The sequence below is a fragment of the Xyrauchen texanus genome, chromosome 1 (genome assembly GCF_025860055.1).
Source record: "Xyrauchen texanus isolate HMW12.3.18 chromosome 1, RBS_HiC_50CHRs, whole genome shotgun sequence".
Taxonomy (NCBI): Eukaryota; Metazoa; Chordata; class Actinopteri; order Cypriniformes; family Catostomidae; genus Xyrauchen; species Xyrauchen texanus.
This window is the reverse complement of record NC_068276.1, coordinates 26546592-26834949: the sequence shown is the minus strand read 5'-3', so window position 1 is coordinate 26834949 and position 288358 is coordinate 26546592. Positions and strand designations below refer to the sequence as shown.

The window sequence follows — 288358 nt, the reverse complement described above, 5'->3', positions numbered from 1 at the left end:
TTTAATTTCTTAATACTTAAGTACAGTTTAATATGAATATTTTTTTACTTTCACACTTGCTTTTCATGTTTTTGGCTAAATACTTGGACTTTTAATTAAGTAAACTTTTTTCCCTCAGTATCCATACATTTCTTAAGTATAAGAGTCCTTTTTACACTAATGCAGAATCTCTTACATACTGTACACCTAGTAACCCAGCACTTCAGAACACTGACTCATTGATCTAGTACTCTGTTTTATTTCCCTGGGTTTTGTTATTGGTGAAGTTTATCACAGGGCTTTTTACGAGAGCCCCTCTCCTATGTTTGATGTTAAGGGCAACTTTGGTCAATGTAGGCTCCTGGAATGTGTTGGGTGCAGGCTTGAGACAGGATAAATGTTTGGCAGGGAACATGTTCGGCCTCTTTCTTCTCTCTCAGGATGACATAAACAGTCTTGGCACAAGAAAGCAACGCTGACCCCAAGGCCAGCCTCTGACACAACCCATTCATTCAGTGCCTGACCGTGTATTTGTGTGTGCGTGCGTGTGTGCGTGTGTGCGTGCGTGTGTGTGTGTGTGTGCATACAGTATGTGTGTAATATCAAGGGACCATAGGAGGAAGATGCTATTCCATGTGCTCTGTAGTAAGGTACACACTATAGGTTTTTAGCTTGGCCTTAAATACAACCCCAAGGACAGGTACCACAAAATCTTTCATGTAAATGCTGCTTTTAATTAGTACAGAACTTTTCTAATGGCAGACTCTGCTGTTATCCATTTTTCCCTAAAGGTAATCTTTACATTTGAATAAGTTGTTATCTATAGGATAAAAGTAAATTTACATACCCTAGGGGGGACATATTACTTTGTACATCATGAGTGTTCGTTTTTAATATTCTGCAAAGACATACATTTCCTGATTTTAATGCTGGATTTGTGATTTATTCTGCCACAGAGTATCCTTTCAGAGCACTTTGGTGCTTAGCAGAATCATTGATTTCTTTCCAAAGAATTTTCTGAATTTTCACAGTCAAGAGTTTTATCAGATTATTAAAATGATTCATCCAAAGACACAGCTCTTTTAACACTGTAAGAAATGGTAGCTTGAAATTGTTACCTTAAGGAGCTATTTCTACTTGATCTAACCCCAAAACTTGGGTTTTTGTAACCTACTGTATTAAGGTTGATTCAGTGTAATTAAATAATTCTTCTGACTTGAATCAAACCAGTTAATTTAGATGTTACCACTTGAAGCACATAAGTACATCAGCACAGTCACTCAGACTACACCCAATGTGCTGGCAGACAACTATATAATAATATGTTGCAGTTCATTATGACGATGTAAAAATTATGTCTTTGAGGGAGTTTTACCCATGATGAAATGATAAAACATGAGTTATGGGTCTGTTTATCCCACTCTTAAGGCCCTGAGTGCATTATCAAACATAGAATGCATTACGGTCGAAATTGTTAAAAGTGTTTTTAAGATCTAATAAATCCTGCTTATTTATGGAGCCACGGTCGCACCACTTCACCCCCATCCTCTCCTTTAAAGTGCCCTGAGCTTTACACCCAAAGACAATGAAATCCCAGTAATATTGCAGCAACTGTGTGTGGTGACTGTCAGATCTGATCTGTCCACATATACAAGAAAATTCAAATTTTGGTGACTTACAGTAGAAGCTATTTCTGTATCTTGGACTAAGTAAAGGCATTATATTATACTTCATAGCCTCTTCATAGAATTGTAGATGTCTCTGTTTTCTTTGGATACCAGATGTTTGTATTTCTTTAAGGCTGAATGAGTCTGGTTGTAGAATGAATACTGAAGCCATCATGAACTCTGTTTTATAGTCTGTTATTGTAGAGTGGGTGGCTTTGACCTCCCTCCAAGCTGTTAATGGAATTGTGTGTGTGTGTGTGTGTGTGTGTGTGTGTGTGTGTGTGTGTGTGTGTGTGTGTGTGTGTGTGTGTGTGTGTGTGTGTGTGTGTGTGTGTGTGTGTGTGTGTCCGTGCATACCCATGTTGGCATGTTTGCAATGTCCTTTTTCCTGTGTTTATTCTCTTAATGGGAATTCATGATTTTTTAGTAGGCTTATGTCTTCAAATGGGCAGGGTTGTTTGATTTATATAGCTCTATTGGAAGAAATATTTAAAAATGTTGCTGTAAGGTCTGTGTGAACGTTAATACACACATACAGTGTTTTTTAAAAATTGCTTTGAACTTTTTCAATGTGTAAACTGTACAATCTGAATCTGACGGTAAAAGCAACACTGCTAGGATGTGTAAAAGTCTCTTCTTGAGTATTTGCACCATTATTACAGTAAGTCACATCTTTATGTGAATCATTCCTTTTTATCGTCCCATCATTGTCTTACTTCCTTTCTGTCTCTAGCTCACTGATTAGCACACTTTAAAAATGTTGCCATCGATTGGACTTTGTGTGAGCAAACGATGCTTGTTGAGGTCAATAAGCAAGGATCAGATTGTACAAAAGCACAAAGTAGCATCTAAAATAAAAAAATAAAAAAAACCTGCCTGTTGTCTGGATTACGTATCCATATTCACCAAAGCATTTATGCCATTAACTGTGTCACCTACTTGTGTCACCTACGTGGATCTATTTGACAACTGAGAGCTTAATTGCGAAGTAATTCTCATTATTTAGGAAAGGTCTCGTTGACTTTGACACATGCTAATATATTTCGAAACTTAGCCCCCGAAAAATGTTAGCATTAAGTTTGTGAGCTTGCACAATTACTAAACAAATATTCAAACAAATACAATGCCATCAGCTGTTTTAGACGAAGGGAACTGCGTGTTTTATTAAATTCACCTTTTATTTGTATTATGAAAAATCACGTTTTCTCTGTAAAATAAAAAAGAATTGTCAGTCGACCCGGTGCATAAATAGTTAAGACACATGCCTTTAGCGTTTTGTGTGTGTGTGTGTGTGTGTGTGTGTGTGTGTGTGTGTGTGTGTGTGTGTGTGTGTGTGTGTGTGTGTGTGTGTGTGTGTGTGTGTGTGTGTTTTTGGTGAATCTAGGCTATATGACTCCCATCCTTCAAATCACACTCGATTTACCGTTTATTGGTGTGATGACACAAGCAAATAAAAGCTCAACGGATCCCTGCTTTTTGTGTACACGTGATAATGTTGATTAATCTTTTAAATATCTGAACAATACTTTGCCATATAACGCTGAGAAAAAGGCTACATCCGATAGGGTTTTAATTCAATACAGTCATTAGGCTAACTGGTGTAGAAATCCCGATTCACCTTGTTGAAAGTTTTGCGACTTCAAAAAGTGTCCTATCTTGTCAGATTAGATAGACTACTATATGTATCATTGTGCTTGATTTAAACGAAGCAACACCTACGATTTATTTATTTTTCCTGTTTAAATAAATGTAGATTAAAAGTAACTTTACGACGTAAAGAAATTTGTCACAATAGAAAAAGTTATTATATTGTTATAATAATGATAATAATAATATTCGTAGTCTGTTATAAAACCCAGTATTATTAAGTTTGTAATTTAACTTAATTCTCCACCTCTCAGTTGTGCAAATGTAAATATTTGATTAGTGTAAACATTGACTCATTTGAAATAATCGCACATGTAAATAAAATAATTGTCTGTGCTGATTTATTTATTTTTTTTTTTGCGAATTGATGTGACAATAAATAACAATAATTTAATTGTTTTAAGTTGCAGAGACTCAAATGGTCATCCGTTACATTTCATAACGGGGAAAAAAATCCCATCTTCTGAAATCGAGTCTTTTGAAAAGATATATCCCCAAAAAATATCCAAAATATCCATGCCACATACACAACGATCATAACGAATAAGAATATCCATTTCGAGTGAACAATGTCCCTTATTTAAGGTACATTTACATTGCAAATTACTAGTTTGCATCATTTTACTTCCAGACCCATCGTGGATTTGGTGTCGTATTTCGGGAAAAAAATGTTTCTCAGTGCAGTTTGTTGAAACACGTCTGATGGAGCTGTCTGGTGATGGTAATAAAATGTCCCACGCCAGTGATGAGCTGATCTCATGATGGGTTCGGAGAGCATGATTGGCCATCAGACGAGCAGTCGTTCTCACGTCTCCACCGGGCTCGGTATCATACTGTTCGGTGTGTCTGGTAACTGTGATGAAAGAGACGTCACGTCGCTGCCCGATGAGTTTCCTAAAGAACCGGATTCCGAGAAAGAGACCTGAAAGTAAGAGGCAAAGTTCACTCTAAATAAATAAATAAATACAATACTGAATTATTATTATTAGGCTATTGTTATTATTGTTGTCGTTAATAATAATAATAACAATAATTATAATAATGCAATATCATTAAAGGCAATATTATTATGATAATAATTATAATAATGCAATATCATTATAATAATAAGGCAATAGTATTATGATAATAATAATAATAATAATGCAATTGCATAATAATAATAATAATGCAATTGCATAATAATAATAATAATATTAATATTAATAATAATAATAATAATAATAATAATAATGCAATAGCATTATGATAATAATAATAATAATAATAATAAAATTACAGTTGGCCTACAGAACCGTTTACCACTGGTGAGATTATAATTGTGTGCAGACATAAAAAATAAATAACATTTTGTGCGTTATAGCCTAATTCTTCACTCACCAGCTGTTGAAAGGCAGGTTGATCTAAGTCACTCTGGAGTGCAAATTCGCTGAGCGCTTTCCAGTGTGGTTGATAAGTCTGCACTTCCACCGGGTGTCCTGGCACTGAATGATTATGTCTTATTGGACTCCCTGCAACCAGCGCAGTGCCCGTCATACCCTGCAGGTTCTGAACCAAAATAATTGCAATGAAGACATTACAACAGACCAGTTATGGGCAGTTATATTAAACAGAAACAATGCATCGCCAACCATTGAGATTGCATCAAGCAATTCTCAAAAATAAATACATAAATAAACATTTCGTTTAAACCCCAAATTAGAAACAGAAGGAGGAGTCTCTGATTTACCCCAGTCCTCACAGCAATCGAATTACAGACGCAATCAAAATAATCTCAGATCCTATCCAGGATCACTCAAAGGAGCACTGCTCAGTCTTTTTCACACATTGTATTGAACAATCGAGAATCCGTTAGAAAGACACTTACAGTCTTATCGCCATGTTGTTGTTGTAACTGTTTCAGGAAGATAGATCTCTTCTTGTCCTTGCAGCGCTTGTTTTGGAACCACACTCGTATGACTCGCGGGCTCAAGCCTGTCATCTCCACCAGCTGCTCTTTCATGAGCGCATCTGGACGCGGGTTTGCGTTGTAGCACGTCCGTAAAGTGTGCAGCTGCTTTTCGTTCAACACTGTCCTCACCCGAGTGGTCTTCTCTGATTGCTTGTGCATGTGGTTCCTACGTGGGGTTTGTCGGACCGACACCGGGTCAGCTGAAATATATATATATATATATATATTTTAAAAAAAGTTTGGATAATGCAGTGCTAATGAGAATAAGGTTGTTATTAGCCCAGTATAATTAGCCTATTTTATAATTTATAGCATATGTTATAATTGTGCTCTAAAATGTATTTACAAATCACCCGTGGGGGAAAAACTTTAGTGATTGTGATTATTAGAGAAGAACAATTCAGACAACTGGATCTGGAAATGTATTTAACTCTGATAGATAGATAGATAGATAGATAGATAGATAGATAGATAGATAGATAGATAGATAGATAGATAGATAGATAGACGGACGGACGGACGGACGGACGGACGGACGGACGGACGGACGGACGGACGGACGGACGGACGGACGGACTGGTATTCTTTGGTGCAGCGATCAGGCCCTACCGCACAAGCTTATCAGTCGTCGACTAAACAAAGTTATCGAGCGGATCAACTTGTAATTAGCTATTACGTAACAACATTACACGTTGCCTCCCAAAGTTATTACTGCCTCCCACAGTAATTACATCAGTTTTAATCCATGTTTTGCTGATGGCCAACTCCAAAATAACAATTTTAAATAGGTGTCAAACAATATTTCTTAGCTATTCTTATCGTATAACGTTATTTTAAATGTACGAATTGGTTTATTATATGCATATTGTTTTACTCACCTGCCATGTGTAAAGCTCTGCTGTGGATGTTTCCCGGGCTAAGTGGGCTTCCATTTGATCCGCGCCCCAGAGACAGACCTTGATCTGCTCGACACAGCAGTTCCTCGTCCCGCACAGAGAACTCATCCCCGGGCAAAAGCTGCCGGCCACACACCGAGCAGTGAAAACATTCAATGTGATAAACACTGTCCCGAGCTCTCATGACCAAATCACTGCTGCTAAATCCCAAACTGCATTTTGCGCATTTTATACCGAACAATCTGTAGGGTGTAAAGAAGTTTAATTTATATTATGCAATGGTAAAACTATAGATAAAAATCCAATTTTAGCCTACAATTAAGGCATTATAAATCGCCATTTTAATTCCACTCAAATAAAAAAGTAATACAATAGTAATATTGACTTCAACCCGAAAATAATTTTGAGTATTTGGAAGACTGCTTATAAAAATGCATGCTTTGCCATTAATGTCTGCTACGTGATGCATATGATGCATGCTAATTCAGAAACAAAACAAGCAAACAAAATAAACTTACCTTACATAATCTCTCTTACAGTATGTTTTTCCGTCTCGTACAAAGCAAGTGCATGTCTCATCCAGGTATTGATTGCACTCCACACATTTCAAACAGGCTGCGTGCCACTCCAGGTCGGGGGAGACCCGCAGGATGTACTGGTCATGGATCTGACTGCCACAGCCGACACACATCGCTAGTCCGGATTTCTCTGTGCATTAAAACAAAGGATTGATTTGCGATGTTATGCAGAAATTAATGAAGGGTCGATAGCAACTTCAAATGTTTTCTCATTCAAGAACAATCTTGAAAAATATAATTTTGCCATATTTTAGGATTTTTAAACATTTACACTGTGCTAGTGCACAGAATTAGAAAGTATTCTTGAGAGAGCAGATACCAACAGAAGCCTCGAGGAAACCCGGTAGATAAAGTCGTTCCTATCATTTTCCTCCTACTTTTAGTGGGGAAAGTATCATGTGCCTAGATTTTATTAGGAAATACTTACTTTTGGAATGATCACCCATATCATCCAAAAAAGAAGAGTTGAATATTATATCCACCATACAGGTTGGCTAAGGAGAAGACTCTGTGTCGAAATGAAAAGAGAGAAAATGCACTGCCCGCTCCCGGCTGCCCCGCAACTTCAGTCCGGAGTGAGGAGAGATGGAGAGGGGGGTGAACGCAGGAAGAGGGTCTGAGAGCGCGGTCTGCCACACGAGACGTGACGTCAGGCGTAAATCCGAATTTAGATGCGTCAGTAGGGGGCAACACGTCACAATGCACCCTATTGATTCAGATCACTAGATATGATTAAATAAATATGTTATTAAAAAAATCATAATTTGTAGCTCAACGCTGTAATTGGCTGTGTGGGAGGCACAAATACGCTTTAATGTGTGAAAATGCAACACCTTTTTAATCTGGGATGTGTCAGAAATTTAGATATTTTACAGATTCCCGGATTCACACTTTAGATACATTTAGGTACTCCAAAGGCGTAGCAGCCACATGGGTCGTGAGGGACACCTCCCCCGTACTCTTTAAAAATGTGATTTTGTTCCCTGCATATATAAACCCATACCGAGTCCAAATGGTGGATTTGTATACAGTATTCTTTTTAGGCTAATTGAGCAACCATCTAGCCAATCACAGGTGAGTTACATGAGCCGAAACAACCCATAATAGGCAGTCAGTCAGACAGTCTAATCAATGTGGCTCCATTCATTTCTGCAAAGTTGCTTTCAACAATGCTCATTTATCTTTGTTTTATCAGCATTGATGTTTACTTAAATTAATAATCTAAAGATTAGGAACACACAAACAAAAGTTATTTATCAACATATCGTTGTTTATGGGCTGGAAATGCACTGCAGAAAAAACAATGAAGTAGGCCTAATGAAACCAAGGACAATCCTTCTTTTAAGCACACATTGTAAGGGGAGTTTAAGTTATTGCATTACATTATGTCTGTGAGGTAATAGTTTGATCAGTTCTTTTTGCCAATGTAATCAGATTATTAGATCTTTAAATATGTGAAGCAATTTTTTATATCAGCTGCTGTGTTTTACCTCTATGTTGGTGTGCAGACTACAAACTGTAGGATAAAAGATAGATCTGCTGTGTTCTTAGAACACTTTTTACTGAAGTCAGTAGATTTGTAGAAACTTTTTATACATGAAAACCTATGGACGTTATTGTTGTCTTTTGATAAAGCTCATGCTCAGCAGCTCACAAACTGTAGGGAAATGATAGATTTGTTTTGTTCTAATAATGCTTAAATCCTTTACTAAAGCCTCTTTGTAGGTCTGCAGACAAACACATTTTAGTGGATTAAAATTGTATTTTGATCATTGATTCAGTGACTAACTAATTTCACATAAGACGCTAATTTGTCACCAACTTCTTATATCACCAGAAATGGTCACTGAATCATTAAGTGGATCTGAACGGATTTTGGTGAACATAGTCAAAACAGTCGAGCCACTTAGATACATTTAAATCCTACAATGCACAAGCACAGAGAACAACATAAAATTGTGCACATGCACAATTGTCATTATTGTAATTGATTAAATAATTTATTCAGGACCAGCTTGTGCTCAGTCTTTTATTGTCATGTGTGAAACAGAAGCAAGTGCTCCACAAGATTATTTTTGCAGCTAATTTAACAAAATTTTGCAATTAATTTGCAATACTTACATTTTTAACATACAATAAATACAAGTATATAATATTTATATTCTAATAAAATACTAATATCATACTTCTATATGAATTCATACTGTAATATATTAATACTGCACTGTAAATGTTGGGTCTGTGCGAGTCACCTACAGCTGTCTCCCCAAATTGCATGGTATTGCAAAATGAGGAGGGAAAATTGACGTGAAGAGTAAAGAGATAGTTTGTTATTGATATTAGCCGAATGGTATTGTGTGTTATTTGTATTGGTAAGATAGCCTATAATGAATTAATTCATGAGAGAGGTGATGAGATATTTACTTGTGTTTAGTCCATGCTGAGCACATAGAAGCTAAAGTGCATTGAGAAATTGTGTTTGGCTGTTGAATTGCCGATTGTGTCTGCTCACTGTTTATTATAATAGAATAATGCATAGACAGCAATTTCTCTAAGATATAGCTTTCATTATTAGCTTATGGAGAAACAATTTGTTACCATAAAAAAAGGTTTTTAATAATAGCGTACTATAGAATATGTTCCGATATTAGTGCTTCGTCCGGTCTTGTCATCAAGAAGTAGCCAAATCAAATGACGCTTTCATGCGCTTAGGCTATAGTTATAACTATATGTTCCTTAGAAAAAAAAGTTTTTAAAATACATTTTATTTTCAACAATAATATTAAAAACAATCAACATGATTGCAATTTCAACATTAGAGCACCGTTGATATTTCAAAGTGTCGTTCAACATTAAATTGCCATATTTAAAAAAATAAAGGTGAAATTTTTTATCTATTTATTTATTTGTAATTTTATCTTATCTCTGCCCAATAATGAAAAACTGGTTCTCATCACCCTTAATTCCACAACTGCTGGCAGCTTAAAGTTATTTAATTTACGCCCAATTTATTAAATGGTGCAACGTCTGTTTCCCAAACCATCACATCACCCGTAATAATGTGGCTGTCAGGTCCAAAGATGCAGAAATTAGGACAAACGTTTGCAAATATCTCAATGAATTTGTCCAATAAGAAAACATAAAAAACATGAAAATGTCATTTTAGTATCTTGCCGAGATAGGCCTATATATTATTACTCAATATTGTAAGAAGGGTTGTTATAGGTTTTTTGTTTGTTTGTTTCAGAAATGTTAATGCTCGTCTTATACTTGTCAAGATTCTTGTATGTTAATGTGTAAACACATGATGCAGAGCATTATAAAGTGTTTTGAAATCATCAAGTGTTGTGTTTGGCTGGGTTTCCCGAAGCAATTAGGGGTCTATAATAGCTAATATAATATATAATACGAAATAAACCAAATATAATAAAATATAATTTGATAATTTCAACTGAGAGACGATGTTCTTCATTTTTATTCCTGTTCTGTGTGCATCAAAGTTTTCAACAACAAAAAAGCCTGTAGGCCTATAGCCTAATGATCAAAATCAAATGAAACGCACTTTAATTAATCTCTTTGAATAAGAATATTAATATTTCCGAACCCTGTCTTTCCCAAAGCCATTCTTTAATAATTACATTTAAATAGCATACATTCAATAAATCAGTAACTCAGACAAAAGTGACGTGCAGTTTCCATGTTTGGTAGTACTTTTTTCGTGTTGAGGAGACAAACTCCTATACGTTCAGCACCTTTGGACAAGACAGCTCCGGTAGGCCTATAGGGGTTCTGCTTTTAAAGTACTACTGAAAACGATAAACTACTTTTGTAATGTTCACTCATTTTAATGATGAATGTGTTTCCCCCCTTTAAATAGTTTCCTTTATTCCACAATATTGCGATTTTTTTTTTTTATAGGGGGTGGGGGGATTGTTTCATTTTGAACAAATCATTATTTTTGGGTGACCATGTAAGGAAACTTTGCTTGTTGTATTTATTGATTTGTCTTCTTAAGTAACATATTTTGGGACATTTTATACTATATCACTGAGAAAATCAGGCAAACACGCAAGGTCAGCGGGTGGGGTGGCATGTACAATTGAAGTCAGAAGTTTACTTACACTTAGGTTGAAGTCATTAAAACACATTTTTTAACCACTACACAGATTTCATATTAGCAAACAATAGTTTTGTCAAATCGTTTAGAACATCTACTTGAGGAATAATTTCTCCAACAATTATTTACAGACAGATTGTATTACAATTCCAGTGGGTCAGAAGTTTACATACACTAAGGAAAATTCCAAGAAATGTATGTAAAGCCTTTAGTCAAGTAGCCAATTAGCTTTTGATATGCTAATTGGCTAATTGGAATCAATTAGAGGTGTACTTGTGGATGTATTTTAAGGCCTACCTTCAAACTCATTGCCTCTTTGCTTGACTCATGCAGGGAAAATCAAAAGAAATCAGCCAAGAAATTGTGGACTTTCACAAGTCTGGTTCATCCCCCACACCTGAAGGCACCACATTCATCTGTACAAACAATAGTACAAACAATTGTACTCAAGAATAAACACCATGGGACCACATAGCCATTATAACACTCAGGAAGGAGATGCATTCTGTCTCCTAGAGATGAACGTAGTTTGGTGCAAAAAGTGCAAATCAATCCTAGAACAACAGCAAAAGACCTTGTGAAGATGCTGGAGGAAACATGTAGACAAGTATCTATATCCACAGTAAAATGAGTCCTATATCAACATAACCTGAAAGGCTGTTCAGCAAGGAAGAAGCCACTGCTCCAAAACCACCATAAAAAGCCAACTACAGTTTGCAAGTGCACATGGGGACAAAGATCTTACAATTTGGAGAAATGTCCTCTGGTCTGATGAAACAAAAATGGAACTGTTTGGCCACAATGACCATCGTCCATGTTTGGAGAAAAAAGGGTGAGGCTTGCAAGCTGAAGAACACCATCGCATTCATGAAGCATGGGGGTGGCAGCATTATGTTGTGGGGGTGCTTTGCTGCAGGAGGGACAGGGGCACTTCACAAAATAGATGGCATCATGAGGAAGTAAAATTATGTGGCTATATTTAAGCAACATCTCAAGACATCAGGCATGAAGTTAAAGCTCAGTCGTAAATGTGTCTTCCAAAGGGACAATGACCCCAAGCAGACCTCCAAAGTTGTTGCAAAATGGCTTAAGGACAACAAAGTCAAGGTATTGGAGTGAACATCACAAAGCCCTGACCTCAATCCGATTTGTGGGCAGAACTGAAAGTGTTTGCGAGCAAGGAGGCCTTCAAGCCAGACTCAGTTACATCAGTTCTGTCTGGAGGAATGGGCCAAAATTCCAGCAACTTATTTTGAGAAGCTTGTGGAAGGCTTCCCAAAATGGTTGACCCAAGTTAAACAATTTAAAGGCAATGATACCAAATACTAATTAAATGTATGTAAACTTCTGACCCACTGGGAACATGAATCTGAAATAAATAATTCTCTCTGACATTTCACATTCTTAAAATAAAGTAATGATCCTAACTGACCTAAGACAGGGAATGTATTTTATGATTAAATGTCAGGATTTGTGAAAAACTAGTTTAAATTTATTTAGCTAAGATGTATGTAAACTTCTGATTTCAACTATAACACTGTAGGCTACTCGCTGAACAAGAAATATGGAAGCAAATGCTCCTTCACGAGTAGGCTATTGTTGACTTTTATATTGTCAACAAGCTTATATATGTGTGTGTGTGTGTGTGTGTTTGTGTATTTATCCCTTTGTGGGGACCAAATGTCCCCATAAGGTTAGTAAAACATTTTTGACATTGTGGGGACAATTTGTCGGTCCCCATGAGGAAAACAGCTTATAAATCATACTAAATTATGTTTTTTGAAAATGTAAAAATGCAGAAAGTTTTCTGTGAGGGTTAGGTTTAGGGGTTGGGTTAGGTTTAGGGGATAGAATATAAAGTTTGTACAGTATAAAAACCATTATGTCTATGGAAAGTCCCCATAAAACATGGAAACCCAACGTGTGTGTGTGTGTGTGTGTGTGTGTGTGTGTGTGTGTGTGTGTGTGTGTGTGTGTGTGTGTGTGTGTGCGTGTTAATCTGAAAAAGCTCTAACTATTGATGTGGTATGTGGTTACAGGGGAGACTGGGGCTGGTTGTCACACTTTTGAGAAACATTTCTCAGGATGGTGTTATTCAACATTCTAAATATCAAACAATTTTGACAACCTGAAATGTAATTAATGAATTGTAAAAATTACAATATATCAACACGTGACAATTTGCCCCAACCTGCAATTTCTGAAAAATGACCTCTTAAGAATACAGTTCTCCTATCTTAATAATAGCTGAACTTGACACTAATGTACTGTATGCCAGTGTGCGTTCCCTTTTTTACCCAGCTATTACCACAACACAAAATTTTCCAAAATGTTTAGACACTTTTTGTTTTGAACTAGGTATTTTAAACCATCATAGTTCACTCTTGCTAGATATATGCAATTGGACGTATTGCTCAAAAATGTGTAGCTTCTGAAATATAATCCTTGTGACTTTGTAACCATTTACCCATGTGACAACCCTGATCCTTCATTTGAAGATATAGGACTGAATAGAGCAGAATCTGGCAAAGAGTGACCATTCAGAACTGATCATAAGAGAGTCCATTGTCCACTCTACTTATTGTTCTAATCATCTTTGTCAGAGAGAGAGAACAGTTGGAACATTCTGTGGGGTGCTACTGTTATTTTTATATTTCACTATGGCTGAGAGACTTCTCTATATATTTCGAATGCAGTGGAAGCTTCCAGGGCTGCATATTGATTCTGGTTTTGCTCCCAGTGGCATGCAGGTCAGTCAAAATGATGAGCCTGTAGTTGAAATGTTTTCTTGCACCCTTATTCGTCTTTCTTTTTGCTGTTTGCCAGTACACAGAGTTGGACATACTTATTTTTCTAAGACATATTTGTACAAAATCTATTTGAATTATCCAGTTCCTCTCTCCTTAATTCTTAATCTGCATTGAACATGCTGGTGTGCGTTTATTTGTGCATGTGTCTATGTAAACATTTTGAGCTTTTAAAGTCTTAACCCATGTAACCTCCTGTGGGAATGGGAATATAGCATAACAAACAAACATGCAGATACAAACACAAAACATGCCTGTTCACAGATTTTGTGCTACACCATGGTCCACTCCAAATGGTGCTTTCATTATTTAATTATTTTGGAACCGTTTGATCCATGGTCTTATCCAGTGGGGATAGGCCAGCTGTCAGAGGTCTGCATTAGCAGAGTTTAAGTGTAGCTAATGGCAGCTTTAAGGCCTAAATTATTTACCACTCTCATTAGAAATGAGACTTAAAGTGCTGTGTGTCCAGCCGGCCTCAGAACAGCTACATTTGCCAAAACCACAATCAGGATTCAGCTAATACATTTTCAAATGGAAATAAATAAATAAATCACGCTGTGAACGTAAATAGCGATTATGCTTTTTAAAGATCCCTCATCCCTGTTCATTTTTTCATTTTATTATCAAACTGAGAAAAAATTAAATTTTGTTGGTGGGGAAAGAGACCTACAGTGCTCTTGGAAGATTTTGACAGCAACTCAGGATAACAAGGGAGGAAAAAATCAGGTCCTCATGCACGCTTCTCTAAAAGTAGAATCATGTTGCTTATATATAATTCAACATACGTCTGATTTAATGTAGCATTCACATAATAATTACTATTAATTTTTGATTGCTGCCTCAGGGCACTTCTGCAATGTTGGTGGAGAAAAAGAATGCCATTATTATCATAACAGTGTTGCTGTCAGTATGGCCTTTTATTTTACAAATGCTGCGCTTGTATCTCTGTCCCTGCCAACGCAGAGCAGCTCTTGCACGTTCATTAGGAGCCGTTACAAATATGTCTGTCACTTTAATGAAAGTAATAGCTCCTCTGTGAACCACCATGAGACAATGTGCTTTCATTCCTGCCCAGAGCTTCCTTTGAATTTGTCCAGTTCTTTTCAGCACTTCATCCAGGGCATTTCCCAAGCTCTTTAAAGATGTAAGTATTGAATCTGTAGAATGACCAAAATTGTTTTATAATTAACAGTTTACTCTTTTTGACTTATTTGAATACTTTGGCATTTTATTCAATTAAGTTATATAGGCTATACGATGATTTTTGTTTTCTAGTCTTCCAGACATCTAACTGCACTCTGTGTCACTAAAGCCATTTACCTCCATCAAAATTCCCAAAACTATTAATTACAGTTGTATATATTCGCCCCAAAGCAAACTCTAAATTTGCTGCTGATATGGTCAGCAAAGTCATTAATAATTTGCAGTCATTCTCCCCAGACGCTCTGAATTTTATTATCTGAGACTTCAACAATGTAATTTGTTGTTAAAAAAAAAAAAAGTAACTTGAGTTATGAAATGTTTTGAAAAGTTAGTCAAAAGAGAGATCCTTCAGCAGACTGGGAACAGTCTTGGTCCTCTGCAGTTTACCTTCAGAGCTGGTAGAGATGTTGAGAATGGAACTTGGAAAATCTTTTGCTTAAACATCTTGAGAACCCTAAGGCTCATGTTACACTTTTAATTATAGATTTTTTTTTATCTGCTTTTAATACCATCCAGCTCAGTGGCTTAACTTCAATTTTGTGGACCCCAGTGCAAAGAAACTGTCAGGCCCCCTCCTTGTTTTTCCATCACCCCTTGGGTCCGCAGTCATTTTTATGGTTTCTTTTGGTCAACTGTTGTGGGTCCCTTTGTCACCCCGGGCCCTAGGGCAGCTGCCCTCCCTCTAGTTATTCAGCCACATCTGCTAGTAGACAAATTCATCTCTCATTTTAATGTTTATTTGAATATTATAGGCTGGATTTGGGATTTTTTAATACAGTGATCACAGTGTGCAAGGGTCAGTGGGGTGTCTTCCAAATAGTTATATTCTTCCACCGGTTCTCCTCAGGGCTGTTGTTTATCTCCTCTTTTGTACATAATGTAAATTAATGATTGTAATAGCTTCTTTGAGACCAGACATATTATCAATTGTGCAGATGACTCTGTAATAGTGAGTCTTTTTCAGGGGCAAGAACAGGAGCATGGACCCGTGGTTGATGACTTTGTGTCATGGTGATGTCAATCTTACTTTCACTTAAAGGGATAGTTCACCCAAAAATTTTAATTCTCTCATTATTTACTCACCCTTATGATATCCCAGGTGTGTATGACTTTCTTTCTTCAGCAGAACACATTTGAAGAGAAACTGAAATATAATATATATATATATATATATATATATATATATATATATATATATATATATATATATATATATATCAGCTCAGTAGGCCCTTAAAATGCAAGTGGATGGAGATTAGATATTTGAAGCTCCAAAAACCACAGACAGGCAGCATAAACATCATCCATATGACTCAAGCGGTTGAATTAATGTCGTCTTAAGTAATACAGTCACTTTTGGCACAAAGAAATATCAATATTTAAGTACTTTTAACTACAATCCATCACTTCTGGGTAGCTTCACAAGAGGGTGGTGTTCATGTGGTCTCTCGTGAGATGTATTCACGTTGCCATGTTATGGACATAATCTCATGTTCTCCTATCGGTTGAGACATCCAGGATAAGCACACAAACGCACCATTGCGAGAAAACAAGCAGATACAAATGCAGACCTAAACCAAAATCAACAAAGCATCTGTACAGCATTCCTCCTTCTCACTTGTAAACAACGCTGCTCTTCCATGTGTTTCGCATGTCCATCAGTTCTCACATGTCTCACTTGCCAACGCGATTATGTGACACATACATAACGCTGCTGACCGGAAGGATAATGTGGAGTTAAAAAAAAGTATTTAAATGCTGATCTTTTCAAACCAAAAGTGATCGTATCGCTTAAGAAGACATTAAATTAACTGCTGGACTTGGTGACGTTTATGCTGACTATCTGTTCTTTTTTGGAGCTACATAGCTGAGGTATTTTTCTATTTTCCTTCAAATGTGTTCTGCTGAAGAAAGAAAGTCATACCAAAGTCTTTCTAGCAAGTCAGTCCACTGTTGGCAATTTTGGAATGCTCTCGGGAGACTATTTCCAGTCATGGCAGTGCAGCTCCTATCTACTTGAATGGAGAAAGACTGAAATCTCAAAAACAGTTGGTCAGGATTACGATCCAAGAACATATTTCAAATCAACAATAAAATTTGACAATACTGGAATCATAAATTGTGCTTTTTAACCTCATATTACGCAAAAAAAAACGGAATTTTCCCAGCTTGTATAATGTTTATGCACGTTCTAGTGTTGATTGACAGGTGATGTCAGTATCTTAAAAGATGTTTGGCTCTTTTAACTGTAGGGCAAGACTTCCTTTCTACATCCATTGATAGTTGGGCACTCAGAGCTCCATGGCTGAGCATTCCAATTTCTCCATGCTGGTTTTTCCAGCTTAAGCTGGTAGCTGTGTTTTAAAACATGGTTGATGGTCCAAGCTGGTCCTTAGCTGGTCCAAGCTGGTCCTTAGCTGGTCATGAGCTGGTCCAAGCTGGTCCTTAGCTGGTTTAAAAGCTACCATCTACAGTGGTGGGCAAAAACATTGGCACCCTTGGTAAATATGAGCAAAGAAGTCTGCATTGTTTATCCTATTGATCTTTCATTCAAACAATTCACAAAAATCTATTCTTCAATTGAAAACAATTGAAACAGGGGACATATCTCATAATTAAATAAATATTTTTCTCCAAAACACATTGGCCCCAATTATAAGAAATAAATAATTCTTATAAATCTTAGACTAGACTAGTTGACAGTTTTACATATTTAGGAAAGGTGATTGACAACAAACTGTGTTTTAAATCAAATATCGATGATGCTGTTAGTAAAAAGTTTCAACAACAACTGTTTTTCTTGAGGAAATTGAAATCTTTTAGTGTGTGTTCAACCATGATGACTATCTTTTAAGAGTTTTATTGAATCTGTTTTATCTTTTTGTATTGTTGCCTGGTATGGAACCCTCACTTTGTCAAACAAAAATAGACTGAATAGCCTTGTAAACGTGCCATGCAAACTCACCGGGGGAATCAAGCCCAACTCACAGAAATCCTGACCATCTTTTTCAAACTGAGTTTGAATTATTGCCATCAAGATGTCTTTTTAGAGTGCCGGTATGCAGGACCAATAGATTTAATGCCTCTTGCGTGCCAGAGCACATAGGGCTGTTGAACTCTAGTTGATTAAAGCTACACTGTGTAACCTCTAGTGGCTGAAGCATAGAACTACAAGTTACTTGTGGAGGAACACTGTTTTGGTCATTATACCAATCGGGCTTTGGCTCTGCTCTTCTGCATGAATGAATCTGATGGTTTGATGAGTACCGGTGTAACCATGGTCACAGGCGATCAATTTATCAGAGCAAAAGTCACTAACGTCAACAAAACTCGCCCCCTCCTCTCAAAAAATTGTATAAATAAATAACGAAATGAAGAAAAAGACTGATATCCAAAAGCATGTCTTATGAGCAGGAATGTAGTGGATATTTCACTGTTGTTTTGACTAATTGAAAACAATTTTTTCTAAATAAATAACGTTACAAAAGTTAGGCTAATTGACTAATGACTAATTTCCCCTTGAGGGACAATAAAGTTGAATATAAAATAATAATACAGTTCCATTTGTTAACATTAGTTAACAATATTATTTAACACGAACAAACAACGAACAATACTTTTACAGCATTATTACGCTTTTATTAGACCAGCTGAACAGCTTGACGATCAAAAGGACACTTCCAGAAAATGACATCACAGAGTTTAGCTGCATTTTGGTGCTGATGTGTGAATAAAATAAAAAACTCTGTCACATATGTGAATAGCATATGTGGTACATTTACCAGAATAGACAATCTGGCATTTTGATTGCAATTTTACAGGTGTCACATGTGAAAGTATCTATAGTGTGACATCATTATTGTTATTATGAAAATGTATGGATCGCTTTATACCATAACATTTGCCTATTGTTATTACAGTATGCATTTGAGTAGTTTCAAATCTGAAGATTGATTTTAACCTCAGGAAATGTAGACCTATCTTTCTGAATACGCTGCACAGCTCCTGGTCCAAGCAATTGTCATATCAAGACTGGACTACTCCAATGCTCTGTTGGTTGGCCTACCAGCTGGCATGATTAAACTTCTGTAGAAATTCTGGAATGCAGCAGCGTGTCCAGTCTTCAATCAACCAAAAGGGCTCTTGTCACACCTTTCTTGGTCTCACTCCACTAACAACCTGTAGCTGCCCACATCAACAGAGGACAACATTAAATATAAATGATAAATGTGTACTAAATACTGTATTAAGAAATAAAACTGGAACAGTGATAAACAGCAGCATGTAACTAAATAGTTTGCTTCAAATAAGATGACGGAGACTTCTGGCAAAATCCATTTATGGCACATTGGCTCAGTTGAAGTAGTGGGTCAGTGTGCTGCAAATTAATCCCAATCTTGTATTCAATGCATTGATAATTGTAGTGTGTTTATAGCTATGGTTAGGAATTAATTAAGCTTAGTTAGGATTCCAGCTGTTTAATGAGGTGATGTGTGTAGCAAGTGTGCAGTGCAGAGTGCTCATGTTTTCACACCTGGGTGAGTGGTGTGCGTACATCTCTTTGTGGCCATTTCTGGTTCAGGTACCCATGGGACTAGTGAGCAGACAGGCGGTGTGTGAGCATGGCTATTTTATCCTCGCTTGCTCTGTTTTTGCAGAATTATGGGGCCAGAAGATGAACAGATGATCACTGCCCTCTTCACTGCCTTACAGCCATTAGACTGCACAGCAAGCAACAAGATCTCTAGGAAAACTGACCAACCAGGAGCACACTGCCAGGCCACTTGTCCTCCTCCTCACTCAGATATACATATATTTTTAAACCAGGGTGGGGGAAGTCAGCAGAGTTTATGCAGGAGAAAGTTGCCAAAGCTGTTTGCCTGTAGCTGGGGACTATAGGCCTGGTGGGAAGAAGAACAGCTCTCACTCTGGATTATACATCCTGGCTTTTAACGGCATGTTCATGAATTGATGCCGTGCTCCTAAGGGGCTTCAGCAGGAGCATTAAATGGCACTGAAATATTCATATGTAAGTGCATTTAGCTGAGAGCAGCTGATGGGCACCTCCCAGGAGAGGGCACAGGGAAGTGCTGCTGGGCTCTGATCCATGCTGATCCACCCACAGACCCTTGTGCCCCGTGAATGGGTGAGGGGTGTGTCTGCAACAATAGAAATGGCTGGGTTGGAGCTCTCTAAGAATCCACGATCATCAAGAAGGCATGATCATTCAAGGTCACTCTTTTTTTTAAATTATTTGCATTATAATTGTGACACAGTTATCTTCAGAGGGTTTATTGTGGGTGTCAAACAAATGATCTACTGATCAACTGACCTACTCTACCCTACTTAAAATGGAACACTGCATAAAAAAAATATTCATACATGAATACTTTTATACATAACATTTAGCTGCTTAAAGAAGTGGTATTTTTCCACTTTAATGTAACTGGCATATAGAAGCCATGCAGAATTTGGCTTGTGTGAAAGATAGTGAGTTTAAACAAATGACAATGTTTTTTTTTGTTTGTTTGTTTTATAATCCCCTTTTCTCCCAATTTGGAATGCCCAATTCCCACCACTTAGTAGGTCCTCGTGGTGACACAGTTACACACCTCAATCCAGGTGGCGAAAGACAAGTCTCAGTTGCCTCCGCTTCTGAGACCGCCAATCAGCGCATTTATCACGTGGTTGATCAAGGATGACAACGCGGAGACGCCGCATATGGAGGCTCATGCTAATCTCTTCGACCACACACACAAATTACCATGTACCCCATTGAGAGCGAGAACAACTAATTGTATCCACGATGAGGTTACCCCATGTGACTCTACCCTCCATAGCAACAGGGCTAATTTGGTTGCTTAGGATACCTGGCTGGAGTCACTCAGCATGCCCTGGATTTGAACGCGTGACTCCCGGGGTGGTAGTCAGGGTCAATACTCGCTGAGCTACCCAGGACTCAACAAATGCCAATGTTAACAAAATTCAAATTATAAGATATAATAGATTTAGCATCAGAATGTATCACTTCATATTGAAATTAATAATTAGCAAAGACAAATTTATATATAGGGGAGACTCAGGCTAGTCACCAGTGAATATTTCTCTGTAGGTTCATTTTTGAAAGTATGTTTCTGTTCATTCATGTGCATTTCTTTATCACATACCTTGGCTACAAAAAATATATGAAAATGTCCACCATTAATGCCCAGGAGAACAGGTAAAGTTAATTGAAAACAAGAGTGGCATGCTGTTCAACTTTTTTTTTTTTTTTGGGGGGTAGTTAACACAATGGATTTGCCATTAAAGCCTATTATTGGCTTTTCAGTAACAGTAAATCAAATATAAAACATCATAACATTTATAGGAAAGGAGGCCTTCAATATATATATATAAATCAACTGTATACATTTCAAATGTGACAGCTTACACCAACCTCACATTTCTGAAAAGTGTCCTTGCCCTGAGAACACTGTTTAGTTAAAAACCTACCTTATATAGTAGTCCCTTGCCAGAATGTCCACTAGTGTTTTATTGTGGTTACTTGTAGCAGAAATATGATACTGAAATTCTAGTTTGGTGCACAGAATTCACAAAATTATGTAAAATTATATAATTTATGACTATTTTAACTAGGTGTTTCATTGTTAGAGACCACAAAACCTTAAGAGATAAAGCCCTTGTTAAAACTAGCTCCACCTGATACAAACAAGAAAGAGTAGCAGTGTAGCCAATTTTTACAATTATGTTTCCGAAAAGACTATTAGTTAAAAGTTACAAGTCCCAATTAGTATATAAAATTGTGGACAGAATTTAGATTCCTAAAGATGCTATTCAACTTCACAGTAATGTGATCAAACATAAAACAGTCTAGTAATCCCCCAGTGTCCTACACTGTCTCTATTCAGCTGGTTTCATAGTCCAGTGTGGCTGAATCCAGCTTTGCTAGTCTCCCAGTTCTGCTTTATTTGACTGACCCACTTCTTGAACAGAAAGTAGAGGATAAAATCCTGCTGCACCCAGCGGAAAACTTTTATGTAAATGTGAAATGTAAAAACTCCTCTGTAGCCATGGTAACAGTCTCTGGAGTAGATGTCTTTAATCAAGCAATTTCACTTCGCTGGGATACAATGCACTTAAGAAGAATGTTTTAAAAAGAAACCTGAGAAGCTTTTTAAAATATGATGTATAATTTATTTGCATTTTTCTTCTAGCTCAGATCTCTTTGAGAGACTGTTTGGGATTTGATTGGATGTGTTGGCCATTTGACGATACTCAGTGCTGTGCTACAATAAACAATACAACAACATTCTTGTCTGGGTAACATTGATTTAGCTATAAATTGACTTTCAATTCTATAGAGAATTCAGCAAATTGATCGACTACTAAGTTGTAATTCAAAATTGCTTTGTAAACGCTTTCTTATTATTTATCTCTTCAAACACCATATCGTATTTTTGGTTTTCATTTGGGGAATTTCAAGTGTGTCTTTATAGTATATCTGTTAACACAGTCATTATCTTATCCTATTGTCTGGAAACACTGCTGATAAGAACACTTATAATGACAATTAAATATCACAAAGAGATCTAGATGACAGCAGATCATTTTAAGGTGTGGTTTATTAAACTTTATTTTAAAATACGTAATGTAAATTACTTTTGAAAGTGATCATGCAAGGTTAATGTGATTACTATCACAGTTCAAGTGTGCTGGATTAAAAGTCTAAATTATTGAGCTCTGTGCCTAATGGTGAGAGCAGGAGCACTCAACTGCTTCTGGTTGTAATGTCAAATATTCACCTTCAATCCTTTCATTGTTACCCCAAATTGTGTCTTCCTCCATCAGTGTCAGTTTTAGGGCCAGTTTTCACTTAAGCACTCCATCAAAGAAGAGACCTGATATCATATGAAAATATATGAAGTGTTACTTTAATACAATTACATTAGACATTTATTTTAAACCAATTCACCTGAAATCACATTTTAGGGTTACAATCCTGAGAAGTTTTCATATATTGTAGTTAAAAGTTGTATTTACCTACTTGCCTTCTTTTCAATTGTAATCCAATTTTAAAGTAATCAACAGTTAAGCAGTAAAACAAGCACTGACAGAGATATTGGCATGGTTGCTCCTACTGAAATCAAGTCTCCTTCACTGCTTAAAAAGGCACTCAGATTCAGACAGATAGAAATGACAAATACAATGCAGATAACGGAGTTCATAATTGTACAGTGTTTATAGTTCCATATGGCTACTATATAACTTTCCCTTCTCAAGAGAAACTTGAAACATGAGTTGTGAGCTTAAATGCCTGTGGTTTTATTAAAGCTTTGTTTGCAGTGTTCATACTGGTGTGGTTCTACAGTAGATGTGGTTTATTTACACTTTGCGAGGTCCAAAAGCACTGGGCCTGCTATGAAAAGTTTGGCCAGGAACCACAAGCATGTGAATGACCCAGGGACAGAGTTAGTCAGACAAAACATGTAGACTCCCTCCCTTGTGAATTCTCAACTGTCCATTATTCCACCCAGTGGTAATGTAGCTCTGTTGAATTATTGAGGCCTCGGATTCATCGGTTTGAAGAATTGAATTCCGTGTGCTTAAGTGTGTGGGTTTCCTTGCATATAGGTTTGATGGCTATTTTTCAACTAATCTAATATTCAAATCGGCAGTGTCACTACTTAACACAGTGGGTTTTTTTTGTTGTTTTTATTATTATTTATTGAGGTTGTATCAAAAAAATGTTCCTCATCATCGCATTCCTAATCGCATTTGTATACAAGTGCCATTTTAACTGTTTTTCTTTGATAGACATAGTCAGAGATAGGGAGACAGAAATTCAAGGGGTGAGAGAGAGGGAACAGAGATGACCCAGGATGGATTCAAACTCAAAATATGTTGGAGCACTCGCACACCAATCCAACTTCTTTAGTTTAGCCTTAATGAGAACACAGTCACACAGTTATATTATTATGTGTACAATGTCATCATTAATAATTACAACTGACTTTTCTAAACAGGCATTTGGTTTGTCTTGGGAGCAAATATAGTATCCGTTCTAATTTACCGGCTCTTTGCACAATTAGCAACAGTGTGTCAAATTAGTACGGCTGACTTGCTTTAAATTAACAACCTTGTTTTAATATTTGAATACATTTAATTCACAACAAAATTGCTTTGAATCAGTAATAGCTAATTAGCGTGATGCTCATTAAAGAACATTCAGAGCAAGTGGAGTGTTATGCTTACAGTATGTTGTGACAGTTCCTTGTGTGATAATAGAGCAGATTTTTTTACCATTAAAGTGGATGTGCTACCACATATCAAAATGTACAAAATATCCCAAAATGTATATCAAACACCAATGGCATCATTAAAAGCACAATTTTATTAAGAACTGTTATGTAATCTAATATGTAAAAAAACCTTATATATATATATATATATATTTTATTTCAATTTTCTATCTAGCACAATTTTCATAATCACATTTTACAACACTTTAAATAGAGTGGGATAAAACCTGTATATTTTACTTTCTATTTCTACTTACATTTGTTTATAATGCTTTTTTTTTGTTGTTGTTGTTGGTTTATTATTGTGGCACAGATATGGAGTATTATGTATACTTTCCTTTTCTTGGACAAGGACAAAAAAGCTCTAACTGATCAATTTTAAAGACATGTTAAGAAACACTGAGTTTTTATCCTCATTAATTGCATTAAAGGAAAGTTCACCCAAAAATGAAAATTCTCATGTTTTACTCACCCACCTGGCATCTTAGATATGTATGACTTTCTGTCCTCTGCAGAACAAAAGTTATGATTTTTAGAAGAATAGTTCTGTGGGTCCTCACAATGCAAATGAATGGGTGCCAAAAATGTTAAGCTCCAAAATCCACAAAAAGGCAGCATAAAAGTAATCAATATAACTCCAGTGGTTAAATCCATGTGTTTGAATATGATATGATAGGTGTGGGTGACAAACAGATTCATAATGAAGTCATTTTTTATCATAAATTCTCCTCACTGCCCAGTAGGGGGCAATATGCACAAAGAATGTGAATCACCAAAAACAGAACAAGGAGAAAGTGAAAGTAAAGTGGAGATTGACTGAGCAGGGAGAATTTATTGTAAAATGTATATTGATCTGTTTCTCACACTATCAAATCGCTTCAGGAGGACATGGATTTAACTACTAGAGTATCCTGGAGTACTGCCAATCCCCTATTGTGGATTTTGGACCTTCAAACATTTGGCACCCATTCACTTGCATTGTATGGACCTACAGAGCTGAAATATTCTTCTAAAAATCTTCATTTGTGTTCTGCAGAAGAAAGAAAGTCATAAACATCTGGGATGGCATGAGGGTGAGAAAATTATGAGAGAATTTTCATTTTTGGGTGAACTGTTCCTCTAATATTGTTTTAACAATACAACCCCCCCCCCCCCAAATGAATTAAGGTTCTTGTAAAATACTATGTAATATTTATACATACATAGCACTTTTTAAGGAAATGAAATTATACAAATTATACATACTTATATATAGTGTATTTAAGTAATTATGGCTCACCATTTGTACCTTTAAGAAATGTTCCTCAAAATTCATGTTTTTTTCCTCTCTATATACACCTGACTAAATGCACACTTCAAATGTCTAACTCTGAGTAAAGCGGCCCACCCACTGTGTGTGACCTACAAAACATTGCGCTTTATGACAATGGTCCCAAAGCTCAGGTCTGTCTGTCTTGTTTCTGAGCCTGCTCTCAACAGGGAAAGAGCCTTAAAGTGAGGCTGAATGTCTTTACTCGAAGAGCCCCGAGGTGACAATGTACAGCTTTAAAAACACCTGCACCCTAACAGATCCACGCTCTCAAGTGCAGATCGAAATGCCATGTACCTCCAAAATGCCACATTTGTTCCTGACAACCAGATTTATCACAATCCCATAGGGGCCTTGTTGTGTGGCAAAGTGTGTGGCCTGTGACCAGAAAAATGGTTATGGGATAAACAGATGTTTTTACTCTTTTTGTGGTAAAGGGACTTAAAAACAACCCTCTCTTTACCTATAAAAGGCTTTCACCTGCTGGGGCAGTGTAGTCAAAGGACTGGTGTGGAACCAGGGGATAAGTGCAACACTAAAGGACTTCTGTTGTGCATTAGTCCTGGGGCAATCTACTATCTGACCACTGCCGTGATTTGGACCTGCTCCAGGCTACCAAGCCACAGGAACAGCCTGTGTCTTTTGTAATGTCTTCCAAGTGTCATGTAATGTTACAATCTTCCACCCCAAATACAAACAGAAAATAGATAAAGTTGGAGCCCAGTGACAACTGTGAATATTCAACAGATCACTAGTTTGAAAAAAGTAATTGATCCATACATCAAGTCTGAAGGATTCATGGAGAAATAATTTTAACAGGGATTGCGGAATAAACCATCAACATTGACTGCAAAAGAAAAATGGTTGATGCACAAGAGGGCCATCTACTGGACAAACAAGGCAGAATGTGTAAAACTTATTGCCACACTAATTGACAGATGTTGTCATTGATTTTATTATGGACATGTGCTTTGCTCAGATCACATACATGAAAATGTACACATCATTGGCCGACAACTGTATGACTAATTTGAGCATCACATGTAGATTGAGAACTTTTTTTTAATAGAGAAGGAAAACCAACAATCTGCCATAAAACACATGACAAATAAAACCAACTCTCCATTTGACTCACAGATATGGCAGGAGAAAACAAGCTGACTATCAGTAGGCCATACAATACAACAGCACATTGAATAGAACAAAGGTTGACAAAAATAAGAGATTTGACAAATACACTGCACTTTGTAAACCAATGTTTACAACGTTCAAACCAATACTTCACAAAGGAGCCAGTAGACACTATGAGATTTCATTAATCTCTGTGAAATATAGCAAGCGCAGAGAAGCTGAATAATTTAATGAAATTGTCAACTAGCAACATAAGTTCATGAACCAGAATGAAGGCATATCCTGTTGGAATTAAAGGAGCAGAACAAATAAACCGTTTTGGTTTTAGTCATCAATAGAAACATCCATTTAAGAATGGTCTTGATGTATTTAGCATAGTTAGGGCAAATATTTTCTCACTTCTGTCCTTTATTACACTCACCTGGTTATTTACAACAGGTTATAATATCCATTACTGCATATATAGTTATGCGCTGATATGGATAAGGGTTCCTTACTCTACTACTGAAACCTTTTCAGGGCCAACTCACCTTCCATTCTTGCAATTTCCTTCAGTGGTTAATAGCACTTGTTATTGAATACAAGCAGTGGGTATGCAATCAGTCTGGAGTACATTTAAAAAAAAAAAAAACAGAAATGATGGTACTGGAATTCCACTAGTACCAAGGTTGATGAATGGATGATTCAATTGCCATCCATCATAGTTAGCTTTAAAACAAATTATTCCAAAACTGATATTCAACACTTCCCGTGTTCATGACAGGTGCTACTCAATGGCAGTCTTGTGAATTTGGTGTCGAAAAACTGCAAAGTGTCCCTCTGACATCCTGAATTAAGAATATTCAGGGCAAAGAACCTTGGAGAATTAGATCGGTTGACAAACAGACCTGATCGGGGATGCAGCAAAAGTTTGACCTGAAACACCAAGTTAACTAGGATTGATTGGTCCCTTGCCATGCTTCAATGCATGTGCATGTTTGAGTGCAATTTAGCCAAAATGCACCAGACTCATGACTGTAGTAAAAGAGTGTTGTAGTCCATCAGTATCAGTCTCACTAAGTGTGTAGTTCTCTTTGACTATGCGGTCACAGCCTATCTCTCCATTTCCAAAGAATCCTAAAAGTGGAACGTTGGAGAAGATCTTCCGAAAGGCGTCAGCCTCCACGTTATGCTGGTTATTATAGCTGTTGTGGCCACGCCCCACACAGGCAAACATGAAGCCAATGGTGTTTCTCTCAGGGATATTGGCAGCCTTCAGCCGCTGGATAGTGGCCTCTGCTGCTTTGGGGCTACTTACATCCTGCTCCACCAATACTGAGGCACCCTGGATCCTGGAGCCATTAAAGGTCAGTCCCACTGCCCCAAAAGAGCCTGAAGAACAGCTGCAAACAACATGCAGAGAGAACACAGATCAACTTCACTGATGGTGATTATATTTGCTGTAATGTCAGAAACAATAATAGATACTGTGAGGAAATGAGAGGATATTAAATAAAATAAACTTTAATGTGCGACACAGACAATGTTCAAATTGCAAACTAAGCAAATAGTGTAAATGCAAAACTGATAGAAGAGGAAAATGTCTTCAAAGACTGCATATGCACATTTGTCCATCAAATGTTGTTTTTCCAATAGTTTTTGCCATGAAAGCATGCACTAGAGATTGATGGACATTTTTGAGCATATGGACCAGAATATGATGTCACACGGAGAGCTTCTGGTTTTAGTAAATAACACTTCAAAAATAACAAAAAATATTCTGTTAATTTTAAAATTTACAGTTTAGTTTACTCACTTTCCAGAAACAATAAAAACACAAAGCTTTGAAGTATGCATCCTTTGAATTGAGTCAAGAGGTCAGTGTGTAACATTTCGATTTTCTATTGGTCACGAGTCCTCTCATCATGTAGATTCGCAGTTCAGAGTTAACCAAACTTGAACTTTGGTACGCAGTGTCCTACAATTGTTTTTTTTTGTTGCATGAGCTTGTGTTTCAGCTCTCAGGAACATATAGATGCGTTTGAATGAGAGTGAATAGAGCACCCCTTCATGCAGCAGCTGCATTTTTTTAGATGCTGTGTCAAGTTACAAACTTCAGCTTTTAAAAACATGTCTCAAAATACACGCATTCTGTTCCATGCGCTGCATCTATCTTGTTTGAATGCAAGAACATGTTTCGTCTGAATGGCCACTAAATCGTGTTAACAGGACAAGCAGATGCAACACAATAGCCACATTTACATGCAACAAAATAATCAGTTTATAAAATGCATTATTACGGGTATATATTACGGGTATATTAAGGGTATGTGGGCTCACGCTGAATATTCTGCAGCACACATTTGTTCTTTAATGGCTTTAATTAAGGATGCACTGCTCTGATACTGACATTTTTAAACAGATTGGGTATCGGCAGACAAGCCCTATCCAAATATGATACTGTGTGTTAGTCATGTTCGTTACTGTCAAGCACAAAAAATGACATAAAAGAACCAGTAAAACACAATTAAAGTAGTTCATATAACTTGTGCATTTTATTCAAAGCCACTTGAAGATGTGCGATAGCTCTATGAATCACAAAAGGCTCTGCTTTATAATGTATAAAATTCACATGCAGCTCCAGCGCATTATTGAATGGTGCTGCTTTTTAGCCTTCATAGCTCAACAATTTAGCGCTACTCACGAACAACATCTCAGATGTAGATAATCAATAGTTTGGTTCACTTGTATGCATTTAGAATGGCACCGGAGGTGCATTTTTACCAGAATTTAAATAAGCAAATTAAACTACTGTGAACTTGGCTACAAACAGGTAGATACAGGACTTCCTGGAGAGTTCAGAATGTCAGAATAAAAGCGTGAGGGTTAAAATTTAAGGTGTCACAGAGAGACTAACAGACATATGAGCTCAGGGTTTATAGAACAGATGATTGAAAAATTGTGAGTAAATCCAGTTGAGCAGAGTGGCAAACAGCAGGTGAGTAATATCCAGACAGGGTATAGACACGATGAACAGATAACTCACAACAGTCTAATGATACATGCAGGCAATAATGAAGACACAGGTATGTTTGGCATAGTAGAAAGGTCTGGAGTCTCAGAGATGCTATCGATGAGAACAGACAAAGAGTGAATGCAGGTGCGTGTAATCAGAACTCAGGGGAGAGAGAGCGCTGTGATGGCAGTGAGAGAGAGAGAGAGAGAGAGAGAAAGTTTAGGGTAGATTCAGATTTAATTTATTCAGACTGACATAAATTAGTGCAAGTAAACATAGCTAATGAGACAAGAATAGAGGGAAAGGGAAGTAGTATGACTCTACCATCATAAACACTCCTAGAAACAAACTCATTTCCAATCTAAAATCTAATTTACCATGAATTTGCTTCACTTACCAGATAAAGTCATAGGAAAAGACCCTTTCCACTTGTCCTCCAACAATAAGTACATTACTTTGGGAAAGGGGTTCCAGTAGCTTGTTAAGAAAGCGTCCACCTCCAGGATTATAGGTCTCATAGTTGAACAACATCACCACCTTTAAATCTGGGTTGTTAATCAACCCTGAGAATCAAATACAGAGTATATTGAAATGACTTGCCATAAAATTACTCTAACTGCAGTGAAAAGAATGCCCCACTGATAAAAGAGTATAACTGTTTAAACATAGCAACATACAAAAGTTGACACATTTCCCCCTTTTCTATTTTTTACTTTAATCATGTTCTCTCTGACTTGTATGAGTAATACATCCAAACAGCTCACCTGCTTCCTCCATTGCAGTTTCACTGAGGCTCTTTTTGCAGAAGTGGAAAGGCCGGATGCTGACCCCATCCATTGCAGGGAAAAGCAGGCTGAAGCCAGCTTCCCCCTGCTCATACTCCTGTGGGGGGTTGCTAGGCAAACCACTGGGGGTCACTACAGTAAGCAGTATAAACAAGAATCGTTTATGCATACAGTCAGCATTTAATTTAATGTCATAGACTGAATCATAACTCACACCGCACTGACATTAGCATTAAACAAAGCAGTGGTAGAACACAATTCTACTCTAGGAAATGAGTGCGAATGAGTCTTACCCACAATTCCTGGTGCGACAACGGCTACTATGTCACAGCTGCTAGGCAGTAAGCATCTCAGCTTCTCGACAGGGTTTAACTCCACCTCACACTTCCTGGCTGCAGCAAGGGATGATAGAAGACAACAGGTCAATCTCCTAAACCTGATCAGCTGGTTTTGTTACAAGTACCAAACTGCAAGTACTTTACCCTTTTTGTGTCTGTAACTAAAAGGCCCATTGAAGTTTTCCCCATCTATCATTAAGAGAGCTGTCTGGGGTAGCAGGTAGATATTCTGCAGGTGCATGTTCAGACACAAGACAAACATTCAAACAAGTTGAATAATGGAAACAGATGATGAAGAGAAGACAAAATATATTATGCTTGCTAATTCCACAGTTTATTTACAGTCTGATTTAACTAAATAAAAGCCACATGTGGACCAATATGTGTGTATTACAGTACAATCCATGCTGGTATCCATAAATATGTTTGACAGCCTGAACCTCAAATGATTTAAGCTTTTTGAACTTTTCTTTAATATGAAAAAGAAGCAAAGGTCAAGTCATCAGACCTCCAAGTCTTCTGCCATAGTCCTGAGCAGAACATGCTCCTGATATATAGATGAGCCAGTGGCTGAGAGCCAGGTCAGTCTCTGCTGGGTCCTCAGGACTCGGCGTGCACAGTTCCTCCATAGCCTGCAAACACTAAGAAACAAACACTGATATTGAGGTACTCATTAATGAACCACGGCAGCAGTGCAGCAAATGTTTTGTTCATAAAAAGGATATAAAGCATTTAGACGGTGTGGCTTTTCATAGACAAAATGTTTGCTTGTCAGCTATAAAATAACACTAAACTAGAATTGATCAGGTGAGAGAAACCCCAAAAGGATCCACCGACTTATAAAACTACAGTTTAATCAGCCACTATGATTGATGATATGATTGAGTGAAGATTGCCATTCAACGTCATGACAACAGTAACTGATAATTACCTGATTAACATCATTAACAATCGTTATTAATGAAACCAAAGACTTTGATAGAAGTTTGAGCGTCTTTGCACTCCTTATTACTTCACTATATTAAATTATCCATCTAACAGCAATAATTTTACATCCAAATATCCAATTATTTTGACAGGTGAACAGAGAAAGTGTCTCCTAGTTAATATAGTTTGGGACAGCAAACCAAAGCCAATCAATATTAAAACACAATTAAACGAAACTAATCACTCAATAATATAAACCTACGTAGCCACAAGTCTAAAGGATTATATAACTGAATTTATATAATACGATTAACCTGTAATGAACTGAATGGTTTTCAGATTAGCTCAAAGCTAACAGATCCATCATCAATACCTTGCTATCCGAAAGAGAGTTTTAGTCGGCACAAATGTCAAAATCCTCTCTACGACTTCGGCAACATTACTCAGGATATATCCTGCTTTACTTGCAGCCCAGGAGTTTGGAGAAGCCGCGTCTCCTTCCATTTTCACATGGGTTTCTGTTCACATCTGACCCTGCACACGAAGGCGGAACCGGAAGTTCATTAAAGTCTGAAGGCGAATACTAGCCTAAAAGAAACAGCTGACTACATACATCAACTTTATTACTGTGTTTTCATAGTTAATGTCAATTTCATAGAAAAAATAAATAAATATGCAATTTTTAATTCGAAAACAAATTATTCAATATAATATTTTATATTGACCCTCACTTTGGTCAATAAAACAGCCATTTTCGTGCAAGTGAAAAAGATAACATTAGGCATTTTGAGATTAAATAATTTATTATTATTATTATTCAGGTGTATAAATAATTTGGCTGGTGTGGCCAGCTGAATTTTCTTTTTACATTTATATTTGTATACCTAAGTGCTGTGCATTACACTTGTGCATTTTACAAATTGCACATTTAAACGTGTTAAATGAGGATTTCCATATTTACAGGTGTTTTGAGTTGAGTCCAGAAATATTTACTGAATTCTAGAGGGACTGCTTTGACATAGCTGAATGTACTCCTTGCACACAGCACATCTCTATGGTATAACATATAATTTAAAGATTTGGGGGTAATCCTGTATTATGCCACTTACACCTTTGTACTGTATGTGAACTTTTCCTTGTATTTACAACACTTAGAAAGGCAGAGACCATTTACCATAAAAAAAACTGCACCACAAACAATACACGGAATGTAGAATTGAACATAATCCTAGTTTTCTCTTACAGTATTCTCCAGCCAGGTTAGGATTCATTGAATGCTAAACAGAGTTTATGTGAAACAACATTTTTCTGGAGTTGTTGATAGAGGTGGTCAGGCCAGTTGGTGAGCAGAAGAAGAAGAGAAATAATGTGGAAATTAAAGAGATGTTTGTACAGAGAGCAACTACCTAAAATAGTTTATTAAAGTTTATACTGAGATTATTCATTATTATTCTATGACAAAGTAATTCAAGTGTTCTCTTTCTCTGAACTTAAAACTTAGAATGCCATAGACCAGTATTTCCCAACCTTTTTTGGCTTATACTACCTCTACTGCCCCATCGATAAGGCTAGTACCCCATATCACCAGAGAACCTGTGTGTGTGTGTGTGTGTGTGTGTGTGTGTGTGTGTGTGTGTGTGTGTGTGTGTGTGTGTGTGTGTTCATTCCACTTTTATTGAAGTGTTTTACAAAATTACAAAAATATTTTACAATTAATTGTGTTTATTATTTAAACCACTTTACAGCCCTAATATTTTGTAGCATGTAAGAATTTATATTTTTATTTAAGTATCTGTTTTATAGGTTTAACAAAGCAAATGCAAAATCGTGTCTCCCTTTACCACCTGAAATCTGCCGATTATGAAGTACCACCTGGGGCATGCATACCCCTGGTTGGGAATTACTGCCACCGAATCTTAGTGTTTCAAACTGTAGATATTTGTTTTAAAAAACAACTTTGACTGAAAATCATGATCAAGTGTACATATAAAAGGAGAGAAGCAACGTGAGGTGATGAGTGGAGCTTTTTTAGATTTTATTCAAGCTTCTCGACAATAAATTAAGGACATATGAAATCAAAAGAGTTAAGACATACTAAAGAGAGAACGGAGTGGGGAGATTACAGGGATGGGAGGAGGTTTTATTTTACAGAAAGCAACACATTTCTGTACAAGTGACGGGACCGTAGAGCTGAGTGCTCCATCCCCACTGAGAACGGTGATGGAGAAAAGCAGCAACAGTGAGAGAAATAGAAACACAGTGGACCAGAAGGAGATGCCGCTCAGATGTGCCCAGATCCAGAGACGAGATGTAAACATTTTAACTGTGCAGGGGGAAAAAGGAAAAAATTTGTTGAAAAAAAGTGACAGATGGTGATGGAAAACAACAAAAGACTTGCAACAGAAAAAAAAAAAGGCATACAACAGCTTAAAAATAATCATGATAGACAGCGTGGTTTTGTATGATTATGTGTGATCTGATCAGGCTCTAAAATATGTCAAAAATCCTTAATCTTAAGTAAATTGCAACAAACCTGGAAATTAGATTACGTATATTAGCAGACAATGAAACTAGAAATGCTATAGAACGAGTTTGTGTTCGAATCAAAAGCATGTGTGCGCACACTCTCACACACAAACACAAGCAACAGGTGGTGATAGTTACATGGAGGTCATGTCGTTGAGAGCATGGTCCAGCTCCTCGCTGATGGCTTTGTACTTGAGTTTCTGGGCATACAACTCATCTACAGTAGCCAATTAATAGCCAGAACAGTGCAGGGACGATATGGGGGAGGAGTGTTGTGGTGGGGAAAAATGGAAAATAAAGGAAAAAAGTAAGGAAATATGGGAGAGAAAGCAATGCAAATGAGGATTAGAGAGAGAGAGAGAGAGAGAGAGAGAGAGAGAGAGAGAGAGAGAGAGAGAGAGAAAAGAATAACAAAACTAAAAAAACTAAACAAATGAAATGAAGTGACATTAACCAGTGTCTAATACCAGCATGAAATACAGTGAGGTACAAATTGACATACCCTCCAGATCATCAATGGTCTTCTCAAGCTTGGCGACTGATCTCTCAGCAAACTCAGCACGAGTCTCAGCCTGGAACATAGGGACATGTCAATCCCTCTCACATCTATGCACACACACAGAAAATACACACAAACGGCAACTGCGTGAACTCACCTCTTTCAGTTTGTCAGTCAGGACCTTGATCTCCTCTTCATACTTGTCCTCCTTCTGGGAGTACTGTTTATGGGAAAGATAAGAGAGAGGATTAAAGGACTGTCTATTTACAGCAGACAAGATTATGAATATAACATACACACACTCTTTTTAACAATATAACTTTCAGCCACTCACACACAACATTAGCTTACCTTCTCAGCCTGGGCCTCCAGAGACTTCATGTTGTTGGTCACAGTTTTCAACTCCTCTTCCAGCTCAGAGCACTTACTGAAGTGGGAGAGAGTGACAGAGAAATTGAAACACTGACAAGACAGATGATAAAAGGCTGTCAGGATCCAAGTGTTTAAATAAAATAACAGTAACAGTAAAGGCAAAAACAAACTTCACATTTGTAAGCAGTAAATAGCCTAAACATTTATACACAGCCAAGTGTGATCAACATCAGTACATATGTATTGTTTGTGCACTGGAAGCCAAAGACAAATTCCTTATATGTGTAAGCATACTTGGCAATAAAGCTCATTCTGATTCTGATATATTTATAAATGTAATAGCACACAAAGAAATGACATGGATTTGATGATTCTTACCCCTCATTCAGCTCAGCACGCTCCTCTGTACGCTCCAGCTCAGCCTCAACAATCACCAGCTTACGGGCCACCTGTGTACCATCACGGGAAGGTAAATGGTTAGTGTGTGGTTGTCTGTGTGTGTGTGTGTGTGTGTGTGTGTGTGTGTGTGTGTGTGTGTGTGTGTGTGTGTGTGTGTGCAAGCCTGATAGCAGAAGACATTACGAATAAAAGAGAGAGAGAGAGAGAGAGAGAGAGAGAGAAACTGACCTCCTCATACTTGCGGTCAGCCTCCTCAGCAATATGCTTGGCTTCTTTCAACTGGATCTCCTGCAGCTCCATCTTCTCCTCATCCTTCAGTGCCCTGTTCTCAATGACCTTCATGCCTCTGAGAAGGGGAGGTAGAGAGAAAGTGTTTTAAAGTGTGTTTTAGTTTTCAGCACTCTACATTATTGACCTGTGTTAGTAAGTGGAACCAATGGTTAGACCATACAGTGAGTTTTCCATTCCCACCTCTCGCTTTCATCAGCAGCCTTCTCAGCCTCCTCCAGCTTCTGCAGAGCAGTGGCCAGACGCTCCTGAGCACGATCCAACTCCTCCTCAACCAGCTGGATACGTCTGTTCAGGGAAGCCACCTCACCCTCAGCCTGTGCACAGAGAACCAGCAGTGAGCTCACAAAACAGTCATCAACACTCAGACATATTCCCTGATAGCACAGGTGTACCACCCAGATGTCTATTTGATTTGTGTGTTTACATCTGGAAGACGTCTATGAGGCATTTAGTCTCGGATGTCAATAAGACATTCAGCAGATGTCTTTGAGACATTTATGATTTAGAATGATGTTAACTGGATTGTGATGCTTTCCAGATAAAACGCTCTAGAGCAGAATTTTCGTGTGCTTTCTGGGTTGGGTCAATTTTTGCCAAATAAATGGCGAAAGGTTGGCCCATTGACCTGGATTCGCCATACATTAAGGTCAGCATAGTACCTCGTTCTGCTATATTCTGTTACACTCTGTATTTTTTATTTTTTTATTTTTTTATTTTTGTTTTTTTGTTTTTTTGGCATGGACTACTTTTAGTTGATGTTGAACTTTCTCGCGCCACTAAAACCACTGAAAACCTTATTTACACACTTTTTTTCTCGATTTCTTCACCTATTCCTCCTCTTGATACGTTATCCTGCTAATGCTTTAATATATATATATATATATATATATATATATATATATATATATATATATATATATATATATATATATATATATACATTCTCCTAAATTCACAGATGGTCTGGCCGCGCGCTCAGTCTCCAGTTCCTCACGCAGTCTCAATATTCTGCTCTCATCATCTTCTGCTTGCTTTTGCAGTGATTTTATTTTCTTTCTCACGGCCTCAAGATACGCATTACCAGCCATCTCGAATATACTGTCCGTTTGGATGGGTATTTTCACCCGACAACGGGGTGTAACGGCGCCCCGTTGAGGCAAAGCGTTAACCGATTCCAGCCTGTGACTGCTGGTAATGCTTTACCAAACACCGAAAGTCAATCGCTTATATGCACGGTATTATTATTATTACTTATCGGTATTATTATTATTACTTATCGGTATTATTATTATCTCGAAAACGACCTCATAAATTGCATGAGAAATCGCCGTTTCCAATGTCATCCCTAGAATTAATACTGCCAAAATTCGTATTTCAAATAATCATCATCTCAAATCTTAACTTTTGGTGGCAATTAATTGGCTTTGCAAAACGGCAATGCTTTTCGATTGATATTTCAGAATTTGCTGATCTTATTCGTTTGACTTTTGAGCCCTTGCACTTTTGTGCAGTCATTTGCACCGTTAAAGATGCAACCTTTTTATTCTGTGGGACTGTGTGAGTTTGATTGTCTAGTGGTCCATCTAGTGGTGTATGACAGCAGTACTGGTGGATTCAGGGAGGTCAAACCTCTGGGATCCTCTTCTAAACCAGTGTTATTGTGTAGCAGTTTCAGACTTGATAAGCTTTTTTTATATTATTATTATTATTATTATTATTATTATTATTATTATTATTTAGGAGATACCTTATTTTTATAAAATGGGCATGAAATGTATTTAAAAAAATATCCCGTAGCTTATATGATACCAGTTAAGCTCATTTGACAGCATTTGTGGCATGATGTTGATTACTACAAAACAATTATTTCGATTTGTCCCCCTTTTTCTTTAAAAAAAATACAATAAAAAAGATTAAGCAAAAATTTGGACTGCAATGAGGCACTTACAATGGAAGTGGATGGGGTCAATCCGTAAAAGCTAAAATACTAATTTTTTTCAAGAATATAGCCACAAGACGCAAACAATATGCATTTTAACATGATTTGAATGTGATAAAATCGCTAACTAATTTTTTCTATGTAAAGATAATTAAAATTTTAGAACTTTGTTGCCATGATGACATTAGGCTACACTGTAAACCCTCAAATGACCGTAAATAATATGATATAAACAACTTTACAGCTCAAATGATACACAGGTTTTAACAGAAGAATTATTCTTGTGCTTTTATAAAATTACAAGCTTCACATTTCTGCCTTTGAAACCTTAAAAAAGGCCCCATTCACTTCCATTGTAAGTGTCTCACTGTAACATCTAATTTGGTCTTTTTTTTTTTTTTTTTTTTTTTTAAGAAAACGGTGGACGAATTGAATTATTATTATTTATTTTTTTATTTTTTTTTTGGTAATCAATATTATTCCACAAATGCTGGCGATTGAGATGAACTTGTATTCAACCTGGAATATCCCTTTAATTTATATTATAAGAATGGGCCTTTATTAATTTACAATTTTAGAGCAATTCACAAATATGGCTTGTAAATTATCTGTAACATGTATCGGTTTCGTTTGGAGGATGACTGCTTAAGAAGTCCTGGTGGTCTTAAATATCCAGCAAGTTTGAGGTGAAATTCTACACGGACCCCTTTTGAGACACTTGTAGTTGGGAACAGACGAACCCCTAGACGCAACCCTTCCCTTATAAAGCGCAATGCTAAATTTAACCCACCCTTAAACTCCTCTACTATAGCCTACTGTACATATGGCAGGCTGTTTTTCCAACTGTGTCTTGGTATTCGTTCACCATGTGGTGTTACTACAAACAATAACTGTATTTTTATCATTCCAGTAGGGTTCTCTGTGGTTTCTGATAAAATGTAAGGTTTCAATAACAATTTTTACTGAGTTTAGGTTGTAAAGACTTTTGTAAATAAGGAATCTGCTTGTAAAAATGAAATTTGCGGGTAGCCTGTACAATAAGGCAGGGGTGGGCACGCGCTTCGTCACATCGATATGGGGGCCCTAATGCGAATTGCATGTGCTTACATCGGTAGCTTTCTTCTCAGCCAGCTCAAGTTTTTCCTGAGCATCCTTCAGGGCCTCGGAGTATTTGTCCAACTCATCCTCAGTTGCCTTCAGCTTCTTCTGCAAGGCGACCAGGTCATCCTCGAGCTGCAGGAGGAGCACGTGCGTCAATAAATGAACAGCTGTCAAAATGAGCTCACATGCGTCTATGTTATCTGAATAAATTGCATTACACATAGCAAAATATATAGTCCATAGGCTATAATAACAGATACATGTCATCTGAATAAGTTCTCCACAGGAACTGGCCGCACTCAATATAATAATAATAAGATTTGCGCAATTCAATCTCATAAAAACAAATCCAGAAAATTTGAATGAGTAGGCCTAAACTTTAACCAAATAAAAACATTTAGCCTAATATATTAATTTAATTTGTAAAAAAAAAAAAAAAAAAAACACTATTTTCATGGTATATGGTTCCAGAAATGATATGCGGAAAACTTTACAATTGGAAAAATTATTTTATATATATATATATATATATATATATATATATATATATATATATATATATATCCATCCATCGTCAACCGCTTATCCTGTGTACAGGGTCGCGGGGGCTGGAGCCTATCCCAGCTATATATATATATATATATATATATATATATATATATATATATATATATATATATATATAAATAATAATATAAAAAATTACTGCATAAAGCAGCTTAGTCAAAAACCAACACGGTGTTAGAGGCACACCTAGGTGCCCCATCCCCCTATCCCAGAGTGCCCGTGTCATGTCCGACCTGTTTGCTTCTGTCCTCTGCTCCCTTCTTATCGGCCTCAGCCTGCTCTGCTCTGTCCAAGGCATTCTCCTTGTCGAGCTTGAGCATCTGCATCTTCTTCTTAATGGCATCCATGACTGCGTTAGTGTACGGGTGGTCGCACCAAACACTGGACTGAGAGAGGCGAAGAGCGTCTGTGCCGAACCGAACGCTGAGCTGGAGTGCGAGCTCGTCTCGCTGTAGCCTGTCAAATATGTGCTTCACAGGAGTCTGACAAGTTCCGCAAGACACCCAATACTTTTTTGGGAGCGGCCCCTAGAAGTTCCCCCCGCCTCGCATCTTTTTTTAAGGATCTAGAAGACGATTCGCTGCCCTTAGACATTTGACAGTCGATATGGCTATATACGGGATCTGAGGGCCAAGACGTCTGGCAGCATGTTCCTATTTCTAACTCCCTGAACCTGAGGATAAAACGAGGGAAGAGGAGCAAAAGTGTTCAGAAAGCATTTGCCCCATTGTCCAGTTCTAAAAGCAGTACACAGGAGAGATAATTGCAGACTTAATCTTTAAATATGTGAACTAAAATGTAAACATGGAGGTGTTTTTATAAAGCGACCAAAGAACCGTATGTCATAGCAGGGCTGAAGCTAATGAGTTGAAAGTTGGTAACAATTCTAGGGGCCCACAGGTCAAAGGGGCGTCCACAACAACTCTTGTGAAAGTGATTATCTTCAGGAAAGGTGTTATTATCCCTTGGTCAGCAATTAAGTGGTCCTGTAACAGAGAGAGGGCATGTCAACGAGTCCCTCCGGCACTGTTCATAATCTGAAGAGCTTTAGATATGGTGGCTGTTGAACAGTCATCCCTCAGCACGCTCGCTGAGTTTGTGCAGGGCGTCCATTCATTGCCAAGCACTGCGTTGTCTCTAATCAGCCGTATGACCCACAAATCTCTTGGAATCACAATGATGCAGCTGTCAGCCATGCCGCTAAGCTAGAGATAAGACCTAGAGCAGCTCCATGTAATGCCACTGTCCTGGCTTTTCTATGCCATAAATGTTCACATATACAACAGACATGTAGTATTGCTTACATTGCCTATGGTTATTTATAGTTCCTAACCTCTTGCAAAGAGAGCTCATGAAGTTTTATATATTTTACAAGCTGGCTATTCCGTATGATTTCGTATGATTTTGTTTGTATGCATTCGTACGATTTCATCACGTGCAAATGCCCGGATGTGTAATGTGGAAGCAATTGTGAGTTCCACGCGAGGTATCAAGGACATGCTTATTAATATTATGCCCCTTATCTAAACCTAACTGATCAGTAGAGAGTGTAAGCTGTTGTGTCTGACAGAAGCAAGCAATTGTCACGTATTATATGAAAAAGATGTCCAGCGACGTCATTGGCTGGTGTACGATGTCATATTAATTAGCCAAATTTAGAAAAGTCATACCAATCCTTGTGATTTCGCTGTGAGAGTGCGTTGGCTGAAGTGTCACCAGGTGTCATGGACTCTGCCCAGTGGCTGAACAGATTTAGATGTTTTCAATAAGCACATCATAAGTTAAAGACTCATTACAGAATTGAGGTGTTGAGGCCCTCACCATTTTCCTTATACTCTCACATTCCCACTGCCTCCATGAACATTCTCAAGGAGGTTATTTTTACCCTTGCCTTCCTGAAGGAAGCACCTGCCACAGTCTCTTCTTAGCTGTTGCAAAATTTACTTTACAACACACATGACTGATCTTCAGCTCTGGGATAGTCTTGGTTAATTTTGTTCACCATTCGGTACCTTTTAACATTCAGATGCAATCCAGACAAGAGGTCATCGGTTCTTAGAGCTGAAGGTTTTTAGGATCTAGGATTTTAACAAAACTGGTCACACTTTACATTACAGCGTTCATGTCTCTGTGTGTTTATATAAGTACTGAAAAATCCTACATAAACAAATTTTGTATGGAGCATGCTTGTAAGTGCACATATGTATATTATTAGAGTAATTTATCACACTGTAATGTAAAGTGTTACAAAATGACTTTTCTTTGCTTACATGTCCTTACATTTTTCCATGTTTGTAGATTTGCTGAAAGAATGCCATGTACTTTTTATTAAATCAGTTTAGATTTACAGTGACATTGCACATCAATAAACATTACTGTACATGCGCCAGTTTAGCTATTACAGCTCATTTTCAACTGTAGTCCCTGGGAATGAATTCAACACAGATTGAATTTCTTTCTATTAGAATTTCTATTTGATCCTTACGTAGAGGATGAATTACTCAGGGCCACTCACTTTCAATCTGAAAGATCAGACTTACAAGTTAGAGCCAGAGACTTACAAGCATACACACAAAGCTTCCTCTAGGTGAAAACCTTTCAACAATGCACTTTCACCTGGCACCTCACCCTGTTAAATGCCTTTGCTTAACCCTCAAATCCTCTGGATGCTACAGAGATTTAACTTGAAATATTTGAACATCTCAGTATTGTGCTGACTATCTTGTCGGCAATCAAGGACCCTCATACAAAATATTGGCAAAGGGAGGGTGAATGTAGTTGTCATGTGGTAGACATGAGGGATAGCCTATTGATTTAGCTCATGAATAGGTTAATTGGTATAATTTAATATGAATTGAAGTCATATAATCTGAAATATTATAAAGAGTTGGACTTAATTAACTGATGGTTTCTAGATAAAATCAGTACTGATGAAATCGTCATTCAAATATAGGTAGTTACTGAATTTGTGCATGTTTTGATGGTTGTCATCAATCAAATTTATAGTTCACAATTCAGCTGTAAACATAAGTAGATATTCTGTTTACACAACATTTGACTATAAACAATGGGTTCACTTACACATTCAGAGAGAGAGAGAGAGAGAATCAGAATGAGCTTTATTGCCAAGTATACTTACACATACAAGGAATCTGTCTCTGTGACAGGAGCTTCCAGAGCACAGACAATACAGCAACAAGACAGAGATGATGAAAATAATAATAATAATAATAAATAGAATACAAATAAATGTGAATAGAAAATAAAGTGTATATGGAAATACACAGTAGGACTATATATATGTAGAAATACAAATCTGTTATATACAGAAGCAAGGGAATGTAATGGCAGAAGAGGTGTGGGATGTTGGATAAATATAAATAAAATAAGCTGTGTATTACACATAATTTAAAAAACACACACAAAAGAGAGACTGAGAACAAATGCGAACATAAATCAATTTACAAATTCTGTTAACCTCAACTTCATGTGTATACTGTATATACCAAAAAATATTTGAAAAAGTACCGATGTAGAGTTTTTTGTTAATTTCTTTTTAGCATTTTGTTCCTTAAAGAGACGGCCTAAATCCTATTCAAAATTTTACACCCCACCCTGTTCACAGGTCTGCTTTACTTGCTTTCCATAGTCTTCCATTCTCTCCCATTCTCAGCAATTGAACTCACTCTCTCAGTGTCTAAACCTTCTGCCTTTTTTAAATATCTACATTATCTCATACTTGCCAAAGCAATTGTATCAACCGTAAATCTTCAAACATGAGCTACTATGACCACCCCCCCTCAGGGGACTAAAATTAGCACCCTCTGTGCTCCCTCCCAATATAGCCCCACAGCTTCATGCTGACCAAGACATACCACGTCAGAACTACCCCTACCTTCCAGGGACCATGGCTTAAAGGGGCAGTCAGCCTGAACTTAGAGCAGGACTGTGTTATTTCAGTTGATCTACAACAGGCTTACACCACCTCTATTTAGAATCTTAGAGAAAGTCCAACTCCAGTCTCAACAGCTGAGGGAGTTGTGGGACATATGAGAATATAATTTTAAAAAGTGTGTCACTTTAACAAATACTGAGAAGCAAAGCAAGTGCCTTACTGAAATGTATCTAAATCCTATAATGTCTTACTAAATGGGAGAGAGGGGAGACAGACATGATACATTGGAGGTAGGCCTAAATTTGCCTATTTTACGAATTTTCCAAGAGTTTTTTTTTTTTTTAAGTAACAAAGTTTCCAATTGTACTGTTCAAAAGTGTACTGTTGAATTGAGAATGTGCAACAAACATGCATCATTGATTATTAATTAAACAGCAATTTAACAGAATAGAAGCATTATGCTTTGATATTAGGCAAATATGCTAAATATAGTTGTGTCTCTAAAGAGAAAAGATGCACATCTAAAGGTTCATATCGGAATTTAATAGGTTGAAATACTGTGACTTTTATTTTATCATAATACCAGTATGTCCCCCTACTGTCTATCTACAATAAAATATTTTATTTAAAATTGTATGAATCATTGAACAAATACACTTTCAAAATGATTAAGTTGAAAAAGGGTTGTTACAGGCACCTGATGCGCATGCGTTTTTATAATGTAATTAAACTTGAATGAATCAAAGACAGATCAAATAAAAGGTTAACATGAGTGTTCATCACTCTCCGATATGTTATAGGAGGAAGCCTCAAAACATAAAATGGATAAAATTGTAAAACAATTGTGACTGTGCAGCATCAGAAATTCATTATATACCATACAGTTTCATTCATTGCCGATTCACATTCATGCAAGGTACAAGAAGAAGCATTTCATCATATGAAGTGAACATACTTAGAAACCCTTTATTTAAAATGTTCCTATAGGGCAGATGCTTAACATACATCACTTCAGTTCTATCGCAATGCTCATACAGGCAATTCTTCAATGTTAAAATTCAAGACAAACCCACAAACAAGTCAATTATTTTTCATTTCCAGTGAAGAGTTCCAAAATGGTAGAATCAGTGACATACTTCTTTGGTGCAGGAGGACATGGCGGACCAGACTTTGCTCATTCTGCATCTTCGCCATCAGAACTTCAGACTGATGTCATGGAGCATGCATAAGAAATGCAGCACAAAAATGAGCTGTCTTAACATAATCACTTTTTCCACATTTTGTTGTTACAGCCTTATTCCAAAATTCATTAAATTCATTATTTTCCTAAAAATTCAACAAACAATACCCCATAATGACAACGAGAAAGAAGTTTGTTTGAAATCTTTGCAAAGTTATAAAAAAAAACTCACATGTACTTAAGTATTCAGAGCCTTTACCATGACACTCAAAATTGAGCTCAGGTGCATCCTGTTTCCACTGATCATCCTTGAGATGTTTCTACAACTTGATTGGAGTCCACCTGTGGTAAATTCAGTTGATTGAACATGATTTGGAAAGGCACACGCCTGTCTATATAAGGTCCCACAGTTAACAGTGCATGTCAGAGCATAAACCAAACCAAGGAATTGACTGAAGACCTCCGAGACAGGATTGTATCGAGGCACAGATCTGGGGAAGCATACAGAATAATTTCTGCAGCATTTAAGGTCCCAATGAGCACAGTGGCCTCCATCATCCGTAAATGGAAGAAGTTTGGAACCACAAGGACTCTTCCTAGAGCTGGCCGCCCGGCCAAACTGAGAGATTGGGGAGAAGGGCCTTAGGGAGGTGACCAAGAACCCGATGGTCACTCTGACAGAGCTCCAGCGTTTCTCTGTGGAAAGAGGAGAACCTTCCAGAAGAACAACCATCTCTGCAGCACTCCATTAATCAGGCCTGTATGGTAGAGTGGCCAGACGGAAGAAAATGGCACATGACAGCCCACCTGGAGTTTGCCAAAAGGTACCTGAAGGACTCTCAGACCATGAGAAACAAAATTCTCTGGTCTGATGAAACAAATATTGAACTCTTTGGTCTGAATGGCAAGCATCATGTCTGGAGGAACCAGGCACCGCTCATCACCTGGCCAATACCGTCCCTACAGTGAAGCATGGTGGTGGCAGCATCATGCTGTGGGGACTAGTCAGGATTGAGGGAAAGATAAATGCAGCAATGTACAGAGACATCCTTGATGAAAACCTGCTCCAGAGTGCTCTGGACCTCAAACTGGGGCGAAGGTTCATCTTCCAACAGGACAACGACCCTAAGCACACAGCCAATATAACAGTGGCTATGGGAAAACTCTATGAACGTTCTTGAGTGGCCCAGCCAGAGCCCAGACTTGAACCCGATTGAACATCTCTGGAGAGATCTGAAAATGGCTGTGCACCGACGCTCCTCATCCAACCTGATGGAGCTTGAGAGGTCCTGCAAAGAAGAATGGGAGAAACTGCCCAAACATAGGTGTGGCAAACTTGTTGCATCATACACAAAAAGACTTGAGGCTGTAATTGGTGCCAAAGGTGCTTCAACAAAGTATTGAGCAAAGGCTGTGAATACTTATGTTCATGTGATTTAAAATAATAATTTTTTAAAATATATGTATACATTTGCAAAGATTTCAAACAAACTTCTTTCTCATTGTCATTATGAGGTATTGTTTGTAGAATTTTGAGGAAAATAATAAATGTAATACATTTTGGAATAAGGCTGTAAAATAAAAAAATGTGGAAAAAGTGAAGCGCTGTGAATACTTTCCGGATGCACTGTATATACTATAGTCATATATTTTGTAAATAAGCCAAGTTCATTTACAGCAACATTTATAGCTAAAGGGGGCACTGCTGAATGTAAAAGACAAATTTAAGTTTCGTAGGCCACAATGAAGTGAGAATGCTACAAGTTAACACCTAAATTTCGGAGTAATTAAAACCCAGCTACCATTTGAGCTTTTAACATCACAGAGTAAAAAAGGTAGCCAGCTTCCATGCGACATAATGGGAATGCATGTGCAAGCTAGAATATAAACATCTGCTCCTGTCTCCTACAGGAAGAGAATTGAAACGTTCCTTTGGCAGTGTTGAACTAAGGCACAGAAAGGTTAATAACAGCATGGCTGTTTTGTCAAGGCAACACATTGCTGAGTTGCCTTGAGAGTAAGGGGTCGTTCAGACAGAAAACATTCTACCACCAAAAAAATAAATAAACTAGATGCAGTGCAATGAACGGGAAGAGCACAGGTGACAACATGTTTTTAAAACGGCATCTTAAAAACGTTGAGCTCCTGTGAGAGGCGTTTAGAAAACAGCAAGACATGGTGCAATGACCAAAGAATTTTGTCTACAAAGAAAATAATTAAGGTACAAATAGAAAAACAACGCAAGTGGACATAAAAACACATTCGATGCCCTTAGAGTTCTATGGCTACCATAACATTAAATCTTAAAGAGAAAAGTGAAATCATTATTTACTGTAGGATACTAAAGAATAAGGCTAAAAAGCAGTTACAGTCATACAAGCATCAAATCATCAATAAATGCACTGATTGGAAAAAGTAATCTCTTAATGGGGTGGGAGAGAGAGAGCGAGAGAGAGCGAGAGAGAGAGAGAGAGAGAGAACATTCCAAACAGATATAAACAGTACTACTCTAATAACATGTAATGGCTCATTGTCATAGTATATAGTATGATAGGAGAAGATACTCAAAAAAAAGTTTAAATTAAAGTTACACTATGTCTGGCTTTAAAGGAATAATCCGGGTTCAATACAAGTTAAGCTAAATTGGCAGCATTTGTGGCAATTACCACAAAAAATAACTTCAACTCGTCCCTCCTTTTCTTAAAGAGTTAGTTCACCAAAAATGGCAATTATCTCCTAATTTACTCACCCTCATGCCATCCCACATATATATATATATGACTTTCATCTGCTGAACACAAACAAAGATTTTTAACAGAATATCTCAGCTCTGTAGGTCCATACAATACAAGTGAATGTTGAGCAGAACTTTGTAGCTCCAAAAATCAAATAAAATACTCCAGACAACTCTGGTGGTTAAAACATACATTCTGAAGTGATGTGACAGGTGTGGGTGAGAAACAGATCAATATTTAAGTCCTTTTTTTCTTCAATTTCTCCTTCTGTTTTTGGTAAATCACATACTTTGTGCATATTGCCCGCTAGTGGGCAGGGAGGAAAATTTATGGCCAAACATTACTTACATATTGATCTGTTTCTAACCCAAACCTATCATATCATTTCTGAACACATGGATTTAACCACTGGAGTCATATGGATTACTTTATGCTGACTTTGTGGATTTTGGAGCTTTAACAGTTTGTGCACCCATTCACTTGCATTGTATGGACCTACAGAGCTATTCTTCTAAAAAAAAATGTTTTGCTACAAAAACGTCAATAAAGTGAAGTGCAACAACCTTGTACATCTTCATGTCCTCAAAACAACAAACACAATAATTTTATTTTATTTAAAAGCATACATTCAGTATTTGGGATTCTCTCCAATAGAAAGGTTTTGCTAGTGGTATAAGGACATCATTTTAAAAGGGTAAGAGAGGAGTCCTTCTTAGGTTGGGATTGTCTATTATCACATTAATTACTGAATCCACTCATTACTAGCAATTAAATCTCAAAAGCCTATGGGAGCAAGTAGGTGGTGAAGATGCAATTTACACTCTTTGTGAGTGGTTTTGAATTACATTGCACATGTATGCACATTTTGTTGTATGTCTACATAAATATTCCTTTTATTTTTATTCCTTGTGAACTTCAGAACAATAAAAGTGAAGCATAAAATTGTCTCTCACCCTCACAAATGTACAAATGTCAAACATTCAAATGGAGAAATTTAAAAGGCTGTCTCTTCTCGATTTACATGAGTACCCTAAAACATTGAAGTCTACAGCTTGTTTGAAACCTTAATAAATGTCAGAGCTTTACTTCAATGAGAACCAGGAACAAAAGGCCCATCTCATCTTCATTTAGTCTGCTCAGCATCCCAATCCAATGAGGACAATCCCTAATGTGGTGCAAGCGCAATAATGTGCTTCCAAAGTTTGAATTTCCAAAATCTTCATGCAACAATTCACAAGTTCAGAATCATGCCAGAAATTCAAAGCTTCCTTATGGAAGTTTGGTGGGCACAGGGGCAGAACACATTCATGGTAAATAAGATGAGACGATCATTGTTTCAAACAGCATGTTTTTCAAGAGTTGAATTATTTCAAAATACAACCGAGACATCTCTATCCCACATAGAGAACTGTTGCTGTGTTACACTCTTCACTGGTATAGCAGGTGTCACACAGACCGCACTGAAGACTGAAGAGACCTTTAGTTGTTCAAAGGTGGAAATTCAATGGTGGGCAACTGGCTCTCATAAATAGCAGGATGGCAAGATTTATAATGTTTAGTCCTTATCCTCTCTAAGTTCACTTGGCAGGAACTTGTACTGCTGTTGTCTGATCTGTGCCAGCTTCTTACGGGCCTCCTCCAGCTCCCTTTCCTTCCTCAACATCTCCTCCTGAGCAGCAATAATCTGAGACCGAGAAAGAGGCAAACAAATTTCAACCACTGAATCAAGCCAATGTAGGATAAAAAGAGTAAAATGTCAAGTCTGTTAATCTTACCTGAGCAATCCCCCCCACAAATCTAGTCTTGACCACCACATTGTCATCATCAGCCTTGTTAAAAGCAGCTTTCTGGGCTGCTCTAACCAGACTGTCAGAAGCACGTTTCACAGCATTACCTGCAGCCTTGATTTAGCAGGGAGAGAGAACATATTATGAGAAGTTTCAGAAATATGCATGTGAAATGCACATGATGACAGCAATGTCATATTTAGGTTTATATGTCAAAACTGACAGTGCAGGTCTCAAGAGGATTTTGGTCAAGAATATGCAAGAATTCATTTTGTCTTGTTTTTTATGTAATTGTGCATGTACCTGTAGCCTCCTCATGGCCTCTGAATCCTGGTCAGCTTTAACCTTGCATGCCACCAGCAGCTGTGCAGTGGAAGCAGCCACCTGTTTTGCAGAAGAAATGAGCTTTTCTTCACTGGCATGGCCTTGGACCGATGCATTCGCTGCCTCACAGAGGTTACTGGTGGCTCCAGCAACCATGCGTGCCTGAAACAGAAGCAAGTTACTTACTTTAACAATGAGCAAACAGAGCAGTAATACAAGGCACATGGTGAAATTTCCATGTCATTGATATTTAATTAAGGTTCATGAACTTACGGCTGATATCAGTCCTTGGGACCACTGTCCATCATCCACAGCATTGGCAGGAATAGTGCCCACCTTTGCACAGGTTGAAACGGAGTATTAACAAATATGTAAAGATTATGGTTGTTGATAACGCCCTCCTTGACCGATCACATGTATTGTGTTTTGAAGATATGTCTCATGTTATCTTTGCAAGGGATTTCTTACCTTGCCCTGTGCAACCAGTTCTCTTTGAGCTGCCGAGGCTGATTTTACCAGGGCGCTGGTCGCTGCAGCAATCGATTTGGCTGCCTCAAGAATCTGCTCTTCAAAGTTCAAACTCTCATCAGCTTGCTTGAGAGGAGAAAACATGGAAAGTCACTCCAGGTCCTTATACTTTTCAAGCTTACTCTGTTTTACGCCATCTTCTGGCTGCTAGTTTAAAATGTAGGAACTCTGAACGGAGTTTTTCCTACCGCGCAATTCTAACAATTGTTGACATGCACAGCAATATGCGCACTACCAAAATTCAGCTTATATAATAAAAATCAGATTTTTCTCTCCTTTTGATGTCAAAGTGTAAACATGCGCACAACATGTGCACATTGAATAAGCCTGGAATGTTGGCAAAGGTGTTTACAAGCAGAGTAAAAAAGGGATAATGGGCAAATTTAGGTGAGTCAATAAACTGGCTTATAAACCTAATTAAAACAAACACGCTTGATGAATAGTAGATAGGGTGCAATACTGTAGTAATGTTTGATACATAATTGAATCGTAAAAAAAATATATATATTAAAAGATATCAGGGACTAAAAATGGCACAAGGAATGAAAACCAATAACGAACAAACCATTTTTGCATAGCGAAAATGGGAATGAAATTCCTTTCAATTGTTCCAGAGTAAAAAGATTATTTTGAAATGCTCGTAACCGGTTAATAACAGTTTTACTTAATGAAACTAAAGAACAAAGGGTTTATAACAGTACATTTTTGAAATTACACCGCTTCCTGTTGCCTGAAAAAATGAGTCTTCTCTCTTTTTAGTAGAACATAAGCATTTGCTTTTATTCTGAAGGACACCGCTAGTTTAAAAAACAATGTTAAAACAATTAAAATCATTCCACTCATGAAAGGTGACGTTGTCCAAACACGCCCACACAGTGTGTGCATGCAGGCAGGAGAGATAAGCTTTTAATTGATTTTAGGTGGCTACAAAAAATGTTTTGTGCATATGTTTAATATTAAGAATACATTTGTATAATAGTTATGAAGAATTGCTTATTTTGGGTGAGTAAAGTCCCTTCTATGAGCTTGTTTTTTTTTTTTTTACAAAACAGTTGCCATGTTTCTCTTGTGAGATCTGGAAACACTGCAACCGTTATATCACCCACCCTTCTCTCAGAGTGCAGAGTATTGTCATAAAATTTTGTTCAAACCGGTTACCATTTGGAAAGGAGGCTGTGGAACGCCAGAAGCAGAACAAAATAAATAATGTTTCTGCTCAGAACAAACATTTGTGTCTGTGTTACCTTCGGTTTGGCTCTTGGTTTGAGCTGCTCAAGTTTTTTGGCTGCTGCTTCGATTGAGGCTGCAGCCCCCAGTAACTCTGTTTCTGCGATCACTGTAGGATCTTCAGGGTCGACCCACTCAGTACCTACAAACACAAGACACCCTGAAGTGCTGTCTGGAAAGGCCTGGAATCAATACATGGGTGGCATGCTACATTAATCGAATACATGTCAGCATTTCAGCAACCATGCAAGTCATGAATGATGTGACAGAATGTATGGGAAACATACAAGATCTTTCAAAGCAAATTTAGCCAGACAACCATTGTGTGCTGCCGAATTGGACACATGAAATATCGCAACAAGCAAGGAAACAAGCAAGTCACATATGTGGTAAACTAAAAAAATGTGCTAAATGAAGACTGAAAAAATAATGAAATTACACAGATGAGTGGGAAAATTTTTAATGAAGTGTTACGTTACTTACACACATCTTGAGCAAAACAGGAAAGATAGGAAACTTTACTCAGCACAATAATTCTCCATACTAAAAGGAGTGTTTATAAAGGTGTGTATCAGTAAGGGCATGTGTGTTGTGAAAGGTCCCGTACCTTTCATGGCCTCAGCTGTTTGAATCAGTTCAGTGACCGCTGCAGCAACCTTTTTAGAAAACATTGCCAATTTCTGTTTCTGATCACCTGTTGGCTTTTGTAAGACCTGAAATAAATATATGATCAACAATGAATTTGCTTTAGATCCTGCAGTGATGGGAACTATAGATTACATTCTGAAAGAAAGACCCTGCAAAGTACTGTGCATACGTATTAACTGTGTGTGTGATTGTGTGTTTGTACCTGCAGAACAAGTTCTAGTAGTTCTATATATCCATTAGTACATTCGGTGCCATACAACAGAGCTCTATTCCTGACCTCCTCACTGACTTCCTGATGATATGCTGCTTGCTGGGGGAACCATAAACAGAGTTGTTACATATACTCCAAGACCAAAAACCTCCTTAACTTCCCTCACTAAATCCACATGCAAAATGATATGGACAGAAGCAGAAATCAAACATCCCACCACGTATACACACCTTGCATGTGGTCAGCATATCTGCAATGACCTTGCGGCTGAGGTTAGCGGTGGAAATTACATCCTCCTGTCTGGCAGAGTTTCCAGCTGCAACAGCTTTGGCGGTCGCCGTGGTGATGCCTTTTGTCATTCGTATGAACTCTTCAGGAGTGGTTGATTTTTTAGGTGCTACTTTAGACTGGAACAACTAAGAACAAGGACAGCACAATTGTTAAAGGGATAGTTCACCCCAGAATGAAAATTCTCTCATCATTTACTCACCGTCACGCCATCCCAGATGTCAATGTTTTTTTCAGCAGAACACAAAGATTTTTGGAAAAATATCTCACAATGCAAGTGAATGGTGAGCAGGTGTTTGTAGCTCCAAAAATCACAAAGGAAACAAAGTAATCCATATGACTCCAGTTCAGTGTGATATACAACCCAAGTTGGGACAGTATGAAAATTGTTAATAAAAACAAATATGAGTGATTTGTAAATTATATTCCCCCTAATATATATATTGAAAGTACTACAACTAAACATTATTAACGTTGTATAAACTTTTTCAGAATTGAGGTTGTAATAGGTGGGGGTGAGAAACAGAACAAAAAATAAGTCCTTTTTTACTCTAAATCTCCACTTTAACTTTCACTTTCAGATGTCAAAGTGAAACTAAACTGGCACCACATGTGACTTTCAGATGTAAAATTGAAAAAGTGGAGATTTAAAAGCTATTTAAATGTTGATCTGTTTCTCACTGACACCTATCATATCTCTTCTGAAGATATAGATTTAACCACTGGAGTCATATGGATTAATTATATGTTTTCTTTGTTTTATTTTTGGATCTAAAAAAGGTCTGATCACCATTCACTTGCATTATAAGGACCTACTGAGCTGAGACATGTGTTCTGCAGAAGAAAGTCATACACATCTGGGATGGTATGGGGGTGAGAAAATGATGAGAGAATCTTCATTTTTGGGTGAACTAGCCCTTTAATTAAAAATATTTTACATTAAGACTTGCAACCATATTTGTCAGTGTTTGAGTGAGATTTGTAAGGAGGACAACTTAAAAGAATGGATGAAATGGACATTACAATAAAAAGTGATGGGCTGGTATTAACAAAAAGAAAGGAACAGTAGGAACATAGGCAAGATAAAGTAAAGAGAGAAATTTGTATCTTAGGTTTTTGTGTGTGTGTGTGTTCTTACTGTTAGTTCCTGTTTTATACACTCGATAGTGGCCTCCAGAGCTCTGGTTCCTCTTGAGGCCTCATCCTCCACAGCCTTCACTGTTTTCAGTAATGACGTTACATTAGTCACCATAACCTGAAACACAGACAGACAAGTCACTTGAATTTTAGTCCTCTAAGAACGATGCACTTATGACGTTTCTCTGGAATACTTGATTTTGATTGGCCAATCACGATATTCAGCAGTCAAATATTTCAGAATAATGACTACTCATTTGGACATTGAACTGTATAACTGACCGCTCATCATCATTGCTGGTGTTTAGTCTCTATAAAGTCAGCTCAACTCAAAATCAATATTTCCATTGTGTAATATACAGGCTAATTTACAGACAGATGGTTATTATGGCAAAATAAACCACTTCAGGTTGATCAGGACGAGAGGAGGCAGGAGGAGGTTGAGTTCAATGTTCCTGAACATACTGTGCTTTCTCTCTTCTCGCATAATAAAATCATATAAACTCTAATATTAAATAACAAAATATTCATGTCAATGTACAAACATTTGGCAATACAAAATGATATAGGACCCCTGTTCTTGTTGATGACCTGTAGGGGTTTATTTAGCTATAGGGACCGGTTGACTGTACATTGCTAAATTATCTGTCTTTGGAAAATAGCTATTGTCACACTATTACATAAAATTTTAATTACAACGAAAGTAGCTATTAAAATCATATCACTTGATATACTCACGTTATTTTATTTAAAAAGACTATGGTTAATGATGAAACTAGGGAAAACTAGCATTTTCTTTCAAAACTGAACATTAATGACTATAACTCATGCAGAACTATGCCATTAACAGAGCATGTAGTTTATTTTGCAGCATAATAGTTGGGAGTAAGTGTGCAATGGAAAGTAGCTGATGGAGAAGAACACTGAATAATTTCCTCATTAATTATTTATGTGATTAATGGCACACACACTGGAATCAGCTTCTCACCAAAACATTCTGACTTATATCAGAATTAGGATACAATTCCACCCCTGCCGCCAGCTTTCTGGGGTACAACAGGGAGATTGCTATTAAAGTATAACGAGGAATAATAATATTAATGCTTTATGCAGAGAAGAGGCAGGTTCTTGTAGCTCCACTGGTAGACTATGGCACTATGTAACATCAAGGCTATTGGTTTGAGTCTCAAGGAATACATACTGATAAAATGTCTTAAAGGCGCTGTAAGTCGCTTTGGATAAACGTGTCTGTCAAATGGTAAATGCAAATGTGAGACATCGATGTCATACCTTGGCCGCACTCTTGAGCTGGAACATAGAGGGATCATCTGCTGCTTTTCCTGCTGCACACTTGGTGGCACTAATGAGCTCAGCTAAAGCTTTAGCAACGTCCTTCACAGCATTGATCAGCACAACCTAAAAGGAGATGAATCATAACACACGCACATTCCAGAATGATGACTTTAGACTGGCTGCTGGTAAATCCCTTTGACTCACTTCTCATCTGTCCTCATCACTCTTTTCATGTCTCTCACCTGTGTTTCTGGATCATCAGCGCCTATGCTTGCCGCTCCCAGTTTCACAACATCTGTGAGTTGTGTGATGGTCTTGGCAGAGGACTGGGCTGCCTGGGCCAGTCTCTCTTGACTTGATGCTGCACCTGAGACAAGGTTCTTGGTGTCCTCCACCAGAGCTTTGGCTGTCTTCAGAATATTTTCCCTGAAAAGTAAGAAAGAGAGAGAGTGTGATAGAATTAAAGACAAAAGCTGATTATTACGATTATGCACATTTGTGTCATTGGATATTCTTATTACTGATTATGCATGTGTGAGAGGAAAAGTATTCTCTGGATTATAACATTGTATTATTCCATAGCAAAGCATTGTGCATGTGAAATACATTTTAAGGATGTTTTTTCTGTGAAACAGCAGAAGTTAAATACTTTATAAATATCATTTTCTCATTTATTTTTCTTAACGCTTCTTTTTAATCTGTAGTTTTAAAATATCATGAAAAGTTTTCTTTGATGATTTTTTGTAAAGGTTTATTTGTTTAGCCACCTGCGTGTCTAATTTGAGGGTGATTGTAGGCTTTGCTCATGCCAAGAGAGCAGGATAGTGAACATTGCTCATTTGGTTTTGCTTCCAGAGAGAATGTTTTAGTATTTTCCATTTATTATTGTCTCCTTTAACATTCTTAAGATTTTATTATTCATATATACACATTTAATCATATATCCTATCCATATACACACACACACACACACACACACACACACACACACACACACACACACACACACACACACACACACACACACATCTATGCAATCTAATCTAGTCATATTTATATATTCTTATTTCCTATTCTTTACATTTGTTTTTATTTCATAATGATTTTTTTCTCACTTAATACTTTAATGTAGTTGGGATAAGCACTTGTGGTGCAAGTGAAAGTATGTAAAGTTTCATTAATGTCTTCTGGTACCAGGGAGTTTTCTCTCTGCTAGAGCATGTGTATTTATCTTCAAGGGGATGCTTCTTTGTACAGTGTGGATTTTTTGTTTCAAGAGAGCAATAAAGAGGGTGTTTTGAGAAACTTTGGAACATCTCTTCACTGAGCTCTCATAAGAGAAACTTTGCATAATTACACTGTTTGTAAATTGTACTTAAAATGAAGAGAAATAGAAGTTACTAGAGATTGACCAATAATGTTGGTGGAAAAGGCTGATAACTGATTAATCGGCCGACAGTTTTAAAATCGATTTATAGAATAAGTATTTTCTCTTAGTATTTCCTTACTATGATGGGCACATATATAAAGGCTATGAGAGTCCAAAATGAATAAAATTCCACATGCAGTTTTTTGCTCAACCAAAATTATAATATTCAGAACAAAAAAAAAATATTTGGTGAATGACTTTTAACTATAATGTCCAAAACAGACAAGAGACTCTAATTTTGAAATGACGGAGACTTGGCTCTGTTACAAAGCTAGCTTTTTAAAGCCTATATATTCACCAGAAGATATATATATATACACCCACCTAAAGGATTATTAGGAACACCTGTTCAATTTCTCATTAATGCAATTATCTAATCAACCAATCACATGGCAGTTGCTTCAATGCATTTAGGGGTGTGGTCCTGGTCAAGACAATCTCCTGAACTCCAAACTGAATGTCAGAATGGGAACGAAAGGTGATTTAAGCAATTTTGAGCATGGCATGGTTGTTGGTGCCAGACGGGCCGGTCGGAGTATTTCACAATCTGCTCAGTTACTGGGATTTTCACGCACAAACATTTCTAGGGTTTACAAAAAATGGTGTGAAAAGCGAAAAACATCCAGTATGCGGCAGTCCTGTGGGCGAAAATGCCTTGTTGATGCTAGAGGTCAGAGGAGAATGGGCCGACTGATTCAAGCTGATAGAAGAGCAACTTTGCCTGAAATAGCCACTCGTTACAACCGAGGTATGCAGCAAAGCATTTGTGAAGCCACAACACGCATAACCTTGAGGCGGATGGGCTACAACAGCAGAAGACCCCACCGGGTACCACTCATCTCCACTACAAATAGGAAAAAGAGGCTACAATTTGCAAGAGCTCACCAAAATTGGACAGTTGAAAACTGGAAAAATGTTGCCTGGTCTGATGAGTCTCGATTTCTGTTGAGACATTCAGATGGTAGAGTCAGAATTTGGTGTAAACAGAATGAGAACATGGATCCATCATGCCTTGTTACCACTGTGCAGGCTGGTGGTGGTGGTGTAATGGTGTGGGGGATGTTTTCTTGGCACACTTTAGGCCCCTTAGTGCCAATTGGGCATCGTTTAAATGCCACGGCCTACCTGAGCATTGTTTCTGACCATGTCCATCCCTTTATGGCCACCATGTACCCATCCTCTGATGGCTACTTCCAGCAGGATAATGCACCATGTCACAAAGCTTGAATCATTTCAAATTGGTTTCTTGAACATGACAATGAGTTCACTGTACTAAAATGGCCCCCACAGTCACCAGATCTCAACCCAACAGAGCATCTTTGGGATGTGGTGGAACGGGAGCTTCGTGCCCTGGATATGGATCCCACAAATCTCCATCAACTGCAAGATGCTATCCTATCAATATGGGCCAACATTTCTAAAGAATGCTTTCAGCACCTTGTTGAATCAATGCCACGTAGAATTAAGGCAGTTCTGAAGGCGAAAGGGGGTCAAACACAGTATTAGTATGGTGTTCCTAATAATCCTTTAGGTGAGTATATATATATATATATATATATAAAATGTGTTTTTTATTATTCAAAAGATATGAAGTTGGAGACACGATGTACCGGTAAGAGCTGCTAAAACACATTTCCAAAGCACACTAGTGTGTTTAGTCCCATTTTTTTTGCATGCCCTCACTTCAATTAAGAAAAAATTCGCAAAAACAAACTATACATTAGAGTGAGAATAAAAATATGGATGAATGCTGTTAACGATGAAAGATTTATATACAGCAAGTCTATTTCACTTCTGCCACTGATATAAGAACTGTAGAATCCTCCAGCGCTGGTCACAGAGTAACAAGGAGGAATAAAATAATAATAATAAAAAACTATCAGCATAGATTTTTAGCCTATAACCTTTTCAAAAACCAACTATCTGTACTGATTAATCGGTAAAACCGATATATCCATCTCCCTCTAAAACTTGACAATGTTTGTATGATACCTGTGATCAGCGAAGGAGTCTGAATCATTCTCTGCATTGAGTGTGCCAGCTGAAGCAAACATGATTGTGGTGTCCAGGTCAGCGATGATGCCTGATACAGCACTGGCTGCGGTGATACAGGCTTGAGTGCCCTTATTACCTGATTGCAATGCTGACAGCACCATTGACACCTAAAACAAACAAACATAAAGCAGCGTGACAGATCAGATTATCATAGTTTTAAAACAACCCATAAAAATCAAATCAGTTATACAATCTGGACATCATCTGAACAGAGAATGCCATAAACTCAGGCTTGATCTTTGATGGCAAGCAATCTTTGACTGTTTTGCGGATGTTCCAGTACCTTCTCAGTGACAGCTCGAGCGCACTCAGTGAGTTCTCTCTTTGTGAATGAGTCAGATGGACTGATCTGCAGAGCTCCAGCCTTCTGAACCAGCACAATGCAGCCATGGCCCAACTCCTGCACACGCGTCTTTATCTGGAACCCGATCTACAACCACCAACACACCAGTGAGTGTGCAGTTGAGTAAAAGACATAAGCTCTGTTCCAAAACCAGATCATTGGTATACTGCAAATGATGCTGCATCAATCCCCGATTTATTTTTTAAGACTTTTATCTAAGATGGTGGACAAAGTTGAAAGAAATGTTGAATAAAATATATTTCATTCAACAGTGACAAGATTGTTCCGTCCTAATCTCCTGCGTTACACATGTTGTGTGGTGCTGCCCATGTAGTGTGTTTAAATCAGTCACTTATGATATTCCATTTCAGCTTGGATTCTGCCTTGGATGGTAGCTGCCTATGTAGGCAGTAGACACAGCGGCTGCTGACAGAAAGAGCTACAGAGTGTCTATACATGCATGTGGGTGTGTGTTATTGACCTCCTCTGGTTCAGCAGTAGCAGCAGCAAGACGTCCCTGCACTGCAAGCTGACTGTAGTCTGCAGTGACATGAGACGCCAAACTACCCAGCTCCTCTGGAGCACTCACTGATTTAGTGATCTGATAGAGAGAATGAAAACAGATTAAGAGAACACAGAAGGACATGAATACATCTTTATGATACACAAAACAATAATTTAGACTGTATAAAGAAGGGAGTGATGGCTCACCATCTCCTGTGCACTGACAGCAATAGCTTTGGAATATTTCACCATGGTGGTCTGATATTCCACAAATGAGCCTTCTAGTTCTGGTGGGGTACCTTCACCTAACTACAGGACAACAAGACCATATTACACTTTTAATCATACACAAACTTAGAAGAAATTATATGATTTATCCCCATTTATAATGCCAAGATATATATGCTACTGTCTGTGCTCATCATCAATATTTTGACAAATGTACCTTGCCCATGGCATCAGCAATCGTATCCACCATGCCACTGACCATGCCAACCTCACTGGCAGCTTCATTCAGGGTCACCATGAGGTCATCAACAGCTTCCCTCATTAGCAGGGCAGCTTCTGCAATGGCATCATGGGTATGAGCCGCCTGCAAACAGATATCAAATATGCATCAAACGATAGAAACTTCATATAGAGAAAACACAAATTATGGAGAAATGTTTATGTTGGTGGTTGCCCAACAACAGTGACATTACCTGGCTCTCTCTTTTAAGTGAACATTAGCCAACCATTTAGATTTGTAAGCATTGAATGTTTGAATGAGACATACTTTTGGGTTTCCTCCACCTTCCTTGGCAGCATACAGCATCTGTAGAGCAGACTCAGCAAGAGTCTTGGTCTGATCCAGAATGTTCATCTGCTGCTGGTGATCTAAGGTTTTGGAGGCCATGCCCACAGACGCTGACACTAGAGGTGTAAAATAACTGACCAACTGAGATACCTGAGGGACAGAAGCAGGTTCTGAATGAATACTTATGGCATGGATTAGAATAAAAATATGAAGATTATATATATAAGACTATGAAGGCATAGAGTTCATAATCTGTTCTGGTGAAGGAAAACAGACAGCAGTCACCTTATGTCCCAGCTGTGCTGCTTCTCCTTTTGCTGCAGAAGAGATTGGCTCAATCAGGTGACCAACCTCCTGAACTGATGATGTCAATTGCTCCTGCAAAGCCTGATGCAGTACAACAATGGATAAAAGACACCCACTTATTTAATTGTATGATTAAAAACTATATTGTAGCACGAACATTTGACCTGAAACAACAAACTTATACATCTAAAATTGTAAAAGATATACATTCCCTCTAATAACATGACACGGTTGTGTGTGTATATATATATATATATATATATATATATATATATATAGAGCAGCTACTCTTGAAACAGACATTTACCTCAGATGAAATTTCATCTCTACGTGGAAGATTTTGGGTAACAGCTGCAAGTGAGGCTTGCTCAATATCTCTAATGCATTTATTGATATTATCAATGGCTGAGTCACATTCCTTCTGGCCAGGAGCTTTATCCCTGTGGGAAAAAATTAAAAATTATGAAAACCATAAAATATTCGCTAATTTTTATTAAGAATATCTTGTAAAAACTATTACATTTTTAGCATATGTGTCACCTGATAGCAGTGATGAGGCTCTTGATGGAGTCCGACACGGTGCGTGAATGGCTCGCCAGTAATGACCACATTGGTGGATCTTTAGGGTTCATAACTAATGATCGTGCAGTCTTTAAAAGATGGGTGGAGCTGTCAAGCATGGAGCGTGCTGATTGGATGATTGGCTCCAATGCAGCAGAACCCTAAATTGAAAGTATAAAATCATTAACAACAAGGGAATGACACAATGGAGAATAACACGGTTCAATATATTTATTTATTTGTATTTGTTTATTTGACAGGGACAATACAGAATAAAATTGCTACGTAAGTTTAAGCACCAGACGCTCTGAGTGGATTCTAGCTAATAGCTTATTTGGAACACCTGTCCCTGGTTAGGCTTTAAGTTCAAAACAAAACAAAACAAAACAAAAAAACAAGCAAGAAGCAACAAAAAGAAAACCTTTTATGGAGAACGATGACTGTCCAAATGTTGTTTTACGAATTGCTACTCTACAATTGTGACTTGTATCATCTTGTTTTGTTATTAGTTTACAAATGATTTCTGGAGAAAAATTATTTATACATTTAAAAATCTTTATTTATTTCATAAATAAAACTGTATTTCATATATAACTGTAAGACTGTGCCTTTTTTTTATTTCTCCCTTTTTCTCCCCAATTTGGAATGTCCTTGTGGTGGCGTAGTGATTCACCTCAATCTGGGTGGTGGAGGACGAATCTCAGTTGCCTCCGTGTCTGAGACGTCAATCCATGCATTTTATCATGTGGCTTGTTGAGCACATTACCGCGGAGACCTAGCACATGTGGAGGCTTCACGCTATTCTCCACTGCATCCACGCACAACTCACCACATGCCCCACCAAGAGCAAGAATCACATTATAGCGACCACAAGGAGGTTACCCCATGTGACTCACCTCCCTAGCAACCGGGCCAATTTGATTGCTTAGAAGACCTGGCTGGAGTCACTCGGCACACACTGGATTCAAATTCGTGACTCTAGGTGTGGTAGACAACGTCTTTATTTGCTGAGATACCCAGGCCCCCTAAGACTGTGCCTTTTTATAATTTTACAATGATGCCATTTAATTGACTTCTGATCCATTATTTTCAACACTTATTTATATAAAGACAAAATGGTTTTGATAACTAATTGAGAAGCCTGACTCCACACAGTTACACAGAAGGAAAAATGTGATAAAATCATGCATTTATAACTTTGCTGCTTTAATACGTATCGAATGACTAATAATGTGGACCTTATATACCTATTGAGAATGAAGAATATCAAACCCCCACAAACACATACTTCTCTACTTATCTGTGCAGGCACTCCAGCAAACTCTGGATTTGAGGCAAATGTGGTCAGATTGTCAACGGCTTCAATGAGCGGTGCCGTCGCCACACAACATTTCTCACGATTCTCCTCTGAGAAATCTCCGTCCAAAGCCTGTGGTGGGAGAGAGGAGAAATAATGTTCAAAAGCAATCATTTCATGTAGTAGTAGTAGTGTTTTATAGTCTAATGCCACAAGCAGCAAAGGCTGCATACAAGGTGAAATAAATTAAGCAAAATATAGATGAAATAAATAAAACTAAACAAACAAATACCTTTCTTACAAAACATTAAAACCTTTATAAAAGGTTCTTCAAATGTATTTGCGAGAAAAAAAAACAACTCTAAAAGAATTAGATTTTTTTTTATTGGTTACATTTTGGGTGATTTGTAAAAGCAGTGGTTGCAACCTTGATGGTTTTGACCAGGTTGGCTGTGCTGTTGGCCACTTCTTTAGCTGACTGCACAAAATGGCGTTTTGCTACAGGGTTAGCAGTCTTAGATGAGGCCAGTCGGCAGGAATTACACAATGCTGAGGTGTGCTTAGCAACAATTGTGGCAGCAGAGAGTACCTGCAACACACAAAGACAAAAAACATTTAACGAGTTTTGCCTTGAACACAAGCAGCGCAAATTACAATTGTTTTTAAGTCTCTGCTCTAGATGCCAGAGCTCACCTGTGAAGGACTGCTACCTGGGTCAACAAGATTTTGGCAAGCCATCTGGATTGCCTGATTAGCTCGAGCAAACTGGATGGGATCCACTAAGCCTGGGTGTCCAGCTTGACTGTTGGGGTCAGACACACCCACAAGGTAAGAGGCCTGGGGACACACCAAAAAACATTTAGAGCATTGAGGGTAAAACTGGTAAAACATTAATAATGGTTTAGACTGAAATATGATTGCATGTTCAATGGGAGTTTCTCACCTGTCCAGCAGCTTCAGTCAACCCACACAGAGCTTTGGAGGCTCCACTCACACAGTCTCCAAACGCAGGAACATCTCCTGTCTTACATTTATGAGAGATGCCAGCCATAGACTCACCAAGGGCCTATACAACAGACACAGGAGGATTACAATCTAGTTCAATAAAGTTCAATACATAAATAGGCTTAACAAATATTCACAATCAAAATATGCAAAAAGGTTCAAGCAAAACCTCCAATATTACAGTTTATAATCATGTTGCTGTAACCTTAGAGTTCTCCATAACACTTTCAATGCAGTCAAAGTAGGAGAGATCATTGACGGGTTCGTTCGGGTTATCCAGCAATCCACTAACAGCCTGCAACCCATACAAAATTACACAACATCCAAAAATGGTTTTAAACTGTTAGAAAAATGAATTTACATGTGCATTGTGTGCAGGTTATTTAGGATACCTCCAGCTCTCTTAAAGCATTGTCACATTCCCTCTGTCCAGGGGCATTCTGAGTACACAAGGTAATCAACTGGTTGATGCTGTCGGTCACCATCCTGAATAACACATAGTGGAGCCAAGTTGAAAATACAGAAACATGAGCATGTATAACACATTCATCACATTCACAGTTTAAAGTACCTGGCAGCAGCAGCGAGCAGATTCTTCGCATTGGCTGCTGCAGGATCCACAGATAAAGACTTTGCTGCCAATAGCAGCTTACTGGAGGCCATTGAGATGCTTTTCAAATTCCCAATCACCTGCATCTGATCATCCTTACTCTAAAACAACAAATGATTAATTAAAGGAAAAATGAAGTTAAAAGGGTGGGTTCGTTTTGGTCTTCAACTTTTTCAGACCAAGGACCCCATGCTGGACAGAAAGACGGAGCAGGCGCCCTGTTACATATTGTGTAAAATTGAGTGTTGCATTTTAAGCCTGGCTTATAAAATGGTGTATAATGCAATAATGATGCATTTACATACTATATAATGCTTATATAGCACAGCTATAAAAAAAAAATAAGCATTATTGATGTAAAGAGTCATATTTTTTATGTAAAGTGCATTTTAATGTGGAACAGACAATGGATCATTTAGCTAAACCTTTGCTTTTTTAGCTTTGGTTATAGTATAAGTTATAATATTTTTAACACACCTTTACATCTTTCACAAAAATTTGTTTGAGATAAAACAATAATTTGTGAACCTCTGCAGTACAGCCCTTTTAAAGACCCCTGTTCACACTCTCACATTCTGTCCTGCTTTAAACATTTTACCGGAGTGTGACCAGCCATCTCAATGCCAGCATCCAGAAACTCATCAAAGTCCTCACTGAACTTTCCAGAAGCATCTGCAAGCTTGCTGGTGGTTCCTCTAGAGGCATGGACCACATCACCTGCAGACTGGTTCAGATCAGCTGCAGTCTGGTTCAGGTCACTCTGAGCATCCTGAAAGCTTTTACTGCAGGGAGGGAGCTGGAATAAAAGACAAAAAGTACTCGGAGACCACAAACATACTGTTAAATTTAAACACCATGCACTGCATGAATTGCACAGGTTATTGCACACAAATCATTGATTCAAAAATGATTCAAAATGCAAGAAGCTTAGGGGGCTTTCACACTAGCACTTTTGGTGCGCACCCGGGTTCGAATGACATCAGAGTTCGGTTCGTTTGGATGATGTGAACGCTGTCTTCCGAACTCGGGTGCGCACCCACGAACCATACTCGGGTCCGCTTAAAAAGGTGGTCTGGGGTACGGTTCATGTGAACTCCAGTACGGTTCGCTGCTGATATGAACGCAATCGAACCAAACCGCGGAAGTGAACCGCTATTGATGACGTATAATGTGGTCGTCAGTCTCACACGCGTCACTTTCAAAATGAGCGGAAAGGGTTTACTTTGGTCTTCCGATGAAATTGAAACCTTGTTAGCTAGTGAAAACTAAACACAAGTAAACATCAAAACAGTTCCTAAAAAAGTTCCTATCCTAACACTTAACTCTACAAAATATTTGATAAATGTTAGCTCTTTCGTGCGTGTGTGTGTGTGTGTGTATACACTTACCTTGACGAAAAGCGGGATTGACGCACACGCACACGCACTGCAAGCAGAGAGATGATTTCTGCTTGCCTTCGCAAAAATTGTCTTCGGCGGACAGCCCGCTGTCTTTTGAACGATTTCAGTATTTTTGCGGCAGACAGACGCAAGTGTGTTTCTGTATCTTGATGTTGAAAACTAAACCAAATGTTAAAAAAAAGAAGAACAAATGTGAACCGAGCAAGTCTATTCATTTTGACCCCTTTTCATTTCGCGGTTATCAAGCAACACGATTACGCACCAGCTGCAGCTTGATGACGCAAGCGTACCGCGGTTCGGATACAAATATATAATGTGAACACAGTCCATCGGGGGCAGGGGGGAGGGGGGAGCAATCGAACTCGGGTTCGGAACAGGCAATCGAACCAAGTGTGAAAGCCCCCTTAATCATTACTGCAAAACATATAACCTGCTTTGTCTCCAATTGTCGAAATGGTAATTTGGAGATGGACACACTGAATTAAGGAAAATTGTTCCCAACTAGAAAGCTCAGGGTATTCACATAAACGTTTGTCAATTTCGTTGATAGGATTCATTTGCATCCTAAAAAGTATGCATTCTGCACTTTGCCTTTTCGTAAATGGATAGTTCACCAAAAAATTAAACTCTCTCATTCTTTACTCACCCTCATGCCATCCCAGATGTGTATAAATGTCTTTCTTCTGCAGGACACAAGCGAAGATTTTTTAGAAGAATTTCTACGCTCTTTAGGTCCATACAATGCAAGTGAATGGTGATTAGAACTCAGACGGTCCAAAAATGACATAAAGGAGGCATGCAAGTAATCCATAAGACTAGTGGTTTAATCAATATCTTCTGAAGCAATGTGATTAAGAAACGGCTCAGTATTTAAGTACTTACATTTTTTATCAATCTCCACCTTTGACCAGTCCAAATCAGACAAAAGTGTAGTTTTACAGTTAAAAAAAGGACCCAGAAGACATGGATTAAACCACTTAAGATTTATGGATTACATGTATACTGCCTTCAAAGTTCTGGTAACCATTCACTTGCATTGTGAGAACCAACAGAGCTGAAATATTATTAAAAAAATCTTAATTTGTGTAGAAAGTACTACACATCTGGGATGACATAAGGGTAAATAAATGATACGAGAAAATTGTGTGTGTGTGTGTGTGGGGGGATGAACTAACCATTTAAAATTTCAAGCAAATAAAATGTATAACATAGAATAGTAATATGCACTAATTTAAAGGCTGTGAGAGTACTATGTCAGAGAACACTCTTTAAACTACAATCATTTAGATGTTTTTCCCCACTCACCGTCTCTACCAGCAGTTTTTTACTGGCCTCTCCAATGCTTTTCAGAGCCATATCAACATCCTTTTGACCAGGTAGACAGTTCACACATGCATTCAATGAGTGGGACACAGCCTTCGCTACCTAAAAAACAACATTGACATATATGACAATATGATACAAGTTAGAAAAACCTTATTTATACAAGTTTGGTTTTTTTAATGTGAGGGATACAGATATCTAGGACTCACCTGTGCTAGCCTCTGTTGTATCTCTGCATCACCAGGGGCAACCAGCGCCTCCTTGGCTTCAGAAATCAATTTGGCTGATCCTTCCATAACCTCACGTGCAGAGTCCAGCATGGCTGAAGCACCAGCAGGGGCTGATGTGGTAGCAGCAACTCCCCTCGCAGCCTGTGCTAAAGTCTTCAGAGTCTGCGCTGTTTCACTAGCAGCAACACCTGTAAACAAACAGGTGTTTGTGTGTGGTCAGATTTTGCCAATATTGTAGGGTCCGAATATCCCAACAAAAACAGTAAAACGGCTCAGTGAACATAGTAAATCAAGTCTTAATGACAATTTTAATATTTTAGTTAGCTTCAGGGGTAGGGATGAGAAAACATTATCATTAGAGGAGTATGAACACAATAGAAATAAATGTGTAGTGGGTTTGTGTGTGAACCAGTGGTGAATTCTCAGGGCCAGCAAAGCATTCTCTGCTGGCCTAGCATGCCTAATAAATACATATTTTTTCATCATTTCATTATCATTTACTTTTTTGCCAATTTATTTTCAATCACTTTCCACTCCTAATTCATCTACAATTGAATAGCAAAAAAAACAACTTCCTCCAATCAGATTTTTTTTCCTTGATGCTTACAGGCAAAGTGTGATGGCTGTTTCACATCGCATGCCCGAAGCCGAGCTTGTCAGGGAAGCAGTGTGCATGTCTGAGCTCCACCTCGTTAGGCCTTCAGAATTTCTAAAGAATACCTCAACAGTGCAAGTGAATAGGCATCTAAAGTCAGATTGTCAGATTCATCAGCCAATCAGGTTGATTTATTTGATTTTAGTGATGTACGCAATTTGAAAATGAAGAGCACAAGATACTAACGAGATTCTTATGGATTTGAAAGCCTGAGATGTAAACAGGAAAGGAGGACTGATTTTCACTTCAAGCAAGTTAATAAGTGCCTTTTGCATCGTTATAGCAACATCAGGAGTTTTCTTTTTAGGCTGGCTGGAGCGTCAGTTAAGTGTCGGTTCAAGTTTTTAAAGGTTAACCTGTACCCTTACGAAACAAAATGTATTTGGGAATCAAGTGACGCCATGTGAGGTTCGGACGTGTGAACGGCGAGCTCTGTGCACTTTGCTAGTTTTATGCTAGCACTATTAATGTCATAAACGGGTGAGATTAGGTTGTTGCTGACTTGGAGGATCTTGCTGTAATATGTCGATCAATCACTGCCATTGAGATGAAATGGTTACAAGAGTGGGAGGTGGTTACAAGAGTGGGAGATGTCGAGAAATGGATTGACTATCTGGAGTTATCGGAGAGGGAATTATTTGCTAATCCGCTAGTGGTTGATTTGGAGCATGTCTGGGAGAAGTCAGAGGACTTGGAGAACCATAGCCAGTGGAATAACGTCCGTATTGTTGGAATTCCTGAGGCCGAAGGTGGTCAAGGTATGGTGAAATTCCTGGACGGGCTCTTTTCGAGTCTGCATACATAACAGGCCATGAGCTGGAAATCGAGCGAGCTCACAGGGTTCCGGCTCAGAGATCCACGGAGGGTGACAGGCCCCAATAAGTTCTGGCAAAATTTCTGAGGTCATCCGATAAAGATCTCGTGTTGTGCAAGGCGAGGAATAAAGGAAGGCTTTCTTGGAAGAACCACAGCATTTTCTTGTTCCCAGACTTTGCGAATTCGAAAAGAGAGAAACATGATAGATTTACATCAACGGAAGGTCGCTTTTGCACTGATGTTCCTGGCCAAATTGAGAATAGATCCTAAGGATGGCCGTAAAACATTCACATGTCCCCAGCAAATGATGTCCTTCATAAAGTCAATGGAGTGAGTAAGTTATTTGGTGGTACTCATGTTGGAGCCGAGTGGACTGACCCAATGAACATTCAATAGACTGTCCCAGGAAACCGAGCACCTGTTTTGTTTCTTTTTTGCTGGTTCTGCCTAGTGGTTGGCGTTTGTTTTGGGAAGTAACACACTTTCAGGACAGTGTTGTGGATGATTCTGCACATTCTTTGTGCTTATGCCTCTTATTGGCTGAAGTTTTTGTGGAGTATTTCATGCAATTCATTGAATGATTGGGTAATTTGTTGCACTCATGTAGCAGCCAAATGAGCAGGCTCACTGAACACTCGTTTGACTGTCCGAGGAAACAAAATCTATTGCAAGCAACATTTTAATAGCAAATATTATTAAATAGCATTTTCCTGGTATTAGACCTCCTTGGTTTTGCGTGGTGCATGGACGTGTTTTTATATCAATTGGTATTATTAATTGGTAGCAACATAATGTAAGATGTCCATAGGCATAGGGTCTTATTAATCATGAAAATGTGTTTTCTTAATGGCATGAATCAAACTGAAGGCCTAGACTTTAAATGCACGGGCCACCACTGGTGTGCACATATGCGAGAGGGCATGTTACCTGTGTAATGCTCATTCCCCTGTGCAGCACATGTGAGCAGCTGGGCCATGGAGGAACCAACAGCCTTAGATGTACCTCCCAGGTCCTGAGTGCACTTTTCCAACTACAACATCAACAATCAAGTCACAAAATGGATGCATCTATACAATCTTAAAGAGGTCTGTAATACTGAGAACTCACAAATCATCAATTACTGCTTATTTGCATAGCTAGAATATGATTACTGAATGTGGGTCTACTCACTGATTCTCCTGGTAGGGGTTTTAGCTGTCCCTCACTAGCAGCCATTTTTGAATCCTGAAGTTCATTCTTAAGTGTCTGTACTGCTATGAGGGCCGAGTCTATCTCCATGGGGCCGCACGCTTCATGAGCCTAGATATTACATAACAAATGGATTTGAAAAGTTATCTTGGTTTCGTACACCAAATCAGCCACAACATTAAAACCATCTGCCTAATATTGTGTATGTCCCCCTCGTACCCCAAAACAGCGCCAACCCGCATCTCAGAATAGCATACTGAGATTATATTCTTCTCACCACAGTTGTAGAGTGGTTATCGGAGTTAATGTAGACTTTGTCAGTTTGAACCAGTCTTTTTGTTTTTGTCACCATTTGGAGTCAATTCTAGAGACTGTTCTGCGTGAAAATCCCAGGAGATCATCAGTTACAGAAATACTCAAACCAGCCCATCTGACACCAACAATCATCCATGCGATTATCTAATCAGCCAATCGTGTAGCAACAGTGCAGTGCATAAAATCATGCAGATATGGGTCAGGAGCTTCAGTTAATGTTCACAACAACCATTAGAATGGGGAAAAATGGGATTTCAGTGATTTTGATCATGGCATGATTGTTGGTGCCAGATGGGCTGGTTTCAGTATTTCTGTAACTGCTGATATCCTGGGATTTTCACACAAACAACAGTCTCTAAAATGTATCATAATGGTGCCAAAACCAAAAAACATCCAGTGAGCAGCAGTTCTGTGGATGGAAACACTTTGTTGATGTGAGAGGTCAGAGAATGGCCAGACTGTTTTGAACTGACAAAGTCTACGGTAACTCGGATAACCTCTCTGTACAATTGTGGTGAGAAGAATAGCATCTCAGAATAGCTGGTTGGTGCTGTTTTGGCAGCATGAGTGGGACCTACAAAATATTAGGCATGTGGTATTAATGTTGTGGCTAATCGGTGTATGTGGATCTTGTGGTCGCTGCAAATGTGTGGAGAAGATCTAGTACCTTCTCTGCAGCAGTGCGGAGCTCGGCCAGGCTGGTAGCCAGGTTCTTAGCACACTGTCCCAGCTGCATGGCTGCCGCCTGGTCTGTCACTGTGGGCATAGAGGACTTTGCTGATGCCACCATCTTACTACCGGGCTAAAAAAACATAATATGAATGAGATAATGGTCACTAGGACATTTTACTACTAAAATAGTTCCTTTAAAGCAGGGGTTCCCAAAAAACTTTTTTATTAGCTGAACCACTATTATCTTAATTATGTGGCGGCTGTGGCTCAGGTGGTAGAGCAGGTTGTACACTAATCACAGGGTTGGTGGTTCAATTCCTGGCCCACATGACTCCACATGCTGAAGTGTCCTTGGGCAAAACACTGAACCCCAAGTTGCTCCCAATGGCAGGATAGCGCCTTGCATGGCAGCTTAGGGTGAATGAGTCACAGTGTAAAGCATTTTGAATACCGTTAAGGTTAAAAAGGCGCTATATAAGTGCAGACTATTTTACCATTTTACCATTTACCAAACAATTATTCACTGATAATTAAAACTAACCTATGAACAAATATAATTCGTTCATAAATACAGACAATTTAAATGAATTTAACATCTTCACATCTACAATAAATTAATCATTTTGATAAGATTATGCAAGTGTTATTTTTTCATTAATTAATTTATATATTTTGTTATTAAAGGGATACTTCTCCCAAAAATTAAAATTCTCTCATTGTTTATTCACCCTCATGCCATCCCAGATGTGTATGAATTTCTTTCTTCTACAGAACACAAATTAAGATTTCTAGAAAAATATCTCAGCTCTGTTGGTCCTCACAAGGCAAGTGAATGGTGGCAAGAACTTTGAAGATCAAAAAAGGGCATAATAGTGGTTAAATAACAAATATATAAAAATATATTAAATAACAGTGGTTAAATCCATGATATGATATAGGTGTGGGTGAGTAACAGATCAATATTTATGGACCTTTTTACTATGATTTCTCTTCTCTGCCCTGTAGATGGATGTGAAGAAACAAGAGAAGAAAAACATGAAAGTGAAAGTGGAGATTTATAGTAAAAAAAGGACTTGCATATTGATCTGTTTCTCACCCACATTCATCATATTGCATTTGATGACATGGATTTAACCACTGGAGACTTATGGATTACTTTAATGCTGCCTTTTTGGAACTTCAAAGTTCTGGCCACCATTCACTTGCTTTGAAAGCTCTAAAAATCTTCATTTGTGTTCTGCAGAAGAAAGAAAGTCAAATTTTTTTGTGAACTTTCCCCTTAATAAAAAAGTGTTTATTTTAAATAGAAATTAATTACTTTGTATGAATTGATGTATAAGATTTTCTATTATTTAATTTGGCATTTCCATAATAATTTCACTACTGCAGTTCTATCACAAACCTCAAGGGATTCCCAGGAGAGTCCCAGGAGAGTGACGTTATCTGATGAGATTGATAGCAGATAACTGGGTAACTAGTATCAGTGACAGGAAAGATTCAATACCACTGTGTTACCTGAAGGAAGTGCTCACTGGCAATGATGAGTGCAAGCTGGGCACTACAATCTTCCGGCTGCCCTTGACTTCCCCTCACTCCCTGCACCAGCTGAGGTATATGGTCAGCGACGGCCTAACATACACACACACACACACACACGCACGAACACACAGTATATTATTGCAAACAAATTCCACACAAATGCAAAATCTAATGAACATACTCCTATAAACAGACCTTGCAGCTCTGAACAAGTTGTTGGTGAGCAGCAGTGTTCTTGTTCGAGGGTGCTGCATTCTGGGATGCTGCAATAGTTTGAGTGGCAGCAGCAGCAGCTTGTTTAGCAGCATTCTGAAGAGATGAACATCAGATGACCAAATGTTCAAATCTATCACAGCTTCATTCAAGAAGCTGACAAGTGTAAGCTCTTAAACAATTTACAGTGACTTCAAATAATCAGTCATGAGCCAGTCATTGACCTCCAGCTTCGTGATGAGTTTTTTCTTGATGGCGTTCTGAGCAGCTGCATTGGTGGCTACACGCAGTCCCTCTGCAGCCTCTCGCAGCTTCTGCTGCTGGTCCTCATTCTCAGGGTATGCTGCAGCTCCCTGCATAAACACAAACACATGTTAAAAACACTAGAGTCAGCTCCACTCGTTTCTTGCTCCAATAACTCACTTAGAAGGTAGTTTCTTTGTGTGTGACTGTGACTCATTTACTTTAATCTGCCTAAATGGAAATGAGTATTGCATGTCTATTAGGTCACAGATTTACTAACATGACAACTAATCAATGAACACATAGATGTGACTTAGACAGACAAAAAATATCTATCATCTAGATACTACATTAGCACAAAGAATATGCCTGAGATCGATACTACATTTTCAAACACTTCTGAGATTGGTATTGATTGCTAGGATCAATATTCTAGGATGAATAATTCTCCTTAATGTGACATAAGAGCTTAGAAAAATGTATGTAATATCTGTGAATGTTTAGTTATTGAATTATTATGCTCATAAATCCATATGATTAAAAGGTTTGCAAACACATGCTTTTTGTATCCAGATAATTTCTGGATATTCTTTAGCTAGATTACATTTACACCTTGTATTCTATGTGTCTCTAGAGTGATCTATAGATCTGATTGCACTTTCACATGCAAAGTACAAAAATCCACTTATACATTACATTCCAGGTCATAATAAATGAAAATTATTCATAATTTACTGAATTTTTACCACAATGTCAGATAAATGCTTTACGTCTTTTTGACAGATAGACTATATGGTATCTGGCCCATTACATGTCTCTAGAAAGATTCACAAGGATGCTAATAGGGAGTAAAAGGGAAACGTTGTAAAGCACCATTGGATATAAATGAGATTCCAAGTGTGGTCCAGTGGAATAATAATTGTTTATTAAATCGGGTGACAGGACCAGCTGTGTTGGTTGCCTTTTTCATATTGCAAAAGCAGATTAAAAACAAAATACAGAGAACCTGCTTTAATCGGATTGTGATGCAACTTCAGGTTCTCACCAAAAACTGATTGGATTGCTTCAGAAGAAGATTGCTTAAGATTTTAACCACTGGAGTTTGATTTATTCATTTGGCAGACGCTTTTATCCAAAGCGACTTACAAAAGAGGAAAACATAAGAGAATCATCTTAAGGAGACAGTGGTATGAAAAGTGCCATACTACAAAGTTTCACTATCATCAGAATAGTATACAAAACAGATTTAAGTGCAACAAGAATTGTAAATAATTATTTTTATTTATTTTTTTTTTAGTGACCGGTTAAGTGCTTTTGGAAAAGATGTGCTTTTAGATGTTTTTTGAAGATAGAGAGTGAGTCAGCTTCACGGATTGAGTTGGGATGGTCATTCCACCAACGTGGTATGATGAAACTGAAAGTCCGGGAAAGTGTTTTGGTGCCTCTTTGTTTTGGTACGACAAGACTACTTCCTTAGCCGACCGCAGGCTTCTGGTGGGAGCGTAGCTCTGCATAAATGTTTTTAGGTATGCTGGAACAGACCCAGTGACTGTTTTGTATGCCAGCATCAGGGCCTTGAATTTAGTATGTGCATGACCCGGCAGCCAGTGGAGAGAGACAAAGAGTGGTGTAACATGTGCTCTCTTAGGTTCATTAAAGACCAGACATGCTGTATTCTGGATCATTTGGAGAGGTCTAATAGCACATGCAGGATGGCCTGCAATGTTTATGCTGACTTGATCTGCCTTTTGGAGCTTCAAAGTTCTGGCCACCATTCACTTGCATTGTAAAGACCTACAAAGCTGATATATTCTTCTAAAAAATCGTAATTTGTGTTCTGCAGAAGAAAGACGTACACATCTGGGATGGCATGAGGGTGAGTAAATGAAGGGAGAATTTACATAGTTGGGTGAACTAACCCTTTAATATTTATGTAGCTGTATGCGGATAATGAAAAGTGTATTTACACCATTCACATTTGCAAAAATCTGTCCCGGACAAACTCAAAGTGGTTTCAGTGATCTGATCACAATGCATCTTGGGTTCATATACACCTGGCATTTAACGTGGTCAAGTGCCGTCTATCTAAATGTGCTCCGATTACTGAAAATGCATGTTAATGTGCGCGCGCGCACACACACACAAAAACAACCTTAAAAAAACCACTAACACAACACAAAATAAAAACACATACACACAAAATAATAAAAAACATGGGGAACTCCCACACACCTTTGCAGCCTCTACCATTCGAGCAGTGGCATCTGCAAGCAGTTTGGCAGCAGCAAGAAGCTTTTTTGAATTATTGACATCCACCTCCACCTCAGCATCTATTCTCATTGCATTGACCAGGTCAGAGGTCGCCTGGGCAAGAACACGAGCCTGTCGGACCATCTCACCTAGAGAACATCAAGTAAAAGTTTTATGTGCATCACAAAAATGCCACCAATGCACAGCTCACAGCTCACATGAGTATATAGCTCTTAATATAGGAAAATATGCATTCATCTGACCAGCATCAGCCATGGAGCTGAAAATACTCTCTGTAACCATCATAATGGTGTCAGTAGCCTGGTCGTAGCGTCCAATAGGCTCCCCGCGTGTGGCGTAGTTCCTCACGTGTGTGAGGAGGTCACTGAGAGCCTGTGTGACGATACCAGCCGCTGCGCTGACTGCCTTGAGCAGTTCTCCATCAGTGGTGGCTGACAGGCAAGCATTAACACAAACCTCCACTGAACGATCAACCAGCTTCCCTGCCTCAATCAGCTGATCCTGACACACAGGGGAACTGATGGTAGGGCTCACAACCTGAACAAAATTCACAAGCAAAAGAAGGACTATGTTAACACATCAAAACAGTCCTTTTTAGGGGAAAACTGAAAATGTTTAGGAATTTAAATAAAGCCACACAGTAATCACAAAATCTTGCAGTGGTTCCAATAAATTTAGGAATTTATTTAAACATTTCCAGGTGAGGATTTTATGTTTTTTAAATAATTCCTTACATTTATATAGTGTTTTTTCTGGAATCTTTGACTTAAAGCACTTTACATATACAGTTTATGGGGACTTTCATCCACCACCAGTGTGCCGCATCTACCTGGATAATGTGACAGAGCACTAGAATGCCCACAAACACACACACAATTGGTGGAGAGAAGAGTCAACTGATGTGGCCAACTCATTCATATATAGGAGATAATTGATGTCTAGAGGCCAATGGCCAAATTTGACCAGGGTTATACCAAGTCTCTGTTCGAGGTTCAAGCTCTGGAAAATGTAATGACTCCAGAGATTCCACGGTTTAACATCTCATCCAAAAGGCAGTGCCTTTTTTACAGTATTGGCCCTGTCACTACACTGGGGCACTAGGACCAAAAAAGGCCACATGGTGAGCACCCTCCGTTGGCCTGATTACACCTCTTTCAGCAGGAGGCCTCTCATCCAGGTGCTGTCCTGGCTCAACCCTCCTTCGCTTCATTGGCTAATCATGCAAGAGCTGCAGGGTGATAGGCTTCTGGGATTTAAAATCAAATTGGATAAGAAGCATGCGTGTGTGTGAGTGTGGGTGGGTTGCACTCTACCTTGGCACAGGCCACTAGTTGTGATGTGGAAAGGGCACACTGGGTTGCAGCAGCAATAACACTGTTCTGCAGGACAGCATCTTCAGACACCTGTGCTACATTCTTAGCCTTCAGAACCATCATGGCTGCTGCATTAGCCACAGCTTTTGCCAGATTCATCAGCACATCCTGAAATACAAACACACACAATCTCAGAGTGATACAAATTATAATACACAAATAAACACCATGTAGAGTTGAAGTCAGAAGTTTAGAAGCCAAATACATTTAAACTCAGTTTTTCACAAGTCCTGACATTTAATCGTAGAAAGCAATCCCTGTCTTAGGTCAGTTAGGATCACAACTTTATATTAAGAATGTAAATTTCAGAATAATAGTTTATATTATAAATAGATTTATTTCAGCTTTTATTTCTTTCATCACATTTCCAGTGGGTCAGAAATGTATATACACTTTGTTAGTATGTGGTATCATTGCCTTTAATTTGCTTAACTTGGGTCAAATATTTTGGTTAGCCTTCTACAAGCTTCTCACAATAAGTTGCTGGAATTTTTACCCATTCCTCCAGACAGTCAGGTTTGTAGGCCTCCTTGCTCGCACAAGCATTTTCAGATCTGCCCACAAAAATGCTATCGGATTGAGGTCTGGGCTTTGTGATGGCCACTCCAATACCTTGACTTTGTTGTTCTTAAGCCATTTTGCCACAACTTTGGAGGTACACTTGGGGTCATTGGACCGAGCTTTAACTTCATGGCTGATGTCTTGAGATGTTGCTTCAATATAGCCACATAATTTTCCTTCCTCATGATGCCATCTATTTTGTGAAGTGCACCTGTCCCTCCTGCAGCAAAGCACCCCCACAACATGATGCTGCCACCCCCATGCTTCATGAATGCGATGGTGTTCTTCGACTTGCAATCCTCACCCTTTTTCCTCCAAACATAACGATGGTCATTATGGCCAAAAAGTAAGATTTTTGTTTCATCAGACCAGAGGACATTTCTCAAAAAGTAAAATCTTTGTCCCCATGTGCACTTGCAAACTGTCTTGCTTTTTTATGGTGGTTTTGGAGCAGTCTTCTTCCTTGCTGAGCAGCCTTTCAGATTATGTCGATATAGGACTCATTTTACATTTATTGATTTGGCAGACGCTTTTATCCAAAGCGTCTTACAAAAGAGGAAAACACAAGCAAATCATCTTAAGGAGACAGTGGAACAAAAGTGCCATATTACAAAGTTTCACTAGCATCAGAATAGTATTCAAAACTTATACAAGTGCATTTATTTTTATTTTTTTGTTAGTGACTAGTTAAGTGCTCTTAGAAAAGATGAGTTTTAAGTAGTTTTTTGAAGATAGAGAGTGTGTCAGCTTCACGGATGGAGTTGGGAAGGTCATTCCACCAACGTGGTATGATGAAGCTGAAAGTCCGAGAAAGTGTTTTGGTGCCTCTTTGTGTTGTTAAAACAAGACGATGTTCCTTAGCCGACCGCAGGCTTCTGGTGGGAGTGTAGCTTTGCAGAAATAATTTTAGGTATGTTGAAGCAGACCCAGTGAATGTTCTGTATGCCAGCATCCGAGCCTTGAATTTGATATGTGGATCAACCGGCAGCCAGTGGAGAGAGGAGTGGTGTAACCTGTGCTCTCTTTGGTTCATTAAAGACCAGACGTGCTGCTGCATTCTGGATCATTTGCAGAGGTCTAATGGCACATGCAGGGAGGCTTGCAATGAGAGCGTTACTGTAGTCCAGTCTAGTTATGACAAGTGACTGAACAAGCAGTGGTGTGTCATGTTCAGATTGGAAGGTCTTATCTTCCTGATATTGTAGAGTGTATTCTACATGATCTTGCGGTCTTTGAGATGCGGTCCATGAAATTTAGTTTGTTATCAATGGTTACACCTAGTTTTCTGACTGTTTTAGAAGGCGTAACTGTAGTCAAATCCAGCTACACGGTGAAGTTGTGTTCAACAGCAGGGTTGGCTGGAAAGACCAGGAGTTCGATTTTGGCTGGATTGAGTTGCAGGTGGTGTTCCTTCATCAAGGCCGAGATGTCTGCCAGGCAGGCAGAGATTCGAGCAGTCACGGTGGTGTCGTTGGGCTGGAAAGACAAGTAGAGTTGTGTGTCATCGGTGTAGCAATGGTATGAGAAACCATGTGCTTGAATGATGGGTCCAAGTGATGTTGTGTAATCCTCTTTTACTGTGGATATAGGTACTTGTCTACATGTTTCCTCCAGCATCTTCACAAGGTCCTTTGCTGTTGTTCTGGGATTGATTTGCACTTTTAGCACCAAACTACGTTCATCTCTAGCAGACAGATTGCGTTTTTCCCATGATGTCAAACAAAGAGGCACTGAGTTTTGAAGGTAGGCTTTAAAATACATCAACAGGTATGCCTCCTATCAGAAGCTATTGGGCTAACTGTCTAAAGGCTTGACATAATTTTCTGGAATTTTCCAAGCTGCTTAAAGACACAGTTAACTTAGTGTGGTCTTTATGATTTGACGTAGCTGGCTGAAAAGCAGTGCATGTTTTTGTTTCTTTGGACTCTGCTAAAAGTGCTAATAAATGTCTATGTGTTTGTCAAGCTGGTTCCCACCTCCTCCTTTCCATTTTAATCTCCCCTGTTACACTTAGTGTATATAAAGTTCTGACCCACTGGAATAGTGATATAGTCAATTAAAAGTTAAACAATCTGTCTGTAAACAACTGTTGGAACAATTACTTGTGTCATACACAAAGTAGATGTCCTAAACGACTTGCCAAAACTATAGTTTGCTAATATGAAATATGTGTAGTGGTTAAAAAAATAGTTTAATGACTTCAACCTAAGTGTATGTAAACTGCTGACTTCAACTGCAACACAAGAGACAACAATGTACCTGGAAGCGCTCATCGGTTTCATTCTCTCCAATCTGTCGGAGCAGATCTCCACTGGCTTGACCGATACTTCCAGCTGCAGTCAAAACTGTCTGTCGTGGCTGCATGAGAACACATACACACCATTAAACACAGCACTGTTAAAATTATTAAGCATCACATGAGTTGAGCCACAAAGATATTAGAAAAAAAATATTCAAAGTAGAAATTTGCACACTCCCTTACCTCTCCTGATGTAGGCTCTACAGCCTTGAGCAGGTCAGACACAGTTCCAGTGAGAGTTCTGGCAGCCCTCATGAGGTCCTGTCCACTGCCTACTTCATCCTCCATCAAAGCAGCCAACATTTTCACACCCTTTGACATCTCCGTCAGATTAGAGGAGATTGTGGTGATGGCACACCCAACTGCAGTGTAATCAGTGTCTGTTGGATCACCTGAGAAATGGAACAGGAGACTCAATCATTACATTGCGGATAACATCCAAAATGCCAAGACAGCCCAACTGAAATTCAAACCAGTTTAAGATGGTTTGCTGGTTTAAGGTGGTCTAAGATCAGTACACTGTCGTTGACTGGGTTTAAGCTGTTTTTCTTTTTACTTATCAGAGTGTTACATTCTGATGATCATGAAATTGTTGTGCAAGACCTCAATAATCCACCTAATATTCATATTTTGGTCTGTTCTCAGCAAAAATAGATTAGATAGCTTAAGACATGATTAAACCACAGGAGTCATAAGGTTTACTTTTATGCTGCCTTTATATTCTTTTTGGAGTTTCAAAGTTTTGGTCACCATTCACTTGCCTTGTATGGACCTAAAGAGCTTAAATATTCTTCTAAAAATCTTAATTTGTGTTCTGCAGAAGAAAGAAAGTCATACATATTTGGGTTGGCATTAGAGCAAGTACATGAGAATTTAAATTTCTGGGTGAACTATTCATTTTATTCAGTAGGTTACATATTCTACTTTAGGTCAAGGCCTTACCAGCAGTAAGATTAACCACAGAGGCAGTTCCAGCTGTAATGGCGTCTACCTGAGAGTGAATATCATGCTTGGACTCATCCATCTTATTTTGAATCCACACTTTAGAAGACTGAAGAAAAAAATAAAAGAATGCAAAGAATGTTCAGGTAAGAATCACAGGAGTATAAGAAGGTAAATGCGAAGGGTCAAGACTACACAAGCACATTTACATTTGTACATGTATTCTCTCACCATATCATCTCCAAGTGGTGGCAGCTCTTCCACCTCCTCCAGGTTTGACTGAGCCTGCTGCACTGCTTGCATACTGCTGTTAATTGTGCCCACTAGAGCTTGTTGGGCTGCACTCTTTTCAAACAATTAGGGGTGGCAAAAATTACACAATTCACAGTTTGATCTATAGATGTAAACAATGACAGCTGTAAACTAATGAATGACCAATATGGGTTACACAATGTCTGATGCCGATTTCTAGACAGCAAGGTGGTCCTATGGCCAATTCAGTATACTGTAAAATACTGGACAATTAATTTGTTTGGCCGATAAATTGGTCTATGAATAAGAGAAATTGTTTGTGTTTATCCTCACCAGTGGTGGCATATGTCCAAGATGCATTTGTCCAGTGGTGATTTGTTGCTGTGGAGACGGCATGGTACCTCTGTTTAGTGTTTCTGGGCCAACAGACCCTGACCTCAAGATCCCAGGCAGTGCCACCGAGCCATGCTCTACCCGTCCAGTATGATTAAACTGCTGCTGCAATATAGTGGATCTGTGCAAGGAATGAGAGCGCAAGGACATACAGCCATATTGGTTCAGCTACAGCATTCGTGGTTTATTCAACAACCACAGACATCTCGTCATTTAAAAACAGGTTGAGAGTACAGAAATGTGTGTGGAATAGGTAAACTCAGCTCCATCTAGATAACTCAAGATAACTAGAGACTGAGATAAGGTTGTTGTTTTAACACTGTGAAAAAACGATTCCACATTATTTTCCTCCTCTTGATCTGGTCTGATTACAGAAGTATTTCCAAAGAGAACGGTCAGGAAATTACAAAGCAATAAAAGGAGATTTGGTTCTTATCATTGCTGCCTCAAAAGGGCTGCCTTTGAGAGCTTTGTGTAATATACAGTATGTCTTACTTTTTTGGAGAAACTGATTCCTCTAACATGGTAGCCTCTTCATCTCCCTCCAAGCCAAAATGATCCTTGCTTTGTTTCTGTGGGGTTAAACAGTCACGAAGAAACATTTTACATACATATACACAGACAAGACTCTGGTTACACTCTGCATACTGATAATCTGTATACCATTAGTCAGTGATACGAAAACCCTTCATAATCCAGGAAAGTGCATAATCTCTTTCCGGGAAAGCACATGAAACAAACTGAATGCATCACAAGTCATGTGAGAAAAGCCATGAAAAGGGATTAATACTGGCCTTCTTAAGGATGATGTCGATGTAACCAGCTATAAGCTGAGATATCTGTTCTCCCTCTGTGGTCTGTACTGAATAGTAGCTCTCCTGATACTCCCCAAAATCCTGCACATGAACGCAAGCACAGTTCAATGAAAACTAAAAAGCTTGAGAACATCAGGGAGGGAAAATAAGAAAAAAAAACTATGATATCTTTAGTGCTTTCCTGAAGCTTTGAGCCATTTGGATGTATGTTATGTAAGTACCAGTGTAAAGCTTTTAGGTGAGGCAGCCCATCTCTTCACTGTAGTAAGCGGCCACTCCTGAACCACGTCTTTGGTTTTCTCATCCACTCGCATCACTGATTCTTTGGTTATACCAAGCAGCCTTGGGACAAGCTTATTCTTGCTTTTCATTTTCTCCTAAGAAAAAAAAAAAAAAAAACAACACGAAAATGTTAATTCACTATTTTGAATCAGTAAGTACTACAGACAAACATCTTTTTATGTGTGTGTTAAATGGAGGAAAGAATGTAATATGGGTTTAAAACAATATGAGGGTTAGTAAGACCCTGTTTCCACCTGGCATTAAGATGCGTCTCGGGTGATATGATCATATGCGGTCAGGTGAGACACATCACTGTTTACACCTGGTCATTTAAATATGTCTCCTGTGACCATTTGTGATTGCATTTGGAGGGGAGAGACTGTTTCATTATGACATCACTATGTCAGTGTGTTACTGCATGATAATAAACCAGAATTCAGTAAATTCAGAAATTTAATAAATAAAATTCAGAAAAGACTGGTTTGTGTATATATATGCTTTTTACATTTTTCGATTGCTCATAACTCGTTTTAGCGCAGCAGTTGATTGACAGGTGAGGTGTGGCACTTCACTGTTGCTGGGACACATACAGAACCGTTTTTTATACCTCAAATGTGAAGCGTTCAGATGCGTTTTTGCCCACATACATATGTGGTTTTTGTGATCTGATCACCCCGTGATTAGTGTTTAGACCCCATTTAGACCTGTATTTAGCGCTGACTACATGTGATCGATCACCAAAAACGCATCTTAATATCAGGTGGAAAAGGGGTCCAAGTGATTGCAGAATTTATCCTAAACTGTTTAAATCTTTAAACAGTTCTGCTGGTTTCAAACAAAACTTCAAAAGAAAACTTAATTAAATAAAATAATATAATAGAATTATAAAGTAGTTCTATGCACAAATGCGTTTTTATGACTATACTCAGTTTTTACTCATTTTTTAAAATGTACTTGTTCATTGAATTATTGTATTTAAGCAATATCACACGAACAAGAGTATGATATGGCCCTAAATTGTTTGTGCACTGGAAGCTTCTGTCACCAAGACAAATTCCCTGTATTTGTAAGCATACTTATAAAGCTCACTATCTGATTTAAAAATTCTGTATTCACTCAGGAACAACTGAAAGGGGTTTTGTTCCAGTTTCTGGTTACATTCAGCCAAAAAAACTTTGTTTATTTTTGGTTTTCATTATTGTTCCTTGAACCGTTTTTAGTCTAACCTTTACATAATGTATTTTAAAACATTTTAGCACACCGTTTTAGTACACCATACATTATGTAGGCATCCTATAGTTTGAAGGAATCAGTAAAAATAAGTAATATGCGATCTCGCAAGTATTTTGGGAACTTGACACATCTGCTCCCTCTTAACTTTAAAACTCAAGCAGAGCCAAATTACAATCACTCGGAGTCATGCAGACCACCACTGGCAAGGAAAAGATAAGGGGGTAGATGGAAGAGATGGAGAATCTCTGGATGTGAAATTCCTCTCGGATGATGAAAGCTCACAGAACAATGATTAGCAACGCTTATACAAAGGAAAATTCTGGAATGGAGGGAAGAAATCTATCCTTGATATTTTACTGATTTTTGCAACTCAAGTCAGCTGATCTCAAAAACAACTGTACATTATCATGACCTGATTTAGAAAATAATTTTTTCAAATGTGATTTTAAGGTAAGAACACAATGCCTGAATTATGTACACCCAAACACATACACACTTTACCTTCACTAAGAAGAAAGACACTCCATATGTTCTGAGGGATCTCGCAAGCTTTACGTACTTCACTTTGGCTTCGATCTCTGTCATTTCGCCACAAGCCTTATGCTCCTGTCAGAATCATATGTGCAAGGTACATGTTAAACAGGCTGTGTAAAACGATAATATTTGTTTATATCCAGAGAGCAGAATAAATGGTATTTACCTGAAAGACTTTCTTCTCTGCACTTCTCTGTTTGATGTACTCTTTCGGCAAAAATTCCTTCAAACTGAACAAAATGCAGTTATACAATCTGTTTAAATGTTTTTTGCATATCTAAGCACTTAATAAAATGTTCGTTTGGATTTGTTAAGCTCATATTAACTAAACAGATCATATAGCGATTACAACATCACATTTTTACACATAATTTGTGTGCGATCATTGATTTGGTAGTGGCTTTTTAATAATGCAGCACTAAAGACTAAGCACATCATGCACTATAATCAAGAAAGTACTAAGGTGGCATCTTACTCCAGAAATCCAGACTTGTGTTTATGTTCTATATGAGGCCCAAACTGGATCTGCGCTTGAATGCCACCAAATTCACAGGCCTTGTCAAACGACACCGGATGAGAACCATTCAAGATATCGTCACGTGCCTGGGGAAAACACACATTTTTTTTTAGACATCTCACAGCAAAAATTATCCAGATAAGCAGTCAAGCCCCTGACAGAAGAAGAGCTTATAGAAAGGTAATTCGGGTTGCACTACTTTACGGATCAATATGTTGCATGTAAGTAGCATGTAGTGAAGGACTCACAGTGGCTTATAACAGATTTACAGCACTTCAATGCATATACATTAGGTTACAGTATATTGAACAAGCATGTAGAGAACTGCAGAATCACACACACACCATCTAGGCCACTACAGTAGCGAGTACAGTGGAATCAAGCCCAAGGCTGTTAGGTGCTGATTGTGGCTTTTACCTCACCATCATTACAAAATAAGACTGACAGGATTCTGACCTGCACGTAGAGCAGATTGAGCTGCACGGGATCTCGTGAGTCCACGTTTTGATCGGAGTAGAAGAACTTTCGTCTCAACAGCAGAGTTTCGCTCTCCTCAACTCCCTGTTCTCTGAACGTACACCCATGATCCAACCAATTCACTATGAAAGAGTGATCAAATCCAGAGAATAATAGGAAACAAAGATCAACCGTGATCGAAAACAATTGTAAACATGAATGTCAGAATTTTATTTTTGACTTATGTTGGTCTCTTTAGCACTATGGAGAACGCGCAGACACAAACAAATGTGGCTTTTACAGGAGTCTGTCGTAGGAGTCTACTATTCACTTTTTTTTGCATCTTATTTCCATACAATGACAGTGAATGCTTACTGGAGGCTAACATTCTAACATCTCCTTTTGTGTTCCATAGAAGAAAGAAATTTAGATTTGGAACAACACGGGGGGTGTAAAGATGACAGAACTCTCCTTCTAGGGTGAACCATCCATTTAATGCCTATTAAAGTCTTTTATTCTAGTCTATTTTCATGTATTTTACTTTATTTATAGTGTATATTCTTATTATTTGTAACCGCTGGATTCATAGTTTTTGTTTTTCAAATTGTGTGTATTGTAATTGTAAATATTGTATACAAAACAATCACACTTAAAACTGACACAGCACAGTTCAGCATGTCTATCTACATATGTTTCTGATTTGTTCCCTACAGTCATCATCTGTGTGTAGTTTTGCTTTGAGCTTCTCCATCTTCCTCTCTTCTCTCAACAGAGTTCTGTCTTTCTTTAGTGTGCCTGTCCCTTCATCCTTCTTCTCCTCCACCACCTCCTGAATGAGGGAGTACTCTTCATAGTTTGTGATTCCTGGAAGGGGAAATGAGGGGACACAGTTATGGGCTTGTTATTGGCCTGTGATTGTGTGTACAGTGTGTGTATACAAGAGTGTCACTGACCTATTCTACTGCAGATGGTGACAAGCAGTTCTCCCACAGTTTTGGAATCATCCACCATGATAGTCTTCACTGCTCCATCCAGCATTTTTATCTTCTGAGGCCTCTGTTTTCTCTTATACTCCAGTATGTCCTATGAGAGAGAGAGAAACTTTAGGTTATGCATGTAACCCCGGTTCTCTGATAACAAGAGTGAAGCATCTCACTACAGGAAAAATCAAATGAAATCAATCAAATCATTTTATTGTCACACTACCGTGTACACAAGTGCAACAGTAGGTGAAATTCTTGTGTGCAGTTCCGAGCAACATAGCAGTCATGACAGTGACGAGACATATACCAATTACAGTAAACAACATACTTACAATACAATAATTATATACAATGTACAGTAGACAATACACACAATATAGAATACACAATATACAATAAGTAAGAGTATATGAAATATATATATATATGTAGTTGTATTGAGGAGAATATGTTGACAGTCCAGTGTGAGATTATAGATGAATAAAGTGCAGTGCTAAATATTGATCCTGATAGATCAAGTGTTCAAAAGTCTGATTGCTTGGGGGAAGAAGCTACCATGTAGTCGGCTGGTGCGGGTCCTGATGCTGCGATACCGCCTGCCTGATGGTAGCAGTGAGAACAGACCATGACTGTGATGGCTGGAGTCTCTGATGATCCTCAGAGCTTTTTTCACACACTGCCTTGTATATATGTCCTGGAGGGAGGGAAGCTCACCTCCGATGATGTTTCTGGCAGTTCGCACCACCCTTTGCAGGGCTTTGCAGTTGTGGGCGGTGCTATTGCCGTACCAGGCAGTGATGCAGCCAGTCAGGATGCTCTCTACAGTGCTGGTGTAGAACCGTGTGAGGATGTGTTGGTTCATTCCAAACTTCCTCAGCCGTCTCAGGAAGAAGAGGCGCTGGTGAGCCTTCTTCACCATGGCCTCAGTGTGGACAGACCATGTGAGTTCCTCAGTAATGTGGACAACGATGAACTTGAAACTGCTGACTCGCTCTACCGGTGCTCCATTAATGTGATGGGGCTGTGTTCTCCGTCTTTCTTCCTGAAGTCCACTACAAGCTCCTTGGTTATACTGACGTTGAAGGAGAGGTCGTGCTCCTGACACCAGCGTGTCAGAGTGTGCACCTCCTCTCTGTAGGCTCTTTCATCATTGTCAGTGATCAGACCTACCACCGTCGTATCATCAGCAAACTTAATGATGGTATTGGAGCTATGTGTTACCACACAGTCATGTGTGTATAGGAAATACAGGAGTGGGCTGAGAACACAGCCCTTCGGGGCTCCAGTGTTGAGGGTCAGTGATGAGGAGATGTTGCTGCCCATTCTAACCACCTGACGGCTGCCTGACAGGAAATCCAGGATCCAGCTGCACAGTGAGCTGTTTAAGCCCAGAGCCCAGAGTTTCTCATCAAGCTTGGAGGGCACTATGGTGTTGAATGCTGAGCTGTAGTCTACAAACAGCATTCTCACATATGTGTTCCTTTTTTCCAGATGGGAGAGAGCAGTGTGTATTGTAGATGCAATGGCATCATCAGTGGAGCGGTTGTTGCGGTATGCAAACTGCAATGGGTCCAGAGAGGTGGGCAGAACAGAGCAGATGTAATCTCTGATTAACCTCTCGAAGCATTTGCTGATGATGGGGGTCAGAGCAACAGGACGCCAGTCATTTAAGCAAGTGATTATAGCTTGCTTCGGTACAGGCACAATGGTTGATGTTTTGAAGCATGTGGGGACTACAGACAGACAGATTGAAAATGTCCGTAAAAACACCAGCCAGTTGATTTGCGCACGCTCTGATGAAGCGGCCCAGAATGCCGTCTGGACCCGCGGCTTTACGCGGGTCCATATCACATATTCTATTATTGTTAAACTGCCTTAGCATATCCGATTCTGGAAGCACTAAATGACACCACGGCTATCAGTTGACAGACCAATCACAGCAGTGATCAGGTAGTCCTACCTCCATCATATAGGACATCGTCTCTGTCCATCGGATGAGATGTTAATCAGAGGTCCTGACTCTCTAAGGTCATTAAAAATCCCAGGACACTTCTCGAAAAGAGTAGGGGTGTAACCTCTATGTCCTGGCCAAATTCCTTATCATTTATCAGTCATGGACTTCTAACAATCCCCATCCATTAATTGGATTTATAACTCTACTCTCTCCTCTCCGCCAATAGGTGGTGTGTGGTGAGCATGTTGGCGCACTATGGCTGCCGTAGCATCGTCCAGGTGGATGCTGCACACTGGTGGTGGTTGAGGAGAGTCCCTATGTTCACTATGTAAAGCGCTTTGAGTGTAGTGTCAGAAAAGCACTATAAATGTAATGTTCATTCATTCATTCGCTGCCAAAGATCCCTTCTTCATTCTCTGCAAATCTCTTCTCCATGCAACTGCAAGGAGTCAAGATGTGGTACCAGATCCAATCCTGCCTCGGAGGTCTTCAGAGAATTCCTTGGACTTCATGGCTTGGTTTATGCTCTGACATGCACTGTTAACTGTGGGACCTTCTATAGACAGGCGTGTGCCTTTCCAAATCATGTCCAAATCAACTGAATTTACCACAGGTGGACTCCAATCAAGTTGTAGATACATCTCAAGGATGATCAGTGGAAACAGGATGCACCTGAGCTCAATTTTGAGTGTCATGGCAAAGGCTGTGAATACTTATGTACATGTGATTTTTTTTGTTTTTTTATATTTAATAAATTAGCAATTTGAGGAAAATTATGAATTTAATCCATTTTGAAATAAGGCTGTACCATAACAAAATGTGGAAAAATTGAAACGCTGTGAATACTTATTTTTTTACCACTTCATTATTATGATTGCCTTTTCATTTAGTTTGAAGTGCAAACTGAATTTAGAAATGTCTTGTTTAAGTTTTAATTTTTTTATATAATGAATTTAATTTTCAATGCAAAATCACTAAAGCAATAATATTCCCCGATCCCTCAGCTGGGGGGTTGATTATTTAATTGTAAATTGTGATTTTTTTTTTTTTTTAAATATCATGAACATATTATTTGCATATTGCCCAGCCCTAGGAGGGAACAAAACTAATTTATTCACACATTCTAAGTCATTACTCTTCCGAAGCAGCTAAACTGCATGCTGGGATGAAAGGTAATAAAACACCAACATTAAACCCGCAACAACCCACAATAAATGATGTATTTGCCTGGACAACAAAATACATGACCGGTAGCCCATGATGGAGAGAATACACAGATGAAGTTAGTTTGTTGCCAAAGAGATGTTGCCCTTCACAACTGTTGAGAAGCCATCTTTCAAAAAAGTTACCAACACACTATTTTAATTGCACTCTCAGTTTTTTTCATTTCATTTGAAATTTTTGTTACAATAAATATAAAATAAAGTAAAAACAATTGAAATCAAGCTGCCTTGCATTATTGTGTAGGCTATTGCTTAATGAAAATGTCCCCATTGTACCACCTAGTGTCCAACCAGCTGTAATACCGATGTTAGTCGGTTCGAACATGAACACTGCACCAGTGTGAAAATTATGATACTGTGGCAAGTCTATCAGCCACTGAACATAAAAATGGCACAATGTATCTGTGTGCACACCATTGGTCAAACACCCATTTTTGATTGTATGCTGAACGTGTTGAGGCAGCCCTCACGCTCTGAATCGTCTCAATCACCACCTGGGGTAAACCCATGACACTTAAATTTAGCCTCTCACGGACCAGGCCCAGAGAGCTACTCAGTCCGGGGTGAAATATTTTACCACGTGCTTGTTACATCAAGACCCTGAGTAGCAGGAGGGACCAGGGCTGGCGGCAGAGTAGTTGTATAATCTCCACGAGCCACAGTTTCACCAGCAAGTTTGGGGCAATCAGTATGACTGAGTGACCATATTTTCATATCCTTCTTAGAGATGGAATGTTTAGACTCAGTGGGGGAAATGCTTAAAAGATTTCGCCAGAGCATCCACAGCCGTCTCACCAAAGAGAAAAGAGGGCAATAAGCATTTTCGTGAGATGTGAAAAGATCTATGGCAGCTCGCCCAGATCCAACTCTCCCTGGACAGGAGAAGGGGACTCATCCAATGCGCAGTCTGGTCAGGAAGGAGGATAAACAGGGAAACTGGCATCCTCCTCCCATTAGTTCTCCAAAAGTCGATTATCAAAATCCTCCTTTTCCTCCTCTTTTGCCCCTGCCAAAGTGGCTGATTCAAAGAAGGAAGGTCAGGAGAGACTTCATCCATTTGATCCCCCCTAGCTACGCTGTTCCCAAAGCTTGGGAGGGGGTTCTTTCACTGTGGATGTTGGAGAGATCCTGGATCCCACACCCTCCCCTCCAAAACGTGCAACATGCAGTGCGGGCAACAAGTGAGATTAGCAAGTGAGGCTTGTGCATGTCTGACCCCAGGTGATACATAGCCTGTGGGAATCCTTCTGAGAAATCATCGATCCACATGTGGTGTGAAGTGAAAGTTTGGAATATTTTTGGGTAGATATTTAATTGTGTGAAAACATTTAAAAGTCAATACTTTATATAGGCTATTGTTTATATGCTTGTTATGATTTCAAGCCTGAAAATGCTCCCCACATGGTAAACATTTTTATTGCTTATTTTGGCAGAGGCAAGTCCCTAATTTTAAGCTTGTTTTTACACAACAGGTGCCTCGTTTCTCTTGAGAGATATGGCCATTTCGTCTTTATCGGGCAATATATGGCAACTGGTATATCACCCACTCAGTACATTTTAAATCTTTTAATTTTATATTACTTATGCAGTTTACAAAAAGCAAATGTAGATAGAATACTTCAGGCTGAAATTATCTACTAAATGCAAACGTTTAAATGGAGTCTAAAATGGACTGCAGAAGTTTAATAGAAAGGGTTAGAGAGCTGGAAAAATCCCTGACCAGAATGTTTGAGGAATATCAATAAAGCGATGCCTTGCAAGCACCAAAATGAACGTGAGTGTGTTTGAGTGAGACAGAAGAATGCAACAGAGGAAAGGGTAGAGAGAATTGTTCTTTGCATGCAAAATACAAAACTAGACAACCAAGACAAGGTTGTGAGAGCTGAGCATCAGAATGTATGAAAGAGAAGAAAAATACTTGATTACAAAAAATGAATCACTATTGATGAAAGCTTCATTTAACACTATACAATTTACACCACTCACCCAAACACATATTTATTTCTGGGAACAAGCATTTATCTATACACAACACTCCTTCGCAAAAGGAAAACGGTGCAGTGACAAATGCATGTTGTCAATCACATCACTGTATTTCCTCTCAGTAAAGATTGTAAGGACACAGAACATTTGACAAGAGCTTGTAAAATCAGCTGGAGTGTAGACAAAGAAGGTCAAAGACTTTACCCCATTTCTCAGCATGTAATAATCCAGTGTCCGGCCCCCTTCCAGCCAGATCCCTTTCCTGGGGTCCTCGTCAGACAGAAACAGCCCATACTCTGAAGCTGAGAAACAACACACACAGTTTAAGAGCTTGTAATTGGCACAACATAATATCAAACTAGATTTGCACATCTTGAAAGAAATACCAGTGCTAGCATTGTAGGGAAAAAATTTAGGAAAGCTTAAGTTTTATGCACAAATTAAATGTAATATCAGCTCTAGAGGTAGAAGATACATCATTTCATTGATTATTCAGTAGAAAAGTTGCTTTTTGCAGCCGTCAGTTTTAGGCAATACTTTATTTTTATATTCCTCCATACTCCTCTGTGGCTGCGCTGAAGAACTCCACAGTTAGAACGGGGTGGTTTCTAGAGTATAACAGCCTCAAAAGTGAAATATAAACAATTACTGAGACCACGTGGGGTCTGTATCAAAATCTTTTATCATTGACAATATTCATCTATATTATTTTCCTCCCTTAAATGCAACTTGTTATCTTGATTAGATAATCAAGTGTTCGATATTGAAGCAAGGGCATGCAAAGAAATGTGTGACTATATGGAAATGTGCCTCATCAATATTTAGGCTATAAAAAGCTTAATTTGGTTAATATATGATATAAAGCATTGTAAGAGGGCCACATCTCCATCACTTCAAATTTCCCCTTGTGTGTTTATGGCTTGTTTATGGTAAAAAGTCCTATGTTATGCACCATATCTTAATTTTTTCTGGACATTATTGGCATTTTGGTTGAACAATAAACTGCATCAGGGATTTTCAACTTTTTAGACTATGTAGCCTCTGTGCCTGTGCCCGTCATAGTAAAAAAAAGTATACATTCTTCATTTTAGTATACATTTTAACGTTCTATAAATCGATTTTAAAATCTATAAGCTGAATAATCACCTTAATCCAACTTAGTTATCAGTAACAGCAAAATCCATAATCAGTCGACCTCTTATCAGAGCTGCTTTGATTCTTAGCGTACACATTGTTTTCTGTTGGCTGTGTATGATAATTAACAAATAACGTGACACCGTTTTGCAGTGTAAACATCGGAATCCCATATACTATATGGGTGTTACACATCAAAAAGAAGCTGAGAACTGTTTCTGAATTACTTAATTGCTATTTTTAACATAAATAAATTAGGACTGTGCCTATATGGTGGTAATTGTAATATAAATTGTTTATTGAAATAAATTGTGCAGCTCTAAATTAAAATGTGAAATTCTAATACTTGTTGAATGTAAGCAAAAAAACACATTCGAATGCATTCGAATTTTGGATGTGTGTCGAGCACCGAAGAGACCGATCACATTCTTGTACTAAAAAAGACAAGATGTATCGCAACAAATACAGGTTGAAGAAGTTCTTTTAGACACGACATCTAAAAATACAGCAGACCTGAACAAGATGCAAACAATCATAGACGTTCATCTTGCGCATGTTTACATAGAAAAATAAAATGGTAAACTGGTTGTTTGTAAAAGCGTTCAGTGTAATCCCTGTTTGCACCACAAATTACAAACCTATTTAAATTGTCAAACTAGCCACAAACATACCACAAATTTTCAGCAAATCTGACACTCATTATTTTCACATTCACCGGTAGTGGTGAACTTGTAGCTACCTTTGGTAATGATGGACAATTTGCCACAAGTTTGCAACAGAGCTCATTTGCATGTGAAAACCAACAGTGGCGAATATGCGCCAAGTTTTCGGAAATTTGCCATCAACTCTCGATTTTTGTAAGGGCTAAAATATTAATCAAACTCACTCCAAATGCCGCCAGTTTCTGATACGGTATTCCACACAACATGGTTTTATTATATCCATGCATGTGGTTGAGGACAAATAAGTTTAAAATAGATTAATAGCAGTGAAATCCCTTACAACATTATAAAATCTCTGTCTTGCCAGCACTCAACACCAGTATCTCACAGGAGAAAGATGACGTGAGCTCACTCCCATTGACAGTAGCTACCGACTGCCACTCATCATTTGCATAAAGTTAAACTTTTCTCAACTTTGTTTTGTCGCTCGCCACGCCCACTGCCACTCGTGTCTCCGGATGTCGCTGTGCTCTCATTGAAAATGAATGGCATCCTGATGCTTTGTTTGCTCTGTGTTGCTTGCGGTGTGAATGAGCTTAAAGGCCCTCTGAGAAAGGTTTTGGGAACCCTAAAGGATTTCTGTCATTGCAGGGCAAGATCTGCAATCTTACAATGTTCAGAGAATCAATAGCCTTTGCGATGATCTTCAGCCTCCGACGAAGTTCTGGCAGTTTCAGAAATGTAGTATAGTGTGACTGCTATTACAACGGCCAATGAGATATTTCACTCCTCTCTGGCACCCTAATTCACTTGGAAAGAAACCTGCTCCGCGCTTGTCCCACCATAGCAACATTTGTGCCCAGTTATCACTCTAGTCAAGCACGTTCAATGCTCAATCTTGAAACTCCTTTAGTTAAGATCCACACCACTCCAATTTTATTTAAAAATAAATAAAATATAATACAAAGATCGAACAGTATATACTTGTAAGTATTTATGCGATGCTTTATTTCAAATCAGCAAACACAATATAGAAATCTATGTCAAGTTTGTGCATCATTCATAGGGAATTTGCAAACGTGATATATTATCAGCCTTTATGAATTTTTGAAATTCGAAAGATCAGTCCTTTTTTAGGCATATTTGGCAAAATCCATCTTTCTTGTAAATGTTAGCCTATGCTCGTGATGGAGTGGTGTTAGAGCAATGGAAATGCTGATGTCCTGACTTTCAGAGAGAAAAAATATGCTCGTCCGTGTTGGGCAAATTTTGCCATTTCACTTCTATTCCGCAACACTCCCGTAACTTGAGTCACGTTCACTGATCGGGATGATTGTGACCACAGTCGGCCAAGATGTGTATCTTGCAGTCTGACATAATTTCGCACAGTGTGCCATGGCCATATCAATGCGTTCATATCGTACATCGTAAAGGACTTTCCAAAATCATACAGTGTGCACTGGGCTTTACCCCATTCAATATGGTAAGCCTATAATAATGATTTATATTTTAGAGCTGTCGGCACAGATATGGCAGGAAATTGCATACTCCATCAATCATCCATGCGTGATTAGGGCATGTCCGTAAATAAAGGAAAGATGGTCCAGAGCTACTACAAGCACGTATATATGTGCGGTGATAGGTGTGGTAGTAGTTCAAAGCTGAAAGCTTGTTGCCACAACAAAAGAGCAACATTAACTATGGATCATTCAAAAAGGCAACCATCTGGTGAATCACCCGTTTTAAAAATAAAGAAACCTCAAAATGAGAACAGTCTGCAAAAAAAGGGGAAAAAGGGAAGCGACAGAGCTCATAATAAAACACAAAAATCAACATAGGCTTGATTTTTCATAGGTGACGACAACGTCGAGATCTGAAAGGATTTAAAATTGACCCAGAGATGGTCAACAAGTAAGATTATATTGGAGCGATAGTTAGCCATGAAGCTCTATTATGGTAGTTCGCTATGAAAGCATTAGACACTTTAATGTGGCATATTATTATGGATTGTGGTTTTCGAGGAAGGACAATAGAACAACATTATTTTATGCTGGTAAAAAACAACGTCGATCTCTAAACCAGTTACTACCTTAGTCTATTTGCCTGCTAGCCAAGTTATAATAGTTTCCAACGTTTGACTTTATCTGAAAAGACTAGCAATCAATGTCTAATATCATCGTTGCCTAACTTTTGTAACATTATTTATTTTGAAACAATTGTTTTCAATAAGTCATAACTACAGCGGAAGATATGCTACACGAGACATGTTTTCGGATGTCTGTCTTTTTCTTCCTTTATTTTTATATTTTGAGGGGAGGGGGCGAGTTTTGTTGTTGTTAAGTCACATTCACTCTGACAAGTTGACCACCTGTAACCATAGATACACCAGTACTCCTCAGACCATCAGATTCATCCAAGCAGAAGAGCAGAGCGATAGCCCGACTGACGGAATGACCAAAAAAGTTATCTTCCGAAAGTAACTCTCAGTTCTATACTTCAACCGCTACAGGGCCAAAAGTTAATAAGTGTAGCTTTAAACTAATTACAGAAGTTTAACACTTAAGCTCAAAGTATACTTCGGCCAGACAGGATGAGTGATGCAAATGTCATAATCAGCAGAGTGCTCAAGCACTGAACGCACGCAGCGTCATTGAATGCGCAGAATGTTCATGTACCTGGAGGGCGCTTAGGGCCGACCTCATTTAATGTAACATGAGATCACATTAAACTCTGATGAAGCGCGAGAGGAGCACTGCAGTTCGTGCCAGACTGAGGAGAGGAAGAATTACACAGATCACAGCCAGATGCACTCTGAACTTTCCAAACAGCTTCAGGTGATATAGATCACAAAAATTATGGAATTATACAAAAATACAAATTAAGTAAATATTTTTTTACTCTCGTTGTGGAATAAGTGGAGCTGGTGCTGCCACTCCGCTGAAGCAAAACTTGCGTGCCGAGCATCTTCAAAGGAAACACCCAGGCATTACATCTTAAATGCAGTTATATTTAATGCATTATAGCTTTATTAAAATTCAAATAATAAGGAAGCAGATCATGTAAATAATTGCAAACTCCGAAACTGGCATTTCTCTGTGCGGTCAGCGCCTCTTCTATGAGTTGCACGAAATGTCCCGATCAAAGGGTGAGAGACTGACACTGAACCCGGCTGATGCACACTCTGTCATGGGGATGCTCGTCCCTCAAGTGCGCAGTTGCTGCAGATAGATTATAACGTGATGGCTCACGACTTATGGAATCATTATATATGCGTCACTGTGTATTTCTTATCGTGAAGAAAATTGGCAATAAGCAGCTTTATTAATTAGAGAGAGTTTGTTTTTGAGAGTTAAAGATGGATTGAAGTGAACAGAAAGCTGAGAGAGAAAGTCTTCGCCCAATTTTATACTGCACAAAATACGTTTTTGATTTGATTTTGTTTTGGCTTGTTTTCCTATATAAATACCTAAAACTCCTTTAAAATTATGTAGATTTTCTTTAACAACTATACTGCAGAAGAAACAATTTTATCTGAGAATGTTGAATATAATATTAAAAATAAAAATCTTAAAAAAAAAAAGATGCATTCACCTGAGAAGCAGCATAAAAGATATTTAGACTTGCTTTTAGAGAATAGATCTTGAATAGAAGTATATTTTGTCTTTACTGCTCTTGCAAAATTATAACCAAGTGAAAAAAAAAAATACACTTATATACAAAATACACTTACTGTATATTTGATCCCTGCATTGGTATAACTCCAGTTTAAAGGAATATAAAGATATCTTTATGGGTCTAAACACCTGAAGAGAAATAGTCCGGCATCTTAAAGCAGTCGTAGCGTGCATGCGCCAAAAGCCTGTGTATGCACGCACAGTCATCTGGCGTATACTTTGACAGACTTGCGTTCGACTGTACGCGGACGCTGAGCATTCGTATCAAAATCTAAGCATACTTTGGGCTTTAGAGCAAACCAATATCAAAACAGCATGGCTTTCCAAAGCACTGTAAATATTACAAGCCAAAAGTTTACTTTGTTGATATTAAGACAAAAATGAAAGAAAGTCTTTCCAACCTTGTCCTATCTGGGCTTCTTGAACCCTTTCTCTGATGACCCGGCATGCGTCGTACACAGCCGTTGATGGCTCAAACTGCATTGTCTTCACCACATTACACTGTCTCACACAGATCTTCAGAGACAGCGCCACCATCCTGCCAGCTATTGTATTACAAACACTCTGCACCTGTAGAGAGATGGATCAGAGGGATGAATAACAGAAGAGATGGAAAGGGAGGGAATGTGTTTAAGGGATGGTGGTCAGTTATAACCAAATGTGTGGCAAATAATAAAAGCATTCAAAGACATCCCTTGAGACATGATGCCAAACATATTTCCCCTTGAATAATGCAAAGACTTAAATTTCATGCTTTATAACTTTCTTATTCAGAACACAAAGACATTTTAAAGAATGCATGGTGTGTTTTTGTCCTTACAATGCAAGTCAGTGTGGTGAAATGGTTTCTCACCAAAATCAAAAATAAACTTGACACACAGTGTTTTTTTGCAGTTTTTAAGCCCAGTTAGGCTATTTTGAAAATGCATACGCAAATCAAAATTATAGAGTTCCAGGTAAAATATTTTTGGAATGTTTTTAAAATGTACCACAATCGCTAATAAGTTGTTTATAAAGACTAGACAATGCAGTGTCTTATTGATGTATAATGATACTGGGATATAGTACCTGGCAATCACATTAACTGTCTGTAAGCCTGCACTGTCTTCCAATCAGAGTGGTATATATTAATTAATAGTAAATAAGGGCTTAAATTTTGGCCTGATTCTCACTCTGTACACTGTATGACTTCAGAGGACATGAATCAAACCACTCCAGTCTCTGTTGTTAGCAGTGCATCTGTGTTCTGTCCATCATCCCCTCCTTTACACACACACACACACACACACACACACACACATGTTGTGTTTCCATGTTTTATGGGGACTTCCCATAGACATAATGGTTTTTATACTGTACAAACTTTATATTCTATCCCCTAAACCTAACCCTACCCCTAAACCTAACCCCCACAGAAAACATTCTGCATTTTTACATTTTCAAAAAACATCATTTAGTATGATTTATAAGCTGTTTTCCTCATGGGGACCGACAAAATGTCCCCACAAGGTCAAACATTTTGGGTTTTACTATCCTTATGGGGACATTTGGTCCCCACAAAGTGATAAATACACGCTCACACACACACACACACACACACACACACACACACACACACACACACACACAACACACACACACACACACACACACACATCAAAACATTTTAACTGTTAACACCTGAACTTTCAGTCAGCTGCCTATGCTCTTTCAACACCATCCAAACTGCACTTAATGAAACAAAGTCTAGTGTAACACATGTGCAAAACACACAGAAAAGCAACATAATTGTAGACAGAGGAGTGAATGTCACTTTGAAGGTCTACACAGCTCTGGCTGGAACACAAAGAGAATTTTAACATCCCAAAAAAAAGTCCACCTCCTGCCACATGAAATCAATTACCAATAAAGAACCAGTTATTAGCCAGACAATCTAACAGCACTTAACAGGATATCACAGAGCTAATCTTTAGTCTGTATGTGTGACTGTGAGGATGGAGGATGCCCTTGTACACAGTTGGCACACTGAACACTGGCATGGTGATCTGACAAGTACGCCAGGGACAAGCCGTAGAATTTCTCTGAGCTGTCATAGTGAGACATATATAGACCGAGAACAGCACTGCTGGAAATGAAATAGTAGCAATACACATTGTGTGACGTTTTCACATATTTAAACATACTATTTTTGACAGCTGAAAAAGTTTAAGGAACTTTCCTTTTTACAATAAAATTTCACATGCATGCCACCTTTACTAAAGGTGTTAAGAAAAGGTGGGTTAGGCCAGCCCAAGATTTAGTTTTATTATTATGCATTCAGTCCAAGACATTTGGCTCATTGGTCTCATCCACCTGAAAGAAATCGGAGAAGTTACACCCAGTTATCTCACATTTACACTCGATATGGACAAACGTGTCCAGAGTGTTTAAATCGGATATGTATTTAAACGTAGCATATGGCTGAACCCTATAAGGTAATAAGTCTCCTTTCTGCTGGTCAGAGTGGATTGTGTGGGAGGTTACTAAACTCGTTGACCTATCTGAGAGTGGAGTGTTGAGATCTTTTGAAATTTTTATTCAACATTTTGGGACCCCAGATCTCAATTCTTTAGGTATTTACAACTGTACCACCTGCTCTGCACTGTTTTTGAGAGTAGCACACACACCCCTAAAGTGGCAGATACTCTGGAAGGGGTGATTACTGCTTTTGGAAAAGGTCATGAGGCATCAGTGTATTTATTACTCCCTGCTAATTCAGAGTCTGGGGGACAGAGCTTCAAATTCTCTCAAAAGATTATGGGAGGAAGATTTAAATGTGTTTTTGGAGGAGGGAGTGAGGGCTAGGATTCTTAAAAACATCAATACTGCATCTAGAGATGCAAGTGTACACCTTATGCAATTTAAGATTTTACATAGATTTTATTGGACCCCTTCTAAATTGTATAGGCTTGGTCTTAAGGACACACCCACCTACTGGCGATGCCATTCAGAAGATGGAGACACCACCCATGTTTTTTGGGGGTGTCGTAAGATTCAAGAATTTTGGTTGAAGGTGCAAAGTTTTGCATGTGAGGTTTTAAACACTCAAATCTCATTCTGCCCCAGACTCTGCATTTTGGGAGATGGGGAGGTCATACATTTGTAAGATAAATACATAAACAATTGGGTTTTGACCAGTGTGATGATTGGTAGGCAGGTCATTTTGAGGGGATGGAAGTCAGATGGAGCACCCCAGTTCTCAGAGTGGTGTGCGGAGATGGGGTGGGTGGCTGTTTCGAGGAGGGTTCAAAAAGAAGGCTGGGGGTTCGGAAATTGTTTGACAGGTAATGGGGGAACTATTTAATGTTTTTGGGGGACTCTCAGGGAGGGGCTGTGGAGTGAGTGGTTTAGTTTTAATTATACATGATTATAATATTTAAAACAATTGTCCACGGGGGTGTTCGTTGCGGGTCAGGGGTAATTGTGGGGGTTAAATGTGATTAAATGTATATATGTTGTATTTTTTCTTTGTGATGTCTATGAATCAATAAAAAAAAAAAACTAAAAAGGTGTTAAGATGTGTAATTTTTGTGATATGCAGAAACAACAATAAGCAATTCGTAGATTGATTTCACAAACACCATGACTCTGTGGTGCTTTTACATGTGGTACATTTCATTTCAAAATTTGGTACATGTTTGTTTGTTTGTTTTAACAGTCTGACATGTCAACTTCTCCATCATTAAATAGTCTGGTTTCAGAAGTAAAACTACCATTTATTTTCTCCCCAAATTCCCATGATACTATCCATGGCCCTGAAGAAAAAGATCCACCAATCAGGGAATCGCAGCAAAAGAGCTCTGCATTGACCGCCTACACACATGGCCCACTGTGAATGATGCAAATCAAGTTGGTCCCCCTAAAATGCATTTCTTCATAAACATAGCATAATTAGGTTGCTGTGTCAAGTTAAACATAGTTAACAGCTGCATTTGAAATCGACTCAGTCCAGCTGTTTGAACGCAAGAACATGTCCTCCTCTTGTGCTGTCGCTGGAATCATGCAAGCCTGAGTGTGGTTTAGTTGTCTGTACAGCTGCACGTTGCCTACACAGTTGGAGTTTCGCCTTCTGCCCCCTGCTGAAAACAGATGGTTCTTCAAACTTTAATTGCTCTGGAAGGAATAATCCATATTACGGTCTGGGGACAAGATAAATTGCATTATTTTTTTTTTCACATTATCTTGTAAAAATTGCATAGTTAAATCGCTCAGATTAACGTGTTAAATCGACAGTCCTAATTTGTATATATGTGAATGCGTTGCAATAAACTATTTTGTTTGTATTCTTATAATCATCTACTTTAAATCATCAGTTTTAGATTTTTCCATCATTTTTAATTGGATTACGTCTTTTGCAATGCTTCAGGGATTGAAGTACATGGTGTTGTATCTAGAACTTTTTGTCCGATTTTTAAACACTTTTTTGCTATATATCAAAGTTTGTAATGCTGTGCTTCACCTCTGAGCTGGTTAGTTTTTAACTCTTTGAAAAATACCTCTTTATTGAAGAATTTTATGAAATGGGAAATATTTTACAGAACCAAAAAGGTGGAAAACAGTGGCCAGGCAATGCAGTGTTGCATACATTATACACTTCACATTTAGATACAGGGCATCAATTCAATAACACACCAATTACTGTGACCTGCCCAAAATCCTCGACAGAAAATTAGAACATGTTGCTGAGTGACACTGGAACAACACAGAACTTCCTGTCTGATCAGGCACAACCTGATCAGCATATTACCTGAACCACTGTACATCTGTAATCAATGTTTCCAATCACACAGATCCTCAAACAATCCACAGAACGCTCTTCCATTTATAGACCTCCAACAAGTTGATACACTACATTCAGGTTAGGGGACTGACTCAGGTTCTAACAGATAAGAATATATGAACCCAGCCATTTACACATCCTTTTCCATTTTTTACCGCCTCATATCAGTGAGACTCAGCAGCTAAATTCCACTATAGAGTCATACCCTCATCGAAAGCAAATTACCAGCACTGAGTCATGTCTGTCACCAGTGTTATATGGTAACTGTGGGCTACTGAAATAAAATTATGCTGCCAAACTGTACTTTCCACAGAAGTTATCCTGAGATTTATAAATGGTCAACTGTATATAAAAAAAACTTGAGATGTTACAGAATCAAAGAAGTTTATACAGCCATGATAATTCAGACAGAAGCAGCACAATTATATAGACTGCAGAACTTTTTACAGAAGTAAAGAAGATTTTATCTTACCGTAAATTTGTTGTGTACGCAACTCTGATGCACTGCAGATCTTCACTGCTTGGAGACAGTAAGAAAGAAAAAGCAATGGGTTAACTGAATAAATTAACCATATCTAGAACAATCATTTGTAAAAAAATATTTTTCTTCTGATCAAAAAGACATTTCTAATGATTCAACAGTAATGGACATACCTTGCTTTTGGATTTGAAATCCAAAGGCAGCCTACATAAACCCATATAACAGCTTTAAATGTACTATTCCATCACGACTGCCAATGGAAAAGTGCAGCACTTAACAAAACTTCAGTAGTAACAAATCTATTCAGCCCAAATGTTATTCCCATTAGCTGTGATCTGTTGTTGAAGACATAACAAATGGGCAGGTTTGAAACAAAGTTAAAAAGTAGTTAATTTGAAATGGAAATCGTCCCAGTGATAGAGAGTAGGTGTGCTCTACCCTTGTGGGAAATTAATTAAAGACCCAGTAATGAACCCATAATCTATTAATGACCTCATGATTGCAGAGCAGACACAATACCAGACGTCTCTAAACTTCTGTAATTGAGAAATTACTAAATTAGCTTATTAAGTGAAATTAAAGGTGAATGCAAATCAAGCTAATACAGCTGTTTAATGCATATATACAGAATCTTCCTATTCTACAAACAGGAGAAGAATAGTATCATAAGCTTAAGACACATAAGAAAATGACACAATAATCTGAATAATAGCAGCATATGCAATTACAGTGTGATGCTGAACACAAACACAATAGTCATTAGTCAGGCAGAGTTTTTTTTCCAATGTTAGAAGTTGATGACGGACTGCAGATATGATTACATTTGACACCGCAGGGGTGTGGCCAGAAGGTTGACAGGTGGCAAAGCTAAAAAATGAACTTTGCCAACCCACTTCCCACACAAATCAGACCCAGCTTGCATAGTAGAGATGGTGCGCAATGGCTCAAACCAAACAAGGGTCAGAGAGAGATGCTGCTGTATTGAGTTGCATTGTGGAAGAACATGTGCATGTGCAGCATTCAGGTAGGAAGAACATGTGCAACAGCTGCTGCCATACAGACAGCACAGAGGCCAACAAGAGTCCAGCGGTGACTAACTTACTCCAAACTATGGCAATGCCACATCCTCAACCACAATATTCTCCCATAATTCACACAACAAGAAGCACACATTTTGACAATGTAAAGGTGTATATGCATGTTTTTTGTTGCATTTAGTGGAAGACCTCTTCAGCTATGCTTTTACTGTATATGTCACAGCTATATCCTGTATATCAGGGTAGGTTTGTAAAAAACTTGACATTATTATTGAGGGTAAAAAAGGTATTTTAGATTAAATAATATCTGATCACCATCTACAAAAGAACAACTTTGCCCATGTAAATACAACAGTCCAACTAAGCCATCTAATTCAAAACAGTGCTCAGACAAGTATGCAATGAAATTCACAAGTCATTAACTTTTAATCTATAAAAAAGAGCTCCCCATCATGTAAGCATAGTTTGAAATCTAAAGGTTTCTGAATTAAATTTCAAATGACAAAATGGAGACTATAAATCACCCGTAAAGCGCCATAATAAACACTGGCTATCATAAAATGGCTTTTTTAATTAAATCACAATAACAAATATTAATTGAGGCACTCTTGCTGCAAAAAGCACTCTGGAGAAAGGCAAAACAGATTAATCAAAAAGAGCCAGTGAGCCAGAGAGAGAGACAAATAGAGAGAAAGAGAGAGAATTAAAAAAAATAAATGACTGGTAAATAGGGCTGTGCAATACAATAATATATCGATCTATCACAGTATTTTTTTCTCACAATATTGTACCTATACTTTAGATCCCTGTATCAATATTTTATTCATCTATTTTTGCATTTATATATTAGAACAATATTAATCAGTACAGTCAGAGACGCATTCATGAGAAGTGAGAGCAACTGAAACTGAACCCGCATGACTCACTTTCTCTCTCACGGATACGGTGGGTCTCTCTCATGTGTCTGGTACAGTTTATATCATGATCCAATTATAATTTCATGATGTATCGCTATATATTGTGATACACATCATACCATGAGGGGGTTGGTTGGCAAAACCCAGCCCTATTGGAAAAACATGATGCTTGGGTAGGCTTATGATCAGCAGGCATGGCTGTCACTGTCACGGTTGGCATGACTTGCATGTGTAGGCAGTGAAGTTCACATGTCCATCTTCAGCCTAGCAGTGCTGGCATCAGTACTGACAGACTGCTTCTCAATGACTCACCACTACTGACAGACAGAATGAACAACCCCATCAACAACCAGAACAACCAATCAACTCTCTATGGTCATGTTCATTTCACATTTTAGCATACTGATATACCGATAGATACAGGAAATGATCATTAAAGGAATAGGTTACTCAAAAAGAAATATTCTGTCATTATTTACTCACTTAATACTTTTCATGTTGTTCCAAACCCATATGGTTTACAGTACTTTCTTCCATGGCACACAAAAGGAGAATATTTGAAGAAGTTTGACACTATTTTCCCTATAAGGAGAGGGAACGTGCCTGGGGCGGTCAAGCCTCAATAACAAAGAATTCTAATATAATTATCATGAAAATGATTTGTGGGCTGCAGCCATGTGACTGTGATTGTGTGAGAACTTTTTTACTATAATCTTTCCCTCCAGTGAGTCATTAACCACTGCATCATGATCATTGATTTAATGAAACGACACGGTGCAAAAGATACAATTTGTTCATGAAATGGGTGTACTGTTCTCTGCCCCCATATCACTCTCTTTCATCTAAAAAATGTAAGGGCACATTAAAAAATCAGTTTTCTAAAAGTAATGATCATCTCCCAAAAAGTGGGCTGACAAAGCAGAAATATTTCTATTTGCCTGGAAGCCAGCTCAGACACCCTGGTGTGAGTGAGAATGAGGTCTGGCAAAAGGGTGTGGCTTTTATTTAAGAGGGGTAAATGGCCATGTATGTGATAAAAGAAAATCTGCACAAAAAAACTTTATTTCTATCGTGATGTGTTTGATTGGCAGTGCATGTCTGGAATTAAGGAGTCAATAGATTTAGCCACATAAAATCCAAGGAGAGACCAGCATAGCATTCAGGCAAATCTTACTCTAACCATCTGCATGTTTTTATGCAGAAAAACTTTGCTCTTTTTGTTTAAGCATCCTCCTGACTAGTTTGACAAAGCAACATGTACACCAATACGCTGAATACACACAAAAAGTAATCACATGAGATTTAGATGGCATTTTAAATAATCACTTTATTCTCTGTTTTGGTGTAAAATCATGAAGACACGCATAACACATGCATACATTGCATAAGCCAGTAAGACCGGCGGTTAAGATGTTTACATGCACTGCAAAACTGGAAAAAAAATCAACCTGTGTTGATCGGTTTATTCTTTAGCTGTTAGGGTTAACCCTTACCACAAGTCTGCCTCTGGATAAACAGGTCAACGTCTACTTCAACGTTTAGAGCGGTGACAAGAGTCGGCACGGCAGAGAGAAACACAGGGCTTTTTGGAGCAACAAGATGTTTGAGATTGCTGCAAAGTTTACAAAACAAATAAAAAATTGTCGACAAATATTTTCATAGTCGAATCGTCGTTTGATCTCATTTAACGTAACATGAGATCACATTAAACTCTAATAATGATGTGCGAGAGCAGCACAGACTGGTTTAAATAATATCTGACAGATAGGAGTTTCTTGGTTAATTTGGGCAATTATTCTACGACTACAGCCCCGCTTACTTCTGGGGTTCCCCTAGGCTACATTTTGGGCCCCGTTCTCTTTTTATTGTATATGTTGCCATTGGGGTCTATCTTTAGATGAAATAAAAGTTCCATTTCATTGTTTTGCTGATATACAAATCTATTTGTATATAAAAAGTGAAGAGTCAATGCCCTTGCTGGATTGCTTAAAAGATATTAAAACCTGGATGGATTTGAACTTTCTGAATCTGAATAAAAGATGGAAATTGTTATTTTTGGACATCTGGGCCTTTTGGATGATCCTGATGGGACTCTTGGCCCTTTGGCTTCATATAGTCAATCTGTTTAGAAAAACATTGGAGTAATTTTTGACAGCTATTTTAAATTTGATAAACAGATCAAAACAAGCTTCTTTCAGTTAAGACTTTTAGCCAAGGTAAAGGCCCACTATCCCAATGAATTTGAAAAGGTTATTCATGCTTTTATTACCTCGCATTTTGACTACCGGGATTTTTTGTATGTGGGTATAGACCAGTCGTCTTTCCATCGTCTGCAGCTGGTACAAAATGCAACTGCTCGTTTTCTAACAGGAACAAAAAAGCGTGATCTCATAACACCAGTTCTAGCCCCTCTACACCGGCTTCCTGACCGTTTTAGGATTGCTTTGAAGATTTGATTGATTGCTTTTCAGGTTTTAAATGGCTTGGCGTCATCTAATTGAGCAGATCTCTTGCATCATCATACCCTGGTTAGAGCACTGAAGTCGAACAACCATGATGCTCCTGGATGATCCAGGCAAAAAAAAAAAAAAAAGACGAGATCAAGCCTTTGTAGTGCTCCTAATCTATGAAACAGTTTATTTTAAATGTGCTTTATAAATACATTTCACCTTGACCTTAAACTATGACCTTAGGAATACCATTTATGGCATTTACATTACCTTACATATTGTCGATTTAAGCATAATTGTGTAAAGGCCTCTGCGCACCAAACGAGAATTTGCATCAACATTTTGAATCGGTACGATGGATTCCTAACAAGCAAATCACACGCTGATAAAGCAATTTTTGCCCAGTGATTAAATGACTTGACCAATAAAATATGAGCCTTGGATCACATATCAGGAGCCATTGTAGTTACCAAAACCAGCGCAACAGGTGGCAGTAAAGCACAGAAAGCTGAAGTAACACAAGTAAGAAATCGTGAATCAGGAGGTGTATTTCATTTGCATCAAATGCCTTAAAAGGAATATTTTGGGTTCAATAAAGTTAAGCTCAGGATTTCTGGCACTATATTGATTACCACAAAAATGTATTTTGACTCATCCCTCCTTTTCTTTAAAAAAAGCAAAAATCTGGGTTACAGTGAGGCATTTACAATGAAAGTGAATGGGGCAAATATTTGAACGTTAAAATACTCACCGTTCCAAAAGTATAGCCACAAGACAAAAACAATATGAATGTAAAAATGATTTTAGTGAGATAAAATTGCACTAAACTAAACTATTCTGTGTAAAGTTGTAGCCAATTTTACAACTTTGTAACCATAATTATGGGTCAGACTAAAGATGGGATGTATGTTTAAATGTCACGTTTAATCATTGAGTAAATATATAACACAAGTAGATATACATGGAAATAAGATACAATTAGTATCGTTCAAATGATAACATGTTTTAACTGATTCACTCCAAATACTGTGTATACAAGATAATACTGCTAGTCAACTTGTCCAGCAGGTGAACTGAAATAGTTTGTCTATCTCTCTTTGTGCAGCAAATAAACAACAAACTCATAATTGTTGCTGCAGTTTGTAGAGAAATCCATTTTCTTTTCTCTAATCACCAGAGACTCCAACTTTAGAAGTATAGAAGGGGTTCAAGAAGGTAGTAACCTGAGAATAAGTGAACACTTGCAGGCTAAAACACCATCCTGCTCAAGTCAATGCAGTCCAACAACACTAACATTTACAAAGTGCTTTCAATTCTAAAACATAAAATCTGACATATTGTATTTATCTGCATGTACAAATAAGTTTTAAATATATGACATACTTTTCAATGCATTGTGGGAACAAAAAAAAATAAATAACTCGTTTCATCAATCAATAGACTCATGTAATGGATTTGGCTCTAAAATGCTATTACCAACTAAATTATTATTCTAAAATACAATAAAAAGAAAATGGATGGACCAAGTAAAAGGTGAAGCAAGAAAGACCCATGCAATGCTCACTCTATAGATACATCTGTCATTACAACCAGTGGGGCCCTTTTAAGAAACCGTGTTGCCAAGCACCATATACACAGATGTATTTATAGCCTTTTAAATGTAACTTAACTTGCATGTTTATAATTCATGTGATCAGTTCATGGTGAATACAAAATAAGGTGAGTTGAGATGGTCAGTTTTTTTTAGACCAAAGTCAACTGGTGGACTTTGGCCAAACATGGCCCACCGATCATCTTTATCTAGCCTTCCAAATGATTTTGATAAAATCTCTTCAAAGTCTGAAGCACTACTCAGAGGTGAGTTTAACAACATTCAGAGATGCATGCTTGGGCATTCATCGGGGAGTTTAACAACACATAATGTTGCTTGCAAAAACATTCAGTGGTCATCAGTTCTCCAGAATGGAGTGTGTGTGTTTAAGCTTCTGACCATCCAGTTCATTTACAATGCTTTGCTAAACATGGACCAGAACTGTTTAGTTTAGTATTTGATTGTGTATTTTCCAATTAAATGTATTTGTCTATTGCGGTCAAATCTGCAGACGTAAAAAATGATCACTGGAGTTATTAAAGAAGTGCATGAGCTCATATGCACATATATTATTCATCAAAAATAAATTGATGAAAACCAAATCTTAAAAGAAAATACACAGAAAAGTTTGTTTTAATTTTCCTTGCTTCACGTGTCAAACGGCATCTGTTCAGGGTCTGTAATGCTCATAAAAAGTGATAACGTGAAGCACCATTGAACATGCATATATCCATATTGTGTTTGGTTCTACAGTACATATACAGCTTTGAGTCAACGCTCTCAATCCTGAACATTATCAAATCAGGCTGTTCTCCCTTTACCATTGATAATCTACAGAAATATGTGGCCCCTGCACTGGATCCTGTGTGCAAATTCAAATTATGAAGGACTTATTGAATGGGAGTATAGAAAATGGAGAAATAGATATTTTCTCTTTTTCCAAAAAAATAAATACTTTTATTCTTGTGTAAAATTACACTTCCGTATTAGATGACCATTATTTTCTTATGTGGGTTGATACTGTACAAAAATGGGCTTTAGCCGATCTAATGTTCTTCATCAGTTGTCATAATTTGTAAGTAATAACCCTAAAATGTTAACATTAACAGGATTATTTTCAAAGTGAAGTTACATCAAAAACTTTTTTAAAGTTGATAGTGTAAAGTCTTATTTGTTTCTCAGCAAGATTAGAAGGAAATGATAGCCAGACTTAAATAAATGTTGGAGATACCCTTGACTATTTATATATTTATTAAAAAAAAAAATCCAAAACACTTATCTATATAATGAGAGCGATCTATAAGGTCACTTTTAGAGCAAGTAAAGAAATACTGACTTACCTAGCCAGCTAGACTCTTCATAGCAAACTTTCAAGTAGTTGATCAATTTCATTCACCTACCTGAGATGAAATGAGTGCTACATATCCTACAGTTACTACAGTAGTTACTAGTACTGCTCGTATCCAGCCTTCTCCCTTCACTGCTTCGCTTCCTGAACATAAGGCTCAAACGGACGCTGTTGACTTGTGTTAACTATTTTGAGTGTGTGTGAAGTCTGTGGTCATTTGCTTCATATTAGATAGTGTTCCGTTGTGATCGATGTTGATGATCAATTTCAAATGATCGCTAATGCGCATCTTTACCAGAGTACACAGCCTAATTGACTCCGAAAGAAATATAATCAAGACCATATAGAGTTTGTTTTATACATTTACTTATATTCATTTCACATTTTAATCTTATAAATTATTTTTTTTTTTAAATGTTTAATGAAAGTATAAGTGAGAGTAAAAAAATTAACATCTTTAGGAAATCCTTGGGGTGCTGTGCCAGTACTATGCAAATTTCTGACGGGGCAATAGCCCCAGCAAGCTGTGCTCTAGTGTCGCCACTTGCGCTGACAGACTCCAGAATAAAGACTGTTGCAATAATCCAGCAAGATGTAATAAAAGCATGATCAATTGTCTCCAAATCTTTCAAATTATAAAGGTTTTTATTTTGAAGTCATTTTAAGCTGCTAAAAACCTTTTTCAACTGAATTTAAGCAATCAAGGTAATCAAAATCAAAGTCAAATACAACGCAAAGATTTTCATGTTGTCTTTCGCGGCCATTGTTAAAGGAGTTGGTCTGTTGGCTATCACTTTTTTATATTTAGGAGGGATGTATATTATAATTTCTGACTTACTTTCATTGAGCCGGAGGAAGCTATTTGACAAAAAACACTTATCATCTTCCAAGCAGTGCATGAGAAGCAAACCCACCCTATCCGAATCCTTAAACCTATCTGTCTGTGGAGTAAAATTTGATATGAAAGCAAAATGCGACCTCCGAATAACGTTCATCATTGCTTATGTGAACCCAATGCTTCCTGTGCCAAGGGACTAGAACCCATGTCTCGGCCCTTACTTTTGCAATATGCTTTGTTGCTGTCTGATGGGGTGTGCCACTTGTTAATAATTTGGCAGTATGAGGTTAATTTCTGGTTACAGGAACTTTCAGAAGCATCATGTAGATTTTCTGTGGAATCATGTTGAAATAGGGAAAACCATTAGCATCCCAAAAATACTAAAAGTTTCAGCATCTGGAGCCTGGGTAGCTCAGCGAGTAAAGACGCTGACTACCACACCTGCAGTTGCAAGTTCGAATCCAGGGCGTGCCGAGTGACTCCAATCAGGCTTCCTAAGCAACCAATTGGCCCGGTTGCTAGAGTGGATCAAGTCACGTTGGGTTAACCTCCTCGTGATCGCTATAATGTGGTTCTCACTCTCGTTGGGGCGCATGGCAAGTTGTGCATGGATGCCGTGGACAATAGTATGAGCCTCCACACGTGCTACGTCTCCACCGTAACGCACTCAACAAGCCACGTGATAAGATGCGCAGATTGACTGTCTCAGACATGGAGGCAACTGAGATTCATCCTCCGCCACCCAGATTGAGGTAAGTCACTACGCCACCACGAGGACCTAGAGCGCATTTGGAATAGAGCATACAAAACTGGAGAGAAAAGGGAAGAAAATCCACACAAAAAAAAGGTTCCAGCACCTATAACCATTTAAGTGACTTCTTGGTCTAACCTATTTACATTGTAAATATAACAGCAAGTCCTAAAGCAGAGATTTCAGGGCCACAGCATTTCAGGTCAGAGATAGAAAGATTTGTAGAATTTTAGATCTGTACGTCATACACTACCCAGACAGCTGCAGACAACCGTAGAAAAGTCCCTCTTTACTCTGACTGCAAAAATATGCTGCATTCCCAAAGATACCCTTACAGAAAATGCACTGTATTCAAAGCGAATGGACACATAGGCCTACCTTTTTGATTTTTTTTACATGTTTTTCCTTCAGATCTATTCAATCAAATGAGCACTGGAGACAAGTCCTCAATATATTGTCCAACAATCTTTCGGTCCAGTGTATTTCTCTTTTTCAGAAAGATCTTTGATCACTTATCTAATGTTCTAATGGTATGTACAAATATGAGAGAAACTTGCTTGAACACTTTTAGCAGTTTGGTGTTGAAACCAGAACTTGCTAACAGAGCCGTTCCAGGTGACTGACTCACAGTGAGCACAAAAGAGCCAGTTAGCTGCTCTGCTAAAAGGACACCAGCAATAGCAGAAGCCCTTGATATAACAGACTGACTTGGATCCATTTTCAGCACATACATAGATTGTGGGGGAGTTCGGTACAGCCTCAAGGCTCCAGAGTCAAAATACTTCAGGTATCCTGTGTCTGAATGAAGCCCTATGCACTACAGAACTACCTCTTACCCATACACATTTAGTCATTGTGGTATTTACCACTTAGCATTTTGCTGGGTAAAAGTTTAAAACTTACAGTATGAAGCCAAGCTTGAAAACTAGATCTTTTCCCTTTATGCATACATCTATAGAAGGGCTGAGCTTCAAGACTGTACAGTAAATACCATGCAACAGTAGAAATGTGTCAACCAGTAGATTTAGCTATACACATAGTATATACTGCATTTGCACTGCTATTAGTGGCCAGGAGTGCTTTATATTATTTAGACATAAAAGTGACAAAATAAAGAGAGAAATAAGAAAACTACATATTAAGGGTTGTAACTCGAAGCAGTTTAGTTGTTTACGGTTGCTGAGCAACGTTGCTACTTGCCAGATTAATATAGAATTCAACTGATGTGCAGTCACAGGTGTGCACGTATAAGCTATTTTACAACATCTTCAAATGTGGCTTATCCAATCAGGTGTAAACATTTTTTATTTTTTTGTATTTAACATAAGTGTTACATAATGTGAAGCTTTTTACTGGCATTACACTTATTCATTAGGAGTAATCTTATCTTTTGTCTGCATCTAAATCAAATAAAAAGAAAAAAATGATCAACTACCTTTCAGTTGTCAAGTATTTAATTCAATGGTATATCCAAAAATTGGCATAACCAAGTGGTTATTAATAAACCATTTCTTTTGTGGAATTTCCAGCGAAAATAACTATATCATGATATAAAATTACTCATCAGCGATATAAGATTTTGGTCATGCTGTCCACCTTAATCCTTCAATGGCATCAGTTTAATGCACCATTTACAAAAAGTACATCAACCAGAAACAACTGCACCCATCAAACCGTCCAATAACCGAAGGTCAAGGAAGCTCTTTGCTTGATAGGTGTAGACAGGGGTGAGTGGCAAAATGAGAAAAGGCTGAGGTCAAAAAAGAGAGAATGATGTCAATGTAGTGTGTGGAGGTGTAGTATTTTATCAGTTGCTATTGGTAAAGCTCCGAGCTTTCTTCAGCTAAAGGATGTGACACCCACATACCCAAACGACACCCCTGCTAATAATAACCACTGGGGGGTTGGTACAGTTAGGCAGCCACCTCAAATTTCTGTGTGAAAATAAAGTGTTAAGTAGAGGTATTAAAATGCTTAGAGTTGACCGAGATCAATAGCACTTAAAGAGCACAAGCCAATTGAGAAAACGAATAAAAAGAGATAGGATCATGCTTTATGTGATATTCACATTGTCAGGAATTTCAAATATCAAGGCTCCGAAAAGCTTTCTGGATCTACTACGAAATATAGAATGGAAAATGCTGCACTTGCCAACATTGGGACTAGATTTAGGCATCACATGGCAGGTGTGCAAAGACTGACCCACTTGAATATCTCACAATTATGCACTCACGTATCTGTACACTTGCTTCAATTCTGGTAGTACAGTAAAAACAACAAAGCCTTTTAAAATACCAAGACTGTTGGTGGTCCAAATGTGTGACTTACATAACATATGTTCATGTTATAAAAGGCATATCAATAAATATCAATAAATACACTAGAGAGTTAACTATTTTATAAAGGAAACAAGCACATTCATAAACTAAAGGCCACAGTATTCACAGGATGCTGTCCTTTGTGCTAGTCACATAACAATGATTTCAGGCATCTTTCAAAGCCAGAAGTGATAGAGGCCCATAATGTTACATGTAAAGTAATATGTGGGACATTATTGAAGTGCAGACAAGTGACAAGCAATGAGTTGGACAAGCAGAAAGCCAATGATCTTGTTTATCTATCCAGTGTATTCTGATGCTCAATCTTGACATAAAAGCAACCTTTCTAATTAATTATGACCCATCGGCAAGCCACCAATAAAAGTGACAGCTGTGATAAACAGCAGAAGCACTACAGTATATCAGAATGAAAGCAGATGCTACTCAGCATGATGTCTTTCTCTAAGCTACTGGATTCATCAGTATCAGCAATTCATCACTCCAACACAGTATGCAGACCTGCTGCTGCATGACAGACAAGGTTTAAAGACAGCAAGAATAATGTACGATTTTAAAAGCAATGCAGTGAATCTAGAGCACTGAAAGTTAAAACAGGTAAATAAATTACACACACACTCCTAAAACACTAAGTCTTAAAGTGATATTCTTAAAGTGTTCTCATGTAACAGAAAAATCTTTCTATACCTGCTTCTGCCTCCCACACTTAAAAATAAATAAATAATAATAATATTGTCTCCATGTTTTTAAATGACATCATTCATCACATTTTCATATTTTTTTTTTTTTTTTTGTTTTAACAAAAAAAAAAAAATTTAATTGTGGAATATACAACAAAGTATGTGTAGTAAGGGTGGGTGCAATACCGGTTAAATTGATAAAACGGTAGATATATGAGTATCATTCTATTATTATTATTTTCTGTCATTAGTGACATTTGCATTATTTTCGCATTAAAAGCAGAGCAGGGTCGTTAGGGCAGAGGATACGGTCTTTAGGGCAGCCTGTTCTCATGAAATTTACGTGAACATTGCACATTTTTTGCAAAAATGAAATTACGTGCTTCATTACTCATTTGGCTGTAGTTTCCGAGTAAATTGTCCATCAGGGGGAGCCAAATCTGAGCAAAATGAGGTTGTGATCAGATACGGTTTTTAAGGTCAATTTTAAATAGACGTTTTAATAAGTAAAACATACCTCTCTAACCTAAACGTTTACCCTAAACCTAACCAACAGTGTCATTGTAATCTTCAGGGGGGGGCAACAGGAAGTTTGTGAAAGTGTAGTTTTTATACTCCATTTTTTCATAATTTTAAACACATTTTATCTTTTTCAAATGTAGTTTAAAGGGCCTATTGTATCAATATGATTTCATATTGTATTTATAACTGGTCAGTGCTTGGAATTTAATGCCAGCACCACATTTTAGCAGTAAATTCACAACAATGGAAGCGAAATCTTAAAATTGTATTCCACATCAATCATTTAAGTGATGGCACCATGTAAAAAGTGCAGTGTCTGTCTTAGCAGTGTGAATGCAGTCTGCAATGTCCGATTTCCCTCAGTGGGTATCGGAAAATGAACATTTACAGTGACAGCAAGTTCGGACAACCCTGAATTTTTGTTGTTTTGTTTTTATCACTTTCTCTAAAAATGTGTAGGCCTATATTGTGATATATAATGTATTGTCATCGACTAAAACTTTTATGAATATCGTGATATACATTTTGCTTATATCACCTACCACAAATATGTAGCATAATTGTTTATGTGTATGCTACTAGACTTTGTTCTAAAAAATGATAGAGACTTCTGTAATTTTGAAAACAAAAAATTATGTATATATATATATATATATATATATATATATATAATATATATATATATATATATATATATATATATATATATATATAAATTAATTTGCTGACGTATTTTCATATATGTTTTCCCAAGATCATTATGAGAGGATATTTAAATGATGGGCTGCATGTCTGTCGGTCTGGAGTCTGGTCCACTGCAGTTTACCTGTTAAACTGTTTTGAAAGCATCTTAGCAACCGCAGACGAGGAACGTCTGAATTAATACGTTCAATGTAAAATGAGGTAAAAGGAGTTAGGAATGGGACCATGCTCGAGCCTGAGCTTATTGTTTTGATAGTACGTCAAAATAACGCATGTTTCATCTGATATTAACTGAACGCTGGTAAAGTGTTTCAAGCTACAGAATAGCTGAATTATGTCGGATTCTGGTCACAAAAGTTATGCACTACAATGTAATATATTTCAGAACCAGAACAACAGCTATTCAATTCTTCTAAATACAAATAAATAAAGTAGCCTATTTCTCATACCGCTGTCCAAAGGCTGTATTAAAAAATAAGAGCATCTCAAACCAGCAAACACGAAGATTTGCCTTAATGCAAACATCTGATATTACTCGTTGTACAATTTTAGGAGAAAACGCATATGTTCAACTTACCAACTGCGATGCACCTAATCACAAGGTTTCCATTGATTAATGCAATCGTGAATCAGTTTTATGCAACTGGTGAACGTGTATCATGTCATATCGGATCAAGACTCTGTGCACGTCTCTGTCCAGCACACACTGCCTATTTCCACGCACCTCTAAATCCCTATCCATTCAACACTGCATGTGATATCAGTCTGCTCGTATTCATGTTTAACTCATTGAAACATGCAGCGATCCAGGAATACTAGGAGCACAATTCGCGGCACACTGAAATCTGAGGACATTCAGATCTTACCGGCGAGTTTGTTAACCGCAGTTTCATTACAAGCTCACAGTACTCGATGGCCAGTAAACCACGGTCTCGTCCTGCCTCTTTGGAGTAAATCCCATCTCGTTTTACGGAATTTGCCGAGCCCAGGCGATTTCTAAAGCTGGGAACTGAGGAAATGCGTCATGACAGTGGGAATCCAGGGGAATGTAGTCCCGACGTGTAGTTCTTGATCCAAAGTGTTGTTTAGACAGAATTCAGTTTTTATTTAAAACTACTTTAAAAGCAAGGGCGTAGGTTTGGTGTGCAAGTTGGTAGGGACATATTATCAGGCTAATATTCGAAACGTTGGAAATATAGGCTAAATAACATTATTTCTTACTATAACATGTCTCATTTCCTATTTCTTTACCACATTAAATATTATCCAGATTGTTTTGGTTCAGAACTGACCAGTGGCTGCATGATATGGAGGGGCAATGAACTAGATTGATAATGTTGCAGCGATATGGAGGTGACAAATACAAGATTCATGTATCAAATTCAAGTTATATTCAAGTTATAACAGGATTTACATCGAGAAAATTGTATCATGAAGTGTCATTCTGTAAAATGTATTATTTTCAGCATTAAACAAATGAAAATCTTCACAAACAGCGGGCTAAAATAACAAGTTGTGCAGTGTCAAAGATACAAAATGATGGGGAGAATGGAGCAGTCGAGTCTCTCACATGCCAATATCGTCACAGAAACACACACACACCAGATGTTTTCTGCTCCTTACATCTATATAAATGCATAAAATGTATTTCACTGCAAGTTAATCTACGATACATGACGAAATCTGATATATCCTGCAGCACAACTGACTCTAACATTCTTAATTTGGGATGACAATAATTTCTTCGTCCGGTTATACTTGCGTTTTAAATCCTGCACATTTATTCCACCTCATTATCTGACAGTGAGTCGCTCAAATTCAAATGTGTCTTCCTCAAACATTCATAAAAGCATATCCTTTGGGCCATATGCAAAACTCTTCCCTCCCCCAAAAGTATGCTTGTTTAAATGTATTACGTTCAATAATTGGACCTAAGATACAAAGAGAAATCCAATGTGACCGCCAGAAATTAGTTTTTTAAATCTCCATGCAGTAATCACAAATGACTGTGATTGGTGCATCCTAAACAGCGCTGAGAAAAGTAACAGTTTCGATATGACGCTGTTTTTATACTGCTTTGAACAATGTTTTATGTGGTTTTTGCTTGGGTACTTGCTATTGGCTGTTGTGTTTGCATAAGTAATGAGAACATTGAAATTTGGGTTTTTGTGATAAAGTAAAAAAATTTGGCCAATGAAGCTTTAATTGCGATTATTTAAAATGCATCTGATCACTCTGCACAATAATCTAGAAACAATGTGAATCAACACCACAACAACTGAAGCAGAACATTTTGCGAAACACAACATTTATGTCACTGCCAATACTTTTGTCCATGGCTGTATATTGGTCGTGACGTTTCCGATTTTCTAAAAGATAGTCAGGATATGACCCTGCCATACCTACCTACATTTACGCATATGCTTAAAAGTAAACAATAAACAGGTCAATGATATCAATTGCATGTAATATTATAAAACTGTATATAGGCTACAGATTAAAGCATGTGTAACATAACTATTTGAAAGGATTCAAAGGCTTTGAGTTTCGAGTAAGTTCCGAATCGGTTAAAGGTGCACATAGTAATTTTTTCCTCATTAATAAAGTTTTATTCCTAAATAAATTATTTGTCATTTTGAAACATATAAATAAAATCATGACCACTCGCATGAGATGAAGACTCCAGTTATATCAGTAACTTTATTAAAGCTGTTTTATTCTACATAAGAGGGTCCCGCCATGTCAAGATCACATCACCAGCAAAATCCTGCTTGCTTTATCTCAGTTCTGTTATTCCACACTTTCACTCTTGGATTAAATTAATCATGACTGACTGTGATTAGTAAAGTGCTACAATGACACCCGTAACTGAAAACTATTGTGATTGAATGATACGCCTCAGGTGTCAGTGTATGTTCAAGGCGGCATATATAAAAAATGTATGTGCACCTTTAAATTTACAGTTTTTTTTCTTTCACTTTTTTAAATAGAGAACAAATATGAATGGCTATCTGAAAGTCTCACCCCACATGAGGTAGCCTGTGTTTGTTCTTTTTTGTTTAAATGTATGTTTCTGTTGTTTTATGACATTTATGTCATGAGATGTACGAGACAGACACATAATGATTCAGGTTTGGAATAGGACCTAATTGTTAATGCACTTTTGATTATTTGTCACTCAACTATGAGACACATATACCTTTGTTAAGACAAAAACATTAGACAATTAGGCAAATTTTAAGAGGCATCATCCTCCCAGCACCTTCTGATTTGTTGTGTCAGCTTATAATTTTATTTTTCTACAGTATAACAATTATATTATTGTTTAGATTAAAACTACAATTATGAATTTAGTTGATTAAGATCACAGAAACCAATTACTGTACATCTCTATCTTTCACACACACACACACAGATTTGTTTCACAACATAAGGACATCTCATAGACTTCCATCTTCCATTGATTTCATTGCAGGATAATGATATTTTCTATTCCCTAACCCTACCCATAAACCTAAACATAAAAACATTAAAGATAAACATTATTCGGCCAATTTAAGACACTTTTTTATTAATGAGGACCACCTAAAATATCCTCACTAGTGGGTTTTCAACAAGTTTCTCTATATTAGTGGGGACGTTTTCAAAAGTTTGGCACTCACAAATAAAGTGAAACCTGTACACACACACACACACTCTCTCTTTCGCTCTCGCAGGGTGCGTGTTTGTTTTTAATGTGCAGATGTAAATTATAACATGTTCTCTGCTCCACCAATAACACACGTACATCACCCAGATATCTATTTGATGTGTGTTTACAGGTTATTTGTTTACACCTGGAAGACGGTTTTAGCTTATAGGTTATTTGCTTATCTGCAATGCATCTATTTGACGTTTCCTCTTGGATGTTAATAAGATATTCAGCAGATGTCTTTGAGACGTTTATGATTTAGAATGTATGTCAATCTGGTCATTTTAAGATGTTTAGCAAATGTTAATTAAATCGTGATTCTTTCCAGATGAAAAGATCTAAAACAGACATCTCAGAGATGTATGTGCGCTATATGGTCAGCTCTAGAGGATCTGGCCTCTGGCTTGATTGAAGTCATGGATTTTGTGGTCAGGCACCTGGAATGTGTTACTGATGTGTGTTGATCTAACACAGCTCAAACAGGGGTGAGCCCACAACAGCATTCCACACATTCTGTGGACGACACCTATAGCTTCTGTGCTATGTGGCTGTTAATGTATTTTGACAATGTTAACATAAAGTGGTCCAAACCATCCTGATACTCTCACACTAATAATCTGAATTGATCTTCATTGCTGTAATAATGTATATAACATTTTATTTTTTTAATTAAACCTTTTTAGCGTGTGTCTAAATATGCCTAAATGCTGCAGACTATTGATTAAAGTGTGATATTACAACATAGTCCCAATGTAGCAGACATTTCTAGTATGGCATTTTATACATGGATGATTATTTCTCCCTAAACTGAGTAAACTGGCACTTGGGCACCTTGGGAACGAAGAGAACTAACGTATAAATGTATACTGTTGTATTTGTTAAAGGAGTTCAACTAAATTCATGGCCAAACCTTATGTTGTGAATCAGCACTTGAGGCCATTGGCCTATAGGTGGAGCTGTCGTTCTTATCTTTTACATAATTAGTCTTTTTTTCTTCTTCTATTTTCTATAGTTCAATTATGACAGCTGTCACACCCATGGTCGTAGCTAGTGGGGAGAATGGTGGTGATGATTCTAGGGGCCCACAGGTCCAGAACACATCAAATTATAAACTGTATTTTTAGTAGGATAGGGGGCCAGAGCAGTAACAGGAAAGGGCCCAGAATACCCTGATCACACCATCTGTCATCTGACAATGAAGTGTTTGGTATCCACCCAGATTCTATTCATTATAATATGCATTTGGCAATCAAAAAAGAGCCAAAGAAAGTCAGAGAAACACAAACATATTTTATAAAGATAAAATTATAAATTATATATTAATATATATATATATATATATATATATATATATATATATATATATATATATATATATATATATATATATATATATTAAGTTACTATACTAATACATATTTTAACAGTCTGTGCCTACATTTGATGTTGTAAATTAACATCTGTACAGGTATACATGTTTTATCAATTTAGTTTAAACGTGTCAGCTATGTGCTCCCCAGTTGTTGTTACTCCCAAGGGTTGTTCCTCAATTTCCAAATATCATACATTTGTTTCTTGCCACTGATGCCCTAACAAAAGATTGATTAAAAATAGATTGAGTTAGAATTTTATAGTAGTAGCAGATTTAGGTGTACTGTGTCAAATATTTGATCTCAATTTCCCCTTTCTTCACCTTTGGTGTGAGGTGTTTGCTGAGTCTCCTAGCAGCTACGTGGATGTTGGACAAAACACCTGTCTATAGCAGCCTATGTCTAAGGTACAGTATATGATTACAGCTTTAAGATCTTAAACAACATGTTTGGACATTAAGCATTCAGCACTAAAAGACAAATCACCTCTATTTATTGAAACATCATACTATCAACTTGCATTTCAACCAGACTCCTGTGGACCACATGAACCAATCTCAAGTCCTTGGAAAACCACAGCCCTAACCACACATCACTGTGGAAACAGGAGGAGAGTGTGGATGCATGTGAGGTGAAAGAATGCCATCACGCTCCCCCACAACAGGCTGCTCTGTTTTTATCTTTTATTCTTATCTAACAAATAATAAGACTTTCTGTTTCCTCTGTACACCACTAACATACTGCAACAGAGGGTCTATGTTTTATAATTTCTGAACCTCAAGGTCAGTCCAGTCCTCTGTGCTTGTTCCTAAACACAGTGATTTAGTAGAAGCTTGATGGGTTTATATATATATATATATATTTAAAGGTTGCTTTAACCAATTTAAGCCAGTCCTAACTGTGTCAATTATCGTGACTCTAGCCCTCTCAACATGGTGGTCAATTAGAGCTGTTCTGCCGTGAAGTCAATTTATGGGTGAACCCGAAGGCTAATTTGCAGTGGGTTCCGTCTGGAATTTCCTATGGGTTTTTATAATGGCAGTTTTGGATTCATTAGTAAAATAAGATCTGTGGTAAACATTACTTTAAGATACTTGAAAGTTTTGTTCTACAGCATTCATAAATTACACACTTTTGTATCTTAAATTTGAATTTTAAAGGTGCCATGCTTTTCAACCTTTCTATTGTCTTAGGCAAATTTTTTTACCCATATGGGAATAAATAGTTGTGACCTCTCATCTTTGGAGTTTCTGGATTTTATGCAGCTTTAAATTGCTTTTTGTAAATATATGAATCAAATTTGACCTACAAATATTACACTTCTTCTCAAATTTAGTGTCCCCACCTGTTTTACTGGGTACTGCATCTTTTCAACAAATTGCATGCTTTTCTCGAAAACGGGGTTTGTACCCTCATGCACATTTCCACACATACACAACCACACACAGAGACAGTAATTTTTTTTTTATAGTTTTGAACAGGAAATTTGTAGTAAATACATTTGCAAAATGTACAGTAGGCCCTATATATATAATTTGTTTAATAAAAACTGGACACACATTGTGTACAGCAATTTCCGACATATCACTTTTTCAGATAATTTGGTTCATTGATTTTAAATTTGGAGAACATGACATTCATAAGTAAATGCTTCTATGCTGGTTATATCAAAGTTTTAATTTAAAGATGTAGTCAGTAATTTTTTTGTTTTGTTTCTGTCGTCTTGAACTTACACTGACAACTAGTGGTATGCAGCATTATTTTAAAAAGATTGTATTCAGTTACCGATGTCATTGTAGAAGTTCACTGTTCACATTCGACCATAATTAAATGAATTCATGAGTGAAAGTCTCCAATAACAGGGGCTGTTACTGAGCTTCAGCTAGAAGTATCCGGCTGGTCATGTGATTCGAACATGGGGAATAAAACCCTCTCCATGTAGAATAAAACAGCTTTTATCATGATTTTATACATACACCAATCAGCCACAACATTAAAACCATCTGCCTAATATTGTGTAGGTCCCCCTCGTGCCGCCAAAACAGTGCCAAACCCAAATCTTATAATTAGCATTCTGATATGCTATTCTTCTCACCACAATTGTACAGAGCGGTTATCTGAGTTACCATAGACTTTGTCAGTTCAAACTAGCTGGCCATTCTCTGTTGACCTCTCTCAACAACAAGGCCTTTCCGGTTTGAGTATTTCTGTAACTGCGGATCTGCTGTGACTTTCACACACAACATTCTCATCAACAAGGCAGTTTTGAACTGACAAAGTCTACAGTAACTCAGATAACCTCTCTGTACAATTGTGGTGAGAAGAATATCATCCCAGAATGCTGTTATGAGATGTGGGTTGGCACTGTTTTAGTGGGACAACATTAGGCAGGTGGTTTTAATGTTGTGGCTGATCAGAGTATGTTTAAAATAACTATTAATTTCTTTGAGAGTAAACATTTTTAATAAGGATTTTTACATTTTTCCTTCATAAACAGCTAGTTAAATATGAGAGTTCAGAAGTATGGTATTGTAAACAAATGTTGCAAATGCATGCAGGTTATTTCAATGTATTTCTTTAAAGATGTTCAGTGCTGTATTGAAAAGAAGCATAACTATATAAATGGTTGACATTATTATTCTGATTATTTAAAGATACATTATAATAAACAATACTTTTAGACTTGCACATAATAAATTAATCTTCTTTTGTCACTTATTTGTTAAACAAATGACCATCAGTTCCTCATTTTTAATTTGCAATCGATTTTCTCTTATCAACTAGCCAGGCCATTCATAATAACGTTTTCGCAGCAGTGACTCCTTTTTTCAGACAGCGTGAGTCGATCGCCGAATGAGTCGATGGCGTTGCTAACGCTTGTCATACAGGGAGGGAAGTCACCTTATCAAATGCGTATTGTGGCATTTTAGCGTTTTCCCTGTGACAGTGACAGGATCGCTGTCTTCCTCGAATCACCATGGTGTTCGAGTCTTTAGTCAGTGATCTCTTGAACAGATTTATTGGAGATTATGTGGAAAACCTGGACAAGTCGCAGCTCAAGATTGGCATATGGGGTGGTAAGAAACGCTCGTTTTCTCTTCTGGATAGTGTGAGCTCTTATCGCTGTCAGTTGCACAACGTGCATTTGATAAGCAGTGCACACACGATGCAAATATATGGCAACGTCTAATGTCTATCGTACTTATTCAATTGAATTCTGTACTGTTATTTTGGCTGTCTGGCTGTCTGGCTGTCAAGTTCGTGCCTCACATCCTGTCATGTACTGGAGGCGAACAAAATATTAATATATCCGAACAAAATATCAAACCCCTGATTATTTCCGCTTTCAAAATATTTGTTAGAGGACAATTGTCATGTACAGGATAAGGACCATTTTTAATGATCACAGAAAATAGTTATCAACAAAGGCCGGAGCAGATGAATACATGCAGTCATCCAGAACCAGAGAATCAGCTTAATTACCAAGCATACTTACACGTACAAGGAATTTGTCTTGTGACAGGAGCTTCCAGTGCACAAACAATACAACAACAAGACAGATAATAATACAAATATAGAATAAAAATAAAAGTGATTAGAAAATATAAGTATAGAAATATACAATAAGAATATAAATAGACTAAACTGTGTATTGCACATAATTATTGCACAATGGGGCAGTTTTAACTGTTCATGAGATGGATAGACTGTGGAAAAAATATTATATAATTAAATATCAATATCATTATAGCAAACACTACTGTTTGTTCAGTGCTTTTGAATGTGCAAGTAAAGCTCAAGTTTAAGTGGATGGACCACACCTTCATAGACAATAACATGTTTAAATATGTTTAAATATGACTTTCCTTTGTTGTATGCTATGAAGAGCCCACTATTACTGGTTTTAATGTCACACTGGGAACAAAGTTTGCAACTGTTAAGAACAGGATCGTAATATTAAATATTGAAGGCTAACCCTATAGTCTGCAAATATTTGGGGTAGTCAGTGTGGTATATATATATATATATATATAAAATATCATTCCACAGTTAAAGCATGCAAACAGCTTACATAACATCTTAATTTCACTGTTGGTTGCATCACAGTTTGTACCATAAAAATGTCATTCACAGTATTCACTGTGTTTAGCAAATGTACTCATAGATTTAGCCATAGTTTGAGTGAAAGGTCGGTGCAGACAGATAGATTTGAATTAATATAATTTATCAAAATAATAATTAGCAAAGGTAGTATTTCATCCATAGTAACTTGATGGGAATTTTATCCCCTCACAATCCCAGTGAAATCTACACTAAATCCCGCCCTTTGTGTACAATGCAATGTGTGTTTGCTTGGTTTACATGCTAATATTTGTGTTCAGTCATTTAATCGTTTAGTTTATGCCTTGAAAGGCTGGAACAACTCCAACTAGTTTCCAGATAAATTCCATTGATAGCTTGTGGCACGTTCATTAGAATCATAAATATAATTTTTTATTTTGATTTGTTTTTTAATTGTCAGTAAAGAGAAAAAATAACTTGTAGGAATCAACACTTGATTTCTACTCTGTTGAGCAGTTAGCTTTCATAGGTTTTATTGGGTGTTTTCACAATTCATTTCAGGGATGTGAAAGTGGTTTGCAAGAATTTTGGCTTTTATTTAAACACTCCAAATGGACTTTAAAGTGAACTGATCTGATGCCATCTTGGGAAGTGGTCTGAGTAGGATTCACTTTAAGTCTGTTAGCTTGTAACATTCATTGTGAACATTAGGTTCACTTTATTTTCACAATCAAAATATTTTTTACAGTATACTGTTGGTTATTCTACAAATAGAATGATGACACAGTGACACCAAGGAGGAGATAAAACACTTGCTCTAGTGTAATGGAGATGACTGAATAAAGGACATTTAAAACTGTTTTCATTGATACACAGAAACTGAACCTTCAGACTTCCTTCAGTTTTCTGTGAAAATGAAAGTGAAGCTCAAGGGTTTAATCTGAGTGCCTTTAAATGCCATGCAGTGAAGAAATTATAACAGATATATATTGCTATTGTATAATAAAATTCACAACTTAATAAAAATAATACTAATAAGAAGAGGTATAAGAAAAATTTATAACTAATATAATACTTCAGTGGTTACAAAAACAACACGGTGTGAATGACAAGTAGATTGAATCAGAATGAGCTTAATTGCCAAGTGTGCTCACGTACACAAGGAATTGTTTTTGGGGATTGGAGAAACAAGTGCATACAGAATATTACAATGAGACACAGAATATAAAACAAGGTAAGAGCATAAATAGACAAACAAATAATAGGGCATATAACAGAATTGTGTATGTGCAAGTGGTAATGTATGTGCAGGTCCAGAGTGATTCTACCTGCACGTTATTTCACTCTGGAGATGTACAGATCTTGGAGGGTGGGCAGGGGGGCACCAATAATCCTCTCTGGAGTCCTGACTGTCTGTCTGTTGTAGTTTCCTTCTGTCTGATTTGTTGGCTGAACCAAACCAGACAGTTATAGATGTACACAGGACAGACTCAGTGATGGCCGAGTAGAACTGTGTCAGCAGCCCTTGTGACAGGTTAAACTTCCTCAGCTGGTGAAGGAATTAGAACCTCTGCTGAGCCTTCTTTAGAATGGAGTCTATGTGGGTGTACAACTTCAGGTCCTGAGAGATGTTAGAGCCCAGGAACTTGAATGACTCCACTGCTGTCACAGTGCTGTTCAGAATGGTGGGGGGGGGGACGTATCCCTGAGGAGCACCAGTGCTAATAGTGAAGGTCCCAGATGTGAGTTTCCCCAGTCTCACTAGCTGCTGCCTATCTGTCAGAAAGCTGGTGATCCATCGACAGATTGGGGTGGGCACAGAGAGTTGGGTCAGTTTGGTTGAGAGAAGATCAGGCATGATGGTGTTGAAGGCTGAACTAAAGTCCACAAATAGGATCATTGCAAATGTCCCAGGTCTTTCGAGGTGTTGCAGGATATAATGAAGTCCCATATTGTCCTGTGATTTAGTTTTTTTGGAGGACCAAAATGATGATGGTGGAGTGTTTAAAGCAGCAGGGAACTTCACACTGCTCCAGTGATCTATTAAAGATCTGTGTGAAGATGGGGGCCAGTTGGTCAGCAGACATTCAGACAGGCAGGTGAGACACCATCTGGTCCTGAAGCTTTACTAGTCTTTTGTTTCCGAAACAATCCCGAACATCCTCCTCGCAGATCATAATTGCAGATTGAGTAGCAGGAGTTGGGAGGAGGGGGGTTCCAGGAGGTGTTTGTGCGTGTGTGTGTGTGTGTGAAGTGAAGTGAAGATCAGTGCGGGAGAGGGGTGCGAGACTGGGCTTTTCAAGCCTGCAATAAAACACATCAGCCATTAGTTGACTCTCTACAGAGCGAAGGGGAGGTGTCTTGTATATGGTGATGCTTTTCAGGCCTTTCCACACAGATGCAGGATCATTGTTTTTTTTCAGCTTTTCAGAGTAGCTTGTTTTAGCCACTCTGATTTCCTTAATCAGTGTGTTCCTGGACTGGTTGTACAATATTGCATCCCCACTTTTGTAAGCATCCTCTTTGACATGAAAGCTGTCTCATTGAGACCCTATCTCCACTTTTAAGGCCAAGTATAGTGTAATTGCAAAGAGAACTGGGTTCATTTTCACTTGATTCAGATTGTGGTGCATTTTAAATGTTGTGCCAAGAGCAAAACACAGTAACTACACATCTAGCCAAAATTGAGTTATGATTGAAATCAGGACCATAATGATCTGTTCTGTATCAGATGGGGTTGGCTCAACTATGCTCAGATTTACACAGAGAAAGCAGAGTTTAAAAATTGCAATAGTAACTTTGAAGCATTTTACTCAGTTATTTTTACTTTGTAGGATTGAGTTGCCTCTTGAGTTTTTGGTTGCTATGGACAATCCTGGCCTCGATCAGCATGGGTGCCCTATTATTTTGTCAACACAAATTTTAGATGAGATATGGTAACATCTTTATCTCGATCTGGTTGAAGTTTGATCCTTTTGTACGATGACAAAAGTTGGAAGTTGTGATGTCAACAGTGTCCAATGATATCTGGATTCAATTCTGTGTTTTCATATTAGCAGTCATCTTCATCTTTGACACTGAAGAATTAATTCAGGGACATTTCTGAACTTATTGAATGGTTTGATGAATGAACTTTATTACTCTTGCAAAGACAAATTCCTAAATTTCAACATTGAAAATGGAGTGTGTATATATGTACAGTGATTCTGTACATTCTGACATTAAATATGCAAGATAATATACAGTATATACAATTTAAGATATAGTCTTTTATCATCTTTTTTTTAGGAAATGTTGTGTTAGAAAATCTGAAGGTGAAAGAGAATGCTTTGGTAAGTATTGATTACATACTTGTATGAATGTATTACTAACCATGTTCAAAAGTTAAATTTAACAAGGCATTAGATATTTTAATGTTATTTACAAAATATCTGATCGCCAAGCTTTACATATGATAACAACACATAAAGAAACTGTATTTGTCATTAATATTAGAAAGTCACAAAATAAAAAAAAGTGTGTTTCTGTGTATGTAACACCGTGGTCAGGGGTTGGCCCTTAAGTGTCTGTGGCTTCTGCTAAATCAACGTTTTGCAAACACAAGAATTTGCTGATGTTACCACAGCTGTTCAAAATTGTAATAACTGCTGTACTATGTTCTTTTTCGCATGTTTATTAGATAGTATAAAGAAAAATATACAGTACTTTGCCAAATTTTTAGACACTTGTGAAAAATGTTGCATAGTGAGGATGTCTTCATAAATAATGCCATAAATAATTTTCATTTATCAATGAATGTCATACAAATCCAGTAAACATAAAAAAGCTAAATCAATAATTGGTGTGACCACCTTTGCCTTTAAAACAGCCCCATTTCTCCTACTTGCACCTGGACACAGTTTTTCTTGGTTGTTGGCAGATAGGATGTTCCAAGCTTCTTGGAGAATTTGCACAGTTTTTCTATTTAGGTGGTCTCAATTGCTTCAGTCTAGTCATGTAATCCCAGAATGACTCGATGATGTTGAGATCTGGGCTCTTGTTCTTCTTCTATTCAATTCTATTTGGAAAGGGAATGTTGAAATCTAAAACTGATGTTTCCTACTGATACACTAAAAGTAGAATATACCAAATAACCAGTTTAAGACCAATGTTTTGTAAAAAATATAATGCGCCTAAGACTTTTGCTCAGTACAGTATATAAATAGCCTACATATTAAAAATGTTGTACAGTATGCTTAAAAACTGTATTTCAAACCCAGTTTATTTTTTGTTCTGTAGAGTGAGTTTGATGTCCCTTTTAAAGTCAAGGCTGGTCAAATTGGTAAGTATTCAACTTTCACTTTATCTGGCAAATTGTACAGTAGTGTAGTGAAAAAGAACAATATATGTTCAGGTTTCTAATACTCAGACTTGTGTGTTAACCTGTAATCTCATAAATTGTTAAATTGTTAGAGCAAATTTCTAGTGCAATATTAGGTAAATTTCACTTCCTTTTTTTGTTTAGATACAGTTATATTATATGACTGATTTAACTTTGCAATAAGAATCATTTTATGATTGTTGAGGGAAGTGAGAATAAACCTTAAGAACTTTTGAGCAGCAGTAAAGTTGAGGGTTCTGTTTTCTTAGTGCAGAGAATGTAGTCAGATGAAGTTTGCATTTTTCCTCACCAGATTTGTCAGTTGAGTTGAAGCCATTTTGAACACATTCTTTCATTCATGAATGATCACTTTTATTAGGAACTGAACTGTACAATTTGGGAATTAGCATTATGACTCAGTAGTGAAATAGCTTTAAGCCCTTAAGGTCCAGAAGTTTTGTAAGAACTATTCATCTCTATTCAGTTACAATCTCCATGCATCTTTGATTCTGTGTTCTATTATTGAAAAACATTTCAGTGCTGCGAGTTTGTTAAATTAGTCATCAGCTCATGTTCACATGATCCAGTCAAATGACCTGAAACGACTGCTGGACAGTGTGCCAAGATGTCAGGATCTTAAAAGTTAGTGGTTAACAAGGAAGATAAGCCAGTCAGAATAAGTCTGTGAAACTCCCTGCATATTGATTCATTACATTTATGTGTGATTTCTTCTTTGAAAATTATGCGTTATCATCTTGTAGCCATTCTCTTTTCAATTGGTGCTTAGATCTGTTTTGCTCAATGAGTTATGAAAAGGGATGATGGTCCGCACACAATAGTTCACATGCTAGTTTATTCAGTTCCACCGGAGGATGAAAAGTTGAAAGTAGTATCCAATAAACCCTTATTTGTAATGTAACAAACACACACACACACACACACACACACACACACACACACACACACACACACACACACACACACACACACACACACACAAAATAATATTTATAAAAATCTTTCCAGTTTTACAAATCTTAACACACATCTTATACAAGCTTTAAAAATAATTGTACATGTTTACCTAGAAATACAAGCAAGCTACTACCAAATAACCATAATTGTATTGTAGTTTACTAACGTGTGTCTTACATTTTACCTGTAATATATTCCTAAGGATTCCAGAGTGCCTGCATTTTATTTCATTTCATACACCGTTGTTATGGTTTATATATTGTATACCCTGCTTTGTAGGTAAACTGACTCTGAAGATCCCTTGGAAGAACCTTTACAATGAGGCAGTGGTGGCTACGTTAGATGGTTTATACCTTCTGGTGGTTCCCGGAGCAAGTAAGTGTTTTTTTTGTTTTTTGTTTTTTTGTAATACGTTCACAACTGGAAACATAATGCTGCATGCCACAAAGCAAAGACAAAGTTTTTCATGGTTTATATCTTAAGCAACTTGCTATTTATCTCATAACATTTACTGCTGTAATTAGTCTGAGTCATCCCAAATGCTGCAGTTTCTTGTTACTGTATAAACAGCTACATTGCATTGTTTTTTAGGATATTTGCGTAATACATTTATAGCATGCATGGATGGATTCCTGTCCCTTAACAGATATGTGTATAGTGTAATTGGGTTACACTAAGGAAATTCAATTATCAGTGAAGAATCTAATAATGTAAACATTCTAGAAACATGTCAAATAGAAAAATACTATATGCTTTAATATTTGATCAAAACAAATAGTTTTTATTAACTCCGATCATTTGAAAGCTATGTGAGGGCATTTGACTTGCAACAATTACAGATAGCCCATACAAAAGTTATGCTATTTTGAATATTTGAATTTCATTGATGCATATCTTCTATTCTATCAAATTATTGAAGCTTGGGCTGCTTCAACTGACATTGTTTTTTACACATTGCAGCTCAGTCTAAGTTATTTACCTCACCTTACGATGGTAAGCAAAGTGCAGCGAGGTGGGTAGCAGGGTGGTGACTTGGGACCTGGACCAATAAGCTACTCTTGCGTGTATCTGATCATTGCCTCTCTTTTATGGCTATTCTGCATTTTACGGTTAGAATGGCAAATCAAACAAATTGTAAAAACAGGTTTAATGGAGAGCTGTTGATGGCACTGATTGACAACTGTTTAATTTGATTGTTTCAATCAAGTTTATTGTGTGTATGTTGCCTTTTTAGACATTAGAATGCTTCTTGTCACTTTAAACAGGACTTTGGTATTTCTTTTGGGCTTCCCTACTGTATATTTTCTAAACTGATTTATTCTGAGAAATGCATGCAAGTAATCAAATGACTTCACTTTGAAGAAAGCATGTCAGCTTCTACTTCATGTCAGTCTCTTGGAATGAAGACAGTCAACCTCCACATGCCAATCTGATTACTTTATTTTTATATGTACTGAACACAGTCTTTTCTTCCTTTAAGTTGGGAACTTACATGTCAGCTACAGTATATGCTCTATACAGCAGGAATAAAATATGTACTGCATAGTTAAATTGCTTCAAAATGAAGTAATAATGTGAATGAATACACTATAACTGTACCCCTGGAACTTATTTGTCTGCCTTTTTCTTTCTGGTCTACAGTGTAATTATGTTATTAATGTTATTACTCTAGTGTAGAGAGAGAGGTCAAGGCATTGAGGGGTTTTGTTTCCCACAATCGGCATGAACCGGTTCTTCCTGATAGTGTGCTAGCAGTAGATACCGGAGGAGAGGAGGAAGCTGTAGTGAAGTTTTGAATGAGCCGCATTCAATTGATCACAGCTATTTATAAACCTCTCACACTCTGAGCAGTGCATATATAGAGAGATGCGGATTGTTAATGACTATTTCTGTTATTACATGGTGGGTGAGCACAAGATGTGTTTAGATCTAGATTTGTTTTTTATACATGTATATGTGTGTGCATGCAAAGACTTCATAAGGTGGTAATAGTGAAATTTGGTTTAGTCAATCAATAAAGACTTCAGGACCTCTGCAGTGGGAATGATATAAATCACTCTCTTTTATGTCTGTAATGTTTGTTTGTTTCTAACTGCCTGTGTGTTGTGTGTTTGAAGCAATTAAGTATGATGCAGTTAAAGAAGAACGTTACATGCAGGAGGCCAAGCAGAGGGAGCTTCAGCGTATTGAGGAAAACCTGCAGCTGGTCGCACGCAGAGGTGAGTAATGACTTGTCTGTTGGCATGAGCAGGACATAATAATTTGCTGACCTTATACATAGGATCACTAGTCCTCCTCTTATGGTCTCTTTACAGTTAAAGGGATAGTTCACCCAAAAATAAAAAAATTCTCTCATTATTTCCTCAACCTCATGATATCCCAGGTATGTATGTCTTTCTTTCTTCACCAGAACACATTTGAAGAAAAATAGAAAAATATCTCAGCTCAGTAGGTCCTTAAAATGCAAGTGAATGGAGATTTCTCTTTTGAAGGTACAAATATCACAGTCAGTCAGCATAAACATTATCCATACAACACCATTAGTTAAATGAATGTCTTCTAAATTGACAATTGCTTTTGGTGCAAAAAAGATAAATATTTAAGTACCATCAAGTATCATTTAACAGCTGGTGTTGTATGGATAACATTTATGCTGACTGTGTGTGATATTTGGACCTTCAAAAGAGAAATCTCCATTCACTTGCATTTTAAGCACCTACTTTTTTCTTCAAATGTGTTCTGGTGAAGAAAGAAAGTCATACACACCTTGAATATCATGAGAGTGAGTAAATAATGAGAGAATTTACATTTTTGGGTGAACAGTCCCTTTAACCCTCAGGGTTGATGGATGCACCGGCGCATCCTGCTGGATTCTTTCCTCATAACAGCGGAACAAACTTACAAAATTCTGTCATTTTGGGGCATACAGATAAATGTAAGACATCATTAGAAACTATAAAGGGTCTACTTTTATTTTGAACACACAATAACAACAAAACCTTGTGCTTTTGTAAAATAAAGAAAATAAAAAGGGTGAGCTGTCAGCAGTCTGTGTTCATGAGCATATATCTGAAACACGTCACAAAAATGAAAAAAACTGAAACTCCGCGAATACTTATCACACAAACATGAAACATATGACTAAAGAAAGCTTAAAATGTCTACTTTTAAATAAAACTATTCAAATTTAAAACAAATATACTCCTGCAATGTAATATGTTTGAAATAAAGCGATGTACAGTTTCTCCTTGCTCAGCTAATTATCCCTAATGTGATCATACCCACGAGTAGAGGGCGCTATTCATAAGGTAATGTGCTGAGACGATCAAATCAAATAGTAAACGCCCCCGAGGCAAGATAGATGTGTGTGTATATATATATATATATATATATATATATATATATATATATATTATATTTATTTTTTTTTTTATGCAATGTATTCCTGTGACGTAAAGCAGAATTTTCAGCATCATTACTCCAGTCTTCAGTCACATGATCCTTCAGAAATGATTCTAGCAGGCTGGTTTTCTGCTCAAGAAACATTTATTATTATTATCAATGTTGAAAACAGTTGTGTACACTTTTTTTCAGGATTCTTTGCTGAATAGAATGTTCAAAATAACAGCATTTATCTGAAATAGAAAGCTTTTGTAACATTATACACTACCGTTCAAAAGTTTGGGGTCAGTGCAAATATTTTGGAAAATAAATGAATAATGTTATTCAGCAAGGATGCATTATAGTGATCAAAAGTGACAGTAAAGACATTTCTAATGTTACAAAAGCTTTCTATTTCAGATAAATACTGTTATTTTGAACTTTCTATTCATCAAAGAATCCTGATTTTTTTTTTATATATTGTGTAAATGCTCTATATCAGATATCACATTTATTCTGTTCCCATGGGGAGGGGTCTTTTGTCTCCTCAGGTGTGAATCGCATCAATATTCATGATCGTTCACGCCTCCTCACATAATGGCCTTTCTAACACTAAAAGTGTCTTACAAAAGTTAAATTACTATATTGTTTTGTATGAATGAGTGATCAGGATGGTTTTCATTTCACATCATTTTATAGAAGAAACTCTAGGCTACAAAATCCAATTCTCAAAAGTCTTGTGAACAAGTGTTTATTATGTGTTATATGGCCTTATTTCAATGACTTACAGTTTTTTTTCTTCTAAAAAAAACATGCATAAACTTTATTTTCTCAAAAATACAAACATGTACACACATGTTGCTCACATATTATTGTAGCTCAGTTTGTGCTGAATACAGTGGTATCAGACTTTAGCCATGAATGTTTTTAAGCAACTGAAAAAAGCACAAATGTCAAGGCTTCTCAACTTCTCCAGGGCCCAAAAACACCCTCAGAACCCAGAGGGTTAATATAAAATTAAATTGTGGTATAAAAATTTATTTTCCCCCACCAATGCATAGCTAAGATTCTTTACTCAACATGCCCTTATCCATCCATGCATCCATTCATCCATCCATTTCTCGTCTCTCACTCTATATGTGTTTGCTTTATGCTGCATTTGATGGACTGCAGGCTCTCAGGCTGGAGAGTTTGTATATGGTCTGGAGAGTTATGTGTGTAAGAATTCACCACACGGTACGTTAAAATAGCTGTTACATCAAATATCCATCTTCATTTAGTGAGATGTGCACTGACTTATTTGAGAGTTTTTCATGAACGTGTAGGTGTAGACACTTTAGCATTGTCCTAATTATTAATATTTATTTGTTATTTTAATTTTTTTGTGCAGGTTTAGATGAATGTGTGTGTAATTGCTTGCATGCTTTGTTGAGTGATTCGCATTTCCTTTCTCAGTCTTATGCATGTGTTTATTGGGGTACCCTGTGTTCCTCTTCTACCTTACCAACTGTTCTCTCTCTCCCAATGCTGCACTCTAAGATAAAGGACGTAAGGTTAAAAAGCATAAAAAACCCTTTAGGAGATCTAAAAAGCATGAACATAAAGCAGGTAGGTGGCCAGAACCAACTGTGATCAACTCCTTACTGACTGAAGTGTCAAGTATGAGCAAATCATTTCAGTAGCTTTATTCTTTTTGAGGGAGTACATATCCTAGAATATGTCTTACAGTTTTTAATTATGTTTTTATTTCAGTTTTATTCATTTGTTTTTCCTATTTTATTTTACAGTATATAATTTATCTGTATCTTCAATTTAGTGTTTGTTAATTTTCACTTTATGCTGGTTGGTTTTAGCTTTGTTTTTTTGTATATTTTTTGTATATTTAGGAATTTAGGGCTGCCAAAGTTGATGCGTTAACTGATATTATTTCTCAAAATCTAGTGGCATTTCCATGTTTAATGAAGGTGGGTTGTAAAGGTTTCAGATTTCATAAAATACTGTATATCAAGTTAATTTGTGATCATATTTATTTAGTTTTATTTCAAGAAAATGTATTTGTTTATTTTCAGTGTTTCCGATTGTGTTTTCCTTATAGTTTCATTTAGGGTGTGATTTGTGTTTACCCTGTTATTTTTCATTTCAGAGAAGCCTCTGGAAGAGAAGAAGGATACATTTGCAGAGAAACTGGCTACACAAGTAATCAAAAACCTCCAGGTCAAAATCACCAGCATTCACATCAGATATGAGGATGATGTGAGTGTTGACTCTACATGCATAGGATGCATGAGCACTCATTCACACCTCTTTGTATTTTGTTTGTTTTGTATTTAAACATGCATATTGCATATTACTAGCAAAGTGACCTAAATGTGTAACTAATTAGTACTTTAGAGGTCTTTTGAGGGTGTGTGACTTTTCTGTCTGTGCTTCAGGTGTCAGACCCTCAGAGACCTCTGGCTATGGGCATGACTCTTTCAGAACTCAGTCTACAGGTGATCTCACAAAATACTTTCATAAATATGCAACAAAAATGACAATTATTTGCAAGTGCAATTGCTGTTTTTTTGTTCGCAAATCTAATGATGAGTTCACATTGGCACACAATTACTGTAATTCTGGCTCAGGTATTTACTCTGTATTTCTCTATAGACCACTGATGAGAACTGGAAGACATGTATTCTAAATGAAGCAGCCAAGATCATCTACAAGGTGATCACCACAGCATATTCTTCTCTTATTTCTCATAATAAGATTTTTCCGACTTTAACCACATACCTGTGGTTATGTGTCTCACATATGTGTGTTCTTGTTTTAAGCTGGGGCGCTTGGATTGTTTTTGTGCCTATTGGAATGTCAACGGCCCAATCTTCTACAAAGGCTCCTGGGAGGAGATAGTGGTAATTTGCCCTTAGTACTTTTACCCTTAGTGTAAATAGGAGTATTTTAATGCAGTTTAGAGATTGAGTCACATGTAAGACCTCATAGTGAGTAAATAAATACTCCGTTCAAATGTAACAATGATTTACCTTGAGGCCTGGGTATCTCAGCGAGTAAAGATGCTTACTACCACCCCTGGAGTCGCGAGTTCGAATCCAGGGCGTGCTGAGTGACTCCAGCCAGGTCTCCTAAGCAACCAAATTGGCCCGGTTGCTAGGGAGGGTAGAGTCACATGGAGTAACCTCCCCGTGGTTGCTATAATGTGGTTCACTCTCAGTGGGGCGCGTGGTGAGTTGTGCATGGAAGCCGCGGAGAATAGCTTGAAGCGCACTATGTCTCCGCTGTAACATGCTCAACAAGCCACGTGATAAGATGCGCGGATTGACGGTATCAGACGCAGAGGCAACTGAGATTCGTCCTCCGCCACCCGGATTGAGGTGGGTGTGGTGTGTATAATCTGCCTGGGGAATATTGTACTCACTGGTCAAGACCATGTAAAGTCAGTGTTGGATAGTAACAGATTGCATGTAATCTTGATTACATAATTATATTACATAATCAAGTAGTTTTAAATTGATTGCATTGCATTTTAAAATCTTGCAGTCTTTTCCTTAGAAATGCAGCCTTTGGCTTACAAAAATTATATACAATTGTATTTCCTGTAGCTCAACTTGTAAAGCATGGTACTAGCAATGCCAAGATCATGGGTTTGATTCCCAGGGAACACACTAACTGATAATTGTAATTAAATTAATATATACCTTGATTGCACTTTTGATAAAAGCATCTGTCAAATGCATAAATGTAAAAAAGACACAACCAACTTTAAGAATCTTAGTGCATTTGTAATAGTTAGTTTTGATGTTTGACGATTTGATTTAATGGGTTTTTTGAACGAGCCATCTTTCACCTGTCCATAATAAAAGGTTTTTGAGGTGTCAGCCATAATTATGAGGTGGTACAAATCTTACATATCTACAACACATCTAGAGACATTCACTCATTATTCTTTTCAAAGCTGGAAAAAAAAATAATCCAAACCCCATTCCTAAATAACAACAATTAACTTAAAATGAAAAATACATGCATCTTATCATTGTCTTCCATTTTGTGTTACAGTTTTAGTTTTTCCTTTTTTTATTCAGTGACTGACAAAAGCAAGTTGCTGTTTGATTTTAGGTTTACTAATGTTTATTGAATGGAATGTTAATTGGTACTTTGTACATTTAAAAGAAATCATTCGATTTTCAGCAAAATATGCAACAAGTAATCAAAAATAACATTGTTTACTGAAAGTGCAATCTGAAAGATTACATTACTGATTACAATGTATGTCATGTAATTTGTAATCAGTATCAGACTATATTTCATAAATTAGCTCTGCCTTGTCATGCTGTTTTAAATTGCTTTCGCTGTGACTTATAAAGTACTTTATGACCTATAGTAATGTTTTTGCTTATTCCCTGTTACATATTGCCCTTCATTTTGTGTATGTATTATTACATCACCTCATATTGAAAAATATGTCTCATTAAGATTATTGTATGTTTTTGCAGGACAGAATGAAAGCAGGCATAAGCAACAAAAATGAGGAACTGCAAGGCTATCAATACAGTATGTATTGTCTTATCCACTGTGCTGATGAGTGGATGGGTAGAAAAAAAAAAGATATCAGAGGAAATGATGAATGTGGAGGTTTAAAGTTTGAAAAGTCTGTAGTAAAGAATAAATCTGTAAGAAATATAGTAATGATATAGCATGAAAAGAACCCTGTGTCCCAACTTTTAATTGTTCTTTCATGCAAGCTCTGCTTTAATCTAAGTTTATCCTCCACATCTTTGTTTTGTCATGTGCTATTTGCTCAGACTGTGTGATCCTGATCCATGCACACACACAACACACCTTATGCATGCAATCTTAAATAATCACAATGTGAAGTATAATTACATTCTTGGCAGACATGTTCTTCCCACAATCATATACTCTTAAGTACTACAATTAAACTACAATTGTCAGAAAGAACAGCAAAACAGCTACAATTAACATAGAGTAGGCATGTGAAAGCAATTGATATTATTTTTATTTATTTTTTCTCCGCAATTTTGAATGCCCAATTCCCAAAGTGCTCTAAGTCCTCGTGGTGGCATAGTGACTCCGGGTGGCGGAGAACGAATCTCAGTTGACTCTGCATCTGAAACCGTCAAGCCACGCGGCTTGTTGAGCGCGTTACCACGGAGATATGTGGAGGTTTCATGCTATTGACCGCGGCATCCACGCACAACTCATCCCACCGATAGCGAGAATCACATTATAGTGACCACGAGGAGGTTACCCCATGTGACTCTACCCTCCTTAGCAATTGCTAGGGAGGGTAGAGTCACATGGGGTAACCTCCTCGTAGTCACCATTATGTAGAAAGTTGAAGGTTTTGATGGTTGAAGGATTTACGGCCAATTTGGCTAATATCAGTGGTTCACAACCAGAGGGCAGAGGAACACTAGGGAGTCTTGGCAAACTTCCAAAGGGTTTGATATTACTTAATTCTTAAAAATGCTAAAAGCCACTAAAAATCAAGATTTTAGTAGTACATCACGTCAGCTGACATCATAATTATTATTTAAATTCAAACAACGATTGGTTTTATAGAACAACATACAGTTCTTGAAACGTTTGGGATCACAAAATTAATTGCAATTCATTATTTAAGTCCATTGAGTCTCCTAGTGTCTGTTAGCAAAAAATAAAAATATATTCTTCAAAAATGTAGTACTTGAAGTCAAAAATTTTGAGAACCACTTTTGAATATCAAGGCACCAATTATGATGAATCATTTGTTTCCTCCTCATACAGTTTTCAAACCTATCTTTGCCTCTGCAAAGATGTGCATCAACCCTAATGCTGAAGTTGAGCTGAAGTCACCCAAAGCGAACCTGCACCTTGAGGTTCAGAACATCGCAATTGAGATGACCAAGCCTCAGGTAAGACGATATAGCCACCATCATGTAAACCCATCATGGGTTACATATTCTAAATAAGCACACTACTGGGAGGATTTACAGATTTGGTTCTTTTGGGTGTTATTCCTAGTACCTGTCTATGGTGGATCTGCTGGAGTCCATAGACTGTATGGTGAAGAACGGCCCGTACAGGAAGTTTAGACCTGATGTTCCAGTCTACCGAAACGCAAAGCAGTGGTAAGTACATACAACTTTTTCTTATGATTAATTGGATACTATTGGACTTTGATCGGAGCTTATTGTTTCTAATATGGTACCTCTGATTGATCGACAGGTGGAAATATGGGATCAGCAGTATACTGGAAGTTCATATCAGACGATTTAATAAGATGTGGAACTGGAACAACATCAAGAAGCACAGGCACACGCTTAAGGCGTACAAAGCTGCATACAAAGTCAAACTCACACAGGGCAAAGTCCGTGAGGAGTCAGAGAAACAGATCCATGTACGAACTAGAGATGAATAGTTTATCCAGATAACATTAATGGGTTTATACATTTAATTTGAATTTTCATCTCTTTCCACTTCTCAGGAGCTGGAGAAAGTTCTGGATGTGTTCAACATTGTATTGGCCAGACAGCAAGTTCAAATGGAGGTGTGCAAATACTTACTGAACAAAGGAAGTTACTGTTGTGTTATTATTTCTAATGCAGTGTATTTACCTTACATTCTCCTCAACAGGTGGTTCGTTCTGGGCAGAAGGTTGTTCCCAAAAAGGCAGCCACTCAGAAACAGAGTGGAGGAGGGTTCTTCAGCAGCTTTTTTGGCAGGAAAGAAGGGAAGAAAGAGGAGGAGGAGGATAAAGAACCAGAGAGTGAGTGTTTTATCTGTAGTATATTTGTTAAACTGTCTAAAAATAAATGCAAATGTATTTGCTTTGTATATTTTTGTTAATATACTTCTTTGCTTTTGCAGGTTTAGATTCCGTTATGACTCCTGAAGAGAAAACTAAACTCTACACAGCCATTGGCTACAGTGGGAGCTCACATAACCTTGCCTTACCAAAACACGTGAGTAGAAATGTGCACCTCCTTTACTGGAATGAGACGTGGTCATATGATCAGCCTTTACTTACTATATTCATCTTTACTTGTATGTTGACTAAAGATGTGAAAGTATTTTTTTTTTTTTTATACAACACATTAGCCTTAATTTGGACATTTTCCATGTGCTTTTGTTCACATGTTTAGTATGTAGCAGTGATTGTCACCTTTAAACTGTTGAGCACCTCCGTAACATTCCGAGAGGAGCCCGGTGTTCCAGAGATCCTCAAAGTGCAAATGGTCGACCTCAGTACAGCCATCTCACAGAGACCAGGAGCACAGGCCATCAAGTATGACACACACACACACACACACACACACACACACACACACACACACACACACACCGTTTGGTTTCCATGTTTTATGGGGACTTTCCATAGACATAATGGTTTTTATACTGTACAAACTTTATATTCTATCCCCTAAACCTAACCCTACCCCTAAACCTAAACCTAACCCTCACAGAAAACTTTCTGCATTTTTACATTTTCAAAAAACATAATTTAGTATGATTTATAAGCTGTTTTCCTCATGGGGACCGACAAAATGTCCCCACAAGGTGATAAATACACACACACACACACACACACACACACACACACACACACCTTAAATTGTATAGAGCTCACTCAGTTTAGTTGGAATATTATTCAGTGTGACTACTTTTATTGTGATTCTTGATGTAGTTTAGATGCACATAGAAAAACGCAAATTTAATGGCTTAATAGTTTATGCATGGAATTAATTTTCACACCAAGTATTTTTTGTCTTGCTTTCCAATAAAAAAAAAAGTGAGTTCTATGCTTAAAGATATTTTTTTCTTGTGGGTAAGAAGAATAAACTTGTTTTCCTTTAGAATTTTGAAAAAAAAAAATTATCTTAACTAATTGGCAAGTAGTATTTCTTGTTTCACACATTAACCTGAAAATCTTATTTTCAATTAGTTTCACAGGTACATTTATCTTAATTTAATATTATTCTATATTTTTACTGGGAAAAAAAACATTGTTTCTCAAAAAAAGAGGATTTAATCCACTCCATGTTTGAATTGTGTTAATTGTGTTCGTATTAAGTGAAAGTGTTGTGTGTTGGACAGAGTGGAGGCTAAGCTGGAGCACTGGTACGTGACTGGTCTGCAGCAGCAGGGTGAAGTGCCGTCCCTCATAGCATCAGTGGGAGACTCCGATTCCTCTCTGCTCAGTGTGCTATTTGAGCTCAATCCAGAGAACAGCACCGCTGATCAGCTCATCAGAGTCCACTCACAGCCCGTAGAGATCATCTATGATGCTGTTAGTAAAACATATTTTTTATTTACTGTATGATAAATATTAACGTCAATTAAAGCGCTAGTTCTCCTAATAAAGAAAATTCTCTCAACATTTACTCACCCTCAGGCCATCCCAGATGTGTATGACTTTCTTTCCTCTGCAGAACACAAAGGAAGATTTTTAGAAGAATATTCCAGCATTGTCTGTTCTAAACAATGCAAGTAAATGGTGGCCAGAACTCTGAAGCTCCAAAAAGCACATAATGTAGCATAGAAGTAATCCTATTGTAAAAAATGTATCTTCAGAAGCAACATAATAGGTGTGGGTGGGACATAAGTCACTATTTAAGGATGTTTTTTACTATATATTCACTTTTACATTCTTCATTTGTTTTTGGTGATTCACATCCATCATGCATATCACCACTTACTGTGTAGGCCATGGAGGAGAATTTATAGTAAAGAAAGGACTTAAATACAGATCTGTTTCTCACCCACACCTATCATATAGCTTCTCAAAACATTGATTAAACCACTGGAGTCTTATGGATTACTTTGAGGCTGCGTTTATGTGCCTTTTGGAGCTTCAAATTTCTTGCCACCATTCACTTGCATTGTATGGACCTATAGAGCTCAGATATTCTTCTTAAAATCTTTTTTTGTGTTCAACAGAAGTGAGAAGTCATACATAATCTGGGATGCATGAGGGTGAGTGATGAGAGAACTTACATTTTTGGGGTGATCTATCCCTTTAAAGCAATAAGCTACTAGATGCATTACAGTGGATTTACAAATGATAGGGGGTAAATGACCTTGAGTGACTTATTTCTTTTATAAAACAATGGCGACAGCAATATGATAATAACAATTAATCAACAATTCATTTGCCAATATTTCATTAGCCTCACTGTAATCTGTATATGGATGCCAAGCAATATAGCAAAGTGCCGCCTTAATACAGAATGTGCAGTCACAGGTGTGTGTGTACATTGGCTTTTTTTACAACAGCTACAAATGCAGCTTATCCAAACAAATTTTAGAGCTGAACTACTGTATCTGTTAAATAAAGCTTGACAAACAGCAAGCACACTCTAAACATACCTTGATTGTATATATATAAAAATGTATTTAGCTCAAATAGGTTGCTTGATTGTACACCAATTGCTTGGAAAAACTGTTGTGCTTCTACATCATTCAGAGTATTTTGATTTTATTGTTATTTAAGAAATTGTAAATCAATATTTCAATTTGTTTACGTTTTTTTTTTTTTTTTTGTAGCTGACTGTTATCAGCATCACAGAATTCTTTAAGACGGGGAAAGGAGTTGACCTGGAGGTCATCACCTCAGCAACTCTCAGCAAACTTGAGGAGATCAAAGAGAAGACAGCCAGTGGTAAACCCTCTCCTCATTACCCATGATCCCCACAGATATGGTCACATTGAGAAACAGTATGTCAGTACAACAGGACCCAGCAGTAACACCTTTCTCTTTGTCTTAACCCAGGTTTGTCTCACATCATTGAGACACGTAAGGTTCTGGACTTGAGGATCGATCTGAAACCCTCCTACCTGCTGCTGCCCAAATCTGGCTTCTATGACGGCAAATCAGACCTCATGATCGTTGATTTTGGTAACCTGCAGGTGAGGGAGGCAACTAAAAACCTTTTTTAAGAGAGAATTCTTTCAGTTAACGATGTCTGATTGTATTTGCATTTTTGTCTGTGTGTGTGCAGTTGAACAGCATAGATCAGTGCAGTCATCAGCAGGTATCTGCCAGTTTTTCATCACTAGAGGAGATCATGGATCGAGCATATGAAAGATACTCCTTGGAGCTTCGTAGTGTCCAAATACTCTACAGCAAATCAGGTAAAGACAAAGAATCAGAGCAAATAAATGAACAGCAGCACTTTATTGCAACTGGTTTTGCCCTTTAACTGTGTTCTGTGGCTTTTTATGTGTGTGTTAAAGGAGAGAAATGGAAGAATGCTCGTCTTCAGGGGTTCTCCCATCAGCACATCTTGCAACCAATGGACTTCACTCTTCAGCTCGCCAAATGTATGGTGGACAAAGATTCCCGAATGCCCAGGTTAGCACTAGCTCGCTTCCTCTCTTTCTATGGCATGTCAATCTAAAGCCTTGTGCATACACTCAGGTCTGTTATTTTCCAGGTTCAAAGTATCTGGGGAGTTGCCATTGCTGCACGTTAAGATCTCTGATCAGAAGATCCAGGGTGTTCTGGAGCTGGTGGAAAGTATTCCACTCCCACAAACGTCAACCCCCCCTACCACCCCAACAGAAAAGGTCAGATATCACTTCAATATTAAGAAAGCAGTATGTTTGCAATGCATTGGCTCTACTTAAATGAATCATGACTCCTGAAAGGTAATTTCCTGGTAGGAAGCCACATATATTTGATACTATTGTCAACACCGATGTTTCTTGAAAGCCATGCATATTTGAAGCTTTTAAATCTAATCGGAGTGTATGTTTTGCTGTCAGAGTCATGTGCTGAATCTGAATCTATAACAAAGAGCTGCTTGCTTTTATATTTAGGTTCTGAATTTGCTCTGTGAATGTGACAGGGCAGCCTCAGTCTCAACAAATTACACAACTCAGGAAAGACATTATCCACAATCAGCCTCATTGTCTCTTTACCCGATGAGCTCTGTGCTGTATATTATTAGTGGAGTTGCTGCCTCAACACTCTGAGAAAAGCCCTTAGTTGATTCCTGTGCGAAACAAATGCTGAAAGAGATTCTTGTTGTAGCCTATATCTGATAAATTAAGCATATAACTTAAACATAAAAGTATTGAGTAAATATAATCTATGTCTGCATGTTGGAAAAATATGAGGAAGATGATGTTTGAGTGATATTTGGAAGGGACGTAGTAAGAGCTGCCTAGTGATGTTCAGGCTGGGGATATTTAAAATTCACTCTATATTGTGAATATTTTTGCTAGAGATATAAAATTAAGTAACATTGTGCTTATCAAATTGATTTAAATGCACTTTTTATTTGGCAATTTGATCTCTCCCAGCCTTGTAGTTTGTTAGCATTAAGATAGATATGTTGTAATAGTGTCTCTGATATAGACCTTAGCAAAAAATATGGTAAAAATGGCAAGTTCAACTAATTTCCATGAATCAGTTCTAACTGAACACATTCATTACTCATCACTGAAAAATGTTCACTGAAGCACCTGCATGGCATTTTAAATTTAGATAAATATTTCTATTTATCAGTATGTGTTGTTGCATGCTGTATACTGTACTGTATTGGTGTGTATTAATGAAAATGATTAAGTATCTATCCTCCTTGTGTTCATTTAGTGGAAAACACTGTGGAAAACATGCCTTGATTATTTTTAAGTAGATTTTTATTGTATTTTCCTTCTTGCATTAAACATTTAAATCCACTTGGCAACAATGGCTGTTTGGTCGAAATGATGGTTCCTCTGATTGAAAAAATAAATCAAACTTTTAATACATTTCAAAGCAAATACATATACATAGTAATATTCAGATATGTATCAAATATCTTCAAATGACTGAAAAATATTAAGATATTATTTTATCCACATCGTTGAGCCCTAGTAACACTGCATAAACGTCTGCAGAATTTGAAAGGAAATCATGTTCAAAATTGTACATATCCCTACCCCTTCCAATTGCATTTTGAAATTGGCTACACCAATTCATTATAATTGGTTAGAAAAATGTCAACAATACGAGTATAGTATTATCACCTTAATATGTGTTACATATAACATATTTTATTCAAATAAATGTAATCAATATCCTCACATTTATTGTGGGCTGAAATCACCTTGTATGCTGTGAGATGCTAGCATGCTGCACATGTACAGATGGTGAACTAATAGAGGAAAAAAGGATTATTGTTCTTGCCAAAATATTATTTTTCAATTTGCTGTTGTTTGGGCAATAATGACGATATTCTTTTGAAGGTGTTGGGAATGTCACTTTCGAATGCCAGGCCAAAAGTATTGGGTTTAGACCCCTCAGTTATGTCCTATACTATTGAGTCAGGTCAGTACTTTCACATACTTTTCAGTCTTTGTTTTTTAATTAATTCTGTAGTATTTAATAGTTCAATCTGTTTATATATATGTGTGTGTGTGTGTGTGTGTGTGTGTGTGTGTGTGTGTGTGTGTGTGTGTGTGTGTGTGTGTGTGTGTGTTCAGACTCTGAAGACACCAGTGAGAAGTCTGTAGATGAAGACACTCTAAGATCAACCCTAGAGGAGTTGACTGAAGTGCAGTTTCAGTTTGAAGTCAAAGTGGTATGCTCTTTTTTTTTTTTTTTTTTTTTTTATCACTACTTTCTCTTTTTCCACATTCTCTTAATTTAAAAAGGTCTGATTAGTCATTATTCATCAATGGTTGTAAAACCTTCAGGCTTCCAAGAATGTGCAGTACATTATCCATCTTATGACACAGCATCTTACCAAATAAATAAATGGACATAAAATATTGAATTGATGTTATTTTATTTTATGAGAAGAGACCTTGGAGTGATTTGAAAGACATGAAATGGTCAATTATACTATTTAGCAGACATTTTCACAGAGAATTCCACAATTCTGAATCAGGTATTCCAGAGAGCCGTGTAATAAATCATTATAATGTCATTCAGCGTTTCGGTCAGTTGATGGCAGTTATTGTGTGTATAATTCCTGTTCATGTTTGTGTAGACCCCAGTGTGTGTTTGAGTGTGATGTATTTGTTGGTTTTTATGTGGGTGTTTAGGTGTTGTTGGAGCTAACAAGGCAGGCTGCTCAAGAGGATGTAGTGCTGGCGCTGAGTGTGTCTCACCTGGGTGCAGAGGGAAAGATACGAACTTTCGATCTCTCGATCACATCTTACCTCCGCAAGTTCAGCCTGGACTACTGTGAGACAAGAGGTTCATACATATACACTCCGTGTGACCAGTGTTTTGTAACTCGTGCTGTTTCAAGGGATACATGTAACTTTTGATGTCTTGTGCGTGCGTGTGTGTGCGTGTGTGTGCGTGTGTGCGTGCGTGTGTGCGCGTGTGTGCGCGTGTGTGCGCGTGTGTGCATGTGTGTGTGTGTGTGTGTGTGTGTGTGTGTGTGTGTGTGTGTTTTTTTTTTTTTTTCAGATGCACAAAATCAGCCACTTCATCTGATTACCTCTTTAGACAAGCATGGCTCTGATCTGTTGAAAGTGGAGTACATCAAAGTAAGCACATGCATCCCGCTGATCAAACTCTCTGAAAGACTCCTAAATGTGTTGCATTTGCTGAGTGGTTTAACTTGTGTGTGTGTAAGTGCATACATGCAAGTCAGCTTTGGTGAGTGACTCTGTTTCTTTTTTACCTCAAGGCTGATGTGAATGGACCGAGCTTCAACACCTTATTTAATAACACAGAACAGACACTGAAGGTATGTGTATGTTTAACGGTGACAAATAATCAAACACATCTTGCAGTTTATTTGTTATTTTATCTCAAGTACTTTTTATAGCATTTCTAATTCATATGTGGGGATTTATCTGAACAATGTTGCAATTTATAAAAAGTTTAATTAGTTTTTTATATACTGATAAAAAATGTGTTTTGTTGTTGCATAGTTAGAATGGAGTTGTTCTCTTTTTTTTTTTTATATACAGATTCCAGAAATGTAATTAGTGTTTAGTGAAGCGTTTCTTTTTTTGAGGTTAAAGGAGTAATTAACCCAAAAAATGAAAATTCTCTAATCATTTATTCAGGTTGTTCCAAAAAAAATACAACTTTATTTCTTCTGTGAAACAAAACGAGAAATTTTAAAGAATGTCCCAGTCCTTTTTCTCAATACAGTGGCAATGGATAGTCTCTGTTTTCAAGCTTCAAAAAGGACACAGAAATATCATAAAAGTAGTCTATGTGACTTGTGCAATATATTGTCTTCTTATGGCATACGATTTGGTGAGAAACAACCTGTAATTTAAGTAACTGATATGATTGAATTTCTGTCTGAAAGTGTTAAAAAAAATGATGTTAATGATATTCTATGTGAGAAGATCATTCACTCTAGCTCTCGAGAAATTGATTGTTTAGCGCTACACTTTCGGTTGTAGCAAAAACAACACAAGGTTGTGAACCAGCTTCTGTAATCGTCATACAGCTTTAGAATGACATCTGCGTGAGTAAATTATGGCAGAACTTTCATGTTTGGGTGAAATATATCTTTAATTGAAATTGGAATTACATTTTTGGTCTGTATTGTTTCATAGGTGGAGTTTTCCTCACTAGACTTCCTGTTGCACACTCAAGCGTTGCTGTCTACCATCAACTACCTGAACATGGCAGTACCACAGGAGCTAACGGCCTCTAAAGATAGAGAGATCAAAAGACAGGCTGAGAGAGCAGCTGTGGGGAAAACAGGTGAACACACACACAGACACATTATGTTGTCGGCACTAATTAATTTTATTCCATGTAATTACTGATCTCAAATGATCAGGCAGACCCTGAATATTGCTTATGGATCTATGTTGTCTTTCTCTCTGCTCTGTAGGGTTTTTCTTGGGTAACTGATTTATTTTTTCCTCTTGAGCTTTGCACTGGTCTTGCTATGACTTGTTCTTACAGGGATCTGAAACAGTATAGGTTTTGCTCGTGTAAAAGCATGTTGCAGACAATGCTGGTTTCAGATTGTCAGCATGATGTGTCTGAATACTATTTTAACAAGAGTCTCTATCTTTTCCTAGTGTCGAAGGGTTCGAAGGACTCTGGTGTTGTGAACTTTAAGCTGTCTGCCATGCTGGACTCCTTCAGAGTGTCTGTCTGTGATGACAGAAGCAACATTGCTGACATCAGAGTCCAAGGTAAAAAAATCTAGAGTTTATCACAATTCTAGATTATAACTCAACATTAACTCAACGCTTCGAAGTCGGCATATGTAACAAACATTGCAGTTACTCTAATCTGTTTGGGTCTATAAGAAAAACCCAGTATTACTAAGGGTTTAGTATTCGGAGGATGATGGTAAATAAGGGTGTAAATGCATGAAGATGCATCAGTGTGACAATAAATATTTAATTAATCGATTTCAGAATTTAATAAGTAATTATAATAAATAGAATGATACCCAATTTATTTAAATACAATTCTTTCCATGCAAATGTAATCTATTGGTTTTATTGAGATTTATTTTTTATTTGTTCCCCTTCAAGAGGACGATATTCTCTTGCCAGGTTATTTTTGTAAATGCGAATCTTGTTTTTATGTGACTTGACTTGCTAAATAAAGGTAAAATAAAAAACTATATCTGTGTCTTCGTCCAACCAAATAATCTAATTGAACTGAATCATGATTTTATTTCAGATTTTATGATGCCTTGCATCATTTAATAACAAATCAAATCAAAATGTCTGAGCAAATATTAACACCCATAAATATTTATCCTTTTCAAAACTTCTTTAGTTCATTTTCACAATACCGCTCTTGCATATTCAGAAAGTTTTCTGACTGATTTGTGTCAGGCATTGATGCATCTGTGGTGGTCCAGGCAAAAGAAACGGATGTGTTTGCCCGCCTGCGTGACATTGTGGTTCTTGATGTGGACCCAAAGACCATCCATAAAAAGGTAAAGATCTGCCATTGATGTGAATAGTTAGCAATGCCTGATCATTTTAGGCAATTTAATAAGCTCCATATGTATTTTTAATGATACCATCAGGCAGTGTCAATCGTTGGGGAGGAGGTGTTCAGCTTCAAGATGACTCTGTACCCTGGGGCCACTGAAGGGGAGGGCTACTCTGACACCTCTAAAGTGGATGGGAAAGTGACCCTGAGATTGGGCTGCATCCAGATCGTCTACCTGCACAAGTTTCTTATGTCTTTATTGGTGAGAACTCATTTAAATACATACACTTAAAGATGTCTTACCTTTTATATCATATCTTTTTATGCTGTTGTCTATAATACTCAATCATCTAAAGTTAATGACAAGGATTGTTTTACCTTTAGAGCACAGTCAGTTCTTGTTAGTTTTCAAGGCAAATAATGTTTTTTTCTTCAGATGTTTCTGTCACTTTTCCTTTATTTTTTATTTTTTGTCCCCATACCTTTTCTCCCCTCATAGTTTTCTTTAACTGTGTCTTCCTCTTTTCAGGACTCTTTTAGCTATCAGTACCCCTCTGCTGATGAGGTACAGGCTTGGGCATGCTGCATTAAAATATTTTGCTTTGCAGCTTAAATTTAAATGCACCTGTGCACTCTCTCACACTGAAAATTGTTTGTTGCACCTTCCTAAACTGTACTGATTTTATATCACATTTAAACGTTTCAAATGAGAAGGAAACATATTAATGCAGTCTTGACAGTGACAGCAATTTGAATGCCTTTTTGTTTTATTTTGAGTGCTAAGTTAATAATAATAGTTAATACTGGTTCAGAATAAAAATAAAGAATAATATTCAAATATGGGTGTTTCTTCAACTTTCAGCACTTTTAGAACTGTGAACTATTTCATAGAAACACAATACAGAAATGACAGTGATGAAAATAAATATTTGAGAAATAAAATGGCTTGTTTTTTTAACGGCTAATTTCATAGCTAACATTTTAACTAAATAATATGTTTACACCTTTGGCATGATTTGGCAAAATTAAAGCTTTATTGAGAATTATGGCTAGTACAATAACTCTGGTCTAACATGTCTAAAGGGTAAATATTTTGGTGGAGAAGAAACTACAACAATAGAATCTATAGGTACGTCATTTAAAAAAAGAAATGATGAAGGCCTGGTGATTCTGAGCTAGTTTTAATGTCACCTTCTTATAACAGAAGAAAATAGTTGCAATCGGTTAGGGACATGAAATTGCCCAAGTTGAAGAAACAGCCGTATATATATTCAGAAAGATGGAAAATGATATTTTGAAATCCATACCTCTGCTGCTAATTTATGAATTTTCATTAGATATAAAACTAAACAAAAGCAGTCTAAAAGTGCCTAATATTGTCAAAAATATTTCATTATTGCTAACGTTACACTCTTTACATCACTAATATATAATAACTCTTTTTGAAATGTTTAGTTATGCATCTCACTTTGAATCAGGTAGCTCATAGAACCACAAGATGAGGTTGCCCCTTGTGCATTTCTTAAATGAGTGCATGATACATCAAATGTCCTATCATTAAAGCTGCTGTATGTAATTTCTGCACCACTAATGGCATCAAACAGAATTGCAAAATTCCCTTTGTATGCCATTGATTAGTATGGTAGTCCCGCCCAAATTGGTTGAGGCAGTGTTGCCATGCCTGGTGCAGTTTGCAATTTCATTTGGCACCACTATTGGCACAGAAATGACACATTATAGCCTTAATTCTGTTTTCACTTGTAGGTGGATACATTATTATTGTAATTGGGTATTAATTTTAATATTATATATTATCTAGATATTTGTTATGTATAAAACCAGATTTTTGATAACTAAAATGTATTAAAGAGAAAAAACTGAAATATTACATTGACATACGTAAGTATTCAGACCCTTAACTCAGTACTAGTTGAAGCACCTTTGTCAGCGATTACAGCCTCAAGTCTTTTTGGGTATGATGCAACAAGCTTTGCACACCTGGATTTGGGGATTTTCTGCCATTATTCCCTGCAGATCCTCTCAAGCTCTGTCAGGTTGAATAGGAACCATCTGTGGACAGCCATTTTCAAGTCTCTCCAGAGATGTTCGTTTTGGTTCAAGTCTGGGCTCTGGCTGGGTCACTCAAGGACATTCACAGAGTTGTCTCGAAGCCACTCTTGCATTGTCTTGGCTGTGTGCTTAGGGTCATTGTCCTGTTGGAAGGTGAACCTTTGGCCCAGCATGAGGTCCTGAGCACTCTGGACCATGCTTTCTTTAAAGGGTAACTAAACCCTAAACCAACTTTTTTTAGTTAATGATCTGTAAGCATGGGGCTTTATTAGTACTGGTCATTGATTCAAGTAATTTTTTTGACATTTGTGTATAAAGTGTTTTAATTCTACAATATATGGTGTAAAAACGTCTGAGTGCTGCCCTCTTCAGGTTGAACGGTGGCTACTGCAGTTGAATTTTCCTATTGGCTGTTGCGGTACTTCGTGACGTAAGCGGTGACAGCTGACGTAAGCAGGTTCCAGCTCACCACGCCAGATTCATGTACATGTCCTCTTGCGACTGTGTGAGTAATAATAACATAGAGTCTGACAGCAGCTGTCAATTAATCCGTCACTACGAGTCTCAGGTGCTCCCCCCGCTCAGCCCCGCACTCGGTTTGTTCCCTCTATCCCCGCCGGGGTCTGCCCACTTTTCCTGCATTTTCAAATATTTCTAGTGGGTGGAGTCAGACTCTGAGCAGGTGTTTTGTTACCCTTTAAGAATATCTCTGTATTTTTCTACGTTCAGCTTTCCTTTAACCCTGACCAGTCCCCCAGTCCCTACTGCTGAAGACATCGTGAATACATGATGCTTGGAATTGAAGCCAAACAGTTTAATCTTTATTTCATCAGACCAAAGAATCTAGTTTCTCACAGTGTAAGAGTCCTTCAGGTGCTTTTTTGCAAATTCCAAGCAGGCTTTCACTGGCACTGAAGAGAGGCTTCTGTCTGGCCACTCTGCAATAATGCCCAGATCGGTGTAGTGTTGCAGTGATGGTTGATCTTATGCAAGTTTCTCCCATCTCCACATGATCTCTGGAGCTCAACCAGAGTGACAATTGGGTTCTTGGTCACCTCTCTTACCAAGGCCCTTCTCCCCTGTTTGCTCAGTTTGGCTGGGCGGCCAGCTCTAGGAAGAGGCCTGGTTGTCCAAACTTCTTCCATTTAAGAATTATGGAGGCGCTGTGCTCTTGGGAACCTTCAATGAAGCCTCGACACAATCCTGTCTCTGAACTCTGCCAACAGTTCCTTTGACCTCATGGGCTGGTTTTTGCTCTGATATGCATTTTCAGCTGTGAGACCTTATATAGACAGGTGTGTGCCTTTACCAATTCTGTCCAATCAATTGAATTTGCCACAGGTGAACTCAAATCAAAGTGTAGAAACATCTCAAAGATGATCCAGAGAAATGGGATGCACCTCTCAGCTAAATTTCAAGTGTCTTAGCAAAGGCTCTGAATACTTATGTAAATGTGATATTTCAGTTTTTTTTATTATATATATATATATATATATATATATATATATATATAAATTTGCAAAGTAAAACTCAGTTTTTTACTTTGTCATCATGGGGAAAGAATGTAGATTAATGTGGAAAAAAATAACAATTTGAAGCATTTTAGCATAAAGTTGCAACATAACAAAATGTGAAAATAATTAAGGGGTCTGAATTCTTTTTGAACACACTGTGTGTGTGTGTGTGTGTGTATATATATATATATATATATATATATATATATATATATACATGCATATAGTATATACTGGTATTCACTTCTTAGCTTGTCACGTTCTTGTTCTAATGTGAGATATTGCAAAAGAAGTGGACTTTGTATGACGTAAATTCAGCCTATGGCATTGAGCGGTAAGAATGTAAAAAGGTATAGCATATTGAATGTCTTGTTTCTGATTGTGTGGGCATGTGTGTGCATACTGCATAATGAACTAGAAATCACAGAAATTTGGGATGAAATTCTGCACGAAAAGAATGCCTTGGTTCAAACGGTTCTGATTGTCATTCTCCTTCATGCTTAGCAGTACTTGTAAAGGTCCATCTGTCATTCCCAGGCAACACAATCATCAAATTTCCTTCTCTCTTACAAAAAAATACAATTTCACCTCCAGCATTGCTTTTTCCACCCCGTTCTGAATTTGCAACTCTTAGTTGTAAATTTGGTTTTCAGGTGTTTCAAAGTACAAGGACATCCCTGCATGATATTTCCTAACTATGGATACCAAGCTGCTACATTAAGACCTCTCACTTCTACTAAAATTCCATGTAAAGTCATGCTAAGCCATCACTAACTGCTGGTTGTCTTCCATAGACGTTTGTGGATAACTTCCAAACAGCCAAAGAGGCTCTCAGTGCTGCCACGGCTCAGGCAGCAGAGAAAGCAGCTTCCAGTGTGAGAGATTTTGCTCAGAAGAGTTTCAGACTTGCCATGGACATCCGACTTAAGGCCCCCCTTATCATCATCCCTCAGTCCTCCACATCCCATAATGCATTTATGATTGACCTGGGTCTCATCACTGTAGGAAACAGCTTCTCTCTGCTGGCAGCTGAGGGCTTCCCCTTGCCTGCCGTTTTGGAGACCATGGACATAAAACTCACACAGCTCAAACTATCCAGGTAACAATATTTCCAAAAGGAGATCTTTCAAAGTTTTTTTTATGTGAACCCTGTAAATGATATAAAAGAGTTCTGCATCATATTAACTATCATAATAATTCACTTGTTGAGAACTTTTGGTGTTAAAAAATTATTCTGTTGTAACGCATAGATTTCTTGGATTCAAACAACTTTCCTTATCTGATTAGGACTGTTCTGAGTAATTATTCTGCACATCCGGATATTGAGATTCTGGAGCCCATAAATCTAGAGCTTCTTGTGAAGCGTAATTTGTCCGCCTCCTGGTTTAATAAGATCCCGGGAATGAAGGTCAAAGGAGTACTTAAGTCAATGAATGTGAGTTTGTCATACTGTTTTAAGTGTTTGACTCTCTGCGCTTCATATTTCATGTTGATTTTAAAATGGAAAGTGGCCCATGGAAGATTGCCTATTAAGGGGTACTGAGGATTAATTTTTTTTTGTATTTCTTAGATGACTCTTGGTCAGGAGGATATTGGGGTCCTTATTAGAATCCTGGCAGAGAACATTGGCGAGGGAAGCAGGGCTGCTTTGGTGGAGGAAATTAAGCCTTCTACCAAAGGTAATAGAAACTTTCTTGCTTGCGACTGTGTGAAAAGGAAGTGTCTCCATCTTAACTGCATCTTCTCACAGATGAAGCTGTTATGGGTGAAGAACTTCAAGAGGCGCTTTCATCTGGAACAGGGTGTCAACCTGCAATCACCAATGGGGCATTCAGTGAAAATGTTGTCAGTGTTCTCCTCAATTTTGAGATCAAAGAGGTGAAGAACTTATAATTTTCATTTGTCATTCAGATGGACAGTTATAGATGTTGACTAGGCATCCGATATGTGCTGAGAACATTGTATGTTTGTCCTTGTAGGTTATGCTGAAGTTAAAAAAGTCCAAAAACGGTAAGAGTGGGGAAGAATGTCCATTTTTGATCCTGAATGCTGCTCTACTTGGAATTGACACCAAAGTTCGAAAATATGACATGGAGGCCACCACATACATTAAAACAATTTCCATGAAGTGCCTTGAATTCCCAGGTTTGTAGGGCTATATTTTGCAGCCTCATAAAATTATACAACCTTTCCAGACTTAATATAATTTGTAAATGTATGGTGTTTTTAATCCTTGAACTTAGTAAAACTAGTTTAAGCAGAGATGCCCAAAGTTGTCCCGGGATGACCTTTGATACTATATGTTTTGCAGATTCAAATGGGGAGCCTCTCTGTATTATCAGTTCCTCGGCAGAATCAGGAGCTGATCTTCTTGAAGTGAAGTATTCTAAGGTAGATTATTTTTTTTCCTTATGATTACACACTTCTATGCAGAGCATTCATATTTAGTCATCAGATTTAGCTAATTAGAAAACATTTCTTATGGACATTATTAAAACATCTTTATGTGTTTTTTAAACAATCAAATGATTGTTGTGTTTTAGGCTTAGATATACATACGTATGCAGTACTTCGCATTAATTCAGGTCAGCACAAGAATTCACAGCTTTATAAAAACATCAGGCTGAATAATTATAACAGGCATTAGCCATTAAGCTCTTTAGTGCTAGTGGAGTGGCTGATCTTTCCTCTACGGGGGACTTAAAAAAAATGCCACATACATTTCTCAGTCTTAGAAGTACAGAAATGGGAATGCTTACAAAGATAAAACAGCATACCATTCTGATTAAATGTATAATTGTTGGTTATAACCATTCTGATTAAATGTATAATTGTTGGTTATAACCGTTCTAATGTTATGCTGTTTTATCTTTGTAAGCATTCAATTCTCTGTACTTCTAAGACTGAAGATGGATACTGAATGCCAATAATCCATCTTCATTAGGGAAGATGAAATGAGAATTAACAGGTGTTTTCATGACCCCTGAATGCAGATCTTCAATCTTAATTCCTGTCTTTGCAGGCTGACCGAAATGGGCCCAACTTTGCAAGTGTTTACAAGAATACGGAGCAGATGATTAATGTAAGCATTTGGAAAATAATTTAACAATTTAAAAATGTAAATTTTTATTCAAGTTTGGTAATTGAGGTTCATTTTTATGGGGTTTTAAATGATTTTTGTGTATGAATTTAGGTGATGTTCTCCTCTCTTGATTTGATGTTGCATACTGAGGCTCTTCTCTCTACCATGGACTTCCTGTCTGCTGCCCTGTCCTCCAGCAGTCTGCCCTCACCAGAGAGAGAGAGCAAAAAGAGTGAAGATATGAGAACTACCTCAGCCAAATCTAGTAAATGCACACACAAAGAATATCCTCACATTGAATTGTCCTTGCACACATATTAAGAATGTTACTATCTCAGCAGCTCTCAGCTCTCCCTCTGATGGTGACATAATTGACCTGAAGGTAAACATGCAGCTAGGTGCCTTTAATGTGCTGGTGTGTGACCAGAAGAGCAACATGGCCGACATCAAGATTCAAGGTGAGAATCTATTTCCGTTTAACAGGAAGACAATAATAGTTTCTACAAAAACACCATAGTTACTACAGTTACCATAAAAGTATTATTTTTTTACTACTTTAAAACCATAATAAATTAATATGGAGTCTTCCATATTAATTTATTACATGTAAGAGGCTTTCAGATTTTTTCATTTTGCTTAATGTTTTTTTTTGATGACAGTGATTGCTCTACCAACTCACGGGTTTTATTGTAGTAACATTAAATGTATGAACTATTATATTTTTGCAGAAAGTTGATTATCATGGTGATTTCATAAGGGTTTCTGTACATTAGCTAAAAGCAGTACAAATGTCTAGATTGATATAGTAACACTGGTTCCCTGAAAGTAGGGAATGAGATGTTACTTCGAGTCGATGGTAGGAGGCGCCCCTGAGCCCCCGATCTCTCTGAATGGTTTTCCATCATGGCAGTTTAATTGGCAGATGTCTTTAGAAGTCCTGCCTTCCATGCTCAGCAAGCATATCTAATGCAGGCCAACAGACAGCCTCAGGACATTCAACTGAAGAGGCAAGAGGATCTCTAAAACATTTTCAGGGGCAATCAGTATTGTGGCAAGGGTACGTAATGTCTCGTTCCCTCCTTTCAGGGAACCGGGGTTACTATGGCAACCTAGATGTTCCCTTTCAAATTGCTCACTCTATGTTTTGTCGACGGTAGGGGTCCCTATAGCACAATGCCACAATACTGATTTGGCTGCGCTTGCTTCAAAGAATGTGGTAGAAAGCTTGCAGAAAGCCTGTATACACACCTAAGTGGGGAGGAGCCCAAGACAGTGAGTGACACACCAGTGACACTATATAAAAATATCTTTCCTGAAAGGGTAATTTCTCCACTGAACTCAAGTCAGGTGAGGTGAAGAATGTTTGGAGGAAGGACTGAATTCACAGTCTTTTGATCGTGGTTATAAAAGGGGCTGACAATGGGGGCACTATAAACCGATCAGAGGAAGAGTTGACTCTTCTAGGTGGAATCTAGGAGAAATTCGCTAGATTAATGATCACCATAATTGTTTGATCAACATTGGGAAGCAATTGAGGTGATAGGGAAAAAAAGGCTTACCCATGGGGAGCGATTTTAAACATGGAAGACAGGAAGGGAAAGCATCCTGTGTGTTATCTAGGAAACATTCCCTAGACTAGAATGATTACAATGGCTGTTTTTCCATAAAGAAATAATAGTTAAGGTTATAATAAAAGGGCTCTCCTGTGGGAGAGCCGCATTCTTATAGAAGAGACTTCTTCTTACATGTAGTCTTGGAACAAATTTCTAGACTATAATTCTAAAAATAACAGTTTTTTCTTTGTAGGGAAGCAGTTAATCTAGAAAGGGGATCCTCTAGAGAGGTATTAAACTGCTGTTTAACACCCCAGTGAAAGTTTTTAATGAATGGAAAACAACCCTTTATGTGGTTTAAGAGGTAAGCCTTACACAAACATTCATGTTGTATCTAGCCCGAAAGGGGAAGAGACCAAATTTTGTGTTACAAGGCACTTATTTCAGCGATACCTATCAGTGATGAGAGTCTAGTTTCCATTCACAGAAAGCACCTGGGAAGACAGGAAGGAAACGTATAGATTATACAATCTAGGTAATGTTTTTGTTGAAGCCCTATCCCCAAAAGGATGTCTGATAAGGATAAGCCTTTTGCCCATGCTCAAGAGGAACCCATGCCTCTTGTGGAGTGGGCTTTAGCCCCATCAGGGTATTTCAAGCCCTGTGATTTTTATGCAAATTGAATAGCATCTACGACCCAGTGAGAGCCTCTGTTCAGAGACTGCTCTGCCTTTGAAATGACCTCCAAAGCATACAAAGAGTTGACTCGACAGCCTATGCTGGTGTGTACTGTATGCTCATTGTAAATGTGCAATGCTCACATTGGGTATAGTGTTTGAAAAAAAAAAAACATTCTTCCTCCTACTGAAGAGGAGGAGGAGAGAAAGCCTGTAAGGTTATCACCTGCACTCTGAGAGGGGGTGGATAAAACCTTAAGAATGTTGCCTATTTTGGGCTTCAAAATAGCCTATGAAAAACCTGGACCAAACTCTAAACAGGAATTTTCCACTGATAGAGCTTGGAGATTTGCCATGCTCTTCACAGAAGCAAGGGCCAATAGTAACGCGGTCTTTAACGAGAGTGTGCATTTCTACTGTTTTGAGAGCCGTATAGTGCTTTCAGCACCAAGGACAGGTCCCACACTGGAACTGCAACGTGGCAAGAGGGTTTAAGAGGTCTTGCACCACGTAAACTTTTCGTGATGAGCTTGTGCTGGCTTCTTGAAATGCCTCCGTCAAGGGCGTGGAACGCCACAATAGCTGCAGCATATACTTTTTAGCATTGATGTGGAAAAACACACATCCAGGTGCTCTTGTAGGAAGTGAAGCATCACCATTACCGAGCAGTCTGATGGGTATTTATTCTGTGATGAATACCAGAAAAAAACGTGCCACTTTAGTGCGAAGAGGCGCCTGAAAGAAGGGGCTCTAGCTTGTGAGATAGTGTCAAGCACTGTGTGAGACAAGCCATCTATTCCCCACGTGTTCCGTTCAGCAGCCAAACGTATATGTTTCACAGCTCTGACTGTGGATGTCAAATCGTGCCCTCAGCATGAGAGAGTAAGTCTCTCATGGTGGAGCTTCCTGCAGTTCCACCAGCTATGGAAACCTTGTTTGGCCATTTCGGCGCAACCATTAGCACGGTTTTCTGATCCAGCAATTGGTGTATCAGGCAGATAGGGGGAAACAAATATTAGCTGGACATTTCACAGCTATTTCTGCTGGACATTTGTGAGCCAAAGCATCAGTTCCCAACGGAGCCTGGCTTAGCGAGCACCATATCTGACAGTGTGTGGTCTCCTGGGTGGCAAGCAAATCCACTTCTGCTCTTCCAAATATCTCCCAGAACCACTTGAGGATGGAGCTTCCATTCTCTGGGGGAAATGCTCTGTCGTGAGAGCATATCGGCGCCGTAATTCAATCGATTTGGAATGTGAGTTGCCCAGACTGATTTGAGGTGTTTCTGACACTACAGAAGAAGAAGAATTCAGAAGAATTCAACATTTGACATGACCGAAGTCCCCCTTGATGGTTTATATCTTGTTTTATTGACTACATTGTTGACAGCTATATACACATTTCTACCAAAAATGTATGTACAAAAAGAACAGTTGAAGGTCTTAGCCTCTGATCTTCATCACAGAGTTTGCAGTTCAGAACTCATTCAAGACTGAAAGAACAGCACTTTTCATTGGACGGTCCAAAACATTTGACTCTAGCAGGGATAACACAATAATTTTATAAACAATAAATAAACTTCTAAGCATTTTACAATAAATAAAAAATTAAAACTTAAACAGAAAATTATGGAATATTCCAAACAATGTAATTCTTATATTTACAATAAACCTTACATCAACAAAACAATGATACCAGAAGAGTTGCGCCATGCGAGGGTTAGACATGTGAGCGACGAGCTCTGTGCACTTTGCTAGTTTTTAATACTTTTTATGTCATAAACCAGTGAGATTCGATACACCCTGATTCTTTACTGTTTTATGAAGACAATATGTCAAAGAATTCAAAATCCTCAGGCTCTGGAGACATGAAAAGACACTTACGTGCTCAAGCTGATACCCCAGACAGGGCCGCAGACCAGGGACACAATTTGGACAGTGCGTTGGGAGAATTTCAGCGTCAGCTTTCCAGTATGTCTGCAATGCTCTGAAGGTCGTTGCTGACTTTGCGGATCTGGCTGTAATACAGCGATCGATCACTTCCATGGAGACGAAATTCTCTGAGTTGGTTACAAGAGTGTTAGACATCGAGAAACAGATTGATTATCTGGGGTCATCGGAGAGGGAATTAGCTGCTAACCCATTAGCGACCAAGACTGACTTGCAGCGCATTTGGGAAAAACTGGAGGATTTGGAGAATCATAATTGATGAAACAACGTCTGAATTGTAGGAATTCCTGAGCATGAGGAAGGCAGAGATATGGTGAAATTCCAAAGATTTTATTATACCCTCTAGATCGTATAGGCTTGGTCTTAAAGACACACCCACCTGCTGGTGATGCCAATCAAAAGTTGATGACACAACCCATGTCTTTTGGGAGTATGTTAAGATCCAAGATTTTTGGTTGAAGGTTCAGGGTTGTTTGTGTGACATTTTGAGCACTCAAATTTAACTTTGCATTTTGTATTTTGGGCAATAGGGTGGTCATAAATTTGGGGGACAAACATATAAAAATTGGGTTCTGACCAGTATTTTGATTGGCAGACAAATTATTTTAAGGGGTTGGAAGTCAGACGGAGTGCAATCATTTCCGAAGTGGTGTGCGGAGATGGGGAGGTTGGCAGCTTTCGAGGAGGTGGCAGGTAGAAGGCTGGGGTTTGGGGACTTGTTTGTCAGAAAGTATTGTAGTTATTTGGTGGTTTTGGGGGACTCTCGGGAAAGGGATGGGGAGAGAAAAGTCTAGTTTAATTATGTATGTTTATTATATATTTCATTTTAGTTTTTTTGTTTGTGTGTATATTACTCTATTTGACCACGGGGGTGTTTGTTGGTGGGGTTTGTGATTGGGGAAGGATATTAGTGGGGGTTAAATGTTGATTTGATGTGTATGTGTTTTTGTTTTTTAATCAATACAAATATTTAATTACAAAAAACAATGATTCCAATAATAGTAATCTCACCCTGTAATAATCCCTTAGTTACACAGATGCTACATTACCCACAATTCATAGTGCAAGTATAAATAAGGTGACTGGAAGCTCGTGCACCCTCTTCTTTTAACAGTCCATTGAACCATACTGCAGCCATAGATCCTTGGCACAACAAAATTTGAGAAAACAAATCCTTCAAACTGTATTTTAATTAAATAAAAATAAATGGAAATCCTATTGTGGTCCTCTTCCTTTGTAAGTGTGCACTCCTAGACAAAGAATGTACAGTTATTATTTTAAGAATGTGAAATGTCAGAATAGTAGAGAATGATTTATTTCAGATTTTATTTCTTTCATTCATTCATTCCCAGTGGGTCAGAAGTTTACATACACTTTATTAGCATTTGGTAGCATTGCCTTTAAATTGTTTAACTTGGGTCAAATATTTTTGGTAGCCTTCCACAAGTTGGCCCATTCCTCCAGACAGAACTGGTGTAACTGAATCAGGTTTGTAGGCCTTTTTGCTCACGCACACCTTTTCAGTTCTACCCACACATTTTCTGTCAGATTGAGTTCAGGGCTTTGTGATGGCCACTCCAATTCCTTGAGTTTGTTGTCCTTAAGCCATTTTGCCAAAACTTGGAGGTCTGCTCGGGGTCATTGTCCATTTGGAAGACCCATTTGCGACCGAGCTTTAACTTAATGGCTGGTGCTTTGAGATGTTGCTTCAATATATCCACATAATTTTTCACAATGCCATCTATTTTGTGAATTTCAATAGTCCCTCCTGAAGCAAAGCACCCCCACAACATAATGCTGCCACTCCCATGCTTCACGGTTGGGGTGGTGTTCTTCAGCTTGTAAGCCTCACCCTTTTTCCTCCAAACATAACAATGGTCATTATTGCCCAAAATTATACTTTTGTTTCAACGGACCAGAGGAAATTAATATCATTGTCCCCACGTGTGCTTGCAAACTGTAGTCTGGTTTTTTCATGGTAGTTTTGGAGCAGTGACTTCTTCCTTGCTGAGCAGCCTTTCATGTTATGTCGATTATAGGACTATAGATACTTGTCTACTTGTTTTCTCCAGCATCTTCACATGGTCCTTTGCTGTTGTTCTGGGATTGAGTTGCACTTTTCACACCAAACAACTTTCATTTCTAGGAGACAGAATGCGTGTCCTTTCTGAGCAGTATGATGGCTGCGTGGTCCCATGGTATTTATACTTGCGTACTATTGTTTGTACAGATGAACGTGATACATTAAGGCATTTGGAAATTGCTCCCAAGGATGAATCAGACTTGTGAAGGTCCACAATTGGGGTTTTTTCTGATGTCTTGGCTGATTTATTTTGATTTTCCCATGATGTCAAGCAAAGAGGCACTGCGTTTGAAGGTAGGCCTTAAAATACATCCACAGGTACACCTCTTATTGACTCCAATTAGCCTCAAATTATCTTAAGCTAATTGCCTAAAAGCTTGACATAATTTTCTGGAATTTTCCAAGCTGCTTAAAGTCACATTTAACTTGGTGAATGTAAACTTCTGACCCACTGGAATTGCGATATAGTCCATTAAAAATGAAACAATCTGTGTGTAAACAATTGTTGGAAAAATGACTCATGTCATGCACAAAGTAGACTTGCCAAAACTACAGTTTGTTAATATGAAATCTGTGGAGTTGTTAAAAAATTTGTTTTAATGACTTTAAAGTGTATGTAAACTTCAGACATCAACTGTATATATGGTACAGGAACCATCAAATGTGGGCAATGCATTAAAATCATGTGCATGCTTAGGGTATCGTCCATACAGAGAATGGAGTGAATGCGCTTCTGTTTAGGAGACTTTTCTGAGTAGGTGTAAGAGAACTCTTTACCCAGTTGACTCTCAGCCCCAGGTGCTGCAAATGTGATCCGTCTGTAGCCACCGCAGGAATGCGTCAGAAAGCTGCAGACGCATTAGCGTCCTCCAAGAAGAATGTCACCCGTAAGCGTAGTGTCTTGATTCTCATATGTTCGCAGTGAGCGCATTGGGCACCTATAAACCCAGGCATAAAACACAACAAACGTGCCCGTCTAGCAGTAGAATGTTTTGTCTCCCACTTGGGATACACTTGGAAGGTGGGATTTAGAATGTCCATTCAGAGAGATCGCAGGCTCTGGAGCGACCCCTACCGTCGACTCATCGACGTAAGGTTGAGTGAGCGACTTGAAAGGGAACAGAAGATTTGCTAGTTTTTATGGTTCTATAAATCTCTTCCTTCTGCAGGTTTGGACGGTTCTCTTCTAATGCAGGGAACTCAGACATACATGTCCACTCGTCTCCGTGACTTCATCGTTATCAATGTGGATCCTAAAACAATTCACAATAAGGTTAGCCAACCCAGAAGAATACTGTATTACATTACTCAAATACATTCAGTTTATATTACAACATAGTACAACTGAATTAAACTCTGTGTAATATCTGATATACTTTTTCACATGTATTTGTCTGTACATTAGGCCATCTCTATTGTAGGCGATGAGGTGTTCAGCTTTAGTATGAGCCTAACACCCAAAGCCACTGAGGGGGCTGCATACACAGATACTTCAAAGGTTGATGGCAAAGTGAAACTCAACGTGGGATGCATTCAAGTGGTTTACCTCCACAAATTTTTCATGTCATTGCTTGTGAGTTTGAACTGCTCTCACAGTCTATATACAGTATACGTTGATTTAAGCACACACACTTACCTGCATTTTCCTCTCCATAGAATTTTAGTAATAACTTCCAAACAGCCAAAGAGGCTCTCAGTGCTGCCACTGCTCAGGCAGCAGAGAAAGCAGCTTCCAGTGTGAGAGATTTTGCTCAGAAGAGTTTCAGACTTGCCATGGACATCCGTTTGAAGGCCCCCCTTATCATCATCCCTCAGTCTTCTGCATCCCATAACGCTGTGGAGGCAGACCTGGGTCTCATTACTATAGGAAACAGCTTCTCTCTGCTCCCAGTGGAGGGTTGTCCACTGCCTGCTGTCATAGATAATATGGATATAGAGCTCACTCAGCTAAAACTATCCAGGTATTTCCATGAAACTACTCAAAGAATCTCAGTTTTTTTTCTTTTCAAGTGCACAATACAGATACAATTTTAGAATTCACTTTTACTTATCCATTAAAGATATCATCATTAAGTTGACAGAATTCATTTTATGAATAAAGCCTTGTCTTATAGATTGAAGTAATTTATGGTAATTCTACATGTCTTATTTGTTTGCCTTTTGATATCCTCAGAATTTCAATGGAGCAGGAATTAAATCAGCCTAGTTCAAAACTGTTGGAGCCAGTTAACCTGGTTCTTTCCGTTAAACGTAATCTGGCAGCATCATGGTACCAGAAGATGGCTGCCATAGAGTTGGATGGAGATCTGAAGCCCATGAAGGTTTGTTTACATGCATTGTGTCAGGAGGTAGTCTTTGCCTTCGATCGGTATCTAATGCCATATCCTAACTCCCTGTGGAACTGAAAATGTTCTCATCCTTTAATCACTATCATGCCATCCCAGATGTGTATGACTTTCTTTCTTCTGTAGAACTCAAATTAAGATTTTCAGAAGAATATTTCAGCTCTGTAGGTCCATCAAGTGAATAGAACATTTTTAAAGCACATAAAGGCATCATAACAGTAATCCATAAGACTTCAGTGGTTAAATCCATGTCTTCTAATGCGACGTGATAGGTGTGGGTGAGAAACAGATCGATATTTAGGTCCATTTTTACTATAAATCTCTTTTGACAAGCTCCAACCAGTAGCTGGTGATTTGCAAGAAGGCGAGGAGAATGTGAAAGTAAAAGTGGAGAGTTATAGTGTAAAATGACTTAATTATTGATCTGTTTCTCACAAAAACCTATTAAATTGCTTCTGAATATATGGATTTAACTAAAGTCATATGGATAACTTTTAGGCTGCCTTTATATGCTTTTTGGAGCTTCAAAGTTCTGGCCACCATTCACTTGCATTGAATGGACCAACAGAGCTGAGATATTCTTCTAAAAATCTTTGTTAGTGTTCAGGAGAAGAAAGAAGACACATACACATCTTGTTTGGCATGAGGGTGAGTAAATAAGATAATTTTAATTTTGGGTGAACTATTTATTTTATAAGTAATTAGTGAGAAACTTAATCAACATTCTCTAGTTTTTCCTCAATCTCTGTGTTTCAGGTGGCCCTGAGTCAAGATGATCTGACTGTACTGCTGCGGATTCTGATGGATAACATCGGAGAGGCAAGCAGTGTTCAACCTGATACACCAATCAGCTTCAAACAAGAGACTGTGCCTGCCAGATCACGCACACAAACTGGTAAGAGTAGATGGAAAGACAGGCACACACTGCTGTATAAGGCTGCTTGTGGTCTTATTGGTTCTAATAAAAGAAGAACCCAACGGGCTGTCTTGATTTGTGTGTGTGTTCCACAGGCTCTGAGATTCCTGTAGAAAAGCTATCTGAAATAAAGCAGAAGGAGGATGAGCTGCTGGAGAGTGTCAAATTCAACTTTAATGTAGAATCACTTAGCCTTACGCTGTATAATAATGATCCCACACAGGTGATTATTGAGATTGTCAGAACTCATGTGAATATAGTGAGTATTGTTCTCTCTCTTCATCCCTCATTCCCTGTACTTCTCTTTTGCAGCTCTCTGTACATGAGGAGCAGTTGTGTTTAGGGGAATTCATGCTGTGTAAAATGAAGACTTCGGGCAAAATGTTTAATAATGGCAATCTGGAGGTCTCCACCATCCTCACCACATGCACATTGGATGACAGGAGGAGTGGGATTCAGAGAGTCACATCCAGGTGATCTTCACACACATACAGTACAGAAACATTGATTATCAAAACAGTCGGCTACTAAATGAACACTGTGCTAAAAACAATTTATACATCTAAAATACATGTTTGGGAACAGTAAGCTTTGATTTACTGTTGTTCTATTCCATAATTTTACAGCACTCAGTAATTTTTTCCCTGCAGGATGTTGGGAAGGCGTGAGGAGGCGACATCGGAGCCCATGATTGATGTGACATACTCTCAGAGTGTAGATGAGTGCTCCGTGGTTGCTGTGCTACAGAAGCTCTATCTGTGTGCCAGTGTGGAGTTCCTATTAGCTGTTGGTGACTTTTTCATGCAAGCCTTGCCCACGAGCCCACCCACACAGCGAGACAAAACCAATAAACTTCTTCTCAAACACGTCTCAGAGCCCAAAATTCAGAGTGAACCTAGAGCAGGTGTGAACAGTACTGCCAAAACTTAGAATAAGTTGTCATATTAAATAAATGTAACCCAAAAATTTAAATTCTTTCATTATTTACTGACTCTCATGTTGTTCCAAACTCATATGGCTTTCTTCTGTGGAACAGAAAAGGTGATGTTAGTCAATGTTAGCATCAGTCATCATTCACTTTTATTGCATCTTTTTTCCATTCAATAAAATGTAATGGTGACTGAGGCTGTTAGTCCCTAACATTTTGCCTAACATCTCCTTTTGTGTTCCACAGAAGAAAGAAATGCAAATAGGTTTGGAGGGTGAGTAAATTATTACATAATTTTCATTTTTGGGTGAACTATTTAAATGAAGGTGTATTTTATGTATTTGCAGTCCCAGCTAAGAAAACCAGATTGCGGGCTGTTGTGGTGGACCCAGAGGTGGTGTTTGTGGCTAACCTGATGAAGGCAGATGCTCCTGCACTGGTGGCTTCATTCCAGTGTGACTTCAGTCTGCTGTCAGAAGAGGCTGGTCAGGCCATGAAGGCCAAAGTTGGAAGCCTCAAAGTGCTCGCTTGCCCCTTCATTAGGACAGAGCGTGACAAAGCCGTGACCACTGTATGTTTACTGTTACTTATTATTGTTTGCTGTTTTTAATAGTTGTTTAAAAAGTTGTACACTTGTTTTAAAGTGTGTCAAAAGGTGCAGTATTATATATAAATATATATATTGCATAATATGTAAATGTTGCATAATAACTCTACAATGCTTTGCAAATCATGAAATTGTCTTTATTGCAGGTGCTGAGGCCATGTTCTGTTGAACTTGAGACCAAAATGCCAATCAATGCCCCATTAACTGGTTTAGTTACTGTAGAGGAGGTCATTGTAAAAGTGGGTGTTATCTTTTTTTTTTTTTTGGCAATAAACAAATACATTGAATACTGGGCTTAGGCCAGCCAAAACATGTTGATATCTTGTGTGATAGATTGAGGAACACATGTTTGGTGCCTAAATTGCAAAGGAGTGCAAAGTTGTTCTGTTTTTTTGTTTTGTTTCTTGTTTTGTTTTGTATTTTGCTTTTTGTTTTGTTTATTTTCATTTTTGTTTTTTTTTTGTGGCAGATTATTTCACTTGTTTAAACCTTACTAGATTCATCAAAAATCAAAAACACATGGAGAATATTTGCTGATTTATGTTGAACCAACACACTTTTTATCTGTCTTGTCTTTATATCTTTGTCATGTGCTTTCATGCTGTCTCAGATTTCTCCAATCATTCTGAACACTGTCATTACCATCATGGCGGCCATAACACCTAAACCGAACGAAGAGCCGTCACAGCAGACTCCTGACGACCTGAGCAGCCTCTGGTCTGTGAGGAACATTGATAATGCTAACTACTGGTTCCTGGGTGTGGATGCTGCCTCTGAGGTGACTGAGAGCTTCACAGATGTGGACAGCAGTAAGGATGGAGAGAGTTTTGGGGTGGAAGTAAAGGTGGTGCAGGTTACACTGGAGTCTGGTTTGGGACATCACACTGTTCCACTGCTGCTTGCAGAATCTTCATTCAGTGGCAGCGCTCAGAACTGGTCATCATTGCTCAGTGTCTCTGCAGATATGTCGCTGGAGGTGTGTGTTTGTGTGTGTCAGGTTCTGTCTACATTGAAAATGATCTTACTTAATTATCATGCAAAAACATATAACACGCAAATAATGTATAAAAGCACATGTAAACATGCTGAAAGGTTTCTGTGATTGTTAGGGGATATGAAATATCGTTAGCTCAGAATTATAACAATATGGAAGTCAATGGTTAGTTTCCAAGAAAGTCTCATTGATCTCTCCACTACTTTAAAGTGTAGTAGTGTCTTTTCTTATTTTTTCTTTTTGTTTCTTTTTTTTTATTTTTATTTTTTCTTTCTCTTGATTTATTCCTTAATCAGTCAGACTAAAGTGTTTCCATGACATTTTAAAAATAGATTAATTATTGTTTAAGTCTGACTGGAATCTACATTTTTAAGTGGATGTAAACATACTGATTGTTATTTTATGTAAATAATGGAGAGTTTTTGTTTTGTTTTAGGTGAATTACTTTAATGAGACTCATGCAGTATGGGAGCCACTACTTGAGAGAGTGGACAATGGGAAACGGAGGTGGAACCTCAAATTTGAGGTAGAAAGAATCTCTCGCTCTTTCTCTTTCTCTTGTATAAAAACAGTACCACTTTTATACAGAACACTGCTCTTAAATGGTTGTTATATTCAATAATACTCACACTGAGTAAACATTTACAACACACCAACACCACTTTATTATTGTTTTTTATTACAACTTTGTTTTACTTGTTACTACTTATTCTTTACATTTACTACTTATTATCTATGTAATTTGTTTAAAATTGTAATGACTTTGAATTGTGAGCTTGGAGAAAAATACATTTAATTGTCAACAAGGACTGCTGTTTGCTGTTGTTGCACATTTCACAAATAAAACTTTCACTTTGAATCTGTCTTTCTCTCTCTCTGTCTTTATCTTCCTTTGCTCACTGTAGTTTGTTCTTTCTTTCATCTGCCCAAAACATAAATCCATGCTTGCATTCGTCCTGTGAAATATCTTACAGATTGTTGTGTTGTTGTTCATTCGTGTTTGTTATGTGTATGTGTAGATGAAGAATAACCCTGTTCGTGATAAAAGTCCAGTACCTGGGGATGATTTTATTATGCTGCCAGACCCTCGCACAGCCATCACCATATGTTCCAAAGACACCATGAATATCACAGTGTCCAAGTGCTGCCTCAGCGTCTTCAACAACCTGGCTAAGGTAAACCATTCAGTCTAGAAAACAGCATTCACAAAAATAATGTGTTATTCAAGGCATGGAATATAATACATACAAAACTGAACATTTTAATCTACACCCAAATGTTTTCAATATTTGATCATTTTGTTGGGGTTATATTATTCCAAAAATAATTTTCAATATTTTTGATGTGATTTTCATGTTAAATACAAAATGAAAAGCATAATTGTGTTCATGCCTTTCTCTCCCTCGGCAGGCTTTCTTTGAGAGCACAGCCTCCACGTTTGACCACTCTCTGAAGGAGAAATCCCCCTTCACCATTCGTAATGCATTAGGCATTCCCCTCATTGTTCAGCACAGTTCTAACCTGCTATTGGCTGGCTCTTCTTCATTGGGTAAACTGCATGAAGTGGCTGTGGATAAGAGTGTGGATTTAGAGCATTCCACCTTTGAGCGATCATCACGACTTTCTGCCCTGCAGAGGCAGGAGAGCTGCCTGTTCAATCTCAGTATAGGTCAGTAACATGGCCAGCATACATCTCATAAACTGTGGAAATGCCTTAGTTAAGCTGTACATACTTTAGAACTGTATATTTTGGGTCTAATAACCAAATATCTTATTTGCAGCTAATATCTTTTTTAGGTAGTTAATACATGACTTTAACCATCTTAATCTATACCAATAACCCATTAGTAATCTAAAGATCCCCTGTGTAGTTCCCTCAGGTTACAGTGAGATTTCAAATATTCCACTGGGTAAGCCTGGCCGCAGACTGTATAATGTGCGTGGACCCATGCAACAGGAGGCTGTGTCTGTACTGCTTCAGATCGATGCAAGCGAGGGCAACAAAGTGATCACAGTACGCTCCCCCCTACAGGTGTGTCGTCTACTTGTTTGGATAAACAAATAATTCTAGTAGTTAATCTACATAAATTATTAAAACAACCAGGTTGAAGTCATGGTGATGTTCATTTTGTTTGTTTACAGATAAAGAACCATTTCTCAGTGCCATTTGCCATTCTAAAGTATTCTTCTGAGCTTGGAGGGATGGTGAATGTTGGGGTTGCTAAGCCTGAGAAGGAGTGTCACGTTCCCTTAGAATCTTACAGGTATGGATGGTGATGATGTATTCTGTTGTGCAAATTGTATTCCTTACTCTGTGCCTCAGTGGGTTTATTTTGCCTAGAATAGTTCACCCAAAAATGAAAATTCTCTCATACTCACCCTCATGCCATCCCAGATGTGTATGACTTTCTTTTTCTGCTGAAAATTAATGAAGATTTTTAGAAGAATATTTCAGCTTTGTGGGTCTATACGTGAATAATGACCAAAACTTCGAAGCTTCAAAAGCACAAAAAGGCAGCATAGTAATCCATTTGACTCAAGTGGTTTAATCCATGTTTTCTGATGTGATCCAATCGTTTTTTCGGTGCGAACAGACCAAAATATAACTCCTTTTTCACTGTACATTTTGCCATTGCAGTCTCTAGGCACAATCATGATTTCAAGCTCGATTACACTTCCTAGTGCTTGATGTATGCGCAGACTGCCATATGGCGCAAGAAAGTGTAATTGTGCTTGAAATCCTATTGCCAAGTAGACTGCTGATTTGAAGATTTATAATGAGAAAGGGGTTACATTTTGGTCTGTTCTCACTCAAAAGCAATTGGATTGCTTTTGAAGGCATGAATTCAACCACTGGAGTCGAATGGATTACTTTTATATTGGCCTTATGTTCTTTTTGGAGCTTCAAAGTTTTGGTCACCATTCACTTGCATTGTATGGACCTACAGAGCTGAAATATTTTTTCACACACGCAAGATCTGCTCTCATACTCTGGTTTTGAACTAGTGTATTGTTCCTGAACAAATCTGTTTTTGAATACATTCTTTAATTAAACAAATCATTCTCATTCACTTCCATTGTTTTGGCTGTGAAAGATTGTGTTTTTTTATCAAGTCAGTGTCTCACTCATAACTTTAAATATGTTTTTTCTGTACTTTATATTGTAACTTTCTGTATAATATATATTACTTCAGGAGTCAGTTGTTTTTGCTGCCTGTCGGTCATTTGGAAGATCAGTATCGTGCATCATCCACATACATCACATGGAAGGAGCAGGTGCATGTGAGCTCAGAGGTTCATGCAGTACTGCAGTGCCCTGCGATAGAGAGCAGCTTCCTGCCATTGGTGGTGAACACGCTGGCTGTGCCCGATGATCTGAGCCACATCGCCAGCCATGGGGAAGGGGACTGGGACCCTGCTTATATCATCCACCTGCACCCAGCTGTTACTATCAAAAACCTGCTTCCTTACTCAATACGCTACCTGCTGGAGGTATGAGTTATTATGAAACATGGTCCTCTGCAATTAAAATCCCCTCCAGAAAAGTGTACTTATTTGATGATGAAACACAAAAGAGATTTCTTGACTAATGTCCTGGCCACTGTTCTCCATATAGTGAAAGTGAATGAGGATTGTGACTGTCAAGCTCCGAAATAACAAAACAACACCTTGAAAGTATCAGAAAATTGGTCAATATGACATGTGCTATATTTCAAGTCTTCTAAAACCTTAAAATAGCGAATGACTGCGGAACAGAAATGAAAATCTTTATTGACTGATAATCTTCCTGTCCAGGGAGCTGTTATTTGCTGCAGCAGGTATTAGTATCTTATTTAAAATACACATTGTCTCTTTTAGGGTTCCCCTGACTTCTATGAGCTTCAGGAGGGCAGTATGGCGGATGTACTGAACTCCCACATTAACGGTGAAATAATGGAGCTTGTGTTGATGAAGTACCAAGGCCGTAACTGGAGCGGCCGTATAAAGATTAGCCAAGACATGCCCGAGTTCTTTTCTGTTTGCTTCACCTGCGACACCTCCGAGGGGTTGACTGTGGATGTGTGTGTGCATGTGTCTCGCTTGAGTGGCAAAATGGTCCTTTCTGTCTACAGTCCATATTGGATCATCAATAAGACGTCTCGTGTCCTGCAATACCGTTCTGAGGACACCTGCGTAAAACACCCATCCGACTTCAGAGATGTCATTCTGTTCTCCTTCAAAAAGACAAATTTTTTCAGCAAGAATAAGGTTAGATTGGATTCTTTCGATAGTATTTGACGGAGCACGTTTTCTAATCTCTAATAAGACCACTAAATTTACCATTTAGTTACATTTAGTACTACAACACATAGTACTTATATATTAGCCTAGTGTTTAGATAATTTAAATCCTGAAAATCAACATAAACCAGGAATGAGTCGCAGTCTTCTTTGAGTCAACATATGACTGGCTTATAGTTGTCTCTGCATATTAAACTGGCATAAGAGAAAGTATTGAACAGTTTATAATCTGCTCATCCTCTCCATCCTAGTTGCAGCTCTGTGTGTCCACCAGTTCCTGGTCGGAAGGCTTCTCCCTGGACACCGTTGGCAGCTATGGGTGTGTGCGCTGTCCAGACAAGAGTGGGGACTACCTGGTAAAAGCTTTGTGCTGTTTTAATGGAAAAATAGTTTGAATAGGTCTGTGTATTTTGTCTGAAATCTCTTTTATTGGGCAAGGTGGGGGTCAGCATCCAAATGAGCAGCTTTAACCTGACACGGATCGTAACCATGAGTCCCTTCTACACGCTGGTCAATAAGTCCTTGTTTGAGCTGGAGGTGGGAGAGGTGCAAAACAACAATAGTTCCAGCAACAAGTGGCACTACATCTCCTCCACTGAGGTCAGAGCTGAATTAATCTCTTTACAAATGCAACAGTTTTCAATCACCATTTTTAATTAGAGCTGCATTATTAACTGTGCCCGTATGTAGCTGGACCATTTGCAGTGCTTTATTTGTACATTTCATAGTCCCGGTTCAAGGACTTGTAGGGCTCCTTTGTACGGAAGATTGGGTATAAAAGTGCAAATACAGATTTACTATATTGATTCTGAGTTTACAGATTGATTGAATGTGTAAATATCATTACTTTGCTAGCTAAGAAAATTCTCTATTTCGTGAATTTAAAAAGCATGGGTCAGATGGATTCTCAATCTGAACTCAACAAACAGCTTGCATTCGTGTGTGCGTATGTAAAAAGACATGACGTAGATTACACATATGATTAGCAATCCAACAACAGCCCTGTTTTTTGTTGAGTTATTGACAACATTTGTATTATTTTAGTTTTTTCGGTGTTAAAGGTGGGCGATCCACTAAAATAGGGTTTGTTTCGGCAGAAATTTAAGACCTGTCTTATGATTGTGTATTTTACAGTGTTTGCCTCTGTGGCCCGAGTCCAGCACAGGGAAGCTATGTGTACGAGTTGTGGGATCCGAATCTACCTCCAAATCGTTCTTTTTCAATAAGCAGGACAACGGCACTCTACTGCGCATGAATCAGGTGGGCATTTAAGCCAGAAATGTTACAGAAAATGTGTTTTTTCACATGTAATGTTGGCTGTAATCATGGTGTTGTTATAAATAATGGCTAATCTTATTTTTCATCATAGTATGGGGGTGTGATAGTGGATGTGAATATCTCAGACCATTCCACTGTCATCAGCTTCACTGATTACTACGACGGAGCTGCTCCTGCTCTTGTTGTGAACCACACACCCACGGCCACTGTCAACTTCAGACAGAGGTCAGCACTACCTAGATTCAGCATTGGAATTCTTATGAATGCAGAACAAAAAGTCTGTAAAGAGTCTGATTGGAAAATTCTTAGTGTTTTAACTTAAATAGTGGAAACTAGGGATGCACATTTTTGTCATTTTGACTGCTGGAGTACTCCTGATTAAACGAGTTCCATTTGCGCTATTTTTTTAATTGTTGATTTTTGTTGGACATGCGTCAGATGGACATCTATCGCTGATTTATCACGTCTTGCTGATTTTTCAGCATCTTGCACCATGAACGACACATTTTCAAGATGCTGTCTAGTTAAAATCATTCATATTTTAAAACTGTATCTACAGGTGCCTGGGTAGCTCAGAATGTAAAGAGGCTGACTACCACACCTGGAGTCGCAAGGTCGAATCCAGGGTGTGCTGAGTGACTCTAGTCAGGCTTCCTAAGCAACCAATTGGCCCGGTTGCTATGGAGGGTAGAGTCACGTTGGGTTAACCTCCTAGTGGTTGCTATAATGTGGTTCTCACTCACAGTGGGGCATGTGGTGAGTTGTGCGTGGATGCAACGTAGAGTAGCGTAAAGCCTCCACACGCGCTAGGTTTCTGCGGTAATGCGCTCAACAAGCCATTGGGCCGGCCCACTGCTTCGCAGATACCAGCCCATCCTACAGGCGATATAGGCGGCCGCCCTGGACTCCAACATGCCTGCGTGGACCCCATTACAGAGTGAATATACAAAATATATAAAATGGTTTTTATGTTGAAAACTGAAATTACTTTTATTTTGAAATTACATGCACATCATAGCGTATGTCCATGTTTGTGCATAAATTCTGTACCTCGCTTGGACCTCGTTATTTGACATACAAATCACAATAATGGTGAAAACCAGATACAACATATCAAGTATAAGATGAGCTCTGAATAATCACAAAATTACAAATAACTGCAAGTTACAACAAATACAATAACAGCAGCATATATACAATCTGCAAACAGTAAAGCTATAAGCAGTACATAGTCATTTGCATAATTTATTCATACTGCAGGGAGCTGAAGTGCAGCTTGCTGAATAATGCACACACCTGATAAAAATGCAGGAAATAAGTGAAAAATATGACTTTGTGGCTATTTGAGACTTTGAGGCTTATTTTGTTTAAAGGATAGCAGAAACAGCACTTATCAATGCATAGGGCTATTCACTTTTTCTCAAGAATAATCTGGGAAAGGAATTAAAACACCGCAGGTAATGCAACAAACAAACTCAGAGTGAAAATATGCAACAAACTCAGAGTGAAAATATGAGCAAATAATTGCAAATATTGCATATATTTGTTTATATTTATATATTTACATATTCTGGCCAAATGATTATTATTATTATTTTTTTTAAATAAACATTTACACATTGTTATGTGAGTAATTAACATGAAATTTTAAGCATTGTCATCAGTGTCCTGCTGTGTGACACTTTCTTCATCTAACAATTTGAAGCATCACTTTATGATCTTTTATAACTGTATATACATAAATAATAAAGTATTATTATACTTTCCACAACCTCATATTATCTAGGACAATAGTTTATTTGCACTTCTAGAAAAAAGTTGAAAGGTGATTAAGATCTTTAAAACTTTGATGAAATGCTGACTTGTCACAGCACCTAAAATACACTCTTTCCCTAGTACTTTCATGTACATTTTAACCTAACATCTGTATGTTAGAAGAAGTTTTCAGACATGTTATTTGTCTGAGCTATAAATTGATTTAGTGCTCTAAAAAAGGCACTCATCAAATTTACGGTGATTTTATGTTTTAAAGTTATGACCATTTTTGCACTGTGGGGCCTGTTGTCATGACTAGCAGTATTAGAATTGTATTTTTTTTTTTTTTAAACAAAAATGTGAAATTGAGCCAGAAAATGAAATCAATGAGCTGGTTTGGTGTGTTGTGGGTCGGGTTTGGTGGGCCTCTTTATTGCCAGTCCACCCCTGGTGCTAACCAGTCAGACCGCAAGTCTCAATATAATTGGTTTATATTAAGGCTGTGGATTTAATAAGTTAATTCAGTGTGATTTAATTATGTATAAAATAACCCATTGAAAAAATATTGCAATAAATTGTGTTTCCGGACCGTAATGAATAATTATTGACCAATATATTGCCTTCTGAAGCCTCCTTTTGTATTGTCCTATAAGTGCTTTACTCAACTGCCACAATAATGCATTTGAATTATCTTAATTATTAGTAATATATATATTATATGTACAATTATTTAAATATAACTATAATTATTTAATCTTTATATATTGAATTGTTGTTATTTGAGGGTCTTTCTCAGCAAATATTGAAATATGCAATTAGTTGCAAATAATTGTATTTATTAATCAGCATATCATGTAATTAATTATATTAAAACACTTAAAAGATGGCCAAAGTTCATATTATAACCAATCATAAAATTAAATATGAAAAGTTGTTGAAAAGCCATGCCATTATTGTGTTTTCATGATCGATTATTGATGTCACATCCAAGTACTCATGCCCATACTAGTGAAAACCAAAAATGTTTACTCGTATTGAGTGTTGTATTAGGAGTGTGTATTTCCTGTCTTTAATCTCTAATCTTACATCTTCTGTATCAATGTGTGTGTGTGCGTATATGTCTGTGTGTTTGTCCAGAGGATGTGAGGAATGTTGGGCTCTGAAACCAGGTGAAGTTCAGTGGTTTGCTTGGGATGATCCAGCAGGCGTGAGGAAGCTTTGCTGGAGCTGTCAGGACAACACAGGAGAACTGGACCTTGTGAAGGTTAGAGAGGAATTCTGGGTTATTGAATCCTTTGTTCTTCTCATGCTACTTGTTATGTCATTCCCATGTTGCATTCTTTAGGATGAGTGTGGGCAGTTCGCATACGAAAGCTTAGTGCAGATACATTGGGTGTCTTTCCTGGATGGCCGACAGCGGGTGCTGATCTTCACTGAGGATGTGGGCATAGTGACGAAGGCACGGCAGGCAGAAGAGCTGGAGCAGTTCCAGCAAGAAGTCAACATCTCATTACAGAACTTAGGCCTGTCACTCATCAACAATGACATCAGACAGGAAATAGCATACGTTGGCATCACCAGGTAAATAAACCCACACCTAACAACCATAAGTTTTGCTGTAACAGTGCTAACCTTGAACTGGCAAGTTATTGTTAAACAGATTATTTGATTTCTAATAATAATGGACGATTGAATTCTTTTTTTAAGTTCTGGTGTGGTTTGGGAGATGAGACCGAAGAACCGTTGGAAGTCCTTTAACCACAAGAACATCGGGCTGTTAGAGAAAGCATACCAGAGCCACATCAGCAGCAAGAGTGAACAAGGCTGGATTAAACTGGAAACTGGCTTAGAGGTACATAAGCATTCTGTAATGAGTTCATATTTCAGCAGTAAGATTATTCATGCTACTTATAGATTGTGGGATCCTTTACTAAAACAGGTGAACTTTGAAAGGGTGCCCATGTTGATGAGACAGCCATTTTCCTGCACTATCAGAAGAAACTTCCTGCCTGGCATTTATGTTGAGTTTAAACAATCACCACATCAGAGGAGTTTACGTGCTCAACTGTACTGGTTACAGGTAACACAGACAAACATTGCAGAAATCATTACCTGTTAGTAATGCTTTTTCATATAATTTTTGGCAGAAGAATTTATTTTTTTAAATTAATTTTCCAGGTGGATAACCAGCTACCCGGAGCCATCTTTCCCACTGTGTTTAATCCTGTTCCTCTTCCAAAATCTATTGTTCAGGACTCAGGTACACACACACACAAACTCCCCTAGCAGTACTGCATCTCAGCCACTGGTGTCAAACTCAAGGCCTTCGTGCCGAATCCGGCAAGCTAATTAAAAAAAACGTGGGATGGCAGATGAACAGAAGAACGTGTCACTGACTAATCAGTTAGCTCTTTTCTCGTGAATATTAATGAGCCTTCCCGTCATCCTAACCATATTTTTTTGAGCGCATTTTGCTCTCTCCAAAGGTGGAACGAAACCGCGCTATCTGCACTATTTTTCAGCATGGCTCAATGGATAGACCGATTCGAGCGCAGAGCAGGTGCATTTACTTGTTGACCGTTCACAACCATGCGGATCATTATCAACAGCGCTAGCAATTACCTCAATCAATTATTAGCACGACACAAGGGAAAGAGTTGCACATTTAATCATGCATTAGTCTTGACCACGGAGCGCAGACCATTATTAATAGCACTAGTGAGATGTGAGGCACAATATCGCAAAACCCGTTTGAAATTGGTACAGAATTCTCTGTTGAAAAACTCCAAATGTCTCGTTGATTAAACTATTTTAAAATCAAAAGACAGTCTAAACAGCACTGTCAAAGGAAACAGGACAAAACACTGCCATAATATTGTGAAGACGAGGAGGAGGGCGGGGCTGGGCCGTGAGGACACACGGCCGGCTGTGAATTAGGCTAATCAACCGAGAGGGGGATAAAGACTAGCCAGAGGCACCAGTTCGAGGTAGAGAGAGATGCACGCAGCCACTTTGCATGTGTGTGTCTGTGTTTGTTTATGTTTGTTTTATGTTGAGTTTTATCATTAAACTTTGTTGACTGTTTAGCCGGTTCCCGCCGCCTCCTTGCCCACCTTACCTCGTTACAGACATCAATTATAAGGCTTTTCAATCCACACATCACAAACCTTACAAAAATGTAACATGGATTTACTGTAGTAACACTAACTGTGTAAAATCTGTTCTCCTCTAATGATTGTAGGAAAATGTAACCAAGGTTTTGATTGCCTTCATAAACTCCACAAGTTGACTGCACTTTAATAAATATGACAATGATGAAAATAATTTTACAGATTCATAATATTTCAATTTAGCCATATTTAAATTAGGTGTCATTTTTTTCACAGATGTTACTGTTAATATCATAATTAACATCTGCACCCCAAATTCAAAATCAATGTTTACAGTCAAATCTGAATTTCAGTGCTGAAAATGTGCAATATATGTAATTGTATGGGTGCCAAATCACGTGCCAGTGGCACATTTTCAACTGGCCCTTTGTGGGCACACATAACGCTGATGAGGCCCAGGCAGGAATTAAGTTTGACACTCCTAATCTAAGCTAACATGCTTCTGAGTGCATATTTACAGTGTATGTGGGTGTGAGCATAACATTGCTACATCTGACCTTTTTCTCTTTAGAGCCAAAACCATTTATCGATGTTAGCATCATCACAAGGTTTAATGAGCACAGCCAAGTCATGCAGTTTAAGTAAGTTATGACACACTGATCATGTGATTTTCTACTTATTGTGTCACATTCTCACATGTACTAATCTTCAGTTACACTAAGAAAATCAATTTACCATAACATATTATTAAGTGGTTTACACCCGTTCTGTGTGAAATCTAAACTAAATGTATTTCTGTAGGTACTTCATGGCATTAGTGCAGGAGATGGCAGTGAAGATCGATCAGGGATTTTTGGGGGCAATTCTTGCCCTGTTCACCCCAGCCAATGATGCTGAGGACTGTAAAGAGAAGGTACAGTAACCACTTCATACCTCTGACAGGTGTCCCCAGAATGTCCCAGACTCATGTAAATAGTATGAATAATTAAATTTAAATAGTATGAATAATTAGACCTGACTGTCCCCACCATGTGCTTGAACCATGTGCCTGCCTTTAGGCTGTGTGTGTGTCTGTCTGTCTGTGAATGCAGAGGGGGGGGGGTAGAGATGTACTGTAAATAAGTGTGTGTTTCTCTGTGCATCAGAATAAGCTGATAGAGAAGGATCTGCAGGCTCTGCAGGCACAGCTGATGGAGAGCTCCATGACAGACACCTCGGGCCTGAGCTTCTTTGAGCATTTCCACATCTCTCCTATTAAAGTAATGCACCAGCACTACAGTTCATTCCAAAAATGTCACAGAACTTTCAACCCTCAAATATGGTGTGCTCCCTTGTGTCAGTCTTTCATAAGCTACTAAGCTTACATAAGCTTGGACAGTGGTGTAGCATGTTTGTGTTCTTTGAGGGTGATGCTGCTTGAGTTCCACCTATCAAATGATCATACACTTTCATTTTGTAGTATAGGTGAAGTGTGTCATTTAGCTTACAGCACCTTTAATTTAATGGCTTGTCATAATAAATTATTTTTCATATTTAAAGGCATGTGCAATTACTTGGCTATTCTGACATATGAAAGACAGGATTAAACAGCTGAATCAACAAACACATACTTGTCTCCCTGGTTATTATGAATTTAATGACTTTCCATGACATGTAGCTGAACTATGTTTGTGTTTTGTATAGCTGCATCTGAGTCTGTCTCTGGGCTCTAGCGGAAATGATTCAGAGCAGGGTGATATGGTTGCAATCCAGTCCGTCAATCTCCTGCTGAAAAGCATCGGGGCAACACTCACTGATGTAGACGATCTGATCTTCAAGTAAGACTTTCGCACACACTTGCACTAAAGCTGTCTCACTTGCTTTGTTTTTAAGTTTGAAAATATAATGGGCTTTGTTTCACATCCTTTTATCTTGTTTTTTATCCAGACTGGCTTACTTTGAGGTGAAATATCAGTTCTACCGGCGAGAGAAACTGTTGTGGGCGGTGATCAGACACTACACTGAACAAGTGGGTGATCCAAATACACACTCATACATCGGAGTTCATTACATGATCAAATACTCCTAATACTCATCTATACTCTCTCGAAAGCACATAATTGTTTCACATGATATCACTGTTTCTGAGAGAAGTTCAAAAGTTCAGTCTCGTTTTTTTTTTCTTCATAGTTCTTGACCCAGATGTACGTGCTGGTTTTGGGTCTGGATGTTCTTGGAAATCCATTCGGGCTGATCCGCGGCTTATCAGAAGGAGTGGAGGCTTTCTTTTATGAGCCCATCCAGGTCTGACACATGCTATTCATTTATCCAATCAGTCAGCCCTCCTCATTTAATTGAGCACAAATGTGAGTCTGTTATATTTTAAGTGCTAGACATGAGTATAGGGAGCTTGGATAACTTGCAAAGGAAGAAACAATTGTGCCAGAGCAGGACTGAGACAAAACCTTCAGCTTTACTGTCATCAGACAGGTCTTTCAAATGTAAACTACTGCCATCTGGTGAAGAGACAGTCAGTACGGCTTTGCAGTGCACAAAAACATTCATAAATGACTGACAATATCAAAGCTGATTATTCTCCAGTCCTGGTGGATTTCTGTCGCACTGTTCTTAGTGTAATCTACTCCGTGTTGGAAACACATGTGCTTTTTGTGTGCATAGGGGGCTGTTCAAGGACCTGAGGAATTCGCCGAAGGATTTGTTATTGGTGTACGTAGTTTACTGGGCCACACAGTAGGTAAGACAGCCTGCTTGTCCTGCTATCGCTGCCCCTCTTAAACACACAACCAGATTCCTTACTGCATTACTTTGTCTTGTTTGTACATTATCTTTCTAGGGGGCGCAGCTGGGATGGTGTCTCGCATAACAGGTTCTGTAGGCAAAGGATTGGCTGCCATCACCATGGACAAAGAGTATCAGCAGAAGAGGAGAGAGGAGATGAACAGACCCACTAAAGATTTTGGAGAGAGTCTAGCTAAAGGGGGCAAGGGTTTCCTCAAGGTACTGAGCACAAGTTCCCACACAACACTGACTCAATTTCTGTCTAATAAATGCATGCTTTGTTTTATCTAAACACCCAAAAATGAAAATTGTCTTTCTCATTTACTCACCCTCATGCCATCCCAGATGTGTATGAATTTCTTTCTTCTGCAAAACACAAATGAAGATTTTTAGAAGAATATCTCAGATCTGTTAGTTCAGGGGTGCCCAATACGTCGATCAAGCCTTCCAAGGGCTTCTGAGAACAGAGCGCGAAATTGCGAAGCTAGCAGTTTTTGAGACTAGCTACCAGCACCTAATGCCTGGATTATACAAAACTGTCTGATTCAATTCAGTGCAAATCATCAGAATAAGGTAAATGCTCTGGCTATTTTTTACATTGTGCTGTAGGTGTTTTGGGTTTAGTGTTAAAATTGAATGATATCAACATTGAACATTATTATATATTTTTTTTAATTAATTAGAAGATGAATTCCATGTAGGGATACATGCAGTAGTCCCAACAAGCATTTTTTTTAAACAAAACTGTGTTTTTTTTAGTTGGTAGATCTTATTGAGTTGGTCAATTAAAAGTAGATCATCACACAAAAAAGTGTGGACACCCCTGTGTTAGTTCATTCAATGCAAGTGAGTGGTGGCCAGAATCTCAAAAAGCACAAAAAGACAGAATACAAAAGTAGTACAAAAGACTCCAGTGGTTAAATCCATGTCTTCTGAAGTGATATGATTGGTGTGGGTGAGAAACAGATCAATATTTAAGTCCTTTATTTACTATAAATTTCCACTTTCACTTCCACATCATTCTTTTTTTTTTTTTTTTTTTTTGGCAATTCCAGGATACACACACCAAACAATACACTTATACAAATACAAATCTATAGTTAAGAAAATGAAACTTTTGTACAGCGCTCCTCTTGTAAACAATGGCGCATTTCCTGCATCTTCCTCCATGTGACGTGTGACCCTGCCAACGAGCTTACGTCATCCCTCTCATGAGCACGCATGACAGAGCTGAAAAGAAGCGAACATTTGTAGTTAAAAAGTATATAAGTATTGTTTTGTTTCTAAAAAATAATCAATCGTTTGGGTTCAGAAGAACTTTATTTGTCAACTGGAGTCATGTGGATTATTTTGATCCACCCCAAATATGCATTTTGGACCATCAAAAAAAATGGAGGACATTCACTTGCATTGTTTGGAGGAGGCCTGTAATGAAATCCTAAAAATCTCAAATTCTGTTTTGATGAAGAAAGAAACTCAAATACATCTTGGATGGCCTGAGGGTGAGTAAATTATTCCCAAATTCACATTTTTGGATGAACTATATCTTTAAACAACTTTTTGGGTATCAGTCTAAAACAGCTGCCTGACTATTTTATTGTAATTCAGCATTTTGAATCAGACATTTCTTCAGCTCCCATGAATCCAGTGGATGTGCACTTTAGACGTACATTTAAAGATACAGTTGGTCATCCGGGTATTTCTTGACAACTATATAATGAATACTGACGATTCAGACATACTACTCATTTCAAATGACATACTACTCAATTCAAATAACATACATACTGCTTTTGGCTTACTGTGTACTGGGAACGTCTTTGCATTTACTTGAAAATTAGGTACAGGCAGGTGTGTTGGAGCAGGGTTGGAACTAAACTCTGGAAAGGTGGGAATTGCTATGAGTTACCTTGATTTAGACAACCAATGTAGGCTACAGTTCACTCAGTATCCGACTCTCCGATGGCATAGAATAGGAGCAAAGCAAGCTTTGCTCCTATTCTATTTTCTGCACTTTAGATAAGGGTGTTTCTTTGTGTATGAAGTGAACTGAATCTCTTCATGTGTCTGTTTTTCATTAAGGGAGTGGTTGGTGGAGTAACAGGAATTGTGACCAAACCGGTGGAAGGTATGACTGTTTACTGCTAATGCAACACTCGCGTTTATCAGTCTGAACTGTTTTTTTTTGTGTAACAAAAGCAAACAATATTTTTGTTAGAACAGTTTATTAATGGGTCATTGAAACTAAACAAACAACATTATACAAAGCCATCTTGTTACAGCTGGCACTCTATACATGAATGTATACTAAGACATGTAATAATCCGCCATTGGTTTAGGGGCAAAGAAAGAGGGGGCTGCAGGCTTCTTCAAGGGCATTGGGAAAGGCCTAGTTGGAGTGGTGGCCAGACCTACAGGGGGCATCATAGACATGGCAAGCAGCACTTTTCAGGGCATTCAGAGGTGAGACACAAAGCTACAAACTTGAATGTTGTATGAGCACATGCACACACACAAACACACACACGCACACACCCACATACACACAAACTAAGCTTACTGTAAATAGAAAAAACTCCTGCTTGGACAGTGAGAATGGATTAATGTATTCTATTATGTAACCACTAGGGCTGTTAATTGATTACAGTTTGTTATCAAATTAGTTACAAAAGATGATGATTAATTAAATATTAAGTATTAATTGCAATAAATCACATATATTCATATTTTTTGAGAAATGCCCCAAAGAAAGATAATTCAATGTATAATAATCAAAATAATTATTTTGATTAATACATATTAACTTGTATATAATAGATATATAAAATAAATATAGTAATTCATATAATAACAGATAGACATTACATTATTATGACAGACAAGAATTAATCGCTCTGAAATAACACAATAAGTCTACAGCCTTAGTAAGCACTGATATTACTATATGTTACTCTGCTCTATTTTATTTGATATCAGAGCAGTATTTGGGAAGGAAGAAATGGAGTGATTATTTCTGTTTTGTGGTACTGACAGGGCATGAGTCAAACTATGACTCTAATTCTCCGAAACAATACGAGCATTTAACATTCAAGTAGAATTTTCCTTTAATGATCTTAAGTATGTGGCTTTTTTCTAATATACTGTAGGCTTACCTGTGTGTGTCATTGTCTTTGGTTGTGTCTCTTTTGTCTTTGTTGTCTTAATGTTTTTTTATTTTACTTTTTTCTTGCGTAGTGTTGCTTTTGTTTTCCTGTGTGTCAACTAATTTTGTGAATCTTTCTTTCATGTTTTTCATAAGTTAATTCCTGGATGTGTTTGTTATTTTTGTTCAGTGAGTATTTGGATGCACGTGTGTGTATGTGTCCAGATTTGTGTATGAATGACTGTACGACTGAAGAGTGTGTGTGTGTGTGTGTGTGTGTGTGTGTATATGTATGTATATATAATGTATGTGTGAGGGAGGGCCATGTCTACCCCAGATAGATGACAGCGAATGATCCTTTTGCATTCATTCATTGGTGTTTGCTTGGGATTCTCAGACTCTTGGGTCTTAAAAAAAGAGATGATTTGGTGGCATGAATGAATTATTTTATCTACAGTGTGTGTGAATGGTTTGAAGGTAAGCATTGCATCATGGGAGGTTGAGGATGAAAGCTGTGGTGCAGAGCATTATTCTGCCATAATCTACAGTTATGAATTCCTTATAACTGGATTAATCAACTTGTGCCTATGTTCCCACCATTGTAACATTGCTTCTGATTTCCACACAGTCTAACGAGCAGAGCAGCACAGACAGGAGCATAAAACTGTGCAGAGAAGAATAGAAGTATACACAAACACATGCATACACACATGCTCAGACTGGCACAATGTGTGCCTTATGTCTAGGACAACCTTTAAAGGAAGTGATCCTTTAATATTAAAGGGATATTTCACCCAATAAGGACAATTCTGTTAAAGCGAGGTGAGGCTCGATCCACTGTCATTGTATTGAAAGACCCCCCCAATATTCATATTAAAGGAATGTTCTGAGTTCAATACAAGGTAAGCTCAATCGACAGCATTTGTGGCATAATGTTGATTACCACAAATAATTTTAATTTAATTTATTAATTTTGACTCGTCCCTCCATTTCTTTAAAAACAAAGCAGAAATTGAGGTTAAAGTGAAGCACTTACAATGGAAGTGAATGTCGCAAATAAAAGTGATTGTGGACAATTTTTGTAGGGTTTAAAGGCAGAAATCTCAAGTTTATAATTTATAAGCTCTTACATTATTTATTCTGTTAAAACTCATGTATTATTTGAGCTGTTAAGTTGTTTAAATGGTCATTGTTACAGTAATTTTAGGGTTTGTTGACATTATATCGTCAGGGCAATGAAGTTGTAAAATTGGCTATATCTTTACATCGAAAAGTTTAGTAAGTGATTTAATCACACTAAAATCATGCATATTGTTTACGTCTTGTGGCTATACTTTAAAAAAAAAAAACGTTTAAAAAAATTTTTTACGTTCAAATATTTGCCCCCTTCACTCCCATTGTAAGTGTCTCACTTGGGGGGGTTTGTATTGAACCCAGAACATTCCTTTAACATCTTTTGTGTTCAGCACTTGAAAGTAAGTCAGACAGGTTAGGAATGGCATGAGGGTGAGTAAATCAGGGCTGAATTTGAATTTGAGAGATCTTTTCCTTAAATCATACTGTAACTAATAATAATCCTGGTGGATATGAGGTTTTGATGACGCTCTCTCTCTCTCTCTCTGTGACTGCTCTGCTTGTCAGACCAAGTGTACTGCACGAGCTCACTGCACCGCTGATGCATTGGACTCTATAATATAGCACTGCAGAGACTCTGCCTGGTGTAGTCAAGGCGCTCTCCATCCAATTGGCAAAAGAAGCATCATGATATCAATGGCAGTTGGTGACCAGGCTAACCAATCACATTGTCCACCCATGCTATTAATTCTGTCCTGGAAAGATAAGATGGCCACTATGTATGTGGTGTTTTAACGTTTTCCCGCCCCTGGCTTTTTCATGCAAATTAATTTCATGACAAGCTGGAATAGTGATACCACTACACTCCTCTGAGCCCTCCCAAGCCCCACCCCACTCCAGTGGTCTGCACAATCATCCATATATTCATTATGCACTCCAGTGTGAACACCTGACCTGATTAGCACTGTCTGTATAAACTAATCACATTGTTTTTCCATGCTCACACTGTAGAAGTAACCAAAGGTGAGCGAGGGCTTAAGGAATCTGACACTGCACGCAATGGCACAAAGATACTTTGTTGTAAGCCATAGATAAGTTTATGCGTGTAAATGAATCTTGAGATGCATTACGTTTGCTCAAGGCTGTTCAGGCATGCTCAGATAAACTTTCCTTGAGTAGATTCAGTTCATGACTTGTTCTGAAGAATGACTCACCCATTGCCTTTTGCATTTTACTTAATTTAAAACCACTAGATCCCAGAATGTCATCAGTGTGAGAATACCGTAAGTTAATGTGTTCTTTAATAAGTTGTTGCTGACTGTTAATTTACAGGGTGGCAGAATCGACCGAGGAAGTGACTAAGTTAAGGCCAGTTCGTCTCATACGAGAGGATGGCATCGTACGGCCCTACGACCACGAAGAGTCGGAGGGCTATGACCTCTTTCAGGTGAGGTCACCTGTCAACCCCACTCACCAGGCTACTAGACCCCGATGACAAGGATTTTAATAAACATAACCCTCTGTTTTAATTAAACAACAACTAACAACCAAATGAAAGTGGTTGGAGCTATAACCAAATTATTGTGATTTCAGGTTGGAGTCAGTTTTACAAATTCAACTGGATTTACACCATTTCATTTGATCAAATTTTAAATCCAATATTCAAAATTCCAGTAGTATCCTCCATTAAACCTTTACTGTACATCGTACTCAAAAGTTGAACTGACCCCAACCCTGTTGTAAAGAAATTAATTCATGTTCTTAACCTGGTCCTACTTTTCTCTCTTTTCTGTCCTTTACCAAATGCAGCCTGAGGAAGCATAAAATGTGGGTGGGAGGTGGAATGGGAATACTATTTCATTTATCTATTTTATTTAAGATGATTGAGAACACAGTGATATTATAGCAAATAAATGAACCAAACTGGATGTTTAATGCTACAGTAGATCTGGTCTAACCAGAATAGAATGTAACATGTTGTGTTTAGGAAATGATACTATAACCTAAGTCTGCATCTGAAGTTTTTTTTGTCTTGCACACCTTTCAACTTTGCTATTTTCTTGTCTAGAAAACATTTTTATTTGTGTCTATTAATTTTGCCAAAACTAATACCTCAGACATTTTTATTATATCAGTTTTATATCAGTATATCCTTTATTTTTACCAGTTCATACCAAATATATCAAATTGCAACCTCATTAGTCAAAATTTTCTTTATAAATATATTATTTCAATTTTAGGAAAACAAGGTAGTTTTAAGAAGCAAGAGTCACATGAAAGCAAACTATAACATATTTTAATTATAGTAATAGTAATATTTCAAGAACAATTCGATTTGTTAGAAGTAGGATGTGGAACTGGCAAAGTGTGTCTATTTTTCTAAACATGAGTTTAATTTCTTTGACTTTATGTCTGTAAATACATGTTCATGCATCTTAAGTCATAATGTAACACTCTATAAGAAATATAACTATTTCATTCATTATTTTATATAATGTTTATGCTTAATCATTGTGAATACAGTAAAGGATTAATATAATCAAACTTATTTATACTGATGGGCATTTTACAGAGCATGTTAAAATTAATGGCTGATGTATTTTCCTATTTGCTTTATACTCTATAAATGATATAACACAGAGTGATTTATACATGTCATGTAAATCGTTTGTTTTACTGTTGTTTATCTGTGTTGTAAATGTAATTAAAAGCTTGCTTGGGTCCTGGAATAAACTAATACACCTCTCTGATCATGATCAGTTTTATATAATTGCTGTTTGTTAATTTGAAAATAATTCTTTTTTTTTTTTTTTTTACGATTTCTGAAAGAGCATTTGGGCACAGACACCACAGCAGTGTGTCTGTGTGATGGTTGCACTGAGTGTGTATGTTTTTCAGAGGTCTGCGATTAAACAGTTGGATGGCGAGCTCTTCAGAGAACACTACGAGTACCCTGGGCACAGAAAAACAAATATCATTATCACTAACAGGTATTCCAACAAGTATTCATCAGAAAAAGTGATTTCCTGAACCTTTTTTCATATGATTGCCAAATGTGCTCCAGTGTTTCCATTTGCTCAGTGTGTGTGTGTGCATGTGTTGATTTGTTTTTCATGCAGGCGAGTGATGTGTGTTAAGGAGATCGATTTGATTGGACATTTCAATAAAGAATGGGAATGTCAGTTTGAGAATTTCCAAAGGCCTCCATGTGCAGAGCAAGGAGATTTGAAGATATATTACCGGGTACATTAATTCTACTTTTAGCATTAGTGGGTACACTATTACATTGATTTAGCACACTGAAGTTTGTATTTTCTGTAGGCTGAAGCTTTGTAATAGCACTGTAATGCATAATTGATACTGTGGCATATACAATGAACTAATGAGCATTGCTTGTCACATATGTGGGTGTTGGTGCAGGAACAGAACAAACTGAACAAAATTAGAAAGGATGGTCAGGAGCTTGTGAGAGTGATACACTTGAAACATGCACAGACGGCAGAGGTAAACTCATCATAGGAAATGTCACTTTTTTAAAGACTGGATTGTATATTAGAACTGGTGTTTACAAATGCTATGTAGCTTGTAATGTGATTTGTAAATGTAATTAAAAACAAAATGCCCATTGTTTTGGGAGTACACTGGGCATTTAATGTTTACGTTGCAATTTCAATGATGCCAAATTGTGATTACAGCTAGTTTCACAGGTTGCTCTAGATTAATCTCTTGCTTGCACATATGACTTTTCATTTCGAGGGAGACGACATAACAATCAAAATGACTGGATTTAATTGAATGTCATGAACATTCTGTCACCTCTTTGACCTCTTTTGCCTCACACTCCACAGAAACTGCGAGAGGGTATCGAGAATGCCAAGTCTGCACGTCAGCAATATCAGATGGCACGGCAGAAATCGCAACGCTTCTTCAAGGGGGGTAACACCTGAATCTGTCAATTCATCGACGTAAACATACTGCTGCCTAAAATAGGTGTCCAAATTCTTTTAGATTTACAGTCTTTGTGTTTAAAAATATTTTTTGGCAAATGTATTATTGAAACTCACTGAAGTTTTGAATGTATCACTGCATTTTTGGATTATCACTGAATGTAAACACTTTGCCTTAAGTTGTGTTATTTTGTTTGGGGTCTGGGGGGTTGAAAGATGATGGGAGAGAACAATTTAAATTATTTTGTTAATGGAATACTTGTAATAACTAGTACTACTCTTTAATGTACAACTGAAATGCACAATGTTATGCTAGTCCAGCTCACTTAATTTCTCAAGGGAAAAGCTGGCACCCTCATTCACTTTTCAGTATCATCTTGCCAGAACACTAAATCCTCGGGTGTTACATACATTTACACAATAATGACATAAAACACACACATGAGACATAAAAATTGTTATGGGTGATATTTGTGCTCTCCACTCACCTCATTTTATTTAACCTCCCTTGAACAATAAGCAATTTACTAGAGAAACATGTTGTATTATGAGGATAAAGTGAAAGTGCTGTATGTGTGAGTCCAGAGAATCTGTTCCAGAGCCTGTTCAAATGGCAGGCCACATCTTACGCTTAAGGTGGAGTCTATGATAAGAGATTAACTCAACCTCTTACTTGTATGTTTGAAAGTAACCAAGACAGAAATAAAGGGTTTGTGTTTGTGTCTTTATGGCAAGGTAAGATGTACTGCAAGTTCTTCCTACATAATGTCACTACAATCTGTTCCACACTTTTTCCTGAATGATGTAAACTGAATGTAGTGCATTATTTGGGAGCACCTGGCAATGGATTCCATCTACAGTATGTTGCTAAGTAACTGCTTCCTGAATGTGGGTGCAGATGACCTTCTTGGCCTGGTGTGGGCAGGAAAGGAGAAGTTGGTTATCCCATGCCCTTCACTGTGGGTCTTTCCATGTCCTATTTCCTATGCATCAGTAGACCAGACACACACCCACAGGCCAGTGCCACTGTGTAGACTGTAATAAATGTATAATTGATACACAGCTGAAGATGCAAAAAATGTATTAATTACGCCAGTCTTGCAGCTTTATACAGACTCAGGCAATGCTTTCCAACAAAGGGAAAAGAAATTGTGTATTCAAGTGTCCTATTAAATGATGATGTCTTTGTTCTTGCACCCCTATGGCAGAAAGTATTTGACTGATTTGCATTACCAAAAACTATACTTCTATGTAGTCACAGAGATTTCAGCCTTTGCTAAACAATTGCCCGATATCATTAGACAGTAGATCTAATCTTGTCCTGGTAACCCATAGCACTGCAGATTTTGGATACTAGATTCACACCTAGATGAGTTCATGGAGCACTCTGCTAATAAACTGATGATTGGAATTTGGTATGATACCGTGAATTAGGAAGACAGCCAGCATTTGCTGGGCTCTGGGTTCCCAGGACCAGGTTTAAAATCCACTACTCTTGATAAAAGGTCCTTTGTGATGGTGTGTCCTTTAAATGTGATTACGTCCTTTCGCACTTCAAAACTTTCCTAAGGTTTAGGTGAGCTTGCTAATATACAGGCAGCACAATAAGATTATGTAATGTTTGATAAAGCATCAGTCTCATGCAATATTCCAAGTTCAATACAAGTTAAGCTCATTATGTTGATTACTACAAAAATTTATTTTGTCCCTTCCATTTCTAAAAAAAAAAAAAAAGGCAATAAAGCAAGGATACAGTGTGCACACATACAATGGAAATGAATGGGGCCCATTTTTGGAGGGTTTAAGGTAAAAATGTGATTTTTTTTTTTTTTTTTTTTCACCAAAATCATTTGACTTAATCCTTCCTTGTTCATATTACAAAAAAAAATTTTAACAAGTGGACTTACACTGATGAGCCAAAACATTATGACCACCGGCCTAATGGGTCTTTTCCACTGCACGGTACGGCTCGGCTCGAAACAACTAGACTCGCTTTTTGGGGGGTTTCCACTGTGGATAGTACCTGGTACTTTTTTTAGTACCACCTTGGAGCAGTCAAAGTTCCAGGTGAGCCAAGATGATACTAAATGTGACTTCAAAACCCTGCAGATCACTGATTTGTCTGAGAGAATCATCACTACCAGTGTCACTGGATTTGCGACGGGACATCAACCCGCTAGTTTTAAAGTTAGCAACCGAGATAGCAGTATAATTTGTTCACGCAACTTTTGAATTGTAAAATGAAACGGCTGTGTGCAAAATCATGCTGTGGTCAATAAACGAGGTGCAGACGTTCTTCTCATTAGTGACGGGAAAATTACACGAAATGAAAGTCTTTCAGGAAGTGTCTCAGCTGTTGGCCACACATGGCTACCACCAGACCTACCAACAGTGTAGGGAAAATAAAAAAAAAACATCAGAACCATCAAGGACCACAACAGCCAGAGTGGTTCGACCAAATGGATGCGATCTATGGCAATAGATCGGCGAGCAATGGGAGGGAGAGTGCCCTGGATTTCACGATGGAGGATGATATGTTTTGTTATGTTAACTCTATATTCTGCTTGAAAGCTTCACTTTATTTAGTTGACCATCTACTGGAAAGCTTCTAAAACAACCAGGCCAATTGTTACACTTGTGTAAAATCACCATGCAACAACTGCTTTATGCAGCACAATGAGTTATTAGCTAACAGCTAGCAGTCGTGTTATTGTTTATGGTCAGTAATGTTTGTGTCACGTTTAAGATGATGTCACAGCAGTAGAGGCGGCGCAACTATGACGATCAGCCTATAATCCCACCCATGTTGAGGCGGCACTTAACTACAGTGGAAAGCAAACTCAGAAAAGTAAAATGAACAGAGTTGAGTCGAACCGTAACGTGCAGTGGAAAAGTGCCATAATATGCTATTGGTCCTCTGCGTGCCATCAAAACAGCACCAACTGGCCAACGCATGGACTCTACAAGACCCCTGAAGGTGTCCTGTGTTATCTTGCACCAAGACATTAGCAGCAGATCCTTCAAGTCCTGTAAGTTGCGAGGTGGAGCCACCATGAATCGGACTTGCTGGCCCAGCACTTCCCACAGATGCTCAATCGGATTGATATCTGGGGAATTTAAAGGCAAGGGTAACACCTTGAACCCTTCATCATGTTCATAAAACCATTCCTGAACAATGTGTGCAGTGTGGCATGGTGCAATATCCTGCTGAAAGAGGCCACTACCATCAGGGAATACCATTTCCATGAAGGGGTGTACCTGGTCTGCAACGATGTTTAGGTACAGATGAATGTGGAATGAATGGCCGGACTCAGGGTTTCCCAGCAGAACATTGCACAGAGCATCACACTTCCTTCCACCGGCTTGACGTCTTCCCACAGTGCATTCTGATGCCATCACTTCCCCAGGTAAATGGCGCACACATACACAGCCATCTCCATGATGTAAAACAAAACGGGATTCATCGGAACAGGCGGCCTTCTACCACTGCTCCAAGGTCCAATTCTGACGCTCGTGTGCCAATTGTAAGCGCTTTCAACGAAGGACAGGGGTCGTAATTCTGACTGCTACGCAGCACCCATATGCAGCAGGGTTATGCACTGTGTTTAACATCATTTACAGTAAATGTTAAATGCACTGTGTGCATAACATCATTTAAAATTTTCAGTTTGGACCAGACGGGATAGCCTTTGTTGCCCTCATGCATCGATGAGCATTGGGCACCCAACAACCTGTTGCAGGTTTGTGATTTGTCTCTCCTCGGACTACTGTCTGTAGGTACTCACCACTGCTGACCGGGAGGACCCCGCAAGACTTCAGAGATGCTCTGACCCAGTCATCTGGCCATAAGAAGTTGGCCCTTTGCTCAGGCCTTTACTCCTGCCCATTTCCCCTGCCTCCAACATGATTGTTTGCTTACAATCTTATCTACACACTGACATGTGGCCTTGTTAGGAGATGATCAATGTAATTCAATTCACCTGTGAGTGGTCATAATGTTTAGGCTCATCAGTGTATATTTAAGTTGATAAAGTTGTTTCATTATCGGGACAACATTAGTATTTTTTGTTTGGTTAAGAGAATTTGGTCAGGAGATTTCTAGTTCCCAGCATGCTTTGCATGGCACATGAGATAAATTAGGTGTTAATGTGTATTTATGCAAGATAAATGTAAAGGGGGACACTTTTTAGCCTGAGCTTAGTTTGAGGGCAGGAACATGGTGAAAATGCTCTAAATTACTTTACTCATTCAGCTATTGCTATGCTAATCACAGCAAAGGTGTTTCCCATTAGCATGCATTTAGCATGCTAGTATTCACTAAACTATCTAGTTAATCATGGAAAGAGACTCATTTGAGTTAATGTAACATGTCCAATTTAGCTGGGTTTACTTAATTCAATTAGGTTCCCTCTACTTGAAGTATTTAGGTTGAGATTACATGGGGAATTAAATTTAAGAAAACTTGTTTTAATCATGTGGTTTAATCAAAACATATAATTTTATAAAACCACTTACATTAATTCTTCTGTTAAAACTTGTGTATTATTTGAGCAATAAAGTTTTAGAAGTTTGGATCTTCATTTTAGGGTTTACTGTGTTAAGTCGTCAATTTTAAGTCATAAATCCCTTGGAAGTTTGATGAGGCCCCATGATTGAGAACCACTGCTCTGTATGTGAAAACTGACAGTATTGCATTATATTACATTGAAGATTAACTGTATTGTACTCAAGGATTGCATTGTTTTGTAAATGTTAAAAATAACAATAACCAGAGAATGAAGCAGCAAAAGTACAAAAAGAAACATCGAGTTTATCACGGCAATTTATGCAGTTCAGCCATGCAAAACCTTATGTTAAAATGTCACTAGTGTGTGGGTGAATGCATGCATGCTTGGGTAAAGTGACCAGATTTCTGAAATGCAAAATAGGGAAATTTCAAGTTCAGTGTTCGATAGGTCATTGAAATTTCATGTTACTTATTAAAAAGGGGACAAATTGGATTTGATGTATTGACCTTGGTGAATGTGATAATGTGCTTAACTATGCACTGTAAGAAATTATTTTGCTTAAACTTAAAAAGGTAAGTAACCTGGTTGCCTTACAATTTAGATTTCATTTAAATAAAAATTTGATAATAAAATAAATGAATGATAATTTGAATAAAAAGGTCTTGTAAACTAGGTGGCAAATTAGTTGCATTAACTATTTTATTTGTATTTTTTTATGATATCAGTGCATTGCCTTTGTGCCATTAGTTTACTCAAAAACACAGATTATTATGCTATCTGAAGAAATTAGTAAATCTAAGTTGATCTGGCAAATAATATAAAGTTAATAAATCATGGAAATAATGTTTTACAGTGTGGCATATCATGCTTTATTGAAATCAATAAATGATGAATAAATATGTTTGAATCAATGAAATTCAAACATGGAGGTAAAGTTGTTCATTTTTAGTGCTGTTCTGTTTCATCTTCAATGAGTTCATTCTTTTCTATGTGGTACAGATGGCATTGTGGCATAAAAGTGAACTAAACAAACATGTATAAACAATGAGGAACTATTGCAGCTGGCTCTACGGCTCAGGGGTCCTGCCCTATGACCATCTTCATCATTTCATGGAATACGGTGAAGAATGTAAACATTTAGCATCTAAAACATATTTTATCATATGACACAAAGATATTCAATATTGTATAATAATTATCATAATACTATATTACCTTATATTAACTGTTTTTCTTAATTACTACCTTTTTTATTTTGATCAAGTCTTATGGATTATGCTGCTCCTTTTTACTCAAATCTATGCTGTAATGTACTGAATTACTGTACATTTCTTGGCAGATATTTTATTATACATTTGTATTTATTTTTTCCATGTTATTAATGTCATATTCTTATTTAAAATGTATTTTGGGTATATGTTAATACAACAAATGAGTAAATATGTGAGTAGGTGATTCCTTTAGTGTGCAAATATTACCAGTGCAGGATGGAGGAAGAGGGGATGGTGGGCCGATAGCACTGATATACACAACACACTGATTAAAGATAAAATTATTGATTTTATTTGAGTACTTTTCACCAGCATGTTATAGTTTGTGCAGGAATTCCCACATTATGAAGGGCATTCTTTCAGGAACTTTTTGTAATTTGCAATACACTCCAAATTCAGAACCTGTTTAAAATATATAACTATATAACTTTCCAACATAACCAGCTAGTATGTGTCTTAATTTGAAGCTTATAGCAATGATGATAATTCTCTTAAATTGCCTGGTACAGTTCTTAATGGCAAAGCTGGCCCGACCAAGTAATCAGTAAAGGAAGAAGAATGGATTGAAGCTGCTATAGCGAGCAGCCCCCTCTATTGGTCAAAATAAACAACACACGGCAGGCTTTTCTTCTCGGGCTTTCTTACAATGTAATATTTTATGGAGTTATAAAATGTGCCAAAATTCTGTGTGCACAATCTAATATTTGGATAGCAAAAAAAGTAATTTTGCACACACAAAATTGTTTTGCGTACACAAAATGATATTTTGAGTGCAGAATAGTAAAGAAAATGGGGTTCAATTATTGCTGTCTTTTTAAAATAATTAATAAAAGGTTTCCATACTGTATGAAAATGATCGGTCTTCTTTTTTAAAAGAAAATCTAATCTTTTCGAGTTGAAGGTGGTGCATAACATCTCTAATCAGGACAGAATATTGAGGTGGATTTTGTTGTTTCCAATTGAGCAAAATCAATCTTCGTGCTAAGAGTGTAACAACTCTGAGCACAATACACTGACATTTAGACAGCTCCACATTGTTACTAACACCAAAATGGCCAAAATTGGGTTTGGGTCAAGCACATGTGTGCAAGATTCTATTTTGAGCACACAAAATGTTATTTTGTATGAGCTTGGAAAAAAAAAGAAAAATTAATGTTTTGAAAAGTAATGCAAGTAATTCTTGGAAAGATTAATAAATGTTTTGTGTATCCAAGATCTCACTCGTTTTCTCTCCTTGTATGTCCTCTGCATGCACTGGAAACTTTAGACTGCTTGTTTTCTTTTCCAACCATATTCCGACAAGTCCCACCTCCTACGTCTGGATTGGCTATTAGAAGCTGCTCTGCGATTGGACAGTTTAGGTAGCCACAGCAACCATGAAGATCTCAGTGTAAATGTAGCAGAAGAGCCAACAGGCACCATCCTCCAAGTTTAAGTACACACTTAATATACTGTATGCAGTTCTCAATACAAAAGATATTTATCCATGGATTATACAACCCAAATTTTCGGAAAAGTTAGGACGTTTTTTACATTTGAATAAAATGAAAACTAAAAGATTTTCAAATCACATGGGCCAATATTTTATTCACAATAGATCATAGATAACAGAACAAATGTTTAAACTGAGAAATTTAACAATGTGAAGCAAAAAATGAGCTCGTTTCAAATTTGATTCCTGCTACGGGTCTCAAAATAGTTGGGATGGGGGCATGTTTACCATGGTGTAACATCTCCTCTTCTTTTCAAAACACTTTGAAGACGTCTGGGCATCGAGGTTATGAGTGTCTGGAGTTTTGGTGTTGGAATTTGGTCCCATTCTTGCCTCATATAGGTTTTCAGCTGCTGAAGAGTTCGTGGTCGTCTTTGAAGTATTTTTTGTTTAATGATGCGCCAAATGTTCTCTATAGGTGAAAGATCTGGACTGCAGGCAGGCCAATTCAGCACCCGGACTCTTCTACGATGAAGCCATGCTGTTGTAATAGCTGCAGTATGTGGTTTTGCATTGTCCTGCTGAAATACACAAGGCCTTCCCAGAAATAGACATCATCTGGAGGGGAGCATATGTTGCTCTATAACCATATACCTTTCAGCATTCATAGTGCCTTCCAAAACATGCAAGCTGCCCGTACCGCATGCACTTATGCACCCCCATACCATCAGAGATGCTGGCTTTTGAACTGAACGCTGATAACACGATGGAAGGTCTCCCTCCTCTTTTGCCCGGAGGACACGGCGTTCGTGATTTCCAACAAGAATGTAACATTTGGACTTGTTGGACCATAGAACACTTTTCCACTTTTAAATAGGCCATTTTAAATGAGCCTTGGCCCACAGGACACTATGGCGCTTCTGGACCATGTTCAAATATGGCTTCCTTTTAGCATGATAGAGCTTTAATTGGCATCTGCAGATGGCATGGCGGATTGTGTTTACCGACGGTGGTTTCTGGAAGTATTCCTGGGCCCACGTGAAGCATTTTTTTTTTTAGCTTTCACTTAAGAAGAGTTGTGCACTTTTTATTTTAATATATCTCTTTACATAAATACTATTTTCCACTTAAAAAACTATAATATCGTTATTTACTCACTGATGAGCAAAAGGTCGAGGCAGAAATGACCATGTACCTGCAGGAAATGGCCATTGATGGGGAAGAGGACCCGCTGACTAGGTGGAAAACGAACGACAAAAGGTTTCCGTTCATGGCAAGATTAGCACGGAAATATCTGTGCATATGTGCTACCAGTACTCCATCAGAGCGGGTCTTCAGCACAGCGGGTAGTGTAGTTACTCCAATCCGCAGCTTATTAAAACCAGATAAAGTGAATATGTTGGTATTTCTGGCCAGAAACATCGAAATTTAAACATGGTCTATGGTGAAAGATATTACACTTCTTTACGCGTTTTTCGCCATCCGTTGCGGAGCTATTCGATTTTGCATATCATTTTTTAAACGTTCATTTGTGTAGTTCATATGACCACTTTACAATATTTCAATAACATAATTTATTTTGTAGCCTGTGCTGAAGTTAATTGTGCTGCTAATTATAAGTGAAATGTTAATGCCGAGTTTCGGTCTGAGTGTTGTTCCGTTTTCTTGTTCTTTATTTGTTGTTCTTTTATGTTTTAATAAATGTGTGTTATTCATATTCACCTTGTTTCTTTCATTTGATTTGACATTATGGATTTATGGCCAAGGAAATTTTTCTTTAAAAGTATTAACCAGACAAAAGTTATTTGATGTACGCTGGTCTGGGTTTATCTTAAACTGCCGCTTCAGTGTATACAAGAGCTATGTGACAATGAGCAAGATCTAAGACACTACAACTACTAATAATTAATTAATAAAGGCTATTTTCATGTAGCCTACAACATAAAATATTTTAATCTAAATGTACAGTGTAAGACATGTAAAAAAAGACAAGAAGCTAACAATGTCAAGATCAATATTTGTGTAGCCTGCCTGACACGGTATTTTCACAGACTAACACGTCACGTCTCTGGCATATACTACAGTATTTAAAATAGCATATATGCATTAGTTATATTCTCAATTTAATTTACAGAGCAATCCCTGCAAAGTTTTTAGGTTAACTATAGAAGAGACTAGGATTAGTGAGTCACACTAGCAAGACTCGCAAAAGGGGGCGTGGCATCACGATGGTGGCTCTACATCGTGATGTTGGTCAGCCATCACGATGGATGATGATATCGTCCATCGGCACAACCCTAGTGTGCATACCGCTCATTCAGATTTTCTCCTCAGAGCCGAGCGGTCACTATTTAATTGAGAAATAGGCAAGCTGAATTCCCACGTCTTCCATTCACCTCTACTGGATCCTTATGGTGCATTACAGGGGCTTTCTCCCCTCTCTGCACGGGTGCACAGCAGATCCTAAAAGAGTATATTCTAAAAGGGCATTTTCCCTCACAAAAAAGTATATTCTAAAAGAGTGGCACCCACCGGAATGTCTTTTTCTCCCCTGAACCCTCGCGGCTCGACGATTGGTATCTGGGCTCACGGCGCCGCTCACAGCCACACCCTGCCCCAGTGCCTTACTTCCCGGAAGTGCACAAGGAGCTGACGAGTTCGTGGGAGGCTCCTTTCACTGCCCAGTCCCGATCTCTCGCTAGAGCCTACGGCGCAGCCAGACAAGCCGTCTCCACCCTGCAGGCCATGGCTCTCCTGCAAGTCCACCAAGTCAAGGTGCTGAAAGAACTGCACGAGGGTAGTTCCGCTCCGGGATTGATGCAGAAGCTGCTCTCGGTGACCGACCATGCCCTCCGGACAACAAAGGTAACGGCGCGGTCTCTCGGGCAGACGATGTCCACTCTGTTGACCCATGAGCGCCACCTATGGCTTAAACTGGTCGAGATGTGCGAGGCCGACAAGACATGCCTCTTGAACGCCCCCATCTCCCAGGCTGGCCTATTCGGCGACACTGTCAAGGACTATGCCCAGCAGTTCTCGACAGTGAAGCAGCAGACGGAGACCTTCCTGCTCAGAAAGCGGCATGGTTCAAGACCCTGCACTCTGTCTACTCATCGCCAAGGTCGTCTCCCTGCTCCGCCTCGGCCCACCCCAGCGGCCCCACCCCGGTGTCGAGACCCCCACAGGAAGCAGACACAACCTGTCTGGGGCGACCCAGAGACCACGAGACCCACTATTCTGGAGCTGCTGAACAGACCACTCCATCCCCTGGTGAAGGGCCGCTAGGAGAATCTTTTGTTCCGTTCTCATTTAATTTCACCGCACGCTCAAGTAGCTGCGGTACCCAAGGAACCGTTTCCTCAGTCCCTGGGTAACATAACCAGTGTGTACAGCCATCACCCCGACCACCATCTTCTATCTCTCTTTGGCAGGTCCAGCACCCCGGTGGCAGTTTCCCTGCCCCTGCGCACCAAGCTGTGGCACAAACATACTCAAACCCGGACATTTTTGACAGACCGCAAGGACGAAACACCTCCTCCACCCTCCTCGACTGTTCCACCGGTGAGTATCAGGAGTCAGGTGAGTGCTTTGATGTCTCTCGACTCAGCACCGCCACAGGGCTCAATCCCCGTCAATGTCTTGGACGCGTGGCTCACGCTTTCCAACTTGTCGCGATGGCTTACCCGGACTGTCCGACTCAGCTTCGCGATTCAGTTTTCCAGGCACCCGCCCAGGTTTGCCGGCATCCACTTCACCACAGTGAAGGATGAGAACGCCGCCACCTTGAGTGTGGAAATTGCCACCCTTCTACAGAAGTGTGCGATAGAGCCTGTCCCTCCAGCTGAAATGAAGAGCAGGTTCTACAGCCCTACTTCATTTTACCGAAAAAAGGCGGTGGGTTGCGGCCAATCTTAGACTTACGAGTTCTGAACCGGGCCTTACACAGAATCCTGTTTAAGAAGTTGACATTATGAAGCATTCTAACGGGCGTCCGGGATCAAGATTGGTTTGCGGCAGCAGACCTGAAGGATGCGTACTTCCTTTGGTTTGCATTCAAGGGTCAGGCGTACCAGTACAAAGTCCTCCCTTGCAGCCTGTCTTTGTCCCCTCGCGTCTTCACAAACTTTCGCAAAGGCTGCCATTGCCCATTAAGGAAAGTGGGTGTCCGCATTCTCATCTACCTTGACGACTGGCTAATCCTAGCTCTCTCTCGGAATGCGTTGTGCACACAAGTACCTGGTGCTCATGCACCTCAACCGGCAAGGGCTTCAGGTCAACTGGGAAAAGAGCAAGCTCCTCCCGGTTCAGAGTATCAGACTATCGGTTTGGAGTTGGATGAAGGTGCACCTCACGAACGAGCGTGCCCAGTCAGTGCTGGCCTGTCTGAAGGCATTCAGACAGAAGAACGCAGTTCCACTGAAACTATTTCTGGGGGCATATGGCATCCTCTGCGTTGGCCACACTGCTCGGGTTGATGCATATGAGACCGCTTCAGCACTGGCTCCGGACTCAAGTCCCGAGATGGGCATGGCGCCATGGCACACATCGTGTGGCCACCACGCCGATCTGTCGCCATCTCTTCAGCCCTTGGAACGACCTTGCATTTCTACGAGCAGGGGTTCCCCTAGAGCAGGTCTCCAGGCGTGTCGTGGTTGCAACCGAAGCCTCCGAGACAGACTGGGGCACCACATGCAACGGGCACGCGGCCACCGGCCACTGGACGGTCCTGCGGCTACGTTGGCACATCAACTGCCTTGAGTTGCTGGCAATACTGCTCACCCTGTGGAAGTTCTGGCCGTTGATCCAGGGCAAGCACGTGTTGGTTTGAACAGACAACATAGCGACCTGGACTACGCAAGTATGTGTTCCCCCCAGTTAGCCTACTTGCACAGACCCTGCTTGCATCTGTTTTATGTTCACTCTACTTATTTATAATTAAGTTACAATTTAATAGTAAATATATACATTTTCACTATTGATTCCTTGCTAGAAAAACTTTTGCTTTAAAAAATAAATTAAATACTGAATAGAAACAGGGACACATAAATATAACATTGAAACCTTTTATAGTATGTTGGTCAAGTGGTGTTTTGAGCTTGAGTTCGATCATATTTTTATCTTTGTTGATGCTTGGGATGCGACTGATTACGGATTCATACCCCCTTTAGGTAGTTTTTAATAAATTAAGCAAACATGCTACTGCATATCTGTGGATCTAAGAAATGGGTGAGCATTTTGTTATTTCCATATTATGCCATTTCTATGAAACAGAGATCGAACCACGCCGCGATGCATAAGCTGAATGCGCATCTGAATACGAGGGTGTGTTGTCTCGTGCTGCACTCGTATATGCGGCCTCTATTAACTTGACGTATTTTTGAACAAGTGCACTTAATAGAATGTGTCAAATAGAGCAAACAAAAACTGCAAATGAAATTGATTGACAAACAAGCATTTTTTCTTTCTTTCTTTTTTAAATCACTGTTCCAGACAGTACCTGCCCAATTTAACCCCTGATTATAATGCTGTGACATTGTTGAGCATACAAGCAGTCAAAGCAATGAGTGCCGGCAGAGTGGGTAGGAGGGGAGAGAGAGGGAGATCTTGCACATGCAAAAAACTGTGGAGAACATTTCAGAACAAATTCACATTCAAATAAACTTTATTCAAGTGCAAAATTGATTTGTGTTTGCTCAAAGTGAATTAATCTTTGCAAGAATATACATTGCTTTACAAAACTGAGTTCACACGCATGCAAAATAGCCTACCTTTTTGTGCTCTCAAAATATCATTTTGCACGCGCTAAAATTACAATTTTGTGAGCAGAATTGTGGCACACATGTAACTCCATAATATTTCACTATGAACGCTGTCTTGAATGCTCGGGGGGAACGGGGACATCTGATTACTCTAGTTAAGGGCAATGTCTCTTGCTATTGAAAGCAAGCACATGGCAAGCAAAAGGCGAGTAGGTTGAATGAAACGTTGTTTGTTTTTTAATATAGGAAACTTGAAGAAAAGGCCAGTGGCAGTAGGATACCAAATACAAGTTTCACACTCTTATTTTATCTATCTATGTTTGTGTATCCTCACGGCTGGCAACATAAAACAATTCCGTCAGTGTCCACGCACGGCACCTCGTGCAGATCCTATGGGAGGGAGTTTAGCGGAAGTACGTCAGCAGCATTTTCAATCATCAATGCTGTTGTCAGTGTGCATGAAAGGCAAGTCTTGACAAGACAGCCTATGAATAACTGTGTAAATGGATCCATTGACTAATAATGACTAGCCTATTGCATGCTGCATCAAACATTTGACAAACGACTACAAATGTTCATCAAAACAGCAAATAGCCTACATACAAATCTAATTGAAAGTGCAATTATTCAATACATTGAATATTAATAATCTGCACATATTATTTAACTTGATTTATAGACTCAAGCACACCTGGTCGTGCTTAAACACTGACGAATGCCACGAATGGTAATAGTGTGGATCAGAGCATAATCCGCCAACGATTATTACAGAACATTTATGATTTTATCGATTAACTCGTTAAATCGACGAGCGGTCGCAGGGTATTTTGTGGTGTGACTGTGAGCGTGACTCGCGCTCAACAGCGCTGTCTGTGGACAGAAGGGCCACACCCGCTCCCATGAACACCAGCAGATCTGACACAGACTCAAGCGCAACCCGCACAAGTAGACGATGTAAAAGGAATCGAAATTGTGCTACAAAACGATCCCGTTCTGCCACAGTAACCGATTCCCGAGATAAATATGGAGTCGTCGCCAGTGTCCGTTACGGAGCCGGGCAAGAGCGCTTGTGAAGCGGGCAATTCGGTGGAGGACAGCCCGGTGAAACCAGACAGCAAGGCTGAAACCGATAAACCAGCTCTAGTTAGGCGGCAGAGTTGCTCAAGTACCAACAAGGGTAAGCTTAAAAAAAGGAAAGGAAAAAAAAACTTGATTGTGAAGTATTTCCGTGCTTAATGGAGATAAATCTGGCTGTATACGGTAGCTTAATCTTGAATTCCAAAGTCCTTGCATGCGTCTCTTTCGCATTTCATATCACCACTGAATTTACAATGCATTTGACTCGTTATTTTACATGTAGGCCTGGTGATAGTCAAGCACATGCTTACTGAAAATGTACTGATGTGATGTTTGGACATAGTGTGTAAATATGCAGCTCAATCATTCCTGCCCATCGGCTACCTGTCATTTCTGACATGTTATTCACATGCTGTTTACTACTGTTGAGATTTTGCATGACTGTCACATGTTTATCAACTCCTGCTGTCATTGCGTGCAGTCGACAGATAGCTATGTGGCCAATATAAAATATATTCTACCAAAAATATGCTCAGTTAAAAGAAATATTCATATTTGTCTGTTCCAGTTTTAGGCTAGCACGGATGAGACGTGTTGATGATTTCAAAGTGTTTACTAGAGCCTTTTATTTTACATGGGACAGGCACACCTCTTTTCTATTGCTCTGGTTTAAGGATATAAGTACAATAAATGTCGGATAATGTGTCAGTCTGTTGACGGTCATAGTTGTCACGGTTTCATGTCCGCTTGGTTTTGATTGGCATGTTTGTGGTTGTTGCAAAGTCTAGTCAGCTGACAACATTTCGGGTGCCTGATGCGCTTAAAATGCGGTCTATCTAGGCAAGTTGTGTTTAAGACACCGTGTGTGTGTGTGTGTGTGTGTGTGTGTGTGTGTGTGTGTGTGTGTGTGTGTGTGTGAGCGTGTATGTATCACTTTGTGGGGACCAAATGTCCCCATAATGATAGTAAAACCCGAAATTTTTGACCTTGTGGGGACATTTTGTCAGTCCCCATGAGGAAAACAGCTTATAAATCATACTAAATTATGTTTTTTGAAAATGTAAAAATGCAGAAAGTTTTCTGTGAGGGTTAGGTTTAGGGGTAGGGTTAGGTTTAGGGGATAGAATATAAAGTTTGTACAGTATAAAAACCATTATGTCTATGGAAAGTCCCCATAAAACATGGAAACACAACGTGTGTGTGTGTGTGTGTGTGTGTGTGTGTGTGTGTGTGTGTGTGTGTGTGTGTGTGTGTAGCGATGTTATGTAACAGGTTAAGTCACACACAGAAGGAGAGGATATGAAGGGATATTTTCACCTCTTTACTGCTCGTGTAAACAAATTGGGTTTTATGTTTGACCACAGCAGCAGAGAAGACTTTCTCTAAAGAGAGTAGGGCTGTTTTCCCCTGTATGTTGACACAATTGGCGCGGTTTCTCTCCGGACACCGCTGTCTCGTTGTCCGGTTATGTAACCAGAGGAGGGAGGCCGGTACGCTCATGGATCCGGCCACTTGAGGAGTTTCAGTTGGTCTCGGAAAAAGGGTCTGGCACTCCTAACCTGCTAACCTATATTCTCCAATGTTCCTGCTCAGTTAAGATCACTTTTGCCGAGGTTTGGGCAACTAATTCGTCCGGTAATTCAGAGTAATTTCGTTGTGCGAATGCCATGGTATGAAGAAAACATATAGGACGGAGCTTTTTAGCGTCAAATCTATCTTGAATGCCCGTTGTGTGTGGTTTGTTTTTTTACACAGGCTGTGGTTGTTCAACATTCAACATTTACAACTGAAGTCAGAAGTTTACATACACTTAGGTTGAAGTCATTAAAACTAATTTTTTAACCACTACACATATTTCATATTAGCAAACTATAGTTTTGGCAAGTCGTTTAGGACATCTACTTAGTGCATGACACAAGTAATTGTTCCAACAATTGTTTACAGACAGATTGTTTCACTTTTAATGGACTATATCACTATTCCAGTGTGTCAGAAGTTTACATTCACTAAATTAACTGTGACTTTAAGCAGCTCGGAAAATTCCAGAAAATTATGTAAAGCCTTTAGGCAATTAGCTTCTGCCAATTAGAGGTGTACCCGTGGATATATTTTAAGGCCTACCTTTAAACTCAGTGACTCATTGCTTGACATCATGGGAAAATGAAAGGAAATCAGTCGAGAGCTCCACAAGTCTGGTTCATCCTTGGAAGCGATTTTCAAATGTCTGAAGGTACCACATTCATCTATACAAACAATAGTATGCAAGTATAAACACTATGGGGATCACGCAGCCATACTGCTCAGGAAGGAGACGCATTCTGTCTCCTAGAGATTAACGTTGTTTGGCACGAAACGTGCAACTCAGTCCCAGAACAACAGCAAAAGACCTTGTAAAGATGCTGGAGGAAACAGGTAGACAAGTATCTATATCCACAGTAAAATGAGTCCTATATCAACATATCCTGAAAGGCTGCTCAGCAAGGAAGAAGCTACTGCTCCAAAACCACCATAAAAAGCCAACTACAGTTTGCAAGTGCACATGGGGACAAAGATCTTGTCCTCTGATCTGATGAAACAAAAACTGAACTGACATTTTTGGCCATAATATCCATCGTTATGTTAAATGGTTGCAAGCCAAAGAACACCATCCCAACCATGAAGCATGGGGGTGGCAGCATCATGTTGTGGGGGTGCTTTGCTGCAGGAGGGACTGGGGCACTTCACAAAATAGATGGCATCATGAGGAAGGAAATTTAAGTGGATATATTGAAGCATCATCTCAAGACATCAGGCATGAAGTTAAAGCTCTGTTGCAAATTAGTCTTCCAAATGGACAATGACCCCAAGCAGACCTCAAGTTGTGGCAAAATGGCATAAGGACAATAAAGTCAAGGTATTGGAGTGGCCATCACAAAGCCCCGACCTCAATCTGATAGAAAATGTGTGGGCAGAACTGAAAAAGCATGCACGAGCAAGGAGGCCAACAAACCTGACTGGAGAAATGGGCCAAAATCCAGCAACTTATTGTGAGAAGCTTGTGGAAGGCTGCCCAAAATATTTGACCCAAGTTAAACAATTTAAAGGCAATGATACCAAATACTAACAAAGTGTATGTAAACTTCTGACCCCCTGGGAATGTGATGAAAGAAATAAAAGCTGAAATAAATAATTCTCTCTAATATTATTCTGACATTTCACATTCTTAAAATAAAGTAGTGATCCTAACTGACCTAAGACAGGACTAGTTTAAATGTATTTAGCTGAGGTGTATGTAAACCTCTGACTTCAACTGCAAGTTCTTTTTTTAATTATAAATCTCCACCTTTGACCAGCCCCAACCAGTTGGTTGTGATATGCACAAAGAATGCGAATTGCCAAAAAACAAAAGAAGAAGAACGTGAAAGTGGATATTTATAGTAAAAAGGATGTAAAAGTAATATTGATCTGTTTCTCACCCACACCTAACATATTGCTTCAGAAGATATGGATTTATCCACTGGAGTAATATGACCCATTAACTTGCAGGAAATAACTGAATGGTATAAAATAATTAAAAAATCCCTTGCACTTACATATTGATTTGGTGTACACAGTAATCACTCTGGACCCCTTTCCATGGTCAGTTAATGAAAATTATTCACTGGCATTGAACCATTAATATGGTTTGTTTACTTGTAAACCTGCCTGGTGATTTAAATCATGTTTGATTTTTATGTGAGGTGATACTATCAGACATATCTTGAAGGCAGACGTCTTGATCATTCAGATTTTAATACCTTTACAGGCCCAGACAGAATAAACTGGGCTTGTCCTTTTCAAGACTTTTTCAGCTACTTGATTCCAGAAGTATTTTTCCCATTCGTTTTTTTTCCATAGGGATTTCATAAAGTACTTCTTAAAAGAGATCTAAGCCAAACCAAACCAACCAGCTACTAGGTGAATTTCAAAACATTAAAAAAAAATCTTAAATGGACCTGAGTACCACAGTCTTATTGGTAGCTAATTATCAAATTGCCAAATATGTAATTCTCAAACACGTATGGAGGGTCGAAATTGTGCTTGCCTACATTGACAGGCGATCCAATTCTGGAGAAATCTGCCGAGCTTTCTGCAGAGTTCTGTATACACAGATTCTGTGCAGGTCTTCTCATACTCCACCTAAAAGCCTTTTTCACTGAGACCCTGCCTCTCAGCAATCTCTCTAAAAGCTCCATGTTTTTTTTTTACAGTGCAGGGACTACATGTTACATAACTCTGCGCTTCCTCAAATTCTTCACCCCAGTGGAGGTGGTCGGCCTCAGGGTGGACAAGATGGCTCTCACACAACACTAGCAAACACTAACACAGCCAAAAATCTCTTAGGCATCCTATGATTCCTAAGGCATCCTCGATTCACTTGAGGCTGTTGTGTATTGGGATTGTGATTACTAAAAATAAAGAAGGAAGCTGTATTGGACATGTTAAAGGAAACAATATTGACTTAAAGTAGAATAAGGACATACATTTTTAATTAATTTAACGGTTCTGGCTCTGATTCCTCTTAATGGTTCTCGTTCCTAAGCAAATCAGGTTTCTTTTGGGATTTTGAGGAAGAAAATACAAAATAATTCGATAATTTAAGATTTTAATAGAACTGGTTCTTGCAAAAGGTGTTTACACAGACTTTTTAATTAAGATATTTTGTTAATCCATTACTAGTATGTATAAAATGACTAATTAAATTAGTCATTAATTACTTTGATTTAAGACTCATGAGTCGGTGCAGTAAATTAATTGCAGTTTAGAACATTTTTGATTCACTAAAAATAACAGGTTTATATGAGTGATTGGTTCGGAAGGTAGAGTTTTATGTTTTGTGGTGCAGATTTCAAAAGAACTGGCTCATAAGAGTCATTCGTTCAGGAATCAGGCTCCACTGGGTGTTTTGTATGTTTTACACTGTAGATTTGAAAGAACTGGCTAATTAGAGTTATTCGTTCAGTAATCAGACTACACTAGTTGTGCTGTATGTTTCACTCTCTAGATTTAAGTGTGGTGTTACAGCGCAGGAAAAAGACTATTTTTGTACGTTGTTCCGTCTGCATAGGCGCCTAAGGTAGAATGCTTGCTTGAGAACCGTTTACAGAAACTAACGTTAAAAAAAGACATTCGGTTTCGGTATTTAAAAAAAATATTCATTCAAAGAGTTCATTGTGTGTCAAATAAATGTTGGTTTAATTTCAGCAACTTTGAATACATCTCATTTGCCATCATTCAATTGTGCTGGGTGTTTATCAGCATTTTAAAAGACTTTGGTCATCTATAGATATTGTTATCAGCATCAGCTTTTGAAAAACTTACATTGGCTAACCACTATTAAAAGACCTTAGATTTTTAACATGAATAGGGTTAAAGAGAGTGAATGAAGGAAATTCTGTCTTAGGTGAGTGTCTGTAAACTCACTATATTTACAGGATTCCCGCAGATCCTTAAGATGTCTTAAATTCTGTTTTCCAAAATGTAAGGTCATACAAAGTCCTAAATATCTTAAATGATACAACAAAAGTCTTAATTGTTATTTAAAGAGGTCTTCAATTTTGGGACAGGAATCGTGATATGACCTAATCTGATTAACAAACTTAAAAAAAAATACGATTGAATTAAATAAATGCATGCACTGTGTCTTTGAAATTGAAACTTGGTACTGTATTTTCTCCTCTAATGCGGGTGCTTGTGAGTGCTTCCAGCTGTTCCAGCTATATTGGAAATTTATGACAAGTGATTGCTTATGATCAACAGATGATGATATAGTGTTGATGAAATATAACAATGTTTACTTTTAATTGTTTATATTGTAATATGCTGTAGATTATTGTAGGAGAGCACATTTTATTTCCATTATCTGTTTGAATGAGCAGCTAGAAGCAGTGAAGTGCAAACATTTCAAAATAAGAGTCCCTGGTATATTTCAGCCTTTAAAGTCAAAAGTTCTTACAACACACACACACACACACACACACACACACACACACACACACACACACACACACACACACACACACTCTGGAATTTAATTACATTTGGACTCTTGTGGCCTCTGTCTGGCCCTCCCCATCACAGGAAGGAAAGACTAAGAACAAATAATATAGGCCACTCATTTTAAAAAATATTGGCAGACTAATTGTCTTTCTTTCAACACATTATCGAATCGGCACAATCCAATATCGGTCAACCTCTAATTTTAATTTATTTATATAATGGTGCATAAACCAATTTTAATGTGATATATATGTGGAAAACATGTCTGAAGTATTTTAAACTTGCATATATCCTACCGTGTTTTACTGAGAAGCAATGTTTAGGCTATAGTGAATGTGTGACCCTGCCTGATTAAGAGTCTTTTGACTTTTTATTTGATTTTATTTGTTTGGGTTTTTGGTATGGAGATACAGTATTAATTTTATTTGTTAGGGTCTTGAAAAAGGTCTTTAAAAATCTTCAATTTGATTTTAAATCTCTGCAGCAACCCTGATTTAAAACAGGGCAGGATGCTTTTAACACAAATGAGGGGAATAAGAGAAGTTGCCAGTGTCCTGGCAACTGCCGTTTCAGTGGTGGATTTGATGCAGTCTTGTCTGGAACTGTGGAAACAGAAAAAGGAACGCACATTAACATACTGACAGAGACAGGGAAAAACGCCCTATTCTGACTTTTTGTACTGCAATGGAGTGTTATTGCAGTGTTGACAGGCATAATTGTCTACAGGTGCGCCACATCACTGCCAGGCAGACTCCTTTCCACGCCATCGAAAGTAGTCACAAAATGGCCAGAGACTGACGTTTGGTGTGAGGAGGTGTCTTCATCATACGGAAGATATTTAGGATCTTCAATATTATGTGCTCACTCTTGGCTAATTAGCTTTTTCTAACCAGGCTGCACTGTAACCTGAGAATTGCAGTGGATTTAGATGGTTCAAAAGTGCAGAACATTGAAGTGATTGTAAATGGGGTTGTTGATGAGTTGGCATTGTGAATAAAAGCTATAGAATAGATGTGAATCATTAACCTTTCCAGTAAGGTAGAGGAGAAGTGCATTGTCCATCTGCTGGAATATTTGATTACATGATATACTCTGATGTTAGGAATGTCATTTTACTCTAATTTACAAATGTCAGTAATTCCAGGAAATTGTCCATTTGTCATGCAAAGTTTCTGTTCATGTATCAAGATATAGACCTTTTTCACAGACTGTGATGTCGCGTTTCCGCCTTATTTAGCAGCATAAATCTCTTTAAAATTGTGTACATTTATAATATTATGCTTTGTGTTATATTACCCTGGAATTAGTTTTTAAAAATTCATTACCACAGATGTGGTTTCTATTACAGCTGCTGAGAGATTGACAGTAAATTTGGCATCTTCTCCCATCTGACTGTCTTAATCCACCACTCTCTATTTTCCCCTTCTGTTAAGTCATTAAAATGTAAGAGTGGATTTTTTATTTTGGTCTTGGAGCAAATGTGTAAGTGAAAATAATATTTGCTGTGTTCTCCCATTCACTCCCATTCACCACTGTCGAAGTTTACCCTGCAAACGTTTACTTCCGCGTCCAAATCCCGGAGTGTGAAAAAAGGTCTACTGTAATTTGTTAGAAAAAGCAAATAAAAAACTGTCTGAAACCTTTTAGAGCAAACTTAGTGCTTTCGATATCCGAGATGAAAATGGACTTGTAAATCACTTAACTCAGAGAGGAACTTTAAGATGACATTCACAGGGCTGTTTTTACCTTCTTGCTTAGTGAGATTCCAGAAGAAAGCTTTTCAGACCCAAGGGGAAGTGTTCAGGCCGAGTTCATCTGAATAGATTGCACTGTACTCTGTGTTCTCCCCGCTGGACTGGAACCATGGTATGGGGTCCTGCACATGGCCTCCTGATTCCCCCACAGCATTTACCAGAACTGCTTGAGTTATTACATTTAGATCAACTCCACCTCAAGGTTTCACATGAATTATTGTAGGGTATTGATTGTGCAACCGGGTGATTTATAGGTTAATTTATTAGTAGATCAAACACAAAGTTCAAGTTTTTCTCTGTATTTACAAGGATTTGTCAGCTGCTTTTGCAAGCTGCTTTCTTTAAAAGTGTTTAGTAACTAGTGCGTCATCACTGGTGTTCACAACATTCCTGTGACAGAACGGAAGTGCTTTTATTTAGTTGCTCTACAGACCCATTAAATCTCTGAGTTAGCATGTTTACATGCAAAACAATACTCTTAAACTAATTAAAATCAGCTGATTCAAAAAATCCCACAATGCAAGAAAAGTAGTTTAAATGTAATTTTCAATGATAGAGTTTTTCTGGTTTTGACATCAAACGAGAACAGGCATTGGAAAAACAACCAAACACACATAAAGGTGTTTACATGCAATGTGAAATTAAGGTACTTTTACTTTTTTTGTTGCTTGTACGTTTATGACCTGCCCCCAATAAAAATGATAATTAAAAAAAAAAAACATTTAAGCTTAATTTAGGCTTATTAAATATAATCAGTGTAAAATTGGGCATATAAATGCACACATTGTTGATTACCGGTAGATAAATTCTCAGTACACACACTGACCTTCCAAGCGAAGACGTTTGTGCTGAGTCTTTCTTACCAAGAAGTGTGCTGTGGGTCAGAGTTCTAGTCTAAACATTAAGATTATCTTTTAAGAACACTGGACAAAACATCCTCCTTTCTCCTAGTGCAGTTGGAGGAGTACACACACTCTCTGTCTGTCTCAAAAACACATTCCTGGATGGATGCATGTTTCGTGGCATTGGGGGAAAGTTGCACTTTTGTTGAATGATGTCAGAGCAGCTGGCAGACAAGCCGTAATCTCAAACAGTGCATTGTTAATTCAGCACAGAGAAGTGAGTCCAGTTTGTCTTTAATGTGGTCTGTTGCATATTGATATTAAATGGAGTCAAGCATCCTGGACATCATTGTGTGTACAATTAGAATACTGTTATTACGTCGCTATAAAATATTATCAAACTTAATAGTCTTATTATTGTCTCACTTATGTCTTGATCAATAAGAATGGCTTAAAGTATACAATATGAATGTAAGGGCAGCATGTAATGCTGTGAGACATCTGTAGTCAAAGCCCCTGAAGGAAAGTCTGTTCACAGTGTGAGAGTTTCAGTTAGACTGTTATGGATATATATTTATGTATGTATTTATTAAAGATTAAAGGCTAACATATTATGAGAAATGTATTGACAACTCCGCTATAAACTGATTTTAGTCTTATTAAAAGGCAAAGTGTGTCATTTATGTGCTGGTAGCAGCACCAAACAGTATTGCAAAAATAGATGTTTCCAAATAGGTTTCTTAGACCCTCCATACCGTTCCTTCCGCCCACAGGAGTCTCATGACAACTCACAATAATTTCTATAATGGCCAAATCTTAAGAAGTCTTACAACTTGTCTTATATGAAAAGTTACGACTTTTATTCCCATGGTTTGTTTCACTGGTTTGTTTATTTGTGTGGACAAACACACATCAGATTTCAACAATCTGTTAATATTACTTATAAGATCATCTACATAAAGCATCCACAAGCTCTGTATTTCACACACATACACAAACAGTTCTGACTGGGGATGATCTTTTGAATAATTACACAGGCATCTTATTCAAGTGAACATGTCTATTTTTTTCCTCCCTGCATTCAGAATAGACTATTTGGCCATTATGCATGTCCTCATTCATTAAGCTACTGGACTGAGGCCAGGTTATTTGTCTTCAGTGACTGTTTTCCCACTGGTTAAGGCAGGTGTTTCAACCACCCTGGCACAGCACATCTGCAAATTAGCTGGTGTGATATGCTGTAGCAGAGTGAAAACAACTTGTGTTCGAGTACTCTTGTTTTACCTCAAAGCTTTGCTTGGATTAATTATTAAAGATGTTTTTTTTTTTGAGTGAACAGTATGATTGAACTTTGTAATTAGACCTTTTAAATGCTCTCTCTCATCTTTATAAACAAATTGGCAAGTGTCTGGATGGAATGTAGTGTAAAGGTGACGGTAATTTAGCATCATAAATCTCATAGTGTTTTTACAGTTATTTACAACTAGAGTTATTTACACTATTCTTTTGGTTGCTAAAACAAACCTTTAAGTTGAAGTTATACTATAACCACAGTCACCATAGAGAAGTGCTAGTTCAGTTTTTTTTTATAGATGTTTTCTCTCTGCCCAATAGGGATCTATGTCCTTTTAGGTTTGAGTGTGTGTACTGTATTTGTGTATGCATACATATATTTATGTATATATCTGGGTGTTTCTTTGACTTTTTATGTTCCAGTGGTTGTTTTTTTATTAAAACTTTTTAATTTTTGTCATATGAAGGTCACATTAAAACTGATTTGGAAACTTTTTTCCATGCCTTTTTCATTTTATTTTTACTTTTCAAATGCCACTTATCTTTATCTTTATCTTTATCTTTATTTTGTTTTGAAAGGGGACAGTGTACATTAATCAACATTGAAACAATGTAAATGTACCCGAGTTAGCTCAAAAGTGCTAATTTTCATCGGTAGTCCCCCAGCCGGGTGTAAAAAAGGCAACCTTAAAAATAACCACAGGTATAAAATCACAAAAATACAATTAAATACAACACATTATGGTTAAAAAATACAATTCATATTAAAATAAATAAATACACAATGTATAAGTGTACACAGAAAGCATTAGTGACTACAAGATTGGCTCTCAACCAGCCATTTGTTTGCATTCTTTTTGAATGAAAAGAATGACAAGGACTCTCTGATGTTTTCAGGCACTGTGTTCCATTGCTGCGCTGCTCTTACGGAGAAAACAGACTGACCAAAAGCTGTTTTTCTCCGGGGGATAATGCAGTCTTCCCTCACTGCCCCTCTGGTTACCCTAATCTCACTAGATCTAAAATGTATAAAGTCACATAGTGGAGGAGGTGCTAGACCATGTCTGATTTTGTAAATTAAACAGATGTTTTTGTATTTAATTAGATTATCCCAAGTAAGTAACTGATATTTCCTCAGAATACTACAGTGGTGGTAGTGGTATGGTTTTTTATCCAGTATTTTTAATGATTGTTTGTATAATGTTTTTAATGGTTTTATTGTTGTAGAGTGAGTATTGGACCAGCTTATTAAACAATATGTTATGTGAGATAAAATCATAGAAAAGAAATATAATTTAGCAGCTTCTGTTGAAAGGAAGTCTCTAATGAATCTGAAGTTCAGTATGTTTTCATTGTATTGTTTAACCCTCGTCCCAAACTTAGATTTTCAATATTAATCTATTAAATCCATTAAAAAAATTATGACATGTTTAAAACTATGATAATGCAAACAAAGAATGAAATAAACAAAAACCTTTCAATATTTATTTTATTTAAAAAATGTATCAATCAGTTTTTTTAATGGTTTTCACACCATTTTCACCACACCAAGCTAAAACTTGCTGCATAAATGCTTGGTGTGGTGAAAATAGTGTGTATATGTACACCGAGCAGCCACAACATTAAAACCACCTGCCTAATATTATGTAGGTCCATGTCATGCCGCCAAACGGTGCCACCATTGAACAGAGCGGTTATCTGAGTTACCGTAGACTTTGTCAACCAGTCTGGTCATTCTCTTGTCAACCTCTCTCATTAACAAGGTGTTTCTGTCCACAGATCTGCCGCTCACTTGATGATTTTTGATTTTGGCACATTCGGTGTAAATTCTAGGGACTGTTGTGTGTGAAAATCCCAGGAGATCCGCAGTTACAGAAATACTCTAACCGGCCCATCTGGCACCAACAATCATGCCTCAAAATCACTGAGATCACTTTTTTCCCCATTCTGATGGTTGATGTGAACATTAAATGAAGCTACTGATCCGTATCGGCATGATTTTATGCACTGCACTGCTGCCACATGATTGGCTGATTAGATAATCATTTGGATGATTGTATATTATATATATATATATATATATATATATATATATATATATACAATTTGGTTCAAAAGTACCTGTTAACCATGGCAACAAAAGTGCCGGAGAAGAGCTTGCCTGAGATGAAATATGAGACATGTGATGTTTAAAGGAAACAATGAAAGATCAAGGTAAATATCACATGTGAGCAGAATGTTTTTATGGGGCCTAATTTCTAGTTTAGCTATAAATTTAACAAATGATGCAAACATTTTGTGTGTGAAAATATTATTTAATTGTGTGTATTTAGGATGCAAAAAAACGGAGCTATTAAATTAGGCTTAGCAAGACAAATCAGGCATTTATTTTATAAAAACAATTAGTTGACCATTATCCCAGGCAAAAAATGTCCTCTATAGCTGTGCTAGTTTCTTTCTTATGAAATAATATTTACATTTGAATTAATATAAACATAAAATAAAAGTATATTTAGTATATGTTTTTGTTTATTTGTTAAGTTGCCATGTAATAAGCTGATAATTATTGGCTGACTATACATTAACCCATACAATACATTTGGGTGAAAGAACAGACAACACTGCAAAACCTCATGTCCAGCATTCTTCCCGTCATTCTCTGACTCCTCTCTCTCTCTGTTGCTATCTGTGTTGTCTAGCTGTTTGTAATAGGCCAACTGTGAGTAGAGCAGAGCAGAACATCTGTGTGTACATAACGTGTGTGTGTGTGTTCAGCATCAAGGTGGAGACCAGGAGAATTTTAGGCGTAGGCACATCCAAACAGGGCAAACCAGTTATCCCAACCAGCGCATTAGTGTAAACTAGGTGTGAACCTCTGAATCTCTCATTGCATTAGACGACTTTCAGATAGGAAAGCTTTTCGCTTGTCTTTGTTAATGGAAAAATAAGCGCACAATGAGATAACATCTGCCTCAAAATGTCCTTTCTCTGCATGATTGCGTTAGTGAGCTGGATTAGTTTAAAGGCAGAGGGATTTCTGCTGATGAGCAATCTTTGATGAATATGAGATTGCGAGAGTGAGAGGCAGTGTAGGAAGCAGGAAGAAATGACTGTGGCCCAGGGAAATCTGCATCCAAAGTAAGACTGATGTGGAATTTTAAAATGGAAATGACGTCAATGAAGCCATTCTACTTTTCCATTAAACTCAGCATCCGTCCTTTTAAACACTGCAGCCAGTAGGGCTGAATGTGAGCCTACCAACTCTATTCCAGCAATTCTGTGTCTCTCACTGAGTTTTATTGTAGTTATAAACACATATGCCTCCATCTTCACTGACTAGTTTATTAAACATCTGTCATGTGTGATTGAGCAGAACAACTCTTTCAGATGCTTCATCATCACTTTTGCACATTTTAGGTGTCTGGGTGATTTGTTATGTCATGGATGGTGTGTGTGTGTGTGTGTGTGTGTGTGTGTGTGCGCGCGCGTGCGTGCGTGTGCGCGCACGCGCAGTTTGGTGACTCAGATGCATTAGCTGCTCTCAGTCACACCACTTGCCTCTCAGTGGGTGAAACGACACTCTCAGATTATTTACCAGGTATTGCACTCTAAAGAGTCACAGTGCCACACTGCCAACACAGGTGGGTGTTATTAATAATATAATAAATGATTGAGCCAAGCGTTTGTTCACATCAATGTTTTTAGGAAGCATTTTTCAGGAGTTGAACTTGAAAAGTAATGCCTGGTCCTCAAATGGATTCTGACAGTCACCATTTCCAGTGATTTTATGAAAGAGTGGGTGGCACTTGACCGAGAGCTTTACTGTGGCACAAATGCAGAGCTAAAATGCTTCATTTGGAGATTAACACAGAAGATCTTCATCTTGAGATTGAGTTAGCATGAGCGTTGGTCATTGGGAGATGCTAGTGAAGAGATTGTTGTTAGTGGAAACCTGGCAGTGGCTGAAATGAGTAATTTGACAGATACAACATCCGGATGGGAGGGAGAAGAGAGCCGAGCTGTTGGCTTATGTAAGATGAAGCTAATCCTTAGTGATTGGGATTATATAAAGTCTACGTTCAAATAGCATTTTATTCTCTCTCTCTCTCTCTCTCTCTCTCTCTCTCTCTCTTTCTCTCGTAGCTGCTATTTCTCTGTCTCTCCTTCTTTGCCCTTCTCTGTTGTATTTGTGCATAAAAACATGCATTATTGCCAAGAGACATTCCTTGTTAGTAAGAACATAACAGATGTTACATTTAAATGTTTTCCCTTTATTTGAAAGGATGCCCGTTCTCCCATAATGTTGCACAAGGTGCACACTCTATATATTTCAGGTCAATCATTTGTAGAATTTAAGAATCTTTATTACATGAAGTACAATTATAAATGCCAGTTGAGGGCAGTGTGTTGCAGAAAGCTGACATGATGACCTTTTTCTCATGCTGTAAAATGATTTTAAATTTAGTGCCATTGAGATAATGTGTCATGGCCATGGGTGGTTCAAAAGAATAACATTTTGCATAAGACTCTATTCTTGCATCAGCCTACTATGCATCTGTAGTGTTATCAGACACTCCTCCAGTTCCCTGTCACTTTACATTTATTTTCTAATGATAAGAGGCAAATATAAAGAAAACTGGATCCACACCAGCTTGTGAGTGCAACCAAAGTCTTTCTAGCAAGTCAGTCCACTGTCGGCCATGTTTGGAACGCTCCCAGGTGACTATTTTCAGTCATGAGAGTGCAGCTCCTATCTACTTGAATGGTGAAAGAAAGTTTTGTGTGAAATTGAGTAAATATAGTGCTAAATAAGAGTTTATTTAATTATATATTTAATTTAACTAATTAAATTGTGTGATATATCGGCATTGTATCGGCCTGTTGGCTACCCTGCTCTCTGGATATCACCATCGGCCATTAAAAAACCAATATCGGTCGACTAATTAGGTTTTCCTTATTAAAAATGTTTTTACGAAATGAATTGTAATTATGGAACATATGTATGAAATTGGCCTTGGAAATTTAATGCGTTCATGTTTGGCAATTAATATCTTTTTTTTTAACATTAAAATAATTAACGCAATTAACGCAGTGTCTGTTTCTTTTTTACTTCCTGAAACTTCACGCAATAAGAGAAAGGTGTCCTTAGTTGTTGGGAGTCCCCTCAATCTTACATGCTCCTATTAAGGTGGGGGCAGGGTTAGGGCATCTGCTGCCAGCCAGGAACAAACCTTGCACCTTTGTACAATGGGTGAAACTTCAGTAATGTTTTTCCCCACTTTCTGTGGCAAAACTTGGCATATATAAATTTTCAGGAGGTACACGTTTGACTCAACTGCACATCCTAGCACAGAAACTGGTTGTGTGGAGCACTGCACTCTCATTCATTATGCGCAACGCGTGTCCCAGGCACAATAAACAAGATTTACTGAACCAGGCGGGCAGTAAATGCCTTGCATGCTGCTGTATCTCTTCGGATCTCCTGAAAACACTCCCTCACTTTCATCTGAAGCAGTTTCAAAATCAAAACTGAGACAGAGACTGAACTTCAGCAAGTACATTTCAGTATTCATTATGTATTATATCTGTACAGTATGTATAGTGTCTAATAATGCATTGGCAATGTTCAATTAAGTTTCTCTTGTCAATAAAGTTTGAAATTAATTGAATGTGCCTATTTAATCCTATTATTAATAAAAGTCTGCTTTAAAACACCAGAAGATTTTTGCCCAATTTTTAATTACAGCATGTCCACTGATTTTATGGCAAGCATACATATACGTATAGCAAAGAATAAGACGGAGACTCACAGCATGTGGAGGCATATGCTACTCTCCGCGATCCACACACATCTTACCACGCTCGCTATTGAGAGCGAGAACACTAATTGCGACCACGAGGAGGTTACCCCATGTGACTCTACCTTCCCTAGCAACTGGGCCAATTTGGTTGCTTAGGAGACCTGGCTGGAGTCACTCAGCACATCCTGGATTCAAACTCACGACTCCAGGGGTGGTAGCCAGCATGAATACTCGCTGATCTACCCAGGCCCCCAATGAATTACTGTCAACAATAACTTGTATACAAGATATATAACTTGAGTTCATTAAAACTTCATGTTGTGGATCCTTGTATATTTCGGACCTTTAGATTTATTTTTTAATTTGAAATGAAAGGAATGTTCTGGGTTCAATACAAGTTAAGCTCAATCGACAGCATTTGTGGCATATTGTTGATTACCACAAAAATTAGTTTTGACTCGTCCATCCTTTTCTTAAAAAAAAAGCAAAAATCTGGGTTACAGTGAGGCACTTACAATGGAAGTTAATGGGGACAATTTGTTTACGTTAAAATACTCACTTTTTCAAAAGTATAGACACAAAACAAAGTAAATGCATGTAAACATGATTTAGTGTGATTAAATCACTTTTAAAAATTTTCTGTGTAAAGTTATCGCCAATTTTACAACTTTGTTACCATGACAATGTAATGTCAACAAACCCTAAAACTCCAAAAATATAACTGTAAAAATTACAGTTAAAAAAACTTTACAGCTCAAATAATACACAAGTTGTATCAGAAGAATTAATGTAAGTGCTTTTATAAAATTATAAGCTTCAAATTTTCCCCATTCACTTCCAATGTAAGTACCTGACTGTAACCTCGATTTTTGCTTTTATAAAGAAAAGGATGAATGAGTCGAAATTAATGTTTGTGGTAATCAACATTATGCCACAAATGCTGTCGATTGAGCTTAACTTTTACTGAACCCAGAACATTCCTTTTAGGATGGTGATTGTGAGATATTAGCTGAATCTGCTTTCCTGGCAATCACTGATGTAATTGCAGGTTGGAATGAAACAAGGAGATCAGCAGATCAACTTTGGTTGTTTTCATGTTGCACTTTAATACACTATCACGATGTATGCAGCAAGCATAATGTTCATTTATAGAGAATCGCTCCAACACTGATTACCCTGAGTCTGCTTATCTGTGCGTCTAGTATGTGGAAAAGACGTGACATGCAGCGCACAAGTGCCCTCTAGTGGCTGATGGTGGAAACTGGCCTGGTCTGCTGTCCTCTCTGTTTTTGGCACTTCTTATGTCTCTTTTAAACAGTTATTCTCTTTTGGTTTATGATCGTCAAACGTTACTTGACATCCAAAGCACTTTTGTGATTTATCTAAGCCTGATCTGAGAGGACCACGCTTTTGCCCTCCCAACTTCTTAACCAACATTCCTGATTACCTGTGCCGACTGGCCCTTGTTGTTCCCTGGAGGAAACGGTATAGGAAACGTGGTAAGCAGGGAGATACTGGCATCAGACTGAAAACCTGCTTGGTCTCGGGACCTTGCTGTCCCCCTCAAACTTTCTGGCACCATGCTCCACCATGCTCCACCATGGCTGGAGGTTCCTCACCAGTGGATTCGTCCTGTCCTCCCTGGATCTCCTGTTGAGCCCCGTTGTGCATCTCCCCCCAGTTTCGTTAAGGTGGAGTGATTCATCATAATCTTTGCCCATCGAGCCAGCCAGTGAGTCCTTGCCGCTCAGGTTGTCATTGATCAGCGACGGTAAATAAGGTTACCTCATGCAGCTTGGCCCTTTTATTTGTGACTGAGACCTGGATAAAAGTGGGAGATGGTACCCTCAGACTGCAAATTTCTTAACTCCCCCCGTACTACCGGTCGTGGTGGTGGATTAGCAGTTATTTTTTCAAATTCCTCATCCCACTGATACCTACCGCAGCTTTGAAGTGCAGTTGATGCAAATTGACCTAGTTAAGCCTGTGGTTTTCACAGTGGTGTATCGCCCTCCTCAATCAAACAAAGACTTGGTTAATGAATTTGCAGACTTTGTGGGAGGTACTGTCACAAATTATGATCGTATTTTAATTCTGGGAGATTTTAATATAGCTGTGCCTCCAATCCTTTAACTAAGGAGTTCTTAAATCTTACGGATATTTTTGATTTTGTGCAGTTGGTAAAGACACCACACACATACAGGGACATATTTTAGACTTGGTTTTATCACATGGCATACCTGTCTCTGATACTGAGATCTGTGAAACAAACCTTTCAGACCATAAACCAGTTTCATTCACCATGTTCCTCTAAACAATACACTATCATCTATGGCTTATTGGACCTGTTCCTTCTCCTCTCATTCCTGTGAAGACTTATTTGCAGCATACAAAGAGTCTTGTAAACCCCTAGCTCTGGAGACTTCTTTACCTGACTTGGATGCTGATGAACATCTTAGCATGTTTAATACTATCTGCTCGAAAACTTTAAACTTAACTTCTCCTCTAAAGGCTAAAAGACCCAAATCCAAACAAGAGTCCTGGTTCAACGACACAACCCCGTTCTCTTAGACGGGTCTGAAGAAGAGCAGAACACATATGGAAAAATGACAAACTGCAGGTGTCTTATGCAATAATAAGGGACACTCTCTGCTTTTCAGAAAGCAGTTAAGGCTGCTAAGTCCAAATATCTCTGAAATAATTACAAAAAATTGTCACAGACCTAAAGTGCTTTATTCCACCATTGACTTTGATTTAATCCTTCTGATAATGTTTTTTTGATATGAGATTCCAGAACTTACCTTCTGATTATAACTTGTCTGAGATGCCAATTTACACTGCAACAAAGAGTGAGTTTGAACCCATATCTCTCCAGACCTGCAAAGAAATCATTGAACTCTTAAAGCACTCACTCTGCCCCCAAGATTTTATTCCCCACAATTTCTCAAACAAATTGCAGACACGGTTGGGCTCGGACTTGTGCCTATTATCAACAAGTGTCTTAGTCCTGGGACTGTCCCTGACTGCTTAAAACTGGCCACTGTGACACCACACCTCAATAAAACCTAATCTTGATCCTGCTACCTTAGGCAATTTTAGACCCATTTCTAATCTGCCTTTTATTGCGAAGGTTTTGGAGAAAGTGGTGCCTACTCAACTTCATTTCTAAGCACAAATTCCATGAATGAAATTTTCGAGTATGGCTTTAAATCTCTCCACAGTACTGAGACCACCCTTCTAAGTGTCTGTAATGATATCCTGTTAGCAACAGACTCTGGGGATTCCATGGCTTTAGATCGCTTAGATTTCACTTCAGCTTTTGATATGGTCGATCACATCATCCTCATGTCCCGGCTGGAGCACTGTGCTGGTATTCAGGGCACAATTCTTAAATGGTTTCGGTCCAATCTAACTAATAGAAGGTTCTCCATCAGTCTTGGTCAGATTACATACTCTGCTGCACAGCTCTTGTGTGGTGTGCCACAGGGCTTGATTCTTGCCCCATTTCTATGTTCTCTATACATGCTTCCTATGGGATCCATTTTTAACAAATAAGGAGTTTCCTTTCACTGTTATGCTGACGACACAAATCTATTTACCACTGAAGTAAAATGATAAAAATGCCATAGAGCTGCTATTCGCCTGTTTAAAGGAGCTAAAATGATGGTGGACTCAATTTGTTAAAAATGTGCCGAACATTCCACCTCGATCGCTTAGATCTGGGGACCAGGGACTTCTATATGTTCCCAGATCTAGATTGAAGCAAAGAGGCGATCGGGCCATAGCTGGCCCAAAGATCTAGAACAGCCTGCCTGTATACATCAGAACTGCTCAATCTCTTTCTGATTTTAAAACTAGTTTTAAAACATATTTCTTCTCACTAGCTTTTAATTCACAGTGAATCCATTTTGGATATGCTGACCTTTGAGGTGTTCACTTTTATATTTCTGTTTTATTGACCCTGTATATGTATTGTATAGCACTTTGCTCAACCTGGTTGTTTTTAAATGTGCTTTATAAATAAACTTTGAATTAACTTGACTGTTATATATGACAGTCAACTAATGGCTCACCCTTTACGGAAAATTACTTTATAATATGTTTGATAAGATGCATAATTAAATCATAAATGTATTTTGTAAGTGATGCAGGTTTATTGAGTAATGTTTATTCACAGTACAACAGAAAAAGAGCTTTTGCCGCTGTTCATTGCGTATTTGTTTAAGTTTGGCTTCTGCCGTATTTTGTTTCCCACTTCAAGGCATGACATTTTGTAGTGCACTTGAAAGCAACATTAATCTCAGTAACTAAGCTGTTATTGGACACTTTCACTCTTGAGCCCCTTTCACATAGAAATTCCGGGATGAATCCTGGTAAAGTCATCCCGGAATCTGTTCTGGACTGCAACATTTCGCTCATTCACACTGCCCCGAGCTTTCCCATAATCTGTGCTCACATTCACACATATCCCGGAAAAAAATTACAAGACAAAAGTGACATCACAATGTGATGTCTAATGCATTTTAAGTTGACTTATTACCTGTATTTTTTCGTACCTTACCACAAAAAACACTAACTGTTAATTTCATCGTTTGTGCTGATGGTCCCTTTGTGAGATTTGCATGATAGTCAATTTTATCAATTTTATTCAGTTAAGACTACTTTTATAAATAGCTAATAAGATTAGTTTTATATTGTTCTATGTTAATTGATTTTGGCCAATAAAGGTCAATAATGTTTAAAAGTGAAACCCATCAGAAAATATACAGTATATAGGCTATATTAACATGTCACAGGTTATTGCAGTATTATTAATATTAATATAAAAAATAACATAAGAAAACAAATAGTTTTCAAATTGCGATGCAACAGTTAAGATGTGTATTTGATTCAGTATTTTCTGAATAAAAATATAAACAAAATGAAAATTTGAGACCTCTGTATAATTATGTTCTTGCCAGTTTAGGGTTAAGAAAGTAAATGTATGAACAAACAGTTGGCCTGTCAAAAGGTTGCAAGCGGCGAGTTAAATCTGTTGAGTTATTACAAATCTTTCTAAATGTACTAGGGATGCACCGATCCAATACCTGGATCGATATCGGCTCCGATACTGAAGCTTTTAGATGGATCGGGTATCGGTCCGACAAGCCCGATTCAAATCCGATACTGTGTGTTTTTTTTTCTTCCAACCATAATTTGAATAACAAGCAAATTAAACGTTTGTGAACTTGCCTACAAACAGACACATAAAGGACTTCCATGAGAGTTTAGAATATCAAAATAAAAGCGTGAGGGTTTAAAAGTTAAAGGCGCACTATTGAGATATATTACTATTATAATATATTATTATTTGTTTACAAATGATAATAATATTTAAGTTGATTGTGTTCCAAAAAATAACTGTGTGAATGAAAAGTGAGCTGATATCTTAAAACTAAAGACTGACTGACTGACTTTAAAAACTGACTTTATATTCACACAATGGTGCAAATGAGAAAATGTCAATGTACAACTGCAATTTAAATGTGCAAATAGCATCTGCCTTGAAGTAATCCTGGCTGACAGTGAACAGCGAATTTCTACAATGGCTTCGGCAACTGAAAACTAGTGATTTTGTATGATGGTGCATCCACACCACTAGGTGTCACTGTAAGTCCAAGATGAGTAGATGACACAAACAAAAAAGTTTATACTGAAAATAAAAACCAAATACAATTTTATTTTTTTGCCATTTTATAGTTTTAATGTTTTCTGTGGCTTTTGTGCATAGTTAGACAGAGTCCCTTTGGATTTTATTAATCGTTTTGGAGATTTAAACCCTGTTATCCTGCTGCTAACACACACTCTCCGTGATCTTTTTATGTGATCTCTCGCTCTCTCTCTCTCGCTCTCTCCCTTTAGTGCATAACCGTTATTTTCATCTCTCGCGCAGTAGGGGCCAATATCCCCCTCATTATGCCCGTTAGGGGCACATCAACATGCTTTTTACATGCAGAGATTAACACGCAGAGATTGGGCATAAGCAATGAACTGAACTGCTTTTGCCAGTCCACTTCATGAGCACTGGTTCCCATTACTTTATCTTCCTTCCTGTCTTCTCCACTCCATTTTTCCCCACTTTTCCCTCCTCAGTATGTGTTTGTTGTTCTGTGTAACCCAGTACTGCTCTACTAACCCAATTTGTCATAATCTCTGTGCTGTAATGTAATGCACAGTGGGAATGTTTGTGTAAGTGCTGTCTGGATCGCTGTGGGAGTGTGTGTCTCTGTGAGTGTGTGTGTGTGCGTGCGTGCGTGCGCATGCGCGTGTGTGTGCGCCTATTACGTAAATATTATCATCATCTCTTTTAAGCCTGTCAGCCATTGCCAGAAATAGACTGATGGAAAAATACAAAAGAAAGAGTGGTGTGAAGGAGGTGAAAGAGGGAAATGGACCAGGAGATGATTAGATATGATCAAATGAAAACCTACCTGCCATTTTACTGACTGATGCTCGGCGAGATCCATTTCTTCTGGTCCGCGCTAGACTGCTTGAATTGAACATCATTGATGGCTTCAATTCAACATTGATTGTTTCAGGCTTAAATTCAGCGAACGTGAGCATAAAAAAGACCACAACATCTGCTGCCTGGATTTGGACAACAGGGGTTGTCTTGTCAATAAATAAACTCATTTTATTCCACATTTTTGGTTTAGTTAGGTAATGTAGAATTGAATAGAGGATAGTTAATGTTTGTGATGTTTATTGAGTTTATTATTATGTATGAATACATGCCATATGAAAACACATGTGACATAAATGGGGCTTTGTATCCATTTAATTTAACCCACACGTTCAGCAGTGTCACTCTGCGAAAGAACTTGAAATCCACAGAATCTCTTAAACCCGAAAAGTGCTACAGAAATGCAGAAGTTATGAGGTATCACGTTTCTTTGGTATCTCTTTTGTTTTGATGTATTCTACAGTAATATGCCACGAGAAGCCATATGTTACAGTGATTTTACCATGGGTAAGGGGTGTTCTAAGGCCATGTCCACACTCATACGTTTTCGGATGAAAACGCATTGGTTTTCGCTGCGTTTACAACTCTTATCCACACTGCATTCGCTTTCTTAAAAAAAACGTCACACACTTTGAAAAACGATGAAAGCCACATTTTTAAAGGTGCACCATGCACCCGGTAATTCTTTTCCCCATTAAAACGTTTCACTCCTAAAGAAATTAATTGTAATTTTGAAACATATGTATAAAATCATGACCACTCACATGAGGTGAGTAATCTAGCCGTATCCGTAACCACATAAACGCTGTTTTATTCTACATGGGGGCTGCCATTTTAGAATCACATGACCAGATGAACACTACTCGCACAGTAACCGTTTTGTTATTGGATACTTTCACTTTTGGATTAAATTAATCATGGCTGATTGTGAGTAGTGAATTTCTACAATGGCATCTAAAACTGAAAACTATTGATTTTGAATGATGTTGCATCCACACCACTAGGTGTCACATTAAGTCCAAGATGACACGAACAAAAAGTTATAAGTGGGGACGTCGCCATAGCCATGACGTGAAATGTGGGTAACCCCCTTAATGATGGTGAAATCTCTGTAAAACGTGGCCTTGAGAGTCTTGTATAAAAATACACCAATGTTAAATAAAAAGCTAAATTTATATATGAATAATTCCACAATAATTCCACAATAATTCCACAATAATTCCCCCAACAATTGTAACAGATTCGCCAATTAAAGATAGGAAACATTTTCCCTGACAATATTTCAGCAATCATGATTTGTGTAGGCACCATATTTCTGTTGACTGTTTAGAATCAGAACAATGACCGATTCACAAATGAATCTCTCTATTGATTCAGTTCTTTTAGAAGAATAGGTCAAACGTGTTAGCAAAACTGTCTGAATTGGTTTGCGATTCTGTCCACGAATCATTTGGACAGCTCATGCACTGAATCATTTTTTAACAGTTTCTCCCTCGCTTCAACATTGGAAAAACCAGAACAGCAAAAGGAGTGCCTGATGAAGTGGATGTTTACATACAATCAATTAAAACTCAACCTGAAAATGTATGCAATTGTTTGCCAGCGAGGGTGTTTATTAAGTTCAACATCTATTTTTGCAGCTTTTGAATTTTTAAAAAAAATTCCAAACAAAAGAGTATCAAAATATTAACGGTGCATGTAAGAACTTGAAGTACCAGAAAGTATGCATCGTTTTGGACATATGGGCTCCACTGGGGTTACCATTTAAGTATTTACCATGGTGTACATCAAAGTATCATAGTATTACCCTCTGATACCATCACTGAACCAAAACCTTTTTAAGGTATTTTGAGAAATTTCAGCTGTCATTTTAGTCTTTTAGACATGGTTTGCTTTGTTAATAGTACAAAATTCCGGTTTCCGGAAGAATTTTTACGATTTATTTAGTCCATAGACTTTTCATAAAATCCTTCATAAAGTAGTTCTGAGGCAAGAACCATCCCAACCAGCTCTGAGGTGAATTACAACATTTTAAACTATGTTTTTAAGCAAAAAATAATTTGAAAATAGGACAAAAAGTGAAAGGTACAAGACTTTGTTCTTACCGTCTTTCACAAGGGCACAAACTACAATCCCATGATGCATTGCAAATTACATAATCGAATATAAAATAATGGAAATATATAAAACTATTGATTTTTAGGACAGAAGCGATATAGACTGACTCATTTGCATCATTCACAGTGCTTCATACAATAAGTGTACACTGTTATATTACACTATGTATTGGCTGTTATATTGAGTGACAGACAGGCAGTGGCTTAGTCACTGCATGCAAGAAGATATTAAAATCGCCTGTTTGTGCCTAGTTTGATTTGCGCATATTTAGTGATACTAGCTCAGCTCCCCCGTCGATGATCTGGCACCCCATAGCACCAGCGAAATTCTCTGGTGCATCCTCTGTGCCATTTATGTAATGTAGCAACTTGGCATATTCATATAGAATGTGTAGTCAGAGGTGTACATTTATCAGCTTATTAAAAGAATCATCAAATCAAAGTTCAAAGTCGAAACAAATGTTTTTTTTCTATTTGTTTAGAAACAGCTCAGTTTATGTTTGACTTTGATGAATTATCAGTGTGTGTGTTTGAGTTCCAGGATTAAGGGTGTGTGTACAACCAGTACTGGTGCTCTGTAAGTGTAAACCTTGTCAGACATATCAGTGTGATCTTAAAACTGGAGAGAATAACTGTCATCATTGTAACTGACAGTTGCTGATCCCTGCATAGTTGAGAGTTTAAAAAGGAGTTGAAAGAGTCAAACAGAGTGCAGGTAAAAGAGGAGGGAAGTGATAGTTATTTGTAACAACATCATGGCGTCTAATTTACCACTGGATTCTTCTGTCTCATGGTCTAGAGGACCATATCTAAGTAAAGCAGGTATTGAAATCCTTGGCATCTGTTTGTCCCCTGTGACCCCTCTTTGACTGAACTGTGAGGTGCCTCTTTTGTTCTAACAAGAAAAAGTTGCAAAACAGCATTAAAGTAATCCTACAAACACACATGGAGAAATAGATCATGATTATCAGTTCATAAACACTTACTTTTTGATCTGTTCCTCACACAGTGCTAGCTTAAGACATCTTAACACTTTACTATAGTGCATGACTGTTAAGAGGATACGTTTTAACATTTGCATTACACAACCAATGGCTTTTAAAAGTTTATCCAAGTATGATTAAGCTGTGCAATAGCTTAACCGATAGAGGGTTAAAGTTGCAATGCGAAAGAATAGGGTACGAGTCCGGCAGAGCACAAGTCAACACGTGAACCGTAAATGTCATAGAAGCAACACAACATTATGTGGTTGCTTCCAGGGGCGTCGGACTGGGGGGGTAAAGGGTACCGAGTACCCAGGGCCCGAGGCAGGGGGGGCCCCTTAGAAGTCAGTTTTCTATACATACATATTTGGTACGGGGGCCCAGCAAGATGGTTTGTACCCAGGGCCCAAAATTTGGTGCTACGCCCCTGGTTGCTTCAGCGATTGCATTTCTTACCTCACATTTGCTTTTTGTGACACTTTCGATTAGGTTAAGGTTTAGGGTAGGGACCAGTTTTTCTTTTTTTTAAACTCGATAGAGAAATAACTTTCTAGACCTCATAATTGTTTCATCTTACATTTGTTTTTTATGACACTATAAGTTTTATGTTTAAGGTTGGGAGGAAGGTTTTGTTGATTTAAAACTCGATCGAGCATTAACCTTAATCTCATCACCTCACCTGTTTGGGACAAAATATAACTCACTTTTAGCACCACACAGTGGACATCATCTCAAAACCAACCTGGTGTCATAGAGAAAACGTGACTCTATATACATTTTTGCAAAACTTGTTATACGTTTCTCCAGGTACAATTCCCTTCAGTTTCCAGGGGAAATGAACACTAGAGGCGCTACAACAACTGTGTGTTTTGTTCAATTTCACGCAAATTATGACTTTAGAAATACAGATTTTTCTCTCTATTACTCTGACCCTGCTAATAAATGATATCCACACACTTTTACTCAAAAGCATCTTTTGAAAAACGATACATTTTAATGCTTTTACATCAGACTCATCTACATATATACACGTATTCCGACATGATTAACTTATGCAGTTCAAGTCCAGCCTTGAATTCAAGCTAACACGTGACATTACAGACAATGGAACTAATTACGTGGTTTGTTCAGAAAATTTTATTTTTCATTTTGCTTCTGGTTAACACTAATGGTTAGGTTTAGGCATTGATATGAGAAGGATGTCTTTTTTTAACGTCTCATTTATAATTTATCCATCTGAAATTCACCTCAAAACCTCGTCTGAATACAACACCATTTTACTCGCTTTTGGCGCCCCCAGCTGGACATTTCACTGGAAAACTGCAGCCAAATGTGTTATAGTTCACATACATTTCATGAGACCAGGCTGCTCAAAACTGCCGCAATACGTTAAATAAATTGCTTTATTTAATTTAGCAAAAATTTAGTCATGTTATTTTCATGAGATCAGGCTGCTGCAACTCATCACATGCCCACAAAATGACGTTTTGTCAAACTTGTAGTAGGAACATTCAGTTTGTGAGCCGGATTATTAGTGCATTGCAAAAGGGGTGCAAATATCAGAAATATCCATAGATAGACATTCACTAATGTTAATGGATTTATAAGACATTGATTTACTCAGACACAGCTGTTTATTTTTGTGCAGCATAGAGTTACATGTTTTTAACAGTTGTGGCTAATTTGTGGCATTTTATTAAATTTTTTAATGAAACATAAACAGAATATAAAAACTGTTGCACACAATTACATAAAGCAGCTGCTCCCGATGAAAAAGAATCCAATTACTGCGTGACTGTGGAGTGCAGAATGCGTCTTGATAGTTGCTGAGTGGCTGAAGAAAAGCAGGGCACTTTATACAGAGATGTGACTGATCTGTGTTGTTTTTCTCTCAATGCAATTTTGACCAGGTATGACTTATATTCAGTGTAACTTTATTTCCGCTAAGTACAGTACTCTTTATGACTCTGTTTTTTCTTGAATTTTATGTTAACTTTAAAAAATAAATGCTTTTTACAGGGTTCCATTTTATAAATGTATTTGATCAGTATTTTTTTGTAAGCAGCTTAGGATTTAGAGATGTGTAATTTCAGCATAAGAGGGTAAAGGTTTGGGGATTTGTGTTGTTTGTTCAGGATTGAGTCTGTGTGGAGCATGTTTTTGATTGAAGATACTTCTTATCTTGGATTTGGTGTTCTGTTGTGAATGTTGAAGTATTTATAATGCTGAAAAAAACATATAACAGTAACGGTTTCAAAAGTTATGAAATATCCAAAAGCGCATTCACGTACATTTAAATATCACATAATAAATTGTAGATAGAAATGTACCTGTTTATTTGTGGATTGTATTGTGAGCTTACGAAATGGTGTATCATTTATTTGTGCATGTTGTTGCATGTAATTGTGAATTATTAACGGAATAGAAGTAACAGGATTACGTTTTTAAAATACAAAATATAAGTAACTGTATTCCACTACAGTTACAGTTTAAATAATTGGTAATTATAATACAGTTACATTCAAATATATTTTGATTACTGAAGAGATTACTTTGCAATTTATTGTCATTTGTTTCATTTAATATTTAGTTATTTCAGATGGAAACATTTATACCTATAAATGATGTGATCCAAAGTGCATTTGAACAGCGGTGAAACACTTTCTTATGATGTGTTACATTCATAGGAGCAGACAGAGAAGTAAGTTTGGAGCAGAAGAAATAGAAATAAACCTTGTGTAAATTGTCAGATTTACACTAAGATAAAATGCTATTTATAGCCATGTTACCAGACACAATCATATTTATTTATTAAGAAAATTCACGTTAGATCATAATTTCTTTTTTCTAGTAAGAATTTTTGATATTAGGGCAAAAATGGTATTCTTGATAATAATTTTTGTATTGTTTCCCTGTAAAAATATATAAAAATCCTTACAATCTTGTTTTTAAACAACATTGCATAAGATATTTTGGTTTTTCAGAGAATGTATTTTTAACATGTGTATTTTGTCTTACTGTATTGGCAGAGTTTTTATAGTCAAAACAAGTGAAAAAATCTACCAGTGCCGAAGAAGTAATCCAAAGTATTTAGAATACGTTACTGACCTTGAGTAATCTAATGAAATACATTACAAATGACATATTACAGCATGTATTCTGTAATCTGTAGTGGAATACATTTCAAAAGTAACCCTCCCAACCATGTGCGTTAGTAAGAAATGACAGTTGGTGTGATCTCTCCACCCCCTCCCCTCACTCCGCTGCTGACCATGCCCACTGTGATCAAACAGAGGGTTCCATGACCCTTAAAGCAAGTGAATAATGTACCTGTGGCAAAGTAACTCAACGTGATAAAACATTAAGCTTGAACTATAGATAAGATTAAGTTGCCAAGCATTTCCTAACTAAGATAAAATCTTAAATATTTATGTAACTACATCCCTGACTAAACCCCTAACACAGTCACCTCACCTGAACCATGATATCTGTTTCAAAAGAGAGTCCAACTCTAGCCATGAGATATAAGCTCTTATATCAGTTTACAGCGTTACTGTGTCAAACTCTCATTAGTGAACAACCTTTTTACCCTTCATATTGAGCAGGGCCTGAAAACTCTTCAGTGTGCAGAAGTGAACTCAACCAACCTCACACGAACGCATTTGACCCTACATAACTCTGACACACAAAATCACATGAGTATGCATTCAAGTTAGGGTCGGCTTTGCTAAACATCAGTAAACTAAGTAATCACGCCCCCAGGGTTCCAGTTGAAGAGACATCTGTCTGTTTCCCTGCAAGAAGACTGGTAACACATAATCATCCTCAACCAACATGTTCTCATGAGAACTCGTATGTATACTTATGTGAAGTTTGGTTCAAGCAAACTTACATTCTTTAACATTTGCATAGACAAACATTCAATTTTCACATATTGACAGCATGTAAATATCATCGTTTTACGTATTAATACCTATAGAAATGTACAAATGTTTATGTGTACTGTTCAAATGGATTAATATAGAATAATACATAGAATTATTCCGTTAAATACATTTCATTTATAATAAATGAGATTAGTTAAATGCCATCACATTTATTTAATGCAGATGAAATATGACATTTGAACTGTTTCACTGATTTCTGCTGCCCTATACAGCGATTTAAAGGATTATATCACTTTAACCAAGACTACTCTTTAAACTGTTAAAGTGAATAAAAACTCTGTAATCGTTTAATCATTTATAAAGCATTTAATTGTATTTTTGTTTGCTATGGAGCACAAAAGGAATTTTCAGAATATGCCAAAAAACTAAATAAACCTCAAAAAGCACCATAAAACCACAATAAAATGAATCTATACTTTTGTTAGCTATAATCCAAATCTTTAGACCGGACCAAAATTCAAGCCTTTTATTCAACTATGTCCATCTCCATTAGGGCTGCAACTAACGACTATTTTAACAGTCGACTAGTCACCGACTATTGAAACGATTAGTCGACTAATCGAAAAATTATTAATTTTTTTTTAAAACTTAGCATGAGATTGCTTTAATTCTCTATTTCTGCTCCATCAAGTGGGTGAAATGGGTTCTGGATGGCAGGATGTAGTCTGGATTGAACTGGGCTATCATTTGTTGAAACCCAGCACCATCGACCATGGGGAGCGGCCTCATATCATAGATCAGCATCTGCAATACTGACTCAGTGAGGGCATTCGCCTGTTGTGGGGTGCACGTCTGATTCTTTTGCAGAAAGGGGTCCATGGTGGCTCTCTTCTTCAGACTGCATTCATTTAATTTAAAATACTTTTGTCAGGCACAGTCGGGCATAACGTTAAATCCTTTTTTTTTTCTTTTTTTTACCGAAAATACGCTTATAAAATGTACAATGTATATCCAAAACAAAACGTATTAGCTTCCATGTTATTTAAATCTTACCGAGGCGAGTCAAACTCCGTTTCATTCAACTGTCCGACGTGCTTTCTCTTTAAATGTTCGTGCATCACCGAGGTGCTGCCGTGATACGCAAGGACTGCTTTGCAAACCATGCAGGTAATCTTTTTATTCGCCGTATCCAGGCTAAAATGCTCCCAAACTTTAGATGTTTTGGTACGCGCGGCTGCTGCGTTGGACCCCGCCATTTCTGTATGTTATCGCTCAGCAGAGAAGCTAATGCGCATGTGCGACTCTCGGCAGAGATTGTAATGAAGAGAGGTGCCTCGGTCGGAAAAAAACATGTCTGGCGACAACTTCGACAATGAAATTCATTGTCGACTATTTCTATTATCGATTTGTGTCGACAACGTCGACGAATCGTTGCAGCCCTAATCTCCATCCACCGTTGCGCCCGCTGTAAACCTCAACCTGCCTTGGGTTCGTTTTCTAAATTAAAAAACTGCTGCCTCAAGCGTTACGACCAGCGGTTTTACAGCATTGATGTCGAATGCTCATTGGCTCTCAAGTGTCTTGTGATGTTGTGTTATATATTTGACGATGTAAATGTTTGAATGATAAATGACAGCACCATAATGGAGTGCATCAGGACAAGATTTACAGCGATTAATGATTTAATTTCTACTCTCCACCTCACACAAGGTTATTGAATGCCATCAGGGAGCGCATAGGATGCAACGCATCACCCTTTGGGCTACTTTTGTACTGAATTTTGCCATTTTTCTGAATAAATTATTGTGATTTAAATGTATCTGCCTTCAAACGTGTTTTATATGCTTAATAAATGGTTATGGTTAGGTTCAGGAGTAAGTGTGGGATTAGCAGCTGGAAAATATATATAAATTAATATATTGTAACAAAAATGATTGCTACTGTACATTAATCTACTTGTTACATGCTAAGTGTGGATATGTTTAGAGGTTTGGGTAGGGCTAAGGAATCTAAAATATCTATAAAACAATTAAATGTATTTATTTATTTAAATATATTTATAATTGATTTGTGTATTCAAATATATTTGTAATGGATTTGTCAATATTTAACAATTCTAAAGCTGTAAATATGTAAAAAAAAATTACGTTTTAGATGCTTTCAAATGTCCATAATGTATGTTTTCGTGTCTGTCCGAACATACAAACATGTACGTTTAAATGTTACAAATATCAACGCAGAAATAGCTACATATAGTAATGAGATCAGGCTGCATCAACAGTAAACTGTTATATGTCAGTGGCTAAAAAAGTAAATGATCAGATCATTGAAAGATGGTGCGATCTCATGAAAATAAAAACATGATTTATGAAACATTATTCAGTGGTTTAAATGTTGAATACGTGTCTGGTTTAAACAGGACTGAGAGAATCACCATGTTAGTAGTTTTACCTTAAACCTGAGGGCTGTTTTTCTGTGTCATTCTGCACTGACTAATCCCTCAAATAGACTGAAAGCACACATGTTCTCCCCTAAAAGCCATCCTAAAAAATTTAATAACCTGGTATGCCCCCTGCTTTCTGCCAACTGACACATTTTAAAACCCAGTGGGCTGTGTTCTCGCAGCCTGAGGTCAATGCTAATAATCTCACTTAAAAATCTGTTGAATGTGCAGGTTTTACAGACACTAGTATATTAATTGTTATGGATAGACTGCGTTGTTGAGATAATAAACCCCATAAAGATCTAATATGTCTCTCATGTTGATAGTAGTTGACACATAAAATGTCTATTAACCTTTTTTTTTTTTTTAAACCATTACACCAATATTTTCGGTTAAATGCATGAGGGAACGTGTATATCTTAGGTCCAACAACTATTCAGCAATTCTTTAAAATGTTCTACCATTTTAACACAATGAATAGAATTAACAAATTAATTCTTTTTGTTTTTGTTAGAATTTTCTGAATCAGAATTGCTCTGTAATGGAAGGTAAAATTGTATTTAAAAAGTAATATTTGTGAAAAATTATTTTAGATGGAGTATAGCATGTCACACCACAGGATATGTCAATTTGTTAACTACCCATTCTCTATATCAAATTAGTATGTAAGATTACATTTAAATGTTCAGTCCCAGCATGCATCCTCTTCACAGATCCTAACATTGAGTTGAGCAGGAGGAGAGGGGAGGAGGTGGGTTGCAGGAGGTGTAAATGTGTGTGTGATGTGAAAGTCTGAGCAGGTGTGGGGTATAAGAATGCTTTTCAGATCTACAGTAAAACACATTCAGATCGTCAGCCAGTTGTTGATTCCTTACTGAGTTGGGGGATATTATCTTGTAGTTAGTGATGTCCTTCAGGCTTCTCCACACTGATGCCTGGTCGTTAGCTGATTTGGTACAAATTACAAGTTAATGCTTTACTGATTGACAGTTGGATTTGCCACTTGTATTTTTTACTAGATGAACATTGATATTTGTATAAAAAGTCATGACAGATTGTATTTTTCTCAGATGGACACTTTGCATCACAATAGCAGTCTTGGCTGTCATGCAAAAGCCCTGATTAAAGGGAGTGAATGGATTAATGGTGATTGACAGTGCTGGCCTGAGTTGCACTGTATGTAACCGTAAGAGCGTAAACCAGTGCCTGTATTGGCTCGGGATTACAGAGTCCCTTTAGGTCTTTCCAGTGCTTTCTTAATGCAGTATATTGTATGTACTCTTTCATTACTAGTGATAAAATGATATATCGGCCAAGGGAATAGTTCACCCAAAAATGAGCTTGAAATCATGATTCCCAAGGAGACTTTTGATGTCAAGTTTTAGTTATAGTGAAAAGGGAGTTCTTTTTTGGTCTGTTCTCATTTAAAATCAATTAGATTGCTTCAGAAGACATGAATGAAACCATTGGAGTCTTGTGAATTACCTTTATGGATGCATTGGCAAACAGACATCATATCTCCATTAAATAAATGTATCTTTTTTTGTGTTTTTATCGCTTAATTGAAGGCTAATTTATTTTTGATATGTGCATCAAGATACTTTTCTTCTAATTTTGTTTGACAAGCGCATTTATTTTTTTTCTTTACTCGTATAAGAGCAGAGGTGTGAACCTGCACACAAGTTCAATTTGGCTTTGACAGTGTGAAGAGAGAAAATAAGCTAGAAAGGAACCTGCAAATGAAATTAACACTTAACATTACTGAATATATGAAAAGAATATTAATCACAGTGCAATATAACAAATAAAAGGATTGTATCACAGCTCAAGGATAGTTGTATTATCATTTTGAAGCCTCCATGACAAATCCTACTCCTAGCAACACACTTCAGAACTTACTCTCTTCCCATATGTTTTAAAACAAAAAACTTTATTTTAATTGTACAGAGCTTATTCTGAAAAATAAAAAGGATTATGATCATTTTCTCTAAGATTGTTACTTTGCAATCAGGGACAAGGCTGATTTTCATCTTACCGATTAATCTGTGGCGAAAGTGGCTTTTTAGTTATCCACAAAAATCTATGGCGATAGTTGCCGATGTTTTGTCATTTCAAAATAAGAGTCCCCAGTGTGTTTCGGGCTAGTTTATACTTTTGGGATTTTAGTTGAAGAATAAACTGCATCTAGGACTCTTTGTCTGTGCCCGTCATAGTAAGTGTAACACTGTTAAGGATGGGCAAGGAGGAGGCTTGTAAACATAAATCATAATTTAATGCAAACTTAAACCAAAAGCACAAACACATAAACATAAACACACACATGACGGACATGCCCGTAATTCTCTCTCTCGAACCATTGTCACCGGCCGCCTTTATCCCTCGCGCGCCTCATCAGGCCGAATGGGGAACGGGCGCGCGATATTCTGACCCGGCCCCACCCCCCTCCTCTCCACACTCCTCCCGGCGTTATCTCAGGCCGGGGTGCCACCGGCATGACGTACATCCCCCCCCATCCCTGGGGCAGGGTGCATCTTGCGTCCCGTGTGGTCATCCCCGCCTTCCTCGACCTGGGAGGAGACAGGAGGGGAAAAAACAACAACAACAAAAACAAAATAGGCGAGGGAAAAGGCCAACACGGTGCGAAAGAGAGAGAGAGAGAGGAGAGAGAGAAAAAGCTCACTCACCGGTTCTCTGATGTACCATCGCGTGGTCCTCGAACACTCCTCCACACTCTCTGGCGGATGACAGCCGCTCCTCTCCGGGCGAACCGGAGTCAAATCTCCGACCCCCAGAGGACAGAACGCCCCTCTGCTTTTCTGGCGGCACCTGGGGACATTCCTCCACCCTGGCAGCGGCCCTACCGCTCCAGGTGATCGGGGAGTTACTTCCTCCCTTCCTCCCCTTACGGACGGCGGTCTTCACTCGACCCCTCTGCGTTTCTGGGGGACGGCAGGGCACTCCTCCACCCCTGGCAGCGGCTCCATCGCTCCAGGAGGTCGGGGAATCCAGTCCCCACTCGCCCCGTGGACGGCGGCCGTTCACCGCATCCGGGTGGTCAGGCTACTCCGTCACCCGGCAGATGGCAGCGGCGCTCCCCAGGGTGGACGGCAGTGTCGAAACCAAAACTTAAACCAAAAGCACAAACACATAAACATAAACACACACATGACGGACATGCCCGTAATTCTGTCTCTCGAACCATTGTCACCGGCCGTAGTGAACTATATGAATTATATCATATGCTCTGTTTAATAGTATTTATTTGATTTCTTGTCTTTTTCAGATGTGTCTTCAGCCAAGAAAACACACACATGTAAGTACTGTATAGTCTTCATTTCAGAATATATTCATGTGGCAACTGAATTTCATGCAACATTTTCCATCTGCCTGAGCAAAAAAAACCAAAAACAAGAAGCTGTTACAGAAGTAATTAAAAGGGGTGGCGACACCAAACGTCTAGAAACAAAGAACGTTAACACCCACTTTTGACAACTCAACAAACTTTTCAGTTTAAAAATATTCTTCGGTTTAATGTGAGAAAGTGACAAGATGCATGCTTTTATCGTCAATACAGCACAGATCAGATGAAGATGATAACGAACCCTAGTATAAAGAGTGCTATCTCTCACCACCTCCCATCATTTTTTCAATGGGGTTTTATTTCCCAACAAGTAAAAGCATAATTCTAGTTGTTGCAGCTAAGATCCATGTGAGATATACATTGCAGTATTTTCATAAACTACTTTGTTGTGGTATGTTAACCAGTTTTTAGCACTGTAACTAATCTTTCTCACCTCCTCTCACAACCCACACCGTGTTTATATGCACACAAACACATAAACAGACTCTTTCATAATACCTACTGTACTGTATATGCACTGAAGCTATGTTTTGATAGATATGGTTGTATCCCAATTTATTCCTCAAAATGAGTACATTATATACAAATAGACACCTCTATATGCCCAACTGCCCAAATGAATTAATCTTTTAATGACACATTTGAAATTGTTGAATAACAGAATAGAGTGATTTCTCATATGTTTGTGATACGTGATCATTTTGCCAACATAACGGGTCAAGATGAGAGGAGCTGCTTGAAAATAACTGCACACTAGTGGGATGCATCTGTGGTTTACCAATAGAGGCTTCCTGTTTGTGCACTGACTGATTTAAAATCCCCTTTACTGGCTGAGATGTGCCATGTGTACTTGAACGTACTGGAAGCAAAATGTTACATATAAAGTGTGTGTAAACCGTTCAGAGTAGAAATGGTGTACTGTTCCGCCCTTAGTTCCATATTGCATTCTGTTCTGAAATAAGATCATTTTTCTTTCATGCATTCTGTTGTGTGATAGTCACTGTGGGTGTTTGTACACGTGTGTTTGTGTGTGTGCGCATGTGTTTTGGTGTTTGCGTTGGAGACACCAAGCAAACAATCAGCAGCTGAGAGCGTGTATTAGCATGTCTTGCCTGCCGAAGTTAAACTCAGCCCTGGGTGAGCTTGTGTTCAGGATTGCAGAGGGATGGATTTCTCCCTCAGACTTTCTCAGACACCAGAACCTTGTCCTCATGCTGCCGAAACAGCTCTATCATCTCTATTTCAACTATTTAATCCTCAGTTGCACTGTGTGCGAGAGATCTTTCTAGAAGCAATGAACATAAGAATATTGGTATTTACATTGAGGGGGTTGTTCGCCAATTTTTTTTAATCCCGACATAATTTAATCACCCTCATGACTTTCTTTCTTTTCTTTCTTTTATGGAACTCAAAAGGAGTTATCACCATTCACATCCATTGTATGTCCCATTGTATTTTCATTTTTGGATGAACTATATATCCCTTTAACACAGCGAGTGTTGTCAGCTCACTAGATACATGTTTCTCTATTGTCATTTCAGGTGTTTAAGGTCGCAAAACCGGCTTCTTTGTAACATGTTGCCTGATGACATCAGCCAGCAGATTCTTACCTAGAGCTTGTGTGTTGTGTAATAACAGTGATTCTCACAACCACAAAGGTGGTTTTGCATGATACGTGGCTTAGTTATCAATGTGGCTTCTCCTTTGAGCAAATCTTTTTGCAAAGGGTGTTGGGAGGTCTGCTGGGTCCTGGCCAGGACATTAGCGTTCAGATAGCCCTGTTCCCCTCAGATTCAGCCAGAACTGTATTAAGCTAAATATGTGTGCATGTGCCCGTACTCCACACGCATATGGGTAGAATTCCTAATATGCTAGTTATCCTATAAGCAAACATATGCTGTTTCAAATTACTGCTGTGCTTTTGATGGTCAAAGTCCCTTTCAAGGCAAGTCAGTCCACTTGGCGGTCATCTTTGGAACGCTCCCGGGCAGCTATTTTCTATGGATAAGTGGCATAAAAGTACAGCTCCTATCTAATTTAGTGTAGAAGGACTGAAATATCAAAATCAAATACACAAGCAGCTCTAAATCAATCACAAGATTGCTAGTTCCTTTATTAGATTCTATACTGTTTATTGTTTTGGTGCAGTTTTGGAGTTGCTGGAAGTGTTTTCTTTATACCCTTTGTCTTCAGAGCTGATTTTGTGTTTATGTTTTTTTTTTTTTACACTGCATATTACCTACACATTCATCAACCCTCACACCAGAGACTGTGAATACAGATCTGACAGATACAGGTCACTAAAGTAGTGTCTGCAGAGGCACTAAACCCAGTCTATCTAAACTAGATAGACAGTCTAGAATAAAATATTATTAAATATATAAAATGTTAGATAAAATACAGAGGCATTCACTATGCATTTTAAATATGTGGGGCATTTTTGCGCTGATTAATTGTTGACACTGCCATATGCAACACTAGTGAATAGAAAGGGGAAACAAAAGTTTCAGTTTGCGTTCAAACTGTGAAGCATTAAATGTTCACCTCATGCAGCTTCCTGCATGAAGTATTATGAAAACATTGCACAGCAGATCAGGGTGAGCCAACACCAGCCCTTAAAAGCCAAAACATGACAACTGAAGACTCACTCACTGATCCCTCATTGGATGACACAGCTGTCACTCAAGGGTCGGAGGACAGGATTTTCATTCTTATGTCACAGTCACATGGATTCTTATGCGGTAAAGACGAGAGGCAGAGGGAGGTAGAGCAGTGCTCCAGCCAGCCTCACACGACTGCTCTCCACACCACATTCAAACCAGCACATGCTCTGGAGACGAGGCTACTGACGCTCCTCTGCATGAGCACAGACACTCAGGATGTACTTAATGATCACAGCCATGAAAGGTAGGAGAGGGACTGCAAGTTGGCATATGCCATGGGTGTGTGTGTGTGTGTGTGTGTGTGTGTGTGTGTGTGTGTGTGTGTGTGTGTGTGTGTGTGAGTTAGTTTTTTGTATGTATTGCTGTTGTGTTAATGTTTCTTTAATGTTTTGAGCTGTTAATGTACTGGTTTGCTGGTTTGGCTGTTTTGGTTTTGAAAAGCCTGGCTGGAACCCTCTTTTGCATGTTCATTTACATGCCTTGTTTGATTTTGAATTGGAAAGTGAATATTAGATCTTTTGTGATTTATAGCAGTGCATAAAAGCCATGAGTGTTTATGTGTATTTGAGTGTGAGGGAATAACTCTACTTTAAGCATTGATCGCCTGTTGATGTGATGCGATTCAGTGGCGTTATCTGACAGCTAATGCATGGGCGGCCATGTTGACTGTTTGGCATGGGAATTTTGCCATGTTGGATGATTGGGGAATGTTGTTTCTCTGACCTATTTATGGCAGACTCAGGGGTAGACTGCTGTAAGAATGGCTGGCTGTTTATTCCTCCAATGGCTGCGTCTTACTTAATCCCCCCGGCCCACTCTGAATCACCACACACACATTTGCGCATATACACACTCATACACAGGCAATGCAAAGTCTTGCTGGCAGCTGTCATCATCTATTAGTGATAAGGGATAGGGCAGCGGAAGAGCCATGCTGTGAAAGCCTCCGCTTCTCTTTCACAGAGATTACAGATTACTTCAACACTTCGCATGTGTCCTCCTACACTGTTTATAGATTAAATAAGAGTGTTAGTTTATCAATTAACATTTACGTGTTCGAGAGAGAGAGAGAGAGAGAGATCTTTGTGAAAGTAAGTATCTTTCTCAAAGCTCAACTGTAAGGATATTTACTGCAGGCCTGGTTGGGCCAGTAATTTAGATTTTTAATTGGCCTACCAACATTTCCCTGCCCCACCACAAAAATAAATGATTTGTTTGATTATTTGAATGTTACATTTAAAAATTGAATTAAGAGCTAAGAAATTATACAGCTACTGTATAATGTAGTTTCTTGACGTTGTATTAATAAATGCATTTTTGTTGTAAATCAAATCAAATCAAATCACTTTATTGTCACACTACCGTGTACACAAGTGCAACAGTAGGTGAAATTCTTGTGTGCAGTTCCGAGCAACATAGCAGTCATGACAGTGACGAGACATATACAAATTACAATAAACAACATACTTACACAACAACAATTTACATATCAAATGTACACATACTTACACAACACAATAATTATATACAATGTACAGTAAACAATACACACAATATACAATACAATAAGGAGTATATGAAATATATATATATATATGAAGTAGTATATTGAGGAGAATATGTTGACAGTCCAGTGTGAGATTATAGATGAATAAAGTGCAGTGCTAATTATTGATCGTGATAGATCAAGTGTTCAACATAAAGCAATGTATATGATATTAATGATGCAAAACATAACTGATTGGTTTGTCATTTTCAAACCATTCTATCATCTATATTTGCCAGCTAGATGTTAAGTTTAAATCAACAGAATAGAGCGTAACACTCTGGTTCCGGAACTTTAAATCCCATTCATTTATTTTCATAAGGGAATTGATTATTAATGATCGAATGAAACTTGTAAACTTTTAAAGACAGACCTACCGTGAGCGCCGATGTTGGTAATCAATTTTGTACGCTTCTGTTAGCTGTGATTAATGCATTCAAGTCGCTCTCCTACACTCTCATATTTGTATTTTTATCTTAATATTTTGCTATATATTTTAAATTAATTGATTATACAGTATAATTATAACCAACAACTTTAAATCAATAGTTTTATGGTTTTCCGTAATGTTGTTTTGTATTATTTATTTGATTGCATCATTCGCAATGCTTTGTTGGGTTGTAGTTCCTTCCCTCATTACAGACGTGAAGTACACAGTCGTGTACCTTTTGTCTTTATGTCTAACTTTCAAATAATTTTTGCTTCAAACCAAAGTTTGTTATGTTGTGATTTACTTCGGAGCTGGTTGATTGGTTAATGGCTTAGAACTCTTTTACTTACTTTGTGTACATCCATTTGGAACTTTTAAGAAATCCCTCTGGAAAAATGACTGAGAATTAATGCTTCTGGAACCAAAACATCTGAAAAGATGGACGGGCACTATTGTGTTCTATTCACAGAAAACAAAATGTTTGTCTGCAAAGGATAAAACATATGCTCATGATCAATGTATGTAGTGACAACGCATAACTGGTGGGCGGCTGTGGCTCAGTTGGTAGAGCAGGTTGGCCACTAATTGTAGGGTTGGTGGATCGAATCCTGGCCCACACGACTCCATGTGCTGAAGTGCCTTGGGCAAGACACTGAACCCCAAGTTGCTCCCAATGGCAGGCCTTGCATGGCAGCTCTGCCGCCATTGGTGTATGAATGTGTGTGTGAATGGGTGAATGAGGCGCAGTGTAAAGCGCTTTGAATACCGTTAAGTTTAAAAAGGTGCTATATAAGTGCAGACTATTTACCATAACTGGCCTGATTGGGCAAGTGACAGTTCTGTCAAATGGCCTGGAACTTACTCTCACATGGCCAGTGGGCCATCCTTATTGTTGAGCCCGGTGCCTTCTTCTATCATAGTGAGCAGAGGTTAACTGGATAGAGCTTCACTGTGAGCTGACAAGCTGGGATTGTGAACAACCGAAACTCATGAACACACTTAGGAAAACACTGGAATTATTTAGTGTCAGATTATAGTTAACCATCATTTTAATTGTCTAGAATTAAAGGGCTTGGTCACAATTTAGTTTAGCATGAGCAATGAGGCAGCCCATGCACTTAAGAGTGGATCTTTTTTTATTTTATGTCAGTTTCTTTTTGCCTAATGGCATTATGACTGTAATGAATGAATATGTGTGGCGGCTGTGGCTCAGGTGGTAGGGCGGGTTGTCCACTAATCACAGGGTCGGTGGTTCGATTCCTAGCCCACAAGACTCCACATGCCGAAGTGCCTTGGGCAAGACAAGGAACCCCAAGTTGCTCCCAATGGCAGGCTAGCTCCTTGCATGGTAGCTCTGCCGTCATTGGTATGTGAGTGTGAATGGGTGAATGAGATGCAGTGTAAAGTGCTTTGAATACCGCTAAGGTTAAAAAGGCACAATATAAGTGCAGACCATTTACCATATGTGATAATGTCACTTTGTATGTGTGTGTTGACAAATTATTTGTTTGATGAGGGCACAAGGTGCACTGAAATTTGACACTTAAAATGTGACAGAATTTTCTTTATGATCCAGATGTTTGTCTCAACTCCATGTGATACAGTGTTGTCAACATATTACAGAAGCCCCCAAAGGGTATAGGGGAAGGGGGTGGGAACGTGTGTGTGTACAGGCTTTGACTTTGGTTGTGCGCTGTTTTATGTTTCCTACATAGACTGCACATCAGCACTTTCACACCAGGAGAGAAACCAAATGTGTTAATCCACATCTTATGAGGAGGAAGCGACACTCGCAAACCGAACATGTGTGTGCTTAAATGTTTGCGTGTGAGAATCTGTGTTCTTACCTATATTTTGGAGGGTTGCTCACTTGTAAAATATTGGTTTATTTATAGGTATGTGTCAGTAAAACTGATAAAAAAGTGACAGACCGATGAGTTTTTCAACAGACAATGAACATGTATACATGCACGATCTTGCACCAATGTTTAAAAAGGCAACAATATATAGCATCATGTAAATGCTTATTTCGGTTAAGACCATAAACAAGGCAAAAAACAATTGGCACACATAGATATTTGCCCATTACCCAGATTTCCGGTTACTTGTAAACACCTTGTGGCATTTTTCGCTGCTTATCCAATAAGCACAAGTGTTGTCTGCATGACCGCTTATGTTTTGACATAAAAAGCAAAGAATAACCCCATGATTTGTTTTTGGAATAAGCTGTTTTCAGCTGATTATCAGCGTATTAATGTGCATGTAAACGCACACAATGGGCACATTTATATGCACAATCTTACACCAATTATACTTTATAATCCAACAAGGCACATATGTTATGTAAACCCCTTAAACGGTTTTCCTTTAATGGGGTAAGATAATAAATACTTAAAAGCGAAAACCATCGGCACACATAGATTTGTGCCCATTACGTCGATTTCGCTCCATATGTAAACAACTTTACAGCCTTTCAGCTTTCCAATTATGCACCGGTGTTGCTTGCATGCCTGTTAAAGGGTTACTTCACCCAAAAATCTTATTCTCTCATCATTTACTCACCCTCATGTCATCATCCTTGTGTATAACTTTCTTTCATCTGCTGTTTTTTTTTTACTATAAATTCTCCCTGCTCATTCATATAATTATAATCATTCAATCTCATCTTCATTTTCACTTTCCCATTCTTCTGGTTTTGGTAATTTCCATTCTTCATGCACATCACACCCTCTACTGGGAAGGGAGGAACATTTATGATAAAAAATGACTTAAAAATGTATCTGTATCTCACCCACACCTATCATATCACGTCTGAAGATATGGATTTAACTTTAGGAGTCCTGCTTTGGCAGGGTGAGCAAAAGACAGACACAATGGGTGTGGCATCAAGCCTCAGAGAGGTGTTTATTAGAAATAATAATAAACATAAAATGTTCATAAAGGGCAATACATTTCCATGGGGAAATTAGAGTTCAAATTAAAGGGGAATTTGGCATCCTCGTGGTGAAGGGGGGGCTTTGTGAAGGAGGGGGTAGTGTTCACAGGGATGGTCCAGGACAAGGGTGGGGTCCGACGGCCAGACACTCTCCCCTTCATGGTCCATGATGAGAGGGGTTGGCGGCGGTTGTCGCATCTAACTCACACCGGGTCAGAGGGTGCGATTCCAGCACGCATCTAATTTGGTCAGTTACCTCCCCACTCTGCTCCTGGACCTGCGAAGTATGCCAGTGACCACGTTTACATGCATTTAAGAAAAATTGTTCATTCCAGTGTTTTAGCAGAAAGCAGGTTCTGAAACATAATGTAAACAAGAACGTTGATTTCCTTGCACCTTTTAAGGGATTAAGAGAAAGCGGTTTAACTCACCTAGGTTTCTCTCAGATGACGCGGCATAATGTGGCCATGTAAACACATAAGCAAAGTTCTGATGGGTGTTTGAAGCGTGCAAATGCGTAAAAAAAAATCACATGCATCATAAACTATACCCAATCATACACACAAATGTAAAATATAGACTGTCCCTAATGTCTGAGTATTGGGGGAATCCCGGAGTTTTAAGCAAGAGGGAAACCTCCACTACTCTGTGGTCATGATAGTAAGTTAAGGAAACAAACACAGCAACAACTCTAGATTATCTGATAATAAAACGATTTAATAGAGAATAAAATAATGCGGTCTTCCTCGGATGCCATTTGTGTTATTAACACAAGCATACATTTACATTTATGCATTTGGCAGATGCTTTTTATCAAAAGTGACTTACAGTGCACTTATTACAGGGACAATCCCCCCGGAGCAACCTGGAGTTAAGTGCCTTGCTTAAGGGCCCAACAGTGGCATCTTGGTGGTGCTGGGGCTTGAACCCTCGACCTTCTGGTCAGTAACCCTGAGCCTCAACCACTGAGCCACCACTGCCCCATGTTGACAAGCTGCTTACTGACCGAGCCACATGTATACGGTAGTAAAGAGTACGCCGCTTCAACAGTGCCTGTAAACAGGAATGCTGTTTTCTCACAATAACCTGCTCTCTCACAATAAGCCACTTTCTGGTGTTCATGTAAATGATGTGCCCACAAGGAGATAGTAGCCATCTTCCCGAGAGACGTGTGCTCTGCATTTTTATGGCAGCAGTGATGAGCCTCTATTAACATTAGGTGTGCCTCATCAATCGCTGCCCAAAGGAGGCTCATAAAGTTTTGTCTCTCCTCTCTCCAGCCCACTCCCATTGTGAGCCTAGTTTAAGGATGGCCCTGAGAGGCGGGGCGATGGTGACGAAAGGGAGGTGCGGGTCTTTCCACCACAGCGCTCAATGTTGACATCGATATTGGCCACTCTGCTCCCTAGATCTACTGTATACATAATAAAAATTATTGATTGCAAATGAAAACGTATTTCACACAATTTTACTTAATTCACTAGACTGTTGATTGCAAGGCTGTGGGAAGATTAGGAAAGATAAGGCCACTACTATTAATCTGCTAACTTGGCATGGTTATCCACCGATGCTAAGAGGGACTAAGTACCAAAACTACCTTTAACAGGGCAACTATCGGAAATTCAACAAATAAATAGGCTAAGTAATAAATATTCGGTGACTTGTCAATTAGTTTACCATCCTGTCATATCCCTTGATGTTGATAATGTTAACCGCCCATTGGTTAACCAAATATTGGCTGATTAATCAGCCTGGATGATGTACTGTCTATCACTAAAAATCCAGTACAGTAAAATCTCTATGTGCAGGCTCATGTTTTGCTGGGCAGAATTTAAATCCTGAACCGTAGACACACTACGTGACACATTTTCAGCAAAACAGAATCCATGTATCTCAATATATTGCATTTATGAACATTGCTTTACTGTAGTTTGAAATAGCAGCTCTGTAAACTGTGCTCTTACATCAGAGGAGAACAGCGGTACCCACTGCTGCAAGACTTCAGCCGCTGCTCTGTGAGAATGTGCCTTTGATGTATAAAATCCACAATTCAGACCAGATTAACGTCTTGTGGTTCAGAGTAACTAATTACTACCGAGTGGTTTTACATATCTAATGAGAGTGAGAATGTGCTTAATGAATGCAACGTGCAGAACCTAAAGGGATTAGCTCTTTTTGTGATCATGAGAAAATAGTAATTCTCAAACTGAAACAAATGTGACCAAGAGAGAGAAAAAAGAGAGTGCTGTGATAGTGATGAGATGCACTTTACTTTTTCATCCTGTGTTGTGTGCGCCCTAGGGCTGCCAGAACAACGGCATCGCTCCTCTTTAAATGGATTTCTTCTCCTGCTCTATTCCCCCAGCACCCCACTCTAAAACATCGCACACCATCTCAACAGCCAACCACAACCCAGCCGCTGAGGGGGTTGTACACCACTATAGCAACACACACTGACTTAGATATTTACCAAAACGTAGCACAGCATTGTTGTGAAATACACACATGGCTTGAGGGAGGACAGCATTGTTCATACTGTAGTTACCCAAATGAATCTTGGATGTCAAGAGAGCAGATTGTACGTACAGATTATGTCAGTCCCACGGGTGATTTCAACAGTCATTGCCATTTTTTCTGCATGAATAAATGGGAGTGTTTTATATGCTTCTGCTTTAATTTGTTGTACTGTTGCTCTTCTACTGTAGCATAGTCTAAGGATAAACTGCATAATAAACCTCAGGCCTTGATCTCTCTGCATTAGCAGACTCAAAGGTCAGGAGTTCTGGGATTAGTCTTGATGTGATTATAGACGTTCTGTTTTCATAAAAGCGAATGTTTTCAAGGGGTTCACCCAAGGAGCAAAGACCGATGTGCTTTTATCAAATGAGTCCTATTGATTTGATAATAATAATAGTTCTTTTGTAGTCAGAGACCTCTGATACTGCATGTAGTCTTGATTAAAGCTGAAGAGTTCTGTGCCACTAGCGGAACCAAACAAAATTGCAAAAATGTCTGTTTCCGAACAGATTTGCCATTCATTCTGCTTGCTCTTTTTCCATTGTTCAGACAAAAATGTAGCCTCACCCCACACTCATGCCATTGGCTGAGCTACTCTTGGTGTGTCATGCTGGTTGGGTCACACAAACAAACAGAACAATGATATTGAATAATTACCTACAAATGGTTATGTATAGTTATCTCTGCACATTAAGCTGGGATAGGCGAAAGTATTTTAACAATTACCCACTGGAACTTTAATGAGGTTACATCATAAACTTGTAGCTTGCTCTTTTGAAATATGCAGATCTTCTGTCTGTTTCCATTTCAAATGACCTTTTATTGATAATAAATGGTTTTGGGGCTTCATTCAGGAGTGGATTTGGTTATTATCAAAGATAATTATTAAAATCAATAGAACACTGATTAGAATCACCATTAGCTTATTAATCCATCAAATCAACAATCATCAAAGATAATTATCAAAATCAATAGAATATTAATAAGGATTAATATTGCCTGGGCACCACCCTGGAATCAAGGACTAAAAACCAGACAGTATAGCTGTCTCAATATAGGACTGTTGTCTTAGGAATTTCGACATCCGGAAGACATCGACATTCACAAGGGGAACAATGAAGGCTTGAAGCTGAGCACTGACATCCCCTGCCAGCCCTTGGCAAAGGTGCATGCAGAAAAAAGCAAAACACTTCTATTTAAAGTATAACAAAGTTTATTGATGCAGTAATATAAATTACTATTTTAGGTTTAGGGGATAGAATCTATAGTTTGTACAGTATAAAAATCATTGTGTCTATGGAAAGTCCTCATAATGATAGGTAGACCAACGTGTGTGTGTGTGTGTGTGTGTGTGTGTGTGTGTGTGTGTGTGTGTGTGTGTGTGTGTGTGTGAGCGTGTATTTATCACTTTGTGGGGACCAATTGTCCCCATAAGGATAGTAAAACCCGAAATTTTTGACCTTGTGGGGACATTTTGTCGGTCCCCATGAGGAAAACAGCTTGTAAATCATACTAAATTATGTTTTTTGAAAATGTAAAAATGCAGAAAGTTTTCTGTGAGGGTTAGGTTTAGGTTTAGGGGTAGGGTTAGGTTTAAGGGATAGAATATAAAGTTTGTACAGTATAAAAACCATTATGTCTATGGAAAGTCCCCATAAAACATGGAAACCAAACGTGTGTGTGTGTGGGTGTGTGTGTGTGTGTGTGTGTGTGTGTGTGTGTGTGTGTGTGTGTGAGAATGTGAGTGGTGAAGCTGGTTAATGCCGTCTGCCGGTTTTACATGTAAAAAAAAAAAAACGTTTTGTCGCATAAGTTTTGGTTTATCGCAAGATAAATCTGCCTTTTCCATACAGAATGGTGTGTATATCACTAATTGTGTACCTTTCGCCACCCAGATGTCCCTAATATTTTTTTAAACTGAAGCTTTTCTGCTAGTATTGTTTATATATTTTTTATTTAAAACATCTTTGTGCATAGAAATTATATGTTTTGGTATTGTGGGCTAATTCCATGACTGCCGTCTATTATTTTGAATGGTGTGGAAAAACAACTTTAATAAATAAACGGATGGTTAACGTTATTAAATTAATCCCAAAGAGTGAGTGGCCATTAATTTCTTTTCCGTGCACTTGTTGATGACAGGTGCATGATACCAGATATTTGTTTTGTCACTTCTGGAAGTGTCATGCCGCAGAGGTGTTTGCACATCAGATCTGTGAAGGCATGTCATTAAGACCAATCCATAAAAGTGCGAGTTATGCTTCATGTACAATCATTTGTCATATATCTTGTCGTCATGATTAACACAGGCTAACAATTGGGTAAATTCTGTCATGTGACACTATATTTTTGCATTAATGCCTATTTTCTCCACAAAAAGTGTTTCCAAACCAGTTTTTCATGACATTTGAAGTATCGACATAGAGTTTATGCACTACAGTAGAGTTAAACGGAAAAATATTTATGTCGACACTTGTGAAATTTTAGCGATATTTTGCGTTTCCATCAGCTATATCATTAATCTTTTTGATGCACTACACTTTTTGTCAAAAAAAAAAACCTTGGATGGAGACATAGTTAGTGTTGTATTCTCACAGTCACAATACTTGTAACATTTGGGTCCTCTGCTCAAACTCTTCAGTGTCCTGAAAGTGTCTTTCTGTCTCTTTGCCTGTAGCTCAGATTGAGAGTATTCCCTGTAAAATCTGTGGAGATAAATCATCAGGGATTCATTATGGTGTTATCACCTGTGAGGGATGCAAGGTAAGGCAAACAGAGAAACATCATATCACAGTCATACTTCTCAGTAGGAGACCATAGGATAGATCCATTTCTGGTAGATGTAGCTTGTGCTTCTAAATGCAAAAATCCAAGCTAGAGGTGACCTATATACAGTTTTTTTCTTCTCTCTCAGGGTTTCTTCAGGAGGAGTCAGCAGGGCACTGTGTCATATTCTTGTCCTCGGCAGAAGAGCTGTCTGATTGACCGGACCAGCAGAAACCGCTGCCAGCACTGCCGCCTGCAGAAATGCTTAGCAGTGGGCATGTCAAGAGATGGTAGGTTCTAAACTTGCAATGTAGTGTGGGTTATGGTGTGCATGTGGCTGCCAGTTTAGGACATTCTAATTCCCGAAGAATAGAGCATGACAGTTGGGTTTCTGAAGTAAAACCCCATACATTTTTTTGCATAGAGAATTTGAAAAAGTACAAAAAAGGTCTGCACATGCACGTCAAAAGGTCATAGGGTGCAGAATCCAAGTATTTGAAAAATGACTACAATACTGTGCAATGCTTCAGTAGTGGGTTATTCCCTCATAAAAAAAAATTTGTCTTTTATTCAGTTTTCAAATACCTTTTACTTATATATTATAATGATGTGAGTTGGTTTAATTGGTTCAAAGCTCAGATCTCAACATTTTTTTTTTTTTTTAAATGCCCTTAAGTTTAAATTTATGGGAAGACACTTCAGGAACCATGTCAGATGAAAACTATGCTGTCACTGTTGCACTCTATTAGAACCTCTTTTTAACTGCAACTATTTGATTACCAGCCCTGAGCCTAAACCACTACACCACCTACCACTATTATATGTAGACATACAGTGTTATTAATATCATCAATGATAAACATAGTGCATTCATCTCATTGGTATGTGCTTGTGTGCTCACAGCTGTGAAGTTTGGCCGCATGTCTAAGAAGCAGAGGGACAGTCTGTTTGCAGAGGTGCAGAAACACCGTCAGCAGCAGCAGGAGAAAGTGGGTGGAGAAACCTTGGAAGGGCAGGACCCTCAACCTCCTGGAGAGGCAGAGCCACTTGCCCCCTCTAACACCCTTTCCACCAATGGGGTCACAGAGCTTGCTGATGACCTCAGTGGATATGTGAACGGTCGAAGCCCAGAGGAGAGCAAGACAGATTCAGCGATTGGTGGATTTTACCTGGACATTCAGCCCTCTCCAGATCAGTCAGGTCTAGACATGGACGGCATTAAACTAGAATCTGTGTGTGATCTCAGCTCAGACTCTGGACTTGATCAATATTGTTGCTATGGCAATGGAGACACTTCCTCCCCTGGCAGTGATCTAGGTAACAATTATAAAGGACTTAGCACTCACAATGTCATAAATGATTGAAAATATTGAAAATATATTGACTCATATTGTCTGTAAAACCCTTTTAAATTATTATTGAGGTGGATCATATTGAAAAGATTACAGAGAGTAACAAAGACTGATTGGTTTTTGCTATTTTTATTGCAGTTTAGCCATCAGTTATGTTGGCATCATTTGGTGCGCAATTACAAAGAAAGAAAATATTATCAAATTAAATTGCATAGTGCCACCCTAAATAATTATAAAAGATGCTGATGTTACAGGCATGATTGACAGCTGTGGGGTTTGAAACAGCAGGGGTCTGTGAACTCACCTCCACAGTCCATTTAACATGTCATTAGTAAGAAGTGCATCATTAACAAAGACCAGTCATATAGTAGCACGAGTAGCACAGAACTCCAGAGTCTTTTTCACTGAAATGCAGTCTTATTGAGAAACACTGTCTTAATGATTTTAATTAGAAAAATATGGCTTGCAAACCTGTTTTTTAGATTGAGCAATTAAATATTATGTACCTAATATGCGTTTCACAAACCCATGAATATAGTTTGAGTCAGCACCAGCTGTTTGACTCTATTTGTGTTTTTAACGCAGAACATCTGTCAGAGAACATCTGCAAGTCTCACCTGGAAACGTGCCAGTATCTTAGAGAAGAGTTACAGCCCAGTAACTGGCAGACAGTCCTACAGACCGATCTGGACACTTACCAAAAGAAGGTGGTTTGTTTATCAGATTTATTGAAGGGGGCATTTCTGATTTTGTAGTTACATATGTCACTTACTGTGCCATTGTATTACTGCATGTTAAGAAAGCACAAAACAGCTAAGAATAAAGGTATAGTTCACTCAAAATTTTAAATTCTCTTATCGTTTATTTACCCTCATGCCAGCCCAGATGTGTATGACTTTCTTTCTTCAGCATAACACAAACAAAGACTTCAAATATCTCAGCTCTGTAGGTCCAAACAATGCAAGTGAATGGTGTACAGACCTTTGTAACTCCAAATATCACATAATGGAAATGTATGATTAATCCACATGACTCCAATGTTTTAATCCATATCTTCAGAAGCAATATAATAGGTGTGGGTGAGAAACAGTGCAATATTTAATTCCTTTTTTTAACCTTAAATCTCCACTTTAATTTTCACTTTCAGATGTGAAAGTGAAACTAAACAGGCACCACATGTGACTTTCAGATGTAAAATGAAAGTGAAGATATGGAGTAAAAAAGGACTGTTTCTCACCTCCACTTATCATATCGCTTCAGAAGATGGAGTGCTTCTATGTTTCCTTTATGTGATTTTTGGAGCTACAAAGTTCTGATCACCATTCACTTGCATTGTAGAGACCTACAGAGCTGAGATATTCTTCTTTAAATCTTTGTTTGTGTTCTGCTGAAGAAAGAAAGTCATGCAGATCTGGGATGGCATGAGAGTGAGTAAATGATGAATTTTAATTTTTGGGTGAACTATTCCTTTAAGAGAAAACTTGTTAGTACATTTCACTCTTTTTTTCCCCCATTGTTTGATTTGTTGTATGTATGATGCATGAGTACATTTTATTGATCCCTGAGGGGAATAGTCAGATGTGTGCAATAAAAAGACCCTCTCTCTGCTCCATCTAGTCTCAGGAGGACATGTGGCAGCTGTGTGCCGTTAAAGTTACTGAGGCTGTGCAGTATGTGGTTGAGTTCGCCAAGCGCATCGATGGATTCATGGAGCTCTGTCAGAATGATCAGATTGTGCTGCTCAAAGCAGGTACACCTCAGATAAACCAATGTATATCCACATCTAGTTCTCATAAAGCAATAACAATACATCCGTGTAGTGACAAACTGTGGCAGATCCAACGAGTAACTCTTTATTTGTTTGCTTGTTTGTTTGTTTGTTTTATTTGTTTCTCCATAGGTTCTTTAGAGGTTGTGTTTGTGAGGATGTGTCGGGCATATAACTCTCAGAACAACACAGTCTATTTTGACAGCAGATATGCAGGGCCGGAGGTCTTCAAAGCACTTGGTACATACTGAAGGAATAGTTAAATAGTACACAAAAATTAAAATTGTGTCATAATTTATTTCCCATTTAAAGGCTAATTTATACTTACTGTGCGAATAAGCTTCTTTTAATTTGCCTAAAAATTATGACAAAATCCACTGACGTTTTTGTTCTGCTATTTTATTATTCTATTGTATAAATTAGGCTTTATGCAGAACACAAAAGGAGAAATGTTACTATTCCAGTCTGTCTTTTCAATTCAGTGGTTGTCAATTTTGCATAATAAAAAATAATCCAAAATATCATAAATGTAGTCCATGTGACTTGTGTGGCATATTCCAAGACTTTTGAAGGCATGCTATAGATTTTGGTGAGAAACAACCTAAAATTATAGTCATTTTTCAGTGAACATATCAAAGTCTGGTTTGCATTCATGAGCACTATGTTGTAGCGCTAAAAACAAAGCAAGTTCTTACGTCAACATGCAAGTCACTGTGAATAAGCTTCTTCATCATAAATAGCTTAATTGCAAAGCTTTAACTACTGTTTTGGGTCTGTTGTTTTCCAGGATGTGATGATCTTATCAGCTCTGTTTTTGAGTTTGCTAAGAGCCTGAACACTCTACAGCTTTCTGAAGATGAGATTGGCCTCTTTTCTGCATATGTGCTGATGTCCGCAGGTGAGGGTAGAAAAATAAATACAGTGACATAGAGGTTGATTGATGCAATTGAGATTGTAGCGGTTTTGCAGTGTCTGAATTCTGTAGAGTGAAATTCTGTATGCTCTGAATTAGTATATATCTTTGTGCTTGCCTGCATATGTGTAGATCGCTTTTGGCTACAGGAGAAGACCCGAGTGGACAAACTCCAACAGAAGATCAAACTCGCCCTGCAGCACTTACTGCAGAAGAACCAGAGGGATGAGGGAATTCTCACAAAGGTGCAACTCCTTCTTTAAAGGGGTAGTTCACCCAAAAATAAAAATTAATCATTTACTCACACTCATGTTTTTTTTGTTTTCTGTACAACACAAAGGTAGATGTTAGGCAGAATGGCCTCAGTCACTATTTACTTTCATTGTATAGACAAAAAATGCAATGAAAATGAATGGTAACTGAGGCTGTCAGTAAGCTGACATTCTGCCTGTTTTTTTTTTTTTTTTCTTCCATGGAACACAAAAGGAGATGTTGGGCAGAATGGTAGCCTCAGTCACCATTCTTTTTTATTGTATGGAAAAAGATGCAATGAAAGTGAGTGGGGCTGAACAAATGGAAGTCGTATGGGTTTGGAACAACGTGAGGAAGAGTAAATGATGACGAAATGTTCATTTTTAAGTGCACTATCCCTTTAAATACACGCAGTGTGTCAGTTGCTAGTCATTTACTTATCTGACCACTTGTATTTTTTATCCCCTTTTAGCTGGTCTGCAAAGTGTCCTCCGTCCGGATGTTATGCCATCGACACCTGGAGAAGCTGAGTGCATTCAGAGCCCTGTACCCAGAAATGGTCCACACACGCTTCCCTCCACTCTATAAAGAGCTGTTTGGCTCAGACTTTGAGCAGGCTCTGCCTCAGGAAGCCTGAGCGATACTCATCCTGATACTGCATGGATTCAGATATGGAGAGAGGGAGTGCAAGAGAGAGAACTAGATAATACTAACATGCTGACAAAAACTCTAAGGTCACATCAGCCTTGGTTCATGTTAACTGCATTCTCCCAAAGCACTTCTCAGAGTCCTGCTACACTTTGAACTTTGCCCTTGGCTGTGCACCAAAAGGCTGGGTGATCTGAAGTAAAGAAAACATCAGAAACAAGACAAAAAACTGTCCTGTTGATATTTTGTAATGTTCATAAGAGCATTCCTCCATGCCACAGCTTTATCTTTTAGTGTCCTGTTCCAACTGAATGAGATCTCTGAGCAAGCAGACACACCCACTGTATTTGACTACCCCAGTGGTGCACTCTACTGGCCGTAGAGAGTAATTCAGAGACATGAGGTAGACAGAGACGGGAAATTAATGTCTGGAGCAGAAATCCCTGTCTTTCCCCACCGGTGGCACAATAAACAGCCCATGTTGGTGCTAGCATTACAGCACTGCCCTTTACTGAACTCTTCCACTATACGAACATTCAGCAGGGACATCATTTGGCATAACCACTGCCCTAGCCCAAGGACAAGTCTGTGGAGGTGCACAAGGCATGACATAGAACTCAAAACTATGTGACCTGAATCACAATTGTAGTGAAACTTTTGACTGTTGCGTTTTCACGATCAAATGGTATATTCTGAGGCAGTGAGCTCAAGTAAACCATATATACTTGTTATATGGCTAGTTAAATCATGCAATGTATGATGTAAAGAACCTAACAAAAGGTAGCACTTTGTGTTTTTTCCCAGCAATAAATGCTTTGAATTCAATTTGTGAAGAGGAAAAAAAATCTGAAGGATCATGCTGTTATTTCAGGTCTGTGAGATCTGAAATACTTGTGTTTTGTTAAATTCCTGTTTTTTAAAGCCAGCTCTCATTGTCTAGAGTTGGTGGTGTGACGCCCTGTTGTGCCATAGTGATTCTGTAATTAGATTTCCGTAAAAGTGAGGTGAGTGGAGAGATGATAAGGGTCATGTGTTGACATTCCAGGGGATCTAGCGGTTGATATTAAATGTCAAGGTGATGGAGGTGATTGATTGCTGTTTCTCCTAAATGACCCTTTTCAGTAAGACGAGATATGTTTAGATGTTTTTGCGCCAAGTGCTTCAGCTCACCATAGAGGATATATTGGTATATCCTTTTTCTTTCCCTTTTCTAATTTGCAGCATTGTACACAGGCTTGTTTCTAAAAGAAAGATGTCAGATCTTTGTCAACAGGCTCCCCCCCAACACGTACATCTAGGCCAATTTTAATTCATTTGGCATGCAGCCTACATGCAAGGACAGCAATAACCTTAGTAAAAAACATGTTCTAATCTAACATTGGTGTTTAACTTTTTTTATAAGGGCTGGCACTGCTTTACTTGTAGTATTGATGTTAGTATCTGTTTTCGTGCAAGACAATCCATCAAATCTCTGACCTCATTAAAGGGAATATTGGGACTGCTCAGGGAAACTATTGTTTTATAGTTGAGGAGGAGATTGAACTTGTTAGAAACTGCAAGGAGATGGCAGTGTAGTACAGTCGTTTGAGAAATAATGTGCAAAATATATAACAGTGAAATATTGTTCAATTGTTCTGTCCTCTACGAGCATCAGGGTCATCTGTGTAAATTAAGAATTATCCAAAACAGTACTGAGCAGAAAGCAATAACAATGGCGTAATCATGTTTTGAAAATGAAATTTGCAAGAAAAAATTATTTATGCAGAATGCCATCATGTGGTTTTGTTTGCTTTGAAATTAGCTTGGTTCAGCCTCTTCCATGTCCTGATATCTTTAGCCCCTTCCTATTGTTTTAGAGACCTTATTTGGCCTTTGTACTCTCTGTGAATATCTATCTATTAAGCAAACCTAAATCCCACTGTTTGTTTTGGTAATTTCTAACTATGGTTACCCATTAAACATCGATTATGACACTTGAATGGTTGGTGAATTAATTTCTTAAGTTTGATTTTAAACTCATTGATGAAATAAGTTAATTGATTTCTGATAGTATCAAGGTTCAGTATGGATTATAAACCGTTTATTATTATGACATGTGCAACGTGTGGTGTTATCTGTGAGCTAGTCCAGAGGCCTGAAATGTTATTTCATTATTTTGCCAATTCATTATCATTTAAATGTCCATCACTAAGGCAGTATTGTATTTTTCTCTTGCTTTGGTTTTGGGGCATGAGTACTTAATATTTCTATATACACATGTTAAGACAAGAGTATCATCACAGTAACACAGTCACTTTTTAAGGTTGTCATAATTTTCACTGACAAATGACCAAATGTTTTGTATGAAAAACACACCATGTTATGCTAATTTTTGAGTCGTGATAACATGAGTGCATCACAGCTTGTCCTGATAAAAAGCGTCCTTTTTCTTTTTTTAATATACAGAATCTGGTTTTTCCACTGTAAATTTTTTCCTCCTTAATTTTTAACAGATTAACAGATGGTTTGGTTTTGATTAAATCCACCAAGCACTCTTAAACTAGTCTCTGGTCGACCTTTAGTAATAGTCATTTCTTTCTACTTGTTTGTTTCAAGGTATTTTGCCTTTTGTATATACACCTGTACAAAAATGTAAAAGTATTGTTTTCTTTTAAAAACAGTTTTCATCTAATGTTTTGATTTTTGTATTTAGAGGTTTAACCCCCTAAATTACTTTTATTAAAGGTGCATGTCACACATTGACAAATTGTGTGTTGAACGTGCTGATGATAATAAAAATCCCACAGCTTGTGATGAATATGACAGTTGTCATCTTTCTCTTGCTCTTTGTTCCATGACCAATTGGTTTATTAATTCATTGGTCATCCATCTCATTACACCCTTGATGTAAGAATGTAGAACATGTAAGAAGGCATCATCTGTGGAAACTGTTTTATTTGGTTCTTCGATTATGTATATTTTACTTCTCATATCATTGTAGTTAGTGTTTCATTAGTTTGTGTGTGTTTGTGTTTGCCCATTTTCTCCACTAAAAGGAGCTAATGGCTTCCTGATAGTCCGCAGGACAAACCACACACACACACACACACACACACACACACACACTGTTCTTTACAGAGAAAAAAAAAAAGCTATGCGGTGTTAACTCTTAGAAGGACAAGGAATATAAAAATAGTAAATTCATGTTTTGCTATTTTCTAACATATTAGTACTCAATAAGTATGATTTCATGTTTTTCTTCAAAACTGTGCTTTAATTCGTTATAGTCTTGTGAAAGTAACATGTTTGTATCCCCCATGATGCAAGACGTTCAAATGGTTTTAAACAAGGTTTTAATAACATACAATACTGTGCAAAGGATGTCTTCACAAATAATGGCATAACTAGTTTTCTACTGATACACAATGATATGATATTGATACACAATGTATCTACTGATACACAATGTGATGTGTATGTGATACACAATGTATCTACTGATACACAATGATATGAATATTTTTCACCAAAAAATGATATTTTTTGGTGAAAAATATTATGCACCTTAGACTTGCACAGTGCTTTATATTGGAGGTCTTAAAGGTTTAGTTCACCCATGAATTTAAATTCTATCATCATTTACTTACTCTCATGCCATCCCAGATCTGCATGACTTTCTTTCTTCTGCAGAACACAAATTAAGATTTTTAGAAGAATATCTCAGCTCTGTAGGTCCATACAATGTAAAAGAATGGGCGCCAACATTTTGAAGCTCCAAAATCCACATAAGGGCAACATAAAAGTATTTCAGACGACTCTAGTGGTTGAATCCATATCTTATGAAGCAATATGATAGGTGTGGTTAAGAAAAAGTCATCTTTTTATTCTTCTTGCTAATTGCCTCCTACTGAGAAGACTTTAATATTGATCTGTTGCTCACCCAAACCTATCATATCCTGTCTAAACACATGGATTTAATCACTGGAGTCATATGGATTACTTTTATGCTGCCTTTATGTGGATTTTGAAGCTTCACAAATTTGGCACTCATTCAATTGCATTGTATGGACCTTAAGTATTCTTCTAAAAATCTTAATTTGTGTTATGCAGAAGAAAGAAAGTCGTTAACATGTGGGATGCCAGGAAGGCAAGTAAATCATGGGAGAACTTTCATTTTGTGGTGAACTATCCTTTTACTCAGATGCACAGGTAGATGTCTAAATCTGCTGGGCATTACTGCCTGCCTGCCGGGAGCCACCTATCATGGATGTTTCGCCCCATTAATCCTGGGAACATCTGGTGGTGGGGCGGCTGTCAGGGACATCTCCCTGCTACTCCCCAGCAGCTGGACACCAGATCCTATCAATTGCCTTTCGTTCTTGCTTTCCCATCAGGACATTCCTCCTTTCTCATCAGCACACTGTTGCTCCCAAAAACTTTTATGAGCTCACCGCAGAAATTAACAAAGGTGTTGAGACTCCTTTCTCTTCGAGACATACCATGCAACCAGGGTTACAACCCGCTAGGCTGTGGGGATCGAACCAGCAGCCTTCTGATTACCAGTTATCTTCTTCAATGCTGATCCAGAGTTACCAATGTTTTTCAACAGGTGCTGCATTGATGTTCCAGTGAACCCTAAACACCCGACCTCCAAAGGGTAAGTGGCAGTCCTCCATCCATTTTCTCTGCACTCTGCATCCAGATCAGCATATTTTAGTTTCTTCCTCTCATAGGCTGCATCCAGTCCCTCTTCCCATGGGATAGTAAGTTCAGTCATTATGACTTTCTTAGCTGATGCCATCTATAACACCATGTCCAGCCTCAAGGAGGTAATGGCGATCTCAGAAAGAGATTTTAGCTACTGTCCAAGGTATACCACCATTGACCAATCACTTCCATGTGCCAGGACTGGCCTTTCCTCCCTCTGTGCCATGCCTTGTGCGGCACCTTCCTTTATAACAAATTCAATGTACTTCCCCTGATGAGCATGATGGCCTTTGTTGGCCATTATTCTACCCACCTCAAGGATCTCTGCCAGATTTCGCAGAACCTGATCATGTCGCAACCTGTAACGTCCTTGTGCCAAGGCGGTCTTGCATCCAGCCAACATGTGCTGCCGATTTGCTCTTGGGGCCTCACAGTGGGGACAACTCTCCTCTTTATCATACCAAAGAGACAAATTTTCAGGGCTTGGAAGAGTATCATAGGTGAATCTTTTCAGAAAACTTAGCCTGGCCTGGTGTATCTTCCACAGGTCAGCCATCCTTAAACTCTATTAGATGCCCCTTCCCATTCTGTCCAGTGCCTTTGCTGCTGCTTTTTTAGTGGCTGCTGACCACAGTTTGGGTGTCATACCCCATCCAAAGCCTGCTGTTCCTGATTGGGTTCTTCCAACAATCTCTTGTTGCTGCAGTCTTTTTTTTCATTGATTCCAGTCACAGATTAAATAAACATGACAGAAAATATGGAATCAAAGTATATGAACTTAAAACCCTTCCCTCTGAAAATAGGGGCAATAACTTCCTGTTCAATACAAAACCAGGGAGGGGCTCTCTCAAGTGGAAGCGACCAATGAGACAAATGTCTGAGACCAAATGAATAATAATAAAGCAAAATCTTGGGTAGGCCTAGGCCACCTTTGTCAATTGGCCTATGTAACTTGTTTAAATGTAATCTGGAACATTTACCATTCCAAATGAAGGACTTCACTATGCTATCAAATGCTTCTATAGGGGGACATCTATAGGGAGAGATTGTAATATTACAGCAAGTTCCTCTACATCAGCAATGACCTTTGTCAGCATTGCAGTCATATTCAACAGTTGACGCTGAATCTCTTTCACCGCACTGGCCAATTTGAGTCCCGGGCTTCCGGCCTGTTGCTCAGGGGCTTCAGCTTGAGCACGTAAGTGTATTTAAATGTCTCCAGAGCCTGAGAATTTTGAGTTCTTTGACATGCTGTCTTCCTAGAACAGTTAAGAATCAGAGTGTATCAAATCTCACCCGTTTATGACCTAAAAAGTATTAGGTCAAAAGTATTGCTATTATACAATGTAAGCTGGTAACACCAGACCCTGTATTTGCCAGGGACATCACATCTTATCCAAGCCCTCTTTCAGCTGCTTCAGAACCAACCCTGCCATGTGTTTATCTGACAGATCTGCTGTGCATTCTCTCCCAAAATTTTGAATGGGCTGCTCTGCCACCACTGGGATTCTTTCACCATTCACCTCAAATTATGTCTGGTCGCTTCTAATCCCCTTACCAATAGAAAGGCTACGTGAATTTGTTGGCTTGATCTTCAACCTGGCCCATGCCAAAAGCTCTTCCAGATGTTTTTAAGAGTGTTTTTACATGCAGCAGTCTGGAGGATACTTGTGAAATCCATATAGCTGCGCATTGCTGGCAATCTCGCCCCAGATTTTGCAAGGATTCCTTGGGCCATCTGTCTGGCAACAATTAGGATGAACTCGACTGCAGCTGTGAACAGGACAGGAGAGATTGAACATCCAAACAATCTCCTTTTCCAGTTGCTACCATCCAGTTATGTGCTCCTGTGTTGCATGACATATTTTCAGGTCCCCGTAGCTCTTAATACAAATACTCCAGTGCATAGCTTATGAGCTGGTGTGGAACCAATCTATAGGCATGTCCAGCCAGTGTACATGGAGGTCATTCTTGGCTCTCTTGGCAGTCTGGATCTGCTCCCATATTACTTAAACATGCTCCACACATCCTGGTTCACCAGCCTTCTGGCTTACTCCTGCATCTATGTCTCTATCCTTCAGGAGGTAATCAGACATCCTCATTGCTACCACCGAAAATAAAATCTTTCCCTCCACATTCAGTTGAGCAATACGCCATTCCAGGGGTATGCTCTGATTCTTCCAGGAGACTCACATTAGTCTCTATTACAGTTTAAAAACTGTTGGGCACCGCTTATACATCCTCTAAGGTTTGCCATTTGGGCTTGGGGCTGATGTTGCCCTGGCTTTTTCTACTATTTGCCTGATATCACCGATCTTGGGTGGAGCTACATCAAATCCCACTACTGGCTCCACTGGCTGTGGTAAATATCCGGGTTAGCCTAGCGGGTTGTCTTTTTGGGGATCCCCTAGTTGTTCTTTCATGTGATCTTCTAGATTTTGCTTGGGCATCACCAGCTTTCCACTCCTCTTCTCTTCGAGAAGATTTCTGGCAAATTTAAAAGGATTGTTAATGAGTTTCATCCTCTCGTGCTCCTTCCTTCTTCTTTCAAATGTCAAATTCTCTCTGCCCTCCTCTAAGCTGAAAACCGTAGCCCTTATGCAATCCCAAAATACATTCAAGCCCTCCTTCTCATGCTCATCTGCTTGTCTTCAAGCCTCGCGATGCTGACTCTGCTCTTTCACTAGCTAAAGTATTTCCTTTTCTCTCCAACACATCACCATGGGACCATGCTTCTTCACTGACGCATCCCCAAATCTACCTACACATTCGTCATAAAAAATGTCACTAAACTTCCACTGAGTGCATACTCCAAGGTGGAGCATAGGTCATGGTCTAGTCTGCTCCAGGCTTCATTATCATTAGATATTGGCCAATTGATTAATTTCCTTCTACCGGGCTCCTTTTCAATGTCTTGCCTTCTGTCTCTTTTCTGTGGGTTTACAGTTGTATCCTCCTGCAGCTCACCTTGCGGGCATGACTTGTCCTGCTAGTGGTTCTGGTCTTCTTGGTGACCTTCCATAACAGTGGATTTAGTAGCATTGTGGTGCTCAACCGGGCTCTGTATCCTTCTTGTCTGACCTGCTGCTGCAGTCCAAGGTTGTGTCTGACTCTTTCCGCCCCATTTCATCCTTCCTTGATGAATCCGCAGCCCCTTGTAATTCATTACCCTCATCCACCCACATCTGCATTTCCTAAGGCTCCTTTCCCCATTAACCTCGAAACATCTCCTGGTGGTGGGGTTGGCGGTCAGGAACGTCTCCCTCCCACTCATTGCTGCTGGACACTGGATCTTTTCGATTGTTTTTTGTTCTTGCTTTCCCATCAGGACATTTCTTGTCAAAACATACCATACAACCAGGGTTCAATACAGTGATACAGTTCAGTTAATCATTATGAGCTACATTATACACAAAGCTTGAAACAAATTAGGGATGTATGTAAACCTAATCCCATCTAATTAATTTGACTTGCACATGTGCAGGGAAATAAGTGTATTTCAGTTATGTTTATGCTATGCTCCATTGAATTTAAGTGCAGAAAGTGGAATAATTTTTTTTCATTGTTTCAGATTTAAAGTGAAACTGTTCACTTAAAAAAAAATGTAATAGATAACAGTTGATCCTTTAGATTCAATTCAGAATAAAATATGAAATATTAAGATAATTATGGACTTTGCCATGAACAACAGATGGACTGGCCCATATGTCTGCAAAGGAGATGAATCACCACATAATGGTATGTGATGGTTCAGTGCTTGTCACATATGTTGCCATGGATGGAAGTGTAGAACAATGATTGATAAGGAATCACATGGTGTCTGAAGAACAAAGCTCTTCCTAGATTTAGTCAATGATCTATCCTGTAGCAATCACACTTGGTTTGTTTTAGCTTTTGGTGTAATGAGACACAAAGGAGCAAATCAGCAGAAAACAGTGTGAGTACAGTCTACCAGTGTGTGATATATGTGTGGGTGTGGGTGTAGATGTTAGTGTGCCATCTAGTCTAACCATAAAGCCCAACTCACATACAGTTTTATCACTGTTGCTATATGTGAGAGTGAAGGACTCTAGTCGAGACTGACCTGAAAACTGCTGAGAAATCTTTTCTCCACCTTTAGAATCTCCTAAACCACCCCACTGATTAAACCAATAACACACACACACACACACACACACACACACACACACACACACACACACACACACACACACAGTTGGTATGGCTATCCTTATGAGGACTCTCCATAGACATACTGTACAAATTATAGATTCTATCCCATAACCCTACCCCTAAACCTAACCCACAAAAAAGTTCTGCATTTTTACATTTTTAAAAAACATAGTTTAGCATGTTTTTTAAGTGATTTGAATTATGGGGACACTAGAAATGTCCTCATAAACCACATTTATAACATAATACCCTTATAATTACCAATTTCCTCGTAAACCACCCAAACCCACCTACACATAGACAAACACAGTTACAGTTTGCTATGAGTTATCACTTTGTCATTTAGTTTTTATTATTTTTAATTAAATGTTTTGCAGTATGACTGTCTTCAGTCAAGTCCCTTCATTTTGAACAGCAGGCTAAAAAAATGTATCTTTATCATTCAATTATTGTATGACCATTTGAACTACATATATGGTGCTTTCTCAGTTCTGTTACTTATTGCCATTGTTAGTTATTGCATGGATATTTTGAAAATATTGAGAAATTAAGGAATGATTAACTAGGATTGGTGAAATTTTTAACTGTGACTGATAGAACAGAATGGTTAATTATGTTAATATATAAATGCAGTTGAAAAGAGGCAACTAATGCAGTCATTAGTGGCAAACAGGTAATGTGAAACAAATGCATCTAAAAATAAATGGAAAATACAAGTTAGTTTAAGAATGCATTTTTTCATCTCAGTGATATTGATGATTAGTTTAGAACAATTTTTGTGGGGGCCCGGGTATCTCAGTAAGTAAAGACGCTGACTACCACACCTGAAGTCGCAAGTTCAAATCCATGCCATACTGAGTGACTCCAGACAGGCTTCCTTAGCAACCAATTGGACTGGTTGTTAGGGTGGGTATGGTCACTTTGGTTAACCTCCTCGTGGTCACCATAATGTGGTTCTTGCTCTCGATGGGGCGCATGGTGTGTTGTGCGTGTATGCCGCAGAGAATAGCGTGAAGCCTCCACATGCACTAGGTCTCCGTGGTAATGCGCTCAACAAGCCACGTGATAAGATGCGTGGATTGACGGTCTCAGACGTGGAGGCAACCGAGATTTGCCCTCCACCACCCAGATTGAGTCACTACGCCACCACCAGGACTAAGAGCTCATTGGGAATTGGGCGCTCCAAATTGTGAAGAAAAGGAGAGAAAAAACTAACCAAAAATATATATTTTTGTTAAATTTTTCCTCCTCTCTCCTTAATTTACACATCACAGGTGCAACACAAAGTGCGGCAAAGTTTTGCAATGTCTCGCTCCCTACATCTCAGGGAACCGAGGTTACACGTGTAACCGGAGACATTCCCTATTGATTCAGTTCACTCGACAATGTGACAAACGTTTGGGGAATGGAGTCCCATCATGCTGCAATACAGGGGCGATTCTAGGGTCAGAGCTTTAGGGGTGCTGAGCACCCAATGAGCCCCACTGCCACCACCCACCCTCTTTTCACACAAAAATAAAAAATATGTCTATTGAAAAATAACTTTCAACATTTTAACATTGGTTCAACTAACTCCAAAATCCAGATTTTTTTTCTTTCTTTTTTTTTTAGACCTTTTCAGAGCACCAGTTTAATTGTGAGAGTTCACACAGACAGCCCCTTGTAACAAACACAAAACCTTCTTCACTCAGCTGCTTTTCCTGACCGTTAACTCTATGTGCCTCCTTTTGTATCAACAGTCATCAGATTGGTTAGATTAGATTCAACTTTATTGTCATTGAACAAAGTAACAGGTACTTGGACAACAAAATGTAATTCATCTTCTGTAAATTATTTACAAAAAATGGTTCTTGAAAAGCTCTTTTTTGTGCGCCAAACTGAGTATGAGGGTATTGAGACAGCTTTAACTGTTTAGGACCAGTGTCCTTATCCCCTAAGTCTGAACAGCTCTCTTCTGTCTCTGCTGCTTTGGCTTGGTGGTCTCTATGTTGCACTCCCTCTGTCTCTTCATTTCTTTCACTAGTCAATTCCCTCTCATTCCTTATGGACTCTCCCTGTTGTTTTCCTCCTCCTTTATTATGAACAAATGTGGTGTAAAATAATGTTACAAAAAGTAAATGTAATATAGGCTACTTAATGCCAATAAGTTAGTATAGGAGTATGAGTAGTTACTGTTTTGCTTGCCACTATTAACTTTATGTCAATTTATTGTTGTTGTTTCCTCACCTGGTTCTTCCTGCATGCTCTCCCTTTCCCTTTCTCTTTCTCCTTCTCCATCTCCCTCTCTTTCCCTTGGCACTGACAATCATACACAAATATATTATAGGCAGAAGAGTTGAGGTCAGTTTGTCATGTCATAACAATGTTATGGAGACCATTTACAGATTCTAAGGATATGATCAAAAGGCACACAGAGGCGTGCCATTTTAAATGTCTTTATTATTATTATTATTGGGCTTAGAAACTTTTTTAAATCACAAATTCCTTTCACAAGAGAAGCTGTATTCTCCATTGAGGGTTTGAAATAAATAAAAAAAAATTAAAGCAGGGGACCATTGCCTAGATAATTAATTTGATACAACAACAGATAGCTGGATTGCATTATCTGTTACTTTAGCTTAACACTTTTCAGAAGAACAAAAAACCAAAAAAACAAAAACAAGACAGAGGTCATTATGGACTAGTCTCTCACCTGAATCTGTCTTTTTTCTTTTAAAGAACTGTCGTATGTCCATTGCTCACTGGCAGGCCACACACACACACACACACACACACACACACACACACACAGAGAGAGAGAGAGAGAGAGAGAGAGAGAGTGAGAGTAATGCTAGGAGTTCAGGAGTTAAGCCTGGTTCAGGTTAAATCCTCTGTGTGTGAGGAATGAATAAATACAGCAAAAGAAAAACATTAAACTTTCTTTTATTGTCTAGTTTGATAGTCAGCCACAACTGAAAAATAACAGATATAAATCTAGGAATGAATAACAATTCATTTAAAAAGCCACAGTGAGTGTTTTCACACATACTGGTGGTATACAGTGATATGTTTGTTTTACTCTGGTCCAAACGCCAGGGCTTCATGTTTCCATGACGACTGACCAGAAAAGACGCACGTGATGTCATGTTTACATGATTCCCGATTGTTAAAATGAGTATTAAATTAACGATAAACTTTACCAACAGAGACACATGTACGCACTACACAGGTACGCAGTTTATTTGTCGCGCTGCTGTTTTTGTTTCACGCTCTAGCAGTTAATAAACAGAACTGCACGCGTCTTGCGGAAGAACATTATAACCGGCGCTACTTCTCTCCGTTTATGACTATGGATGAGTCACCCAGGTCCTGTGCTACTCCACAGCGGCGGCGACCCGCTGGACTAAAATAGTCCGAAAATAAACACTTATTATAGGTGTACCTTGGTGATTCAGGGTACTGACTCCAGTACTCACCGATATGGTTTCGGAATCGGAACAACTCTAGGTAAAAGGAAAGAAGTGTGAGACAGCTTTGGAGCAACTTATTTGATTCACAACACTACATAACGGGTTCTCACTCTGCGTGTGTTTCGCGCTGGATGACGGTCGTGCTGAGCGGTGCAGGTACAGAGAAGTAGAAGAAGAGAAGAGGATGATACCATTTGCTAAGCGGGGGTGTTTTCATTTTCATCCTTAACACATACATTTTAAACCACAAACTACGGAGTATGTTTTGGACATTATTTAACCTTGTCAAAGATGAACAAACATTTTTGAATAACAACATTTCTTACTCCAAGTTTTAGGGGTGCTGAGCTCCTTCTTAAAGGGGATAGACTCGCCCTTGCTGCAATACACAGTGTCATACCCAGAAATGCACCAGGTATAAACTCTTGTAAAAGAGTGTACAGAATAATGAATATTCCCACATGGTGACATCCAGATGGGAAGTTAATCTTATGCTTATGCTGGGGATATGTCATATAATACACACAGTATACATAGTATTGATTCATCATAACCCCTGAGGTATAAACACCTTGTTAAAGACATATCTTCAATTGAATGAATTAATGAATAACTCCACATAGTGAAAATGCCGTTTCACCACTTTCATCCACCCCAGCAGACCAGCCGCAGTCATCCGCCGGAGGACAGAGGAGCTCAGCTGCCTGGAAGCGGAGGACTGCGAGGGGAGGAGGGGCTCCCAACCAAACGCCTGGAACGGTTAGCGCTGCCAGGAGCTGGGGAGACCCTTCCTGTCCACCAATAACGTGGTAGTGCATTTCATCCACCAGGGGCCGGAGGTCTGCCTCCGATCCGTCTGGGGAGTCACGGCTGTCATCCATTACAGTGTGGAGGAGTGGCTGAGGACCAAGCTACGGTGTATTGGAGAACCGGCATGTAAGTGTAAGTAAGTGTTTTCTGTCTCTCTCCTCTCTCTCTTCCACTGTCGCTCCGTGTTGGCCTTCCCCTCTCTTTTTAAAATGTTTTGTTAATTTGGCACGATCGCCGTTATGGCGTAGGTGGCACACTTTTTTTTTATTCCCTCCCCTTGTCACCTCCCTCATCCAGGTAGACGGGAATGACCTGCCGGCAGACCGTGCGGAAGGCACGCCCCTCCCCATGGAAAGAGGGGGGGTACGTCATATCTAGGGCTCCCCGGCCTGAGAGAACGAGGGAGGAATGTGGCAGGGCGGAGGGCGGGGCCGGGTCATTATTCCGCTCACCCAGCCCCTAATCAGGCTTATCAAGCATCAGAGAGGAATAAAGGCCAACTGGAAGCTGCAGTGCATCAGGGAGAGAGATTTACGGACAACTGTCTGACACCTTTGTGTGTTTGTCTTTTTGTTTAAGTTGCTTATTAAACTATTATTTATATTGTCAAGTCAGTTCTCACCTCCTCCTTTCCCTTTATCCCCTTTACAATAGTATATCTGGTAGCCCGCCTGTAATAAAATGGCCTGGGCCCACCTGCTGAGTGTTGGAACATAAGCACTCTAGACATAGAGGACTTTGGAAGACACGGATGCCACATAGTGTTTGTGATGACCAACCTGCTGCAAAGCCGCAAGGACACACAATACACAAGGACACACCATTTGTCCATGCCCATGAAGAGGCCATGCCTCTAGTTGAATGCGCTTACACACCAATAGGACATCTCATGCCCTGTGATTCATAAGCGAGGGCACTCGCATCAATGATCCAGTAAGAGAACATTTGCATGGAGATGGACATGCCTTTTGTGCATCCTCCATAACAAACAAAAACTGATCTGACAACCTAAAATGGTGGGTGCACCCCACATACATGTGTAATGCCCGCACAGGGCATAACAAACAAATGCATCGACTGCTCAACACCCTAATTAAATGGTGGAAGGCTTGTAGGTGGACCACCATGAATAGAACCTTAGGCACATAGCCTTTCTGGTTGACAGTGGCTTTTGAAAGACCCAGCCCAAATACCAGGCACGAGCTGTTGACCGACAGCACCTGCCTCTCACCCGCTTGTTTAACTGAGGCCAGATCCAATAAGAGTGCGGTCTTAGAGAAAGCACACGCAACTCAACAAATTCTAATGGTTAGAACGGGAAGCTCATGAGCGCCTTCAGCAGCAGGTTTAAATCCCAAGCTTAGACTGTAGCAGGGTGAGGGGGTTTATGCACCTCGCTCCCTTGAGGAACTGAAAAATAGAACATGTCTGCCCATGGAGGAGCCAGCCTATGCCAATAGGTATGCCGACATAGTTGCTACCTAAGCATCGATGTGGTGAGATCCTTGTCCAGCCGCTCTTTGAGGAATGTGAGGGTCTCTGCTCTGGAGCAGTTCACTGAGTCTTCACCACGTGAAGAGCACCAATTTGGAAAAACACACCACTTAGCGCATAGAAGCGTCTTGCAGACAGCGCTCTAGCTTGCAGAATGGCATTCACCCCAGCGGGGCACGTCATTTATGTAAGCTACCACGGTCATGTTGTCCTATCGCATCAGAACGTGGTTATTCGCTATGTCGGAATGCAAAGCCTTCAAGGCTAAGAGACAGCTAGTATTTCCAGTCGACTGAAGTGCTATGTGCCAAAGGTTGGTAACCCGCCGGACAGTGTGCCTCAGCCTGCACTGAATGCCAGAAGACCTAACCCAACATGATGCTGTTAAAAGGTTGGAGCTGTCCAAGGTGCTAGAGCAGCCAGACAGCAACGAGTTATGTCAATGCGCATGTGGCCCTGGTGCCAGATATGCAGCCAGCTTTGGAGAGGTCTCATGTAAAAGACCTAACAATGTGATAGCGGATGCTTTTCACCCAGTTTGATATTGCCATTTTTACAGCCTGGGCCTCAGAGTAGTAAATTCCTGTTCTCAACACAGAGACTCTGATCAGGTTAATAATAGCCCATCATAGAAATAGTTCAAAATGTGCACGCCGCTCAGCATCAATGGAGCGATCGCTGCATCAATACTCTTCAAGAATGTTGAAAGCCAAGGAAAGGACTCTTTCATAATAAGCTGTTCCCTCAAATGCGATTTTCAAAAACAGCCTGAGATGAGATGAAACTTGTACATGAAAGTACATGTGCATCCTTTAAATCTACTGAAGCAAATCAGCCCATGGGTGGATGCACGGTAAGATCTGTTTCTGAGATACTGTTTTGAATGGGTGCTTTGCAAGTGCACGATTCAAGAATCTTGGATCTGAAATGGGCCAAAGAGAAGACATTAGTTGTAGAACCTTTGTTTGCACCGCAGTTTGGAACAATCTATATTGCGTTCTCTGCGAGGAGATTCTTTTCCTTTGTTTCCTTTGCGTAACATAGGTGCATCCCGAGCGGGACCATAGATGACCAAACACCGTAAGCGAGATAACGGGTGCGTCGACCCACTCCCTAGAGCTAGATAGATATCTGCTCACCATCGGGAAGCAGTTGTGCACAGAGTGTGTGGGTAATAGAAGCTTGAAGGCCTTCTTCAAGTATGTGAGCCTTGTGCAGTGCAATGAGCACTTTTCTCTTAATGAGAACATCCTTTATTTAAAAACAACACACAGAAGCAAAAATCTGCATAATATCCCAGTCTCAAATAACTCTTGCGGGGAGGGAGATAGAAATTAGAACATTTTTGTGTCTTGTGAAGGCATCACGAGCGCTTAATGTGTGAGCGCATCACACATAAAACTCTGAACCCTCAACCAAAATTTTTGGATTTTAACACACCATAAAAACATGGGTTGTGTCCCCATCTTCTAATTGGCATTGCCAGCTGGTGGGTGTTTCTTTAAGACTACGCCTATACAATCTAGAGTGAATCACCACCCCCAGAGAAAAGGTGATGTAGCTGTAAATACCTATAGAATTGAGATCTGGGAATCCCAAAATGTTGAACCACATTTTCAAATGACCTCATCACTCCACTCTCATATAGGTTACCGAGCGTATTAAACCCCCTCACAATCTACTCTGTCCAGCAGAAAGAGGGCTTATTAAAATATAATTTTGGGTACAGTCATATGCTCGAAGCAACATTTAAATAAATGTCTGAATTAAACACTCTGGACACTTTTGTCCATACCGTGTGCAAATTTGAGATAACAATGTGTAACTTAACTTCTCCGATTAGTTTCACAGAAAGGCTTTGCAGTGGCAAAATAGTGGCAAGAACGTCCTGTTTAATACAAAACTAGGGAAGGGCTCTCTCAAGTGGAAGTGACCAATGAGACAAATGTCTGAGACCAAATGCATAATAATAATAAAACTAAATCTTGGGTGGGCCTAGCCCAACTTTTTCAATCGGCCTATGCAATTTACTGAAATGTAATCTGGGACGCTTACCATTCCAAATGAATTACTTTGCTATGCTATTGTGGCAGGACGGAGGGCGGGGCCGGTTCGTGATCCTACACACCCGGTCCCGTATTAGAGGGGGACATCTACAGGGAGAGACTATAGCAGGTAGATACATTTTGGAATACAATTCATTTTAATAACATTAACCTTCCCAATCATCAATAAATTTAAGGAAGCCCACCTGCCCACATTACTTGAAAAACTTTTTATTAAAGGGTCAAATTAACTCTAACTAAATCGCACAATATTGCTGGGAATAAAATACCAAAATACTCAATGTCCTGTTTGGGCCACTGGACAGCACCCGGCTGAAAAGCCATTACTGGGCAGTATGCTGTCAGAGACAAAGCTTCAGGTTTAGACTAATTGACTCTATATCCTGAGAATTTAAAAAAGGAAGTAATAATCCTGTGGAGGCAAGGCATAGATCTAGTAGGGTCAGAGACGTTTAATAAAATATAACCTGCATAAAGCAAAAGTTTATGCGCCAGACCTCCCACCACCACCACCCCTGGAAAATCATCCTCTTTCTTATTTTGTCTGCTAATGGTTCCAGGGCAAGACAGAACAATAATGGGGAAAGAGGGCAACCCTGCCGGGTACCACTATCCAGAGTAAAATAATCTGAAATTAATCAATTTGTTTGAACCGCCACTACCGAGTGTCTATAAAGTAATTTAATCCACCCAATAAAAGTATTCCCAAACTCGTACATTTCCAAAATCTTACAAATATAATCCCATTCTACCATATCAAGCACCTTTTCGGCATCAAGTGAGATGGCAGCGACCGGAGTCTGATCGTTCTATTTTGCCACATGACATTAATGAAATGCCTAATGTTATCAGCCCTATACCTCACCTGATCTATATGTGTAAGAGATATCAGTTTTTAGGTAGGCCATAGAATACATCCACAGGTACACCTCCAATTCAGTACACCCCCTATCAGAAGCTAACTGTCTAAAGGCTTGATATAATTTTCTGGAGTTTTCCGAGCTGCTTAAAGTCACAGTTAACTTAGTGTATGTAAACTTGTGACCCACTGGAATTATGATATTGTCAATTAAAAGTGAAACAATCTGTCTGTAAACAATTGTTGTACAAATTACTCATGTCATGCATAAAGTAGATATCCGAATCCAGGGTGTGCTGAGTGACTCCAGTCAGGCTTCCTAGAGTGGGTAGAGTCTTGTTGGGTTAACCTCCTTGTGGTTGCTATAATGTGGTTCTCGCTCTCAGTGGGGCACGTGGTGAGTTGTGCGTGGATGCCGCGGAGAATAGCGTGAAGCCTCCACACGTGCTAGGTCTCTGCGGTAATGCGCTCAAGACGCGTGATATGATACGTGGAGTTTCAAGCATGGAGACAACTGAGATTCATCCTCATTTGAGGCAAGTCACTATGCCACCACAAGGACCTAGAGCGCATTGGGAATTGGGCATACCAAATTGGGGAGAAAAGGGAGAAACCCCACCCCCCCCCCCCACCCCAAATGTCCAAATGTCCCAATGTCCCCATAAGGATAGTAAAACCCGAAATTTTTGACCTTGTGGGGACATTTTGTCGGTCCCCATGAGGAAAACAGCTTATAAATCACACTAAATTATGTTTTTTGAAAATGTAAAAATGCAGAATGTTTTCTGTGAGGGTTAGGTTTAGGGGTAGGGTTAGGTTTAGGGGATAGAATATAAAGTTTGTACAGTATAAAAACCATTATGTGTGTGTGTATGTGTGTGTGTGTGTGTGTGTGTGTGTGTGTGTGTGTGTGTGTGTGTGTGTGTGTGTGTGTGTATGTGTGAGCGTGTATTTATCACTTTGTGGGGACCAAATGTCCCCATAAGGATAGTAAAACCCAAAATTTTTGACCTTGTGGGGACATTTTGTCGGTCCCCATGAGGAAAACAGCTTATAAATCATACTAAATTATGTTTTTTGAAAATGTAAAAATGCAGAAAGTTTTCTGTGAGGGTTAGGTTTAGGGGTAGGGTTAGGTTTAGGGGATAGAATATAAAGTTTGTACAGTATAAAAACCATTATGTCTATGGAAAGTCCTCATAAAACATGGAAACACAACATGTGTGTGTGTGTGTGTGTGTGTGTGTGTGTGTGTGTGTGTGTGTGTGTGTGTGTGTGTGTGTGTGTGTGTGTGTGTGTGTGATGGTCAGAGGTTGTGGGTCTGGGTGTGTCTGACCAAAGTACTAGCAAACCCTCTCGTCTTTTTGTAAGTCACTTCATAATTTACACTGCAGAAAGATAAATAAACGGTTTCTTGTTAGCAGGGGAAGTTTAGCCGCAGTCAGGTTGCTAATAGGCAATAACACAACAAAAAGTTATGCTTCAGTCTTGTTACATTTGGAACATGCACTTTTCTTAACTGTTTCTTAGATTTCGTTATTAGGAAATATGACATATGACATAAAGGAGAGCATTCGAAAGGAGGTGAAGGGAGATCTGGAAAAATCCTTTCTCACATTGGGTACATATCATCTGTCTGTTACTCACATATTTGATGATGGTTGTGCCTGCTGGCTTAATTACTCTTTCACACGCTCTCTTTCCTTGGGAATCCCTGCTTTATATCTTATTAAATGTAATCACAAGCTGTTTGGTGAAAAACATTTTGTGGGATGCCCTGTGGAACTGTATAAGTGGCAGGAAGCCAGGGGAGGACTGATGAGAGACGGGAGGACGTGTAACTGAAAAAGAGAGCATGTAACCTTTTCTAATGTTTTACCTCTGTCTTTCTGTAGTTGAGTGCTTGGAGAGCAAACATCTATACTTTGCCAGCAGACTCAATGATGCCATGAAGGTGAGCATGTAATTTGACCACCTGTTCTTTGACAATAATAGGTGGTGTGTGAGTACATTTCCTCTGTATTAGTTTATTGAGACTAATAATGAGACCTGCCTGCCCCAAAACAGCTTAGTATCACATATCTCCAGCAGACCTTTCATCTTTGATATGTGCAGAGTAAAAACGTGAAAGAGAGAGTAGTAACTAGCGTCATTGTCTCCCGCTGTGAAATTATTGATTAAACTTGATTAAACATGATCTATAATCTTCTGCTGCAGATGACTAGAGCTTTCAGCACCAGGAACATTCCTACTCTCTGAGATAACGAACTCCTTCCTGGCTCTCAGTTAGCAAGAAACACAGTATTGTTGGCATGCTTTGTGTTTTATTGTTCAATTATGATTGATGTTATTTCTATAAGTAATTAAACTGATAATATAATACTCAACAAAGGAAAATAGAATGAAGAATTGTAAAATAAGATTTTAGTTTTTTTTATAAATAAATAAATAATACTTGTGAAGGTGAATATCTGTTTATCATTTGCCAATTGATACCTTTGAGACTATTCCTCCACTTAAGGTCTAGAGTTATTTCTCTACACAATATTCCAAAAACCTTTCAAAAAGATGTTGCTTATGTCATGTACGTTTATTAAATATTCATATAAATAATTGTTAACATTAATTAATTTTCATGGAAAACCTATCTGCCAACACACCATAGTTAATGCAATGTTTGTTGCAAGCTAACACTGTCATAAAAAAGACCAGTGTGTTGAAATCAATTTACCATAACCTCTTAATCGATCTAAACTCTGCAGTACATTATTTATTATTATTATTATTACTACGATTACTAATTTTATAATAATAAGAAGAATAAAAAGAAGAAATATTTGATTATAATTCTGATTATTATTATTATTATTATTATTATTATTATTATTATGCATTTTATTTTTCTACCTTCTTTCATACCCAGTTGAAACTTTTGACTGATGGGATACATAGACAGGCCACATCAACTATTCAAATATGTGTAATTCAAGGTATGGTGCCTTGAAATGAACTGAAATGTTCCCCAGATATCAGTTTCTAGTATTTATATAAAAACAACCACAACATAGATTTTAAAGTTCTTGTTATTTATTTTTTTCATAAAAAAATGTGTCAACGCCACAAACAAGGCAACGTTTATAGGCAACAGCCACTAGAGGGCCGTGTTTAACTTAATGTTAAATCTTGAACAGCTCCTCGTGTGTTTAAATGCTGTAAAGATATGGCAAGCCGTTTTAACTTTTATTCATTTCCAGCATATGAATTCTTGATATCAATAATTCAGTTTTCACTAGTTAAAATGATAATTGTTGATATCAGGAATTCGATATCTACTAGTATCAATGGCAGTTTTTGATATCAGAAATTAAATTTCCACTAGTAACAATGCTAATTCTTGATATCAACAATTACATTTTTACTAGTTAAATGCTCATTCTAGATATCAAGAATTGTATTTCAACTAGTAAAAACTATAATTCTTGATATCTGTAATTGTATTTTCACTAGTGAAATGTCACCATAGGCTGCCATTCAAAATCAATTGTTGATATCAAGAATTGATTTCTTACTTGTTGAAATTCCAATTTCACATATCAGAAATACAAATCGTACTAGTAAAAACCTTTATTTTTGATATCAAGAATTCAATTGTCACTAGTTGAAATGTCTATTCTTGATATCAACAATTGAACTGCTACTAGTAACAATGTTCATTTTTGATCTCAATAATTCCATTTTCACTAGTGACAATGTTCATTTCTGATATCATGAATGTGATTGTTACTAGTAAGAAAGCCATTTTAGATATCTGAAATTATATTGATATCAGAAATACATTTTCAGATATCAAAAATTAAAATTTTTACTAGTAGCAATTCAATTGTTGATATCTAGAATATACATTTTTACTAGTAACCACGTAATTCTTGATATCAAGAATTCACATTTTTACTAGTAACAATGTAATTATTGATATCAAAATGATATAAATACAAAGCTGATATGTGTATTCGAATTATAACTAGTAAGAAATCAATTCTTGATATCAACAATTGATTTTGAATGGCAGCCTATGGTGACATTTCACTAGTGAAAATACAATTACAGATATCAAGAATTATAGTTTTTACTAGTTGAAATACAATTCTTGATATCTAGAATAAGCATTTAACTAGTAAAAATGTAATTGTTGATATCAAGAATTAGCTACTTGTGGAAATTTAATTTCTGATATCAAACATTTCCATTGTTACTAGTAGATATCGAATTCCTGATATCAATAACTATCATTTTAACTAGTGAAAATTGAATTGTTGATATTAAGAATTCATATCCTGGAAATGAATAAAAGTTAAATCGGCTTGCCATAGTAAAGATGATGAACAGATTTCCAAACAACTGCGTCCTCTACAATAAAACATCTATGTGAAGAATTGAAGTTGGCTAATAATGGTATGTTGAAGTACTAACTAATTCGTGGTTTGTGAAGTGAGTCTTGATGCTGACTTGGACAAACTGAAAGCTGTTTGTGTTCTCATTCTATGACCATCAAACCATCTGTGAGCACTCACAGATTGAACAGCTATGACAGCCCAAATGAGTGCATCTTAACTAAATGCCTATAACCAGGAGCGTCGTTAGACTCTTTTTACTGGGCAATGCTTGGGGGACAGATAGGTCGGCATGTTTTAGCTTGTCTCTCGGCCTGGTTAGGCTCTTGTCTGGTTTAGGCGGAGTATGTCGATCTGCTGTAGTGAACTGGCATGGCAGGACTGCAGAAAAGCAAGCGTCAAACTAGTTCTTCATCACGGACAAAAGTCAGCAGTTCGCATCAATTCAACTTTCACTGGTCTGGTCATAAATCCTTGCCTGACTAGGGAGATTTCTGTATACGACCTGAGAAACATTTCCCATAACAGCAGTAGCCTATTTCAGCAATATGTCGTGTGTCCAGTAGCCTACAGCGAAATATGGTGACAAACATATCCCTTGACTTTTCAGTAATGAAAAATGACTACAAATGGCCAAAAAAATAAATTCAAACTTCTATAACCTAACCTTTTATTATATAATATGAAATGGTTTTGATTTTTTTTTTGCACATTTTTTTGAAAATATATTTGAATTGTCAGTTGCCTGAAAAAAACCGTTGGCCCCTTCAGCTGGTACACCACTTAAAGTTATGTATGCGTGTATTTTTTACTCATTTGTTTTCTCAGGTCAAGCATTACAAGTGTGCCAAAAATCATAACAAAATAATATAGTTTAAATACTTTAATGTTTGTCCCTTGATTTCATGTCATTGGTGTTATCAATTTTGTATTAAAAAAAAGAACTTCTAAGGTCAAAGTTCATAGAAAGAAGAGGCTGGTCAAATGTCCATATAGTGATTTTCCAAACATGTTTGATAAGTTATTAATTAACATTTTAACTGTAATGTTTTCACATGGTTAATTTAAATAATTCATTGGTGTAACATTGTTTAATGGTCAAATAAAATTTATAATATGATTAATTGACTTTAGTCAGATCTTTTAAGAGAATTTGTGACTGGCGATATCGTGACTGGAGTTAATTAAACACTTGTTTAATTCTTTAAACAAAATTAAATAATGAAATAAAAAGCAATCAATTTAATGAGCAAAAGTAATATCAAGATGTTAAATAATGTTTATCCACAGCAAAACTGAAATGACCTGAATTGAAAAAAAAAATTGTAAAAAATAAGTACAAATGTTAACATTTTTGGAAAATGGCCAAATATAACTTACCGTGGCACATTTAGTATTTTTCAGTTAGTATGGCATACATTGTTATACATTCTCTCTCTCTCTCTCTCTCTCTCTCTCTCTCTCTCTCTCTCTCTCTCTTTGTGTGTGTGTGTGTGTGTGTGTGTGTGTGTGTGTGTGTGCGCAAATTTGTAATGTATGAATAATTTGAGTAATGCGAATAAAGGCTCCAACACAGCATTCACCTACTTCCTTTATTAAATCCTTTATAAAATCCATAAGCTAATTAAAAGCCCATAATCTTAAATATAAATATTTATAATCAATATGTAAATCTCATGTTGAGGCAATGTTACAACAAGGAAACCGTTAGAAACATAGGGACTTAGAATGCTGATATGAAGGCAGGATTATGAATTCAATGTATTGAATGCTATTGTATTTTTGGCAATGAACATTATTATCTTAAGGATGCTTTGTTGAATTTGTCCCTTGTGCTGCCTAAAAACCATTGCTGTACCCGGTGTCGACATTCTGACCCTCAGTTATTGTAGTATTGACCTCCAGGTTAACTATAGAGTTATGATCACACTCTGAAAGAGAGTGAATAATAGAGAGTGTGCACTGCTGTGTGTTTTCTAAAGGATGATGGTAGTTAATCATCAGGCATGACCGTTTTTAATCTTCCAGATTAATGTCATTCTTCAGAAGCAGGGAAGAAAAGAGTGATCAGTTTGTGTGATGTTGTCATTGCTCCTCTCCTCTGTTCTCCTTCCTCTCGTTTTCTTTTCTGTATTCTGAAACCTCTGTTCATTACCCTAAATAGAAACTTTTTAAAATATCAGTATTTATATTTTTCTAATTTGTCACCTACAATGGTTAAACACCAGTTATTGTAGGAATACTGGTTTGAAATTGGTACGGTTGAGTATATATTAACACCATTTACTTTAAAGGAGAGGTGTGTAATTTGTTTGATTTTAATATCTTCTACCCCATCTTAATGTGTAGAAACAACTATAGGATGAGTATGCCATTGGAAGGTTGATTCGGACATTGCCCAAGTGCTCTGTTTGTTCGAGCATCCCAACCAGCCTATCATTGCAACATTGTCCAGATTAGGGAACAAGTCTAGAATTCATTGAGAAAAGAATCTGGTTAATATTAGCTACAGGCTATTGCTCTGGGCCAGTGTCTTGAAAGGCCTGCCAGCACACCCACACAGAACTAAACACATATTTGTATTGCAAAGCAAACTCAATTGTGCCCATAGAGCAACCCTGATCCATCAGTCATGTGCTCAAAGACAACCCCAATATTGCAGGCACAACACACATGCACAGCGGTTCTAAAGGATTGGAAGGGTAGAGTAGGCCAAAGTCTGAAGGCCACATCTAACGTAAACATTAGACATTACGTTGAATTAGTATCAGAGTGTGAAAGACAAAGCGCTAGCAAATGTAAATGAGGCAAGACCTGCAATACTGCTGATTGGACTGATATAATTAGAATCATATTGCCAGGAGTCTTATTAAGATGCAGGGGACATAAATAATCTGGGAGATGAGTTAATAGCAGCCTGCTAAAGTAGCTCTTAAATATGCTAAGGCCAGCTATTTCTGTTTTGCCATGGCCCACTGATAATCTGATTATTAATGTGCTGGTGCTACAGGAGGTGAACGATCCCATCCTTGTGGTGTTGGATGCAGTGGCTATTTTAATTTAAATTATTTAGCAGATTAATTGGGGTGAAGACAGCCAGGGGATGCTATCCCTCTCTCCTCCCTGTAAAGCACTAACTGCAACACAGTGCACATCACAGAGTCATAATGGAAGATACCGTAGAGGGTAGAGAGATAAAATGTAGTCTCATAGAATTTCGTTACTAAAATAAAATAATTTTTACATATTGCAGCAGTTTCCTGGTGAAATGAACACTAGAGGCACTACAACAACACTGAATTGTATTTACTTAAGGACCATAAAACGATGTTGTTGCTTCAGCAATTGTGCTTTTCAATGCATTTGCATTTTATGACACTACTGGTTTAGGGTTGGTCAGTTTTGTTGATTTAAAATTCAAAAGAGCTTTAATCTTATAAAAGTCATCTGATTTTTATCACAATGTTGCTTTTTATGACACTGTTGTTTAGGTTTAGGTTTAAGGTTTAGAGTAGGGAGGCAGGATTTGTTCATTTAAAACTCGATAGAGCATTAACAATAAAAATCTCTTTGGGTGTAAATGTAATATACTTTTATTGCCACGCAGTGGATATTTCGCCTCTGTGCTGATGTGATGTAATGAGCCATGTAGTATCATTTAGCAAAAATTTTTCGTAGTCATGTAATTTTCTTGAGATTGTAGCATTCAATCAGATCAATATACATGGGTCTATATTTTTTGTGAAAGTTGTGACATTAGGCTTTTTGAAGATTCACCCATCGGTTTAGTCCAGTCTATTTCCAAAGCAATTCAGAAATCTCTCTCTCTCTCTCTCTCTCTCTCTCTGTCTCTCTCTCTCTCTCTCTCTCTCTCTGTCTCTCTCTCTCTCTGTCTGTCTCAATGTGTTGTATACCATATTAATACGAAAATGAAAAGGTGCTGGTATAATCCAATAAGCAAACAATCAAAGTGGAATGCATTCATATTTGTAATGAGACTATTATATATTGCTCAAATAAAGGCAGACAGGCTGAGGGGAAGAGGCATCTCATTATGTGCACTTTAGAGTGAATGTGTTGCTGTTTTACATATAGATGCTGTGATTCTGTCATGGACCCCTATTCTAGAGACACCCAGCCCTTTGCTAGATTGCATGTATAATGTATAGAGAAGGTTGCCTTGAGTTCATTTTATGTTGTTTGTATCAGCTTTGTACTTTTTTATTTCTAGTTGTTGATTCCTCATGAGCTTGTCAAACCCTCAGTGCTTATATTTGATTTTCAGACTGATATTTCTGCACAGATTGTTCTGGCCAAGAATGTTCGCACTCATAGAGCTCCGAGAGATGAATATATGATTTCCCCTGCTGTCTTGCAGTTATTGCTTATAAACAGATTTAAAAATGCTTGTTTGTGAAAGAACAAAAAGAATACAGAAACAAGGTATTATCATATCTTGAGTTCTTTCATTTTGAGTGAGATGTGCATGACAGAATGAGACGAATGTGTGTGCGTGTTGTGAATCTGTGTATTAAGAGAATGTCAGTCACGTCACACAGAGGAAACTCCTCAGGCCGCTGTCACTTACACAGCTGTGAGAAAACGCTTGTCAATGCCATTAAAGTTCATTTAACAAATAGTGGAAGGGTGCTGTGTTTATGCATCAAAGTTGTTAATCTTAAACAGTTGGCTACTTCTCATTCACATGCCTTCAAATGCATTTAAGAACATGTATCATGGTGTTTTCTAAAGCTAGGCTTCAATATAAATATGTTATGCTTATAAAAAGAAAAACAGTTTAGTTTCATCTATATTTACTCTATCAATACAGAGGGATTGTTTGATGCCTCTCTGTCATGAGGAGACATCGTGTTGAGTGCTCGTCGGGGACTTGAGTTTGCCCTTTGGCCATGAAGAGAGTGCAGAACTCTCTCTCAGCCTGCAAACAGAGACGCTTTAATTTCCGCGCCAAGTACTTCCGCCCTGGGTGAGTTTGCCATCTTTCTCTCTCTCATTCACACACTCTATTCAAGCACATTTGCTGCATTGGTGCCGTAACATGCACACTATCAGTAAACAACAGATTTAGGCCTAAAACAATGTGACTCCCTAATGACTTCAATTATTTATCAAATCAAACAAGTACGGCTGTTTGTTATGTGGGTGGCCTTTGATGAATATAAGATAAATACCCTGCCACAGTGAACAAACCTGCTTCCTTCCAAACCCAAAACAAAGTAAACTTGTGCAGAGACCATACACAATATCCATCTCCTGTGACTAACTACTCACTTAACAGAGCTTATGTCTCACTCGATAAGCCGACTCACGATGATCAGTGATCTACTATTTATTTTTTTAACCAGCTATAGTTTTAGTATGGCCTCCAATGGCATAAAACAATTTGGAATGTTTTTTGGGGGAGATTAAATTTGTGTGGGTGTGTGTCTGCATAAAACTTATTTGTTTGTCTTTATTAATTTGTTAATGAATGTGTCTGTCTGTCTATAATAAAGACCTTTTGGGAATAGAAGCTTCCTAAAACTTGGTACAACAAGAACGTAAAAACTGATCTTGTACTGTACTCTATTTAAACTACACTGAAAACCGATAACATTACAGTAACATTATGTAAATTGACCAGTTAGATTCAAGTGATATTTAATATCACAAATTCGTCCTGAATACAGCACAGTGCAAAAGGCACATAAGATGTTTCACAAAAGCATTTGTCTTAAGATGGTTATTTATATATTCAGCTTTAGTGTGTCAATAGTAAATATACATTTTAGACTCCCAAACATTAATTTTGCAAATAGAAAATATTAGAATAGAAGAACAAGGAGCCCTGCAACAGATGGTCATGGCCCTCATAAAGCCCCCCACTGAACATCGGTCAGTCTGATATTACATATATAGACAGAAGTAATTGAGACAGCCTAAATAGAAGAACTGTGAATTCTCCAAGAAGCTTGAAACATCCTCTCTGCCAACAATCAAGAAAAACTGTGTCCAGATGTACCTAGGAGAATTGGTGCTGTTTTGAAGGCAGAAGTGTTCACACCAAATATTGATTTAGCTTTTTTTCTGTTTACTGGACTTTGTATGACTTTAATTGATTAATGAAAACTAATTATGTCATTATTTTTTTAAGAAATCCTCACTTTGAAAGTTTTTCACAAGTGCCTAAAACATTTGCACAGTCCTCTATATAAGGTTACACCAACGAAAATCATTTTTATTCCGAAAGAAAACAACTCCTTCAGGTACTAGTAATTTCAGGTTACCCATTTTTACAGTGTATAATATGGTAATTTGTTCCCCAGGGCTTGGAAGTCACAGTTTATTCCATTATATTGAATGATATTGTATCTTAAATCAGGATTACTGCATAGAAAAAGCACAGAGTACTGAATCTGCAAGTGAGATAAACTGCCTCATCTCTACATGAGCTTGCGCTGATCTTAGTTGCTAAGGAGAGTGTGTGAATGCTCTGAGTAATTGATGGAGTCGGATGGACATTTAATGTTGCGTGTCATGGTGCTTGAAATGTTATTACTGAACTTAATTACTTTTTTGTCCTTTGTTTTCTATACGAAACAGTCTTGACACAACAAACAGAATAACAGCTCAGGAAATGCTTAGGCAAACATAATACAGTCCATGAATGGAATTAAGCAAAAAAAAAAGTTATTTCCTGTAAGCCAGTGCTATCCTCTGAATAAAAGGCCTTCATGGCTAATTAACATTATTATTTTAATTGTATAATGTTGTCAAATATGCTTATAAATACTTTATAGGTTAAAGGGTATATATTAGTCATACCCTTCACTGTAAGAAATAGTATGGCTTTGATGTATAAAGAAAAGGGAAGGAGAAGGGAATCTGTTGTATGGAATGACAATTATGTTTCAATTATATAATGAGTAATACAATCTTTATATTTATACTTCATTTATACTGACATAAATGTCTATAACATTTGTACTGCAATAAAACATGATTTTATTATAATTATCTGATTAACCTTAGCCAACAGATACTTTTGAAATGACCATTGGATTTTAGTGGAGATAACACAGTCCCTTATCTCACACCATGTGACAGCATAACAGATCTAAGTCCCTTTCAGAGAGTCTCAATAAGTTTTTTTAATAAAATGCATTTCTTCACTAAAAAAAAGTTGAAGAGGACCATCTACAAGGACAATTTACAGAAAGACTCTGCAAGCCCAAAAATTGTTAACCTGAGATGTGTTTTCTGCTCTGTACCAGTCATGGTGTTTCTGATGGAAGAACAATGAGGATAAATCAATGAGCTCTGTGGCCTCTGTCACTTCTCACATCCTCTTGTCTTCTGCATGCTAATCAGCGAGCCGGGTGCGCCGCCCTGCTAGATCATTATAAATGCTGTTTATGGTCCTGCTACGACAACTGTGAAGGGCACGGCAAATAATTTATCATGGGACGGTTCCCCTAGCGTCAAAATGCGTTATGTATTGTAAATGACCCTTTATAATGAAAGAAGATCCTCTTGTTTCCAGCAATAAGTGTGAATAAAACATCAGGCACATCCAAACATGTTCATTGTTAAAGCATGAATCATTGCGGTGTGAATTTTTTATTTTTTTTTATTTCTTCACTTTTGTTGAAGGAGTATCTACAAATAAAACATAACTCACCTTCAGTAAAAAGTTTTTTTTTTTTTTTTAATGCAACTTCTTAAAATGTTAGCATATCCCACCAATACACATTATCCACCCAGTAGATAAATTAGGCCACCATGAACTTAATATTTTGCAAAATTGGTAATTATACATGCCAAACAGAGCCAAACAGGGTGCAAAGCTCATATGTTTGAATAAGTATGCAAACATATGGCAGTGATGGAGTGGGAGGCATGGCCTGAGGAAACCCTCGGCAGGCCTGGCACCCTCTTCATAATGGCTCTTCTACAAAGGCAGTCAGAGAGGCTTCAGAGACCTGTGGGCTTTGTCCGTCTGTCAGTTATTTGTTAACCAAGCAAGTGCTAAAATAGAAATGCAATTAAATGCTAATAAAATACATATCCAAATAATAATAATAGGGGTAGTGATTATTAAAAAAACAAAATGAGTAAATTAAAGTATTTTAATACTAACACAATGATCTTAGGATGCACAGTAGTAAGTGGTATCCTGTAATAGATAGCATTATTGTTAACAATTGTTAACTTTAAGGAAATTAAAATGTGTTTTGATGGTGAAACATAATGTATTCAGGTTGATTCAGTTATGTTAAGTAATAATCTTGACTTGAAGAAAACCAGTAAATTTAGATGTTATCACATGAAGCATATTGTTTTTTCAATGGGTGGCATTAGGGAAATGAAACATTAAATGTGAGGTGTTAGTACTGTTTGCCAAATAATGTTGTTTGTCTGCACATAATAAAGACCAAATACTGCATCAATGGTCTAATTGGGTTCCTTTAATGTTCTGTTTTTATAGTGTAATTCTTTATATCAGAATAAACAAACTCAAAGAACTAAATGTGGAAATATGTAGAAAAACTGAGAAGTCTGTTGAAATGTTACCTTGAGGGTTCAACCGTGTTCAATGAGAACTGTCCCAGATCAGCTCAGTGTTAACCCCTGTCTTGTTCTCCATGCTTTACTGTCAACAGTAAAAGATTTTAGTGCAGAAGAAATTCGGGTCTTGTTGAAATACTGGCCCCATGTTGTCATGGATGACATACGATTATTTTTCGTAAGCCTGAGACATATTTTATCATAATCAGTATATGACGAGAGAGAGGGGCCTTGCACACATCATTGGCTTTTCTTGCTTAGATGGATGGTGAAGGTCAGAGTTCTTAGCCTTTATGGTTGTTTGACTTTAAAGAATTATGGCATGTTAAGAACACACCCCATTTATTTTCTCCTCACTTTGAGGCTGCTATCTTGGCAGTAAGAAGGTTTCTTTTTAAAAAGAGAGCAATGAAATAATTTCAAATATTGTTTCTACTGTATGCTCAGTTACACAATACATTGGTATGTAAATACAATGTACTGTAATCATTTGAGTCTATTCGTATCCTACTTTATATAACATACAGTATTAACTAGATCAGAAGCAAATTTACCAGATAACCAGATAATCAGGTATTGAATTATTATTTTTTCACATAGAGACATTATTATATATTTATATTTGTATTTCATTGGTTTATTGAGTAGTTTTCTCTCTTTGATATGTTGCCTTACATGTAATATGGCAGCTATAAACAATGAATCTGTTAACCATGTCCAGATAGTGTGTCTGGAAAATACAGAGTAATGACCACTAGAGGGAGAAACAAACCATAGTGATCACTAAAGAAAGAAAGGAAGGAAGGAAGAAAGCAAAAAAAATGTCATTGGATTATGTATATAGTATGTTATAAATTGCATTCATTGTAATAAACAATGATAATTTGAGTTTAAGATTGCACTTTATGTTTGTGCAGTGTACATGACATCATATATATATTTTTTAACTCAAACATTAATTAACCCTAACTAAAACTACTACAGAAGCACTACTTCTGATCCACATGTTAAGCTCCAGCAAACACATATTGATAAGCATTTTCTACTTGATAACAATATGATACAGGAATAGCAGGGAACTAAAGTTTCTGCTTTCTGTTTTTTCTCCTCTCAGTGATCAGACATAGAGAGGGACTGGTTAAGTCAAACCTCTTGCGTACATCAAAGCTACCTGTGAATAAAAGCGACCCGTTGTTCCTTTCAAACGCAAACTTGGGAAAATTAAAAGTGCTTCACAAGCGCATTAGACCACCAAGCTCTGAATTACCACTCCAATACACAATGCGATGTTGACACCGCCCCCTCTTCAGTCTTGCAGAGCTCTATGATGGGGTCTTTCTCTTTTTAATAAGAGGCTTTACTCCAGTCTTGTAACTATCTATTGTTGTGCTGAGTTAGGGTCTTTCTGGGTGTTTTTAATGAGTCAGAAGTGGGCACCATGACCCTGATTCATAAAACCAAACATTTCAGGATGATCACCATAGCTTGTATGTCCAGTGTGAGGAAAGCTTCAGCATACTTAGTGGCCTCCAATATACTGTACATAAGTGCTGAAGTTGTTTAATTTGCACTTGTCTTCAACCATCCAACAAGCAATTTATTTTTATACTGAGAATTAGTGTAACTTAATCAATGGCCAAACTACACATTGATGATCAGAAATGTAAACTTTAATAATGAGCATATAATTAAACCGTCAGAACTTTATTCAAACAGTGTGTCATGAATCATATGGTTTATGTGTTCCAGAGAGCTTTGTTTGTTGTAATGGAACTTTACCAGAAGGCAATCTGTTGTCACTGCAATCAGCTGCCACTGCTTGAATTAATCATTCTATTCAGATAGAGCTCGTTCTGTTTGAGCATTGAGGTACAGTTGCCCTTTGTGTGTGTCCATCTGTACCTCTCTGAATTTGTAGGAAAATATGCAGCCTGGTTTTTGCTTATAAAGTTAAATAATCAGTGCAGTACATCCTGCATGAATTGTTAACAATAAACACAAAAGTTAATGAAAATATTGCAAATCTAAATCTGCAGAATTGAATTTAAGTTGTTGTTGTTTTTTATTTCTTGGAACTTATAGAGATTATGAACAATGATTGCAATTACTGTACATGCACAAGAGCAGTTTGATATTAATTAGATTTTAGTCATATTCTAATGCAAGCCTCATGTAAACACATAACCTGATTGCCATAACCAGATTTATCCAATAGTCTGTAAACACTTCATTTGGAATATTCACAGCAACAGAACATCCATTTATATTTGTGCATGTCCAAATAAAGGTAATTCTGAGTGATATTACTTATAGATATAGGCAATATCTTGACTTGCTCAGTTGTTTCGGGAACAGTTCGTTTTATAACCATGAAATTTATGGATAATATATTTTTCTCTCCTGCTCTGTGTGGGAGATAGGAACTTGCCAGAATGAAGACCATGTTAGGTTCCTCCATCTATTGTGTGATAATTTGGCAAAAGCTGAAAGGCAGCAATAAAATTGACCCTTATTTAGAAAGAGTGCTTTTATGGAACAGACTAACTGCTTCCACCCTAATCAGCTCTCCCTCTCTCGAGGCCACGCACCTGTGGAAGATAGAGACACCAGTTCTTGCCCATCCAGGTGTCAGTCACATTGTCATTACACTCATGGAATGGCCTGTGTGTTCGTAGTTCATTGATTGTATTACATTGATGTCATCTAAGGTACATTGAAAAGTCACTCTACAATATCTACAGAGACCTGTTGATCTGCTTTCTTAGTTAACACAAAACACACCCTTAATAATATCTTCTGTGAGACAGTGTTTTATCATTAAAAACATTTTAACCAACAATCAGCACAGCTTGGGTTTAAAAATGTTATTCTTGCAATTAGTCCTATGTAATAGCAAATATTTGAACTACAGTAAATGCAAGAACTTTTTCTGCTAAATTGATACTCCAGATTCCCTAAGCTGGATAATTTCATGGTAGTTCAAAGTGCATTACTCATTACAAATTGTCTTCTCATTGACTTGACTTGGCAAATACACTGACAATAGAACAATGTTAACATGAACAAAGCACAGAGGAGTTAATCCCAACAACAAAAGATTAGTTATTGGCTCCTGACATTGGGAAGGACTTAACGCA

General features: G+C 38.1%; 6 protein-coding genes across 10 annotated transcripts; 2 read left to right on the top strand and 4 right to left on the bottom strand.

Moving 5' to 3' along the window:
* Positions 1-3630: 3630 nt before the first annotated feature.
* LOC127644539 (insulin gene enhancer protein isl-2b-like) lies at positions 3631-7331 on the bottom strand. 2 transcript variants are annotated; one of them, XM_052127783.1, is made up of 6 exons: positions 7146-7331; positions 6659-6848; positions 6123-6382; positions 5161-5444; positions 4674-4841; positions 3631-4215 (listed from the first exon to the last, which is right to left on the bottom strand). In XM_052127783.1, exons 1-6 carry the CDS (start codon positions 7201-7203, stop codon positions 4099-4101), a joined length of 1077 nt encoding a protein of 358 aa, XP_051983743.1. In that variant the 5' UTR covers positions 7204-7331; the 3' UTR covers positions 3631-4098. The 2 variants fall into 2 exon arrangements, with proteins under 2 accessions (XP_051983743.1, XP_051983822.1); XM_052127862.1 differs by having other exon boundaries at positions 6664-6848; positions 7146-7294.
* Positions 7332-26402: 19071 nt separating this feature from the next.
* On the bottom strand, positions 26403-32165 carry LOC127644082 (F-box only protein 22-like). The gene is made up of 7 exons (XM_052127103.1): positions 32006-32165; positions 31214-31346; positions 30850-30934; positions 30661-30759; positions 30347-30499; positions 29980-30145; positions 26403-27969 (listed from the first exon to the last, which is right to left on the bottom strand). The coding sequence occupies exons 1-7, from the start codon at positions 32134-32136 to the stop codon at positions 27576-27578; spliced, it is 1161 nt and encodes a 386-aa protein (XP_051983063.1). The 5' UTR covers positions 32137-32165; the 3' UTR covers positions 26403-27575.
* A 1473-nt stretch (positions 32166-33638) lies between these two features.
* On the bottom strand, positions 33639-39801 carry LOC127644092 (tropomyosin alpha-1 chain). The gene is made up of 10 exons (XM_052127112.1): positions 39560-39801; positions 38766-38891; positions 35900-36033; positions 35657-35774; positions 35408-35478; positions 35009-35084; positions 34815-34877; positions 34661-34730; positions 34297-34375; positions 33639-33955 (listed from the first exon to the last, which is right to left on the bottom strand). The coding sequence occupies exons 1-10, from the start codon at positions 39671-39673 to the stop codon at positions 33952-33954; spliced, it is 855 nt and encodes a 284-aa protein (XP_051983072.1). The 5' UTR covers positions 39674-39801; the 3' UTR covers positions 33639-33951.
* Positions 39802-45926: 6125 nt separating this feature from the next.
* Positions 45927-114729, bottom strand: LOC127649016 (talin-2-like). The gene is made up of 58 exons (XM_052133903.1): positions 114670-114729; positions 100912-100956; positions 96022-96190; positions 90355-90452; positions 84961-85090; positions 84719-84871; positions 84008-84150; positions 83510-83637; positions 83201-83264; positions 83002-83106; positions 81207-81362; positions 80965-81066; positions 80666-80742; positions 80111-80291; positions 79757-79870; positions 79526-79634; positions 78767-78975; positions 78544-78642; positions 75664-75831; positions 74593-74887; positions 74312-74478; positions 72061-72189; positions 71819-71932; positions 71600-71713; positions 70080-70214; positions 69080-69208; positions 68837-68939; positions 66418-66626; positions 66191-66310; positions 64084-64281; positions 63447-63586; positions 63268-63361; positions 63081-63170; positions 62814-62936; positions 62564-62707; positions 62298-62459; positions 61862-62002; positions 60553-60734; positions 60320-60452; positions 59992-60093; positions 59686-59856; positions 59356-59502; positions 59118-59219; positions 58888-59007; positions 58347-58493; positions 58001-58170; positions 54822-55005; positions 54577-54702; positions 53288-53404; positions 52092-52277; positions 51853-51960; positions 51610-51715; positions 51020-51144; positions 49716-49841; positions 49521-49583; positions 49227-49409; positions 48912-49037; positions 45927-48820 (listed from the first exon to the last, which is right to left on the bottom strand). Exons 3-58 carry the CDS (start codon positions 96155-96157, stop codon positions 48692-48694), a joined length of 7632 nt encoding a protein of 2543 aa, XP_051989863.1. The 5' UTR covers positions 96158-96190; positions 100912-100956; positions 114670-114729; the 3' UTR covers positions 45927-48691.
* A 7315-nt stretch (positions 114730-122044) lies between these two features.
* LOC127636787 (intermembrane lipid transfer protein VPS13C-like) lies at positions 122045-193127 on the top strand. Its single transcript, XM_052117560.1, has 84 exons — positions 122045-122230; positions 126504-126547; positions 127494-127536; positions 128830-128925; positions 130668-130769; positions 134075-134184; positions 134364-134423; positions 134581-134640; positions 134748-134828; positions 136425-136482; positions 137719-137846; positions 137956-138062; positions 138160-138331; positions 138419-138481; positions 138568-138700; positions 138802-138896; positions 139077-139219; positions 140029-140221; positions 141478-141592; positions 141704-141840; positions 141933-142065; positions 142168-142285; positions 142368-142500; positions 144166-144247; positions 144403-144500; positions 144967-145120; positions 145340-145419; positions 145563-145622; positions 146452-146602; positions 146929-147045; positions 147703-147806; positions 147900-148067; positions 148335-148370; positions 152184-152488; positions 152677-152824; positions 152960-153068; positions 153140-153267; positions 153369-153534; positions 153701-153780; positions 154412-154471; positions 154583-154736; positions 154813-154929; positions 161903-162006; positions 162139-162306; positions 162390-162694; positions 162907-163054; positions 163835-163973; positions 164090-164217; positions 164307-164467; positions 164645-164898; positions 165270-165493; positions 165676-165768; positions 166140-166505; positions 166960-167049; positions 167543-167698; positions 167934-168192; positions 168395-168555; positions 168666-168787; positions 169718-170015; positions 170382-170771; positions 171055-171159; positions 171242-171403; positions 171938-172063; positions 172173-172306; positions 174974-175100; positions 175182-175417; positions 175544-175688; positions 175776-175916; positions 176015-176096; positions 177518-177587; positions 177748-177859; positions 178092-178205; positions 178630-178763; positions 178873-178954; positions 179116-179229; positions 179605-179680; positions 179780-179943; positions 181807-181852; positions 182064-182187; positions 185273-185387; positions 186839-186930; positions 187060-187183; positions 187361-187444; positions 187789-193127. Exons 1-84 carry the CDS (start codon positions 122131-122133, stop codon positions 187885-187887), a joined length of 11115 nt encoding a protein of 3704 aa, XP_051973520.1. The 5' UTR covers positions 122045-122130; the 3' UTR covers positions 187888-193127.
* Positions 193128-201741: 8614 nt separating this feature from the next.
* Positions 201742-257545, top strand: LOC127620927 (nuclear receptor ROR-alpha B-like). 4 transcript variants are annotated; one of them, XM_052094326.1, is made up of 11 exons: positions 201742-202034; positions 236858-236887; positions 249704-249789; positions 249941-250082; positions 250696-251109; positions 251730-251851; positions 252762-252894; positions 253045-253152; positions 253700-253810; positions 253958-254070; positions 254550-257545. In XM_052094326.1, the coding sequence occupies exons 1-11, from the start codon at positions 201881-201883 to the stop codon at positions 254712-254714; spliced, it is 1578 nt and encodes a 525-aa protein (XP_051950286.1). In that variant the 5' UTR covers positions 201742-201880; the 3' UTR covers positions 254715-257545. The 4 variants fall into 4 exon arrangements, with proteins under 4 accessions (XP_051950286.1, XP_051950364.1, XP_051950527.1 ...); XM_052094567.1 differs by lacking the exons at positions 201742-202034; positions 236858-236887 and adding an exon at positions 239678-239842 and having other exon boundaries at positions 254550-254708; positions 254822-257545; XM_052094404.1 differs by lacking the exon at positions 236858-236887.
* Positions 257546-288358: the final 30813 nt, after the last annotated feature.

Bases quoted from the DNA above. Each gene is read 5' to 3' on its own strand.
- LOC127644539 (XM_052127783.1), bottom strand. From the start codon at position 7,203: ATGGTGGATATAATATTCAACTCTTCTTTTTTGGATGATATGGGTGAT. The intron at 6,849-7,145 runs GTAAGTATTTCC...TTTAATGCACAG, and splicing joins TATGGGTGATCATTCCAAAA to AGAAATCCGGACTAGCGATG. The intron at 5,445-6,122 runs GTGAGTAAAACA...TATATATTTCAG, and splicing joins CAGAGCTTTACACATGGCAG to CTGACCCGGTGTCGGTCCGA.
- LOC127644082 (XM_052127103.1), bottom strand. From the start codon at position 32,136: ATGGAAGGAGACGCGGCTTCTCCAAACTCCTGGGCTGCAAGTAAAGCA. The intron at 31,347-32,005 runs GTATTGATGATG...TTTGTTTCTTAG, and splicing joins ACTCTCTTTCGGATAGCAAG to TGTTTGCAGGCTATGGAGGA. The intron at 30,935-31,213 runs GTCTGATGACTT...ATGCACCTGCAG, and splicing joins CTATGGCAGAAGACTTGGAG to AATATCTACCTGCTACCCCA.
- LOC127644092 (XM_052127112.1), bottom strand. From the start codon at position 39,673: ATGGATGCCATTAAGAAGAAGATGCAGATGCTCAAGCTCGACAAGGAG. The intron at 35,775-35,899 runs GTGGGAATGGAA...TCCCCTTCTCAG, and splicing joins GCTGCTGATGAAAGCGAGAG to AGGCATGAAGGTCATTGAGA. The intron at 34,731-34,814 runs GTGAGTTCACGC...CCTATGTTCCAG, and splicing joins TGACTGACAAACTGAAAGAG to GCTGAGACTCGTGCTGAGTT.
- LOC127649016 (XM_052133903.1), bottom strand. From the start codon at position 96,157: ATGGTGGCGCTGTCTCTGAAGATCTGTGTGAGACAGTGTAATGTGGTG. The intron at 80,292-80,665 runs GTAAGACATACT...TTCCTTGCACAG, and splicing joins GAATCAGTTTCTCCAAAAAA to ATCCACTATATTGCAGCAGC. The intron at 59,008-59,117 runs GTGAGCCATCAC...TCTCTCTATCAG, and splicing joins CTGTCAGTGCACAGGAGATG to ATCACTAAATCAGTGAGTGC.
- LOC127636787 (XM_052117560.1), top strand. From the start codon at position 122,131: ATGGTGTTCGAGTCTTTAGTCAGTGATCTCTTGAACAGATTTATTGGA. The intron at 134,424-134,580 runs GTGATCTCACAA...ATTTCTCTATAG, and splicing joins TTTCAGAACTCAGTCTACAG to ACCACTGATGAGAACTGGAA. The intron at 136,483-137,718 runs GTATGTATTGTC...CTCCTCATACAG, and splicing joins ACTGCAAGGCTATCAATACA to TTTTCAAACCTATCTTTGCC.
- LOC127620927 (XM_052094326.1), top strand. From the start codon at position 201,881: ATGGAGTCGTCGCCAGTGTCCGTTACGGAGCCGGGCAAGAGCGCTTGT. The intron at 236,888-249,703 runs GTAAGTACTGTA...CTTTGCCTGTAG, and splicing joins AGCCAAGAAAACACACACAT to CTCAGATTGAGAGTATTCCC. The intron at 249,790-249,940 runs GTAAGGCAAACA...CTTCTCTCTCAG, and splicing joins TCACCTGTGAGGGATGCAAG to GGTTTCTTCAGGAGGAGTCA.